Source organism: Phacochoerus africanus, chromosome 1 (genome assembly GCF_016906955.1).
Source record: "Phacochoerus africanus isolate WHEZ1 chromosome 1, ROS_Pafr_v1, whole genome shotgun sequence".
NCBI classification, from domain to species: Eukaryota; Metazoa; Chordata; class Mammalia; order Artiodactyla; family Suidae; genus Phacochoerus; species Phacochoerus africanus.
In genome coordinates this window covers 276209341-276497698 of record NC_062544.1, presented here as the reverse complement: position 1 = coordinate 276497698, position 288358 = coordinate 276209341, and the positions used below count along the sequence as shown (strand labels likewise).

General features: G+C 43.6%; 4 protein-coding genes and 1 non-coding gene across 12 annotated transcripts; all 5 read left to right on the top strand.

The window, feature by feature from the left end:
* Positions 1-55474: 55474 nt before the first annotated feature.
* On the top strand, positions 55475-72816 carry C1H21orf62 (chromosome 1 C21orf62 homolog). 2 transcript variants are annotated; one of them, XM_047756471.1, is made up of 2 exons: positions 55475-55610; positions 71907-72816. In XM_047756471.1, exon 2 carries the CDS (start codon positions 71975-71977, stop codon positions 72602-72604), a length of 630 nt encoding a protein of 209 aa, XP_047612427.1. In that variant the 5' UTR covers positions 55475-55610; positions 71907-71974; the 3' UTR covers positions 72605-72816. The 2 variants fall into 2 exon arrangements, with proteins under 2 accessions (XP_047612427.1, XP_047612438.1); XM_047756482.1 differs by lacking the exon at positions 55475-55610 and adding an exon at positions 71336-71822.
* A 16404-nt stretch (positions 72817-89220) lies between these two features.
* PAXBP1 (PAX3 and PAX7 binding protein 1) lies at positions 89221-122604 on the top strand. Of its 2 annotated transcripts, XM_047795581.1 has the most exons (18): positions 89225-89696; positions 91179-91307; positions 95239-95415; positions 96771-96992; positions 97505-97608; positions 98985-99202; positions 99727-99916; positions 103625-103748; positions 107434-107533; positions 107620-107735; positions 109422-109621; positions 110962-111106; positions 112035-112156; positions 112958-113034; positions 113415-113481; positions 117862-118008; positions 119905-120059; positions 122349-122604. In XM_047795581.1, the coding sequence occupies exons 1-18, from the start codon at positions 89357-89359 to the stop codon at positions 122464-122466; spliced, it is 2751 nt and encodes a 916-aa protein (XP_047651537.1). In that variant the 5' UTR covers positions 89225-89356; the 3' UTR covers positions 122467-122604. The 2 variants fall into 2 exon arrangements, with proteins under 2 accessions (XP_047651547.1, XP_047651537.1); XM_047795591.1 differs by lacking the exons at positions 112958-113034; positions 113415-113481; positions 117862-118008; positions 119905-120059; positions 122349-122604 and having other exon boundaries at positions 89221-89696; positions 110962-111084; positions 112035-112158.
* A 7383-nt stretch (positions 122605-129987) lies between these two features.
* SYNJ1 (synaptojanin 1) lies at positions 129988-230835 on the top strand. 5 transcript variants are annotated; one of them, XM_047795536.1, is made up of 31 exons: positions 129988-130082; positions 131114-131259; positions 156384-156470; positions 158134-158401; positions 163087-163312; positions 164131-164214; positions 170686-170747; positions 171783-171879; positions 174601-174770; positions 175480-175561; positions 178466-178618; positions 181151-181316; positions 186588-186779; positions 189384-189468; positions 194362-194502; positions 195705-195897; positions 196419-196577; positions 197719-197875; positions 198741-198858; positions 198957-199172; positions 202784-202862; positions 207344-207506; positions 211538-211747; positions 212884-213051; positions 213601-213639; positions 215535-215582; positions 217072-217110; positions 217250-217320; positions 220282-220390; positions 220645-220862; positions 227765-230835. In XM_047795536.1, exons 1-31 carry the CDS (start codon positions 129988-129990, stop codon positions 228554-228556), a joined length of 4833 nt encoding a protein of 1610 aa, XP_047651492.1. In that variant the 3' UTR covers positions 228557-230835. The 5 variants fall into 5 exon arrangements, with proteins under 5 accessions (XP_047651492.1, XP_047651501.1, XP_047651518.1 ...); XM_047795571.1 differs by lacking the exon at positions 129988-130082 and adding an exon at positions 130088-130220 and having other exon boundaries at positions 158257-158401; XM_047795553.1 differs by lacking the exon at positions 129988-130082 and adding an exon at positions 130088-130220.
* LOC125114115 (U6 spliceosomal RNA) lies at positions 221039-221141 on the top strand. The gene has a single exon (XR_007131701.1). It is a non-coding gene; the product is annotated as a U6 spliceosomal RNA (small nuclear RNA).
* Positions 230836-236110: 5275 nt separating the features above from the next.
* On the top strand, positions 236111-251903 carry CFAP298 (cilia and flagella associated protein 298). Of its 2 annotated transcripts, XM_047795514.1 has the most exons (7): positions 236111-236527; positions 239497-239664; positions 241968-242035; positions 248284-248442; positions 249749-249880; positions 251303-251398; positions 251687-251903. In XM_047795514.1, the coding sequence occupies exons 1-7, from the start codon at positions 236389-236391 to the stop codon at positions 251795-251797; spliced, it is 873 nt and encodes a 290-aa protein (XP_047651470.1). In that variant the 5' UTR covers positions 236111-236388; the 3' UTR covers positions 251798-251903. The 2 variants fall into 2 exon arrangements, with proteins under 2 accessions (XP_047651470.1, XP_047651479.1); XM_047795523.1 differs by lacking the exons at positions 236111-236527; positions 241968-242035 and having other exon boundaries at positions 239587-239664.
* Positions 251904-288358: the final 36455 nt, after the last annotated feature.

Here is a 288358-nt window from a genome sequence, read left to right as displayed (position 1 = left end):
GATGCAGCTCAGATCCAGCATTGTGGTGGCTGTGGTGTAGGCTGGCCACTGCAGCTCAATTCAACCCCTAGCCTGGGAACTTCCATATGCTGCAGGTGCATCCATAAAAAGAAAAAGAAAAAAAAAGTCTGACACAGCCCACAAGCCTCTGCCCAAGCTAGTCCCCACGCACTGTCATTTCCAACCCTTCCCCCATCCTACTGGCCACTCCAACTATATTTCAGTTCCTCTAACATTCAGCCTTTTTCACCTCAGGGCCTTTGCACATGCTGTTCATACTGCCTGGGCTCAACACCTTCCCTTCCCCACACAGACAGACAGACAGACAGACACACACACACACACCCCTACCCCTGAAAACTTCAGCTCATCCTTCAAATCTCAATGTAAATATTTACTCTCTCAGCAAGTTCTTTGCTGACCCATTAGTCTACGTTTGCCCCACTGTCATCCCCTCCTCTGTCATTCTGTCACAGCCTTTATCAGAATGGAGAATCTCATCAGTCCGTGTGAAGTGCTGCTTTGTCTCTGTCCTCCCCAAGGGGAGGCTCATGTGAAGTAACATGTCTGTGTTGCCACTAAGGTATCGCCAGCAACAGGCCCCTCATAGGCAATAGAGGGGAAATATTTGGGGAAAGGTGGGAGAGAGGAAGTTGAGAGGAGGAGAAAAAGTTGGAAGGAAGGAAGGAAGGTGAAACTGAGACGCTTGGCAGAGGGCAGGGACCCCGGGGCTCCTCTGAGTTGCGGTGCGCTGGAAAGCTTCCATCCCCAGAACAGGTGCCACTGTTGCAGATGAGCAAGGGGTTGGGCCTTGGCCATGACCAGCTTGATTCCTGCCCCGCTTCCTTCTTTCCTTCTTTCTTCCCTTCCTCTCTTTCTCTGTGTAGTTTCCCCTTTCCCTATTCCCTTTTTAAAAAATCTCCAGGAAACAAAAGTAAATGATTAAGGGGAACCAGCACTGAAAAATGAAATGATCCTTATGTTTTAAAGGGAAACATCCATGTCGGGCCCACTTTTTCCAGAGTCACGGTGAGGCTCCACCTTACACCCTCTCTTTCTTCTCAAGGACGGATCTGTTTCTCTTATGTGGATGGGTCTTCACAATTTCCCCTACATGGTGCAATAAAACCAGCCCAGCTAATATAGCACAACTAGGCATGTGACTAAGAAAGGCAACTGAGGCAGATACTAACTCAGGTCGTCACTGCAGGAGCGTGGGCTTTGATGCATTCTTTGATATGGCTTTTGGTCAACATTTGTGACTTAAGGGCTCCAGGGAGTAACATCCCCACAGGCCTTGTTTACTGTAGGGAATGTACCTACACCCAGATGGGCACTAATCCCTAACCCCATGACTCAATTAATGGGAAGAGAAGGGCAAAGAAACCATGAGACTTATGGGACATTTCTGCCCCTAAGACCCCTATTGGACAGGACTGATGCAGGTAACTGGGCAAGGCCAATGGGAGAAAACCACATCTTTCTGGACCCCATGCTGGTACCCCCCCATATTTAAGAGATAAAAACCCCTATAAGACAATAGAGGGGGAGCCCCTCTCCTCTCTCCCAGCAGCCCTGGGAGCTATTTGGTTTCTTGTAATAAAGACTTTGCTTGCTTGCTGCCTGTGTGTTTACCACGTTCATTCTTTGGCTGCATGAACAAGAACCTGGATTCTGGCAACATCTTTCTGGCATCACACATAGCTGGCTCTTTCATCTATAGGATTAAGAGGCTATAAAGGAGTTACACCATGGGGTCAAGATATTTACTGTTCAACCATTTTCCTTTAATCAAATTAAGAAAGAACTAGTGAGAAAAATACAGTAACATGGAAATGTCCAAGCAAAGAGAAAATATTTAAAGGTGAGAACCAAGAGTTCTCTTGTGACTCAGCAGGTTAAGGATCTGGTGTCGCAGGTTAAGGATCTGGTGTCGTTGCCGCTATGATGCAGGATTCCATCCATGGCTCAGGCAATGTCACATACCATGGACATAGCAAAACAATAATAATAATAATAATAATAATAATAATAATAATGAGAGAATGAGAAAAGGGATTTGAGTCTCAACTTTACTGAATTATTCTTTTTTATTGGATCCCCTCATTCATGTATCCAAAAATATTTACTGAATGGCTAGTATGTGCCCAGCACTGCTGAGGCTATAGCAGTGAGCAAAACAGACCCAAAAAAACTGCACATCTGATGCAAACCATTATCTGTAGGATGGATAAACAACAAGGTCCTACTATAGAACTATATTCAATATCCTGTGATAGGAGTTCCCGTCGTGCCGCAGCAGAAATGAATCCGACTAGGAACCATGAGGTATCGAGTTCGATTCCTGGCCTTGCTCAGTGGGTTAAGGATCCGGTGTTTCCGTGAGCTGCGGTATAGGTCTCAGATGCAGTTCAGATCTGGCATTGCTGTGGCTGTGGTTTAGGCCAGCAGCTGTAGCTCCAATTCAACCCCCAGCCTGGGAAACTCCATATGCAGTGAAGCCCTAAAAAGCAAAAAAAAAAAAAAAAAAAATCCTGTGATAAACCATAATGGAAAAGAATATGAAAAAAACTATACACACGTACATATATATATGTTTAACTGAGTCATTCTGCTGTATACTAGAAATTAACACATTGTTAATTGTAAATCAATTAACAATATATTTTCTTTAATTGCATGTCTTCATGGAGTTCACATTCCAGGGATCCAATGTAAAATTTAAACTCTTGATTCTATTTCCATTGATTCAGAGGTTGCTATTTTAACAGTTCTCAGGAATCACCTGATTAGAATCAAAGAAGTTGAACAAATGCTCTACCGACAGAATCCACTGCATGTAGGAATTACAAATATGAGTCAACTATTGGTTACAACGAGAAAAGCGAGCAGTATATGTTCAACTTTTTAAAAGAGAAATTAAGCCCTGTGAAAAGAAACAACGTTCCAACATGACATCCAGATTCACCAGCCACATCTCCTAAAGCAGAAGGCGAGACCGTTAGAAATAAGAGAAACGAAAACTAAACATTTTTTAAAGGCTTTACCCGCAGGATAAGAGAACATGAAACTCTTGGCAAGCATCCTGGCAGCTTGCAGAATGAAACCACTCACTGCCTGCAAGTGTTTATCCCACAGCTGTTGGAAATGAAGGATGTCAAAATACGAAGACGTAGGAATCCATGCACGCACATCAAAGAAGCAAAGGCCAGGGCACACCCAGCGTCCCCGTAGATGAGAGCTGGAGCTCGGGAGGGCTCAGGATGCAGGAACAAGAGGTCCTGGACCATGTGGAAGCCTAACCAAACTTGATGGCACAACTGGAACCTTGACTATGTCCACCCCTCCTATACCACCACAGGAAATTAGCCCAGACTTTCGGAAATCCATTTTAATAGGACCCAAGGCCTGTGGCTCTTACTGCATTCAGCACAAAGTGCCTTATCTACTCAATGTTGAGATCAGGAAAACTGAGGCGGGGTTCCCCCTTCTTCTTTTTGTGTTTTCCTCTTTTAAAACAAAATTTCATATTTACAGCACCAATAGAAATCCTTATTCTTAAAAGCCAAAATTCAATCCTATTTTTTTTTTCTTTTTTCTTTTTTGACCACCCCTCTGCATATGGAGTTCCCAGGCCAGGGATCTGATCTAAGATGTAGTTGCAACCCAAGCTGCAGCTGTGGCAATGCTGGATCCTCAATCCACTGTGCTGGGCTGGGGATCGAACCTGTGTCATATTGCTCCAAAGATGCCACTGATTCTGTTGCACCGCAGTGGAAATTCCGCTTCTATTTCAAAAAGAAAAAACATTTGTATTTTGAGAAGCCAGTGTTCTAAAAATTCACCCATCCCTGGAGTTCTTCAGTTTAAACGAAAAACCACATTCCAGACACAAGGGAAGGGCTGATTCACTGAGAAGGGCAGAGGTCTCCTCAAGGACAGTTTCACAATTTGGAGAGGTAGTGATAGGTTTGTTTTTCTGTTTTTCAATCTTTATGGAATCTGACCATGTTAGTTTTACAATTTCAATAAATGTTGACTAAATATAAAATAAAGTGAAACTTTACTATGGCTAGAAGTGAGAGGCACGTGCTAAGGTTCCCCCTTTCATGTAAAATGACAAAAGAAGGTGACAAAGGCAGAGAAAGCATCGAAGAGATTATCCATAGGTCTTGGAACATGGGAAATACAAAGATTAAAAATTTTCTCTTAAAACCATGACTCGAAAAGACACATGTACTCCAATGTTCATTGCAGCACTATTTTCAACAGCCAAGACATGGAAACAACCTAAATGTCCATCAACAGAGGAGTGGATCCAGAAGAGGTGGTACATATACACCATGGAATATTACTCAGCCATTAAAAGGAATGAAATACCGGCGTTTTTAGCAACATGGATGGACCTAGAAATTATCATGCTAAGTGAAGTCAGTCATACAATGAGACACCAACATCAAATGCTTTCACTGACATGTGGAATCTGAAAAAAGGACAGACTGAACTTCTTTGCAGAACAGATACTGACTCACAGACTTTGAAAAATTTATGGTTTCCAAAGGAGACAGTTTGGGGGGGTGGGAGGATGCGCTGGAGTTGTGGGATGAAATCCTATAAAACTGGATTGTGATGGTCATTGTACAACTATACATGTAATAAATTCATTGAGTAATAAAAAATAAAAAAAATGTCCTCTTACCTAGTCTTCAAATCACCTATTCTTTCAAATAATTCAAAAGACTTTTGTAAACACTAGGAAACTGGTCCCTAAATGTCATATGCTATTAAGGTAAGAAAAAGAAAGAAGGAGAAGGCAGGAGAACGGTATTATAAATCACTCTGTTGAGAATCTAGAGAGAACACAGGACACACCAGTTTCTTGGGTTTTTTTTGTTGTTGTTGTTTTTGGGGGTTTTTTTTGGGCCACTCTATGGCATATGGTGTTCCTGGGCCAGGGATCAGGTCCGAGCTGCAGTTGTGACCTACGGCCGCATGTTGTGGCAATGCTGGATCCTTAACCTACTCTGCTGGGGGATTCAAATCTGTGTCCCAGTGCTCCCAAGACACGGCTGATTCCATTGTGCCACAGCGGGAACTCCATAAACTACAGTTCTGAGGCCTAAGAGCTGCAGGTTCCAAGAGGCCAAATCAGTGCAGGCAAATATGTGTTCCATTCCCAAAGAGTCAGCTGGCAGGATCTGAATTATATAATACATTCCCAGAGGACAGCTTGACTACATGTATAAAAACACGTATACCCTTCCACCCAATCATTCCTCCTTTTGATCCTTAGGAGCGAATCAGAGATGGACACAAAAATGTTTGCGTGAAGATGCTCACTCCAGCCTCCTTTATGGTATGAAAAAAAAAAAAAAAAAAAAAAGGCCACGCCCTCAATGTCCCACAAAAGGGCTTAATTCAGTAATTAAGGGTATCTACAGGAGGGACCCTTGCACTGCCTTTAAAAAGAAATATGCCGACATGGAATCAGTGATAGAAAAAACAAAACAAAACAAAACAAAACAAAACAAAACAAAACAAAACAAAACAAAAAAACAACCATGACATATTGTTGAGCCAAAACAAGCAGTTTATAAAGCGACATGGATGGTATGGCATCACATTTATTTAACAAGATGTTCAAAGCCTAGATCGACGGATGCAAGAATGGTCTCCAGGCACTTGGCAGTGGAGAGCTCCAGGCAGAGACTTTAGGAGAATGTTGACTTTGTTCCTTATTCCGTCCTGTGCTGCTCAGACCTTTTCCAGGAGCAGGTATGGATTTCATCATCTGGTCCTGGAAGCAGGTCGAAAGGTCAGCCCCTGGAACCACTTGGAAAGTCCTGGCAAACCCCAGGATACCGATCCATGGAGGCCTCGTGGATGGGATCTGAGGGTGGGCAGAAAGCCTTAAATGATGTGGAAGCAAAGAGGGAGCCAAGGCAGTTTATGGCAAAAGAAAGGACTGTGACGAAGCACAATTTCCCGGCGATTAGACCGAATTCTCTGCGAGTCTGCACAGGATTGCGTGTCATTGTTATTCATAGAATTCCTGCCATCCCAGGGCTCAGTGGGCCACTGGAACAGCCTGGCTACCCGGCAGTTTCTCCGTTAGCTTAGGGCCTGTGCAGGGAAAGCTCACCCAAGTTCACTCTCTCAAGAAATGCCACCAGCTTTGGAGTGGGGGAAAAATTTTCCATTGAACATAATAAACCATCAAGGTCCCCAAGCAGGCACACGACAGTCTTGAAGGGCAGTTATGTGCCGCACTACGAGATCCACAAAGTTTTCCCTTCCTACAAAAGAATGAAAAAAAAATCCAACAGTCTCATTTCTTACTGTAATAGGAATCCAGCAGTGCTTATAGCACATCCTCGTAACCATTAGATGCAGCTTTGAGATCCTCATAAACTAAAGGTGTGAGTCGATATCTGCTAGCAATTCAAGAGCTCCAGTGGGTAAAATGTTCTGGATGGGTAAATGAGAAGCATTTTGGACTGGGTGGCTCCTCTGCCTGATGGAAGATTCTTTATGGAGTGGGCGGAACAGCAACCGAAACGAAAAGTATTTACTTTCTGAAGAATGTTCAATGCTTGAGGAACACATTTTCCATTGCCTAGGCTCAAAAAAAAAAAAAAAAAAAGGTATCATAAAGACAGAGTCAAAACACTTATTTAAAAGAAAATATCTTCAAAATTATTATCCCAAAGAATTCCAATTTAAATGCCTGGGAAAACGATGTCCTCATTTTCAGAGGCCTTTCCTATTTGATCTTTTTAAAATTTAACTGCCGACAGAAATAAAAGATAAAACTGTAAACTAAAACCAAGCTGCAGCAAAGACGCTTCAAACATTGGAGCCCACTGAAACCTTTTAGACCATCTCAAAGTGAAAAGCATCTCTGCTCAAACCTAGTTAGAAAATATTTGATGTTACCACACAGATTTTCTTTCATGCACTTTGAGTTAACATTAACTCGTAACACAGAGACACGAGTTAATACAATAAGCATGGCTTCTCCCACTGGGAATTCTTTTTTTTTTTTTTTTGGAATTCTTAAACCATAAGAAATAGTGCATGCCGGCTATTTACTTGGTTTGAATTAATAGCAATGTATTTATAGGATATTATTAAAAATCAAGTTATTTTATGGCCATTCACCGCTTTGAATTTTCCCACTTAACAGGATCCATACATCGCTAATGTTAAAAATGAGGTTTTTTGTGAGGCCAAAAAAAAAAAAAGTATTTGATTGTATAATCTTCAAAGTGTTTAATTCGTATTAAAGCTAAATCCAGAGGCTCTGAAACCTTAGGGGCTCTCGATGTGGATTTTTGTTCTGGTTCACACACCTTGAGACAAAGGCTCATAGTCATGTGGAGGAAAAAGACGTTTTTTTGTGTGCGAGATGCGAGGCAAATTTATCCGCGAGGCAGCCTGGAATGGGCTTCAGAAAATGGATAGAGTGTCTTCTTAAAGAAAGCGCCTCTAAGTAAACTCGACTGCCATTCAAAAGATTTGCTCTGACACTTCACAAGTGGTGCGGGAAGAAAGGAAAATCTGTTGTCAGGTTTGGGGTGTTTATCAGCCCCCCTCGAGACACTTGACCTAATGCTTTGGCCCCCCCCCCTAATCCGCTGATCTGCATGCCGCAGCCTCGCGAGCCGCAGCCCCCAACTGCCGGCCAAATTGCCTGCGACACTTGTCCCAACACAGAGATCCCTGGGGACATTGTGTGGTGCTCACCTACTCCCCCTCCCCCCTCCCCCCCCACCCGCCTCTCGCGGCTCCCCCTAAATTTAATTCCGCTCACAAATTGTGAAATAAGTTGTTTGGGCTGGATTTGTCGAGTGAATTGTCCCACTAATGAAACAGTCTGTTCATTATACAGTCGTAGGATGGAAGATTTAGCGCTCCCATACCCTGGGCCCCGGGCAGGTTACCGTTTTTTTCAAACTGACAGTTGACAAAAGAATGAATAGCGCTCTCCTGTCAAATCAGGCTTACAAACAGCTTGGCATACAAACAGTTACTGCTTGTATGCATGCGGATTTAGGGTCCCCGTCTGCTAATGCCCCAGATTTGTAAGTACAAATTGGTTAGTCTTCAAACTGTTTGCGAAAGGAATAAAATGACCAAAAATTAGTTTGTTTTAGCCTTTTCCCCTCCCCTCCCGGCTCCTGCAAGTGAAACATTAAAAAAAAAAAGAAGAAGAAAGAAAAAAGAAAGAAAAGGATAAAATAACGTGTAATGGTCTCATGGAATATTGCTGGGTTTTTGCTTAAGGCATCAAATTAAGCAAGGACCATTGTTTGGCAGGAAACATTTTGTTCTGCCCCGGCACCCTGCTTCTCAGAAAGCAGCTGAAAAATCTAATGGAATTAATTTAAGATGTGTGATTTTAAAAGCTAGGGGGAGGAGGAGATCAAAAAACGTTCATTTCCATTTATTTTAGTACCTGTTGCTTCACATTCGTTACAATACCGCCCTTCCTTTTAATTGCATTGGTCTTTTTAAATATGGGTCATTTAGATTTCTGAACCTTTTTCGTAGGTGATTATGTGTAAATTAGATAAAACCCATTTCATTTTTCTATGGCGGGTCCAACTGCTTTGTGAATAGATTAAACCGATTTCCTGCGGGCGAATGCTTTATAGGAAATGAGGTGAATATTTTTACCATGTGATTTATCATCCATTTGGTGGTACCTTTTAGGCTGGGCTAAGTTAAATTTAACTCTATTATAGAATTTAAATATAAAGACATATAGTATATTTGCAGCTGAATAGCAGGCAAAAGTCCCATCACATATTTCTATCACCTTATAGGAGAAACAAATAAAGGAGACAGACTAAGGATTTTTTCAAAATCAGCCTTGATCTAACATCTTCCACTTAGGACATTTTGCTCCTTGATAAGCCATAGCCCCAAGAAGGCTAAAGTCCTGTAATTCTAGAAATTAGTCTTTCCTGTTTTAGTAAGTTCATGATTACATTTCCACTGTCTCTAAAGACAGTCTTTACAAATCAAATCTTTTGGCAACTTTGCCAGCAGCTGTTATGAATTAATTCACACATTCCTTAAAACCTTGGCCCTTCTCAGTATCTAAATCCTATACTGCTACTTTGCAACCTTAAACGTTGCAAATAATGAGGAGGGTCTTAACTCCTCAATGTGCAGAGCCAATGACACATGACAGTGGGACCTCCGAATAAACAAGAGCATTAGACTGCTAGAGGGTAGGAGGAAGGCCTTGATCTCTAAGGTGGTTGAATCATTTTTTAGGACCTTGTCCAAGAGTAGAATATACTGCACACGTGAGCCCTGATCTCAGTCTTGGGCCTTTAAATCTGGGCACAGGAGTAGGAGAGAAAGGTTCCAAAAACAACAACGAAGTCTGCATACACTATGGCTGCCCAAAAGCCAGCCCTGGGTGGTCTCTTTCCCGTTTCTGTCTCTCTCCATTCCTCCTCATGTTGCCCTCATTTCCCTGTAAAAGCCATTCCTTTCCCATCAAACCCAGGGTTTTCCCCTATTTTGTCCTGAGAGTGTAGGGCACGTCAAAGACAGAGGCCATGACTTGTGAAGAACTTCTCGTTAAGGAAAAGCATAGTGAAATAATATTTTTAGAGGCATGTGCTTAGCGAAATGGCATTTCCCCATGAATTCTGCCTCGGAATGACTCTTTTACCAAGGAAATCTATCCAGAAAGCTCAGGGCTTCAGAAATCAGTCACCTGTTCGAGGTAGGCTTCTGATAACCCAAGAACATTAAAAAGAACTCAGGGGTGTGTAAGGCCAAAGCTGATCCAAGTTCCATGCAAAGATTGAAGAAAAGTCAGTAAATACTTAGGACTGCTTATTGCCTACTGAGGAGCAAGACAAAACCAGGAACGAAAGTTGCTGGTGGAAGTCTTTTTTTCATAGCAAGTGGTAGGCGAAATTACAGAGCCTTCTTGCCTAAAAATGAGGTCTGATGCTAGAGAGAGCTGCATAATTAGCTGAGTGGGGCATGGGCATTGCATGCAGGTCTCTGCCAAAGCAAGTGCCCTTGACCTACATGTACAGTCTTCCAGGGTGGCAAAGTAACCCCTCTAAGAGCTTCCTTGCCCCTGAAATATGGGAGGAATTGTATTCCATACAATTGTTGTTTTTGTCTTTTTAGGACCACACTGGAGGCATATGTAAGTTACCAGGCTAGGTGTCAAATTGGAGCTGTAGCTGCTGGCCTGCACCACAGGCACAGCAGCACCAGATCTGAGCTGCATCTCTGACGTACACCACAGCTCACAGCAATGCTGGATCCTTACCCAGGGATTGAACCCACGTCCTCATGGATACTAATAGGGTTCGTTACTGCTGATCCACAATAGGAACTCCCATACCATTGCTGTGATAATTTATGTGCAACACTGTGCCTGGTCCAGCAATAAATATATGTGTGGGTGTGTGTGTATAGTGTATGTGTTATATATTTATGTGTATTATACATATATATATGAAATCAATATCTATATCTATATCCACCTTTATGAGGTTTCTAAGGAATCTCAACTAGCTAAAGTAGGAAAATGCAAACGTCTTATGAGGCATCCAAAAGACCCAATGGATGGATAGATATAAGACCAGATACTATAAAACTCTTAGAGGAAAACACAAGCCAAACACTCTCCGACATAAATGACAGGAACACCTTCTCAGACCCCCCTCCTAGAGTAATGACAATAAAAACAAAAATAAATACATGAGACTTCATTAAACTTAAAAGTTTCTGCACAGCAAAGGACACCCTAAACAAAATGAAAAGACAACCCACGGAATGGGAGAAAATATTTGCAAATGAAGTGACTGACAAGGGATTAATCTCCAAAATTTATAAACACCTTCTGAAGCTCAATACCAAAAAAATGAAAAACCCCATCAAAAAATAGGCAGAAGATCTAAACAGACAGTTCTCCAAAGAAGACATACAGATGGCAAAAAAACACATGAGAAGATATTCAACTAATCATTAGAGAAATGCAAATCAAAACCTCTATGAGGTACCATTTTACACTGGCCAGAATAGCCATCATCAAAAAGTCTACAAATGCTAAGTGCTAGAGAGGGTGTGGAGAAAAAGGAATGCTATGACACTGTTGGTGGGAATGTAAATTGGTACAACCACTGTAGAAAACAGTATGGAGATTCCTCAGAAAACTAAACATGGAACTACCATTTGATCCAGCAATCCCACTCCTGAGCATCTATCCAGAGAAAACCATGACTCAAAAAAACACATGTTCTCCAATGTTCACTGCAGCACTCTATACAATAGCCAAGACATGGAAACAACCTAAATGTCCATCGACAGAGGAGTGGATCAAGAAGATGTGGTACATATCCTCAATGGAATATTACTCAGCCATTAAAAGGAAAGAAATAATAGCATTTGCAACAACATGGATGGACCTAGAAATTATCATGCTAAGTGAAGTCAGTCATACAGTGAGACACCATCATCGAATGCTATCACTTACATGTGGAATCTAAAAAAAAAGAATTTTTGAACTTCTTTGCAGAACAGATACTGACAAATCACAGGCTTTGAAAAACTTATAGTTTCCAAGTGAGACAGGTTGGGGGAAATGCTATAAACTTTGGTTGTGATGATGGTTGTACAACTATAAATGTAATAAAATTCATCGCGTAATTTAAAAAAAAAAAAAACCCAGTGGAAAGCATGGGGCCATGGTTGTGGTTTAATAAGCTAACCTGAGTGGTAAACCCCACGCTGATGCTAGCCCACCAGGTAAGACTTAATTCATCCAATGTCAGGTCTGGATGTCTGCACAGATGAGGAAACCAAGGTTCAAATTCACATGGAGTTAAACTCAGGTCCCCTGACCCCAGTCTAATAATGTCTGCAGCACATTCATTTTAAAGGAAATACTGTAAATACTGTAACCTGTTTATCTTTGGGGTACGCAATTCTAATTTTACATAAATAAAATGGGACATTTGGGTGAGTCCAGTGAGTTTTCTGAACTGACAGTGGCCGTGTTTTGCCTTCTAGGTGTTTATGGAACTGTAAGAGCTATTTTTAGAAGTTAATTCCAGTTACATGCTGAGGTGGTTCCTGTTTTGATGCTTGTGATATCAAATAACATAACATCCAGAGCTTCCACTGTGGCTCAGTAGCTTAAGAACCCAACATAATCTCTCTGAGGATGCAGGCTCGATCCCTGGCCTCTCAGCGGGTTAAAGATCCAGCGTTGCTGTGAGTTGCCACGTAGGACTCAGATGTGGCTTGGATCCGGTGTTGCTACGGCCGTGTCATAGGCCTCAGCTGCAGCTCTGATTTGACCCCTTGTCTGGGAACTTCCATAAGCTGCAGGTGTTGCCATAAAAAGAAAAAGCAACAACAGCAACAAATAAAATGTAACATCCAAAATACATTTTTCCACTCAGAGACCTGGAGAACAGAGCTGTGGTTGCCAAGGGGGAGGGGGAAGAGAGTGGGATAGACTAGGGGTTTGGGATTTGTAGATGCAAACTAGTACATTTAGAGTGGATAAACGAGATCCTCCTATACAGCACAGGGAACTATATCCAACCACCTGGGATAGACCATGATGGAAAAAATATTAAAAAAAGAATGTATATTATAACGGAGTCACTTTGCTGTACAGCGGAAATTTAGCACAACATTGGTAATCAACTATACACTAAGAAATTAAAAAAAAATTTTAATGTTAAAAACCCAAAATACATTGTTCTTGGGAGGGAGAGCTGCACCCACGGCATATGGAGGCTCCCAGGCTAGGGGTCAAATCGAAGCTGTAGCCTCCGGCCTGCACCACAGCCACAGCCACAGCAACAGGATCCGAGCTGCTTCGGCAACCTACACCACAGCTCGCGACAACACTGGAACCTTAACCCACTGAGCGAGGCCAGGGATCAAATCTGCATCCTCATGGATGCTTGTAAGATTCATTTCCACTGAGCCACAATGGGAACTCCTCAAAATACATTTTTCACATAAAATTTTTTTTGATTTGAGAAAACTGTACCTAAACCATGACCCAAGGTTAAAATGAAGGACAAATAAGAATGTTAATTAAAACTAGTTTTATGAGAAATGTATTTGCTTGACCTTACACAGGTTTTCTAAGATGCATTCAGATCCTCTAAAAACCTCTAAAAAGTTTTTGTTTTCTTCTTGCCGTTCCCCTACTGGGAAGGCTGCCAGACCAGCTTCATCACAAGCACCAACTTGACTTGAAGAGACAGAAGCTGAAACAGCCACCCCTCAGGGCTCAGGTTAGGACATCAGTAGCTCATTGCTTATAATGTTTTGATACAAAGGACTCCTTCTGAAATTCAAGTATCTTTGGCATCCCAGTTCAGCAGAGATTATCATTTAAAGAAAGAGATACAGAAAGAGAAACCCAGAGCCCAGGGATGAATTTCATCATTTCGACCAGTACCTCCTCATGGAAAATTTACAACAGCCACCACTCTTTAACTGAAGATGGGGCCAGGTTATTCAATCCCGTGTGAGAAGGAATAGAGTGTAGGGGTTGGAAACCAAAACTTGGAAGAAATAGGCTGTGCTGTCAGAGGACATGGCTTTGAATTTTATTTCGGCCATTTAAAAGCATGCAAACTTGGAGTTCCCGTCATGGCACAGTGCTTAACGAACCAGACTAGGAACCATGAGGTTGCAGGTTCGTTCCCTGGCCTTGCTCAGTGGGTTAACGATCATGCGTTGCCGTGAGCTGTGGTGTAGGTTGCAGACGCAGCTCGGATCCAGCGTTGCTGTGGCTCTGGCGTAGGCTGGTGGCTACAGCTCTGATTCGACCCCTAGCCTGGGAACCTCCATATGCCGCGAGAGCAGCCCAAGAAAATGGCAAAAAGACAGAAAAAAAAAAAAAAAAGGATCCGGTGTTGCTGTGAGCTGTGGTGTAGGTCGCAGACACGGCTTGGATCCCACGTTGCTGTGGCTCTGGCATAGGCCGGTGGCTACAGCTCTGATACGACCCCTAGCCTGGGAACCTCCATATGCCGCGAGAGCAGCCCAAGAAAATGGCAAAAAGACCAAAAAAAAAATAAAAGCATGCAAACTTGGTTTTCTTTTTCTGCTTGTATAGATCTTTTAAACTAATTTTGATTGTAGTTGACTTATAATATTATATTTGTTTCAGGTGTATAGGAAAGTGATTCAGTATTTTTGCAGATTATACTCTATTGCAGGTTATTGCAAGATAACACCATGTGCTATAAGTACATCCTTGCTGTTTTTGATTTTAGAAAACTGTACCTAAACCATGACCCAAGGTTAAAATGAAGGACAAATAGTTTGCATAGTAGTTTGTATCTGTTAATCTCATACCCCTCATTTGCCCCTCCTTCATTCCCTCTACCCTTTGGTAACCACCAGTCTGTTTTCTATGTCTGTGAGTCTGATTCTGTTTTGCATATACATTCATTTGCATTATTTTTTAGATTCCACTTGTATGTGATAATCATACAGTATTTGTTTTTCTCTGACCACTTCACTAAGCATACTATTCTTTAGGTCCATCCACGTTACTGCAAATGGAAACATTTTATTCTTTTTTATGGCTGAGTAGTATTCCATTGTGTGTGTGTGTGTGTGTGTGTGTGTGTGTGTGTGTGTGTACAACATCTTATTAATCTAATCATTTGTGGCTGGACACTTGGGTTACTTCCATGTCTCAGCTATTATAAATAGAGCTACTACGAACATTGGCGTACATGAATCTTTTCAAACCAATGGTTTTGTTTTTTCTGGATATATACCCAGGTGTGGAATTGCTGGATCATATGGTAGTTCTATTTTTAGTTTTTTGAGGACCATCCATACTGCTTTCCATATTGGCTGCACTTTGGTGATTTCACTAGGTTATGTGTGGTTTCTTCATCTATAAGGTGGAGGGAGATTGGATATTCTTAAGATCCTCCAGTGTCCAGCTCTTCTAAATGAGGTCCTTGGGCCAGCAATATCCTCTTGACCTTGTGAGTAATACAGACTCCCAGGACCCATTTCACCTGCTGAATCAGAATCTGTTTTAAGAATCCACTCTGATGACACACACATATTCAGGTTTGAGGAACGCTGGCTCAGATCACACTTCTCTCTACACTCAACGTATCCCTTGAGGCTTTGCCTGGGTGGTGCATAAATGAAGGCTGGAGCTTCTGGCTAGGATCCCCCATCCACCAGAACACTGGGGTTGCCAGGCTGGTTATTTAATGAGTTTTATGATACATTAAATCTTCCAGACCTCAAGGCAATTTGACCATTAAAGAAATAAGTTTTTTGAAGGTAGCCCAAAACAAGCCAAGTCAAGCGAATAATGGGATTAACACGGAGATAATTGAAATCAGAGCTGTACCACCAGAGTCCCTCTCCCTCAGTCACCACTGCTGTCCTTACGGGCTGATTATGGCACATTGTTTCATCAAATTAAACACCAAAGGGATGTTGTAAGGGGAACATATAGTCCTCTTTCAAAAGTAGTTAGCCTGGCATTGCAACGCGGCTTCATCGCAGCTCCCCTGAAACCTTCTAAATCAACGCAGGGAGGGTATTTGCCTTTGCCAAACAATGTCTGGAAGAAGTAGTTGCTTCTAATTGCGGGCTTGCTGTGATGTGAGATGGGAAGGAGAGGAGACGAGTCAGGTTAGGAGAGAGAAAGCCACCGACCATCCCTCTTTTCCTGTTCTCCCATCACGGTGGCAGCAATCCTGGGAGAATAGATGCCTGTTCTCAGACCTGCCGCTTGGATGGATATGGAGCTCTCAGAAGTCTACTTTTGGTCCTCTCTATTAGGCAAAGCAGGCTGGGGATGGGGGGTAGGGTTAGAATCAAGCTAAGAATCATTACATGCAGTGAAAAAACTTGCTGAAAGGGAAAAGGTTTTCCTTGATGATCGGAAGAGAGGGAGGGCAGTGTTTTGCGGAAGAGTCAGCCTCAAGGCAGTGTCATCAGCCTCTGGTGGCTCCAGTAAAAGCCTCAGAGTTTTAAGAGGCAGTTTATATGCCATCAAAAATCCAAGACTGGATTTCGAGAGAAAAGTCATTAGGCAATGTTAGGAGCAATGTTTGGCTGTTATTTTGCATTTCGGCAGCTGGCCTCTCCTCCAAGGAGCAAGAGCATTTATCAAAGTGTAATTAGCAAACAGCAATTGTCCCAGAGCCCCTGTGAGTTCAGCCTGGGATGGAGTCAAAGCCATCTTCCTCTTTTCCAGTTGCAACTCTTTTTCCCACCCTCTCCTCAAAGCACCGGCAATATTAGAAGGCTTGACCAATCTTGGTCCAGGGGTTTCATTAAGATCGCCATGGGGGAGTTCCCGTCGTGGTACAGCGGAAATGAACCCGACTAGGAACCATGAGGATGTGGGTTTGATCCCTGGCTTCACTCATTGGGTTAAGGATCTGGTGTTGTGGTGAGCTGTGGTGTAGGTTGCAGACAAAGCTTGAGTCTGGCATTGCTGTGGCTGTGGCTGGCAGCTATAGCTCTGATTCCACCCCTAGCCTGGGAATCTCATATGCTGCAGGTGCAGCCCCCCCCAATCCAAAAAAAGCAAAAAAAAAATAGAAGGAAATAAAATAAATTTTTTAAAAAAAGGATCACCATGGGGTATGTCAAGTCATTCTGCGGTATTTTTATACAGAGCTGTATGTCAATTACTTCTCAATTAAACTGGAGGGTAAAGATTACCATGAGGCATCTCCTATCTTCTGGTTTGTATGTCGCCCTTTGTCACATCCTACCCTACAACTGCCACCATCCCTAGGGGACAGCCCTAAGACAGCAGCCCCTTCTGTGTCTACCCAGAGGTAAACACAACCATGCAGGTAGGGACCCTTTGAAGCACAGCCTGAGAAAAAAAATCTTTTTTCGGTGTTATTGAAAAGCAAAATATGATTGCTTTTTAAATTTTTTGAAATGTGCTATAGAAGATAAAATGAAAAGTAAAAGTCTTGTCAACTGACAATCCTCTCTGACCAGTCTGCCTTCTGCTCAAGGATCATCACTGTTACTGGTGTGTTGTGTAGTCTGAAAGGGATCCTGGATGATGCCTGATCAATTTCCCAGTGGACACTGGCATCTCTTCTAGGAAGTTGAGCTGAAATGCCCCTGTACCTTCACCCTGGTGAGACTATCTCACCAATTACATAGCCTTTTGTGCTGGAAGTTGGCAGCTACCGGTGTATACATTTATTTTACACATTTATTTTAACTCGATTTATACATTTATCTTAACTCTGCCAGAATTTCACAGTATCACAGAGGTGTTATTTTATCCTTCAAAAAATGGACATGCTAAAACCTACCACCTTCCTACCCGGGGGCAAAAAGCAATAAATAACTAGGTATCCAGGACAATAACATCTGGGAGAGTGGCAACGTTCGTGCCCTCAAAATCCCCGGTTGTTGTTTTTTTTTTTCTTTATCCAAATGAAACCTTCAATATTTCAAAACCACGTTTACCACATTTAGTTACCAAAGGGGAAACACTGGGGGGAGGGATGAACTGGGAGGTTGGGACTGGCAAACACACACTACGATATGCAAAATCGATCCGTAACGGGGAGCTGCTGTATAGCCCGGGGAAATTTAGTCCATGTGTTGTGGTAGCCTAGGTGGGGAAAGAATCTGAAGAAAAATGTATATGCATGTGTATGCATGGCTGACTCACTTTGCTGTACACCTGAAACTGCCACACCTTTCTAAGTCTCTTATACTCCAATAAGTTCTATTTTTATTTTTTTATTTTATTTTTTTTTTGTCTTTCTTTTGCCATTTCTTTGGGCCTCTCCCGCAGCATATGGAGGTTCCCAGGCTAGGGGTCGAATCGGAGCTGTAGCCCCCGGCCTACGCCAGAGCCACAGCAACGCAGGATCCAAGCCGCGTCTGCAACCTACACCACAGCTCACGGCAACGCCGGACCCTTAACCCACTGAGCAAGGGCAGGGACCGAACCCTCAACCTCATGGTTCCTAGTCGGATTCCTTAACCACTGCGCCACGACGGGAATTCCTCCATTAAGTTGTATTTTTAAAGAACTTCAATCACGACATTGTATATCAACTTTACTCCAACAGAACTTTTTTTTTTGTCTTTTTGCCTTTTCTAGGGCTGCACCTGCGGCACATGGAGGTTCCCAGGCTAGGGGTTGAATCGGAGCTGCAGCCACAGGCCTACACCAGAGCCACAGCAATGCGGGATCCGAGCTGCATCTGCAACCTACACCACAGCTCACGGCAAGGCAGATCCCCAACCCACTGAGCAATGCCAGGGATCGAACCCATAACCTCATGGTTCCTAGTCAGATTTGTTAACCACTGAGCCACTACGGGAACTCCGACTCCAACAGAACTTTAAAAAAAAAAATAGGAAAAAAGTAAAAAAATTTAAAAACTTGGAGTTCTTGCTATGGCTCAGAGGGTTAAGAGCACAACACAGTGTCCATGAGGATGCGAATTCAATCCCTGGCCTTGCTCAGTGGGTTAAGGATCAGGTGGTACCACGAGCTATAGTGTAGGTTGCAGATGTAACTCCCATGTGGCTGTGGCTGTGGTGTAGGCCTGCAGCTGCAGCTCTGATTCAACCCCTAGCCTGAGAACTTCCATATGCCGCAGGTGTGGCCTTAAAAAACAAACAAACAAACCTTTGAGCAGTCGTTGAATAAAGGGTCTTTGGAGAGTTCCCACTGTGGCTCAGTAGAAACAAACCTGACTAGGCTCCATGAGGATGTGGGTTCGATCCCTGGCCTCACTCAGTGGCTTAAGGATCTGGCGTTGCCGTGAGCTGTGGTGTAGGTCACAGATGTGGCTCAGATCCCATGTTACTACGCCTATGGTGTAGGCCAGTAGCTGCAGCTCCAATTGGACCCCTAGCCTGGGAACTCCATATGCCTCGGGTGTGGCCCTAAAGAAAGAAAGAAAAAAAGCATTGTCTGCCAAAGAAGCTACTAATAAAGTAAAAGGGTGATTTTATAAGTAAAACTTATCAACTGGTCTGATCAAGAAAATTCTGCGTGGAGCGATTTTATTATAAATGTGAGGGAGACAATGGGTTCCTGCTGGAATAACAGAGGCGTGCGTGTCTTAGAGTGAGGAGTGGCCCCTCCATTAAGGGGCTCAGAACATAACACAAATCTATGCTCCCATCCCCAACGGGGACAGGACCTAATGACCAGGTTGCTCCCGGTGTGGGATTCATGGGGGTTGGTGTCCAGGTAGAGTCTTTGTCACCCTACTGAAATAATAGACAGGCTGAACTAATTTAAATGACCTTAATAGCCTCGTAAGCCTGGTGTTTTGGCCACTTTGGGATCTGCTGTAGCTAAAGCATAGCAAACAAACAACCTGCTGGGGGAAGGTACGACTCCAAACACACCTGATGGGTTATTTTTTGGTATCAATTGAAAGCCCAAACACTGATGCAATTTGGCTCTCTTTAGAGCTGGGCTGCATCAGCCGCTCTCCCCATTAATTAGCGTGAGCTGTAAGATGTTGCTAATAGCTACACATCTTGTAAACATGTTGAGCGGCCCCTGCCCCTGAAGGCTCGCACTGCTAAGTGATATCTCAGCTGGGGCTGGCAGAGCCAGTGTCCCCACGAGGGAAAAGCAGAAGGGCGTGCCGCCTCAGTGCAGAATCCAAACATCATGCTCCAGGCGCTCCCTTTCTGCTGTGGTTCCCACCGAGGGGACTGCCTTTGGGTCGTAATGATACTAATAATGAGAAGGAGAATAAAAACCAAGGAGGAAGGGAGGAAACTTGCGTTTACACTCACGAGGGAACTTTTCTTGTGTGTATGTGTGTGTGTGTCTTTTTTGCCTTTTCTAGCACCGCACCTGCGGCACATGGAGGTTCCCAGGCTAGGGGTCGCATCAGAGCTGTAGACACTGGCCTACACCAGAGCCACAGCAACGTAGGATCCGAGCTGTGTCTGCAAACTACACCACAGCTCACGGCAACGCGGATCCCCAACCCACTGAGCAAGACCAGAGATCGAACCCGCCACCTCATGGTTCCTAGTCGGATTTGTTAACCACTGAGCCGCGATGGGAACTCCACCAGGGAACTTTTCTGATGAGACCCGATGGTGGGATTCTGGACATACCGGCGTCTTGCCACCAAGGTAAAGGGAGACATCAGCTTGGCAGAGAAGAAAGTCTCCTAGTCTGTTGTTAGTTGGCTGAGATGGCTCAGCAGCTGCTTGAGAGCTATCAACTACCAAAACTAAAACCACCGCAGAAGATGATGAAAAATGGGTTTGTGAACCAGCTTTCAGCTAGGAAACTGCTAAGGGAGAAGAAAGGAGGGAGGAAGAGCTGGAGGGGCCACACGGCTGTGAGTGGTTGGTTTGCTTCCTCGGTAGGATCACAGTCAATTTTAGGTGCACAGTGGATCGTTGGGAAGGGTGATGGTGGAAACTTAGGAGAGAGGGAGCCTGAAGTTAGGGTGAACTCATCACTGTCTCCCTGAACGCTGTGGATTTCATCATTAGAAGTCAAGGGCCCAGGGAAACCTCTCCATCTCAGACAGGCCAGGGAGGGTGGTCACCCTACCTGGAATCATAGACATGCGTAGTAGAGAGAGACCCTGAAAACCATCTCACCCAACTGCCTCCTCTTACATAAGGGGAAACTGGTACAGCAGCATCCGTGAGCTGCACAGCATGGAGCCCAGGTCTTCCCTTTTTTTTTTTTGGCTTTTTAGGGCCCCACCCGCAGCATATGGAGGTTCCCAGGCTAGGGATTGAATCGGAGCTACAGCTGCTGGCCTACGCCAGAGCCACAGCAACGTTGGATCCGAGCTGCATCTGCGACATACACCACAGCTCACAGCAGAGCCGGATCCTTAAACCACTGAGCAAGCCCAGGGGTGGAACCCAAAACCTCATGGTTACTAGTTGGATTTGTTTCCGCTGCGCCATGATGGGAACTCCTCAAGGCTTCTTAATAAATGATGCCTCTGTCTACTGTCTTGTCACGTGGGCGAAATCACCAGAGATTGCAGTTCCCTTTGTGGCTCAGCAGGTTATGAACCCTACTAGCACTCATGAGGATTCTGGTTCAATCCCTGGCCTTGATCAGTGGGTTAAGGATTTGGCATTGCAGTAAGCTGTGGTGAGGGTCACAGAGGCTGCTCCAGTCTGATGTAGCTGTGGCTATGTGTGGCTATGACGTAGGCTGGCCGCTGAAGCTCCACTTTGACCCCTAGCCTGGGAACTTCCATATGCCACAGGTGTAGCCCTAAAAAAGAAAAACAAAACAAAACAATCACCGGAGGTTACTAAAGGCAAATAGAGCACAAAACCAAGGATGGGGAGTTCCCGTTGCAGCTCAGTGTGTTATGAACTCAACTAGTAACCATGAGGATGCAGGTTTGATCCCTGGCCTCACTCAGTGGGTTAAGGATCTAGCATTGCTGTATCTGTGGTGTAAGTCATAGCAGAGGCTCTGATTTGATCCCTGGCCCAGGAACTTCCATATGCTGAGGGTGCTACCAAAAAAGAGATAATTAGACCAAGGGTGGTCTCCAGAGTGAGATGGGTTTGAATCCCAGTACTGCTACTAAATAGGGACCTTGGATAAGATAACCCCTTCCTACCAAACACACTCCATCATTTCATTAATTGGAATGATAGTCCCTTGAGGGACTAAAAAGCAAAAAGCAAAAAACAAAAACAAAAGAGAGAGAGAGAGAGATAAGTACCTCAGCTACTTCCAAGAAGGATTTTTTTTTTTTTTTGGCTGCATTTATGGTGTATGCACATTCCCAGGCTAGTGTTGGAATCGGAGGTGCAGCTGCAGGTCTACGCCACAGCCATGGCAACACAGGATCCAAGCCACATTTGTGACCTACACGGAAGCTTATGGCAAAGGTGGATCCTTAACCCACTGAGCCAGGCCAGGGATGAAACCCACATCCTCACAGAGACATCAGGTCCTGAATCTGCTGAGCTGCAATGGAAACTCCTCAAGAAGGAGGGAGCAAGGATTAGCAAGATACATATATTGACCTAAGCTTTCTTCCCTTTTCTTTTTTGAGAAGTTCAGCATCTGATGATAATTTTTTCTTTGTCATCAGCTTCTTATTTCTACCAGAATTAAAATATAAACTCCACGAGGACAGGAATTATGTTCACTGCTATAACCCACAAAACATTTATCTGTCACAAAGTAGGTGTTCAGTATGTATTTGTTTTTGTTTTTGTTTTGTCTTTTGTCTTTTTTTTTAGGGCTGCACCTGAGGCATATGGAGGATCCCAGGCTAGGGATCTAATCGGAGCTACAGCTGCCAGCCTATACCACTGCCACAGCAACGCCAGATCCAAGCCTCGTCTGCGACCTACACCACAGCTCACAGCAATACTGGATCCTTAAACCACTGAGCAAGGCCAGGGATCCAACCCAAAACCTCATGGTTCCTAGTCGGATTCGTTTCTGCTGCGCCATGACGGGAACTCCATGTTTTTACGGAATGAATGAAAGAAATTCAAAATTAGACATAGAGAAATGTTAAATAATTTTGCCACATATTTTTATTTTGTAATGTATTTCAAAGTTGATGATAAAGCGAATAGAGGAGGAGGTAAAAATTAAGGAAGCAAAGATATGTGCCAGAGGGAGTTCCCGCTGTGGCTCAGCAGTAATGAACCCAACGAGTATCCATGAGGATGCAGCTTCGATTCCCGGCCTCGCTCAGTGGGTTTGTTGGGTTCCTCTGCTCTGCCCTATTTCTCCCTAGCTCCTTGCCTACACACAGCAAGGATTTGGAGGTGCAGGCTGAAAAGCTATGTGGCCGCGCTAGGATAGAGCTCCTGTGGTCTTGCCACACAGGGATGGAGGCAGCTGGTCTCCCCAGGCAGGAGCAATCAGCTCAGGACAGGAGTGGTTCTGGGTCTAGTGGAGTTTCACCTCGAACAGACACTGCAGCGTGACAGCTCTGACCTGGGCTCTCCTAATGAGCTGCTCCGGTCTCTCGTCACAGCGAGAAATGCTGAGGTGGCAATCTTGATCGCAATCAAGAGTCAGGTAGCAGAGGTGTTCCCTTTGTGGTTCAGCGGTTAACGAATCCGACTAGGAACCATGAGGTTGAAGGTTCGATCCCTGGCCTTGCTCAGTGGGTTAAGGATCTGGCGTTGCCGTGAGCTGTGGTATAGGTTGCAGATGCAGCTCGGCTCCCGAGTTGCTGTGGCTGTGGTGTAGGCCAGCAGCTACAGCTCCGATTCGACTCCTAGCCTGAGAACCTTCATATGGTAGCAGTGTACAGTAAATTTTATTTACGCCGTCAGAGAGAGCGGGACACCCTGGGGTAGGGACTGGCCCTGGCTGTAACTAGGTCTCTCCTTATATTCCTGTATCTCAGGTCTGTTTGGGGACCGCTCTTCTCTTGCCCCACTCCCTCTAATTTCCTGTCCCAGCCTGTGAGTCCCTAAGGGCTGAGTGTTGTTTTAATCTCTGTATGGGGGGTGGGGGTGTGTTGGGATCCTCTGATTGGTTCTGGGCAGGGTGCCTTATTTGCATGGGAAAAAGGTTCTGGGGAGATGCTCTGAAGACTGTGCCTCTGGTACCTGCACGTGTCTTGTTTGATCACAGGCCTCCTGTTTTTGGTAAAGATAAATGGCTTGTTTTGAATCACCTGGGTCTAAGTCTCTATTCTATCCTATCCAATGGGTTAAGGATCTGGCGTTGATGTGAACTGTGGTGTAGACCACAGATATGCTCAGATCCTGTGTTGCTGTGGCTGTGGGTAGTCCTACAGCTATAGCTCCGATTTGACCCCTAGCCTGGGAACTTCCATGTGCCACATGTGTGGCCCTAAAAAGCAAAAAAAAAAAAAAAAGGTATCTGCCAGAAAAATTTTACTCAAAAAAAATTATTGGATTCCCATTATGGCTCAGCAGGTTAAGCACCTGACTAGTATCCATGGGGATTCAGGTCCCATCCCTGGCCTTCCTCAGTGGGTTATGGATCTGGCATTGCCACATGCTGTGGCGTAGGTCACAGATGTGGCTTGGATCTGTTATTGCTGTGGCTACAGCTCTGATTTGACTCCTAGCCTGGGAACGTCCATAGGCTTCAGGTGTGGCCCTAAAAAACACACACCCACACAAAAATTATTGGACAGACTCTGACATACATGTGTATATTTTTAATTTTTGTAAATTAAGTACTTTTAGTTATGCTAAAGGAGATTGCTAGTTAAAGGAATTAATTTTTGTGGATCCTATAGTGAAACAAAGAAATGAAAATGTATAGTTTCATTTCCCTTTATTTATATAGTGACATATGTGTAGGGAGCACAAAACTGAATGGTGTGATATTTTATAATTATTTCGCCTCTTACATATTTATCAAGTTTCTATTGTCAAAACAATAATAAGTAATCCGAATTCTTCAAGCTAATTTTTAAATAATTCTTAGTCTTTTCTAAGTGATTAGCATTTTTTAAATTAAACATTTCTGCAAACACATACAAGCACTGCTGTTTTTTCAGCGTATATGCTATGTACAGGCTTCCTTTGATACTCTGGATGAAGTTCATATGCAATATTAAGGTTTGGGATTTTTTTTTTTGTCTTTTTTTTGGTCTTTCGTCTTTTTTGTTGTTGCTGTTGTTGCTATTTCTTGGGCCGCTCCCGCGGCATATGGAGGTTCCCAGGCCAGGGGTTGAATCGGAGCTGTAGCCACCGGCCTACGCCAGAGCCACAGCAACGCTGGATCCGAGCCGCATCTGCAACCTACACCACAGCTCACGGCAACGCCGGATCGTTAACCCATTGAGCAAGGGCAGGGACTGAACCCGCAACCTCATGGTTCCTAGTCGGATTCGTTAACCACTGCACCACGACGGGAACTCCAAAGGTTTGGGATTTATGAATGAAGCTTTCTATCCCTCACCAAGTTTTATGTTCCCTAACTAATTAGCATTTAAAAATGATAACACATCTTTGAAAGGCATATTTGACAGCGTTGAGTAAATAAGAATAAACCACAAAACTTCAAACATGTCATTAAAATAGCCCCAGCCCTTACAACACACTTTGGAGGAAAAAGGAAACTCTTATAGAGAATTCATCATAATAAAGCATTAAGTTAGGTTTGATGACAGAAAATCGGAAAGTGAGCGTAAAAGCAATATATGGTGTTTGGAGTTTATGTATAAATGTAATGGTCTGAGAAATAACTTCCTGATTGGATTGGACGGCCACTCTGTATTAGATGTGCTATTAAGATACTGAAGGAACATCTTCTTTCTTTGTGGATACAAAAGGTCTAGTACCATAAAGAATGGATGAAATCTGTGACCATTTCAAGGCAAACAGTGCATAAAATACCCATGCTGCAACAAGGAAATGTCAAAGCCAGGTTAACAGATGCATGAAGCCATATGAACTCCACTTTTTTTGGCTTAGTCTTTGTATCTCCCTAGAACTATGACTAATACTCTCTAGAACTAGACTTCAAAGACTCTGGCTTGACACACATGGCACACACATAACAGACAAACGTTGTTCCAGCCAGCAGGAAATCAGAAGCAACAAAAAGGTGTCTCTTGAAGAATTGCCTTGGTGTCCCAGCCACCACTCCAGTTTATCCAACAGAAATTCATCCTGTCACTGCCTGCTGCTCAGAGGCAGAATGAAGCCTGGTTTACTGAGGTAAAAAATAATCTAGACCTATTAGACTTGGACGTGATCAACTTCACTGTATTTACTTACAGAAAACCTATTAATTTTTGCATAACTCACTTTGGAACTGGGCACTTTATTTAGTTACCTTGCTTCTAACAGCTTTTCAACTGATTTTTATGAATTTTAGAAATATATAATAACATCATCTGCAAATAATTCCTCACATGAATAGGGGTTTTTTTAAAGTTCATTTCCCTCATCTTCTCTTTTCTTATTGCATTGGCTAGTACTTCCAGAATAATATTAAATGATAGTTTCCATAGTGGTCAATGTTGTCTTATCTTTGATAATGGGAAAATACTTTTTCCTATTGTGTCTGAGACCTATTTCTAATTAAAACTTTTTAAATGAAAAATGGATGTCAATTTTGATAAAAAGTTCTTTAGGCCACCAAAAACATAAGCATGGCGTTTCTGCCCTATGACCTAGTAATACAGTGAATTTCTTTTTTTTATGGCTGCACCTGCAGCATATGAAAGTTCCCAGGCCAGGGACTGAATCTGAACTTCAGTTGTGATCTACACCACATCTGCAGCAATACCAGATCCTTAACCCATGGCACCTGGCCAGGGATTGAGCCCACAACTCCAAAGTGACCCAAGCCACTGTGGTCAGATTCTTCACCCACTGTGCCACAGCAGGAATTCCAATATAGTGAATTTTGACTTCAGATTTTATAATATCAAACTATCCTTGCATGCCTATGATTTTTGCATCTTAATAAATTCCTGGATTCTATACGCTAATATTTTCTTTCAGATTCATACCTAAGGATATACAATATAAAGAAATAGTATTAGCCCTCTTCATACTGATGTTTCTATTCTCTTTGGCACATAGGAAAGGGAATGCTGTTAAATCCCCTCTAGAATTTTTTTGCTTAAAGCAAAGAATAATAACAATAATAATTGTAGTTCCATTTATATAGCCTGTGTTCTGTGACAGATGCTAATCTAACAGCTTCGCCTGTATTACTACTTTCAATCCTCAGAGCAGCCTGTAAAAAAATTCTTCCATCATCGTCATCTTTGTTTTTCAGACGAGGACACTGAGCTTAAGTCATTTGTTCAGTGTCACTTGGATAGTGAGTGACCACAAGAGTTTATGCTTTGATTCCCTAAGTCACTCATTTACTTAACTGCAACAGGTACTTACTGAGTGTCTCCTGTTTTGAAGGCACTACACAATAGATTCTCCTTTTAAAAAAGCAAGCTGGGAGTTCCCATCCTGGTGCAGCGGAAACAAATCCGACTAGGAACCATGAGGTTGCGGGATCGATCCCTGGCCTCGCTCAATGGGTTAAGAATCCGGCGTTGTCATGGGCTGTGATGTAGGTCGCAGGTGCAGCTCAGATCCTGTGTTGCTGTGGCTGTGGTGTAGGCCAGCAGCTGTAGCTCCAGTTGGAACCTCCATATGCCGAGAGTGCAGCCCTAAAAAGCAAAAAAAAAAAAAAAAAAAGCAAGTTAATCTTTAGGCCTAAGGAATGGATTTAATGTTTATATTCCCCTAAATATTTCTCCCTGACCTTTTCATATTTCTGTCCCACCTACTGAGACCCAGTATGTAGACTGAGGGAATATTAAGTTTAGCCCAAGATACTAGCATAGTCCAGTGGCATCCTGGCCGATCCTTTGCGGGCGCCCATGGCAACAAGGGAGAACTAGGTACCAAATGCCATCGAGTCTCAGCTGGAGGGAGTGTCTGTTGTGGCTCAGTGGTAACGAATCCAACTAGTATCCATGAAGAGGCAGGTTTGGTCCGTGGCCTTGCTCAGTGGGTTGAGGATCCAGCATTGCTGTGAGCTGTGGTGTAGGTTGCAGATGCAGCTCGGATCCCACGTTGCTGTGGCTGTGATGTAGGCCAGTGGCTACAGCTCTGATTTGACCTTTTGCCTGGGAACCTCCATATGCCGCAGGCGTGGCCCTAAAAAGACCCCAAAAAAACAAAAACAAACAAAAAACAAGAAGCAGTTTGGTAAAGAGGTTGCAGAGGATGCAGCCAGGCATAACGTGTGATGTCTGAAAAAAGTAGAAATAGCTAGGCTAAGATGTTCCTCAAGACACAGCGTGCTTGGTTGGGAAAAGGATAAAAAAACAGGGAGAAAGCAGTTCCTCGTGTCCATTAGCACAAGAAAGTCACCGAGTGCCAGCTACAGGCAAAGCGAGAGAGGGGAGCTGTGTCCACAAGGTGGGTTTCATGCCACGTGTCTTTCCCCCTGTCCCAGAGCCCCTGTGGCATTTTGGAAGTGTTCGTCCTTGATGCCTTCTATTACCTGGTTTTAATTAACCTCCCGAAACCCCTTTTGTCGGGGTGGCCGTGTCAGCTGTGAGGGTGAGGATTGGCAGGCACCCCTGACAATATCTGGGGAAGGAGCCTTGTGAATGGGCCCGAGGAGCCGAGGCTGGGGGGCAGAGGATGGTGAAAGGAATGCTTCCTCTTTAATCGGCATTTAATCCCTGGAGCTGAGGACAATGCAGTCTCCTCCAGCCTCCCAGAGCCTGATTCCCTTTTGGCAAACGCAGCCCTCTGTGTCCGACGCACAAGGAGGCCCCCCCTTCCCCGTGCGCCACACAAGATTTGCTTCACAAGTGTCATTGAGATGAAACCGCCAGTTCACGAGACTTGCAACTGCTGGCCCGGCCCCTGCCACCAGCCCTGGCCCATCCCTCACAGGCCTTTGTCACTTGATGGATCCATAATTCCATGAAAAGCCAGGCACCTTTCTATTCAGAGGCCTCAACGGGCGCACAACCCAGGGCAGGCTTCTTCTCTACGTATGTTATTCTTCCTAAGAAAGTGATCAATCCACTAAAGAGTTAAATGTGCCAGGTGGTTCAAAGCGATATGAAATTGCAAACACAGTGGCACTAGGGTAAAGGGAAACATCTCGATGACTTTAATCTTCCTTGCCCTTCTAAGTCCTTCACGGCTATGGCTATCTAATTCTATAGAATCAGAGCAGCAAAGTGGGAAGTTTTTTGTATTGGGGTTTGTTTTTTTTTAGCCAAGGTTATTTTTTTTAGTTTTTTTTTTCTTTTTTTGTCATTTTGCCTTTTTTTAGGGCCATAGCCACAGCATATGGAGGTTCCCAGGCTAGGGGTCCAATTGGAGCTGCAGCACCAGCCTACGCCACAGCCACAGCCATGCCAGATCTGAGCCGCGTCTGCGACCTACACCACAGCTCACAGCAACACCGGATCCTTAATCCACTGAGTAAGGCCAGGGATCAAACCGGCAACCTCATGGTTCCTGGTCGGATTCGTTTCTGCTGCGCCACAATGGTTTTTATTTTTTTTCTATTATTGTTGACTTCCATTGTTCTGTCTGTCCGTTTCTGCTGTACCGCAAAGTGACCCAGTCATATTGCCAAGTGTTTTTGAATATTGCTGTGTTGCTTTCATAACAATTATTTCAGTGGCTAGACAAGTTCCTATAGTTAACTGTTACCTGCTGCTGGACGCAGAGAAAGGGATGTCACACTCTAGGAGATGGCTCCAGCCCTGGTCTGCCTCTCTCCAACGGTGTGATCTGCATACCTCCATCACTCTGACCATCGTGTCTTCATCTATGAAGTTCGATAAGAACAGTATCTACCTCCCAAGGCCACGGTAAAGTCAAAGGAGAGGACGTGCCTGAAATGTGCCTGTTTCTGAGCTACAGGCCCGTACAAGTGGTAGTTATTATTAGCTTGTTTCCAAATGTTCCGGTCTTTTTTCTTTTTTTTTGTCTTTTTGTCTTTTTAGGGCTGCACCCACGGCATATGGAGGTTCCCAGGCTAGGGGTCCAATGGGAACTGCAGCCGCCGGCCTACACCACAGCCACAGCAACGCGGGATCCTTAACCCACTGAGCAAGGCCAGGGATCGAACCCACAACCTCATGTTTCCTAGTTGGATTCGTTTCTGCTGCGCCACGATGGGAACTCCTGTTCAGTCTTAACAGTAAAGACTAGAGCAAACATTTTCAAATGCATAGTGTTCAACCTCCTTGGAATTCTTTGCCTAAGAGAGATTCCAAGAACTCTGATTACTGGCTCAAAGAATATGAATATTTTTATTCATTTTATCAGATCTCAGATCCGAATTGCAGCCTGATTTTCAAATGGTTTGAACCAATTACATTGTAACCAGCTAGGTGTGGATGTAGCATTTTGTGGAGCCTTACAGACACAGCACATTTTCATTTTAAAACATATTGGTAATTATAGAAGTTGCTGCCTTTTCCATTGTTTGACTACTGGTGATGTTGGAACATTTTTTCATGTCTTCTCTTATGAAAACGAATCCCTCCTCTGTATGACTGCTTTTCTATTTGCCAGTAAGTGAGACTTTATAGAATATTAAGGCCATTTTTAAAAGAATGCAAGTTCCCCAAGGTAGCAAGACAGATTATAGCATGTAAGGAAGTCCACACGAGCTTTAAAATATCACTTATTTATGATGTATAAACATATTTGCAGGATTCTGTAGTCAATGAGTTTTTTTATTTTTTTTATTTTTTATTTTTTTTTTTTTTAGGGCCGCACCTGTGGCATATGGAAGTTTCTGGCTAGGAGTCAAATTAGAGCTGCTGCTGAGGCCACAGCCACAGCCACAGCAGCACCAGATCCAAGCCACATCTGTAGCTTGTGGCAATGCCAGACCCTTGATCTACTGAGCAAGGCCAGGAATCAAACCCACATCCTCACAGACTCTACATCAGGTTCTTAACCTGCTGAAACACAGCAGGAACTCCTCAGTGAGCTTTTATTTTTTTACTAATTTATTTATTTTCTTTTTAGGGTCACACTTGCAGCATATGGAGGTTCCCAGGCTAGGGGTCAAATTGGAACTATAGCCACTGGCCTACACCACAGCTCACAGCAACACCGGATCCTTAACCCACCAGACAAGGTCAGGGATCGAACCTGCAACCTCATGGCTACTAGTAGGATTCGTTTCCACTAAGACACAATGGGAACTCCCTCAGTGAGCTTTTAAAAACCAAGAATCTGGAGTTCCCGTTGTGGCTCAGCAGTAACGAATCCAACTAGCATCCATGAGGATGCAGGTTCGATCCTTGGTCTTGCTCAGTGGGTTTAGGATCTGGCGTTGCCGTGAGCTGCAGTGTAGGTCGCAGACATGGCTCAGATCCAGTGTTGCTGTGGCTGTGGTGTAGGCCAACAGCTGCAGCTCTTTTTGGACTCCTAGCCTGAGAACTCCGTATGCTGCCGGTGTAGCCCTAGAAAGAAAGGAAAAAAAAGAATTCAAATTTCAACTTTTTTCTTGAAATGTATTCCTCCACAATGGTTTATCCACATTTGATGGCTGATCCTGCATCTTTGGTCCCCTCCTGTAGTGTGAAATAAACCAGTGATGTTGCTTCTATACACCCCCGGAGATCAGGAAATGGGGAGACCACATAACCTGGAGTGAGTGGGAAAGTCTTTAGAGAGGGGATGACATTGCTCTGTCTTAGATCAATGACTGGAGAAGCTGATCCAACCTAAAGCATTTCGTCCCCAGCTATGGTGCTCAGCTGTCCCTGTCCTGAGGGACTTCAGTTCCATCCAGGAGATGGGTGTACACAGAGACAGAACTTGGAAATCAACACTGAGTCATACAATAAGACAACTATGAGAAAGCTCAAAAGATAGTATTATAGGAGTTCCCGCCGTGGCTCAGTGGTTAATGAATCTGACTAGGAACCACGAGGTTGCAGGTTTGATCCCTGGCCTTGCTCAGTGGGTTAAGGATCTCTGGCCTTGCTCAGTGGGTTAAGGATCCGGCTGTGGTGTAGGTTGCAGACGAGGCTCGGATCCCGTGTTGCTGTGGCTCTGGTATAGGCTGGTGGCTACAGCTCCAATTAGACCCCTAGCCTGGGAACCTCCATATGCCGCAGGTGCAGCCCTAGACAAGGCAAAAAGAAAAAAAAAAGATAGTATTATAATTACAATATGTGAGTATTAGTGTTGTGGTATAATGTTTGCATATGACATTATAAATATGATATGTGAATATAGGTACTATAGAGTATTCTTTGAGTATGGAATTAATCTTATAACATTTGAGTATTAGCATTGGAAGTACAATATTCATATGATAGCATTTAAGTATAACATTTAAGGATTGCATTATCATTATAATATTTGGGCTGCATCAAGGCTGGATGACTTCACTTTAATGTTCTTGAACTTCAATTTCCTCGTTTGTGGGAATGTAGTATTTCCTTGCTCACCAAGCTAACGTGAGAAAAACGTGTGTTGAAAGATGCCTTTGGAGAGTTCCCACTGTGGCTCAGCATCAATGAACCCAACTAGTATCCATGAGGTTTTGGGTCTGATCCCTGGCCTTGCTCAGTGGGTTAAGGATTCAGTGTTGCTGTGAGCTTGTAGTGTAGGTTGAAGATGTGGCTCAGATCCCGAGTTGCTGTGGCTATGGCTGTGGCTATGGCTGTGGCTGGCAGCTGCAGCTCTGATTGGACCCCTAGCCTGGGAACTTCCATATGCCACACCTGCAGCCTTAAAAAGACAAAAAAAAAAAAAAAAAGAAGAAGAAGAAGAAGAAAGAAAGAAAGATGCCTTTGTAACATTATTTAATGCTTTACCATTTACAAAGCACTTTGACGTCCCTGTCTTGATTGAGCCTTATGGACTTATTTTTCCAGATGAAAACAGAGGCTCACAGAAGTCACGTGAATTGCCTAAGGTCATAGGAACCAAGTTAAACCCCCTTGAAGCTTGGAGATGTACATAAAATGATATTTTGTTGTGTATCTCCTAAGTAGGCAGCAAGCGTGTGTTAAAGTATCTCACGACACCTTCCAGCCTCTCCAGATGAGAGATCAGTCCTCCTTATCGCTGGCTTAGGGAGTGACCCTGAGGTTTAGGGACATATATCGCCCAGGTAGTTGATGGCGGAGCAGGATGAGTGGAGGTCTACCTGCCTCCAAAGGCTGTGCTCATTCTGTGACACAAGGAGCCTCCCCAGGAGATGATGGGTCTGCATTTTGATTGGGGGAGAGAGGAGGCTACTGGACCCACTCGAGGCAGGGGATTGTGTGGCTCTGCAGAAAAACTGAGTGGGCTGGGGACCACAGAGGCCAATAGCATTTAACTATCACTCAGTCAAGTAACAGTTTGGTTTTGCAATGTGTGCTCCCACCTTCATGACACATCAATGAAAAAGATGCCAAAATCCCGCTACTTATTTCATTTGGGGTAGGCAACAAAGAGGAAATATGACCTAAAAATTCTTAGAGGCAAACTGTTACATTTAGAAAGAATAAACAGCAAGTTCCTACTGTATAGCACGGGGAACTAGATCCAATCTCTAGAGATAAGCCATCAAAAAAAAATATTAAAAAGACTCTGTATATATATGACCGAGTCACTTTGCTGTACAGCAGAAATTGGCCCAACATTGTAAGTCAACTATACTTTAATTAAATTTTTTTTTTCTTTTTTGTCTTTTTGCCTTTTCCAAGTCCACTCCTGCGGCATATGGAGGTTCCCAGGCTAGGGGTCGAATCGGAGCTGTAGCTGCCGGCCTACACCACAGCCACAGCAATGCCAGATCCGAACTGCATCTGTGACCCACACCACAGCTCACGGCAATGCTTGATCCCTAAGCCACTGATTGAGGCCAGGGATCGAACCCGCAACCTCATGGTTCCTAGTCGGATTAGTTAACCACTGAGCCACAATGGAAACTCCAAAAAAAATTTTTTTTAATTCTTTGCCATTTGGGGAGTTCCCATTGAAGTTCCCAGGCCAGGGATCAAACCCACATCACAGCAGCAACCCAAGCCACTGCAGTGACAACGCCAGATCCTTAACCTGCTATGCCAAAAGGGAACTCCAGAAAGGTTGTGCTTGAGTGATGATCATTGCAAATAACTCTAGGTAAACATTTAATATTTTAAAAACTCAGAATCTGCCATAAGGTTTCTTTTTTTAAAAACTGCAGTTAAACTGCTAGTCCTCCCATATGGAAATAGATATTATGAAAGTGTAATTTTTAGTTACAAAAGGAAAGAGAAGTCATATTAAATTCATATCATATTATAGAAAATTAATTAGAAACAATTTATATTATCAGTTTCCATTTTATTTATAATTTGGTGGCTTGAAAAAATTATGCCATTGCTGTACACCTGAAAGTAACACAACATTGTAAATCAACTACACATCAATAAAAAATATTTTTTTAAAAAGTCATGACATTTCTCCATGTCTATTATTATTTGAACCTTATGAAAACAAACAAAACCAGTCTGTTAAAACTGGAGATGATTTTGAAGTAAATTGAAACAAAAATTTGTTTCATTAACTTTCATCAATAGGCAGTTCCCATCATGGCTCAGTGGTTCAATCCCTAGCCTCTCTCAGTGGGTTAAGGATCTGTCGTTGCTGTGAGCAGTGGTATAGGTCACAGACGCAGTTTGGATCCCACACTGCTGTGGCTGCGGTGTAGGCTGGCAGCTGCAGCTCCAATTTAACCCCTAGACTAGGATCTTCCATATGCCGAGGGTGCGGCCCTATAAAGACCAAAAAATGCAATTTTTTTTCATTAATAGATCAAGTTACAAAACACAGTTTGACCGTGAACTGTGGGTGACTAGTATCTGTTGAACGTGGGAGAGAACAATTCTACAGAATTAAGTTTGCCCTGGAAAAAACACATTATGGCACAATTTTATTTTATTTATTTATGTATTTATTTGCTCTTTAGGGCCATACCCACGGTATATGGAAGTTCCCAGGCTAGGGGTGGAATCAGAGCCAACGCCACAGCCACAGCAACACCAGATCCAAACCACATCTGAGACCTACACCACAGCTCAGGGCAAAGCCGGACCCTTAATCCACTGAGCAGAGCCAGGGATCGAATCTGCATCCTCATGGATACTAGTTGGGTTCATTACTGCTGAGCCACAATGGGAACTCCTGTTACGGCACAATTTTAAAACAGATTTACACTTTTAACTGCAAGCAGAAAATGATAGGTGTGAAAGAAGACAGTAGGACTGTGGTCTCTGGAGCTATAACTTGTGGCCCTTTGTATATTTAACATCCTTGCAAATCCATGGAACAAGCACATAAATAGTTTAAATTTTTGAAAGATTTGATTTCTTGAGTTTTAGAAAATTTTCCCCATATTTCAACAGCCATGAAATTACAAAGAGAATGATAACAATATTCTGCAAAGAAGTGTGGTTTTGTACACTTTCTTTTTTTATTTTTTAATTTATTTATTTTATTTTTTATTTTTTTGTCTTTTTTGCCATTTCTTGGGCCACTCCCACAGCATATGGAGGTTCCCAGGCTGGGGTCTAATCGGAGCTGCAGCCGCCGGCCTACACCACAGCCACAGCAACTCGGGATCCAAGCCGTGTCTGCAACCCACACCACAGCTCACAGCAACGCCAGATCCTTAACCCACTAAGCAAGGTCAGGGATCGAACCTGCAACCTCATGGTTCCTAGTCGGATTCATTAACCACTGAGCCACGACGGGAACTCCAAACACTTTCTTCTTCTAAAGCTAGAGTCAGATTTGACTGGCTGGGCCCAGTGTCTGGTGCAACTGAGTGGCTGATGATTAAGGTTCTGAAGGAAAAATGGGAGCAATTATTTGTGATTGTTTGCTACCTGTAACCATATTGACGGCATTGGAGCCTAATGCTGGTGACAAAAATAAGGTACAAGAGAGCAGGCAACCCTCTGGAGAGAAATCAGAGCCCGTGGAAGGGCAGTCTCTTGGCACCAGGACTGGCTCTGCCAGGTTCATTAGGACACCTCGGCCTGGGGCCCTGCACCTGTCTGTTCAGGGGGTGACATGGCTTGGCCCGCCTTTGCTTCAGCCTCGGAGCTGGGAACGGAGAGTTGAAAGGCAATGGGCAAATACAGTTGGTCACCGTTTATCTCGAGTGCCTGGAGCCTCCTCTTTTCTCATCCTTCACTGCCCTTCTTTGTCCCAGCTCTTGGTTAAAGGTCTGCTCGCCAGGTTTATACCCTGTTGGGTTGCTCCTCCTACTGAGATCTGAAATCTTATCTCTGAAATAGGTGGTGGGGGTTGACACTACGAGAACACGTGGCAGCTGAGCCACAGGCACGGGTGACCAGGCTGCTGGCTCCAGGTCCCAATGCTGCAGGGCCACCAGGGGCCGTCTAGCTCAGCCCTCAGCTTTCAGCCTTGAGGCTGGCAAGGTGCTGGGCCTGGGTGACTGGGAAGGATTGTCAGTCCACTAGGGGCGTCCTCCTTGGGGGTCCACTGGGGGAGTACCACAGGGGCAGTAGCACTGGGGGAGGACCACCGGGCGAGTGACCCGGGGCAGTAACCCTGGGCGGTACCACTCGGGAGGAACTCTGGGGGGAGTACCACTAAGAGGAGTAGCCCCGGGGGAGTACCACTGAGAGGAGTGACATTTGGGAAGTAGCCCTGGAGCAGCACCACTGAGGGAGCAGCCCTGGGGCAGTACCATTGGGGTTAGCCCTGGGGCAACACCACTTGGGCACCACTGGGGGAAGAGCCTGGGGGCAGCACCACAGGAGGAGTAGCACCACTGGGGGAGTATCTGTGGGGCAGCACCCCTAGGGGAGTAGCCCTGGGGGAGCACCCCTGGGGCAGCCCTAGGCTCCTGGACCCTCCCCTGGTGGAGTGAGCACCTCCCTGCAAGGAGTTAAACAGCAATTGCTTTCCATGGGCATCTGATGTCCAGGACAGCAGCACTGTGAGGAAACAGTAAACTAGGGAGTGACTCCCTACCGGCTGTAATCAAACAGGCCTGGCCCACTCGGACCAAACGAAGTGAGTGGTTTCAATGACTTCTGGAGTCCTTTCCAGCTCTCTAATTCTGAGAATTCCTAAGAGTTAGGGTAAAGACTGCTTTTAAATTGAGACCACCACCCACTGAGCATCCTGCCCCTGTCACCACCTACATCCCAATTTCTCAGCTAGAAACATCCTGGTCTCCCCACCCCCACCCCATATGCCCTTTGTCTCCAAATCTTATCTCCTCCTTCAATTTGGTTCTCAGATCTTTAACTTCTCCTTCTGCACACATCCTGTCTCTTCTACAGCCACCTCAGGTCCACTCTGGTACATTGATGTGAGATGAGCTTAACCTGCCTAAGATGTCACTGCCATCACGTCACCGCCCCTCCCTGCTCTGACCACGCCCTTGCTAACAGGTTCTTCTTCCTGCCTCCCCCACCCTCCTGGGCTAATCCAACCCTGCTCAGTCCCAGTGGGTGGGACCATCACACCTGCTCACTCTTGGCTGGGGGTTTGTTCACACCCTTTTTCCAGAGAACTTTCTCCCACACCTACGTGCTATGGGTTGAATTATTCCCCTCCCCCATTCATAAGATGAAGTCGTAGCACCAGATTCTCAGACTTCGACTCTATTGTGTTTTAAAGGGGTAATGAAGGAGTTCTGTTGTGGCACAGCAGTGATGAATCAGACTAAGATCCATGAGGACTCAAGGTGGATCCTTGGCCTCACTCAGTGGGTTAAGGATCTGGCATTGCCCTGAGTGTGATGTAGGTTGAAGACACAGCTCAGGTCCCACATCGCTGTGCCTGGGATGTAGGCTGGCATCTGCACCTCCAACTGAACCCCTAGCCTGGAAACTTCCATATGTGGTGGCTGCGGTCTTAAAAAGGCAAAAGATAAAATAAAGGGGTAATTAAGTTAAAACCAGGCCATTGGGTAGGCACGTATCTGACTGCTAAGAGGAGATTAGGACACAGACATGCCCTGGAGGGAGGATACAGAGAGATGGCCACCACCTACAAGCCAAAGAGAAAAGCCTCAGAGGAAACTGAGTTTGCTGAGACCTTGATCTTGGAGTTCTAGCCTCCAGAATTGTGAGAAAATAATGTCTGTTGTTTGAGCTCCCATCGTGGCTCAGCGGAAACAAATCCACCTGGAACCATGAGGTTGCGGGTTCGATCCCTGGCCTTGCTCAGTGGGTTAAGGATCCGGCATTGCCGTGGGCTGTGGTGTAGGTCGCAGACGCGGCTTGGATCCTGAGTTGCTGTGGCTCTGGCGTAGGCCAGCAGCTACAGCTCTGATTAAACCCCTAGCCTGGGAACCTCCATATGCCGCAGGAGCGGCCCAAGAAATGGCAAAAGGACAAAAAAAAAAATTAGTCAGGACAAGGGATCAGGTCCAGCGGTTTGCTCTGAAACTGGTAGGTAAGTTGCACTTACGGTCGGTCCCTCAGAGGCTGTTGTGGATGATTCTCGAGTCATCCTATTTGTTCAGGCCCCTCCAAGTTATCACATGCTCTTTTCAGTGCATAAAAGCCTTCCAAAGGGCAATGGAGGGGAGATGTGTTGAAGGGCTCATGCACTGAGGGCTACAAGTTGAGGGCGAGGGCTGAAAAGGAGGAGGTAAGGGGACCCAGGGGGATAATTTTGACCCGAGTGATAGGCAGTGGGGATGCAGCAGAGACGAGGAAAAGCAAAGCCCTCAGTGAGCTTACCTGCTGGTAGGGCTTGGATACGCTCCAGCGGCCACTGGTGACAGCTCATCTCTTCCCACAGAACAGCCAAAATTAGGCTTGGCCCATTCCCAGTCCAGCTCATGGAAGTCTATTTGGAAATTAGAAATGGGTCAAATAAACCATACTTCTTTCTCTCATCAAACAAAACAAAACAAAACAAAACTGAGGTAGCCAAAGAAATGGACTTCAGGAGTTCCCATTGTGGCTTAATGGGTTAAGAACCCAACTAGTACCCATAAGGATGCAAGTTCGATTCCTGGCCTCACCCAGTGGGTTAAAGATCCGGCGTTGCCGTGAGCTAAGGTGTAGGTCACTGACAGCTGTAACTCCAATTTGACCCCTAGCCTGGGAACTTACATATGCTGCAGGTGTGGCCCTAAAAAGGCAAAAAAAAAAAAAGTGGACTTCAGAAATGTTAAGAAAGAAGCCAGGGACACAGCAGTGAATATAGTGAGTTTCCATGATGTGAAAATGGGTGAGAACACACACACACATACACAGACACATGCACACATGTCTGTGTATATTAAAATAATTCTGGAAAAAGATATACAAGAAACAAGTAACACTGACTGACTCTGAAGAGGGGAACTGAAGAACGGGGTGAGAAGAGAGATTTATTTAAAAAATTAAAGTAGGGCATTCCCATTATGGCTCAGCAGTAACAAACCAAACAGGTATCCATGAGGACTCGGGTTTGATCCTTGGCCTCGCTCAGTGGGTTAGGGATCTGGCATTGCCATGAGCTGTGGTCTAAGTCACAGAGACAGCTTGAATCTGGCCTTGCTGTGGCTGTGGCGTAGGACAGCAGCTGTAGCTCTAATTCAACCCCTAGCCTGGGAAACTCCATATGCCATGGGGTGCTGTCCTAAAAAAAAAAAGAAAATTAAATATTAAAATATAGTTGATTTAACAATACTGTGTTAGTTTCAGATGTACAGAAAGGTGATTCAGTTATATATATTTTTTTCATATTCTTTTCCAGTAAGAATAGGTTATTATAAGACATTGAGTATAATTTCTTATGCTATACAGTAGGATCTTGTTGTTTATCTGGTTTTTTTTTTGTTGTTGTTGTTGTTGTTGTTTTTGTCTTTTTGCCTTTTCTAGGGCCACTTCCCGCGGCATATGGAGGTTCCCAGGCTAGGGGTTGAATCGGAGCTGTAGCCACCGGCCTACACCAGGGCCACAGCAATGCGGGATCCGAGCTGCGTCTGCAACCTACACCATAGCTCACGGCAACGCCGGATCCTTAACCCACTGAGCAAGGCCAGGGATCGAACCTGCAACCTCGTGGTTTCTAGTCGGATTCGTTAACCACTGCACCACTACAGGAACTCCCTATCTGTTTTATATATACCAGTTTGTATCTGCTAATTCTAAACTCCTAATTTATCCTTCTGCTTGCTTTCCCCTTTGGTAACCATAAGTTTATTTTCTGTGAGTCTGTTTCTGTTTTGTAAATAAGCTCATTTGTATCATGTTTTATATTCCACAGATGTGATATCATATGATATTTGTCTTTCTTTGTCTGACTTTCTTGATTTATTATGATCATCTCCAGGTCCATCCATGTTGCTGTAAAAGGCATTATGGTACTCTTATTTATGACTCAGTAATATTCCACTGTGTGTATATACCACATCTTCTTTACCCATTCCTCTGTTGATAGATATTTAAGTTTCTCCCAGGTCCTCGCTACCATAAATAATGCTGCTGTGAACACTGGGGTGCACAAGTGTTGAATGAAACTTTTGAATTAAAGTTTTCTCTGGGTATATGACCAGGGGCGAGATTGCTGGGTCATATGGTAATTCTATTTTTAGTTTTTTAAGGAACTTCCATACTGTTTTCCAGAGTGGCTACACCAATTTACATTCCCACCAACAATGCAGAAGAACTTACTTTTGTTGTACTTCCTTTCCTACTGTTTGATTTGATCAACTTATGTTACTTTTTAAATAAAAACTAATAAAAAGTAAATATCCATTCTTGGAAGGAATAAAGCCACTGTGACTTTTCCTCTCATATTGTATTCAAAATCCAAATGGATTAAATTTGTTAACTTTTTTTTTTCCTGTCTTTTTAGGGCCGCACCCGTGGCATATGGAAGTCTCCAGGCTAGCGGTTGAATCAGAGCTGCCGCTGCCTGGCCTACACCACAGCCACAGCAATGCTGGATCCAAGCCGCACCACACAGCTCACAGCAGTGCCAGACCCTTACTCCACTGAGCAAGGCCAGGGATCGAACCTGTGTCTTCGTGGATACTAGTCGCTTCTGTAACTGCTAAGCCATGATGGGAACTCCAAAATTGTTAAATATTTAAAAATTATATATTGTAATCATCAATGAAATAATTGATTCAGGCGAGAGCTATCAATGAATAAAAAAAGCCAGTGGGGGGGGGGGGTGTTTGTTGGGGGAACAAGAGAGTCACAAAACTTTACCCCACAGATTAAATTTTAATTGTGGAAGAAAATTTAACCTCATCTCTGGATGAGGAAGGATGTTTTCAAGCATAAAATCCAAAGAAGAAATCCACCCCGGCAAACACACACACAAATAAAACAGATCTGGTTGCACACAAATTCTAATTATCTTTCCCTCAAAAAAATTCCACCATGAGTGAAAAAAAAGTAAACTATGAATTTTGAAAAATAACTGCTATGAATATGGTAATGAGTTAGTATATGTAGTATATAAAAAGCTGACACAAATTGACTCGTAAAAAAAATGACCACAATCAAAACATGGACAAAGGAAACAGAGATTTCACAGAAGACATGATAATATGAAAAAAAAAAAGTTTTACCCCATCATTCAACAAAAACTGCCAAGTTAGGGTTCCCATAATGCCTCAGTGGTTAACAAATCTGACTAGCATCCATGAGGATAAGGGTTCGATCCCTGGCCTTAATAAAGGGGCATTGCCGTGAGCTGTGATATAGGTGGCAGATGCGGCTCAGATCTGGTGTGGCTGTGGCTGTGGTGTAGGCCGGCAGCTACAACTCCGATTCAACCCCTAGCCTGGGAAAACCTCCATATGCCGTAGGTGCATCCCTAAAAAAAAATAAACAAATATAAAAAATTCCGCCAAGTGACACAAGATTGCATTTTTTTTTACTTTTCAAATTAGCCAAAATTCAAAATAGCAGAGTAGGAACTGTAAATAGCAGAGCAGGAACTGTAAATCAGTTCAAATGTTCTAAAAAAAAAAATCAATCAGGGTACATGGAGAATTTTTTAGGGAGTTCCCGTTGTGGCTCGGCAGTCACGAATCTGACCAGTATCCATGAGGATTAAGGATCAGGCATTGCAGCAGCTGTGGCATAGCTCGAAGCTGTGCCTCAGATTCAATCCCTGGCCTGGGAACTTCCGTATGCCTCAGGCGCAGCAAAAAAAAAAAAAAAGTATTTTGAATTCCAAAAATTTGAAAATACAGCCCTTTATAGATAGGTGGCTGGTTGTCCCATTTTTGACGACTCAAAAGGTGTATACAGCAATGTAAGAGTACTTCCTCAATTCCTAAAAAGTATTTCTTGGAGTTCCCGTCGTGGCGCAGTGGTTAACAAATCCGACTAGGAACCATGAGGTTGCGGGTTCGGTCCCTGGCCTTGCTCAGTGGGTTAAAGGATCGGGCATTGCCGTGAGCTGTGGTGTAGGTTGCAGACATGGCTCGGATCCCGCGTTGCTGTGGCTCTGGTGTAGGCTAGTGGCTACAGCTCCAATTTGACCCCTAGCCTGGGAACCTCCATATGCCGCGGGAGTGGCCCAAGAAATAGCAAAAAGACAAAAATAAATAAATAAATAAATAAAATAAAAAGTACTTTGTATCTGCCCAAGTACTACGGCACAATTTTTTGAGCGTAGAATTATCTCCATAAATATCTACTGATGAAAAGGGACAATACTAAAGTTCTGGAAAAAACAAATTTTAATTAGGAGGCACAGTGACATAAAATAAGCATCTTATAAAGGGACCTGATTCCTAGCTGAGTCATACTAAGACTTACAGCTGCACTGCCTCTTATTCAGATTCTTTCCAGGACAATCGGTGGAAGAAAGCGGGTGAAGAAAGAACATCCAAAAGAAAGAATGCAAGATTCATTCTCAAATCCAAAGTGAAGTCCAAAGATACTTCTCAGAAAAGCATCTGCTTCCTGTTGTGTTTCACCAAAGGGTTTGCTGAAATTAAGTATACCTTCTTTTCTTTCACTCACCCTCTTCCCGTCCTAGGTTCTGAGTCACCAGCCTCAGGGGACCATCCTTCCTCAGTGAATAGAAGCTTCTACTACTTCGAATTTGGCTTCCTGAGTCAGGAAACCTACTGGGAGAGCTCGGGCACCTCCTAGGGGAAGTCAGCGAGCTTATCAGAAAGCCTGTAAATCTGGTTGGGTTTGCAGAGAAACATTGCCATCTGGTGCAAGAAAAAGCAATGCTTCCATTTATTGTCTTGAGCTGTCGGTAGATTAAATATCTATAAAACAGTCTCCCTTTTGCTTTTTTTTTTTTTTTTAGAGCTGCACCCACAGCACATGGAGGTCCCCAGGCTAGGGGTTGAATCAGAGATACAGCTGCCAGCCTACACCACAGCCCCAGCAATGCCAGACCAGAGCCACATCTGCAACCTACACCACAGCTCACAGCAATACAGGATCCTTAACTCACTGAGCGAGCCCAAGGATCGAACCCGCAACCTCATGGTTCCTAGTCGGATTTGCTTCTGCCGAGCCACAATGGGAAGTCCAAAACCATCTCACTGTTAAGTGGAACCACATTTAAGCTTTCCCAGGAAAATGTCTGCTCTTTCTACTTTGAAAGTGCTATTTCAATGAATTGAAAAAACATGTAAATGGGCACTTCTTTCCTAGGGAAATTGCCAGAAACCTGAGCTAGACGGGAAAGGGGCTGTGGAGGGAAGAAAAGTCTCATTACTTCATGATCAGTCTGCTGTTCCCCGCATTGTTGCTTTCCAGTCTGTGTACACACTATGATTCCTTTCTCAAAAGCTTCACCTATGGAGTTCCTGTCGTGGCGCAGTGGTTAACGAATCTGACTAGGAACCATGAGGTTGCAGGTTCGATCCCTGGCCTTGCTCAGTGGGTTAAGGATCCGGCATTGCGGTGAGCTGTGGTGTAGGTTGCAGACGTGGCTCGTATCCCGTGTTGCTGTGGTTCTGGTGTAGGCCTATGGCTACAGCTCCGATTAGACCCCTAGGCTGGGAATCTCCATATGCCGCGGGAGCGGCTTAAGAAAAGGCAAAAAGACATTAAAAAAAAAAAAAAAAAGCTTCAACTAATCCAGTCCCGTGGACTCGGTTTACACAGGCGTTCGGGTTAGGAAAACTTCCTGGAGTGATGATCTGGTTTGATAACCTTGTTTTCCAAATATGCTTATTAAAGAATGACTTTCAAAAGGGAGATAAAATCATTGTCCAAAACCAAGAGGAATGACTTAAGATTTATGACAGCAAAATTGGGAATGATAAGCATTATCAGCTATGCCCCTTAGGCTGTGCTAAAGCAAACCTTAGTAAGTTTAGAATAAAAATAGAGGATACGATTAGCGTTCCCAATGTGCCACAACAGGTTGAGGATCAGGCATTGCCTCTGCAGTGGCTTGGGCTGCTGCTGAGACACCAGCTTGATCCTGGCCTGGCACAGTGGGTTAAGGATCTGGTGTTGCCACAGCTTTGGCATAGGTTGCAGCTGCAGCTTGGATTCAGTCCCTAGCCTGGGAACTTCCATATGCCTCAAATGCAGCTGAAAAAAAAAAATAGAGGATATGATTGGGATTTTTTTTTTTAGTCTATTATGGAGAAAAAGGATAAAAAAACAAATCTATGTCAATAGCAATACTAATGGATCAAATAATCACATTAATGCAGATTAGATTTTAAATTTAGCTATATTCTATTGTCAAAAGATAAATCCAAAAAATATGGACTATACTTGTAATGAAATTCACTGAGTAATTTAAAAAAGAAACTGTAGCAACAAAAAATTAAATAATAATAAATTTAAAAAACCCCAAAATATGGATAAGAGAATGTGATGAATAAAGCAATGATGAATAAAGATGTACAGACCAGGAGTTCTCATTGTGGCTCAGTGGTTAATGGATCCCACTAGGAACAATAAGGTTGCGGGTTTGATTCCTGGCCTTGCTCAGTGGGTTAAGGATCCAGGGTTGCTGTGAGCTATGGTGTAGGTCACAGACATGGGTCAGATCCTGCATTGCTGTGGCTGTGGTGTAGGCCAGCAGCTACAGCTCCGATTATAACCCTAGCCTGGGAAACTCCATGTGCCATGGGTGTGACCCTCAAAAGACAAAAAAAAAAAAGATGTACACACCAAAAAACCCTAAGATAGCCATATTAATTATAGGCAAAATAACAATAGAGAGGGTAACTAACATTCTGATATAAAATTCAATTTATTAAGAAACCATAACAATTCTAAACTTGAAGGCATCATGTAAAATACCATCAAAGTATATAAAGCAATAACTGGAAAACAGGAGATTGTAAAATTAAATGGGGGAGATACCACTGTGTCTCAGTGGAAATGAATCTGACTAGCATCCACGAGGACACAGGTTCGATTCCTGGCCCCACTCACTGGGTTAAGGATGCGGCATTGCCGTGAGCTGGGGTATAGGTCACAGCCATGGCTCAGATCCCGAGTTGCTGTGGCTGTGGCATAGGTCAGAGGCTACAGCTCCGATTGGACCCCTAGCCTGGGAACCTCCATTTGCCCAGGTATGGCCCTAAAAAGACAAAAATTAATTAATTAATTAATTTAATTTAATTTAATTTAATGGGAATGTTAAGGGTAGCCAAGCAATTTTGAAGAACAAAACCAAGACATATTTATAAAATGTTATAAGACTAGAGTAACTAAGACAGTATGGTACTGGCACAAGAATAAACAAATGGGAACTCCCTGTGGCTCAGGGGTTAAGCATCCAGTGTTGTCACTGCAGTGGCCTGGGTAACTGTTGTGGTGCAGGGTCATCCCTGGCCCTGGGATGAACTTCCATTGGGTGTGGCAAATGAATACATAAAATAAACCAGTGAAATGGAATAGTGAATCAAAGATACCCACATATACACAATCATCTAATTTGTGAAAAGCTGACACTGGGACAGTTGAATAAAAAAATTCTTGAGCCTGACCTCATGACAAACATGCCAATCGGTGTCAGATGGATTGCAGGTTAAATACATTAGCTGGAACCACATGAAACTGCCACTTTTTTAGATTGAATATTGGTAATTCCGTATGATACAGCTCAATAAAATAATAAAGTTTCTGAAATAGAACATGGGAGAGTATTTTCCTGGTGTTGACGTAGGCAGAGATTTATTAAACTGACACATAAAGTGTAATAATAGGAAAGAAATGAAATAGGTAAATGAGAATATTTATTTATTTACTTATTTGTCTTTTTAGGGCCATACCCATAGCATATGGAAGTTCCCAGGCTAGGGGTCAAATCAGAGCTGTAGCCACTGGCCTACACCATAGCCGCAGCAACAGCAAGGCCAGATCCAAGTGGAATCCGCAGCCTGCACTGAACCTTGTGGCAAGACCAGATCCTTAACCCACTGAGTGAGGCCAGGGATCGAACCTGCAACCTCATGGATACCAGTGGGGTTCTTAAGCCACTGACCTACAACGGGAACTTTCAGAATACTTTTCAGTTAAGAATTTGATTCCTTAAAAGACACCATTCAGTGTAAAGAGGTACACCACACAGTGGGAGAATATATTTTAAATACCTGCACACCCAATAGAGGACTTATATGTAGACCATGTAAACATCTCCTTATAAAGTGATTTTTTTTTAAGCTAGAAAACCTGACAGAAAAATGGGCAAAACTGTGGACCATTATGTCATTTCACAAAGAAGATATCCATCAAAGAGTTATCAAGAAGAGGTTAAGACCACAATTCTATACCACTGTATATCCACCAGAATGCCAGAATGACTACATGAATAAGGCCCCACCAAGCTTGGACAAGGATAAGGGAAACCTGAAACCTTTACACACTCCTAGTGGGCGTGCAACATGCCCCAGCTATTTTAGGACATTCTTCAGCATTCTGGACCAAAGCAGAAATCTACATGTATTCTATGACCCAGCCTTCCACCCCTAGGCATGTCGTCAACAGAAAGGTCTAAGATGTTCACCAAGAGACATTCGTTAAGAATGCTCCTGGCCTCTTCACTTGTAATCATCAAAAAGTGGATATAACCCAATGACCACCGATAAAAGAATGGATAAATACCTTGTGTGACAGTCACACCATGGGATGATGTACAGCAGTCCTCCATCACCATTCAAATAAATAGATCTTAGAACCATTATGCCAAGGGCAAGAAGCAAATAAAATACACTGCCATGGTGCCTTATATATGAACTCAAAAATCTGGGTGTTAAAAGTCAGAGTAGTGGTTTTATCTGAGTGACGGGGGGGTGGGGGCGGGGAGGAGACTGGCAGGGAACTTTTGAAGTCCTGCTAATGTTCTCTTCCGTGATGGAAGTGCTGGTGACAAAACATATTTGCTTTGTGAGCCTTCGTGGAGCTTATACACGATTAAGATACGTGAACTCTGTGGCAAAGATGTCTCACTTCAATAAGAATTTGCTTAATCCGTCTAACGAAAGATGTGCAAGACCTCTGGTGGAAATGTCTCAAACTCTCTTAAAAGACATTAAGGGTATTTAAATAATGGAAGCAAATGTTGAGATCACAGATAGGGAAAGCCACTCTCACAACATTTGAATTCTCCCCAAATTTATCTATAGCTTTACTGCATGCCTAATTTTAAAAAATCCTTAGAGTTCCCATTGTGGCTCAGCGGGTTAAGAACATGACATAATCTGACTAGGATCCATGAGGATACAGGTTCGATCCCTGGCCTTGATCCGTGGGTTAAGGATCCAGTATTGCTGCAAGCTTCAGCATAGGCCACAGATGTGGCTCTGATCCAGCGTGGCTGTGGCTGTGGGGTAGGCAGCAGCTGTGGCTCCAATTTGACCTCTAGTCTGGGAAATTCTATATGCCACAGGTGTGGCCGTAAAAAGAAAAAAAAATCCAATTTTTCCAGGAAATGAGAAAAGGTGGATCTAAAATTTTCTAGAGTAGCCAATATACTCCTGAAGAAAAGAAATAGTGGGGTAGAGAATTTATTGAGATTTTACATTAATTAAGGCAATTTGATATCAGCACAGGGATAGACAAATTTGCCAGGAGAAGAGTATAGAATGCAGAAACAATCTCAGACACAGAGAGAAGTTTTATGCTTGCATGTCAATAACTGGACATGGGAAAATGAGTGATTCATATAAAAATGGATACATGTATCATGTCATGCTCAAAGTTATAGTTATTGACAGATTAAAAACTTAAATGCGGGAGTTCCTGTTGTGGCACAGTGGTTAAGTGGGCAAGGGCATACAATTGGAGCTCAATAAATATTTGTGTAACAAATGAATGCCTGAGTTTAATCCTTGCAACCTCTCTTTGGGACTGGTACTTATTAAATCCAATTTACAGGAGTTCCCATCATGCTCAGTGGGTTAAGAACCCAACTAGTATCCATGAGGATGTGGATTTGATCCCCAGCCTCGCTCAGTGGGTTAAAGGTCTGGTGTTGCTGCAAGCTGAGATGTAGGTCACAGATGTGGCTCAGATTCCATGTTGCCATGGCTGCAGCATAGCAGCTGCACCTCCGATTTGACCCCTAGCCTGGGAATTTCCATATGATGCAGGTGCAGCCCTAAAAAAACAAAACAAAACAAAAAAACAACCCTCAAAATATTAAGAAATATCTTTAAAACTTCAGACTAGGGAAGGGCTTTCAGGGTTGATGCTCTGGCTTTTATACCCAGCCCTAGAATTCACTACTAAGAGAGCCTGGACAAGATAATCTCTGTTTAGTTTCCACATCTGAAAAATATAGACCCTAGCAGCACCCACTACATAGAGCTGTTGAGAGGATTCCATGAGTAATAGGCATAAAGTGTTGAAAACACTACTGGACGCTTATTAAGTGCCGTATAGATTTTTGCTGTTGTTATTATTAGTTGTTGTCATTGTTCATGTAGCTACAGCTAGGAACAAGGGACAGGCATTCTCAAATTGACAGAGCTATGCCTAACAAAGCTGAGAAATTTTAGTAGCTAAGGGCAGAAAGGGAGATTGGATAGTGGAGAGTAGCAAAAAAGAAGAAAAAGCAACAGAAAAACATAAGGACAAATTTTAGAGTTCATGATCCACTCCTATCAAAAGTCAGACACGTAAATAGGTTGAATTACTCTATCCATCATTTCTTTTCATCATTTTATCTGCATGCATACACACTACTTACCCCCAACGGCCCCCAGCAAGAATAAGGTCCTGAGAGTGGATGTTTGTCTTTCTACTTCCACACTCTGAAATGTGCAGTGCATTATGGGAGTCCAATAAAAACCATTTGATTAAGGAGACAAAATCTCCAACCTTGATGGTACAAATATGGAGGGGACTTTTTTTTTTTTTTGACCTACACGAAGGCGTATTTTCTGGTAAGATGCCACAGAAATCAGAAACACAGCAAAACAGAGTCTATTCCAAGGTCCGGTAGAATTTGCAGGAAGTCTTTAACGCTCATCTGTTACACGTGTTTGTGACTTCCTAGAGCTTTGTAAATAGTTCTTTAATGTCCCATTATTTTTACTACATGTTCATGAAACAGAAAAACTGCTGTGTACAAAATCATGAGTCCCCTGCTCAAACACATGACATTATGCAGGTGCAACATTTTGTGGTTTTGCCACAGTAAGGCTGTTTTTTTTTTTTTTTCTGCAGTAGTATTACTATTACACTGTGCTTTTTGTGAGAAGATTTATTACTGCTTCCTAAATTTGTCAGCCATTTGCAGCATTTCCTGCTTTCACAAGTGGCATTTAAAATACTAAAAAATTGAAAAAAATTTCTATGAACTATGACCCTCAATTTCATTTCTAACTGATCAAATAGCAACATCGCTTTGCCACCTCAAGCCAGTTGGATTCCATGCATTTATGAAAACATTCTTTGGGGCAAGTCACGCAAATGGTAGTTCTACGATCTGAAATAGCCAAGGCTTTCTATTTCCTCCCCAACAAATTTAAAGGATTTATAGCAGACACCCAAATTACCATTTGAAGGCTACCTACTAGGAGAAACCGGTAAGAATAAGGATGAAGTTGAATAACAAGTGCAGTTGACTTTTCTTTCCATCCTCCTGAGTAGTTGGACCTCCCTTCTCCTATCAAGACAAAAGCTGATTCGTGTTTCTGGTTTCATCATATCAGTGTCTGGTTTACAACGAAATTAAACTCTTATTGCTTCACAGAGAGCATCTCTAACAGACAACGTTTTTGGCAATAGTTTGAGACTTCTAGTATGAATGAGATCAAGTAAGGGTGATTGGAGTTCCCATCGAGCTACACCGGAAACGAATCTGACTAGGAACCATGAGGTTGCAGGTTCGATCCCTGGCCTTGCTCAGTGGGTTATGGATCCGGCGTTGCCATGAGCTGCGGTGTAGGTCACAGACTGGGCTCAGATCTGGTGTTGCTGTGGCTTATGGCATAGGCTGGCAGCTGTAGCTCCGATTGGACGCCTAACCTGGGAACATCCATATGCCGTGTGAGGCCCTAAAAAGACAAAAAGGCAAAAAAAAAAATTAAGGGCGATTAATCTCCCCCCCCCCCCCCATATAAGGTAGTGTTCCTGGTAAACACAGGATAGCTGGGTTTAAGGTCTGATTCTGTGAGAGCCCAGTATCACCAGTAGGTGGCGGACTTGGTCATAACGCCTTGAGCTGTGGGGGCGGGGGTGGAGAGAAAGTTGCAGACTCAGCTACAAATGTTGGAAGCAGAATCTCAGGAGAGGCTGATGGTCCAGACAGATGAGCAAATATCAGGAAGTGTGTATTTAATAAATCAGACACAAGACCCACTGGAAATGTGGGAGTTAAGTGCAGGATGCCATCGCTAAGGGGGAGCAGCCCTCTATTTTGAGTGCTGCAGGCATCGTCTTTTGGGTGATGCATCCCCAAGCTCTGGTCCTCTGGGCTGGCCCTCTCCGAGCTGTCTGATGATGTCCCAGAACCATGGAGCAGAACGGTCAATGATTTCTAGCCACCTGCCCTTCAGCAGGCAGCCAGCAGATCCCTAGCTCAGCCGAAGGGACAAGTTTGATAGGGATCCCTTTGGTGGGGATTCAGGGAGCTCCCTAGATCTGAGATATGTGAATCTACTCATTCCACATACCTTTTGTTTAAATACCTGGGCCAGTTCATCTCCCAGGTTTCCTAAGAGTCCCCTCCTTGTGGACATAGATTTTGTCAGCTCTTTGCACAAAGTTAACAAGATAAGAGTTGTGCATTCCCTTCCCCCCCCTTTGCCTGCCCCCTCCTTAGCTGTACCCTACCCCAGGCAGTCAAATGCCCCTCAGATCGTGATCAGTCAAGTTCACTGGAAAAAAAATTGAATTTCTGGTGCCTCAGAGTGAGAGTAGATCCTGCACCATTTAGTCACAGAATAAAAGTCCTTTCATTATCATATTCCAATTCTGAGTCTTCTTCCAATAAAAAAAGCTGATACAGGCTTGGACAAATGAGTCTCTGAGGTGGCCCAACAAAGATGAAACAATCGTGCGGAGGGCTGCTTACTGTCAATTAATGGATAAGCTGTCCCCTAGTTATACTGTCTTGAAGAAAGGGAAATCCAAACTAAGCCGAGTCATGCATATAACCAGAATTTTAAAACACAACAAGCAGGTTTTAAGAGAACAGATGTTGACAAAATAATTCTCATGGACAAATCACTGAAAGGAACACGTTAAGTCTCTTTACGTATGTTCAGTGGTTCAAGAAAATGTTGGAGTTCCTGTTGTGGCTCAGCAGGTTGAGAACCCGATTAGTATTCATGAGGATGCGAGTTCAATCCCTGGCCTCGCTCAGGAGTTGCCACGAGCTTCAGTGTAAGATGCGGATGTGGCTTAGGTCCAGCATTGCTGTGGCTGTGGTGTAGGCTGGCAGCTGCAGCTCCGATTCAACCCCTAGCCTGGGAACTTCTATATGCCACAGGTGTGGCCCTAAAAAAGACCAAAAATAAAGGAAGAAGAAGTAAAGAGAGTGAAGCCACGAGAAGCTTCACAAGGTATGTTATTGAGTTGCCTGATTCCACTGAACTTTTTTTTTTTTTTCTCAGGGTTTCCCCTGCAGCATATGGAGTTTCCCAGGGAAAGGGTCGAATCATGGCTATAGCTGCTGGCCTACACCACAGTGACAGCAACTCGGGATCCAAGCTGCATCTGCGACCTACGCTGCAGCTCACGGCAATGACGGATCCTTAGCCCACTGGAGCAAGGAAGGCCGGGCACTGAACTCTCATCCTTATGGATACTAGTCAGGTTCATTAACTGCTGAACCATGACAGGAAGTCCTCCACTCTCTGTTCTTGTTCTGCCATCTTTAGTGATGGGAATTAGCACAGCCACCCGCCTCGTCTGTTTCTATGTTTAAGAAGGAAGAAGATGATGAAGCAGCAGGGGCAGTCCCAGCAAACCTCCACTTACCCTATGTTGGCAAGAAATACAGGGATCCTACTGATTACAGACAACAGAGTCCACTCTAGCTGTTTTAAACAGCAAGGAGTTTTTTTTATTTGGTTTGGTTTGGTTTTGGCTTTTATATGTTTTTTAGGGCCACACATGCAGGGTATGGAAGTTCCCAGACTAGGGGTCCAATCAGAGGAGCTGCAGCTGCTGGCCTACACCACAGCTCACAGCAACGCTGCATCCTTAACCCACTGAGCAAGGCCAGGGGATCAAACCTGCATCCTCATGGATAGAAGCTGGGTTCATTACCGCTGAGCCACAATGGGAACTCCAAGAAACTCTTGAGGAGTTTCTTAAGACATACAGCAAGTTCTTAAATCATGGCAGAGGGCTGAAAAGACTCTAGCTGAACTCAGAAAGCCACCACAGAATCGGGCCCTCCAGGGAGCTGCTGCTGCCTCTTCCACAATCAGACAGTTGCTGAATTAAGAGGCCACTTTCTCCAAAAGAAAGCCAGGGTCACAGCCATCAGTTTCGAGGCATGACCCACCTGCCACAACCAGGAAGCCGGTCAATCAGAAAACACCCCCCAGCACTAGTTCCCAGACTAGACCAGCTCTGCTGAGACCCAGGCCAGCAACACAGATGCCCAGGACTCTTTTCTTGCTCCCCACTGAACTCGGTTCCCAAACAAATGCTCATGGTCCTCTCTCCATGGCACTCAGTCCCAAATCGAGGATAAATGATCACTTAAACTCAAATCTTATGTGGAGCCCCAGCTGCCATGGTGGTGGAGGGCTCTGCAAGTTGAGTGTTTTAGTTTTCCAAGCTCCATAGCAGAGGCAAGCAAGCGAGAAGAGTGTTGGAACAGAGGTTGAGTACACCAAGCCACTGTGTTAGTCACAATTGTTCTGGAAGGCTGGGGAAGCTGGTGTATGATTGCTCATTTTCCCTTTCCTCCATCCTCAAGCATCCCGTCCACATATATCAACTCATCCAATCCTCACCCCAACCTTTCAATGAAGTATGGCTACCCCCGCCTTATAGATAAGACACTGAGACTCACAAAGTTTCAGCTATAACGTTCAATATCTTGGCATTACCTGTAAGGGAATATAATCTGCAAAGCAAACAAACAACCAACAATAAAACAGAATCGCACACTTGAAAACAACACAATATTGTAAATCAACTAATTGTAATACATTAAAAATTTAAGGATTTCCCTTTGTGACGCAGCTGCTTAAGAACCTGACATAGTGTCTGTGAGGATGTGGGTTTGATCCCTGGCCTCGATCATTGGGTTAAGGATCTGGAGTTGCCACAAACTGCGGCATAAGTCACAGGTGTAGCTCGGATCTGGTGTTGCTGGCTTTGGCTGTGGAGTAGGTTCCAGCTGCACCTCTGATGCAACCCCTAGCCCAGGAACTTCCGTATGCTACAAGTGCAATCTGTTTGGGGTTTTTTTAGTTTTTGGTTTTTGCTTTTTAGAGCCACACCCACAGCATATGGAGGTTCCCAGGATAAGGGTTGAAATGGAGCAACCGCTGCTGGCCCCTACCACAGCCACAGCAATGCCAGATCCAAACCTTGTCTGCAACCTACACCACAGCTCACAGCAATCTTGGATCCTTAACCCACTGAGTGAGGCCAGGGATTGAACCCGCAACCTCATGGTTCCTAGTTGGATTTGTTTCTGCTTCACCGTGACGGGAACTCCAAGTGCAATCTATAAAAAAATTTTGTTTTAATGAAAATGTTCCAGAAGGTAGAAGAATCGAGATTTGAACTAAAGTCCATGTTCACTTGGTTCATGTGGTAGAATTTACATGTTTGCTTTGCTGAAACAAAACACCCACAATAGTGGATTCTCTCTGTTCTTAATTCCCTTACTTCTGACTATGAATCATTGGCTTTCCAAGAGCTGTAGAGGCCAGCTCTACAGCTGAGATGGGGCTCTCGCATCTCCAAACCTGTTCTCCAGCAATTTTTTTAATTCCTTGAGTTTCTTGATCCCATGGACCACCTGAGAAGCCAGATGACATGTATGTCGGAGTTCCTGTTGTGGCACAGCGGAAACAAATCCAACTGGGAACCACGAGGTTGCAGATTCAATGCCTGGCCTTGCTCAGTGGGTTAAGGATCCAGCGTTGCCGTGAGCTCTAGTTTCCTCAGGTTTTTAAGTACCAAGACTTTCCTCCATCACTACTGTCTATCTCATGTATCCCATATTTAGGGAGTCCTCATCAGTTAATATAAAAGAATGGTTTTTACATATTTATTTGCTCTGTGGTTTTTAATATTTTTTTTTAAATGAACTAGAAATGAGAGAACAGGACATTTTTGTTTTTAATTTAAGTATATTTGATTTACAATGTTGTGTTAGAATATATATGCATATATATTCTTTTTCATATTTTTTTGTCTTTTTAGGGCCACGCCCACAGCATATGGAAGTTCCTAGGCTAGGGGTTGAATCGGAGCTGTAGCCACCAGCCTGTGCCATAGCCACAGCCACAGCAATGCTGGATCTGAGCCGAATCTACAACCTACATACAACACAGCTCATGGCAACACTGGATCTTGAACCCAGTGAGCGAAGCCAGGGATCGAACCTGTGTCCTCATGGATACTAGTCGGATTCATTTTTGCTGAACCGCAATGGGAACTCCTCTCTTTTTCATATTCTTTTCCATTATAGATTATTACAAAAAAATTTTTTTTGTCTTTTTAGGGCCACACCTGTGGTATATGGAGGTTCCCAAGCTAGGGGTCCAATCGGAGCTGTAGCAGCCGGCCTACGCCAGAGCCACAGCAATGCTAAATCTGAGCCGTGTCTGCGACCTACACCACAGCTCATGCCAACGCCGGATCCTTAACCCATGGAGCAAGGCCACGGATCGAACTTGCAACCTCATGGTTCCTAGTCGGATTTGTTTCTGCTGCTCCACAAGAGGAACTCCAGATTATTATGAAATATTGAGTATAGTTCCCTATGTTATATAGTAAGACTTTGTTGCTTATCTGTTTTGTGTATAATAGTTTATATCTGCTAATTCCAAACTCCTAATTTATCCTCTTCCCTCCCCTTCTCCTTTGGTGAACAATAAGTTTGTTTTCTATGTCTAGGAGTCTGTTTTGTAAGTAAATTCATTTGTGTCTTTTTTTTTTTTTTAGATTCCATGGATTGATATCATATGCTATTTGTCTTCTTTCTCTGTCTCAGTCACTTAGTCTGAGCATCTCTAGGCAGGACTAAATCTTTGGAGTTGAAGTGAGTTCATTATCTCTTTGGGACAATGACACAGGACAATTTTTATACCGGTTCAGGCTTTTGCCCTAAGTGAGAATTCATTGGGTCAAAAAAAGTGGAACAAAAATCATCAAAGTAAAAACATCAAGGCATCTCCATGCTTTACCCTTAATTCATTTAATTTCCTGCTATAGTAGAATTTCTCACGTTACTGTCAGCCCTTCAGGTCAGCCGAGAGCAGCAATCTCCTTCGTTTCTTCTGGAAACTTTCCACTGTGGAACCCCAAAAGAGGGGCCAGCCATCACCAAAGCGGGTTCTCTCCCGCTGTGTGGTTAATGAAACCAGTAAGCCAGCAGCTTCCTTCTGGTTGCCATGGAAATGACCAGGGCCACTGGCCCCCTGAAAACGGAAAAGAACAGCAAGTGCAAGAACAGGCATTCCATCTGTCCTGGCTTGCAGATTAAACCAGCTGTCAAGCCGCAGTGAAGGATCCGTCTGGGGTGTGGAGGAGCCAGCCTCGTATTGGAACTCTTGAGATGTAAGTAATTGCTCTGGTCTTCTTTCTTGGACCATGTCTAGCCTGGCAGACCATGTTTAATAGCTTCAGAATTTCTGCTGCAGGGCAGGAAAATTCTGCGAAGAGCCACCATCGGCACCACCTTCTTCTTGTAGGGTTTGCGTCTCCTGAACAGAATGCACACTTAGGAAACGCTTTCGCCCTGAAACACTCCTTTCAGCTTCCAGGCATAGGAATGGAGCTTTACTGAGAGTCTGCCTTTAAAAGGAAAGGTTTTCAGTTCATTAAGCAAAGAGGGAAATGGTCTTATTACTTCCCTCAACAGATAAACTGACTTAGGATAAAATTATGTAACAGGTATCTTCATGGAATCTGGGCCTCTTGTTTCTATTTTTAAAATCTGGCTAAAAGAAAAGAAAAAAAGAAAAAAAAACATCTGGCTATATTTTTTGTTGGTCTTTAACGTGAATAATAATTAAATGAAAGAGACACATGTTATCTCTCTTTTTCTTATTGTGATCACAGGCAAAACGAGGAGCTTTCAAAATATTGACTTTTATTGCTTCTTCACTCTGTTTTGATCTAATGGTATTGTACGTACTGTTTATTTATACACTTGTCACTAGAAAACATAGGAAGACAAGAAGAAACCAAGTTCCACTGACCATTACCATGTGGATTGGGTAGGTAACTTTTTCAAAAATTGGCCCCTGTATTCAAAAGTGAAACAAACATGATAAATACCGCAATAAAATGCAACATGAGGATGGGTTCATCAAAACCAGTAATCCTTATGCAGTCCTGCATGTAGTTCATTGTTTATTAAATGCATTTGGGAGCAGTGTTTTAGCCATATGTGTGTTGGTGTATATTGAGGAAAGGAAATGTTTTGAAAGAATTGTGCATAATATTTACAAAAGCCTGTCCTTAAAAACCACCAAAAAGATGAGATCCCGATTGCTTGAGTTTTTTTTTTTAATGAACGGGCTGATCTTTGGGAAGTTTTTTCCTTTTATTTTTAGACCAACTAATGCAATGTAATGCACTGCTTAAAAATAACGTTTGAAAGAAATGAAGATTTCTCACTATATTTTTTTTTGTCAGAAACTGGGCATTTTCTGCAAATAACAGGTTCACAAAATTTATCTATGGGAAGGAATACATTTCAACAGCTGGCTTGGATCTCTAGTTTTTGCATGAATATTTTTGTTGCTTCAACCTAGTATACGATCCATTTTTAAAATTCCGGGTCCAGTGGATCGTGTCTCTGTGTGTGGAGAGAACGGTTCCATGGGTGTGTGTTCAAGGGGCCAGAGGTATGATCTGGGGTTGGAGCACCAGTGTTTTAATTAGGTGACCAAACACCAAGTCATTCGTGGGAAAGGCTTGAGGGGTTTGCGACCTTTGGTTAATTAACTCTCGAAAGGACCTGTGTGGAGCAGAAAGGTACAGTAGCTACATATTTTAGTTAAGACTTCCCACTGGCTTGCTCTCTGTCTCTGTCCTACATTCCATGCCTATGTTAATGGAAGCAGCATTCAACCCAGGTTGTCTTGATTTTTCAGTCAAATTTACAAAGGTTTCTTTTTGAATTTTGGGGGGTTTTTTCTTTATTAAAGTATAGTTGATTTACATTGTTGTGCCAATTTCTGCTGTACAGCAGTGACCCAGTCATACATAGATATACATTCTTTGTCTCATACTATCTTCCATCACATTCTATCCCAAGAGATTGGACTATAAAGATTTCTTCTTAAAAAAAAGTACTGTGGGGAGTTCCCATCGTGGCTCAGTGGAAGTGAATCTGACTAGTATCCATGAGGATGCAGGTTCGATCCCTGGCCTTGCTCAGTGGGTTAAGGATCCAGCGTTGTGGTGAGCTGTGGTGTAGGTCACACACGTGGCTCAGATCCCGCATTGCTGTGGCTGCGGTATAGGCCAGCGGCTATAGCTCCGATTGGACCCCTAGCCTGGGAACCTCCATTATGCCTTAGGTGCGGCCCTCAAAAGACAAAACAAAAGAAAGAAAATGGAGCCAAAATATCTGTCTTTAAGATTATTGCAAGAATTAAATGATATAAACATGTAAAGTACTTCCAATGGTATCTGGCACAAAAGAAGCAGTTATTATTATTAATCATTAAAACATGTAGAGTTTCTCAGTCATTTTTCAACACACATGTAACACCCACATTTCTTATATGAAAGTACTTTGCCTCTTGTCAATGACCATTTTCTGTATTTAGCTAGTTCAGTCCTGGGAAAACAGGACTGAGGGGCAGTAAGTGTTGGTGCAGTAAAATGTGAATACGATAGCATCTCTTCAGTGTCTAGTAGTCTGAATTCTCTTGGGAGTCAAGAGGCGTGTATTTGACAAGTTAAGTTTGAGGTTCCTATTAGATATTCAGATAGAGAAATCAAGTAAGATGTTGGATATGTGAGAATGAAGCTCCGGGAAGGGTTTGGAGCATATAAATAACATCTCAATCCATTGTTTAGCATGTAGTCACCAAGAGGGTGGATATACATAGAGAAGAGAGCCAGGCACTGGGTGGGGGGCTGCAACAACATCAGGGAAGAAGAGGGGATCCCAGCCAGATACTGAGAAGGAATGGCCATTGAGGTAGCGAGAAAAACAGGAGCACGGGGGGTCTTGGAAGAACAGAAGGTTCTTTGCTCAGGAAGGCAGGAGAAGACAACCATGTCAAATGCTGGTGAGAAGTTGGACAAAACGAGGTGAGGAAATTAACCATTGGTTTTGGCACACTGGGGGATGGGAGTCACTAGGAACCTGAAGACAACTGTTCCGATGGAGAGACCCTAAGAACAGCCTAATTAGAGTGGCTTAAAAATCTGACATAAATAGGCACTGGGCTCCCTGTATGATTACTGATTTCTTGGAAAAACTTGGTTTTTAATTTCTTTTATGTTGACATATGAAAAATAGGTTTGAGGAGTTCCCATTGTGGCTCAGTGGTAACAAACCCAACTAGTACCCATGAGGCGTCGAGTTCAATCTCTGCCCCCCGTCAGTGGGTTAAGGATCCAGCATTGCTATGGCTGTGAGGTAGGTCAGCAGCTGGAGCTCATATTCAGCCCCTAGCCTGGGAACTTCCATATGCCACAGGTGTAGTCCGAAAGAGACAAAAAAAAAAAAAAAAAAGAAAGAAAAAAGAAAGAAAGAAAAGAAAAACAGGTTTGAGGCAGGCAAGAACAATCATCCATGCGCTAGCCTATGAAAGATTCATGATGAAAGATATGAAGACAGTCTAAGAGATGAGGGTTCTTTCTTAGCAGATAAGAAATAGAAAACACTCCTAGACACAGAGGACAACACAAGCAGCATGAAGGAGGTATCTCTCTCACACACACACACACACACACACACACACACACACACACACCCATCAGGACTTATTCTCTGATGCCTCTCCTTTCTAGTTTTGATCTGTTTCCCATAAAAGGATCACCTCTCCTTTGCATCTCCGCAGTACCTGGTCTCCAAGGTCACTGATGAAGCCAGGATCTTCTCTGGGGTCAGGAGTTCTAAAGAATTCTTTTGGAGTCATACCTAATTACGGCTTCATGGATGTTCAGTTTAGCCCAAATTATAATGCCCACATCAGCCACCAGAGCTCTGCTCTTGTCACGAAAGTAATCTTCAATGAGTCACCAATGAGATCAGGAGGCATTCTTTTCAAATAAAATTCTTATTTTAGAAGAGTTTACAGAAAAATGGTGAAAAGAGCACAGAGAGTTCCCATACACCCTCCACCTAGTCTTCCCTATTATCAACATCTAACATGACGACGATAATACATTTGTCACAATTAATGGACCAATATTGATACACTATTATTATTAACTTATGTCCATATTTTATTCAGATTTTCTTAAATTTTACCTAATGTCCATTTTCTGTTCCAGGATTCCATATTACCTTTAGTCATCATTCCCAGGAGGTATTTAAAAACCCTTAAAAATATTCCAAGAAAGCAACTAGGCTTAAATTGCCTTTGGTTCCAATATTTCTAGCTAAAACCACTAAAGGAAACGATGCACTTCTTACTTGTCTAAAATCTAATCATTGAGTACAAATGAAAGGAAAAAGCTGCAGGTTTGCACCTTAAGGAAATAGCTGAAGGTATTTTGTGGGGCTGTAATACTGTACAACTGTAAGTGGAAGATCTGAATCCCTTTTTATAGCTCTGGAAGTGGGTAATTAAAATATTAAAGGTCTGCCAACATTTTTGTTTGTTTGTTTGTTTCTCATCTCCTAGCAAAGGGATTACTCTGACTTATTTTCCTTGGCAACCTCACACTCACATAATACAGGCCCAGTAATTTGAGCAAAGCTCTCCCCAACTTAGTTTTACAAGACTGGATGCTTAGACGTTAGATGTGGGGAATTTTGCAGCAGGGGTTATTATAATCCTTCAGCCAAGAGCAATTAGGGCAATGGCTTCTGAAGCCCACAATATCTGTGAGATCAAGATATACTAACTGAGTTCTTGTTGTGGCTCAGTGGAAACGAACTGGACTAGTGTCCGTGAGGATGCAGATTTGATCCCTGGTCTCATTCAGTGGGTTAAGGATCCAGGGTTGCTATGAGCTATGGTGTAGGTCACAGACATGGCTTGGATCCAGCATTGCTGTGTCTGTGGTGTAGACCAGTAGCTATAGTTCCAATTTGACCCCTAGCCTGGGAACATCCATATGCCACAGGTGTGGCCCTAAAAAGACCAAAAAAAAAAAAAAACAAACAAATCTCTTTTTCCCCCCAAATTTCTTTATGCTTCCCCTGTCACGGCAGGGCCATGTGCTGAAATTCCTGCTGAAGAAGATGGGTTTTGTTGCTCACTGGGTAATATGATATGCTCCACAATTCTAGGAGGTAAAAGGTAAAAGAAGAAGTAAAGGATCAACAACACTCATCTATGACTTAGCTAATGTGGGGATTCACTTGGATAATATAAATATTTATGGAGTTCCTGTACGTGTCAGGTGTGAAGCGTGAAGGACTGGGGAAACCATGATCAGCAGGTAGCCCAGGGCGTTGTCACATCAGAAACCTGACTTACACAGCATACCGACAGCAATGGGTCCAGCATCCAATAGGCAAACCCATGGGCGAACTCAGTATTCGATGAAGCACGATGCTTTCAACACATGAAACATGCATTTCAGTTAGTCCTTAATTATCATAGCCTAGAAGCTTGGGAGCACTTTGGTTCATTTATATTATTAAATACATTTAATCTGAAGGCAGTAATCCATTTGATACTTGAAAAGATCCTGGCTTCACCAACCAGTGGCACGAATAAGGTTAAATGAACACTAATTACTTGTATGTGGCTAGTTCATGGTCCCACCCTACCTGATACAGGATCCTTGCCTCCATCCCAACACCCTGCCTTTTCAGGAGTCTCCTCTAATTATTGCTGGGCGTCCCTAGGAGTGTTTAACTTGTATTCACAAATGGTCCTTTCATGTGCCTCTGTCCCCAGTCCCCATTGGCTGTCCCATGTCTCCATTTTTTGTTTGTTTGGTTCATTGTTTTTTGTTTGTTTGTGTTGTCTTTTTAGGGGTGCGCCCTCAGCACATGGAGGTTCCCAGGCTAGGGGTTGAATTGGAGCTGCAGCTGCTGGCCTACACCACAGCCACAGAAACCTGGCAGGACATGAGCCACATCTGCAACCTACACCACAGCTCATGGTAATGCCAGATCCCTAACCTACTGAGCGACCAGGTATCCAACCTCATCCTCATGGATGCTAGTCAGGTTCATTACCACTGAGCCACAATGGGAAGTCCAGGGTATTTCTGTAGATTTGCTGCTGGAAGAACAGTATTTAGGGACATCCAGGTCTGTCTTCCACCAGGAGCCGGATGGTGTTGCCTGCCTTTCATTCCTCATAGCGCCAGAGCTGGGCTGCCCTCAGTGCAAAAGCAGAGAATGCCTTTGTCACACTATCTCTGGGCAGGGGTCACTTGTGTCCCACATCTCAGAGTTCTCAAGAACTGTCCATGCAGCATCTGCCTACAATGCCGCTGGACTCAGCCCAAGGCTTTGATTAGTCTGGGTCAAGATGACACTGGTGCTGTCCCACCCTCCGCTCATCCCTGCCCCGGGCCCCCACGCATCGTCTACACACCATCTTTACTCTTCCTCCTCTTTTCCTCGACTCTTCCCCAGGTGCAAATAGCCATCTGGATACAGTCATCCCCTGAACTCATGAGGCGTGTCCGGATGCATCTGTTTAGGCTGGGCTGGGTCCAATTCAATGTGACACTTTCGAGCTTGGTACTACAGAAGAATAGAAAGGAGCTTAGGGCATAGTTACTCAAAGAGCTTATGATCCGGTCTAGTGAGAGTAATGATACAGGAAAAAATGAGTGAATACTGCAGAGCTGTGAATACAGAGGGGCCAATGTGTTTGGCCCAAAAGTAGTTTAATGTGGGTGTTTTTATTTCCCCGTAATTTCTATATCTGTTTCTTATTACTATTCTAACAAATTCCCACAAACTTGGAGATCCCATTGTAGCTCAGCGTGTTAAGAACCTGACATAGTATCCATGAGGATGAAGGTTCAATCCCTGGCCTCGCTCAGTGGGTTAAGGATCCGGTGTTGCCTCGAGCTGCAGGAGAGGTTGCAGATGCGGCTGGGATCTGGCATTGCTTGTGGCTGTGGTGTAGGCCAGCAGCTGCAGCTCTGATTTGACCCCTAGCCTGGGAACCTCCATATGCAGCAGGTGCAGCTGTAAAAAGAAAAAAAAAATCCCACAAACTTCATAGCTTAAAACTACACAAATTTATTCTCTTACATTTCTGGAGGTCAGAACTCCAAAATCAGCCTGATGAGACTAAATTCAAGGTATTGGCAGGGCTACTCCTTTTGGAGACTCCAGGGGAAAATCCATTCCTTGCCTCTTCCAGCTTCCAGAGGCTGTCAGCATGCCCTGGCTTGTGGCCACATCTCTGCTTCTATTGTCACTTCGCCTTTTTCTTCTCTGTCTCCTCCCACAGCCTTTTGGAAAGACCTTCCTAGTTACACTGGGCCTACCCGGAGAGTTCAGGATAATTTTCCCCTCTCAGGAGCTCTAACTTCACCACATCTGTAAAATCCCGCTTGCTTTGTAAGGTGATGTTCACCGGTTCTAAGGACGGGGATGTGGACGTCTTTAGGGACCATTTTTCAGCCCACCATGGTATCCAGCAAGCACAGAAGAAGATCACAAAGAAAGGGTTTTGGTTGTACCCCATACTCTGTGAACATTTTACACACATTTAAATTAGCATAAATGGGAATTGGACAACTATTTCCATTTTCCAGACTTGCTCACTAATAATTTAAAGGCTTCCCCCTCCCCAGAATTTACAGGAGAATAGGAGGATATTTGTAAATTAGATGTGTTTGCTCAAGGGAAAATGATTAAAAAGTTTTTTTATTTATTTAATTTAAAAAAAAAATTTTTTAGGGGCTACTCCTGCAGCATATAGACGTTCCCAGGCTGGGGGTCCAATCAGAGCTACAGTGGCTGACCTACATAACAGCCACAGCCACAACGACGCCAGATCTGAGCCACCTACATCACAGCTCATGGCAACGGCAGATCCTTAACCCACTGAGCAAGGCCAGGGATCAAACTGGCATCCTCATGGACACTAGTTGGGTTCATTATCACTGAGCCACAATGGGAACTTCCGCAAAAAAGTCTTTTTTGTTTTATGCTGAGCCTGTTCTCCGTTCAAATTTTCAATGCCAGTGGTGCATTAAATGAACTATATTACTTTAGATTTTTGGGGAGGTGGCTTTGGGAACGCTCTGACAACAGGCTAGTGTATTCCTATTATCACTATAATTGTAACATAACAAAATAATCATAGTTTATGAATAGTATACTATAGCACTACATCTATTACAGTTATTTATGAGTAGTAGTAATAGCACTTAGGAATAGAACCAGTGGACTATGGATATTACCACATGCATTTCACTTTACTCTTATTATAACCTTGGGTGGTAGGAACTAGCATACCCATACTATATTGAGAGAAATGACTCAGAAAGGCTTTTTGGCCCCAAAATAACCAATGAGTTGAACAATCACAAAAATACTTTTTTTTTTTTGCCAAGCTCATAGCATGCAGAAGCTCCCAGGTCAGGGATGGAACCCGAGCCACAGCAGTGACCATGCTGGATCCTTAACCTGCTAGGCCACCAGAACTCCAAAAATACTTGAAATTGTGTCCCCTGAAGACCCAAACTGCATGCTTGAGGCTAATTTTGCCTAAATTCCCACTCATGGAGACAAATTTTACTTCCTCTTTTTCTCCATGGGGAAATATACCAGGTAGGAATTCCCACTGTGGCTTAGCAGAAACAAAAAGACTAGTATCCATGAGGATGTTGGTTCGATCCCTGGCCCTGATCAGTGGGTTAAGGATCCAGCATTGCTGTGAGCTGTGGTATAGGTTGAAGACGCAGCTTGGATCTGGTGTTGCTGGGGCTGTGGTGTAGGCTAGTAGCTGTAGCTCCAGTTCGACCCCTGACCTGAAAACCTGCCTATGTTCTTGGTCCCCTCTACCAAGGATTCCAGATACTGAAATAGATTTATCTGGAGAGTCTGGGGTTAGAAGGAGCCAGCACATGGAGAGAGAGAGACCTTCAAGGAACATACAATAGAGAAATGTTTGTCCTACTTAGAACTCATTGTCCTCTGCTCTTTGGCCCTCTGATGCCATCTCTACCTCTGTGAACATCCTTAAGCACAGATCTAAACACATCTCCCCTGCTTACAAACCTCAGCACCTCACTTTTGCCTCTAGCAGGGGCCTCCAAAGGCCGTGAGTACATCAGAGGGAGCACACAGGCCAAGCCAGTGGGGTGATGCTGAAAATACTCAAACTTCCATTTTTGTTTTTCGTCTCAAAGAGTTAAAATTCTTGGCGTTCCCATTGTAGTTCAGCAGGTTAAGAACCCGACATAGGGTCCGTGAGGATTCAGGTTTGATCCCTGGCCTTGCTCAGTGGGTTAGGTTGCCTCAAGCTGTGGTGTAGGCCAGCAGCTGCAGCTCCGATTCAACCCCTCGCCTGAGAATTTCCATATGCCACAGATGTGGCTGTAAAAAGAAAAAAAAAGTTAAAATATAAAAATTAAAATTCTACTCTTTGTGTATTGTTTACAATTCTTTTTTTTTGCTTTTTTTTTTTTTTTTTTTTTTTTGCTTTTTAGGGCTCCACCAGTGGCATATGGAGGTTCCCAGGATAGGGGTTGACTCGGAGCTACAGCTGCCAGCCTATACCACAGCCACAGCAATGCAGGATCCAAGCCACATCTGCTACCTACACCACAGCTTGTAGCGACACCAGATCCTTAACCCACTGAGCAAGGCCAGGGATTGAACCTGCAACCTCATGGTTCCTAGTTGGATTTGTTTCCCTGTACCAGGACGGGAACTCCTATAATAGGTTTATAAATAGAAAAATATATCTATTGGGGAGGGGTTTTATTGATGGGATACAGATCGGGAGTTTGGAGACCAACCCCCTTAGCTTGGCCAGCACAGTCCCAGCATCACGGCCCTGAGACATGCCAATTACTCTGGTCTGAGCTTTTGCTCAAGTGACTCTCTTATGTGTGCCTCAGCTTTCCTGACCCCAACCCCTCTCTGCTCAACCCAAAGAGCACCCCCTTTGGGAGTCTCTCCCATTTCCTCCTGCCCAACGCTTGATTCGTGTCTTTAATAAGCACTGCCTTCTAATCAGTTGCCCAGTTGTTTGTTCCCAGAGTGGAGGTGAGGTTCCTCGGGCAGCCCAAGGATGGACAACCCACAAGCAACCCTAGACTCCTGGAGTGAGCGAGGCCGTCTTACCACTGTCAGTGTCAGCAAGCAGTGAGGGTTGTGGATAAAATACACTCCAAGAGGAGTTCCCCCAGTGGCTCAGTGGGTTAAGAACCAAACGTTTTCTCTGTGAGGATACAGGTTGGATCTCTGGCCTCGCTCAGTGGGTTAAGGATCCAGCGTTGCCTCAAGCTGCTGCATAGGTTGCAGATGCAGCTCAAATCTGGTGTAGCTGTTGCATAGGCGGGTAGCTCCAACTTCGATTTGACCCCTAGCCTGAGAACTTCCGTTATGCTGCAGGTGCGGCCCTATAAAAAGAAAAAGAAAAAAAACCTCCAAGAGCGTGGGGCCATGTCTCACTTTGAGGGACACATCCAAGATTCCAAATTGTCTCCTTTTCTGGAATTCTTCTGGCTTTCACCACCGCCAGGTTTTCAAGGATGTCTGCAGGGACACACTTTGGGCATCACATTTGGGAGTGGCATCCTTGCACAGCTCTCCAAGTCCTGCTGCAAAGCGGGTTTCTTGGGATGGCCAGATACTGTCTTTCTTCCGCCTTTCTTCCCTGTGCTGTGGCTGAGATTTATATTTCAGGTCATCTGCTTCTTGCTGGAGCAGCTCATCCACGTCTGGTCTTCCTATTTCTTTAGTTTTTTCATTGAATCTTCTCCTTTCAAAATAAAAATCAGGAGCTCCCGCTGTGGTGCACTGGGTTAGGGATCCGACTGCAGGAGTTCCCGTCGTGGTGCAGTGGTTAACGAATCCGACTAGGAACCAAGAGTTTGAGGGTTCAATCCCTGCCCTTGCTCAGTGGGTTAAGGATCCGGCATTGCCGTGAGCTGTGGTGTAGGTCGCAGACCTGGCTTGGATCCTGCGTTGCTGTGGCTCTGGCGTAGGCTGGCAGCTACAGCTCCGATTCGACCCCTAGCCTGGGAACCTCCATATGCCACAGGAGCGGCCCAAGAAATGGCAAAAAGACAAAAAAAAAAAAAAAAAAAGGAATCCGGCTGCAGCAGCACTGGTTGCAGCAGAGGCGTAGGTTTGAAACTCATTCTGATATAGTGGGTTAAAGGATCTGGCATCGGATTTGATCCCTGGCCTGGGAACTTCCATATGCTGCGAGTGCAGCTATACAAAATAATAAAAAAAAATAAAAATCACTTCTCATTTTAAGTTAAACTTATTTCTGATTTAAGATTTGAAATCACTCTTGATTTGTAATTGCTGTGAGGATTTGGAGAGTGTCACTCTATTTTCCCACAATCATATTTCTTGTCTTTTGTGTTAAAGACTACAGAATTCAAAGCATCATTATTCATGACATCTCAAATCTGTTTCAGGCAAATGGTCCAAATGCTATCCTCCCACTGACACAGTATCTCCTTACTAGTAATATCTTCTTATAAACAGAGCTTGTTCAGTTGGAAACATTCCTTTTGGAGCCAAGTATAAACATTTTCTAAATTTTGGGTGTAATCCTAGAATGAGAAGGAATCTGCGTGGAATTTGTTTTGAAGTAACTGGTGTCTGTATCTGGTCAATTTAGGAGTCTTTGCTTTTGTACAGCTAGCTGTTGGTATTCATTGCTATCAGGATTCCTCCAACTGCCATAGAAAAATAACATTTGAACTGAATCTGAATGGGAGCTCTGGTTTTCAAAAATGTTTGGTGATTCAGTGATCGAGGGTTTTATGATCATGTGTGGTTTTCAGCATCTTACCTGAAAAGTTTAGGTGGATTGACAGCACGTGAGCTTTTGACATGGTTGCATAAAGCCATTCATTGTATCCTACAAGCTAGGTATGTCAGAAACTTCTAATGCCCACCAATACCTATGGCACGGTGCTGGATTTCACTGCCAGGCTGCTTGCAGTCAGGTGGTGCCATGTGGCTGAGTCCTGGCCCATGAAATGTGGGTAGAAAATACTATGGAGGACCTGAGGGCCTTAGAAGTTGCCATTAAAAAATAATAATAATAAAGCTTGAGTCCCTGAATGACTGTATGGAGCAGAGCCCACTCTCCCTACTCTAACCACCCCCCTTTGATGACATTAGACTTTTATTTTTTTTAATTTTTATTTATTTTTTTGGTCTTTTTTCCATTTCTTGGGCTGATTTTTCGGCATATGGAGGTTCCCAGGCTAGGGGTCGAATCAGAGCCGTAGCCATTGGCCTACGCCAGAGCCACAGCAATGTGGGATCCGAGCCGCATCTGCCACCTACACCACAGTTCATGGCAACACCGGATCCTTAACCTACTGAGCAAGGCCAGGGATCGAACCCACAACCTTATGGTTCCTAGTTGGATTCGTTAACCACTGAGCAATGACGGGAATTCTAACATTAGACTTTTTAAAAAGTTATTTGATTGAAGTATAGTTAATTTACAATGTTGAGTTAATTTCTACTGTACAAGATTCAGTTGCATATAGACATATATACTTTTTCATATTCCTCTCCATTATGCATTATTACAGGATATTGAATATAGTTCCCTATAAACTTTGTTGTTTATCCACAGACTTTTTTTTTTTTCTTTTGTCCTTTTAGGGCCGCACCTGCTGCATATGGAGGTTCCCAGGCTAGGGGTCTAATCAGAGCTATAGCCACCGGCCTACACCAGAGCCACGGCAATGCCAGATCCGAGCTGAGTCTGCAACCTCCACCACAGCTCCGGGCAACGCCAGATCTTTAACCCACTGAGTGAGGCCAGGGGTGGAACCCGCAACCTCATGGTTCTTATTCAGATTCGTTTCTGCTGCACCATGACAGGAACTCCTATCCGGACTTTAAAGTAAGGGAGGAATTAACCTTTACCCTAGTTTCACTCTGCATTTTATTCATTTGTAGGCAGATTCCAGCATGGCAAAGGCAGAATGGGCATAAATACATCCCATGCACCTTCCCCCTCCCTATGCCCTGCTCCTAGAGGTGTGAGGGGGCTCCTATTAGGACACAGGAGGCAAGTCTTAATGATGGAGCACACAGAGAGCTGGGATGCTGAGAAAAGGATGTGTCAGGGCAAGTCAGAGGATTCCAGCCCAACAGGACCCCTCCCACCCTTCCCGCAGACACCCCGCCATCCCCATAGTCTATACATCTCTCTGATGTCCAGAAAGTAGGGGCCTCCTGAGGTCCAGCCAGGGCCTTGACTCCTGGGAAGTTGCTCCCCAATTCCGTTGGGACTCCAGTTCTGCTCATTCCAGCAAAACTGTGTCCTTTTCCTTTCTTACCCCTTTTCTTCCTCCGTGCAGGCATTTGAATGCTATCAGCACCTTAAAGAATGAGGCAGACACTTTTGTCCCAGGTTCTGACTATGTATCTATCCCCCCACCTTTTTCCCTCAAGGCCGGGATCAGAGCAGGCCAATGGTACTGACGACAGCATTCTTAGTCTGGAGTGATGGGGTTACTGGGACATGAAGTCCTAGAAACTTCCAGTGGAATCTGGGACAGGTGATCCTCTAAAATTATCTTGTAATGAATAAATTATGCACTGTCCCTTACTAAGTGGGATACTTGCCGCCACATCCTAACACGATTTTAAAACTGTTAAGCCTCATTCAGGGATAATTCTGGCTCTACGTGTTTCTCAAAACCCTTTCTTTCATGACAAAATGAACCAATGAATAAATCCTTGAAGAAAACCCTGTGCCAACTTCAAAATAAACACAAACCAGGGAGTTTCTATTGTGGTTCAGTGAGTTATGAACCTGACTAGTATCCATGTGGACACGAGTTTGATCCCTGGCCTCGCTCAGTGGGTCAAGGATCCGGCATTGCTGTGGCTGTGGTGTAGGCAGGCAGCTGCAGCTCTGATGTGACCCCTAGCCTGGGAACTTCCATATGCCACAGGGGTGGCCCTAAAACAAAACAAAAACACAAAACACTATCAAATGCTTCATCCAGTTCCACGAATGGACCTCTCTTTCTGCTCTGATCCTCTGTCTGTACATTCAGGAGAGCCTTTCTCGGTGCATTAGCCTTATTTGTCTTCCTCTTTTGCATGTGAGCCCTTGGAGGACAGGGTCCAGGTCTTGTTCGTTTTCATTTCTTCTGCTTGGCTTTGGCACACAGCACATGCTGTGCCCTGCCCACTCCTGCCTTGGCTTCCCTCCGTCTCCCCGCTCGTGCAGCCCCTTGGTCCTCAATACAGGCTCAGCCTGCCTCAGGCTCTGGAAGCAGAATCATGTCCCTTAGTACATAAGCTGTCTTATTCTGGGCCACATCCCCAGGACTGGCAAAGTGCCTGCCCCCTAGTAAACTCCCAATGAGCATTTGCTGAATGAATGAGCGATGCTACGATTGCTATGAACGAATAGCTCACCTTCTCTTCACGTTTACTTGGCTGAGCTGATCTTTCTCTTTTTTGTCTTTTTAGACAGATCCTTAACCCACTGAGTGAGGCCAGGGATAAAACCTGCATCCTCATGGATACTAGTTACCACTGAGCCACACAGGAACTTCTAGCGGAGCTGATTTTTAATCTCCCCACATTCATTCCAGCCCCCTGCTGATGGACTTGTGCTGCCTGCCTGTGCACCTGACCCCAACATTTTTAGTGCTGCCTGCTTAGATTTCCCATTGACTTGCTCTGCCACCTTGCAGCCCCATCTTGCTCCCTAAGGGGTGCATGTTTGCCTAGCTTCTTTCCTGCTGTCCCCACCTTCTTTTTTTTTTTTTTTTGTCTTTTCTAGGGCCACTCCCGTGGCATATGGAGGTTCCCAGGCTAGGGGTCTAATCAGAGCTGTAGCAACTGGCCTATACCACAGCCACAGCCAGAGCAACGCCAGATCCAAGCTGTGTCTTCGACCTACACCACAGCTCATGGCAGCACCAGGTCCTTAACCCACTGAGCAAGGCCAGGGATGGGACCCGCAACCTCACGGTTCCTAGTCGGATTCATTAACCACTGAGCCACAAGGGGAACTCCTGTCCCCATCTTCTTTGGACACATGTTTAACTCCCCAGACGGATCCTTCCATCAGTGCCTCCCTACCCTCTTCCCATGGGGGCCCCTCGCTAGCTCTGCACTTTCCTGGGCAGAAAACTCACTTGTGTCGCGCCATGCCCACTGCCGTACATATAGATGCACTGAATTGTATTGTGTGGTCTCTTCTTCAGTCATCTCTTACTCAGGGGAAATTTCATTCTTTTTGAAAAACTGAAATCTGTGCCCTATTTCATAATGTTTCTCATTCTTACTACACCATAAAAGAAGACTGCGCTTCTATTATATGCCAGGCACTGCAGGGCATGTTCCCCCAAATTGGACATTGGTGGTGGTCTTTATTTTTTTATTTTTATTTTTTGCTTTTTACAGCCGTACTCGTGGCACATGGAGGTCCCCAGGCTCAGGGTCGAATCGGAGCTCCAGCTGCCAGCCTACCCCACAGCCACAGCAACACAGGATCTGTGCCACATCTGCGACCTACACCACAGCTCATGGCAACAAGGCCAGGGATCGAACCCACAACCTCATGGTTCCTAGTCTGATTTGTTTCTGCTGTGCCACAACGGGAACGCCAGTGTTGCTCTTAAAATTAAGCATGCATCCCCACCTTATATAGATCCTTTAACGGTGCTTATGTATGGCTTTGTTTTGGATCCCTACAGTAAGTTATTTAATAAAATCAATTCATGGAGTTCCCTGGTGGCCTAGGGGTTAAGGATCTGGCATTGTCGCTGCTGTGCCTCAGGTCACTGCTCTAATGAGGGTTTGATCTCTGGCTCAGGAACATCCAAATGCTGGGGGCATGGCCAAAAAAAAAAAAAACAAAAAAATATTAATTCATGACATTTATTTTGGGAAAGGAGTAGACAAATCAAGATCATTGTGATTAATTGGTGTGTGATTGGTCTGTTCACTGTCTAGAAACACGGTTAAAATCAACTCTAATGCTGGAGCAGGAAAAGTCTGAGTGGTCCTATAAACAGATTCATAGGACTGAGGGAGCATGTTTGTCAAGTTAGATATTACAGTTTGCCATTAACTAAATGTTTCACCAGTATTCATGCTGGTTCTGACAAGGAATGTTTGTTTCCTGAATTCCAGGAAGTGAGACACTTAGGGGAGGAGGGAACTTGCATGTTTCAGGGGTAGACAGGTCTTCAGTACCAGTAACGGGACGTCTGGAGGAGGTGCACGTTCAATTCCCCACCCAGAGACAGGATGCAGTCCGTCTCCTCTGGCATCTGCTCTTGCTTGTTGGTGTGTCAGTCTCACCACCAGCAGACATCACGGGGAGTTTTACAGCTCAGGCGAGCAGAGTTCAGGGGGGTGGCGGCTGCCTCCCCAGTGGCTCTGAGGAAAGAATACTCCCTGCACGCAGGCTCCTGGCATCTGCTGCCTTTGCTAGAACTGCAAGAGAGAAAAGTTTCTAACAGGTGATTGAGGGGGCTGCTTTTTCCCAGAAGCTGCACATTTCTCGTGAGACGCTGTGATAACAAAGTTTGCTTATTTTCTTTCAGGTGAGTGCCAACGAATGGGCTCATGAAGGGGAAAGACAAACCGGCCACCCGCTCATGCTGAGACAAGAATGGCTCCGCCCTCTGGGCACCTCTTCCTTCTGATGGGTGCACTGGGCGTCTTGGCTTTTGACGGCTTCACAGGAGCTCAGCAGAACAGCACACTGATTTTCACGAAGGAAAACACCATTCGGAACTGCAGCTGCTCTGCAGACATCCGGGACTGTGACTACAGTCTGGCCAACCTGATGTGCAGCTGTAAAACCGTGCTGCCTCTTGCCGTCCAGCACACCAGCTACAGTGACCGCCTGACCATCTGGTTCACAGACACATCTGCGCTGGGCCTCCTGTTGAACTTCGCGCTGGTCCCGGACCTGAAGCTTTCTCTGTGTGGTACCAACACTCTGCCCACCGAGTACCTGGCCATCTGCGGGCTGAAGAGGCTCCGCGTCAGCACGGAGGCCAAATATTCCTCCCCGGAGCAGAGTCTACTGATCCACGACGGGGGGTCCCACCAAGGCGGGCCAACCTGTACGTATATCTCCTTCGTGGATATGGCGCTTTTCAACAGGGAGTCATCCCTAAAATCATATAGCATTGAAAACTTTGCCAGCATGGCCAGCAATTTCCCTGACTTTTCCTACTTTAAAACCGTCCCGATTCTAAGCAACACAAGCTATGTGGTCACATTCATTTACTAACACTGTCGCTGGGTCCGGCCTCCAGGAACTTGGGCACACTGTGGATAATCGCAGCGAGGCATCTGTGAACAAGGTCATGGGTACTCCCAGCCTCAAGTTCACTGCTCCCCCGCCCTCACTCACACAGAGCCAGCCCCCTCTGCTCTGCCGGTGCCCAATCATGGGAGCCGTTTTGAAATAAATAAATTAAATAAAAAGAAGCGAAAAACCTACTTGATTCAGTCCAGAAACATGCCTTGAAGGCCGGCTAGCGGCTAGATCCTTGCTCCTGAGGGTGGGGAGAGAAATGTCGGATCAGAAATGGAGCGAGCAATGCACCCCAGGGACTGCTTAGGGAACTCAGCATAGGGGGTGACCCGCCAAGAAAGGTATCTTCCTGGAGTTCCCGTCATGGCTCAGTGGGAAAAAAACCCAACTAGTAACCATGAGGATGCGGGTTTGATCCCTGGCCTTGCTCAGTGGGTTAAGGATCCAGTATTGCCGTGAGCTGTGGAGTAGGTCACAGACATAGCTCGGATCCTGCGTTGCTGGCAGCTGCAATTTGACCCCTAGCCTGGGAACTTCCATATGCCATGGGTGCAGCCCGAAAGAAAGAGAGAGAAAGAAAGAAGAGAGAAAACTATCTTCCTTCAAAACCCTGCCTTAACTTTTTTTTTTTTTTTTTTTTTGCTTCATGTTGTTTCATGGGCTGGAATTCCCCTAAAGAATGATAAATTTCAGAGGTTTCAGGACTGTGAGCCCCACTAAATGATTACGTTCTCTTAGACTGGTATTTTCTAAATATCTTGCTAAGAACACCTGCACTGAGAAAGGAGGGTCTTATCAGTGTGTTTGATGGGGGAGGTTTGAAGCTTGGAGGTAAAACAGGCCTGAATAGGGCAGGATCTTAGGACCAAATGAGAGCACTAGGGCCTTGAGAAGGGGGATAACTAATGAAAACTGAAGTCACCAAAACCAATGGCATTGGGGTTTTTTGCTTAGAGCGAGGCCTAAACCCAGTGAGCATTTTCCTCTTCTAGCCCTTCTCTTCACTTCCTTGTTTGCCTCCTATCTTTGGCCCTGCTGTACCCCCTCCCCATGTCTCCTCCCACTGTCCTCATGCCCCTCCTCCTCCTGCTCTAGAAACCAGAACTTAGATTAATACCATTAGAACCATGTTTAACTACATTAGCGGTTAGCCTGGGAATATAATAATTCCTTATAATGTTGTTCCTATGAGTAAATACTCAGATTACTAATAGCTAATGACCCAAAAGACTTTTAGGGCTCAGTCCATTTGGAAGTTTAAGACTGGAAAGTTAAGGAGTTCCCTGGTGGCTCAGTGGGTTAAGGACCTGGCATTGTCACTGCTGTGGCTCAGGTCACTGCTGTGGTATGGGGTTTAATCCCTAGTTCAGCGAACTTCAATATGCCATGGGTGTAGCAAAAAAAAAAAAAAAGACTGGAAACTTAAGACCCTCTGTATGATGGGGTTAACACAATGGTTTTATGTGCATTGATACAAGGAACCAAGGCAATATATTTTTTACAAAATTAAACTGGAGTTCCTGTTTTGGTGCAACAGGATCAGTGGCATCTCTGGAGTGCCAGGACACAGTTTAGATCCCCGGCCTGGCACAGTGGGTGAAAGGATCCAGTGTTGCTGCAGCTGTGGCATAGGTTGCAACTGTAGCTTGGATCTAATCCCTGGCCTGAGAACGCCATATGCTGCATGGTGGCCAAAAAAGAAAAGAAAAAATTACACCGACTTATCATTGTACAATGACAATAGTCCCTCTCAGAGACCCAACTCACCATTAAGGTGGAATATAAAGAATCCCTGGCAGTTGTGGTATATATGTCTAAATTCAGCGTTCAAAGAAGTTTGAACATAATTGAATTTATGATGCCATAATGATAAGTAATAATTCTATTATGAAATAACAGGATGTCTTGGAATTGATGACTTCAGATCACGTTCATCACATTTTTCTCTTAACCTTACATAGGGTAACTGAAATAAATTGAAATGCCTACATTTGCTTAATTAATTGGTGGGGGATTTGGCCATTCAGGCTAATTAGCATGCATCCATAATGTCAGTGTTTAAATTAGGCCAAAACTAAGACCAACATATGAATTTTAATAGAAAAATGTAATGACCTCATTACTGACATTGTATTTGAGAGGTAAGATCAAAGTGATAGAAAAAAGGCAAAAGAAGGAAAAAAAAAGGGAGAAAGAATAATAAGAAGGCTAGAAGTGAAAAGATTAATAATAAATATATTTACTGCTATTCGTTATTGAAAATAGAACAAGTTGAATGTTAACAGATTTTACTAATAAAGTATAAAATTAAATGATGTTAGAAATTATGAGCATCTTAATGTGCCTATCTTCCATTTAACAGTTTCAGAGCCCTTTCACATATCTTTTAAGTGATTCTTAGAAGAAATAATTGTGGGTCAATGGGACTTAACAGAAGAGGAAAGCTAACTAAGTTATAAATCAAGCCTGAGGTTTCTAGATTTCTGGACTGAAATGAGGTTCAGATTGTGATGACAGAGGATAAATAAGGAGCAGAGAAAATCTACAGCACGTACATGGGGAAATGGCATTTGATGCTCAGTTGCTGGGTTGGTAGGACAGTAGGGAGTGGTGGGGATTGTGGCAAGCTGAGCATGTACACCCCACCTGAAGGGTCCACAGCAGCTCAGGCTGGCTGAGTGTTGCTATAGGAGAATACAATGGGGCCAGAGCTGATCCTGCAAAAGAATTAGGAATTCCGGGTAATATATTAATGTTGGCACATGCTTTCGCGTTTATGTTCATTGCTTTATATAACACTGTGTGAGTCTGACAGACTCTATCAGTGGTCCCCATCTAGCCTGGGGCCAGAGGTTTGTCACCTCTGCTCAGTGATATGCCGGTAAAAGTTTAACTACCAGCTCCTCCTCCAAAGTACGTGTGTAGATATCAGTGTACATAGGGTTATTATAAACTTTACTGATATGCAGCACACAATTTCCAAGTGGTAATAAAATATGTTCTTTATTATAAACTCTGTACACAATTAATTCCCCAAATACGTTTTAGTTGATTTTTGCCAAATTCGTGTATCCAGAGCCAAACAAGGGTTGAAATTAATGAGCAAGTATAAATCTGGAATAAGTGTTGGTTGATATTTTCGTTTGTGTTAAGAGTAAGAGGAAAGTAGAACAAAAAGACATATGTGGGAATGTCACTTGTTAGTCAATGATGCAGAATCAAATAATAGTTTTCAGGTACTGGAGGAGATTTTCCTCAATTCTGGGGACTAGTCACAATGTAAGGGCTATAGACATGATACATTTTAAATTTTGTTCCTATCACACTCAACAAAACCATAAATCAAACCCTGATATGTAGTGTTTTTAAGATTTTTTTAAGGCATATGTTTCTTAGCTTTATCCACTGAGAGGGCCAAGAAGCAATGATATTCCTGCAGCAGAGAGCACACCAATTCCTACATTTTGGTTTCTCAAAACCATTCCCCATTGACACAAACAACCACAACAAAGAAAACAGGGCCTTGAAGAAGCCTGCTTCTGGGAGCTGGGGCAGTAAAATTTTAAGGCAAGCCTAGAATATCTTAATGTGACAGAAAGGAAGAAAATCTTAGTAAATTGATAGGGACATATAAAAAATATCCACTGGCCACAAAGGGACCATCTGAGTATCAGTATGATCAGTTACCGGAACGGAGTAGAGCATACTGATTTTTTAAAAAATTTCTTAAGTGGGTAGTGTCATAACAAAGACAGGAAGGAAGGAAGGGAGGGAGGGAAGGAAGGAGGAAGGGAAGGAAGAAAAAATGGAAAATGCTTTACAGTAGAATGGCCACTAATAAATACAGAAGGAGGAATTCCTGTCATGGCACAGTGGTTAACGTATCCGACTAGGAGCCATGAGGTTGCCAGTTCAATCCCTGGCCTCGCTCAGTGGGTTAAGGATCCAGTGTTGCTGTGAACTGTGGTATAGGTTGCAGACAAGGCTTGGATCTGGCATTGCTGTGGCTGTGGCGTAGGCCGGTGGCTACAGCTGATTAGACCCCTAGCCTGGGAATCTCCATATGCCATGGATGTGGCCGTAGAAAGGACAAAAAAAAAAAAAATACTGAAGGAATACAGAAACAATAGAAATACATAATCAAAGGTCAGCGATCAAACCCTCATCCTCATGGATAAAAACACCACATTACTTACTTTGCAAATACCACAGCAATAATGAATTCTGAAAACAATTGTTAATAGATGCTAAAATGATTGGATGACTGATTGAGCCGAAAAGTATCAGCATCGTGCAGATTACTTACTAATTACAGAGGGTACCTTTATGATGGAGAAAGGTCCCTACGTAAATGACTGGACGTAAAGGGACAAAACTGGCATCATGGGCCACACTGAGAAGGACACGTTACCTACGCAGTATTCTGGCCCAAAATGTTAAACCTGTGTCTAATCCAAATCCAAAGTGAGGAACATTCTGCAAAGACAAAACAGCAAATAAACAAACCAACAAAAACCTGGCTTGGATGTTTCAAAAATACCACTGTCGTGAGAGTTTGAAGAAAAGGATTGGCCGTTCTAGAATGAAGGAGACTAAATAGCCATGGCAACTCGGGGTAATGGGCAGTCTTCATTGGATCCAGGGTTGGGGAAAAAACCAACAGCTCTAAAAGGCAGGAGAAGATAGATGTCTCAGCTCGGGCCAAGAAAGTAAACTCTCTCTTCTCTGCCTTTTTTGTGCTATTCAGCCCTAAAAGGATTGGATGATGCCCATCTGCGTTGGTGAGGATCATCTTATCTCTGTTGGAGACTCCCTCACACACACCCAGAAATAATGTTTCACCAGCTATCTGGGCATCCCTTAGCCCAGTCAACTTGAGACATAAAATTAAACTGTCACAGGGAGTTCTCATTGAGGCTCAGTGGGTTAAGAATCAGCCTCGTATCCATGAGGATGAGGGTTCCATCCCTGGCCTCGCTCAGTGGATGAAGGATCCAGGGGTTGTTGTGAACTGTGGATTAAGTCGCAGACACGGCTCGGATCTGGTGTTGCTGTGGCTGTAGTGTCGGCCGGCAGCTGCAGCTCTGATTCAACCCCTAGCTTGGGAACTTCCACAGGCCACAGTGACCCCCCCCCCAAAAAAAAATTAACTGTCACAGACAGGAAAAGGCAAGTCAATAGGATAAGCATGCATTTTATCCACTGAGGACAAACTGCTGTCACCTTCATGTTGGAAAGGGTGTACTGTAATGAAACGGGCTGATCCATCCAGGGAGTGCTCCATACCGCGTGATAACGTTGGTCTCTGCTGTTGCCAGGCTGGCTGCTAAACATCAGAAATCCATGTGGAAGCCACACAAAACCTTCATCCCTGACACCATGGCTGCTTGGTTCTTGAGCTGTTGTGGAAGCAATGGAGTAGCCAGGGGAAAGGGGAGAGAATGAGTCAGCTCAGCCACCTGATTATTGGCAGCATCCTTTTTGGTGGGGGCACCTTAGGGTATGCGCACAGACAAGGCATCCTCTTACCTGTGCCTCTTCTGAGTCTATCCATATAATTTTTCCCCACCTCTCCTTGTCTTAATCCTTCCAAGTCCCTGATCATACACCCCAGCCTTTCTCACCCTGGGTCTTATCGAAGAAGTAAACCATACAGAAAATGATCTGAATGGCTATTTTTCAATTGCCCCGAGATGAAGCATACCTAGATGCACACAAGATAATTTATTATATGAAATGGATGTCTTAGGGCCTTACGGCGAATTCTCTCCAGGAAGATCAATTGAGAAGTGGTGATCCGGCTGAGCCATTAGTTACTGCTAATGGGTCAGAACAGATCTGTCCTTCTGGCCATGCTCTTTCCAGGCAAAGCAGACAATCAGATGAACTGCTTGGTGTTCTGCTACTAGGAGGAGTTCCCTTCCCTCCTGCCTCTTCCTGATTGGGGCTGCAGGGCTACAGAACCCACCTTAGAGGACCAGCACATCATGTGGGATCTGATGTGTTCCAGACTTGAATGTCTTCTTCCTTAATCAGTTAGCCATAGGTGTGGTTCAAGGGAGAGCAATAAAGCATAGTGAGCAGGGAGGTACTCTCCCAACTTGCTTGTGCTTTGATATCCCTAACATCCAGCCTCACTTATACGGTCACCACTCATTTATTGAGACCTGTTTTGCATGCCCAACATTGTATTTTTATTACAACAGATAACTTCAGTTTATTTGGGACACTAAGATCAGATGTGTCACCGCATGTCCCATGGTTAGGCATTTAGTCGTTTCTGTTCCGTTTTGTCTTTTTAGGGCCACACCCAAGGCATATAGAGGTTCCCAGGCTAGGGGTCCAGTTGGAGCTGAAGCCACTGGCCTACACCACAGTCACAGCAACTCAGGATCCAAGCCACGTCTGCAACCTACACCACAGATCACGGCAACACCAGATCCTTAACCCACTGAGCAAGGCCAGGGACTGAACCCGCATCCTTATGGATGCCAGTTGGGTTTGTTAACTGCTGAGCCACAATGGGAACTCCGGCATTTAGTTTTGATTATGGCTAGCATCAAGCCAGGGGTGCTTTCTCAAAAGGAGACTACTTATTTGTCATTTAATTGAATTCAACTTCAGCTTACAACCTGGCCCATATTGGTCACGAGCCTAAGATCATCCCTATTACAAGAGCATTTAAAGCCACAGGACTCAATTTGGCCACCCAACAAGAGAGTGAAAACGATGGTCCAGGATCAAACAAAAAAGCACCCAAATACTTAGGGATCACTTAGAGGAGCTCCAATAAAGTGACAAAGTTAACAAAGAAGGAAATAACATAAGCCTGGGGTGTGTTTAAAGTAGTGGTCTGGTAAATGTTTAATAACCAGCTCTCCAGGAAAAAGAGAGCTGATTTAAAGCATTTACTGATTTCCATGGTGTAAATACTGTTACTGTGGCCAATTTCAAGCTACAACGTGGCATCACTGAACTTGAAGTTGAGAGCACAGGTACCAAAATCAGCTCTTGTAAGCCAAATGAGCCAGCTCCAGTACACCAGTGAGAGGGCAGTGTTTTAAGAAGAGTGTGGTTTGTTGGACTGAAGGCTGTTGATGGGTCAAATAAGATGAACCCTCTGGATTTGCAAGAGGTAAGTCATGGATGACCTCAATAATGGGAGAGTCAGTAAAGCTGTAAGGACAGAAGTCAGATTGGAATGGTTTGAGGAGTGAATGGGACCCGAGCAAGGGCTGGCAGCGAGTGGAGACATTTGGCTGTGAAGGAGACCAGAGAAAAAGAGCAGTGGCTGGAAAGAGATGTGAAAAGAAGTTTTAGGATGGAACAGACCAAAGTAGGCATGCACGCTGATGGCAGTGACACAGTAGAAAGTGTTGAAGAGGCAGGAAGCAGGACAGCCCAAAGAGCGAAGTCCTTCAGGGAAGAGAATACTGTTGATGAATTCATTGTTGATAGGAAGAGAGCCACTTTTTTTCATTTTCATGAGCAGAGACAAGGAAGAGGAGAGCAAGGCGGTGTGCAGATGTAATCCCCTCTGAAGGCTCTCTCTTTTCAGTAAAGGTTTATGCAGTTATTAGTTGGCGATAGCATGAAGGGTTTGAGGAGAGGCATATAATAATCTCCTGAAAGCAAACTTAACAAGGAAACACTAAAAATACTGGATAGAGAAATTTGTTGAAATCCCTAAGGTGAAGATGCCTCTCTCACAGTCTCTTCATTGCCATATGTTTACATAACTAAGCCTTTGCCATCATTTCATTGGAGTGATGGGAGGAGGAAAGGATAAGAACACATGGTCATTCCCATATCTTTGACTCAAAGTCTATTTACCTCTTAAAAATATTTCCTGCTTCTTCTCTGCTTATTGGTTTGTTAAGAGCTATTAGGCTCTTCCTAAGTCAGTTTTGTGAAATTTGTATATATATCTTCTGTAGAACTTCTAATGCATTTTCACTGGGTTCCATATAATATTTTCTCGTAATTAATTTGGTTCTTCCTCACATCTGATTATATCCTTTTTTTTTTTTTTTTTTTCCCAGTGTTGCATTAGCAGCATATGGAGGTTCCCAGGCTAGGGGGCCCAGCAATGCTGGATCTTTAACCCACTGGGCCAGGCCAGGGATTGAACCCACATCCTCATGGATACTAGTTGGGCTTATTACTGTTGAACCACAAAGGGAACTCCACATGTTTGGTTATATCTAAAACTGGGGAGAGGTGTGTTTGTGTGTTTTGCATTCTTCCTGATTAAGCCTGGGTTTTTCTTTCTAATTCCTATGTTTTGATTTTCATTTTATGATTTTCTAATTTATTTATTTATTTATTTATTTATTTATTTATTTATTTATCTTTTTGCCATTTCTTGGGCCGCTCTCGCGGCATATGCAGGTTCCCAGGCTAGGGAGCTGTAGCCACCCGCCTACGCCAGAGCCACAGCAACTCAGAATCTGAGCCATGTCTGCAACCTACACCACAGCTCACAGCAACGCTGGATCCTTAACCCACTGAGCAAGGCCAGGGATCAAACCCGCAACCTCATGGTTCTTAGTCAGATTCGTTAACCACTGCGCCACAAAGGGAACTCCTGATTTTCTAATTTAGTAACTATCATTGTATCTTTGAATATTTCTACTTTGCATTCTTGGAATTGCTTTGCTGGTTGTTTTTCTTTCACCATTTCTGACGCTGAATACTTTCTAACTTTTGGCATTATAAAATTATACAGCATTTTCTGAATACCTCTTTACCTATGTACCATTTATTTTTACATGGAAATAACATTTTTTATTAATTTCTGGAGTTTTTAGATACTATATCTTATTTCTTCTTTGATACAGAGATTTAGATGACTGTTCATTAATTCCCAAGTAGTTAATTTTTTTTTTTTTTAACTAGGAAGGCCGCTCAACTTTTGAATTTGGTTTGTCATTTAATTTCTTCTCTGGTTGGAGAACATGCCCCTATATAAAATCTCTATTTTGAAGAATTTGTTCAGGTTTTGGGGGGGAGTTTTTGCAGCCAGGTTAATGATTGATACTTGTAATTTTTTCACAGATGACACAGGTGATTAAATAATCCGGAGAGAACAAAACTCTAGCAATCAATCTACCTATATATTTGAGCTCACTGATTATTAAAATCCTATATAACCTTACATATTATTTGACTACTTCATCTGTCTGAATAAGACAGAGAAGCACATTCAAATAATGTGAACAACAATGTGTTCATTGGAAGTCTGTGGTAAATTTAAAGGACAATCAAGAAAGTTAACTAGTCAGGGACAAATCCGGAGAAGGCCACAGTTTGGCTCAACTATGGCTAGAGTTTTGCTGGATGTGCATCACAAAGGAAGAGCAGAGAAGGGAGGTGACATTGTTGCCGGGAAGTGACTGTAATCTTGCCTCTGTGAAATCCAGCCCGGATAAGGAGGGAACCAAAGGCAGGAGGAAGAGGATGGGCAGTGAAAAGTGACAGGTCCGTTGGACTGGAGGTAGAGTAATAAGAAGGATGGAGGTGAAGCCTTTACTGGGGAAGACTCTTGGTCACTCCAGAGTAACTTGGAGTAGGTCCAATGTGCAGTCATTATCACAGGAGGGTGAGGTGGACGGAGGAAGTTAGAGAACTAACTCCAAGGAGATGTTGCATTGGAATATTGAAGCCCCTAAGAATGAATGAGTGAATGTTCATAAAACAATTCTGCTAAGAAATGCACCAAAAAATTAAGAAGAGGATAAGTGATTCTTAGTTCTTCTTTGCATTGTTCCGCATTTTGTAAATTTCTTTTTTTTTCTTTTCTTTTTTTAGTCTTTCTCTTTTTTTGTTAGGGCTGTACCCGTGGCATAGGGAAGTTTCCAGGCTAGGGGTCCAATCAGAAGCTGCCGGCCTATGCCACAGCCACAGCTACTCAGGATCCAAGCCTCATCTGTGACCTACACCACAGCTCACAGCAACGCAGGGTCCTTAATCCACTGAGCAAGGCCAGGGATTGAAACTGCATCCTCATGGATGCCAGTCAGGTTTGTTAACTTCTGAGCCACGACGGGAACTCAGTGCATTTTGTAAATTTCTAAAAATGTACAGGTAGTATTAGGAGCTTGAGTCACTGAGGAGGCACAGGTTTAATTCCCGGCCTGGCACAGTGGGTTAAAGTTCCAGCGTTATTGCATCTGTGGCACAGGTTGCAGCTACAGCTTGGATTCAACCTCTGGCCCGGGAGTCTTCCATATGGCTTGGATGCAGCCAAAACAAACAAACAAAACCCCCAAAACTCAAAGCTTGGGAATTCCCTGGTAGCCTTGTAGTTAAGGACCTGGTGGTGTTGTTGCTGTGGCGGGGATCCCTGCTGTGGCGAAGGGTTCAGTCTCTGGCCCAGGAACTTCCTCATGCTGTGGGCATGGCCAAAAAAACAACCAAAAAATTCAAAGCTTGATTTGATGCTTCCCTCTGTAATCATACTGTATTTATTGTACAATCTTGCCACCCTCCAGTAAAATGAAACAACACAGCAAAGGGAAATGTTAATTCTTCTTTTATACCCATAACTTATAACTCTGTTGTCTTTAATAATGTATCTACTTTTTCTCCCCTATGAATGAAAGATTATAATGTATAAATGATAGTGAGCTAACAGAGATAACTGAGTTCTCTCAGAAAGGATGCATTGCTATTTTTGATTTTGCATTGGTTCTATAGTTCTTAGATGTACTTATAAAGTGTCCATTGTGAATGTAAATATATAGATACTATGATTATGAATTATACTCTTTTACATAGTAAACACTGGAAGATACAAAATACTAAAGATTAAATGATTTCAGTTGCTCCTCATTTTACATGAAATATTCAAAGAAAAGTGTACTAATGATGACACTTGGAGTTATTAATTATCATTATCTTGAAGGAAAATGTTCTGCTCAAACTCAAAAATCTTTCCACATTTACTAATGACAAAAATATTTTAATTGCCATTATCACATAGGAAAAAATGAAGCAAATTGAAATTTGTATCAGTTTATGTCTGTGGTTTCTTGAATTATAATATCATTGATTTCTTCATAATATTAACTGAAATTAGTAATTTTTACTTTATTAATTTATTTATTTTAGGGCCACACCTGTGGTATATGGAGGGTCCCCGGCTAGGGGTGGAATTGGAGCCACAGCCATAGCAACACAAGATCCGAGCCACATTTTCAACTTACATTGAAGCTCATGGTAATTCCAGATCCTTAACCCACTGACCAGGGCCAGGGGTTGAACCTGTGTCCTCATGGATGCTAGTTGGGTTTATTACCCGCTGAGCCTCAACAGGAATTCCAGTAATTATTATTATTATTATTATTTTTACTCATTTTATAACCTGTTTCCAGCACCTGCCCAAAGATCTAGAAGAAGAAAGAACACATCTGCCTTTTCATATTGTATTCCTATTGCCTAGCACAATGTCCAGGCCATAGCAGATGCTCAATAAATTTTGTTGAATGAATGGATGACACTAGAAATACCTGGTCTAAGTAGCAGATGTATTTTAAAGTTACTGAATAAGCTCAGTATTTCCATGCAAGGAAATAAAACATTTGTTTACTTTTAGGTTACTCTAAAATTGGATGAAGAGAAATGTCACTTTCTTTTTGTTGAAGAAACTGTCATTTCAGAAAATGAAGGAATAACCATTACAGCTGAATTTTCAATACATTAATAAAAACTGAGTGGCTCTCCACTGGGAATACTAATATGTCAAAAAACAATTTTTTTAACTTTTGAAAGTCTGAAACTTTCACATCTGGATTCCATTAATAATAATGGTTTGATAGAAAAGACAATCTTACAGAATTAGATACAATGGCTAAATGCAGTCTGAGGCAAAGAATTTAGAAGTTTTCCAACATTTTAAAGAGGACCACTCATAGGCTCTGGATGGAGGCACTTGACTCTTTTACTTTCAATAATTTATACTTGGCAAAGAGCTTTCTTCTCTTTAACCCACTGCTTAAATGCCAGTGAGCATATCTGTATGAATATCTTTTTAAAAAACTAAAAAAGGAAGATGGAGTTCTCTTGTGGCTCAGTGGCTTAAGGATCTGGTGTTGTCACTGCTGTGGCTTTGGTCACTGCTATGGTGTGAGTTCAATCCCTGGCCCAGGAACTTCTGCATGCTGTGGGCATGGCCAAAAAAAAAAGGAAGAAAGAAAAAGTTCCTCTCTGAACAAAAGCTACAGCCGAAGAATTATTAAGCTGGATAAAATTCCCATTACTACAAAATTAAAATAACTCTTGTTGATTTTGTTAGAACTTTTCCTGGCATTCTTAGTTTCTAATTAATGGACATGAACTACTTTAAGCAAATGCATGCACAAACAAACCATCATCAACAACAGAACCAAAAGAGACATTTATTCTAAGGATTCTGGGGGTATCTAAGGGAATCCACAGATAGGAACACAGTCCTGCTTTAAGGAGGGTTGGAAATAGGAGCTCCGTAGTGGCTCAGCGGTAACAGTAACAAACACAACTGGTATCCATGAGGATGCAGGTGCGATTCCTGGCTTTGCTCAGTGGGGTAAGGATACGGTGTTGCCCTGGGCTATGGTATAGGTCAAAGACAGCTCAGATCCTGTGTGGCTGTGGTGTAGGCCTGCAGCTTCCGCAGCTCTGATCCAACCCCTAGCCTGGGAACTTCCAGAGGTCATGGTACCCCCCCCCACCCCCCAAAAAGAGTTGAGAATAGGAACCTGGAAGGGCACAAGAATCCCATTTGCTATTCTATTTGTCCTCTTCTCCTTTCTGGCACATCTGCTTTAACCTTCTCTGCTCCTACACAGACCAGCTTTCTCAGCTCCTGCATTGACATGGTCATTTACAGCTTTCCTATAGCGCCTGAGGCCACTGCCATTCTGGCCACAAGCAGGGGACTCACTGTCTGAGTGCAAAATTTTGGGAGAACCTGATTGGCCTACCTTGGATCAGGTGCCTATCCTTTGCCTGGTCAGTGCACTGTAGCCAGGCTTCCAGCCTTCCGTGGGTGGGGGTGCCTTTCTCCCCCAGGAGGCAGTTCCCAGAGGCAGGGGCGGAGGTATCTATTACTACTTTAAGAACCAACCTACCCAGTAATTTATAACAAATGTCTTTTGATCTTGTTTTGAGAATAAAGGGAGGGTAGCTACAAAAAACATTGACATAGGGTAAAACATTTATCACTAATAAAATACACACATAATTTCTAGTACCATTCAGTCAACAGATATTTATTGCCTACTGTGTGCCAGGCGCCGTGGTAGGTATGGTGAGGACATAGCAGTGAACAAAACACAACATCTCTTCCCTCATGAAGCTTACGTTTTCCTTAAAGTGACAAAGACTAATGAAATTTAATAATTAAATGATTTCTCCAGCTTTTTTTTTTTTTCATAATAGAATGACAAAGTTATAGTTTTAGAACGAAAAGAAAAATTTTTAGCTCAGGGATTCCTAGACTGTTAGATCTTGCCTGCCAAGTAAAATTTTTAGATATAATAAAAAATTGGGGAGTTCCCGTTGTGGCGCAGTGGTTGGCGAATCCGACTAGGAACCATGAGGTTGTGGGTTCGATCCCTGGCCTTGCTCAGTGGGTTAACGGTCCGGCGTTGCCATGAGCTGTGGTGTGGGTTGCAGACGTGGCTCGGATCCTGCGTTGCTGTGTCTCTGGCGTGGGCTGGCGGCTACAGCTACGATTGAACCCCTGACCTGGGAACCTCCATGTGCCATGGGAGCGGCCCAAAGAAATAGCAAAAAGACAAAAAAAAAAAATTGGGGAGGACCCATAGCTTTCACTGCTTTTTAGTTGGCCAAGTAAGGGTGTCAAAACAAACAAACACACCACCATAGTATATCATTATTTCATATATGGAAAAGGATTTTGGTATTTTAACACTGGAAGAGAAAGACAATCTCAGAATAAAGGACCACTTTTTCCCCAAGAAAGGACCTCTGGCTACTCTACACGAACAGATGTTCTTACTCTTTCCATTTGGCAGCTGACTAGGGAAAGCTTTGTGGTTCATAGACCCCCATTTGGGAAGCATTGTTCTGGACCTACCAGAGTCTATTACTGAGTCAGCAAACGTAACAAACACAGCTAGTTTGCCTATTTTATCTGAATTTATGAGTCAGTTCATTCATGCAAAGTCACAATTTGGTGAACAAAATGAAGCAGAATGATTGCTTGGAAAGATGACTTAAAAAAAAAAAAAAACTGAACTGATGGATTCAAACAAAACGACCAATATAACAGTTCTATGGAAGCAGTCTTTGTCTTCCCAGAACACTAAAAGCATTCCAGCGTTAAATGGTGATCACGTACTATATTCGACAAATCAGTTTCATACTCAAAGCACAGAGCATTTTATAAAATTATTAGTTTCAGATAATACACTGGCTGATAGGCGATTAAAGCCTGAGTTTCAGGAATTTAATTTCTACAAGGTCTATAGCCTCCGGAAGGACCTTTGGCTCTCTTTGGCACCAAGATAACTTTTAAGTGTTTAACTTTGCCCTTCAATTATCTGAAGAGGTAGACTGTCAAAGCTATAAATACATGTTGTCTTTTAATATGTTGCTTTGCTTTAAAAGACCAGTCTTCGCCTCTCTATCCAAATTCAATCACCTCTTTTACAGTGGAAGAGCTTTTTGAAGTTTTAGGCCAAGATATGCACATTTCTGCTCTGGACCTCATCTTTGTTACCCCTGTCCTCATCATGTTACTGCAAATCTGTCTCTTGGCTCTGGAGGTGGTGTCTAGAGGCTGACCAGGCACAATTTAAATCTTTTGTAATGGAAACGGGAGTTCGGTTTCACCAATGGAACACGCCATTCGAATCAGAACTTAAATCAATGCTGAACAGCCAGAATATTAGAACTTGGAGTAATATGAGGAGAATGGAAGCCAGATGTTATTAACTTTGCCTATTAACTGGGAGAAAATGTTACAGAGGCTACTCTAGGCCTAGACCATCCTTCCAGTTTCCAAAAGTGAGTCATGGGTGGGCAAATCTCAAACCCAATCAGGGAAAACCAGAGAAAAGAGGCAGGTGAGTATGACACAGAAAATCTTGAGTTTGGGATCTTTTGCTTCAAACTTGGAACTTAAATCTCAAGTGACATTTTGACAGGATGATGTAGGTGAATAGGCACTCGGGTAGGAATACAAATTGGCACAGCTGTTAAAAACAGCAACTTAGAATTAGCAAAATTACAACTGCATACCTTGAGATCTAGTTCATGCTACTAGTGATCATTTTTTGAAGCTTTTTGTTGTGGCATTGATAATTATAGCAAGACTGGAAATAAACTTCATGCCTTCCCCCCACCCCTCTCACGCCTACAGCATGTGGAAGTTCCCGGGCCAGGGATGGAACCCCAGCCGCAGCAGTGACAATGCTGGATCCTTAACTGCTAGGCCACCAGGGAACTCCCTTAATACCAATTTTGTAATGCAACTGGCTAAATAAATTATGGTACTGTCAAACAATGGATCACTATGCAGCTGGGTAAAAGAAGAGACACCATTTTACATACAAATATGAACTGATCTTCAATTAGACTAAAATGCACTGTTTGCACACTGTGGGAAAAAGGTAATTCACAAAAATATACATCTTTGCTTCTACATTCATAGACTGTCTCTGCAGGGTCGTGAGAAAGTTTTAACATTGCCTGCAACCTTCAGGGCTTCTAGGGATGGATGATTTGTTTGTTTGTTTCAGTATATGAATGTCCTTTGTTACCTTTTAAATTTTGAGACATGACAACAAATTCGCACTTACACACATGAGTGAAGGAAAAGGCCCTGTGTTTGCTAATACAATTAGTAAGCTTGCGAGTTCAACTTCAAACACCCGGATCCACCGTTGCCAGTTAAGTTTGTTAACCTCTGTGGCACAAGTCTGAAATGTGTCACAACCATCCCCAGTCCTCAAGTCGATTTTTCCTTCCGTTTCTGAAATCAGCAGTGTGTCAGAACTCCTAGCAAACCCGGCATTCTTTGGAAAACACCAAAACACTTTTGCTTTCGTTGTATTAGAGGGAGGGGGGCTAAAAACATCAGGCCAGGTAATATTTGATCATAAATGAAATTCACTGTTTTTGAAAGTTCTCTGTAGCCATTAAGCTGCAGAAATACTAAGTGTTACTCAACAGAGTTAGTAATAATTACCATATAACACCTCAGTTCACCACCCCCTCTGGGCTCCACGCACCCTCACCAAAGGCTTCACCTTCGGGCTCCTCCTCCCGCTCCTCCTCTCGCTCCTCCTCCCGCCCCCTCCCCCTTGTATTTGCCTCTCTCAGCGCTTGGCGGGAGTTTCCTCGCGTGACTAGTCTGCGTTAAGTGCGGAAGACGCACTGCAGCACCTTGGGCTGAGGGACGCCGGGCTTACTCTTTCTTTTCGTCTCTATGATCCTCTTTGTGACCCGTCGGAGAGCACTAGAGTCCCAGAGTTCCCTGCCAACAGTCCTCCAGGCCGACAGAGGGCAGTGCAAAAAGCTGACGTTCTCGCGAGAGGGGCGGTGTTCTCTCCACGTAGTGAGAGCGGAGCGCATGCGGGTTCGGTGGTGCGCGGTAGCTGGAGCAAAGACTGGACCTGGCTGGAGCTCGGGAGAGCGCGCGTGCGCGCTGTCGCGAGCTCGGCGCTGCCGGGGCTGCCTTGTAGGAGCGGGCATACGACCGCGGTGCGGGCCGCAGGCATGTTCCGAAAGGCCCGGCGAGTGAACGTGCGCAAGCGGAATGACTCGGAGGAGGAGGAGCGAGAGCGTGATGAAGAGCAGGAGCCTCCACCGTTGCTGCCGCCGCCGGGCACCGGCGAAGAGCCGGGCCCCGGCGACAGGGCCCCCGGGGGGGAGTCACTGCTGGGCCCGGGGCTGCCGCCGCCACCCTCCGCGCTGGCTCCTGGCCCCGGAACCGAGGCCGGGGGTTGCTTCCCGGGCGGCGCGGAGCCCGGCAACGGGCTGAAGCCGCGCAAGAGGCCGCGCGAGAACAAAGAGGTGCCCCGGGCCAGCCTGCTCAGCTTCCAGGACGAGGACGAAGGTAACTGCCGCGCTTCAGAGCCCCCAGACCCCGACATCCGTTTCCCCGGCCCCGACAGCGGGTCTCCGCATTCCCTTGACGCTCAGCCTCAGCCCCCGGGAAAGGAGTCCTTTCCCGCCGGATCTGCTGTACGTTTTCCCCGCCTCCGGCCTTCTGCTCTGGCAGGGGATGCGTTCCTGCGCCGCCACCAACCTTTTCTTAACTACCGCCTCCTTTTCGTCTTCCCGAACATTTTCTACTCCGAGGGGCCGGATCTCAGATTAGTCATTTAGAGTTTTTCAAGAGAAAATTCCGTGTTCTCTACTCTGCCTCTTCCTGGCAGGTGTGTTTTAGGGAGAACTCGAGTCGTATCCCCTGACTGCTCTTGGCACGTTCTCTGAGCCCTCTGCAGGTCAATGTACCCAGTGCTATATGCACTGTACCCAGTAGTGACCCAGGTCACTGTACCCAGTAGGTAGGTCTCTTGGCCTCCTGGTCCTTGTCAGGCATCCTTGCCCAGGAAGGCAGGGTGTGTAAAGAGGAGTACTAGATCTGGGAACAGAAGCTCGGGTTGAAGAACTGGTTCTGAGTGACCTTGAGCTAGTCCCTGGCGATCGCCGAGCCTCAGTTTACCCATGAAAGTGAATAGGGCTACAAACGTTCAGGCTTCCTCAAATTGACACTTGGACAATGAAGCGAGGCGGTGTGAGGGGCCAGGCTGCAGTGGATTTAGATTTCTGATCCTAAATGAGCCGTAAGTCATTTCACTTGCCAAATTGTTGAGTGTGTAATATAACCCAATTAAGTGTATGTTGTAAAAAACGAAATCAAGAGGTGTAAATCTCACATCTCGATGCAAGAATGCTTTTTTGTTTCTAGTAATAGGCAATTTGTCTTTGGCTTTTGTGTGATTTTCTTTTTTTTTATTTGGAGAGGAGTCCAGCCACTTTTTTGTTTTTGGTGATACAGGAACAATTTGCTAAAGTATTTTTGTTTGACTTTAAAGTTTTCAAATTAAAGATGATGGCCACATCATCAAAACTTGGTTTTGAAAAGTGATTCTTTCTCAGCTTAGTCTTGAAATAACAACATGTCAGTTTGTGATGGATATAGAGTTACTCAGACTTGCCAACTGTGTTAACTAGCACCTTTTGATTTTGGATATTTTGTTTCAGATACCTTAATAATTTGGTAGTTAGGTGCTTTTTCAGTGACTTTTTTTTTTTTCCCCTTGCTGAAATATGATTTAGGGAAGACAATAGGACCTAGGAAAATTGCGTGCAGTATCATGGCTTTTCAAGAAGTCTCAAATTGGCATTATTCCAGACTAATTTATGAAGTTGACTCAGTTTTTGAGAGCCTGTGACACATGTGAAATAACTTCAAATTATGTCATAATTTGAAGTGTATGTGTATATATTTGGAAGAATTTGAAAGTTAGAGTGGAAGATACTGTCTGAAAATGGTTACTACAGACTGCGTCTAATTTTTTTATTTTTTAAGAAAATGAAGAAGTTTTCAAAGTGAAGAAATCAAGTTATAGCAAAAAGATAGTAAAATTGCTTAAGAAAGAATATAAAGAAGATCTTGAGAAATCGAAGATTAAGACCGAGCTCAACTCATTGGCCGACAGTGAGTACCAGACTAATATGGTTCTTTTGAAATGACAAACCCCTTTCTCACAGGGATTAAATGGATTTGGTGTATTATAGTCAATGTGTTCATTTGACTCTGCTCTTGTCAAGGATCCAAATTGAGTAATGATACAGTTCTTTTATTTAGCTCTAACACAGTTGCAAATGCCTTTTTAAAAATCGTAAATGCATTTTTTTTAGAAAGACAGAATCATTGCCACTGGGATGTTTCTGCTGCAAAGACTAAATTCTCTCCCAGTTTTCCTGCTAAGTGTTCAGATTATTGTTGGACAGAGGGAAAGGAGGTTTCCCACTTAAACCTGAGACATGGAATTATTCCCCGTTGAAAGAATACTGTGCAATTTCCCATACTTGTATTTTGTAGAAACAGATGTTCTATTTCTCCAGTGTTACCTACACAGTGGGTTTCATTCTCAGCGAACTTTTTTTTTGGCTGCACCCGCAGCGTGTGAAGTTCCTGGTACAGAGAATGCATCCACACCACAGCTGTACCCAGAGTCACATCAGTGTCAATGCCAGCTCCTTAAGCCACTGCGCCACGAGGGGACTCCTTAGGAAACTGTTAGGAATGCTCTAAGTCTCGTGTTGGTAACGCTCCCAACGACGGGCCTAGCAGATATGTAGATGAAGACTCCTCAGGGTGTGGCACAGGTCTCCTGTCCTTTCACAACCTAAGTTAAAATTTGTAAACAGTTACTTATCCTTAGGAAAGCGGTTCCATCATAATATGCTACGGTGTGACTTATTCTCATGCAGTTGCTCTAGGGAAATCTTCTTATTTTGTGGAATTAAAGATAGAATGATTATCTCCCAGGTGCACCACTATAGGCTTAATGTGAAAAAAGTATGTCATTATATCTCAAATTTATAGTCTAATTTTGGCGACAGTGTCACTTAGATGTATGTAACTGGCATTAGTATTTGGCAGAATGTCTAATGAGTGACTTAACAGCTGCGCTGGTTTTCTTTCAGAGGCAGGTGAAGGAATGCTTCCTAGATACAGTGGAATTTGAAGCGGAATCTTTGATAATTTAAATTCCAGAAGATCAGGGAGGTGTGGGGATATTATCAAAGATGAAAGTGACTCAGGCTGTTTTGGAAAAGAGCAAGTACACCTGACAGGCCAGAGGAGATGATTTGCGGAGGAAGTGGAGGTGTAGGGTGAAAGCTCCGTTGTTGACAGATTGTGAAGGATGTTTAGTGTCGAGTAAGGGGTTTAGAGTTGCGTGTTTAGTGGCTGCCAAGATAGTGACATGATAAATGCCTTTCGAAATCTTAACCTGGTATTAGCATGCAGCATGGGGTGGAGGCCCAAAGCAGTTTAAATGCAAGGGCCCGTTTTGTTCCATTAACAGTGGATTTTAAAACGTCTCAGTTGAGCAAGACTGAGGCTTTTCTTGACACAGTGGGAAACTGGATGAGTTAAAGGTGTTCGCTGTGGCCGTGGGAAAAGAAATGGAGAAAGATTATTTGAGAAGTGTTCTAAGGGAAGGATGAGTAGACCTAGAGTATGCTTTCATTATTGGGTTTCAAGGAAGTAGTCAAATCTGAGCTTTTGTGCCAGGCGACTGAGAGAATAATTATGTATGATATGCAGAAATAGGGAATGTATGTAGGAGGAGGCGTATTTTTAGGGGAACTGATTATTTTGGAATCTAGGAAGCTGGTTCCTTCTTTTCCAACTCTCTTGAGAGCCAGCTGCGTACGATGAAATCGTACAATAAAGGCCAGGAAAGGTGAGCACTGAGAAGGGAGCATCGATTGTTGGGTTTAGAAATTGAAGCGAGGGTGAGGTTTATGAGGCCACCTTCTGTGACCTCTTCTATCTTCTCCGTTCATCTAACTCCTTTCCTACTCAGCAGGTAATTCGATTAATGTCCTCTCCGAAGCCAGAGCCTCTGTGTTATGTACAGGTTGTCATCCCTGAAGCTCTGGAGCTCTTTCAGTTAATCAGCTCACAATCCTGAGCACTTCCTACCCCAGCCCTCCTTAGATAGACAGTGGAGGGGTGCATGAACTTGAAAACCCTTTTTTTTGTGATATTCCTAAAACAGTGAATTCACTTTTAAACTTGAATTTGAGTGGAAATAACCTGCAAATAGTTGGAGATGTGGATCGAAGTGATAATTAAAACCTAAAAAGAAATGGCTTTCATAAGGGGACGGCGTAAAGGAAAAAAATTCCCGAAGACCAAAGACTGCCTGTAGTAATAAGCAGATACATAGAGAAGAGGGTTTCCTGAAGAGCTTAAAAAACCCCATGAAGTCCAAAGGGGAAAAGATAGGAAAGTTTCAGAATGATGATTGTCAGTTGTATGAAATGATACCAGAACGGTCAGGAAAGGGAAGGGCTTGTTGGCAGTGTTGATCTCTTGTTTTCTGGAGGAGGGTGCCTGGCAAAAGAGACTAGTTTATGAGCCCAGCTCTGTGCCTGTTTGGAGGAGGGAACATCGTTGGCTAAATTGCTCAGTGCTACTGTGTGAACCAGCAGTGGCCGCAGCCTTTGGGAGTGTTGCTGTGCCTGGAATGGGAGAAATCAAAGGCTGTTGGCCAGGGCTGAGGCACACAAGTTGGTGAGGAAGTTGGAGGTCCATGCCCTGGGAATTCTGGCAGCGAGAGAAGTGGAGGAGACAGTTGGGGTTGAGTAGAAGCTCTTCTGCTAAAGAGAAGCTGTGGGAGTTCCCGTTGTTGCGCATCAGAAACGAATCCGACTGGTATCCGCAGGGATTCGGGTTTGATCCCTGGCCTCGCTCAGTGGGTCGGGGAATCCTTCATTGCTGTGGCTGTGGTGTAGGCTGGCAGCTGTAGCTCCGATTCAACCCCTAGCCTGGGAACTTCCATGTGCAGTGGGTAGGGCCCTAAAAGAAGCAAAAAAAAAAAAAAAAAAAAAAGGAATGAAGCTGTGTCTCTTTGCAGGCAGACAGAAAAGAGGTGAGGGAGAGCCTGACCACATTTAAAGTAAAGAGAATATTTGTAAGAGCAAGTTTCCTAAAGTAGTAGTCAAAGGAACTGAGGCACCAAGAGGAGCCTAAAGAAGGGTTATTTAGCGTCTCTTTTTATAAACGTGACTGGAAGTGTAAAAAATTCAGCCGTCAACCGTGTTTTGGACTTTGTTCAATAACAGAGCAGGTACATACTTACCAACTTACTGAGATGCTTAATGGCTCCTCCATGGCTCCCTTCCTGATTTATGCTTTTGGTGCCACCAACTCTGGCTTGTCTCTGGGTCCCAGCTCCAGTTTTTTTTTTTTTTTTTTGGCTGCACCAGTGGCATGTGAAGTTCTCAGGCCAGGGATCAAACTCATGCTGCAGCAGTGACAAAACCAGATCCTTAACCCACTGCACCACAAGGGAACTCCACAGATCCACTCTTAAACATTCAGTCATGGCAGCTGGGTGAGGGGTTTGCACAGTGTAAATGTGACTTTTTTGGGTCTCATCCCTTCTGATGATGTGTGTTATGAACTAAGAAGAGATTAAAATGTTCATTACAGAGAGGTTTATATTGTCTGTAATCTTTATTCTTGATAGGAAGCTGCCTTGAATGGGTTTAGAGTTTAACAAAATACTGACATATAAAGTGAGACTGCTTCCAAGAGATTCGTGAGCAGTTACTTGTGAGAGTTTGGAGTAAGAAATAGTTTTGATAAACTAGTAAAATTTTGGTAAGATCAACTAAAGGTAGAGATTGAGCAAGGGCCTCATGCATCCCTGTGTCCCCTGTATTATTTTTACCTCCCGGTTGTGTCTATTGTGATACTTTATTTTCACACATCTGTGGTTTGAGTGTTTTATAAACAATTAAAATAGTTCAGGCTTTAACAAATTGAGCCCATGATTCCAAAAAGTGCCCCTGTAATTTACGGATTTTATTCTAAATCTATTTTACTACTTTTTTCAAAAATGTAGACGAACTACCTTTGGACAAAACAGGTCATGTTAAGGACGCCAGTCAAGAAGATGGAGTTATCATCAGTGAACACGGGGAAGACGAAATGGATATGGAAAGCGAGAAGGAGGAAGAGAAGCCAAAGGCTGGCGGCACCTTTTCAAACGCGTTATCGTCATTGAATGTTCTCCGTCCAGGTGTGTACTAGCCAATTCTCAGAACTGAAGGTGGTCCTCAAGAATGAGGAAAGAGTGGCATTTCTTTTGACATCCCTCTTTGAAGCCAGGTTGTTTGTTTTTCAAAAACAAAGTAAGAGAACTAGAAACTTTTTTTCAGCTTTCCAGATTCCTTCTCAGACAAGCAGTTTTGTTACCAAAGCAAATGCAGGGCTATAAGTAAATGGGTAAATGATCCCAGCTGTGTGGTAGCTGTCATGGGAAAGTCCTCTCTTTTCGTTCAGATTAGGACTTTAACTTTTTTTAGAATTGCTGCAAAAAGTAAAATTACTATTAGTTGTATGTTCAGACTTTTTTTTAAAGACTATTTTTATGGAAATAGTTGGCAGATCTTTTCACTTGCTAATCAGCTTTTGAATAAATGAATGCTGAGTAGCCAAATTTAAATCATGAAGCATTACCATTTCACTTATAAAATCTAAAAATGCTTACTCTGGTTTGGTAAAGTTATAAAAAATGATGTGTATAGATCTGACAGCATTCTAATTGGTACAGTCTTTATGGAAATCTTTTGATCGACAGTATGATTCAGTACGTTTCAGATGTTCTTAACTCTGACACTAATTCCATAGCTGGAAATTTATCCCAAGGAAATATTTTTTGGAAAGAGCAACATTTAGAAAAAATGTCTAGTAGGAGAGGAATGACTTAGTAAGTTAAGATGCATTTACATGATGAGATATTACATAACTATTTAAATAACAGAAAAATAGCAAGCTGTTAATTTTTACTGTGGGTGAAAATGTCAGTTTGATTATGTAGTGGATTATGCTTTATCTATTGAATGATTGTCATAAACCACTAAATGCTATATTTATGTGAAACAACAATATGGAGGAAAAGCTTGTTTTAATATGAAAGAATACTAGGTACAGAATTATATTCAGTATGCTTACAGGTGAACTGAGAAGTATTTGCAAGAGCAATGTACTATAAATTAATAGTTTTTTCTTTTTTAGGGTTGTAAGATTGTGAATACGTTTTTTGTTTTTATTTGTTTTCTAATTTAGTGATACATATGATTTTATTACTTTGGTTTATTTCTCTCAAGTGGGAAAAAAAAAACCCAAAACATTAAAATAAAACTCCTTGGGTGGATTTTCCTCTTCTCCCCTTCCCATACATATTCTTTTTAGTTTCCCTAGTGACTTTTAGTTTCCATTTAAACTAAATTAGAAATAAATTAATTGTATTGCAGGCACAGTTTGGGAAATTGGAAAGGGGGTGGTGCCAGCAAGTAACTTTAGACTGTCACTACGACAGTCTTTTATCTTTCATACACGACACAGTTTATAATTCTTACCGTTTATTTCCAGGAGAAATTCCAGATGCAGCTTTCATACATGCTGCCAGGAAAAAGCGTCAGATGGCCCGGGAATTGGGAGACTTCACCCCCCACGATAATGAGCCTGGGAAAGGCCGCCTTGTTAGAGAAGATGAGAACGATGCCAGCGATGATGAAGATGATGATGAGAAGCGCCGTATAGTTTTTTCTGTGAAAGAAAAGTCACAAAGACAGAAAATTGCTGAGGAAATAGGTAATTTAATAGGACAGTAAGCCCATTGCATTGATATCAAATATTATTTGATCCTTTAGTCAAGTAAAAAGTACCTGTATTTGACTATGTTTAAGGTTAGCGAACTGTTCTTGCTTGAGTACAAGTGTCTTATTGGAGTTTTTTTTAAAGAGCATGATTTTGATAGTTAATAGTTATTGAGCAGTATGAGACCAGTATTGTGCTAAGCATCTCACGGTACATCAAGATCTATAATTGGCTCTCCATTCTTCCCTTTGTTGAATGGATGTCAAGCTCACAGAGGTTAGGAATCCTGTCTGAGGTTTTACTTGTTACATTGATACTGCCTTTTGCTTAAGGGATACTGTGTATCGAGACAAGCAAAATCAGGAGTATCAAATGAGAGATCATAATAGACATTTTAATTTTAGTAAGATTGAGTGAATACTGATAGTTTTGCTTGATTTTGTGAACTATCAGGGTGGCATCTCTGCTTTTCTGGAGTCACTTACTTTGCCACTTTGTGACTGTAGGTATTGAGGGGAGTGATGATGATGCTTTGGTAGCTGGAGAACAAGATGAAGAGCTCAGCCGATGGGAACAGGAGCAGATAAGAAAAGGAATTAATATCCCTCAGGTGAGAACTAAAGCATTAAACTTCAACAATTAAAAAAGTAAATAGGGAGTTCCTGTCGTGGCTCAGTGGTTAACAAATACAATGAGGATCCGTGAGGGTGCAGGTTCCATCCCTGGCCTTGCTCATTGGGTTAAGGATCCAGCGTTGCCGTGAGCTGTGGTGTAGGTCACAAGACTCGGCTCGGATCCCACTTTGCTGTGCCTCTGGTGTAGGCTGGTGGCTGTACCTCCGATTCGACCCCTAGCCTGGGAACCTCCATATGCCTCGGGTTCGGCCCTAGGGAAGAAAAAAAAAAAAGGTAAATAAAAACAATTTTCACTTACTTTAAAAACATGTTGCATATTGAATTGACTCTTTGTTGTTCATTCAAGTAACATAATGAGGAAAATTACATAAAGTTAGGTATCCAGTAAGCTGTTAGAAGAAACTATTATATTTTGATTTTTACCATCCAAATGATTTTAGAATTTCTAGTTTCTTAGATAAGTGTTTATCAAAGTGGTCCTTCAAAGTGGCAGCAGAAGCATCTGGAGGCTTGTTAGAAATGTAAATGCTCACCCTCCTGAGTGAGACCGAATGAATGAGGGACTCTGGAAGTGGGGCCCTACCATCTGTTCAAGGAGTCCTCTGGGTGATTTGGCTGCTCATTAATGTTTGAAAACCACTGTATAGAGAAAATATTACTTTCTTGTACAGTTTATTTTTTTCTGATTTTAAAAATTATTTTGTAGAAGATAGATTTCTCAGTAACGCAAAAACTCAGTTGTAGATGAAAACTATCTCCCTAAATAGTTATAACAGCTTATTTTATAGACGTACGTAGTGGAAATGTTACATAAGTTTTTTGTTGTTGTTTTTTTTTTGTTTTGTTTTGTTTGTCTTTTGCCCTTTTAGGGCCACACCCGCGACACGTGGAGGTTCCCAGGCTAGGGGTCTAATCAGAGCTGTTGCTGCCAGCCTACGCCACAGCCACACCAGATCCGAGCCGCGTCTGCGACCTATACCACAGCTCACGGCAATGCCGGATCCTTCACCCACAGAGCAAGGTCAGGGATCGAACCCGCAACCTCATGGTTTCTAGTTGGATTTGTTTCTGCTGTACCACGACGGGAATTCCTACATAATTTTTTTTGTTGTGAGTGTTTTGAGGCATAATTTAATGCCCCTTCTAACTCAAAACTTCATTGTTGTCTCCCTGAAAGTTATTAGAAATGAATCCAGTAATCCCATAAGAGAAAGTTCATCCAGCCCTACTTTTATTTGATTTTGAGGAGCTTTGCAATTGCTTATGTTAATTACATAACTATGAAGGCATGGGATTATTCTTTTCATAGTTTCAGCTACTAGTTTTCGTATGTGTCCTGTTTCTCTTCTAGGTTCAAGCAAGTCAGCCCACTGAAGTGAACATGTACTACCCGAATACGTACCAGACAATGCCGTATGGTTCATCCTATGGCATTCCTTATAGCTATACGGCCTATGGATCATCCGATGCCAAATCTCAAAAAACAGATAACACAGTCCCTTTCAAAACTCCCAGTAATGAGATGACTCCCGTTACTATTGATTTGGTAAAGAAACAGCTTAAAGACAGGTAGGGCAGATCAACTTCTTAAAGACCTGTCCTGTAGCTTTCGGTTTCCCCAGGCAACATGTAGTCTGGGGTAGCAGATGCAGAATATCGGCAAAGAAGATTGACTGGCCCATCTTCAAAAGCTAAGCAGAAGATGACTTCATACTTTCTTCTGCTACCTTCTTGGATTACTTCTGCAGAAGCCTCGGAAAGTTTTTTTTTTTTTTTAAATACCACCCCATGATCTTGTTGAAGACAGTTCTGAGTTTGCACCTCTTGGACTCTGAAAAAATGTAGTCAAGATATGGGGGGAAAGCAAAAGAGTGAGATTTTGATTAGCCCAGCAAATAACTTGATATGAAGTCTATAAACTGCCTTTTTTTTTTTTTTTTGGTGAGAAAAAAAGTACAGATGAAAAGATCCGCTCCAAGCATTTTTATATTCTGATAGTGGGACTAAATGCATTATTATAAATATTGCAAGAGCTCAGACAGCATAGACTTTCAGAGGTAAATGTGTTATATTTATCCTTTTCTGTTCTTAAGGTTGGACTCCATGAAAGAACTGCACAAAACAAATCGACAGCAGCATGAGAAACACCTGCAAAGCCGAGTGGACTCCACCAGGGCTATTGAGAGACTAGAAGGGTCTTCTGGGGGTATTGGTGAACGGTATAAATTTTTGCAAGAAATGCGAGGGTATGTCCAAGACTTGCTTGAGTGTTTCAGTGAAAAGGTAAGAATGCACAAATTTAATCTCTTTGACTAAGACAAAATGAGGGAGGTCTAGGTGGCCTTGTGTAGATGATTTCTGTATTTCGCAGAAAATAGTCACTGTTCAACTTTAAAAGTGATGCAGAAGTCATGCTTCCTTTTCTCCACTTCATTAGCAACATTCTTGGGGACAGTCTAGTGCCCTTTGTAGAGAACAAAAAAGATAAAGCCTGTTTAAGTAAGGCTTTGGCAAGTCCTGCCTTAACGGTAGATTGTTGGCCTGCCTTGGATTGTTAGGCTGTCAGGGACTTACCTGATGAAATTTTCTTGTTTATGGTTCAGATCTAAACTTATCTTGAAACTGTTTCTACAGATAATAACAAATAGGCACAAAGTTGCACATTTTTGTTAGTTTTTATTTTTTACCCTAGATAAAGTTGATTGTCATTGCTACTAATAGTTTTCATCTTAATAATCCTGTGCTTTAAACATTTCAGGAACCATTCATTGGCCATAATTTCTTTTCAAGTCTCATTTCTTCCAAGTTCATTTTTTTTTTTTAGTATGATAGTTGGCACAGTTATTTAGTCTTTTGTACCATTTGTTTGCATTTTAAAAATTATCTGCACACAGAATCCTCTTCTGAAACAACTTTTGATTTTTCTTTAAAATCAATGTATTGTTTGATGTATTGGTTGATAGGCATTTGTGGACTTGGCAGCCTTTTCCTTAAAAAAATTAAAAATGATGGTGCTTTTGAATATCCTGTCTCGGAGTTTTCAAGAGATAACAAGATGAGAAGGCACATTTTTTCTTATTCTTGGCTGTATAAATTAGCATAGAATTTGTGAACGTATAATATGTTTAAGTGAATATTCTCACTTTTTATTATCTCTGTCGATCACTTCAGTACCCTAAGGCCAAAGGCTGGCTCAAGAGCAGTGCCAGGTCCTGTCTTCCTTAATGGGTCTTAATGGTTCCAGCCAGTCTGTGGTCAGAGCCACCAAGTCTTCTGTGAAGGATTCATGTTCTTGTCCTTAATCACCTTGTTTCTGGAGAAGCTGCTACATTCTGAACTATGATAACTATTGTGGCAGCTCTGTGGCTTAGGGTGACACATAGAGGGCTGAGAAAGAAACACAGGTTTGACTGTGCAGAGGGGCTGGAGTCAAGAGGAGAAGCGGACATGAGTGTCAGAGCTGGTGGTTGTGTCCTTCCTACTAGTAAAGCCCCTTTGAACCCCTGGGGGCATGGCATTGGGAGCTGGTCTCATAACCTTTTGTGACTCGAGAAAGGATCTTTGTCTTCAGCCATTCTTTAGAAGTGGGATTTGTCCCTGTAGAGCTGTTTCTCTGAGTATCTTGGTCTTTGCTTTGGAGCTTACTTGAGTAAACTTACATGTTTATAATTGCAAACTGAACTCTTAAAAAATCTTGACAGTAACTTGATCAACTAGATCATACCATTCTTGAGTTAAAGAGACTAGAAGAGTATCTAGTTCATAGAGTTTTCAATTGCTTACTGTTTTGAAAACGATTAGTAGTGTATTCTATTTCTCCTTCCTTACCCTACCCTGTTCTTAGGAAAACCTCCCTCAGGTGGTGCTAATGTGTTTCACAGAGTCACTTAGATAAATGTTTTTGGAGTAGATCTTAAACCAGATCTATTATATGGTGACTAAATTTTAATTAAAAAAGAAGTAGGTAATCCCCTCTTTTAGAGATGAGTATTTTATTTCATTTTGGCATTTTCACATGCTTTCAATTTTACTGAGACTGCTGCTGAGTAAATAACTTAGAAGTTGTCATTTCGGAAATACTCAGGAATAATTGGAAAGACTTGAATATTCATTTGTTAGGCATAAAAATATTATTTCAGGGTAAGACCATAAAATGAAATGTTCTTTGGTTTTTTTATTATAAAAGTTAAGTGGTTTTGAACTTAGATTCTAATTATTTTGCAGATCATATTTAACTTTCCATTGCTTGTTTTCCTGTAGTCATCTTCCTTCTTCTTCTTTTTTTTTTTTTTTAACTTAAATTTGGTCTTGATGATGGTAACAGTTTCGAGTTTGGAGCGGGTCAAGAAATTGTCAGGGTGTACTCTTGGGCATTCTTGAGATACATCAGTACTGTTGAGAAATATGATTGAGAGCTGAAAATGGGTTTATCCTCAGTAGACTTTTCCTGGGCTTTGTTAAAAGGCATTTCAATTACCTAAACAGAAAAATTACATTATCAGAATTTTAACTATAAATTGAGTAATTAAGGTTCTGTCTGATGCAACCTTGGTGTGTAGCTCTCACAATGGAGGAGTGTCTCCAGGACTGAAAGAATGCATTGCGGGTCCATAGGTACATGTGTTTTTAGTCTTGCATTGTTTGAAACAATGAAGGGTGGGTAAATGTAAGTCACAGTAATATGGCAGACATTCCTTTAAAAATCTATTACAGTAAACTTTAGAGTCTTTGGGCCAGCTGATGTCACCAAGATAATCACTGCGGATTTGGGGACATTGTTGCCCATGGTGTGGCATATTAAAGAATAAAAGAACTCCATCAGTTTGACCTTTCTGTGAGCATTTGCTGCTGTTGCAATGGTATCATGCAAGCCTATGAAATTGCTTTTATGACAGACATCTTTGTATTCCACCTGCCTTTTTTTTATTTTCCATTTGCAGTCTGTTCAGTTCAGGAAGCTGCTATAACACTTGGTGCCAGTGTTCCCAAACTCTAAGCAGTGTGTTTTCCATTTGCACTAACCATCAGGAAACTAGAATTTCTGGTTTCCTCAGGTATGTGTAGTGGTTGTTAGTGTTTTGTGAAAGTTTCATAGCATTTGGTTATAGCATAAGGTATTTACAAAGAGAAAGTGTTCTGGTTTTTTTCTTTCTAAGTTAGGTCTCATTCTGTAAGCTTTTGTATTCCGTATCAACCCAAGTGAGTGCTTAGCTGTGGCTATTAACCTGGAAAAATTTGTTGGCTTAGTAAACCGACAAGCTGTGCAAAGAATTTTATTATTATTATTATGACTTTTTTTTTTTTTACAAAATACGGAGAAAATTTAAGCATTTGATAGGAAGAGAAGGATTTTCTGAGTTTTAGAGAGACTGATTTTAGATAGGTTAGTGATAGCTAGAAATTTTATTCACCTTATTAATGTAAATGAATGCAATTTATGTTTAAAATGTTTAATAATGCTGCAGAATAGTGTAACACTCCTGTAAGGTTCTTGGCACATATGAATGGCAAAGCAATTTAAGCGTCCAAAATTGGGCAGTTAGGAGAGTTCTGTTCTTACCTACCCAGAGCCATTGCATTTTTTGGTATTATACCGCAATAATGGTTTATTTTAAACTACAGACATTGCAGGGTAGATCGTGAACTTTTAAAAAAGGATCCCCAAGTATTTTATTCTTAAAGGAAAGCGCTGAAATTTCTGACATTTCTCTACTTGCTCTCTTTACTAATAAATGTTCAAGTGTTAAGTTTCCTAACCAAACTTTTGCTCCGCTAACTAGGCACTGGACCTTATAGCTCTGTATACGGATTAAAAGAAGAAGTGCTGTTTTCCAAACGTTTTAAAACTGAACTGCTATTTGTGTCCCTTTGGGAATTCATGATTATTCTGTCCAGAGGGTGCTTTTTCAGAAATCCGGAAATCATATGGAACCCTCAGATAAATAAGCAGCCGAGGAGTTTGGTGTTACGGAGTGTGTTGTATTTTTACAGGTGCCACTGATTAATGAACTTGAATCAGCCATACATCAGCTGTACAAACAGCGAGCTTCCCGCCTTGTCCAAAGACGACAAGATGATATTAAAGATGAATCTTCGGAGTTTTCAAGCCATTCAAGTCAGTCCATCTTGAAGGTTTTTATTATTCATTAAACACCCTTGTTTACTTAGTGCATCCTAATTGAAAATTAGACGTCTCAGAGCATTTTTTTCCTAAAGAAACAAACTTCCTTGCTCTTGTCAGGTAGATCCAAAAAATTTTTATAGCATGTGCTCGGATTGTGTTGAAGAAAATATAGCTTCACAGAGGAGCTCAAATCATGCACAAATATTCTATCAATCCTATTCTTCTTTGGGCATATGTTTTCATTCTTTAGAGTATAGAAAAGACATAATCAGTATTTTATCTTAAAATTAGTGTCTGTTTTGGAGTTCCCGTCGTGGCGCAGTGGTTAACGAATCCGACTAGGAACCATGAGGTTGTGGGTTCGGTCCCTGCCCTTGCTCAGTGGGTTAAAGGATCCGGTGTTGCCGTGAGCTGTGGTGTAGGTCGCAAATGCGGCTCGGATCCCGCGTTGCTGTGGCTCTGGTGTAGGCCCGTGGCTACAGCTCCGATTGGACCCCTAGCCTGGGAACCTCCATATGCCGCAGGAGCGGCCCAAGAAATAGCAAAAAAAAAAAAAAGACCAAAAAAAAAAAATTAGTGTCTGTTTGGCCATTGATTTTTTTCCCCTCATTTTTATCTTTCTTGTTCATAACACTAGTACAAATGCCATTGTTGATCACACAAAGATTTTGAGTTAGGCACTGGAAATTTTGGATGGTAGAGGCAGTTTTATTGCACAACAAATGATACAACTCCAAGATCAGGGGAATTTTGAGCTTTACCCCTTGAATAAAGCAAAATTTCCTGTATTTTGAAATTTTTTGTATTTTCTAGTTTGCTTTCTGTACTGGGTTTTCTAGTAGATCAGTTGATGCCTACACTTCTTGAAATTTTAGTGAACAAAACTTGGAAATTGAAATTATATTTCTTTCACTATGATGTGGGTTATGGAAAAGCACAATTAACTGGAAACCTCTTATTAAATAGTTTAGCTAAAATTCTTGAGCCAGATGCTTTAAACCTTTTAATTCCATTTTTTCCATTGCCCTCTGTATTCTTGGATGCTGTAATAGGAATTTTCCTGTGTTGGATTTCCTGTGGCTTCTTTTGTCCTCTCTTCTATCCCTGTGTCAGCAGTTCTTAAGTGGAAGTGCGCATTAGAATTACCCATGAGACTGATTTAAAATGCAGATTTCTCAGTCCTGTCCCCAGGGACACTTGCCAGGTCTTGGTTGGTGTCCATTTATCTGCATGTGAAACAACCACCCCAGGTGTCCAAATGCAAAGAGACCTTTTGTTATTCTTCCTGAAAACTGTGCTTTGCCATATAGCGTGCCCTCTAGACAGTGGGCACTAGACAGTGAATCCTGGGAGTGCATTCTGCTGGGTGCCCCATGGGTTTCAGAGCATGCTAAAGGGGTGGTCGTATTGTCCTCAGAGATGAGTAGGACTCAGAGATAAGCCACGTGGATGGCTTTGACCTCCTGTTTCTGCCACACATGTTTAAATTGGATTGCTGCCATATTGGGCACCTAGATGACTAATACATCCCTCCCAAACACTTCTGATCCAGATAGAACCCGATTTCGGGGCAGATTACAGGTAATCATTATATCTCCACAGGAAGTAATTTCCTTTTAAGTTAAATGGTTGTGTGAGCTGTGCATGTCATCAAAATACCTTTTCCTGCCTATAATTTGTTCTTTATAATTTGGAGCTATGTACGTACTTGGAAATTAGAGTAAGGATTGAATGGGGGATGGTAATTAGATTGAGAGTTGGAAAAAAATGAAAGATAATGAGAAAGTGAAAAATAAGTATCCTACAGGGAATATCCATTTATAGCCAGAGATTTGAGGAAAATTGCGTGGGATTGTGAAGTATCAGTTCTCTTTTTCTGGGTTTTTTTTTTTTTTTTTAAAGAAACAAAAATACAGCCTGAAATTCATCTGTTTGATTTGTAAACACTTATCACGACTACTGCATATAATTCTTAGAGAAACGGAAGGGCTATCACTTGGGTCATCTATTCTCATATCTACCAATATATATTTTACAAAATCTATAAATATGTTTTATGTATTTGTTGTAGTAGTGAATTTTCTTTAAAATATTTCTCTAAAGAAGGCTACCTCTTAAAGAGGCAGGAATCATTTCTCTAGTTTGGAACTTCCTAGCTGATTTATCTGCGGTGCGCAGTGGAGTTGCAGTTGAGATAGAGCTGGGGCATCTTTGTTGTTTACTAGTCTTTTTCATAATTCGAACTCTGGGACACACGTCCTGATAGCCAAGCTACTTTGAAATATGAATGAAAAACTCAGTAAAAAAAAGTCAAGTTTTAAAAAGTAGTTGGATCTAGGAAGCTTAGGATACACTGAAGTAGATACAAGTTTATTTTTGGTTTTATTTTTCCTATTGTTGGTTTTGGTGGCACATCTTTGGTATCAGGGAAATAATACGCAAAAGTTGTTAATTGATGTCTTTTATTTTGCATGTGATTCCACACCACCAGCACCACCCTTTGGGTTTTTTTTGCTTCCTGTTACTCTCCGTGTATTACGGAGTATCTCCAGAGTGCAGAACTTAAATGTAGGAATGAGGAGGCATCACAGATGTTTCTCCCACTCCTCCTTCCACCCTGGGCAAGAAATTCGAGGACTCTTCTCTGGAGAAATAGAGTAGGGTCCCGAGAAAAGATCATGAGATACTGACTTTTGGGGGCCCCCACAAAAAGTTGCCTTTTACCCAATGATGTGATGGAGATGGCTCAGTTAGACAACTCCCAGCGAGGTCCATGGAGTGTCCGATCTCACTCTCATGTAAGAGGTAGTTCATGGTCATCAGAGAGCAACGCAAGCCATAGAACCAAAGGGACTAAGGAAACAAAGCCGATGCAGGTGGCAGGAGAACGTAATTGATGTTCCCCAGAGATGACAGAAGGTGTCCAGGTGTCCTGGGCACAGCACAAGTTAGAGGATGCCACAGAAAAGGAACATTCTGAGAGGAACCATCTCTTAGAAACTGAAAATGTGGTAACTGAAATGTAAATTTAAATAAGAAGGTTGAAAGCCAAAGCTAGAAAATTGCCCTAGAAGTTAAAAAGAGAGAGAGAGATGGAAAATGGGGGGGGGGGGAAGGAGGGAGTTGTGCTTTTAGTGTTTGGTCCTATTCAGATTTTTACTCTATGTGCTGATTCTGCCCTTGTTCTTAAAATAGTAAGAGCAAATAAATGTCTACAAAGGAAAATTGAATAAAACAATCAATTATTAAACTGCTGCAACAAAGCTGTTTTTTCATCCTTCCTACCTATGTTTCTTTGCTTTCTTTTCGTATCATTCAACATGTTATGCTTGAGTCCTTCCTTAAAAAAAGTAATCTATCATTTTTCCCTTTGCAGGGGTAATTTAGATTTTTAACCTATTTGGTCATCACCATAGCTTAAACTAGTCCTTAGACATAAGAACAGTGATTAAACCCAGTTGCCTTTGTGTAGTGCTTGTTTTTCTGCTCCTTGTTGTGGGAACACAGAATAATGATGAGATTTGCTCTAAACTAGAAAACTCCTGGTTTACCAGTTAGTGCAGACCCTTGCTGTTGAGATTAGTAAGCAGTCTATCATTATGGCTTATTCTGTGCAAACTCTTTCCTCAAGATTGTGGAAGGAAGGCTTTTAATTGTAACCATGATTGTTTTACAGATAAAGCTCTGATGGCACCAAATCTTGATTCCTTTGGACGAGATCGGGCACTGTATCAAGAGCATGCGAAACGTCGGATTGCCGAGCGGGAGGCCAGGAGGTAATTCTACAGGCGCTGGCTGTTGGTTTGTTGTGAAGGGCAGGGTCTCCTTTATCTGGTTTGGGAACCTGATTTTTGTTATTTAGGACTCGTCGTAGACAAGCCAGAGAGCAAACCGGGAAGATGGCAGATCACCTCGAAGGCCTTTCCAGTGATGATGAAGAAACCTCTACAGATATTACAAATTTCAATCTGGAGAAAGGTTAGACATTTATTTGGAAATGAGATTCATTGTCAGTTTGGCTTCTGCTTGGCTATGATTTTTTTTTTCTTTTTGCCTTTTTTAGGGCCACTCCTGCGGCATGTAGAGGTTCCCAGGCTAGGGGTCCAGTCGGAGCTGTAGCCACCAGCCTACGCCAGAGCCACAGCAACAAGGCATCCGAGCCGCGTCTGCAACCTACACCACAGCTCACAGCATCGCCTGGATCCTTAAGCCCCTGAGCAAGGCCAGGGATCGAACCCGCAACCTCATGGTTCCTAGTCGGATTCGTTAACCACTGAGTCACGATGGGAACTCCTGCTTGGCTGTGATTTTTACCATGAAATAATTTGAAGTTTTGTGGCCTCTGCTTTAGAACCAGGCACTTTTTACTTAATTGTGAAAACCTGCAGTCATTTTTATTCCTGACTATCATGATGCGTTCTCAGAGTTAGTGATAATTTGTCACTAGGTTTATTAAACCTCTGTAATAAGGTTTATTTAGTACTCATATTTCAAATGATACTACTCTTCAGAATCACAGAATTTTTAAAGTGACAAGAAGATGTTTCACATCCCAGGCACGGCCCTAACCATCTGGTCTGGAAAGGTAAAGCTTGGCGTGGGCACATTCAGCCCTAAAGGAAATTCCTGACTTTCGGGGTCCTGAATAATTCAGCCAGGAGGAATAGTTAGTACTGCTGCATGCCAGGCATTGCCAGAAGGATCCCCAAATAAAAGTCTTTATTTCCTAACGTTGGCTCTGATTATTTGGTATTACATTGACAGCATGTCGTTTGGAACTTGGAGAAGCTTATTTTTTTTCTCTCACTTTTGGTTTGAGAAGTAACCCCTCCACTTTCTCAACACTCATGGCATGTGGAAGTTCCTGGGCCAGGGACCGAACCTGTGCTACAACTGCAGCCCAAGCCACAGCAATGACAATGCCAGATCCTTAACCCACTGCACCACCAGGGGAACTCCAAGATGATGCTTCTTCTTGCATAAAACCAGGTGGCAAATGTAGGTTGTCCCATTATAAACAGTCCCCTTTTGGGGTTCCCTCATGGCTCAGCAGTTTGGGGATCGGGTGTTGTCGCTGCTGTGACTCTGGTTATGGCCATGGCGCAGGTTTGTTCCCTGCCCCGGGAACTTCTGAGTGCTCTGGGCGCAGCCCAAATAAATACATACGTAAAAATAAAGAGTCTCTTTTCCAAGTCATGGGGCGCCAGCTTTTCACTTAGACATCCTCGCATCCATTACGGCTTCTTGTCTCCGTCAGTTATCGCAGCACCAGCAGACTTTGAAAGAAGCGACGTAACTGTCACTGATCATCATGCACTTCAGTTCCTCACACGGTGATTTGCGGGCTGAAGAGCGAGACACAGAGCTGGTACTTTATGCAGTTACAGTTACTATTCTCTGGTAACTGACATCTGAACAGAGTTGTTCAAGTCGAGAACAGAAAGTGGTACATATGGGAACTGCAAAGCAAAAGGCTTCCTACGCTACGGTTTGTGGGAGAGACACTTGGAACCTAAGCTTATCTCTAGTTAGCTTTTTTTAAGTTGCGGTTAACAGTTATTCCTTTGTTAATGAGCCCTATTTTATTGACACTCAAGCTATAAAGAAAACTGCTTTTCCTACTGCATACTAAAGTATGGTTCTCTGGGGTTCTGTCGTTTTTAGATCGAATTTCAAAGGAGTCCAGCAAGGTTTTTGAAGACGTCCTCGAGAGTTTCTATTCAATCGATTGTATTAAATCCCAGTTTGAAGCGTGGCGTTCAAAATACTACATGTCCTACAAAGATGCTTACATTGGTCTTTGTTTGCCGAAGCTGTTCAATCCCCTTATAAGGCTGCAGCTTCTCACTTGGACTCCTCTTGAGGTGAGTGGCTTCTCTGAACATTAGAAAGCAGTATACCATGAGGTCTGGTTAATTCTAATCTCAAAGCTAGAGATACACGCTTTAGCAAAGTATTTTTCAGAAGAGATAGGTCACAGGGCTATAATGATAAAAATTATAGCTGGGTGTCATCTCAAGAGCTTTCCTTTTATGTTCTAGCCCCTCTCAAGAGACCTCTTTGTTGCTTTCCAATTTATGTACAGTGTCTTTCTCAGTCACCTAAAATTACATGCAGTGACACTAAATGAACGAATGAATAAGAACTTAGTTCTGGGAGTTCCCATCGTGGCTCAACAGGTTGAGAACCGACTAGCATCCTTGAGCATACAGATTTGACCCCCTGGCCTCACTCAGCGGGCTAAGGATCTGGTTGTTGCCGCCAGCTGTGATGTAGGCCGCAGATGCAGCTTGGTTCTGGTGTTGGCCTGGCTGTGGCATAGGCTGGCAGCTGCAGCTCCGATTTGACCCCTGGCCTGGGATGCTGCAGGTGTGGCCCTAAAAGGAAAGAAAAAAAAAAAAAGAACTTGGGTTCATTGATCCCAGAAAAACCTGGAACCTCATGGGACACCTTAATGGGACAGGTGTGAAATGGGGCCTTGAACTGTGTGGTGCTGGAGACCAGGAGGATGAAGTAAACTGATAGGTGTAAGAGGTGGAATCAGTAGGGCCTGTTGACCTGCTACGTGAGGGAGGGAACTGGAATTGGCGTTGCATACATCTGGTGGTCAGGTTTAAGGTACGGTTTTGGAAATTACCAACATAGGCGTGGAGCCGTGGGCGCGAATGAGATGGGCGGGCTTGCATATGTAAACTGTAACAAAAGGAGGGCCTGGAAGCAACAGGGGAAAAGATGTGCGCTCTGGGATCCATTCGGCTCCCAGCTCCTGATTGCCCTTGGCTGGACCTTGTGGCGTTCCACTCTGAGCCTGTGCGTCTTGGTACACGGTAGAGGCTCGGGGACCTGTGTGCATTTGGAAGTTCTTTTTCTGTGCGGTTGCCTCCTTGGCCCCACAGCTTCCGGCCGGCTCGGCCTCCCTGAACTTTGGTGTCTGTCTCCTCCACTCACCAAAACTGTGCTCTGCTCGCAGTTCTCTGCTCTGCTAGCCTGACCAGGAGCTCCCCTCGCTGGAGCCCCGGCCTTCAGGGGCACAGTCCTGAACTGCCTGTGGTGGCACACTCCCTGGAAATAGATTTCTCTTGTATTTTGTCCAGTTTTTAGTTTATGACTGGAGGCTAAAGCCAGTTGCAGTTCCTCTTCATGGCCAGAAGAAGAAAGAAATAGCCGACGTTTTGTTTAAGTAAACCTTCTAAATGTGTTCTAGGCAAAATGTCGTGACTTCGAGAACATGCTGTGGTTTGAGTCCTTGCTGTTTTACGGTTGTGAAGAGCGAGAGCAAGAAAAAGATGATGTAGACGTTGCACTGTTACCTACTATTGTGGAAAAGGTGATTCTTCCCAAACTAACAGGTAGAGATTGCCGACCATTCAAACACGTTGGGCTTTTCACATCTCTTTTTAGGAGTTTTTAGTCAGAGCATACGTTCTCATGGAAATTACAGTATAAATAGTAGAGTTACCACCAGACTCAGAGATGGCTAAAAGGTACACTTCTCTTAACCTGGAGCTGGAAGACCACCTTGGGGAGGGCCTGGAAGTGGGAGCACCAATTGACCAATAGGCAAATTTTAGGACCTTAAGGACTGCTTGAAGCAAAACTAAATATCTAGTCCTAGGGGAATTATCTATTTTTCCAGGGAACAATGTTATTTATTACTTTTATCTGTTTCTCATAAGAGATTAGGAATCATGGACATAAGGGACCTATTTTAAATACTAAAAATAGGAGTTCCCGTCGTGGCACGACGGAAATGAATCCAACTAGGAGCCATGAGGTTGCGGGTTCGATCCCTGGCCTGGTTCAGTGGGTTAAGGATCCGGCGTTGCCGTGAGCTGTGATGTAGGTCGAAGATGCGGCTCAGATCTGGTGTGGCTGTGGCTGTGGTGCACGCTGGCAGCTGTAGCTCTGATTGGACCCCCTAGCCTGAGAACCTCCATATACTGTGGGTGCAACCCTAAAAAGCCCCAAAAAAAAAAAAAGCTAAAAATAAAGTTCAAGTCTAGTTAGAAATTCTTGATACTGGGGCAGCATCTCCTATGATACAGAAATCCTTCTTTCTCCCATCTTTATCTTCACCAAGAAGCAGAAAATAATAGGAGTCTGTTCCCTCTCCACATTTGCCACAGTTAATAGGATAAGGAAGACTGAAGCTTATACTCGAGGGAAAGAAAAAGCAAATCATGACTGGCGTTTCTCAGTTGAGGACAGCTTGACATCCGATTTAAGCCAGCTACAGGGTACTTCTGTATCTCAGTACACTCTTTTTTTTCTTCATAGTGATAGCTGAAAATATGTGGGACCCCTTTTCTACCACACAGACGTCAAGAATGGTTGGAATTACACTAAAATTAATAAATGGATATCCTTCAGTAGTGAATGCAGAAAACAAAAATACACAGGTAATTTATTATTATCTATGAAAGGTGTTTTGAAAGTTTTGAAAATGTATTATTTTATCTTCTCTCCCTTTGAAAATGAGCAAGAGTTGAGAGAAGGAGTAGTTAGGAGCCAGTCAGAAAATCTGATTCTCCCACTTGGGCCATCTGGTCCTTTGTCACATGAAATACACAGCATTTGAGAGAGTAGTTTTTAGTTTTAAAATCTCTGCGGAAGGGTGACGGTATTAGCCCCTCATTTATGCCATTTGTTGCCCTGCTTATCACCCTACCCCCGTTCTCAATCAGACTAATCAGACCTCCCTCGAAGAACTGTATTTTTTAGAAAAAAGAACCTAAGACTACTAGAATGGGTAACGACTGACGATATAAATAAGAAAACATTTCAGTAATGTTTAAAACCACTAGGTATTGTTTTATACCTAGTTTCCAAAGTTCAAACTGCTGTCCCAGTGGACATTCTTAGGAGCTGTTTAGACATGGGAAAGTTCTCTTTATCATTGTTTTGTTTTCATTGACCTCATTTTGGAAAGAACCAGGGTGTAGGTCTGATCCTAAGTCTTTATGTAGCAGAAAAGGGGTTGGAAGATTTCTCAGTTGCTTTACTGCTTGATCGTTGATGTGAACTAAGAGTAGTATTAAAAACCTTAGGGCCTTTGGTGGGAAAGGTCAGACATTCGAAACTGTTCACTCAGAGTTGAATACTCAATTATGTGACTTGGAATATAGCTTATCTTTATTTCCTATAATCTAACTTTGCCCATAACCCTTATTAAAATGCATGGTCTATTTTTAACTTTTTAGGTGTACCTTAAAGCACTTTTATTGAGAATGAGGAGAACTTTAGATGATGATGTATTCATGCCCTTATATCCCAAAAAGTAAGTAACTCCTGAGAACATTAAAGGTGATAGTATTCCGCATTCTCTTTCAGAGAAGGCTTATTAAATTCTGGGAAAACGAAGTATGTATAGCATGAAATACAGACCTTGCCTATGTAGGGTAAGCCTGTAGCCCAGAGAGACTGGCTCAGTGGGGAAGTTGTTGCCTTAAGCAGGAAAAAGCCAACAGTGCTCTCTGTTGTCCCCTGCCGTCTCAGAGTAAATGATTATCCTCTGGAATACAGTTGTTCGGAAATTGAAAAAAATTAGCTCTTTCTTTTGTTCACCTCTTTTACATAGAGAAAGAAATCTTCTAGGAATTAGATGGCGCGTGAACATGTAAAACATTTCATCATGATATCTTTTTCTTTTTTTCTTAGTGTCTTAGAAAATAAAAATTCTGGGCCTTATTTGTTTTTTCAACGACAGTTTTGGTCTTCAGTTAAGGTACGTGTCTGTGGGCTGTCTAAAAGACTTGAGATTTTGTTTGATTTTCATATATTATTTTAATATTTGGTTAAGTAATTTCATAGGCTTAGATCTATGTCTATGTAAAGTTTCCATTTTACAAACTAATTTTATTCCAAAAGTTGATTTGGGTTTGAGGTTTGTAGAGGAGAAAATTCTGAGTTCCATTAAGGACCAGACGAGACAACACAGTGCCTTACTAAAGCACAGTTATTTTATTCAGCAAGTAGGGTACCAGGTCCTCTTCTAAGTTGGAAGGACCTAGCACTGAGCAAGGTAGAAGTAGAGCCTTCATAGTTGTTTATCGTCCAGCACAATGAACAGATGGCAAACAAGGAATCTCAGGTATGATGAATTTTGAAAAAAGGAATTCAGAGTTGTATGGAAGCATATGACAAGGGGTGTAGGAGATTCCTTTCCACCCCGAGAAGGTAATATTTGGCTTGTTAGACCAGCTGAAGAAATGAGTCTTTGGCCCTGAGGTGAGGGAGAGCAGGATGTACTAGAACCGAGAGAAGTCTAGAATGGCTAGAGTTAGGGAAGGGCCGAGGAGTCTGGATGATAGGGAGCTGTGATTTACATACAGACGTGTCATCACTACCCAGATCAAGATGTGTGACACTTCCATCCTCTCCCCCCAAAGCCCCCGTGCCCCTTTGCAGTCAATCCCATCCCTACACTTTGGCTACCACCCCACCTCCTTTTTTTTTTTTTTTTTTTAATTTTATGGAAGTTCCTGGGCCATGGATTGAATCCGAGCCACAGCTGCAACCTATCCTGCAGCCGTGGCAATGCTGGATCCTTTTAACCCACTGTGCTGGGCCAGGATTAAACCTGTGCCTCCACGGTGACCTGAACCACTGCAGTCAGATTCTTTTTTGTTTTGTTTTGTTTTTGTCTTGTTGTTGTTGTTGTTGTTGTTGTTGTTGTTGTTATTGTTGCTATTTCTTGGGCCGCTCCCGCAGCATATGGAGGTTCCCAGGCTAGGGGTCGAATCGGAGCTGTAGCCACGGCCTACGCCAGAGCCACAGCAATGCAGGATCCGAGCTGCGTCTGCGACCTACACCACAGCTCACGGCAACGCCGGATCGTTAACCCACTGAGCAAGGGCAGGGACCGAACCCGCAACCTCATGGTTCCTAGTCGGATTCGTTAACCACTGCGCCACGACGGGAACTCCTGCAGTCAGATTCTTAACCCGCAGTGCCACAGCTTTTTATTGTCCTGTAGTTTTCTTTGTAAGACCATCTTAGAAACGGAATTGTGTGCCATCTAGCCTTTTGAGTCTGGCTTCATTCACAACATAATGCATTTGTGGTTTATCAGTGTTGTCGTGCTTTCATTCCTTTTTATTGCTATGTGGTATTCCAGTGTATGGTGGGTATACCATAGGATTTTTGATTTGGATTTTTATCCAAACCCCAATTGAGAGACGTTGGATTGTTTCCAGTTTGGAGTAATTATGAATAACCCGTTTGTATACAGGTTTTTTGGGTATGTACGTTTCTGTTCACTTGGGTAAACGCCTGGGCAAGACTTTTCTGGACTGACAGTGTATTCGTGTTGTAGTTCATCTTCTCTCTCACCACTCACCACACTTGGTATCTTCAGGGGTTTTATTTTTTTTTTAAGTTTTTTACTGGGTGTATAGTTGTGTTTGGGGTTTTAATTTGTATTTCCCTAGTGACTGATGACGCTGAGCATGTTTTCATGTTCTTATTTACCATTTGTATATCTTTTTTGGTGAAGTTCCTATTCAGATCTGTGGCTCATTTTTAAAAATTGGGCTTTCTTTCCTTTTTTGTTTATTTTTTTTGCAGAGAGTGCACATTTTAGTGAAACCACCATGCTTACTATTTCCAGATTCTTCGTACATTTAAAATCAGATAGACTGAATAAACTACTTATTTTCTTTTCAATGTTTTGCAGTCACAAAATAGTATCACTCTTCTCTACTACTGCATAGGAAATTCTGGAAAGATAGCAGCATGTTATTTTCGGCCTAAAAATATGCTCTTCTCAAATACAGTGATAAAGCAATAGAAAGTGAAAATTATAGCAAGAGGAAGAAGAGCACCTATACACATGCATGGAGTACACCTATACCAGACCATCAAATTGGGTTTTCTTATTACTGAGCTTTGATGTATGTATTCTTGATATAAGTACTTCGTCACAGACATGATTTGCAAAGAGTGTCCCCCCCAGACTGTGGCTTGTCTTCATCCTTTTTCCAAGTGCAGAGGTTCTTCGTTGAGATGAAGTCCCGTTTATTACTTTTTCCTGTTTCGGATCATGCTTTAGGTGTCATATCTAAGAAGTCTTTGCCTGACACAGGGCCACAAAGTTTGTCTCCTGTCCTTTCTTCTGGGTGTTTCATGAGTTTAGGTTTTTACATTTACGTCTGTGATGGATTTTGAGTAAATTGTTACAGAGGGCGTGAGGCCTCGATTGCTGTTTGTTTGTCCTAGCGTGGTTTGTTGAGAAGACTTTTTTTTTTTAATTAAATTCCTTTTGTACTTTGAAAATCAGCTGACTTTATGTGGGTCATGGAAGGGTTTTTAGTACTTTGCCATTTTTAAGATCATCTGGCTGCTCTGTGAAGGTAATGGATTGACGTAGGTAAAAATAGTAGTAATGAGAATGAGAATTAGTGTTTATTACGTATTCACTGCATGCCAAGCACCGTACCACACCCTTAATAGAGGTTATCTTGTTGAATCCTCACAATAGGCCTGTGAGCTTGACATAATTGCTCTCACTCTGCAGAGGCACAGGATAACCTGCCAGGCTCCTCCTCTGTTTAGTGGGAGAGATGGGAGTCTCACTCAAGCCAGTCTGACGCTGGAGCAGCTCTTCTTCACTGGGGTTCTCTGAGAGAATTCATATTCGATACCCTATGGCTTCCAATATGTATGCATCTAGAATGGTTCTAGCTTGTACTATCCCTGGGAGAATTAAGTAAGGACTCGGCTCATTTTCTGTAGGCTTCAGTTCTCTCAAAGAACCGTGCGTGAGAAAAACTCTACCAGAGCTCCTGCTCACCGCCACTGGAGTAACTGCAGGGTCTGGAGGAGACGGTGGCAGCTGAGATGGGGGGTGACGGTGGGAGTCGAGAGATGTATAGGGAGAGGGGGGTTGGATAACTTGAGGGAGAGGTCAGGAATGACATGCAGGCTCTGGCCTGATTGGATAGATAGTGTTGCCATTTCCTTGAGATGAGAAATACTGGGAACTTAGGCATGTTTATGGTGGAGTGGGCTGGGGTTTCCACTTTATGTGTATTGAGGTTAAGTAGCTTCTGATGTCTGGTTGATGAGGTCTGGTAGAGGTGCGATGTGGTTCGAAAAGAAATCTCCAGGAGTTCCCATCCTGGCTCAGTTGTTAATGAATCCAACTAAAAACCATGAGGTTGCAGGTTCGATCCCTGGCCTTGCTCAGTGGGTTAAGGACCTGGTGTTGCCGTGAGCTGTGGTGTGGGTCGCAGACGAGGCTTGGATCCCGAGTTGCTGTGGCTCTGGCGTAGGCCGGCGGCTGCGGCTCCGATTCGACCCCTAGCCTGGGAAGCTCCATATGCTGCGGGAGTGGCCCAAGAAATGGCAAAAAAAAAAAAAAAAAAAAAGGAAAAAGAAAAGAAAAGAGATCTCCATCTTCTGTGGGAGCCATAGGGACTGGTTGAGGCATGATTTTCAAGGAGGACTTATGCCTAAGCAGCAGCACTTGCCCACTAATGGAAAATGTTCTGTTATCAGTGTTGTCCACTACAGTGACCACTGGCTGCATGTGGCTTTTACATTTCCCTTCATCTCAGTCATTCTGGGAAATATTCAGACCCTTTACAACTGCTTATTACTTGCTTAGGCAAGACCTGGTCCACTGGATTTCATTACTGTGTTACTAATTTACTTTAGACATAATTTAATTGCTTAACATTATGTCTCAATTTTTTTTCTTTTCAAAAAACACCTTTAGTAACAAAGGTCAGATATGCGGTTGCCACAGATGGGGAGTTTGGGGAGGGGGTCAGGTGGGGGGACTGGGTCAAGGGGAGCGAAAGCCACCAGTTTCCAGTTATAAAATAAGTTCTGGGGAATGTAATGCCCAACATGGTGAGTATAATTAACTGTAGTGTCTTGTCTGTTTGAAAATTGTTAAGGAAGTGAAGAGCTGTAACTGTGAGGCGAGGGATGTGAACTCAACTTATGGGGTATCGCACAATGTATACTTAAATCATTGTGTTGTACACCTGAGACTTAGACTTTGAGCCACAAGGGAAGTCCTACCGTAAACGTACGCAGTGTTCAATGTCAATTATATCTCAGTAAAACTGGGAAACCTAATTCTTTTTCTTCTTTCTAGCTCTTAGGGAATTTTCTTCAATGGTACGGCATTTTCTCAAACAAAACTCTTCAGGAATTATCAATAGACGGTCTATTAAATAGATACATTCTCATGGCTTTTCAGAATTCAGAATATGGAGATGACAGCATCAAAAAAGCCCAGAACGTGAGTTAAATGACCCATACTGTGGTTTTTAAAGCGTTTAAGTTAAGGTAAATTAAGTTTTCTTGGGAGTTCCAGTCATGGCTCAGTGGTTAACGAATCTAAGAACCGTGAGGTTGCAGGTTCGATACCTGGCCTCGCTCAGTGGGTTAAGGATCCCGAGTTGTGGTGAGCTGTGGTGTAGGTCACAGACACGGCTTGGATCCCATATAGCTGTGGCTCTGGCGAAGGCCAGCGGCTACAGCTCCGATTAGACCCCTAGCCTGGGGACCCTCATATGCCGTGGGTTCGGCCCTAGAAAAGATAGACAAAACAAAACGGAAGTGTTCTTTGTTTGGAGAGATTTGAGAAGTTTATGAAAACCTCATTGATGTTGAACTTTGTGTGATATTGACTGTCAGCTCACCTCCCAGGTACTTCCAAACCTCCTTAGTGTTTTCTACAGAAACATCTGTACTGTTATATATGTGTCTATTGCTCCTTCTAGCCATGTAGCTCTACCAGTATTTATTTTTGTAGGTATTAATACAAGTTTTAATTTGAGGATTTTTTTTTATAGTTGAATCAGTGCTATTTTGAGTGTTAAAGCAGTGGTCTCTTCCCATTTAATTAATTATACCAGAGTTAGTTAAATTTTTTTTTTTACTTTATATACATGAGTTATACAGTTTCGATCTTTTGAAAAAATATTTATATACAGTCATATGATTAAAGAAAAAAGCGGTAGTTGTTTGACCTGAACCATGTGAGAGTAATTCTCTGACATACTCTCCCTCCCCCCCAGATATTTTTGTATCTGTTTCTTATAAACATGGATATTCTTGTACATGATTGCAGTATAGCCATCACCATCAGGAAATTAACATTTATATATTACTGTCACTTAGTCCTTAGGCTCCTCTTCCACTTTTATCTGCTGTCTCAATAATATCCAAAAGAAATTGGCGAAAGAAATTCCCAGATCATCCCTTAAATTTAATTGTCATGTCTCTATACTCTCTAATCTGGAAGAGTTCTTCATTCTTTGACCTTCATAACCTTGACACTCTTGGAAACGATAGGCCAATTATCTTATAGAATGTCCCTGATTTGTCTGATAAAATCTCATGATTCAGATTTTGTATCTTTGGCAGGAATTGTCATAGACTTTATTAGTAAGAGTCCCTTCAAGTTGATTTCTGTGACCTTGTGACAGGTCCTCTAATTTGGCAGGAGCACTTGGTTGCTTTCTGACGTGTGGTGTTCCAGGCTCATTCTTGTATTTGCTTGGCCCAGCTCGGGAATCATTCTTTTCTCTAAGCATCCCTGAGTTCTTTGGTGGAGAGCCTTCTCATTCACTGGCTCCTTTCTCCCATGTGGGAACTAGCCTTCCCTAGCTTGGGTTTTGGTACCCCATGCCAGGCGGCCACCACGCCCCCTGCTCATCCTGCTTAGGCTCTTCCCCTAGGCTGCCCCTTTTGGTGTGATGCTCTCTTCATCCCTTTCTGGGCCACCACGGCTCCCTCTGCCAGCATGGGTGCCTACTCACTGAACTGTTCAGCATGGGGAGTGGCTGCAATTTAGTATTTATACTATACATGTTTTTACATCAAAACATGATTTAGGGCATCTGGAAAGACTAGAAAATGAAGCAGATGGTTATCAGTTTTATGCTTCTGGTTCGCTTAAGTATTAGAGAAATTATTAATCTTTTGCTTTGAGTATCTGTTGAAGTTTAAAATTCAGGTATGTTTGTATAGTTTATGTAGAAAATCAGATTTAAAGGAATATTCCTTATATGTAGTTAGTTAGATGTAGCACAATAACAAGTCTTCTAGTTAAATACATCATCCTATTATCTAGACTCAGATGCTTTCATTTATTTTCGTTTTAACTATTTTACCTCTTTTATCTTCATAGGTAATCAATTGTTTCCCCAAGCAGTGGTTCATGAATCTGAAAGGAGAAAGAACTATTTCTCAGTTAGAAAACTTCTGTCGGTACCTTGTACACTTAGCAGATACAATTTACAGAAACAGTATTGGGTGCTCTGATGTGGAAAAAAGAAATGCAAGGTAAATACTTGTAATTATTAAGTGCAATAGTAGTGCAGAGTTTTTAGTTGGCAGATTTAGTATTGTTAAAATATTTCTAGGAGTTCCCGCTGTGGCGTAGTGGTTAACGAATCCGACTAGGAACCATGAGGTTGCGGGTTCCGTCCCTGGCTTTGCTCAGTGGGTTAAGGATCCAGTGTTGCCATGAGCTGTGGTGTAGGTTGCAGACGTGGCTTGGATCCTGAGTTGCTGTGGCTCTGGTGTAGGCCGGCGGCTACAGCTCCGATTAGACCCCTAGCCTGGGAACCTCCGTATGCCGCGGGAGTGGCCCAAGAAATAGCAAAAAGACAAAAAAATATATATATACATTTTTAGTAAAGACATGGTTTTATTTTACTTTAAACTGTACATTGACTTAGTGTTGACACAACTACAAGAAGTACATTTTTTTTTCATTTTTGCAGCTTTTGATTAATCTTTTTTCATTATGTTATTTATGGTATTAAGGGAAAACTTCTCGTAAGCACCAGCCATTAGGGGAAAGAATGAATCATTTTTTCTGTCTCCTACCTCGAGGAATTGGGGAGATCTCATGCTCTTAAAATGAACATCATGGATCTTGGTCTTTAGAGGTTCATGATGCAGATGTAAATGAAAAGATAGCTATTGAAACCCAAAGTGTATCGAAGGTTGTATCCCAATTTGGGGACATTGGTGCTCTAGGTTGAGGTTCTCTAGATCCATGTCTAGGGCTAAAAGTTACCACTCATGATTTTTGGGGAGCACTTATGCATATTTTTTATCAAGTGTTTGAAGGAATAAACCATTACCCTTTTTCAGGACATTGTCTTGGATGTTCATGTAATTTGAGGATAAATCTCTAGTATAAAAAGTGCTAGTAATAATAACAACTAGGACCATTTGGAAAAGTTTTATTTTTGGACATTTCATTTCATATTCTCCTTAATGTCAGAATGTCGTTTTCATTTCAATCACACCATGGGTCATACTTCGGTAGCAAAGTCTTTCTTTTCCCTTGTTCCTCTCCCATGAAAAAAAACCCCAATTTTCTTAAGAGAAAATTTGCTGTCTTTTACAATAAAATTAAAAGCAAAGTAGATTTGGTGGTAAAAGTCTTTTGTCAGGTGCTTTTGGTTTATATTTCTATTTCATCCTTAACCTGTCATCTTGGTGTTGGTTGTTACTTATTGGCACTAATATTTCTTCTCAGTGTGTTGAGTGTTGGTTTCTATGTATTTAACAGTGTTTTTGTTGGGGAGTTAAATATCAACAAATAGTATTTACTTTTCTACAGAAAAGAATTTCAGCAGCTATTTAAGCACCCACTGTGCAGTGCACATAAAGTACACATGGTCTCAAAGTCTTACAGATTATATTCCTTCCTAAAGAGGGGCTTAGTACAAATAATAATGGATAAAGAGGAATCCCTGTTGTGGCTCGGTGGAAATGAGCCCAACCAGTTTCATTGAGGATGTGGGTTCGATCCCTGGCCTCACTCAGTGGGCTAACAGTCTGGCATTGCCATGAGCTGTGGTGCAGGTCACATATGCAGCTTGGACCCCTTATTGCTGTGGCCGTGGTGTAGGCCGGCAGCTGTAGCTCGCATTCGGTGCTTAGCCTGGGAACTTCCATGTGCAATCGTGCAGCCCTAAAATTAAAAAAAAAAAAAAAATGAAGAAAGAGACAACTAATAATGTCCCATTGTATAGTGTTTGTCACAAGTGGTTCAAACTAAATATTAAGAGTAGTTTGTGGAGCATCAGTATCACCTGGGAGCTTTGTTAGGACTGTAAATTCTCAGGTTCCACCCCAGACCTGCAGAACAGAATTCTGAGGGTGGGACCTGGTGATCTGTGTTTCAGCTCCCTCTATATAATTGCGATCATGCCAAAATTTGAGCATTGCTGAGAATGTCTTCTAGCTGGGGTGGTAGAGGGAGCCATGTTATATGTTAGTAGTGAATTTTTGAGGAGTGGCAGTTATGTTGGATCTTGATGGATTAGTGATGAAGACACACAAATATCATTTGTGTTCCAGTTATATTCCAGAAGAGCTGGGACTCTGGTTTGGGAAGGAATGGAGGCGGAGCTCTGAAGTAGTTAGGTGATAGGTGGCTTTCTTTCCATTCTAGATATTAATGAAAATCATACATCTGAGTGAGATTCGGGTGTGTTTTCCATTTTGGAAGTGGGCTAGTCATTTAAACATAGGCAAGTTTTTTTTAATATGGATTATTTTTTTTTCACATGCTGTACCTCGCTAATCTCTGCCTCCTTTTTTCTCTTTTAGGGAAAACATAAAACAGATAGTAAAACTCCTTGCAAGTGTTCGAGCTCTGGATCACGCTCTGTCTGTTGCAAGCGATCACAATGTGAAAGAATTTAAGTCTTTGATCGAAGGAAAATAGATCTGTGAGACTCAAAAAAAAAAAAGCCTATTTGCTCTAATACCATTCCCAATGTAAAAAGTTTGTATATATGTAAAGTTTCTTAAACTGTAAAATACTGACTCTTGTTTTAATACAAAGAACCTTATTAATATTCAATACTGTGTCCTTAAATGCGATTTCTTCGGGATGAAAGGAGTTCAGATTATCCCTAGGAAGTTTATGAATGGTTTCCTTACTGCCCGTCATACTTTGTTTACAGAAGTGTTTTATATGGTCACCTAAATTAACCCTCTCAGTTAATTGTCCTCTGTAAACAATGTGTGCGATGTATATTATGTAATTATGCCTCTCTCTATATATATATATATATGTACACATATATATATTTATACCACCATGGAGTTACTTTCACACTGGAAATTTTCGGTGGTTTTCTACAGAGTAAAGCCTTTTAATAGCAGAACATTATTCAGTAGCAAATTGTTTTAGGGAAATTACTACATGTCGCAACAAAAGGGCTGGCAAGTGACTAGGTAGTCATCACCTTGGGTTAGCAGCTGCTGTCACTGTAGCTGTGCTGCCTTAAAACTGAGAGTCGAGTGTGGACTTAGCTGTTTGTAAACGGTGGACTTTTCTTCCTCTAATTAGCATTGCAGTCAAACGTAGGTTTAATGTGAGCTCTAAGTAATATATGCAACGTAGGTTTTTGAAAAGAACATAGAAGTTTAATTTTTGGAATTAATAGACCCACAACCTAACTGCATGGTTTGGGGCTAACTCTCCTGTCTCATTCATGGTTTTGCTCCCTGACCAGCTTAAAAAAAATACATGCATTGGAATTTTAGTAGTCTGTCTTAACATCCCACATATGTGAGTTATATATGCAATAAAGTTCACGCCTTGCTCATTAGCCACACCAGGCAGTTTAATATCCATGGTCTTCTATAATGTTTATACCATGTTGTAAATATTCAGAGAACTTGTTCTAAAGTTTATGCTTTCTGATTCTGTGATTTTCAAAAGAGGAACTTTTTGGAAATTAAGGACTATGGTTTGATAATTATCTATGTAATTAAGCTTTAGCCAAGCATTAAATTAATTTTTAAATAGATCCTTTGTTGTATTTTGCTGGCGGCTAACTTAGTTTAGAGCATTTCAGATGACTAATACAGTGAGACTTAGCATGTGTACCCTTGGGTCAAGTCAAATAATATTTAGAAGGTGTCATGCACCCTAATTGCTCTGTCAGTTTTACCTTTATTTTAGGAACATCGCATATCCCTACAAATTCATCCTGGATGAATTTTTTGTTACACTTTAAAGTGGCTACTAACCAGAATTAAAATGAGAACACTTACTCTCAACTTCAGTGGACTAAACCGTATAAACATGTACATATGTATGACATGCACATCACTGGTGCCTTATATTTGTGTTTCCAAACCCACTGGACTGATGGACTTTTTTCTGTGTCTGCTTTTAAGGCCTCTTGAAGTAATCTGAGATGTTTTCATCCTGTGAAATCCATCAGGCTGTGTAACTTTCAGGGATGGGTTTGAACACCACACCAGGACCTTGCTGTAAGGTGCATTTAGCATAGAACTGTGCAGGGAGCAAGTGGTTCTCATTATCACCAGCAGTGTTTTTGTGTTTTGTTCTGCTTTTCTTTTTGACTGCATCCTCAGCATGTGGAAGTTCCTGGGCCAGGGGTTGAATCCAAGCTGCAGCTGCAACCTGCACCACCACAGCTGCCGCAATGCCGGATCCTTGATCTCTTGCGCCGGACAGGGGATTGAACCCATGCCACCACAGAGACAATGCCAGGTCTTTAACCCACTGTGCCACAGTGGAAACTCCTTGCCACCAGAGGTTTTTTTATTCCTGAAATAGCTAAAGGACATTCTTTCTTATGAAGGAAAACTGTCAAAATATAAATCCAGAGGGTGACATTTTAATAAAGCTGAGTCTTTCCAGTTTATTCTTTTGGAACAGTCTTCTGGAATACTTCAAACATAGATGAAGGCTTTCGAAAAGGAAAACTATTTGAATGATACAGTATAAACCACAGTCATAAAGACTGATAACTGCGATTGTACCGGATGATGTTGGTGACTCATGGCAGCTCTGCCTGGGAGCTTTCTCTTGTCCTGTGCTACAGGCCGCCAAGTCCACCACCTGATGTTCCTGGGAACAACCCGCAGCCCAAGAAAGGAGCAGGAAGAAAAATCCCCCAGTGTGTGCATTCAGGTCCTCTGGGGAGCAGCCACTGAGATGGCATTACATATCCAGGAGATTTGAGGGGGAAGCAATAACAAGGGACCAAAGAGGAGGGAGCAAGAGGAGGCCAGGAGAGCCTTAGATCTGAGAGAGCCTGAGGCAGATGCGACCTCTAAAGGAGAGAGGGAGAGAGTTAAGGACGGTGTCAGACATCAGCACAGGTCTGAGAAAGTTCCAGCAAGGCAGGTGGTGTCCTCAATCCAGTGTCACGGTTCTGAGGAGTTTCACGTCTCCAGGGGCTGGCCTGCCTTCATGCCCCACCATGCTCAGTACTGGTGGAGAGCTGTTCTTGGGAGCACAGCCTGTACACCCCATTTCTCCTTGTCGCATTTCACGTCTACTACATCAGCTTCCTAAACTCGTCAGGAACACAGGTATGCCATCTCGCAGAGGGCTTGTGCCAGTTTAAACCATAGCTGCCGGTAGTGATGACCTTATCACCCAGACTTGGCCATGAGTTGCACAAGTCTTTTTTTTTGTTTGTTTCTTTGCTATTTCTTGGGCCGCTCCCGAGGCATATGGAGCTTCCCAGGCTAGGGGTCAAATCGGAGCTGTAGCCACCGGCCTACGCCAGAGCCACAGCAACACGGGATCTGAGCCGCATCTGCAACCTACACCACAGCTCACGGCAACACCGGATCCTTAACACATTGAGCGAGGCCACGGATCGAACCCGCAACCTCATGGTTCCTAGTCGGATTCATTAACCACTGTGCCACGACGGGAACACAAGTCTTAAAGCAAGTATCTTCCTCATAGAATATACCCATATAAGGTGCCCTGATTTTTCTAAAGACAGGTTTATCCAAGAATGATTTATAAAGTCGATCCCCTATATGCATGTGTAGTTCTGTGAGTTTGGACAAATGGCCTAATTTTGTTTTAAATGTTCATGTCCCTTGAAATCATGCAATCCTCCTCAAAATGATCAAATGTTGTAGAGCTGCAAAATACAATATGAAAATGTCTACATTGCTACATTGTAGTGGTTCCTTGTGGTCACAATACCTCTTCTCACTAGCATCATACTATCCATATAGTAAAGGGAGTGTTGCCATTCCCCAGTCATGACAAAGAACACTTTGTTGTTTCAAGTAAATGAAAATGAGAACAATTAAACACTAGAAATCCTACATGTAGTAAGAAGAATGAAGTACATGTGAATGTTTGGGAGGCCTTATACTTCAATAAGGCTGTCATTGTCCAAAATGTTTTAGAGGCTGCCCCCCAGAACTGCCATGGATCTTGGTTCAGAGCTGCTGAGCGTGACCACAGATGGCCCAGGAAAGGGAGACAGGATAAAAGTTGTTATAGGGAATCAGTATTGATAAGCAGTGTTGACTGGCCCCTGACCTGCTTCTGGACCTTTGGGCCCCAGTCACTTGTACTGGCTTTTCCTCCCCAGCCCTGCCAGCCCTACCTCTAGCAGAGGCTCAAAGGTTAGAATCATCCCATACAATGCGAATGCCTAACACAGCATTTCTCAGGACGTGTACTGTGGTCCACTCGTTCTTGGGCTCTTTAAAATATCTTTAGGGAAATGTACCTTATACGCTGCTTGATAATTTGAAATACACGGTAAATGATAAGGTTTGACAAATCCTGTAGAAACCACGTTAAGCTATTTTACAAAAGCAATTTGACCATGAAAGCTTACCTTTTACGTACAACTTTCGATGTTGAAATGCCAGAGATGCCTGCTGCTTAGGGACCAAGAGCCAGGTTGAGGAGTGGTGGACATCCTTCAGCTCTGATCTCAGGAAGGCCAAGCCCTGTTGGGGCTCTGGTCCTTTTGATTTCTGCAAGCACTCTGATGTGTCATTAAAACAAGCCCCTTCACTTGAGCTCTCTTGACTTGGTCTCTTGTTTCAAATGAAAACTCTTCTTGTCACACACAAGTTCCCTGTTGGCTCCAGTTGGAATTTTCTTAACTCTGGTGTGTGTGAGCGATTTTTCAGTCTGAAGTTTTTGTTTGATTTTAGTCTCCAAATGACTCTGCTCTCAAGTGTACTGTATTTTCTGCTTATAGGGTTATTTTTCCAATTTAAATTTATTCAAAGCAAACAGCTAATGCTACCTGTAACCTTTGTATTGCCTCTCAAGAGCACCGTTTCTTTAACAAGGAGTCATCCCTTTTTCTGTAATGGATCTCTGCAGTTCCTGGCAGGAAAGTTGGCTCCCTCCAGTCTGTGTAACCTGAAAAGAAGCTGTTAAAGGTAGCTGAAGCGGGCTGTTAACGTTCCCCAAATTTGCTAAGTGCTTTCTAGCATTTTTGATAAGGAAGCCCAGGCTTTCAGGAAAAGGAGACCCTACACTAATTCACATGGCGAATCTGTCAAAATTCCTAGCCTAATGACAATTTTTTATATCATTGATAACCAATCATTTCTAAACTGATAAGTTCTATCATTTACTGGGTTCATACTATTAGAGGGGGCCATATATATAGTCACTATGAGAGTATTTCTGACATGGTGATTACATGTTTCAGCCTGAAACGAAATTGTCTATGGAAGAAATAATTTGGTCAAAAACCAACATTTAAAAAACACCGTGTTTGCCTTCAATCCTTCAAAGCTTTTGGAGCGGATAACTGACGCACCTATCGGGCTGTTTTGACTAATCTCTGTTTCTTTTCCTCTTCTGATGGAGAGGTACATAAGCCCTGCATTAGTTGTCTGTGGCTGCTGTAACAAATTCCTGCAAGTTGAGTAATTTAAAACAACAGAAACTCATTCCCTCCCAGTTCTGGAGTCCAGGGGTTTGAAATAAAGGTACGGGGGTGCCCTCTTCCAGCTTCTGGTGGCTGCTGACATCATCCCTTGGCTAGTGGTCACATTGCTGCAGTCTCTGCCTCTGTCTTCACACTGTGTGTGTGTGTGTGTGTGTGTGTGTGTGTGTGTGTGATGTCCCTCTGCTGTCTCCTTATAAGGACGTTTGTGATTACACTTAGGGCCTACCCAGATAATCCAGAATAATTTAAATCCTTCATCACATCTACAAAGACTGGTTTTTCCCATAAATTAATATTCACACATTCCAGGGCTTAGGATGTGGATGAATGTCTTTTGGAGATGGTATTTTTCTTCCTACCATAGGCCTCATTGCTCAATTTCAAGAGTCAAGATAATGTCAGCCCATCTTTCTAAGCCCTTAGGACCTAACTAAGAAGTTGTGTGTGCCACTGAACCGTATTTTAAGTCAGCCCACCCCAAAGACACTCTTTAAATTTGGTGAAAACTTGTCCAGCTCTTTTCAAGTGCTGTAATGAACAAAGTATAAATAAGAAAGAGGAATAAGAACAAGAAGAAATAACAGTTTTTAGAAGTCACTCATAAAATGGCCCTTAAACCGTGGGAAGGTGTTTATTTCATGACTAAAATGATCCATTTTGAAAAGACTTGGAAAATCCGTGACCTTCTATTGACAGCTCTAGGAATAAGAGTCTGACTTACTCTCCAGCTTAATTGGAAGGAAGGAGCAGCAATTCAGACCTAGAACCAAGAAACGCTGACCTAAATTTCCTTAGTTTAAAATCAAAAGACACCAGGAATAGGCAGAACATTTGCTCCTAAAAGGGCATAGCAACACTATTTTGCACCTTGAGAAAGGAGGGGTTCCTGCTGTAGGCATACACAGCCACAGGTGCACTGGAAGATGCGGTGTGGGCAAGTTGGGTTTGCAGTCCCAACTCCACTTGAAACTGAATAATTTTTAACAAGTTAACTTTTCTGGGTCTCAGTTGTCATAAAAAGCAACTTCCAGGCAATGTACTCAATAACACCAACTATGTCCTGAAGCTATAACCTTCCCTATGTTTTTGTTGTTGTTGTTTTGGTGCTTACCTGTCTGGCATTCCTTGTGGAAGTATTATACCTGAAAAGGCAATAAGAAAAATTCCATTCTCGCCCACTCCCATTTTGTTTTCTCTGTCCAATGTCATCTTCAATTGGAATGGATTCTTCTGAAGGGGGCACGTGGGGGGTGGGGTGGGGGGCAGAAGTAACCATAGACCAGTAGAGTAACTTCGTTAATTCCGAGGCTGCTGTCAGTAACCACCAGTTGAGCAAAACAGTTTTTCTAAGGAGTAGTACTGAATAAGAGAAATCCTCTCCACTTCTCAGAACTAAAGCTAAGTGTCTGCCATCACCTTCTAGAAAAGTCGTGGCTTCATTTTTAATGAATGACAGCTACTTTAGTATCCCGAAACCAGAGTGGGTTCTAGCTTCTCTAAAGTGAAATGTTAAGCCATGTGACAGGGCCCAGAGGGGGAAATGATCTTGTGCAATATACTAAATTTAAATTCTGCTTTTGCTGTTGGTAAAAGCAAGAAGGGGAAGACATAAAGAAAAAGCAAAGGCAAGTGGAAACAGCTTCCCAGGGGGCTGAGTTCTTCGGGTTTTTCAATTCCTTTTCGCCCTGTTGGTTTTGATCATTTTTAGATTTATTAAGTGGAAACGGAATAAGAAGTCCGTAGAACAAAACGATATAAGCCACGAAGCATGATTTGTTGAAAAATGAAGATAGGAGGAAAGGGGAAGATTCCTTTAGTTATGAAATTACACTGTTAGCAAAATATTCACTATTCAGTGACAACCATAGCTGCCTTGGCCTCAGTCCAGCCGGCCATGTTTGAGTATTGAGATCCTAGTTAGTGATTTCCTATTCTCTCCACTGTACATACAGTTGAGGACTCTTTTTTATAGTACTCTTGAGAGCTCCAGAACACAGCAAATGAAAAGGCAACGAGCAAGGTTGTTCCAGAACAGAATTAGTTTTTCTTCCTGCTTCCTACCGAGACGCTCAGAATAAGAACCCGGCGCTGTTCGCGGGGAGACACCATGGACAGCTCTTCAGGCTTTGCCCTCTTAGCCTGCTGTGCTGACTGTCCCGAGGCCTCCCCCGAGGCTACGCCGGGGGGTGGTCGGGACACCCATCTTGGGCATGTATCAATATCCAGCTCCCAAAGCTTTTCCCCACAGTCCCTCCTTGGAGCCTACAGGGAGGGTTGGTAAGCTCTGAAAAGCCCACGCAAGGGGGTCAAGAAGGACGCATCTTCCCTCTCCCCCTCGCATCATCAGCGGTGGGACCTGCAGCCGCAGCCTGGGGTACACGCCGCCCGCGGCGAAGGTTGGTGCCCTTGGAGGCGGTGGCCACCCACCAGTACCTGGCCCGCCGGGCGGCCCCCGAGTGGGCGTGGCCCCCGGACGCCCCCGCCCCTTTCCTGCGAGGGGCGGGCCTTCCGCCCCGGGCCCCGGCGCAATGCGGAAGAGATGGGCCTGCTGGAGCGGAAGTGACGCTTCCGGCGGCTGTGGCTGCGGCTGCGGAAGACGGAGGAGGAGGAGCCGGAGGAAGAGGTGAGCCGGCTGGCGGAGGGCGGGGAGCGGCTGCGGCCGGACCCACCGGCTGCGGGGCTCGCGGGCCCGCGCTTCCTGGAGCAATCTCCGCCTCCGCAGCCTGGGCGGGAGCGGTGAGAGGCGACCGCCGGCTGCCGGGTATGGGAGGGCTGGCAGGCTGGTTGGGAGCCCACTGATTGTGAGGGCGCCGCGTCGGGCGGGGGGCTGAGGTGACAGCGGCTGTCAGCCTGCCCGCAGGAAAGGCACCGATTAGTATGGGCGCCGGGTCATCTTTTCTGGCGTATAATGGAGGGAACGGACTGCTCGTCGTTTCCGTCCCCCTGGGAAGGAGCCGCTTTCCTGACGGTCGATTGCCCGGGACCCCCGAGGAGCCCCGGTCGGGTCTGTGTCCCGAGTCGTGACTCTTCCCGGGTGGCCATTCATATTTACCGGTTGCCGCCTGCGGACCGGTCAGCCCGCGGTGCCCTGGGGCTGGGCGGGAGGCGGCGGTAACCTGTGTCGCTTTCCTTGCCCTTCACCGCCGCCCCCGGGAGAGCTTGTTCAGTCGGGTAATCCTTTCCCATTTCTCGCCCCCTAAGGAGCTTTGAATCCGCCTTGTTAACCTTCCCACCTACGTCTCGTTTTCCCCCATTTCGGCCTGAAGTTTCCGAACCGTTTCCCTTTTAACGTAGTGACAAATCCTGAAGCAGGAAGCTGATAAACAATTCCGAGCGAAATACGCTCAATTTTTTTTCCTTTTGGTAAACATAAAGTAAAGGGGAAACTCATCTTAACCAAGCCGTTCATGGACTTGGAGCGGTAAAACCCCGACTTGCCTTGCTCTGAGAATTGGTGCCTTTTCGTCTTGCTTTTCTGTAAAATTAAGTGACGACTTATCTTTTGGAATAAACCATTCTCTCCCCGAGCTCCCTTTTTTTTCCACCCCACCCCCCATCAAAACCTGGCAGGGAGGGACTTCTGGATGCCTTGCAGTCCTTGCTGCAGAAGGAAACATTAGCTTCATTTGCTTTGCTTTTGCTTGGTTTTCACAGGGCTGCCTCTGAAGAAAGGAGAATGGCGTTCAGCAAAGGATTTCGGATCTATCACAAATTGGATCCCCCACCTTTCAGCCTCATAGTGGAAACTAGGCATAAGGAAGAATGTCTCATGTTCGAGTCTGGGGCTGTAGCCGTGCTCTGTAAGTCATCTCGTACAGCCCAGCTGATGATGGTCTGTTTTGATTTGAAATAATTCAGATTCAACCCATTTTTTTAAGGAAGACTCTGATAACCTTCTCATTGTTTTTCAACTAGCAGGTCATGCTTTTATTTCCTTTTAACCAGATCTTATTTTCTTTTCTTCCCCTGCTGCAGGTTTTTTTTGGAGGTGGGGGGAGATGCAGGTTTTGGTACACATTTTTGCTTTCTTGGGTTCCTCTGCTACTCCTAAAAGTAAATCTTTCTAAAAAAGAAATAAAATATGGTTGCAATTTGTAGCACAACACATCAACCCATAAAATGGCTTGCTTGACATTTTTGCTGTGATGAATTTCTTTTTTTTTTTTTTGCTTTTTATGGACGCACCTGCGGCATATGGAGGTTCCCAAGCTAGGGGTCTAATCAGAGCTACAGCTGCCAGCCTACGCCACAGCAACGCAGGATCCGAACCACATCTGCTATCTACACCACAGCTCATGGCAACACCAGATCCTTAACCCACTGACCGAACAACCTCATGGTTCCTAGTCGGATTCGATTCCTCTACGCCACGACAGGAACTCCTGTGATGAATTTCTTTTCTTTTCTTTTCTTTTTTTGTCTTTGTTGTTGTTGTTGTTGTTGCTATTTCTTGGGCCGCACCCACGGCATATGGAGGTTCCCAGGCTAGGGGTCGAATCGGAGCTGCAGCCACCGGCCTACGCCAGAGCCACAGCAAGGCGGGATCCGAGCCGCATCTGCAACCTACACCACAGCTCACGGCAACGCCAGATCGTTAACCCACTGAGCAAGGGCAGGGACTGAACCCGCAACCTCATGGTTCCTAGTCGGATTCGTTCACTGCGCCACGACGGGAACTCCTGAATTTCTTATAGGTCAGTTATAGTAATGGACTATAAGAGTATTTAATATTATTGGAGTATCTTATGGTGAGGCTCTTATATTTTCATTAAGAGAATTGTAAACAAGCTTTAACATTTCATGTAAGGTAGGTGATTGATTTCATATTGTTTAGAAAATTATTGTCATAGTTTATTTTAAAGAAAAGGACTACTTGCACCACAAGAAAAATAGTATACGAGTAATGTTAAGGTTGTTTTGTAGGAAAATGGATGAAATTGAAAAGAAAGAGATTAATTTGAATATTACATTTGTTTTTGTCCTTTCTTGTTAATAAATATTACATTTCTTAATATAAGATTTTGGCAGATAACTTCAGCTTGGAGTTATTTCTAATGTAATTATGTTGTTAGAGGCTTTCTAGTGATAACTACTCGTGCTGTATTCGTTTTCTCTGTGTACTGTCAGTTTAGGTATCGGTCATATTTTTATAAATTAAAAATACCATTTGGGCGTTTCCTGTCATGGGGCAGCAGAAAAGAATCCAACTAGGAGCCATGAGGGTATGGATTCAATCCCTGGCTTCGATCAGCGGGATAAGGATCCGGTGTGGCTGTGAGCTATGGTGTAGGTCACAGACAAGGCTCAGATCTGAAGTTGCTGTGACTGTGGCATAGGCCGGTGGCTATAGCTCCGATTGGACCCCCTAGCCTGAGAATCTCCATATGCCATGGGTGCAGCCCTAAAAAGCAAAAAAAAAAAAACCATTTGAAAGGCGTATTTACAAATATAAACCCCTAAATAATTTAAATTATTAAACTTTCTCCAGATTCAGTAGTGAAGAGCAGAAGACCCTGATCTTTGGGCACAGAATATTAACACACAGAATTTTAATATCAATTAAACTTGATCTTAATACTCTAAAATGGCACAGTTTTATTTTGATTGGGAAAAGGTTAGTGACATATGAAAGTCTTAAGCAAAGAATGATGTATAAGAAATGTGTTTTTTGATACATATAGTAACATGGTACAAGTGAGCAGGAAGAGGCTATATGTTTTCTAAGAAACAAGTATTAGTAATATGGGTTATATGCAGTCAGTATGGACTTAATACATCTAAATTGTTGTTTATGCTTCAGTCAATCAGAATATAACTTGCTACAATATTACCTGCATAGGGTATTTCTTTTCTTTTTCTTTTTTTTTCCTTTTTTTTTTTTTGTCTTTTTGCCATTTCTTGAGCCGCTCCCGAGGCATAGGGAGGTTCCCAGGCTAGGGGTCCAATTGGAGCTGTAGCCACCGGCCTATGACAGAGCCACAGCAATGCGGGATCCAAGCCGCGTCTGCGACCTACACCACAGCTCACCGCAATGCTGGATCCTTAACCCACTGGGCAAGGCCAGGGATCGAACCCGCAACCTCATGGTTCCTAGTCGGATTCGTTAACCACTGAGCCACGATGGGAACTCCGGGTATTTCTTCATAGTACAAATATTCTTATACTGAAGAATTCTTAATCAAAACTATCTGCAGGGAAAAGGTTTGTTTTCATATGTGAAACATTTTTCAGCTGCTTGTGTGTTTTCTGTGACATCTGATTTCCTAATTTGTCTAAATTTTAAATGTTTTTTGTTAGTTGTGGTTACTGGTAAGGATGGGAAACCAAATTTTCAGCTACAAAGTATGTAATTACTTGTGGATATTAGGATTATTGCTATACTTTACTCCAAAGTCAGGAAGCTTAAGTATTATCCTACTTCCAAACCTCCATCAGTCCTCTTTTATGTCAAATAATGGTTAAAAAAAAAAAACCCAAAACCCTCTGTTTTGGCATTAACATTCAATTTAAGAAAAATAATATTAAAAACATTTTCTTAACTATTTATTAACTATTTTCATTAGATTTAGACTGTCCAAGTCTTTTCAGGAGAAAAAAATCTTTGCATGTTGCTGGCATAAATGGATATATAATCTCTCGGGTATGTCATTAGCTTTTCTCCTATAAACTTTACTATTTACAATATTAATATTTTTAAGAGCTAACAGACGCTTTTTGTAAATCGTTTGACTTGTGAAATTAATTTGACACACGGTCTGAAGTGACACCAAGGTGGGTCTTGTGCCGTAGAATGTTGATTTTTAAAACCTTCACATGTTTTCAGTGCCTGTTGAATTGAGGGAACTGTGCTTGGAGAATACGGAGGTCTTCTGTTTGTCTTTAGCCACCGTGCCCCTCTAGTTCTAATGCATCTTGCGTATTAATCCACCAGAAGAATCTTCTAAAATCATGTTTAATATTAAAGCAAAATATAACCCCATTTTTCAGTAAATTTAAGTTCAGACTCTTCAAATTTGCTAATTCAGGCCTTTCATAATTTGGCCCCACCCTGTTGGCTCAGTGTTCATCTCCTTTAAGGGAGGGAGACTCTGGCCTTTCCTCTGCACTTTCCCAAAGTATGGGGGTTTTTCCAGTCCTGGTTGTGCAGTCCCTCTTCCTCTGAGACTTCTAGAATGCTCTTCTCCACCTTCCAAGCTGAAGCCTGTCAGTTCCTGCTCTCGACTTCTTCCTTCTCGAAACTCTGCCCCACCCACCCACCCCAGCTCCCTCTCCTCTCTGCCTTCCCTTCATTTTTTTGTAGGACTTAGTCCATATCACAAGATAAATGCTTTTTAGATGCCAGTTTTATCCTTCTCTACGTGCTCGTATGCAGATATTTTTCCTGAATGTAGATGATGAAAGTGACCCTAGCAGGACTCAGTCATCATGTACCAAACTGTCTGACTTCTACAGGCTCCAGCTGCCCAGCTTTAAATTAAACAAGACATAGGCAATACATGTCACTGAGGACTGGCAACCACTTAATCTTCTTGACTTAGACGGGAAGTGCCATGAGATACCCAACATGAAGTGTCATCTTTCATATTATTAGCACATTTTAAAAATAGGAGGCAAGTGGAAATGATCTCAGATGGTGGATCCCCTTAGGGCCCAAATAGCCACTAATCAGTCCAACCTTAGAATTTTTTTTTTTTTTTGGCCACACCCATGACATACAGAAGTTCCCGGGCTAGGGCTCAAACCTTCACCATGGATCCTTAAGGGCTAGGCCACCAGGGAACTTCCAGCCTTAGAATTCTGTCTTTCTGTTGATAAAGATGTAAATCAGTCATGATGCTATGACTTAATCAATGAGCCAGTGGTTGTCAGGCCTGGATGCACATTATAATTACTTGGGGAGGTTTTTACAAATCCTGGTGCTAGGGCACCAGCCCCTGCTCCTCCCACCCCCAGAGATTCTGGAATAATTAGATTGGGATGACCATTTCTGAGCATGGTTTATGTAGGCCTTTCTATGATAGACTATGGCATAACTTTTTCGGCTTGTAACTTTTATGCAAAGTAACCATGTTTCCAGAATTTTAATGCTGTTCTTGTTTATAATAGCACATTATTGCTATTGTGGGGGTCAATAATGAGCTTTCTTTCTCTTTTTTGGCCATGCCTGTGGCATGGGAAGTTACTGGGCCAGAGATGGAAACCACACCACAGTAGCGACCTTAGCCACAGCAGTGACAATACCTGATCCTTAACCCCGCTGAGCTACCAGGAACTCCAATAATGTGTTTTCTTGAAACCCACAACCTTGACCCAAGTGCCGATGCTCCTCTAGCACTGTTGGTCTAGTGCTTTCACAGAAGGTTGCCCTGTGTTCAGGTTTCTCTGTCTGGATGCCGCCCTCCTTGAGGGAGAGTCCTGGTCTGAGTAATCTTTGTAATCTTAGGACTTAGTTCATTGTGTTACTCATATTGCAGAATAAATGATTATTAAAGAGGTGGCATCGGGGGAAAGACCAAGCCAAACTAGATTACAAACTTTCTATTGGAAGGAACTATTAACCACATCCTTAAGGTTGGTCTGAAATGCCAATTCAAATGTGTGTGATGAATGTTATTTATAACTTCTACCCGTACTGTTAACAGTGTGTTTTAAAATTACTTTTCTTTAAATGGAAAATAATTTTATTATTGATTTCTTTTGTTGCCTTTATTAAAAAAAAAAAAAAACAAAAACCCGAAGCATGTCCTTGGATGACACGTTTTTTAGGACCATGCCCATTTTTAGTGCTGCTCACTTTCGAAAATGACTAGTCCAGAAAACTGTTCAGTTGAACTGAAAATTGGGTGTCTATGGAGCAGTGAGTCACTGTGGCAGGTGGACTCTGATTAGCATGCTGTGTCTGAACTGGCGAAAGCAGAGAGTGTGATGGTCGGCAAGTTATGACGCTACGTATGTTTTCTTGGAAACTATCAAGAGGTAAATTTAGGTTGAGTTCAGTTTTCCTTTTTTTTTTTTAAACACTCACACACATGAAAAGGCCATCACAGAGGAAGGCCAAGTAGCCTGTCAGACAGATACACACATTAAATTCACAAGCTCTGTCATTATTTTTCAGCCCATCTTATGCGCCAGCAAAGGTAAATAATTTCCTTCATATAATTGCGTCTTCACTAGAAGATGAAATAAAGAGAAGGTCAACACGTGGGAAATGGAGGATGATTCCAAAAACAAAAGTTACATATCTTCTGTTTAAAAAATGAGGATCTCCTGGAGTTCCCGTCATGGCGCAGTGGTTAACGAATCTGACTAGGAACCATGAAGTTGCAGGTTCGATCCCTGGCCTTGCTCAGTGGGTTAAGGATCCGGCATTGCCGTGAGCTGTGGTATAGGTTGCAGATGCAGCTCCCATGTTGTTGTGGCTCTGGCGTAGACAGGCAGCTGCAGCTCTGATTCGACCCCTATCTGGGAACCTCCGTATGCCACGGGAGCGGCCCTAGAAAAGGCAAAAAGAAAAAAAAAAGATGGGAATCTCCTATAAATGTAATAAAATTCATTAAGTAATTTTAAAAAATAAAATAAAAGATGGGGATCTTTTAAACAGCATTGATGTAAATCCCTAACTCTTAAAATTAGAGCTTTTATTCTTTTGGGTATTGCATACTGGCATGGTAGTTAAGGATTAATTCCTCCTATCTTTCTAGGGGTAAGATTATTTTCAGGCTTTAACTCTAGACCTGGTTTTACCCCAGTTTGTCTGTCTCCGTTTTTGTCTACCTAACATGAGCCATAAAACCATAGAACAATATTCTGGAGCTCGTTGTCCCAGAATGTGAAGGAAACATGAGCAATAAAACTGTTGAACAATATTATGGAGCTCCTTGTCCCAGAACGTGAAGTGTCTTGCCTTTTCCATGAAACTACACACTGTCAAGGCGTCATCATTGCCATTTCCTGGACGTTACTCTGTTCGTCCCAACATTAACCCAGAGGTCCCTAGACTTTATTGTTTTGCAGCGTCCTTGGTGTCACATTAAATTTTTAACAGCCCCCCTCAGCCACAGTTCTGTTCATTAAATAGTTAGGTCCAAACTGTAAATATTTATGTCCTTAGAACTTTAGCAGCTGTTTGGAAAAAAATGATAATGCAGACAAGTGGAAAATAATTCATGTCCTTCATAACTAACCAGAATTATTGACTTACGGTCTGGGGATGCCTGTCGAGCACTGAAGAGCATTTCAACGCTTGACATCCGATTGGACAGCTCCACCGTCATTTCCTGTCCCACGCTGATTTTGGAGCGGTACTTGCTTTTTATCACAGCAACCACTGCAAACCCAGCTTCCCAAAGATACAGTGTCATAAAGGAATGTATTGCAATCAAATGTGAAAACTCCCAACTGCCACAACCTGAGAGTTTTTGGGCAGTGTGCAGCACGTGTTGACTATCTCTGTGTTTCCATCCATTTAAAATATCCCTCGTCTCTCCTGGGAGTTTGCTGCAGTGTCCTGGAGCATCTTAGCCTACAGTTTAGACTGTGGCATTAGACATGCTTTATTTTATTTCATTCTGGGGGTTGTGCTTTTTATCCCCATTTCACAGATGTGGAAACTGAGGCTCGGAGAGATTAAATAACTGCTCCAAAGACATAGTCTTACCATTTGTTTTTTTTTCACTGTGCTTATTGCTAGTGCTATTGGTAGGGTGATGGTTATTTGGGGGGGGGGGGGCCTGGGAAATGAAGAGCAAAAAGAAAGGATGCCAGTGGAAGACTTTAAAGTTGAGTGAAATGGGTGGCATTTTTAACGAGGGAAGTATTAACATTGCTGGGTTTTTGCCTATAAACTGTTAGTACATAAGAGAGAAACATGGTTTAATTTAGCATTAGGTCATTACAAACAAAGTTTCTTTGCTGGGCCAAGTTAAATGTCAAGTTCTAGAATTTTTGGATGAGAAATGTAGTAGGTGGTGATGACAAGCAGTGTGCACAGGTTCTTTTTTTTAATTGCCAAATGTTGCCAGTCAGCATGATTACCCTTTAGAGAAGTTGCAGTATCTTATCTTCTTTTTAAGAAAAAACTTCAATTTGAGGGAAGAAGTGACTTTTTATAGTTGACTTTTTTCTGCACAGAACTGCTGAAATTTAGACTTGTTATATATCATTTTATGTAAGAGTTGCAAAAATTCATTTCCTTTTTGTAAATAATTTTTGGAATGTTCCTATTTAACAGAAAACAAAGTAAATAGCAGCTTAAATATCAACGCCTTAAAAAAAAAAAGTCAGAGTTCCCATTGTGGCTCAGTAGAAATGAAGAAACGAATCTGACTAGTACCCATGAGGATGCAGGTTCAATCCCTGGCCTTGGTCAGTGGGTTAAGGATCCAGCGTATGGCCAGTCGGAGCTACAGCTGCCAGCCACTGCCACACCAGATCCAAGCCGTGTCTTCAACCTACACCACAGCTGTGGTGAGCTGTAGTGTAGGTCACAGACACGGCTTGGATCTGGTGTTGCTATGGCTATGGCATAGGCTGGCAGCTGTAGCTCCAGTTTGACCCCTAGACTGGGAACCTTCATATGCTACAGGTGCAGCCCTCAAAAGAAAAGAAAAGAAAAAAACAAAACCAAAACAGCCTTTCTTCTCCATCCTGGGCAGTGGGATTAGCCTGTTAAGATAGGCCCAATAGTAGTTCCTAAGTGCTTTCATTTCTTTGCCACGTAAGTTTGCTGTGAGGAAGTGAAAAGTGAAGGCAGCCTCTTGCTTTCTGAGATGGACCACATTCTGCCCGTGGAATGTGTATCTCGCTCAGTAAACCTACTTCCACTTTAAAAAAAAAAATATATATATATATATATATATATATATATATATATATATATATATATATAGAAGGCAAAATTTCTCTCTCTCTGAAAAGTAAAACTTTGTTATGTGACTTTTTTTTTTTTTTTTTTGTCTTTTGAGGGCTGCACCCACAACATATGGAAGTTCTCAGGCTAGGGGTCGAATTGGAGCCACAGCTGCCGGCCTACATCACAGCCACAGCAATGCTGGATCTTTAACCTGCTGAGCAAGGCCAGGGATCGAACCTGCGTCCTCGTGGATCCTGGTCAGGTTCGTTACCACTGAGCCACAACAGGAACTCCTGTGTGACTTCTTATGACATGATTTCAGGTCTATCAGATATTCTAAATTGCCCTTAAAATGTAACTAGCCCAGGACTGTAACAGGATATTTGCTTTTGAGCATAAGGGTGTAACAGGATCTGGATTTGCACTCCCACCTTAAATAACAAAAACAACAAAACAAACAAAATATGTGAAACAATTTTCAGCCATTAAACAATAGGCGCTAGAGGACACTGATCCCTGAGAGAAGGGAAACAAATGAGGTGAGCCTTGCTGTCGCTGCTGCCTCCTTACTGCCTTGAGAGCTTCAGTCTCCAGCAGCAGCAGCAGGATGAACCCAGACGGAGCCTGGCGGTCTCCCTGAGTTGAGGAGACAGAGCAGGGACTTTGGGGAAACGGAGGCATCTGGAATTCTCGGAACCGAGTACCAGAAAGGGGTTAACTGCCCAGAGCTCCCGAGATGAGTAGTGGGTTCCCCTGAAGACGTCCTCAGAGTCCTGATGGGTGCCACTGTCTGAGGAAGCTCCTGAAGCAGAAAGAGAACCACCAAAAAGGAGCAGGCAGAAAAATTCCTGGAGCTCACCCAAAGCTGGGAGTAGTTCATGCTCCCAACAGCTGGAGTGGAGAAATCTGGAACTCGGATGTTGGGTTGAACAGAGAAGGGTTTCTTACTTCAGTAGCCAGGCCAAGTAGCCTTAGGCCAAAGGCCAAGATATATATATATATATATCTGTATCTGCAGCATTCAACCTTGTAAATTTCACAATGTCTGGCATTCAGTTAAAAATTACCATGCATCAAAAAAGCAAAAAACAAAAACACAAAAAAAACAAAAAACAAAACAAAACAAAAAAAATTACCATGCATAGAGTTCCTGTCGTGGCTCAGTGGTTAACGAATCCAACTAGGAACCATGAGTTTGTGGGTTCGATCCCTGGCCTTGCTAAGTCGGCTGGTGGCTACAGCTCCAATTGGACCCCTAGCCTGGGAACCTCCATATGCCTCAGGAGCGGCTCAAGAAATGGCAAAAAAAAAAAAAAAAAAAAAAAAATTACCATGCATGCAGAGAAACAGGAAAATAGACCCTGTAATGAGGAGAAAAGTCAATCTGTAGAAACAGATGCTAAAATTAATAAGAACATTAACACAGCTATTACAAATATACTCCATATGTTCAGGAACACAGGAAAGAATTAGCATGTTAAGAAGCAACATGAAAAATGTAAAAGACCCAAATCAAACTAGAAGTGAAAAGAACAAATAATCTGAAATGAAAAAAATGCATATATATATATATATATATATACACTGATGGAGATTAATAGATTAGACACTGCAGAATAAATGATTGGTGAATTTGAAGACAAAATAATAGAAACAACCCAAAAAGAAACACAGAAAAAAGGGCTAAAATAGTAAACAGAACATTAAAGGACCATGAGACAATTTCACGTGGCCTGGTATATACGTGTATTTGGAATTCTAGAAGGAAGGGAGTGGAGCAGGAAAATATTTGAAGAAATAATGGCTGACAATTTTCCAAAGTTTTTGAAAACTATACATTTCCAGAGCCAAGAAGCTAAATGATTCCTAAGCAGAAGAAACACGAAGAGAAAGAACTACACCCAAACACATGATCAAATTGCTTAAAACCCATGACAGAAAAATCCTAAAAACAGCCCAAGGAGGGGAAAAAAAAATAATATGTCTAGAAGAATGAAGATACAAGTTATGACAGACTTTTCTTTGGAAACAGTCTGAGCCAGAGGACTAAGAGCATATCTTTAATGTGCTGAAATGGGGAGTTCCTGATGTGGCACATCGGGTTAAGGATCCAGTGTTACTGCAGGTGTGGCAGAGGTCACAGCTGAGGTTCAGATAGACTTGAGCCCTGGCCCAGGAACTTCCATATGCCTTGGCTGCAGCCAAAAAAAAAAAAAAAAACTGAAATGGAAAAAAAACCCAAACAAACAAACCCAAACTGTCCACCTAGGAGTATGTAACTAATTACAAACAAAGATGACGTAAAGGCTTTTTCACATGTTCAAAAGCTGAAAAAAATGAGCCAGTTATAATGAGAGCAATTTAAACAGTATGTTTTTTTTGCCTCTAGTGCCTGTATTTTCAGAAGTTCTGAGGTTGTAAAGTCTGAGTCAGTGACATTTTGTTACTAGGTTATGTTTATTTTATTTATTTGTTTATTTGTCTTTTTGCCTTTTCTAGGGCTGCTCCCGCAGCATATGGAGGTTCCCAGGCTGGGGTTTAATCAGAGCTGCAGCCGCCAGACTACGCCAAAGCCACAGCAACTCGGGATCCGAGCTGTGTCTGTGACCTACACCACAGCTCACAGCAACGCCAGATCCTTAACCCACTGAGCAAGGCCAGGGATCGAACCCGCAACCTCATGGTTCCTAGTCGGATTCGTTAACCACTGAGCCACAACGGGAACTCCTAGGTTATGTTTAAACTGTAAGCTTGAAAGATGCACAAAGAGTGGCATCGATCAGTGCAGTTCAGGTTAGCCTTGTAAGTAGAATGCCGAAAGGCGGTATAACTTTACAAAGTGCGTATCATGTTTTTACCGTTGACAGTTTACATTTGCCTGAGTTTTTGTTGGTTTGTTTGTTTGTTGTTTTTTCATTTTATGGTCACATCTGAGGCACGTGGAAGCTCCTGGGCCAGGAATTGAATCCAAGCCACAGCTGCAACTTACACTTCAGGTACATAAAGTACGGCGAAGGTGGATCCTTTAACCCATTGTGCCCAGCCAGAGATCAAACCCGCACCTCCGTAGCAACCCAAGCTGCTGCAGTCAGATTCTTTTTTTTTTTTTTTTTGTCTTCTGTATTTTTAGGGCCAAACCCACGGCACATGGAGGTCCCCTGGCTAGAGGTCTAATTGGAACTGTTGCTTAACCCACTGAGCAAGACCAGGGATCGAACCTGCGTCCTAGTGGATGCTAGTCGGGTTCATTAACTGCTGAGCCATGACAGGAACGCCAAGAATTTATTTTAAAAACAAACTTACTCACACATGTAGAAAAGTACATAAATCATAAATGTACAACTCGATGATTTATTGTAGAGTGAACAGAGTTACCACTACCAGTTGAGAAGTAGAATGTTATTACTGGATCTCCAGAAGATTCTTTCATGTTCCTTTCCAGTTATTATCTCCACTGTGATCTGCCAAGTAATCACTGTCCTGACTTCTTGCATCATAGATTAGTTTTATCTGGTTTTCAGCTAAACATAAGTGGGATCATTCTATATGTATTCTGTTGTGTCCAGCTTCTTTTATTCAGTGTTAAATATGGGAGCTCATTCATATTGTAGCATCTGCAGTAGTTTATTCATGTTCATTGCTATGTAGTACTTGTTCCACTGTATGAATATTGTAGTATTCTGTTGACATTTTCTTTATTTCCAATTTTTCCTATTATAAAAGACACTAATAGGAACATCTTTATGCAAACCTTTTGGTACACATACCGCACACTCTGTTGGATATTTTTTAGGTATGGAATTTCTGGCCATAGGATGTATGGATGTACCTGGAATATTTTTGCCTCCATTCTTCATTTAGCCAACTTCCTGTTTATTCTTCAGGTTTCAACTTAAAGGTCACTTTCACAGGCAGGCAGGCAGGACTATTCTAACCACCACCTTCCTCAACAATGTTTTGTTTTCCTTTTTAGGGCTGCACTTGGGGCATATGAAAGTTCCCAGGCTAGGGGGTCAGATCAGAGCTGCAGCTGCTGGCCTGCACCATAGCCACAGCAACCCTGGATTGGATCTAAGTAGCGTCTGTAACCTACACCACAGCAACGCCAGATCCTCAACTCACTGAGCCACAACAGAAATTCCCTCAATAAGTCTAAATTAGGTCCTCTTGTTGCAGTCTGTTGGAACTCCATCATTGTACTAAGTTACTTAGATAATTTATAATTTTGTGGTTGTATGACTATATATTGCCTGTCTTCCCAGTAGAAGGTATTAGGACACTGATTTTTTTTTTTTTTTAATTCCTAGAACTTTGCCAGCATCCTGGTATATGGTAGACATTCAACAAGTACAAATGAGTGAAAAGTTATTTTTATTTTAAAACGTTACCAAGATTGGAATGTGTAGTCTATATAGAACACTTAAATTAGTATCTTTCTGCTAGAATTTTAATTATTTTCTTACTTTTTAAATTATAGTTGATTTACAATGTTGTCGATTTCTGCTGTACAGTAAAGTGACCCAGATATACATATACATATATTCTTTGTCTCACATTATCCTCCATCATGTGACATCACAAGTGTTTATAGTTCCCTGTGCTATACAGCAGGATCTCATTTCTTATCCACTCCAAATGCTATAGTTTGCATCTACTAACCTCAAACTCCCAGTCTTTCCCACTCTCTCCCCTTACCCCTTGGCAACCACATGTCTGTTCTCCATGTCCATGAGTTTGTTTCTTTTCTGTGGAAAGGTTCATTTGTACCATATATTAGATTCCAGATATACATGATATCATATGGTGTTTGTCTTTCTCTTTCTGACTTGCTTCACTTATATGAGAGTCTCTAGTTCCATCCATGTTGTTGCAAATGGCATTATTTTGTTCTTTTTCATGGCTGAGTAGTATTCTATCGTGTATATGTACCACATCTTCTTAATCCATTTGTCTATCAATGGACATTTAGATTGTTACCATCTCTTAGCAATTGTGAATAGCACTGCAATGAATCTTTTTCAATGAAAGTTTTGTCTGAATATAGCCCAGGAGTGGGATTGATGGATCATACAGTGGTTCTATATTTAGTTTGATGAAGTACCTCCATGTGTTTTCCATAGTAGTTGTACAAATTTACATTCCCACCAACAGTGTAGGAGAGTTCCCTTTTCTCCATACCCTCTCCAGCATTTGTTATTTGTAGACTTACTAATAATGGCCATTCTGACTGGTATGAAAAGATACCTCATTGTAGTTGTGATTTGCGCTTCTCTAATAATTAGTGATGTTGAGCATTTTTTCATGTGCCTGTTGGCCATCTGTGTGTCTTTGGAGAAATGTATATTCAGGTCTTCTGCCCATCTTTCAGTTGGGTTGTTTATTTTTTGCTATTGAGTTTTATGAGTTTGTTGATTTTGGAGATGAAGCCCTTGTTGATTATATCGTTTGGCACTATTTTCTCCCATTCCGTAGGTTGTCTTTTTGTTTTTTGTTTTTTTGTTTTTTAAATGGTTTCCTTTGCTGTGCAAAAGCTTGTACATTTGATTAGGTCCCATTGGTTTATTTTAGTTTCTATTTCTGTTGCTTTGGGAGATAGAATTTTAATTATTTGAAAATACAAAGAAAACCTTTTTCCTTTAAAACAATTTTCTCTTCATGTATGATGAAATAGAAGGAGTCTTCACCAACAGCTCGTTATATGATCTCATTTGAATCACCTAACCTCTAGTCTTTTTCTTCTGAAAATGAGCAGCTTGGACTGCATGATCGCTCGGATCCTCTGCCTAGAGACTCCACTTCTACGCCAGAGTGCTACCTGCATGCAAATAAGCTGACCACAAACTGCAGTGCATGCAACCACAGGCAAATTGTGGTTCTAGGCAGGCCGTGCTGATTGTAATCTTGTTTTCATGCCCTTTCCAGGCTTTCTTTCGCTTGGTCTTCTGTATCAGCTAATGAGAGACAGTCTCTTCCACCTGGAAGGTTTGAGCCACAGCCAAATGTTGACATTGCATGACAGGCCCTTCCCTGGGTAGCTTAATTGTTTTGTTTGAAATAGTGTAATTCATCAGAAGTTAGAGAAATCTGCATTTAAATTTAATCCTCAAAATACCATTCAAGTTAAAAAAAAAAAAAAAGACTTTTTAATTATCGGATGATCTCGGATGATTTTGTTTCTTTCCATTTGGGCAGCAGAGTTCGCAATGCAGGCGTGAGCACCCTGGTGACAGTTAAGCCTCTCTTTTAGAGTCACACTCATGGAAATCAAGAAAGAGTTATGCAGTTATACATAAATATTTCTTAACTACTTCTGTGAATTCTTAACTACTTCGTGAATTCCTATAGCCTGATCTTATGTTTCATTATTCGCCTTCTCATTTGAGGCGGAACAATGCTGAGTAATGCTGGCTGTCATCTGACATGGTGCTATAAAAGTGAGCCACTCCAGCAGAAAAAGCTGTTGAACAATGTGATAGAGAACAATCAGTATGTTAAATTTTGATAGAGAACAATTGTTATATTTGTGCTCTGAGCGTTTCCGGTAGTTTATAAATAGAGCACCTCCGTAGCTTCTATTTTCAGTACTTTCCTATGGCTTAAATGGGAATCATAGATGAGGCCTGCCTTTGGTCATGAATTTGTTCTGTTAAAAGAACTTTCAAAACATGCACAGTGTTAAAATTACGAATGAATGAAGTTACTGAGGTAAGTTGTAGTCTATCACTAGCTCATGGCTTTATGTGTTTTTAAACATTTCTTGGAATTCCCATTGTGGCGCAGCGGAAACGAATCTGACTAGGAACCATGGGGTTGTAGGTTCGATCCCTGGCCTCACTCAGTGGGTTAAGGATCTGGCACTGCCGTGAGCTGTGATGTAGGTTGCAGACACAGCTTGGATTCTGCATTGCTGTGGCTGTGGTATAGGCCAGCAGCTGTAGCTCTGATGGGACTCCTAGCCCGGGAACCTCCGTATGCCGCAGGCACGGCCCCAAAAGGTAAATAAATAAATAAATAAATATTTCTTAACTACGTCTGTGATGATAAGTAAAGACAAGCTGACGGTTTTCCAACTTTTAACTTTGACAGAGGAGGATTTTAAAGATAATTTATTTAGGATGAATATAAGGAAAACATTTGTAGCAGAGGAAGTACAGCAATATTTGCCCTTCCTGGGGTCTCCAGTCTCTAATGGCCAGGTCTTCTTCTTTCCCAGTTTACTATATATTTATTATTTGATGACTATATGGTAGCTTTGGGAAGAGCAGGTCATGGGCCATTCTCAAGGTTGTAGAATTTTATTGCTCCCTTTTAAGTTTATAAAAGCCCTGGTGCCAGTTGAACTTTTGACTCGTTGGAGGAAAATATCTCTCGGATCACTTAGAATTCCAGTGGCCACACCAACTGGCCAGAGTTATCTTGTCCTCTCTTCTCTCTGAACTTATCCTGGACACCAAAGATGTTGTCAGAATAAGTTTTATCTGGGAAAGTATCAAACATCCATCAAAGAAGAGAAAGTGGTGTCATTGATTCCCGAGTGTCTGTCAGCCAGCCTCAGCCGTTATCATGGACACTTGTGCTTATTTATATCCTAATCCAGGTCTCCCCCGCCTCCATGTTTATTTTGAAGTAAACCCTGGACATCATTTAGTTTCACCCACAAATATTTTATGAGAATAAACATTTATGGCACGTATTTTACTTTGCTTTATTTATCTTTTAATTTTTTTTTTTTTCTTTTTTAGGCCCATACCTGCAGCATGTGAAAGTTTCAGGCTAGGGGTCAAATCAGAGCTGCAGCTGCCGACCACAGCCACAGCCATAACAACACTGGATCTGAGCCTCATCTGAGACCTACATACACCACAACTCACGGCAGTGCTGGATCCTTAACCCCCAAGCGAGGCCAGGCATTGAACCTGCATCCTCATGAATACTAGTCGGGTTCACTTTTGCTAAGCCACAATGGGAATTCCCTATTTTACTTCGCTTTAAATCCTTTTCCCTGACCAGTTATTCTTATTCATATATTCACCAGAAGCAGAATCAGAGGGCCTTCAGATGATCAATTCTAATGATACGAGGATATGTTTAAAAATATAACAATCATTATAGATTTATGCTTAAGGTATATAACCCTGTGCCTGTTGGCTTTAGATTCAAGACTAAGATTTAAAGCATGAATGACAAATAGTGTTGAATGTGACATGGGAAGAAAAGTTTTTCCTTTGAAAACGAGGAGGGAGTTTGGTACCATTGGTGCCTGGGTGTCAGAGCAGTAGCTTCAGAAGCCGGGCTCTGCCTTACTGTCTGTGCTCAACAGGCGAGGGAAGGAGGTGCGGCCCTCCTTACCTTAGCTGAACTGCTCAAGATCTTGATTGGCTCAGAATTACTCCCAAAGCAATAACCTTCTTGGCCATTCATACCTGCTCGTGGCTAGAAATCAATCACTTGTAAAAAGAAGGGTGTACTTCTCCTAGCATTTTTTTTTTCTGTGAAGTTTAACTTTAGTATTATACTCTACATTAAAAATAATTTTTTGTCTTATAAAATAAAGACAGGAGTTTAGAGACTACTGAAAAATATAAATCATAAAATAAAATCCCTCATAACAGAGATAACCACTGTCAACATCCTGTTTCCTCTCGCCTTTTCTCATGTGGACACCATGAAAACAGCTTCCCTCATTACTTTGAAGTGTCAGGCTTTTTAAAAAAAATTCATTTTATTGAAGTATAGTTGATTTACCATGTTTTGTGTTACTTTTTGCCATACAGCAAAGTGATTCACGTGTACATATGTATTCTTTGTCATATTCTTTTCCATTACGGTTTATTATAAGATGTTGAATAGTTCCCAGTGCTTGGCCGTAGGACCTTGCTGTCCTAGCATTTTGTTTGTTTAGCAACAACAACATGAAAAGGAAGGGGGAAAACCAGCTGTCTTACAACAAGCAGTCTGTCCTCCTCATTGAAAGCACAGTGGGTCAGTTGAAAGACAGCCCTAGCTAGAGAATGAGTGGCCTGAATTTCCGTATCATCGCCACGGTTCCTGAGCTTTTATTTCTGCCCATTCTTTCGCTTTGTTTTCCCCTGAGCTCCCCACACCCCCGCCCGTTTTATGCACTCCCTCAGCTTAAACCCTGGCCCTAAGCCTCCAACAGCACCCACCTTCCCATCCCTACCTTCCTGCCTTCATGCCCCACCCCAGACATCACATTTATAAATTTCCAGACATCACTCTGAGGAATTGTCCAACTTCAATAATGAGGGCATTCAAGTATTATCAATGGTAAGATAAAATGTTTATCTTTTTTTTTACATGTTATTTTAAAACTAACAGAACACTCCCTTTTGTGCCAAAACCTCTCAATTTGTTTATATCTGTTAGATAAATACTTAATCAACAGCTGCAGTGTTCAGAGTCTCTCTGTTAGATGGTATTGTATTGACATACAAAGAAATTAGACCTAGTTTCTATGGCTAGTGGTAGCGCAGTGTCTGTGGTATAAAATAGAGAGAAGGAAGAGATTTCCTTCCAGCCAGAGTAATCAGAGAAACTCTCAGGAAGAAAGCAATGTTTTTTGGTTAGGTATTGAAAGGGGGGTAATACTTGGAAGCACAAAGATGGCTAACGAGTATTTGTGATGGAAAGAAGGTTGTGAACCGAGAGAGAGAGAGAGAGAGAGAGAGAGAGAGAGAGAGAGAGAGAGAGAGAGAGAGAGAGAGAGAGAGAGAGAGAGAGAGAGAGAGAGAGAGAGAGAGAGAGAGAGAGAGAGGGAGAGAGAAGGGGAGAACCTGGAGCCTGCAGGAGGAGAACACGGTACTCATTTTGGCTGAAGCCTCGGATTGGAGGGGAGGGTGTTGTTGGGAGAGAAGGAAAGATGGAGAGGGATTGAGTAGAGTCGTTGCAAATACTGTGTTTTATCTAAAAGTTATACAGGTTAAAGTATTTGGCGTTCTTATTTTAAATCATCTCTTTAGAGTTGGAAGATTCTCAAACCATTTTCTCGAATGAAATTACCAGAGAAATGGGACAGTAATTTAATTAGGTCCTTCCTAATTGCATCCTCTATTTCTCTGTATTTATGGAATTTCATCAAAGAAGGGAAGCTTAATGGCATTTAGAGATAAAAGCCTCTTAGCTGAGGAATATGCACATGTATTTTTATTTTATTTATTTTTTAATTTTTTTGTCTTTTGTGTTTTTTGGGCCCCACCCACAGCACATGGAAGTTCTCAGGCTAGGGGTCGAATCGGAGCTGTATCCGCCAGCCTACACCACAGCCACAGCAACGTGGGATCCACATTGCACCTGCGACCCACACCACAGTTCCCAGCAATGCCGGATCCTTAACCCACTGAGCAAGGCCAGGGATCAATCCTGCGTCCTTATGGATACTAGTTGGGTTCACTAACCACTGAACCATGACAGGAACTCCCGCGCATGTATTTTTAAAAGTTGTTTTTGCTGGTTACATCAATATTTTTTATTTTTAAATAATTTCAAACGTACAGAAATGTTGACGTTCAATACAGAAGAATCTTTTTCCCAAATTATTTGAGTACTAAGTTGCTGACATAATACCTTGTCACCCCCAAATGCTTTTATTACATATTTCCTAGAAAGAGACTTCCCTGTGTAACTACAATGTAACCATCAAAAAGCAAACACTGGCACCTTACTGCTGTCTAACCCTCAGGCTCCATTTAAGTTCATCAGTTGTGGCAACCACGTCTTTCATAACAAAACCACGTAGTTGAATTTGGTACCTTTTGTTTAGTTATCACGTCTCTTTCGTCTCCTTAAGTGTGGAGGAAGTTTCTCAGTCTTCAATGTTCATGACCTTAAAACTTTTGAAGATGAAGGCTGGTTGTTTCAAGAATGGCCTTCACTCTGGGTTTGTGAAGGACAAAGGGTTGGTGGTTCCTCTTGCTCAGCCTCAGGTTGTATATCTTGACAGGAATAACACAGAAGCGCAGCCATGCTCTTTTCCTGGTACCTTGTCAGTGGATGCCGTTTTGACTTGTTCCATTACTTTCGGTGTTCACTCTGGTTACTTGGGGTGGTGTCAGTCCAGTGCCTGATTGGCTCTTTTTTCCTTCATAATTAATAAATGTTTGGGGATTTGAGACTATGCCTGATCCCATTTCCCTTCAAGCTTTCAATTTATAGGTTTATTCCGTGATAATCTGTTAACTTCTATGATTTATTTTAATGTTCAAATTGTCCCAGATTACGCCGCCAGAAGGAAGCCCCATTAAGCTGGCTTCTGCATGTTTGTGACATGCCTCCGTTATTCTCTGAAGACTCCTTTACTTCTTGGCACGAAAAATATTAATGTTCTAAGCTCATTTTGTCCCTGCCCTTCCCCTGGAATCAGCCATTTCTCCAAGGAGTCCTAGTTCCGATAGGGGACAATGGGGTGAGCAGGCAAGTTCTGGGCGCTCCTGGACGTACTGTTTATTATTGGAGTCTTGCTGATCACAGGGCCTGTCAAGAGCGTGTAAGGATGTATGTATGTGCGTACGAGGTGGACCACCCATTCATATTTCTGTCAGTCTGTCTCTCTGTCGAGAAAACTGTGAGTTCACACCGGTAAATCCAATTCCAATCACACTGCAGTGGCCTTTCTAAATTTTCTCTTTTTCTGTATTTGCACTTCCCAGAAGTTCCCATTGTGCCTCAGCAGGCTAAGAACCTGACTAGTATCCATGAGGATGCGGGTTCAATCCCTGGCCTGGCTCCGTGGGTTCAGGATCCAGTGTTGCCGAAAGCTGAGGTGTAGGTCGCAGATGCAGCTCAGATCAGATGTTGCCTTGACTATGGTGTAGGCAGGCAGTTGCAGCTCTGATTCAACCCCTAGCCTGGGAACTTCCATATGTTTCAGGTTCAACTGTAAAAAGAAAAAAAAAAGTGCAGTAGGAGTTCTCCTCCGGCTCAGCAGGCTAAGGGTCCAGCGTTGTCACTACAGCAGCTCCGGTTGATGCTGTGGTTCGATCCTTGGCCAGAGAACTTTAGCGTGCTGTGAGTGGAGCCAAACAAAACAAAACAAACAAGAAACATATTTGCACTTGCCTTCTCTGACAGTGAGGGATCTGCTTCCATCATCCTGGACCATTTCTCCTGTGTGGAACCACTCTTCTGTTGCCTCTGCAGCGTCCCCACCCCATGGGTGCCTTCCTCACCCCGCTGAGGCTCCAGCACTCTGCCCCGGGCTTCTCTCCAGTGCACCCAGCCCTCCCCATCCTTCTCAAGCTCCAACCCCCCAGTCCAGGCCGCTCCCACCATCCTTGGGTGGACACCACCCTCCGCACTCCACGCAGACCTCAGTACCTCCTGCCAGGCTGCCCCTCCTCCTCTTTGCCCACCTCTGGCTTCAACTCCATGAAAAGACCATCCTTCTAACTCTGCGGGGACTCCCACAGCCTACCAAGGACCTCCTGCCACTCTTCCCCAAACCTTCGAAGCATCAATGGAAAAATAGTTAAACAACCACAATCCTTTAGGTTAAAACTATTTAAGAAGGAAACAGTTGGCTTTCTTTTATGAAATTGGAAATGTCTAGAGTTTAAAGTTCAGACGATCCTGCTGTGTAGCATTGAGAACTATGTCTAGATACTTACATCGCAACACAGCAATGGGAGGAAAGATTTTACATGCAAGTGTAACTTGGTCCCCGTGCTGTCCAATGGAAAAAAATAAATAAAATAAAAATAAATAAAAAAATAAAGTTCATACGGCTCTGAAATTGCCTCCTCCAGTTCATAAATTGGAACATAAATTGCAGAATGCCTCCTGAGTGCCAGGCTCTGAGCTAGGCCACTGGGGACAGGGCGGTGAACTAGACAAAGGCCCCTCCCTCCTGAAGCTGCATTTTCTGACTCAGAAGTTTTTTTGGCTTTTTTTTGACTCTTTCCTTTACTAGGGCTGCTCCCACGGCACATGGAGGTTCCCAGGCTAGGGGTCTAATCGGAGCTGTAGCTGCCAGCCTACGCCAGAGCCACAGCAACGCAGGATCCGAGCCGCGTCTGCGACCTACACCACAGCTCACGGCAACGCGGGATCCTTAACCCACTGAGCAAGGCCAGGGACCGAACCCGCAACCTCATGGTTCCTAGTCAGATTCATTAACCAGACTCAGAAGTTTTAAGCTCAGACAAGTTAGTAACAAATTAGCAACTGTTCTACCATGTTTCCTCTGGTCAAGTGGAAAGAGTAGTAATTCTACTCATGGAGTGGTTGTGAAAATTGAATAATGCATGAAAAATACCTGGCCCTTTATTAACTAAGTTAGCTACTGTCTTAATCACCATAGAAACAATATACAAGGACTTCAGCTGAAACAGTATTCATTGCTCTAAAAAAATTCATTTTAAAATTTTATTTAATATATTGAGAAGAAACCAGAAAGTTCCTGGCAGGGAAAATGACATCTCATCTATTCTTTGAATCCTTTTTTTCATTCTGTTAGCATATTTTTACCTATGAATATGCAGTTTACTTTAAATGGTGTGTGTCCCACTTCCTGAGTCTCAGAATATAATACAAAAGCACAGATAACTAAGCAGCATGACATTTGCATGTTTGAATCAGGTGACAGTCTAATAATTGGGTCTTCCCTGGGCCTGAGAGACATGACAGATTCATATATTTGGAGCACAGTTAGTGAAAAGGTAATTATTATACATTGTTAGAAGAGAGAACATTTTGTTGCATGGTAATTTAAGTTATAAAATGACTTTCTTTTTTCTAAGGGAAGGTGATAACTTGCTATTAAAAATTTATTTTCTTTTTAACTCTTCCTAGCCGCTAGGTATTTGAACCCAAATGATGGCTGCTAAAACTGACAGATATATCTAGTAATTCTGTGTTGTTCTATGAGTGATGCCACTTGAAATGCATGTAGCATATAACCTGTAAAGCCCTGGAAGCCTTGCCGTCTATCTTATTATAAGCCTCTCTAAGGTTTGCTTTTGTGTATGCGTGGTAGTCACATGGAAGTTCCTGGGCTAGGGTTCGAATCAGAGCTGCATCTGAGGCCTAAGTCACAGCCATATAATGCCAGATCCGAGCTGCATCTTTCACCTATGCCGCAGCCTGTGCCAATGCCGGGTCCTTAACTCACTGAGCGAGGCCAGGGATCAAACTTGTATCCTCATGGACACTATGTCAGGTTCTTAACTCACTGAGCCACAATGGAAACTCCATGTATGATCCTCTTAATGAGACAGTATTTAGGGAAAGGGATTCTTGTTTTACTTTATAAAATATAATGAAAATTTATATTGTGATGTTTTCTATCTGTGTTCCTTTTTGTTGAATAGCAGTAACTGCTCTGCAAATATATAGTGTAATAATAATAATAGAAACTCTAGGAATGGAGAATGAAATTCAAATCCCATAACTTTGGAGTTCCCGCTGTGGTGCAAAGGGATCAGCAGCGTCTCTGGAGCGTTGAGATACAGGTTTGATCCCCTGTCTGACACAGTGGGTTAAAGGATCCAGCTGTAGCTGTGGCATAGGTCAGAACTGCGGCTTGGATCCTATCCCTGGCCCGGGAACTCCATATGCTACAGGGTGGCCAAGAAAAGAAAAAGGAAAAGAAATCCCATAACTTTAGTGGCATGGTGAAATCTTCCTCACTCCCTAACCTCATACTGGGTAGTATGATAAAGACAAAGGCCCACCCTGATAATGAACCTGCTAGAGAACTGTGACAGTATCAGCTAATTGAGCAATCAAGCCATTTCTTCTTAGCCTGTGCTGCCAGCTGGCAGATCACAGCTCATCCGAAGGTGGAATAACTACCTTCTAGATGCTTTGAAAAGAGGTGAGGCAGGTCTCTAGAAGCCTGGAGAAGAGCTTCAAGACGGAGGAAAAGAGCCGTCATGCAAAGTCCTGTGGGAGATTAGGCAAAGCAGTAGACTGAGAAGATAGTCCTTTCGTTGGCAATAAAGTTCAACAGAGAAGCCATAAAAATCTGCTTACGCACTTTTCTAATGTGGAACATACGAGCATTGTCAAAATATACTGTACTTCTATATCAGAATCTAATTCGTTCGAATACTTATTAGAATTTATAACATGCTAGAGCTCACGTCCAGACCACAGAGGAATGAGGGAGGGGAAAAGGGACAAGGGCGGGAGCTAAGGGGTAAAGAAGGACTGAACCAGTCAGCGGGGAGCCGGGGTGTGGGTGTGGATAAGGGGAGGCCGTAGAGAAGGAAAGAACTGGAAGGGAAAGGACACAGCGAGAAGGAGGCTCCTGTGTTTCTGGATTCATAGACCTTAGAACATAGTATTTCTAATTGTCCACTGAGATACCAGCTGCGGTTTATGTGTCTTTGCTTCTGTGTGCATTTTTTTTTTTTTGTCTTTTTGCCATTTCTTGGGCCGCTCCCGCGGCATATGGAGGTTCCCAGGCTAGGGGTCGAATCGGAGCTGTAGCCACCGGCCTACACCAGAGCCACAGCAACGCAGGATCCGAGCCGCGTCTGTGACCTACACCACAGCTCACAGCAACGCCGGACCCTTAACCCACTGAGCAAGGGCAGGGACCGAACCCTCAACCTCATGGTTCCTAGTCGGATTCCTTAACCACTGCGCCACGACGGGAACTCCCCTTTTTTTTTTTTTTTTTTTTTAATCACACCTGCAGCATGTGGACATTCCCCAGCCAGGGACTGAAGTCGCTGCGGTGACAAAACCAGATCCTTAACCTGCTTCATCTCCAGGCACCTTCCATGTCTGGTTTTTAAGAAGTGTATTTGCTAAGACCTAGAAAGGTTTTTTTTCCTTTAAAGCTTCAGGATTTTTTTTTTTTTTTTCCTCAATAGAACCACCGCAACCAGAGCGGGCTGCCCTAGAGAAGTTATCCCATGGGTTAAATTCGTTAGCAGATAATAGTAACTTTATAGCCAAAGAAAGAAATCCAGATAAAGGCCAGGCTGGCAATTTCCCATTCCTGTGCTAGACTCCATGGTCAAATCTTGCCATTAGCTTTTGTTATTTAAACGTTAGTGGCTTTCTGTGGGTCAAGCACTGTTCCAAGTGTCAGGGATAAAGGATGACTAGGATGGAGTCCCTGCCTTTAAGGAGCCGGCTGGCTAGTGGGAAAGAAAAGTGATGAGTAGATTTTGAATGTTTTGGCAACACGAAGAGGGAGCTCTCTGAAAGAACCGTGCCTGGAGGAGTCAAGAAAGGTTTCCAGAAAATGACTTTATTGTGCCTGTGTTTTTATAAGGTCAATAGAATTTTTTTCCAAGAGGCAAAGGTTGGGGAGACTCTTGCAGGCAGAAAGCCAGATTGTTGTGCGAAGGTACTGAAGTGGAAAAAGAGCAGGTTTGGGTAATAGTGGGAATTTAATGTGATTGGAGCATAGGATGCATGGAGTGGGAGGGAGAGGGAAGTGATGAAAAATGAAGCAGAAAGGGTATATTGAGGAAGAGTCGGAATATTCCTTGTTACGGAGTTGGGTGTTGTCCTATGAGGTTATCATAACACAGTGTGTTCCCGATATTAAGAGTAGGTAGACAGATCAGTGGGATGTTCTTAAAGATAGTAGTTAGATCATTAGGAGAGAATGGATTAGTGAATAGATGGTGCTGGAATAACCGATTGATTCTTTACAAAAAATATTAAGTGACTGATTTGAAAAAATATTTGATGCAATATATATATTAAAGTCAGATTTATTTATTTATTTATTTATTTATTTTCTTTTCTAGGGCCGCACCCGTGGCATATGGAGGTCCCCAGGCCAGGGGTCGAATCAGAGCTGTAGCCACCGGCCTACACCACAGCCACAGCAACACAGAATCCTAGCCACGTCTTCGACCTACACCACAGCTCAGGTCACGGCAATGCCAGATCCCTGAGCAAGGCCAGGGATCAAACCCGCAACCTCATGGTTCCCAGTCGGATTCGTTAACCACTGAGCCACAGTGGGAACTCCTAAAGTCAGATTTAGACTTCTGCATTTTTAGTTGAAACTCTGGCAGCATGGCCAAATGGAATCTGATGTTTCAGGTCCCTTTTCTCACCCTAAAAATTTTTTTTTTCTTTTTTTTGTAGCATCAGCAGAAAAAGAGGCAATCAAGGGTACATATTCCAAAGTTCTCGATGCATATGGACTTTTAGGTGTTTTACGATTAAATCTTGGTAAGTATTCAATATAGTTGATCGATTTTTTTTCATTTCCGTTTTTGTAATTGTAAGGATTTGAGAGAGACTATCTCTTTGAGACTCCATATTTGAGCTAGAAGTATGGTAACATCTTTTAAACCTTAATTAAGCTAATCTTGAGATAATGTTTGTTGCCTGTAAAAGGCATGCCCTTGTGATTTGAAGTTTCCAGAGACGGCATCCTATTCGAACACTTTAAGAGATGGGCATCTGTTGTCAAAGAGAAAACCAGGGCATTGCCCTTTTTCTTTGCTTTAGAGCATTTAGGAAAAGATGTCCTAGTGGGAACCACACACTGATCTTCGTGGTTTATGGTGGAAAGGACATCTGTTGTGTATTCTAAAGGTCTCACCTTGAGCCTCTTCCTGCCACTTAGTGTCACCATGAGCTGTGCAGTAACTTTTGTGATTACCAGTTTGATTCTCTAATGGTGTGACTCGAAGTGTGGCCCGTGGACTGGTTACGTCCCAGGAACTGTTTGGTTATTGGTCTGGGTGAGGTAAGAAGCTGGCACCACCGTGCAGATCAATACAGGGCTTCCTTCATTGATAAAGTCTTAGCCATGGAGCAAAAAGAGAAGTGAGCTAAACTGAATGGTGAACCGAAGTGATTTCTATTCTGAAACAGGTACCTTTTCTCATTATGAATTGGTAACTGTGAACTGCTTCGTGTACCATACTTCGAGGAGCTCTGGCTTATCAATGGAGACCTGCCGTTTGTTATAACTGCCGAGTGCTTAGCTAGTACTGTCTGGGTAATCCTCACAGTCCAGTGTGATTTGTTTTAATCTTATTTTATAAGGGAGGATATCTCAGGTTAGTTATGTTAAGTCAGTGAACTTGGCCTGGATAATTAAGTTGTGGAGGAGCCAAGATTCAAGGGCACTTCTGCCTGCGTCAAAGCCCACGCCCAAAGTACACCTGCTAATTCTGCCTTCATACACATAGGATTTTTGTCAAAAAGAGATGAAAATATCCCTATGCATTTTTATAAGCCAAATTGCATTATAAATTGTTACCAAGGACTTTTTGCTGATATGTCAGTAGCAGCAGCAGCAGCAGCTCACATTTACATACCATGTATATACCTTTTCTTTTCCCCCCACCCCTACCCACACCCCCACCCCCGCTTTTTAGGGCTACACCTGCAGCATATGGAAGTTCCCAGGCTAGGGGCCAAATCAAAGCTGCAGCTGCCAGCCTATGCCAGAGCTTTTTTTGTTTTGTTTTTTTAAATATCATTTTTTCAAACTTACTGTAACAAAGAACTCTCACATTATTCACTATCTTATCTGAACTTCTTAACAGTTGTAAAGGAACAGTAGGGAATTTAACACAGACTTTTAAAAGATTTGATAAATCTTGTGTACCCTTAGATTGAGTAGGGAAACAATTTCCTAAACGTGAGATTATTCTGTGAATCTTTAAATGCTTCATTATATTAAATACATTTAAACCAGGATTTTTTTTTCAACTTTTGCTAAAATCTAGCTGTCCACTTAAATATGTCCATGATAAGTGTAAAATAATCACAATGTCAGATTTTAATAGATGGAGACACAAGAAGAAAACCGGAAAAAGCTCTGATGGCCTGAAAAATATGGAGGCCTCTCATCTGCTTAAATCTTTGGTTTTTGCAGGTGATACTATGTTACATTATCTGGTCCTAGTCACTGGATGTATGTCTGTTGGAAAAATTCAAGAATCTGAAGTTTTCCGAGTTACTTCCACTGAATTTATTTCACTACGCGTTGACTCTTCAGATGAGGATCGCATTTCAGAAGTGCGAAAAGTGCTGAATTCAGGAAACTTCTATTTTGCATGGTCTGCATCTGGAACCAGTTTGGATCTGAGTCTTAATGCCCATCGTAGCATGCAGGAACACACAACTGATAATAGATTTTTCTGGTGAGTTCGTATGACATTTTTCCCCTCGTGATCATGTGCTGTTCAGTCGGTGGTGTTGGGGGCCTAGCAGATTTAACAGCTATTTGTAGAGATAGCAGCGGTGGGCTTTGCTGGTTGAACACCCCACTCTTTGCTGCTGCAGGATCCTCAGCAGAGTAGAGCAGGCATCCACTGGCATTTTATTGAAGTTGTCATGTCATGTGAAACCCATTTAGTCTCCCTAATGTAGACTAACCTTCTGTTCAGTCCCTTTATTTAAAAGGTTTATAAAGGTTAGGAATGTGGAGTTCCCATTGTGGGGCAGCAGAAACGAATCTGACTAGTATCCATGAGGATGCGGGTTTGATCCCTGGCCTTGCTCAGTGGGTCGGGGGTCTGGCATTGCTGTGAGCTGTGGTGTAGGTTCCAGACTCAGCTTGGATCCCAAGTTTCTGTGGCTGTGGTGTAGGTTGGCAGCTGCAGCTCGTTTGACCCCTAGCCTGGGAACTTCAGTATGCTGTGGGTGTGGCCCTAAAAAGCAGACGAAAGAAAAGAAAAAAGCAGAAAAAGAAAAAGAAAGATAGGAATGGATTAATCGTAATAGAATTGTATGACTCCTACTTACTATTCTTAGTTTTGAGGTCTGGTCTCCAGCAGCATTGCCTTTCCAAACCCACATTCCCTTATTATCTTTAATTTCAAGGTTTTAAGTAAATGATCTTGATTCAAGAGCAACAGACTGTGAGGAAATTATACACTGGGATGAAGTTTAGTGCTGTAATAAAAAAGACTTAAGTACGTAACTGACCCATTTGGTGCTTAGGCATAGATGTGCTGTGTTGGAAGCACGCACTGATGGGGAGCAGCACCTGTGGGACTGAAATTAGTATTGCTTTGTCGGTGCAGACCAGATTTCTAGTACAGTCACTCTTTTGTCCCTAGTCAGTGTTGATAGTGACTTTTTTCCCTTAACACAATGGACAAACTGTATTTCCTTTGTTTACCTACGTTATAAGGCCAAAGTCCGAGCGTCTCTGCTCTCGGCGGCGGCCCTCAGTAGTTCAGATGCAGGGTGTTCCCTCCTGTATACTTTCCCTCCCTCCCCCTTTTACCATCTGCCCATATGGTCCTGGAGAAGGCCCTGGGTGTCAGAAGGTTCACAGTCAACAGCGTGAGGACAGGAAACTGACTTTAGAGCAACAGCGTGGGTGCTTCGTAGCTCACATAGCCATGGCTCGGCCCAGAGGAATGGCATGGGGGAGCAGAGAGGGCAGAGTGAGAAAGGGCTCTGGAGCACTGTGGTCAGAGACCGGGGCCAAGGGGTGGGAGGTGCGGGCTAGCGGAAGAAGGGGTAGGGCCGGAAGGTCTGCAAGGCACATGAGTGCACAGGGTCCTATCAGCTGATGTCACCCGTAGACTTTTTTTTTTTTTTGTCTTTTGCCTTTTCTAGGGCCGCTCCTGCGGCACATGGGGTTTCCCAGGCTAGAGGTCTAATCGGAGCTATAGCCGCCGGCCTACGCCAGAGCCACAGCAATGCGGGATCCAAGCCGCGTCTTCGACCTACGCCACAGCTCACGGCAATGCCAGATCCTTAACCCATTGAGTGAGGCCAGAGATTGAACCCGCAACCCCATGGCTCCCAGTCGGATTCATTAACCACTGCTCACGACGGGAACTCCCCATAGACTTTTCTGATGGAAGTTTCTAAAAAAGGTCACGGTGTTGCAGCTGGGCTTAGGGCAGCTGTCTTTACCTTCATTTCCCCTCCTCGTTCTTACCCCAGATATTTTAGATTGAGAGAGAAAAGTTTTCTGGACAGAATGAGAGGTCCATGCAGGATGTAATAGCTAAATGGTCAGCAGTCCAGAACGTCACTAGGCTTAATCAGTGGGAGAAATTCATTTATCTTTTCATTCAGTTGTGGGTAGAGGTGGGGCCAAAATTTTTTCTTTTTTTTCCCCTGCCCATGGCATGTGGAAGTTCTCAGGTCAGAGATTGAACCCGCGCCATAGCAGCGACCTGAGCCGCTGCAGTGACAACACCGAATCCTTAACCTACTGCACTACAAGGGAACTCTGAGGTAGGGGCAAATTTAGGTAACAGATGGAGGGGGTTTTTCCAGAAGGTGGCAGGTTCAGCAAAGCAGAGGCTGAAACACCAAAGCTGAGTCTTGCTCCTTTGACAGTTTCTACAGTTTTGCTAAGGCTTGGATTCTGGAGCTTCATTTTGCATAGAAAATCAAAAGCTTTTAGAATTCATTCTGTATATCCTTGCAGTTAAGTAGAAATATTTTCCAGGACATAGCCAAGTCAGGCGTTTTTTTTGTTTGTTTGTTTGTTTTGTTTTTTGTCTTTTGTCTTTTATCTTATTAGGGCCGCACCTGCGGCATATGGAAGTTCCAGGCTAAGGGTCTAATTGGAGCTGTAGCCACTGGCCTATGCCACAGCCACAGCAACAGCAACATGGGATCCAAGCCATGTCTGCAAGCTACACCACAGAGAGGCCAGGGATCAAACCCGCAACCTCATGGTTCCTAATTGGATTTGTTTCCGCTGTGCCCTGACGGGAACTCCCCAAGTCAGTTTTGTAGCCAGAGAGTAGCAAATACCTGTCACAACAAAACCGGGCACTCTTACTCCATTGGAGATTTGAGGCTGCTGCCAGAGTTGTGTGTGAGTTTTCTTCTCTTTTCTTTTTTTTGCTTCTTAGGGCTGCACCTGAGGCATACGGAAGTTCCCAGGCTGGGGGTTGAATCAGAGCCAATCTGTGACCTATGACACTGCTCATGGCCACGCCGGATCCTTAACCCCCTGAGGGAGGCCAGGGATTGAACCCACATCCTCATGGATACTAGTCAGGTTTTGTAACCCACTGAGCCACAACAGGAACTCCGTGTGTACATTTCAATAGAATTAAAACAGCAGCACATTGACTGCATAGAAAAATGAGAACTGACAGCAGAGAGGGAAGCTCTGCCTGAACAAATGCATGGATCCCACTTCTATTTAAGTTGGGGACAAGTCTCTCATACCTCTCTCAGGACATGGGCCTCGGCTGCGGTGTCTGGATGAACTGGGTCACAATCAGCTTGAACTCTGCCTCAGATCAGTGTAGATAATAGTGAAGTGTGGATGCTTAAGTCGTTATTTTTAAGTTAATAATGGTCATTGGATTTAACGTTATTCTGGTAGTAATTCTCCTACTCATTTACAGTCCAGTGTGCTTTCCAGAGAGGATGGGAGGCGCTGGGATTGTGGCGGGTTTACCAGGACTGCACTCGGCCACCCCTGCTTTCTCTCTCCTGCGGCCTCTGGCCTGAGGAGAAAGGGACTACTGCACTAGCAGTGTTGCTGTATATTCCTTTTTTTTTTTGGTCTTTATGGCGTTTTAGGGCGGCATCCGCGGCATATAAAGGTTCCCAGGCTAGGGGTCCAATAGGAGCTACAGCCGCTGGACTATACCACAGCCACAGCAACGCAGGATTCAAGCTATGTCTGCAGCCTACACCACAGCTCACGGCAATGCCGGATCCTTAACCCACTGAGCGAGGCCAGGGATGGAACCTGAGTCTTCATGGACGCTTGTCGGGTTCACTAAAAATTGAATCATAATGGGAACTCCTTATTCTTTTTTTTTTTTTTTTTTTGGCTGCAAGTGACATGAGGAAGTTCCCAGGCCAGGGGTTGAACCCAAGCCTCAGCAGTAACCTGAGCCACAGCAGTGACAATGCTGAGTCCTTAACTGCTAGGCTACCAGGGAACTCCTGTGTTTCTGTGTATTCTTAATATTAATGACCCTAAGGCTTCAAGAAAATGCCGTTACATTGTTTTTGTACCTTTAAGACAGCAAAATAGTGCAAAGCACTTAAGAGAGATTTCCACTTAAATCGGTAGCATTTTCAAACTCATGAAAACCAAGCTTTAATACTACAGAAATTTCACTTCCATAAGGCACCTTGTTACCCAAAAGTACCAGACAGAACAGTAGATTCCCCTGGGTGGTGGATTGGTTAGGGGCTTCACGTGTGTGCTTTGAGGACCAAGGTTCCAGCAGAGCCCGTGAGCAGTCAGCAGAATGAAAAGATTGCCCCTATCCTTGCTTTAGCCATGGCAGCTCTGCTTTGATCTATTTTATAACCTAGCCTTGGGAACCTCCATATGCCATGAGTGCAGCCCTAGAAAAGACAAAATAAATAAATGAATTAATTGAGAACATAACAGAAATGGGGCACAGATTCTAAAAACACAAAATGTATGCTGCTGTTCATGTCCAAGGGTCTCATTGTATAGCCCTATCTTCCAATCCCTGGCCTAGTAAACATCAGTGAATTGATTTATTTTAATTTCTTTATTTTTTGTATGTTTTTTAGGGCCAAACCTGTGGCATATGGAGGTTCCCAAGGCTAGGGGTCAAGTCAGAGCTGTAGCAGCAGGTCTACCCCACAGCCACAGCATCGCCAGATCCAAGCTGCATCTGTAACCTACACCACAGCTCACGGCAACGCCGGATCCTTAACCCACTGAGCGAGGCCAGGGATCGAACCCGTGTCCTCATGGATACTAGTTGGTTTCATTACCACTGAGCCAAGATGGGAACTCCCTCGGTGCCTTTTAATGTGAATGTTCCAGGAGCACTCACTGTTTTAAAACTGATGCCGTATTAGCCAGTGCGCATTACGCTAACACAGCTATTTCTTTTTCTGTTAGGAATCAGTCTTTGCACTTGCATCTCAAGCACTATGGTGTGAATTGTGATGACTGGTTATTACGCCTCATGTGTGGGGGAGTAGAAATCAGAACAATTTATGCTGCTCACAAACAGGCCAAGGCTTGCCTCATTTCCAGACTAAGCTGTGAACGTGCTGGGACCAGGTTCAATGTCCGGGGAACAAATGATGATGGTCACGTCGCTAATTTCGTAGAAACTGAGCAGGTAGATTGTGTTTACATTGCTGACTTCATGTGTTAGAGGGGAGATACAGAAAATAATAAAACAGGTGTTTATGTGATTCAGAACTCACTTCATTTTATGGTTGTTCTTGGCTACTCCCTAGCCTTAAGAACGGCTGAAATAAACTTATTTAGCTAATTCGAGTAAGTAAAATTTTTTACTCATCAGCGTGACATTTGTTGTCAGTGGCATATGTTTTAGTACTGAATTTAAAATTCTCAATTATAGAGCTAGACGACCTAAGAAAAGTGGGGGGTTTTGGTGAAATTAATTCAAATCAAACTCTGAAAGGTAGTACATTAAAAGTTATAATATTTTTGGCTATGAAACTATGTAGTTGTAAATTCAAGCCATGCCCCAAGTCCAACTCAGATCATCAATTTAGTTTTTGACTGTAAACCACCTATACTTTAATCAAAAATAAATAAAACTTAATGAACTGGCAAAAAAACAAGCTAGTTTTTGAAAACTATAAAAAGCTAAAGAAAACAACTAAGTGAATCATAAAGGTGTATGCATAAAATGTCAAAATTCAAAAGGAATTCCTTTTTAAAAGTTGTAATTCTTATGCTTATATTTTCACTGGTTTCTTGGTGAATGTATGTAAAAGAAACATCACTAGTTGAAAAAAAATCCAACTTATTTAGTGGCCTATTTTGGATATTTTGTTAGGGCAATTTGTATGTGAGAGGTTGGTCATAAGATGTAACTAGCGTACACTGGATCTTAGCACCTTTGTCTTCAGATGTAGAGGCAGCAACTTTGTGGAAATATATTTTATACATTATATTCCTCTGCAGGTTGTGTACTTAGATGACTCTGTTTCTTCCTTCATACAAATCCGGGGATCTGTCCCCTTGTTCTGGGAGCAACCAGGGCTGCAGGTACGTGTTTTGACATTCAGTTATTTTTTTCCTTTTGAGAACTTTCCGTATTTCCTAAACTTGAGGATAGTTTATTAGTCATTGGATAGTCCTGTTACTCGAGCTAATAATATTAGCTAGATTCATAAATGAGGATCCAATTACAGAGTTCCTGGAATGGCCTAGTCATTTTTTTTTTTTTCCTTTAATGTTCTTTCAGACACCCCTGGGAACTCAGTACCTACGTTTAATATTAAATGTTGATGTTTTCATGGCACATTGATTTTCAAAGTGTTCGTAAATTTACTGTCTCAGTATCTTAGTAGATAGCAATTTAGTCTCTGTAGGCAGAAAAATGTAGTAGTTAAAGCTTATGAAAGCTGACCTCTCGGTTTGAATCCTTATCCCTCTTACTAGCTGTGACCTTGGGCAAGTGATTTAACCCCTCTGTGTCTCTGCTTTCTTATCTGTAATATGGGAATAATATTAGGAGTTTCCACTTCTTAGGGTTCATTAAGGATGAAATGAGAAGTACTTAGACCAGTAACTGGTGCACACAGTCAGCATTATGGAAGGATTAGCTTTTGTTATTAAGAATATATCTGGAACCTCCCTACACTGTTGGCGGAAATGTAAATTGGTACAACCCCTATGGAAAACAGTATGGAGGTACCTCAGAAAACTAAATACAGAACTACCATATGATCCAGCAGTCCCACTCCTGGGTATATATTGGGACAAAACTTTCATTGAAAAAGTTACATGCACCCCTATGTTCATTTTAGCAGTATTCACAGTAGCCAAGACGTGGAAACAACATAAATGTCCATTGACAGATGAATGGACTAACAAGATGTTACATATGCACAATGTACATACACACTACTCAGCCATAAAAAAGAACAAAATAATGCCATTTGCAGCAACATGGATGGACCTAGAGATTCTCATATTAAGTGAAGTAACTCAAAAGAGAAAGACAAATACCATACAATTTCACTTATACGTGGAATCTAAAATATGGCACAAATGAACCTATCTACAGAAAAGAAACAAACTCATGGACATGGAGAACTGACTTGTGCTTGCCAAGGGGGAGGGGGAAGGGAGTGGGATGGACTTGGGAGTATGGGGTTAATAGATAAAAACGATTACATTTAGGATGAAGAAGCAATGAGGTCCTGCTGTATAGCACAGGGAGCTATATCTAATCACTTGTGTTAGAACATGATAGAAGATAATATGTGAAAAAGAATGTGTGTGTATATATGTGTGTGTGTGTGTGTGTACATATATATGGGTCACTTTGCTGTACAGCAGAAATTGACAGAACATTTTAAATCAACTATAATAAATTTTTTCATAAAAGAATATATCTGAGAGTTCCTGTTGTGGCTCAATGGATTAAGGACTCTCTGGGTCTTTGTGAGGACACAGATTCGATCCCTGGCCTCATTCAGTAGGTTAAGGATCTAGCATTGCTGCAAATCTTGGCGTAGTTCATGGATGCAGCTCAGATCTGGTATTGCCATGGCTGTGGTATAGGCAGCAGCTGCAGCTCCGATTCAGCTCCTGGCCCAGGAACTTCCATATGCCACAGGTACAGCTATTTAAAAAAAAAGAAAGAATATATCTGCTACTTTGTAATTTGCAGTGACTTGTCGTCTTTAATATGATCTCTGTCTTGCTTTGTGATCTTTTTTTAAAGAAAAAAACTTTCCTTTGTTGATGAAATACCTAATCTTTAAAATGTAAGATATTTTTCAAGTAAGATTGAAATTAATACTGGTTTGCTCATAGTCACGTGATTTTGCGTTTTATTTTTGTTCAAACATCTTTAGTCCCTAAAGTGCAAATTATATTCATTTTAGGCTTCTGGTAGATACTGTCTAGTAAATTTTGTGCCTCAGTCTATAGTATGGAGAAAATGGACAGAAAAAAGTCTTGCCTCCACTTGGGTCACAGCTGGATCTCTCTCACATCCTAGAATGTTATTGCGGAGAAAAACTGCAGACCACCTGAACCTTTTCAATAAGGCAGTTTATTCAAGACAGGCTAAGAATGAACAAGATTAACACGTGAACTGCTTTGCTAAAATTTTTGAGTTTTTGTAAAGACCAGTTTGACTCATGCTGGTTTCATCTTTGGCATATTAACTGTAACTTAAGTCGATGCATTTCTCCTCACGTCTTCTTGGGAAAGAAAACTAACCCTACCTCGCTTCCCCTAAGTTTTTGTAACCAGAGAGGGTGTTTGGAATATTGGCCTTGAAAAATTTCTAAAACCCTGCTTTGATGCAAGGTAAATTCTTTTGCTTTAGAGACAGTGTAAGAAATTGTGATAGCCTGTTTATAGCCCTCTGTTTTACTGCTTTCTGTGTTATTTTATTAAGAAGTTCAGAATTAACAGTGTTTGATTATTCAGTAAGGTTGCATCCTGAGTGGTTACATCAAAGGGTCCTCCTGGGGTGAGACTTCCTTCCCGTTTCCTTCTGTGCTGTGGCCTGTCCACCCAGATAGTCTGGCTGAATATTTTCACTTGATTATGGGCTGAAAACTGTAGATTTTTTTTTTCTTTTTTGCTTATTTTAGGGCTGCACATGCAGCACATGGAAGTTCTCAGGCTGGGGCTTGAATCAGAGCTGCAGCTGCCGGCCTACACCACAGCCACAGCAACGCCAGATCCAAGCTGCATCTGTGACCTACACCACAGCTCATAGCAACTCCAGATCCTTAGCCCACTGAGCAGGTCCAGGGATCGAACCCACATCCTCATGGTTACTAGTTGGATTTTGTTTCTGCTGAGCCATAACAGGAACTCCCTGAAAACTATATATTTATAAATTGTGACTTTCTTGATAGAGATAGTAGTTTTTGAGACATCAAGACAGTCCAAGAATCCTGCCAGATGTCACTGAGCTGGCCTGTTATCTCAGATTGGGTTGAGACTTGGGTCTGTGGTTCCTAATATTTAGCTTAGTAGTTTTTAAAGCCAGCCTTATTTTAAACAGTGATGGATTAGTTTCATGAGTATTTTCTAGCATATTCTACATAATTCTAAAGGAGTTGGTAATAGAGGAATGAAAATAATAGGTATTGATTCTTAAAAATACCAAGTTGATTTTCTCATAGATGACAAACAAGGACTGTTGATGCAGCGTAGTTGGAAGTTGTTGTGAGGTGTCCTTTGTGTTTTCAGCACTGGGATTTGTTCTGGGGACTCCTTGAAGTTAGCATTGCCTAGTGAGATGTCCCACCTCAGAGGTCACAGACAGAGTATCATTAGGCACTTGGCCATTATCCTACCTCTTTTCCTCTCCAGTTCCTTAATTCTTCTCAGGTTCTTCAGATATTTTATTTTTCTTTTATTTTTTTATTTTTTGTCTTTTTGCCTTTTCTAGGGGCGCTCCTGCGGCATATGGAGGTTCCCAGGCTAGGGGTCGAATCGGAGCTGTAGCCACCAGACTACGCCAGAGCCACGTCTGCAACCAACACCACAGCTCATGGCAACGCCGGATACTAAACCCACAGAGCAAGGCAAGGGATCGAACCCACAACCTCATGGTTCCTAGTCGGATTCGTTAACCACTGCGCCACGACAGGAACTCCACTTCAGATATTTTAAAGGAATCTTTGGAAGTGATTTTAAAATGCAGATTCGTGGCCTCAGCTTCACAGCAACTGATGTAGAACTTCTTGGAATGGGACCCGGAATCCCATTTTAGCCAAGTTTCCCCGCTCGAACTTGAGAACTTGTGCTGTACCAGGTCCTACTCTGCTGACCTTGCGTTGTATCCAGCCCCATCTGCTCTGGTGGCCAGTCCTGAGCCAGCAGAGGCAGCCCCCATGACCTCAGCCCCAGCGTCCTCCTAGGTCCTGGGACCTTGTTTTCATTCCCACTCTTGTCATCTCAGTTAAAGTACTTATAATTCTTCTTGCCTGGAAGATTCTCACAGTTTTCTAATTGGTCTCAGTCCAGCTTTCTGGCATTTCTTTCCACCTTTGATTTCTTGTGCTTCTCAGATCTGCTAGACACCTGTTTCTTCATGATCTGGCTTTCTCTACCTATCCGACTTCATGCTGGACTGGTTTCTAACAGGAACCCTCTTTTCCCACATTAAGGTTTGTTGTCCTTCAGGAGCCAACTCAGATCTCATGGAAGAGATTCCAGTCACTCCTCTGCACTGATCTCTTCATTAAATCCTCGAGTTCTTCTGATGTTTACTTGTTTTATACTAGGTGTATATAGTCCTGTATCCTATGAGAAATTAAAAGACTATAGTGATGCTTCAGAGAGAGCTTGTAAACTGTTTGGGGAGTCAGGCCTTTCAGGGAGAACGTAAATGTATCAATAGGAATTAGTTAAGGGCTGACAACTCATTTTACTTATGATTTCCTGTCTCTGTAGTTATTTAGCATTTATTATTCATAATATTGCTCTGATATTATGACATTTTTATTATAGTTGATTTACAATGTTCTGTCAATTTCTGCTGTACAGCTAGATGACCCAGTTATACGTATGTGTACATTCTTTTTCTCACATTCTCCTCCATCATGTTCCATCGCAAGTGACTAGATCTAGTTCCCTGTGCTATACAGCAGGATCTCGTTGCTTATCCATTCCAATGCAATAGTTTGCATAGTAGATGCAAACTTCCAGTCTCTCCCACTCTCTCCCCTTACTCGTGGCAACCACAAGTCTGTTCTCCATGCCCATGAGTTTGTTTATTTTCAGTAGATAGGTTCATTTGTGCCACATATTAGACTCCAGATATAAGTGATATCATATGGTATTTGTCTTTCTCTTTCTGACTTGCTTCTCTTAGTATGAGAGTCTCTAGCTCCATCCATGACATTATATTAGAGCTTATATTAGTCTTAAAAGATGGTAAGCATCATGAGATTTATGCCCAGCATAATATTTGGTAGAATTTTTGATTGAATTGAAGTTTCAGAAATATGTGAACACGAAGCAATAATGTTGTCAGAAATGATGTTCCATACCACCCAATGAAGTAGTTTTCTAGAAATCCCCTTTAATGCAACTTAAAAAAAAAAAAGTAAATTTATGGTCATGTAAAGCCTTAAAAATTTCTGGAGTGCTACTTTTATTACCATTGACATAACTCTTTCATTTTAGAAGTTTTTCTTTAACATTGAGTGACAAAACCTAGTCTGATCTAACAGATATATTGCTCTAGGAGTTATGTAGCTGGTTGTGTATATATGTTGGGGAGCAGGGTGAAAGGGAACAACCAGAGCCACCACCTAAAAAACATGAGAACTGGTATTTCCCCTTCCTGACACTTGGGAGCACTATGCAAGGTAAATGTTAATGAATAAACAAAATGCTATGTCTTAACCATTTCTAGAGTTATAGTCAACTATCTGAGATGACTTCAAAGAAAAAGTACTGACTTCTGCTGAGTTTTCTGTAGTCTAAAACACATAAAGTCCTAGAGCACAGATATTTCAAAGTTTAAAATCTTATATAGACTGTTAAGAACTAGGAAATAAAATGGAATATAGATGTGACATTTGGCTAATCAATTTCTTATTAAGAAGAGAGAACACTAAAGAGACAACTCCCCTGATTTCTCAATGCAGTCATTCACTTGTCTCACTTATCAGAACCAGAAGGAGAATGCTGAATGAATGATCATACTGTTATTTCCGTTTTGGAATTTGATGAGCAGATTCAAGCTTATTTTCTGGTTTTATCTGTCCAATTGCATGGATTTGGCGACCCTGCTCCCACACACACACACACACACACACACACACACACACACACACACACACCCTTTAAAGTCACTTTGCTCACAGATTAGCAAGAATGGATTCTGGGCAACTTTGATCCCAAAGTCTCAGAAGGAAATGTTTACAAGTGAAATTCAGGGAAAGAATCTGGTCTTAGCTTTATATTTCTTCTTAGATCTTTCTCAATTCTCCCTCATCTCTCTGCCACTTTCCTATATGAGAAAAGAAAAACTAACAAGATACTATAGGTAGTTATTTTACATCTTGTTTAATTCTTTCAAAACCCAGATTTTCTGATTCTGCAAAGTGTGTTGTTACTGTAGTTATATGACTGAGAGGTTGACTTGGAAAGTCTGCTTTTCTGGGGACGGTATTTTAAAATTTGTTGGATCTTTGGGTGAGGGAGGAGTAAGTAGAGTATTCAGCATAATAGAGAAAAAAGATATGTCGATGTTGTATTTGTAGGCAGCCTGGAACAGTAGGAATTTTGGTTAGGAGACCTAAATTGTCATGTGAACCTTTTTTGGAATAAATGATGTTGCCCTATGAAGATGAGTGTATTCATTTGGCTGCATTTGTTTTTTTATCGCCCAAAGAGCAGTATCTGTTGACTTATAAAGGGTACATAGTTTGAGCTTAAAACAAAGTAATGTACAAGAAAGTACTCTTAAAAATAGCTTTGTCTCCATGTTGGCTTTCGTGTGATTAAACATATTTTTTCTTGTCCTAGGTGGGATCTCATCGTGTCCGTATGTCAAGGGGCTTTGAAGCCAATGCACCTGCTTTTGACAGGTAAGACTGATTAGCTTCACATAGAGCTGAAAGTTTGATATTGCTGAACAAGGAAACTAGTCGTCATTATATTTAATGATTCATTTCAGTTTTTTTTTGGCTCTAAAACTTCTTCTTGCCTCCTGATTTAACTAGAAGATAGTGACACTGTTATAAATTCTAGGAGTGGAAGCATTAAGCATGTGGGTTTTGATGTCATGGCCTTAAAACCATCTCTTATGGCTGCACTATCCAATATGGTAGCTCCTGGCCACATGTGGCTCTTGGACCTTTGAAATTGGTCCAAAGTGTGTACCGAATTTCAGACTTAGTCCAAAAAAAAAAAAAGCTAAGTACTTTAATAACATTCCGTTATTATAATATTTTATATATTTTTATATTTTTAATATATTATTTTATATATCAGTTACATATAGAAATGCTATTTTAGCTGTATTGGATTAAATAAATTCCATGTAAATTAATTTCATCTTCTCATTTTGACTGCTTTAATGTACCTTCTAGAAGATTTTAAATTATATCTGTGGCTCATATTTCCTTTGGACGATATTGCTTCTGGCCTCTGGAATGGTTAGAAACAGGAGAGAATGAAGGCTCAAATTTGGGGCCTATTTTCCTAAGGCTGGGGCTACCAAGGAGGCCTCTGAATACTCCCTCCCAGAGAAGGTAACATCCTCAGGAGGAAGGTGCTGCCCTCTGCCCTCCGCCCTCTGCCCTGGTGGCCTTTCCAACCAGGATGGATGGCTCGTGTTTTCCATGCCAGTCTAGCATCAGCCTCTCAGGATGGAGAGGGAGCTGACTGGTTCCATCAGCTCTAACATAGGTGGGAGTTTAAGTCAGAGAGGAGGTTGCATTAACTGAGTTTCCATACATTTCAGACTTCTGAGAACATGTGGAACAAATCTGTATCCGATTTTGCCAATTCTATGCGTTTAAAATGCTGCTACAAAGGTCTTGTTTAATAGTGGGTTTCTGTTTATTGAAAAAAAGTTGTTGGTTTACCATTTGACAAATGCTTATTTTCTTCTTTAATAGGCATTTTAGAACACTCAAGAATTTATATGGTAAACAAATAATAGTAAATTTGCTTGGATCTAAGGAAGGTGAACATATGCTAAGTAAGGCTTTCCAGGTAAGTATGATCATTTTGTTCTTCTGTTCTGGCCCATGGACACCTAGGATGGTTTTATTTATTTATTTATTTATTTTATTTTATTTATTTATTTTTTGCAGGTTTTTTTTAAATTTATTTTTTCATTTTTTTTATTAGTCAAATGAATTTATCACATCTGTAGTTGTATAATGATCATAACAATCTAATTTCACAGGATTTCCATCCCACAGCCCAGGCACATTCTCCCACCCAAACTGTCTCCTCCAGAGACCATAAGTTTTTCAATGTCTGTGAGTCAGCATCTGTTCTGCAAAGAAGTTCCGTCTGTCCTTTTTTCAGATTCCACATGTCAGTGAAAGCATTGGATGTTGGTGCCTCATTGTACGGCTGACTTCACTCAGCATGATAGTTTCTAGATACATCCATGTTGCAAAAAATGCCGGTATTTCGTTCTTTTTAATGGCTGAGTAATATTCCATTGTGTATATGTACCACCTCTTCTGGATCCACTCCTCTGTCGATGGACATTTAGGTTGTTTCCATGTCTTGGCTATTGTAAATAGTGCTGCAATGAACATCGGAGTACATGTGTCTTTGCAAGTCGTGGTTTTCTCTGGGTAGATGCCCAGGAGTGGTCTTGCTGGATCAAATGGTAGTTCTATGTTTAGTTTTCTGAGGCATCTCCATACTGCTTTCCCCAGTGGTTGCACCAATTGACCATCCCACCAGCAGTGTACTGGGGTTCCTTTTCCTCCACACCCTCTCCAGCACTTATTGTTTGTAGACTTTTGGATGATGGCCATTCTGGCTGGTGTCAGGTGGTACCTCATCGTGGTTTTGATTTGCATTTCTCTAACAATGAGTGATGTTGAACATCTTTTCAAGTGTTTCTCGGCCATCTGTATGTCTTCTTTGGAGAACTGTCTGTTTAGATCTTCTGCCCATCTTTGGATGGGGTTGTTTGTTTTTTTGGTATGGAGCTGCAGAAGTTGTTTATAAATCTCGGAGATTAATCCCTTGTCAGTCGATTCACGTGCAAAGATTTTCTCCCATTCTGTGGGTTGTCTTTTTGTGTTGCTTAGGGTTTCCTTTGCTGTGCAGAAACTTTGAAGTTTGAGTAGGCCCCATTTGTTTATTTTTCTTTTTATTGTCAATACTCTGATAGGTGGATCTGAGAAGATGTTGCTGTCATTTATGTCAGAGAGTGTTTGGCCTATGTTTTCCTCTAAGAGTTTGATAGTGTCTGGTCTTATATCTAGGTATTTAATCCATTTGGAGTTTATTTTTGTGTATGGTGTAGGATGGTATTTTAAAAATAATATAATAAAATAATCAGGTCTCCCATTGTGGCTCAGAGGGTTAAGAGGGTTAAGGTCTGTGAGGATGTGGGTTTGATTCCTGGCCTCGTTCATTGGGTTAAGAATCTGGCATTGCCACAAGCTGCGGTGTAGCTCACAGACACAACTCAGATTTGATGTTGCTTTGGCTGTGGTGTAGGCCTGCAGCTGTAGCTCTGATTCGACCCCTAGCCCTGAGAGCCTCCATGCACCACAGGTGCAGCCGCAAAAAAGGAAAGAAAAAAAAAAAAGAATAATCACATTCTTCCAGGAAGTAAATTACTTCCCAGAAAAATGTTGGTTATTTTTTGGCATCATAAACTCTTTGGAGCAAGTGGGGTAATGTTGCTGAAATTGGAATTATGGAACGCTTTCAAGGCAATTGACCCTGTTTTCTGTGTGCTTATTTATGTTGTGGAGAAGCAAAAGAATACCCTCTCCCCCCAAAAAAGTTCACCTGTCACTTGTAGAAAGATTCCAAGCAAGCGGTTTCCTCCTTCACCTGTTCATTGTCTTGCCTGTTTCCTAGAAACCATAGTTACTGTTTTCAACCTATGAGATGGTGAATAATGCATTTGTATACACCTAAGAATGTATCTCCTTGTTCTTTGAGAATTTCAAGTCAATAAGAACCTAAAAAAGTCTCACTTCTAAAGAAAAGATATCTTCCTTAAAATTTATTGAATCAGTCACGAATTGATATAAATTATAGTGTTACACAAGATTATAAACTTAAACAAAAGGGGGAGTTCCTGTTGTGTCTCAGTGGTAATGAACTCGACTAGTATCCATGAGGACACGGGTTCAGTCTCTGGCCTTGCTCAGTGGGTTAAAGATCTGATATTGCTGTGAGCTGTGGTGTAGCTCACAGACACAGCTCAGATCTGGCATTGTCATGGCTGTGGTGTAGGCCAGCAGCTGCAACTCCGATTCTGCCCCTAGCCTGGGAACTTCCATATGCCGCAGGTATGGCCCTAAAAAAAAAAACAAAAAAACAGAAACAAAAACAAAAACAACAAAATGGTTAGAAAACATTTTCTGAAGTTTACGTTACTGAAATTAATGAAGTCTAGAACTAACTTAATTACTTGGCTATTTTAATATCTTTAATAAACAAGTTATACTTTAGAGATTGACTTTTTATGGTGAACTTTTAAAACATATGTATTGAGTGAAAGTTTAAAAAATCATTTTTTTTTAAGTTTTAGGGAAAAGATGCCACAAGATATCAGCAAATAATTTTCCATTTTAGCACAAGTGGCAATGCAAGCTTTGTGAGATTAATAAGACTTTAAGGACCTGCTGGGCTTTTAATTTAAAATGCCAGGTTCCATTTATAGCGTTGTATTGATGAGATCATATTCAGTTAACATTTAAATGAATATTTGCTTTTTATTTTCAGAGTCATTTGAAAGCTTCTGAGCACGCAGCTGATATCCAGATGGTGAATTTTGACTACCATCAAATGGTTAAAGGAGGAAAGACAGAAAAATTACACAGTATTCTTAAACCTCAAGTCCAAAAGTTTCTAGATTATGGATTTTTTTATTTCAATGGAAGTGAAGTTCAAAGGTTTGACTACGCTGTTTCTCTTTTCTTTAAGTTGGAACTTTGCTATGATTTGATTTAATTAAGTAAAACATCTTCCTTTACTATACTTGATCTTAGGCTTCTATGGGTCAGGCTGTGTGCTTAGTGTCTTCAAGTATTAATAACAATTGCAGGAATCGGTTCTGTCATTCTCTCCATTCACATTGGAGGAAGTAGGGGCTTAAAGCTGCTGTCTGCCCCCAGTCACACAAGTGGAAGGTAGAACTGAGATTTATCTGGCCCCAGACCTCATGCTGCTGTCTCTGAGGCTACTCTGCTTCTCTTTTAAAATTAATATCGTGGTATTTCTCGACCTCAGTAAGGATTATTAAATGCAAATTAAAAGACATTAGTGTCTGCTTCAGTACAGAACTATAGAGCTCTAAATCTGAATCTATGTTTAGCTCCTAACTACTGGCCTAATTGAAAGTAAGCGAGTGTGGTTGACTAGGTAGACGTGTAGTAAAGAACATACGGTGACACGTTAACAGTTGTGGAGTCTGGGTGGTGGGTATGTGAATGTTCACTGCACAATCTTTCATCTTCCTTGTTTGTTTGAAAATTGTTATACTAAAAAGTTGGGGTAAGGAAGTAGCTGCTGCATTTTCATCAGCTTAATTTTTCTTGGTTTGTTTTAGCTTTATTATTTCTGTTTTAAACTACTTGTTTAATTTTACTGAATTTGTTACAGATGCCAGAGCGGTACAGTTCGGACAAACTGCTTGGATTGTCTTGATAGAACAAATAGCGTGCAGGCATTCCTTGGTTTAGAGGTAAAAGGATAAAATATGTATGTGCAACTTATATCAAATGCCTTTTTCAGTGCTTTTGTGATATTTATGTTTCTAATTACTTTTCACAAAATGAAGTTGTGCTAAAGGCATTCTTCTAGTCTCTTCTAGTCTTTTTTTTTTTTTTTTTTGGTCAGCATCCCTTTTCACTTAAATGTTGCCTCTATCTGTTCTAAATATTTTCTTTAGATAGTTCCTATTTCCCTCTATTGTTCCTTAGCTTTCCCTAAAAAAAAAAAAAAAAAAAAAAAACCTGCTATTTATACTATTCTAGCAATTATCTCTTCTGCCTGTCTTTTGGATAAAGAAAAAAAATGTATATATTTGATCCTCATTCTCTGTGTTGTCTTTTAAAAGTCTTTTTAGAATTAAGGAGGATCTATTTTCACATGTATGACCCTAGGATTATATTGTGGGCAGAGTCTATCCCAGAGCAATTACATGGCATTTTCAAATCAATAGCTACAAAAAAAACAGGATCAAATGAAATTATCATTGTTAGAATGAAAGTAATGAGAGCCAACTTCTCTCACAAAAATCTTTGTTTAAAAGGGTTTTTTTTTTTGGAATTCTTTCATGGCTCAGCTGTAACGAACCTGACTAGCATCCATGAGGACTTAGGTTCAATCCTTGGCCTCACTCAGAGGGTTAAGGATCTGGCATTGCTGTGAGCTGTGGTGTAGGTCGCAGACATGGCTCACATCTGGCATTGCTGTGGCTGTGGTGTAGGCTGGCAGATGTAGCTCTCATTTGACCTCTAGCCTGGGAACTTCCATATGCTGTGGGTGTGGCCCTAAAAAGACAAAAAAAAAAAAAAAAAGCTTTTTTTCTTTACTACTTATCTATCAGATTCAGTCTAATTTAGGTGTCATCTCAACTATTTGGCAAAGTATGTAGCAATGCTAAGATTTTTTTTTTTTTTATTTTTAAGTTTTTTTTTCCTTTATTGCTAAATCACTATCTTCAATTCTTTTTTTTTTTTTTTGTCTTTTTAGGGCCACATCCGTGGCATATGGAGGTTCCCAGGCTAGGGGTCAAATCAGAGCTGTAGCCGCTGGCCTATGCCAGAGCCACAGCAACGCCACATCGGAGCTGCATCTGCCACCTACACCACAGCTCACAGCAACACTGGATCCTTAACCCACTGATCGAGGCCAGGGATCGAACCCACAACCTCATGGTTCCTAGTCGGATTCATTTCCGCTGCACCACGACAGGAACTCCTGAGATTTGTAAGTCTTACCTGTTATGCAACAGTTAAGGTCATAGAACTTAGCATAGTTCTCAAATAAATGTAAAAAATAGGAACAGGAAATAACATGTTCTTATTTCCTCTAGCAAATAATCTTCGGTTTGGCCAGAATATTGGTTAATTACTCTGTAACTGAAGTCCTTTTTATCGAAACATTGAAAGTGCAATCTATAGAACTCTCTGCTGCAGAAGTGTATTTTTCATTGCAACTAAATAAATTTTACTGCTTTGCCTTTTTTGAACTTTGTTGAGGTTTACCATTATAATTTATTTACAAAATATGATAGAAGAAAAGTGAAAGACATTTGATCATTGGGATGGAGTGTATCACATGCCTGGGGTTTGTGTTGAGTTCTGTTCTTAAGTGGCTGAAGATACTTAGTTAAATTCTGAGAGTGAACTTAGTGAAATGCTTGAGCATGTTCATTAAAAGTAGAACAAGTGTTAGTTTTCAGAATCTGACTTACTGACTACCCACTGTTTGTTGTTAGGTGTGTGGATACCTCCTAGTATAGCAATTGGTTGACTGGGTTACAAAATTTACTGCTACAGTAGGCAAAACCGAACTACCAGTAGTGAAGACCAGTTTTGCCAAATGCCTCGAAGGAAAGAGGTATAAATGATAAAGGAGGTCTCAGAGACTCATTTTATTATAATCTCCATGTCAGCAAAGAACAGCCCTGGTTCTTTGTAATTCCCTAGACGATAAGATAAACCCAGCTTAGGGTTTTTTTCTTTTTTTTTTTTTCTTATTTTAGTTTTTGATCCCTCTATAATTATGGATAATTGACACTTACACAAGATAAAAGAAAACACAAATGGGAAGGAGTTAAGTAAAAATGCAAGGCATAGACTTAATGACTGGATTCCAAAGAAGAGAAATAAGGATTTTACGTTGCTTTGACTTTGCCAGATTTCAGGGCTAAATTCATTCAGAGTAAACACCAATGAATTTTCTAAATACTTCTGCTATTACATGTGATGAAGGGCTCTTACATGTGATGAAGGGTCCTTCCGTTCCTTGCAGGCTGTGCTCCCCCTAGTTTTCCCTCATATGCTTTACTGATAAGAATTTTATACATTAAAAGCAGTCGTGATTATTCAGAGATGACTTATTTTTAAAATTTTGATGACAATTCAAGAGAAGCTCTATATTTCTCATAGTCTGCTAACTTTAATTACCCAAGTGTGTAGAACCAAATACAAAAATGAAAGAAACTTTGTTTTATGTATAAGTATGTATATATATACACATACATGTATGTGTGTGTGTGTATTTCAGTAAACTAGCTAAGTGTATTTCTCTGCTCCAGTGCATACTGTTGCATAATTATTTCTTTTAGGTGAACAAGGTAAACTAGTCTGATTCATAGGGATATTTTAAAAAGATTAATATCATTTAACCAGAAAGAAGTCCATATTACTACAGGGGAATACTGAGTTGCTTGTAGATTTCATTGATGTGATATTTACTTTAGAAATTGACATGATGGAAAATTACAGTTAGCCTCCTAAACTGTTGTGTTTTCAGAATCCAGTCCCACATCATCTCGTAACTACATTTTTGGTTTGATTCTGGTAACTCTAGTGAATGTATGCATATACTTACAGAAGATTCTCTTTTGCTGTTTCAGATGCTAACTAAACAGTTGGAAGCCCTCGGCCTAGCTGAAAAGCCTCAGTTGGTGACTCGCTTTCAAGAGGTTTTTCGATCCATGTGGTCTGTGAATGGTGATTCAATCAGTAAGATTTATGCGGGAACCGGAGCTCTTGAAGGGAAGGCTAAGGTAGATCTAGATCTATTGTAACATCGTGAAAGAGCCTCCTTTTCCTTCTTAAGAAAGCTTAAAATGACTTCTTTAAATTGATAGGTTTTGTTTGTTTGGGGGGGCGGTTTAGAATTGTTTTGTCATGCTTTTCTGTCTTCTTTAACACTTCCTTCTATGGTGGATACTAAGGACGGAGTGGAGAGTTATTTCCCTAGGTTCGGAGGGTGTGTGTATCTATGACACATTTAGTTGATTAGTGATGGTCTTCTGTGCTTACATAGGTACCGCTTACCTTGCTGTAATGATTTTTCACTTGCATATCTGTTTTACTTTTCATATTGTTTATTTCGATTAAAACTATGATTAAAAAAATCATGGTCCTCCCAATAAAGAGCCTTACCTCATTTGGCTTTGTGTCCCCAGCCCTTGACACAGGGCCTGCTGTTGGGTGGATGAGAGACAAATGCTAGATGGACAAATAAATCAAGGGGCACTTTGTACAACATCCACTATGCACCCAGTGCTACTAGGGGTTAAGGTTTTATTCTTTTTCTCCATCTTGTCTTAAAAAAGGGGGCTATCAAAACATGCAAAGGAAGTGTGAGGTGTGGATTCAATTATAAGTCTGTGCCTCATCATTACTTTTTTTTTTTTTTTGTCTTTCTAGGGCCACACCCGAGGCATATGGAGGTTCCCAGGCTAGGGGTCTAATTGGAGCTGTAGCCACCGGCCTACACCACAGCCACAGCAACTCAGGATCCAAACCGCGTCTGCAACCTACACCACAGCTCACGGCAACGCCAGATCCTTAACCCACTGAGCAAGACCAGGGATCGAACCTGTAACCTCGTGGTTCCTAGTCGGATTCATTAACCACTGAGCCCCGACAGGAACTCCTCCTCATCATTAACTTTTAATTGCTGGTATTATCCACAGACTATTTTCTCCTCTGGTGTTTGGCCCTTCTTGAGGAACTTTGGATGCATACTTGAGATATTTTTCATTACTTTATATACTCACATATTGACTTTTTAAGCCTCCTGGCTTCAGCTGAATTTATCAATATTCTAAATCTCTATGATTTCTCAAATTATCCTAGGAATAGAAACAGGGACATTTACCACTTTCACAGTTTCTTATTCAGCCTTCTTCAGTATAGCAGTGAAGGCTTTAAAGACCATTCATCATCTCCAAGTCTTCTTTTAATTTCCAAAGCTTCCTCCTCTTCTGTGTCTCATAAAATGCCATGCCTCTGTTCAGAGGTCTTGGCCTTACCTGCAAAGTTCCTTTTGTTCAACTCATAGAAATAATTTATATTGACATTTATAAATATTTACTTCTTAAATGGACACTATTTTTGAAAGCCTGCAACTGTTAAACTTTCATATATACCTTTTAAATAAAGAACATAATTCTTGCTTTTAAACTTGATTTTCTATAACTGTTGATTAAGATATTCTTTGATAGTCTTTTTGTTTCTGCAGTTGACTAAAACTGTCTATGTACAGAGGTTACATATATTTTCAGTGGTCTTTATCTCTAACAAAATAGATATGAAATTTATTTATTAAATATACTAGTCTGAATTGAACTAAAATCTAACATCTGAACTGCTCTTTCTTTTCCTTTCTCTGGGTTCCTTTTGATTAATTGCCCGATAATGTGAATGGTGAGTGTCTTTTCAAATAATGTCATTTGCATATGTTTTATGGAAGGAAATGACATTTTAAGCCTCAAATTCCTGTTATTTCTTTAAGGGATAAAAATTACATATTGCGAACTGAATTTTTTTCTAAAAGGCAAGACTTTTTTTTAAAAAACTCTCAGCAAAATCTATAAGATTAAAATATCTTTATGGTGACTAACATGCCTAAAATAAATATATGTTCATTAAAATTATAATCAACTCTCTGAAAGAATTGGCTTAAGTTTATCATTTTTATAATTTATATTTACAGAGGCTATAAAATGAGCTAAAAATAGGCAAGCTAGTTTATATGTTATAGACTCAATCTTCATTCTCATATTCATGTCTAGTTTTAACTAAGTTATTTAGGATCGATTTCAATTTTATTTTTCTGCTAGAGTACTTTGAAGTTATTCCGAGAACAGGTCGGTTCCTCGCGTCCTCCTTTATCTCCTGTGTTTCTCGCGTCCTCCTTTATCTCCTGTGTTTCTCCTCCCCCACCCCACCCATCCCCCAAGTCTCAAAGTTACAATGTAGGAAGTAATTTCCTTGTCTTGAGTATGTACCTTTTCATTTAGTTCCTTTCTAGCAAACAGTTCTAAACTGTTACTGCTCTAGATTGCCTTAGTGGATGCAGTTGTGGCACTGAGTTGCTTCTATCTCTGTGCAGAGCTGTTATCCAAAAAGAGGGAAGGAAACAGTGACGTCTTAGGCTGTTTTAATGTGATGATTTGATATTCAGAATAGAATCATTGGGTCCTCTTTATCACAATAAAGTCATATAAGATTTATTTAACGTTTCAGAATACCTATCAAGTAAAACCAGTATTTAGAATGAAAGTCCGTGCTTTTTTCCCCAACAGGCTGGAAAGTTAAAAGATGGTGCTCGTTCTGTTAGTCGAACAATCCAGAATAACTTCTTTGACAGCTCCAAGCAAGAGGCCATTGATGTTTTGCTACTAGGAAATACCCTAAATAGTGATTTAGCTGACAAAGCTCGAGCCCTTTTAACTACTGGAAGTTTGCGTGGTATGCGTACTTTATATTTTACTTACTTTGTGTTGTTTATATTCCTTCTAAAAGTCTAGGAGATAAATGTAAACTGACTTGCCTAATACTTTTAAGATTGAGTCCCTTTTAATCAAAAGGGATTTCTATCAATGTGATTTTCTAAAATTGCCTTCTCCAAAGGAAGTTTCTCTTCTAAAATATTTATATCAGCAGTGGAATTATTAAGACATAAACCAAGGCCTATGCATGTTTTCTTTTATAGATTATGATTGAGGGGGTAAATGGTTTAAGTACTGCTAACTTTATGTAAGGCAAGATTTCATAAAATGTTCAGCTAGTGCTTTCAGTAGAGTATTCAGTAACCTAATTATGTAGAAAACATTGCTGCATTAAAAAAACCAATACCTGTTTTGATTATTTTGGCTAACCACCACCCCAAAAGTTTCTATAACTTGGTCTGACCTTTTAAATGCTATTGTTTGAAGAAGCATTAAACATACCCGTAATTTTAAATGCTGCTTATTATTAGACAGTATGTCTTTGCCAGTTTTAATATTTGACATTAAGTATATGGCTTTCACAATAGCTGTTGATCTTCACTGTGTCTTTCATTCAAATTAAAAGAATTTGAGCTCATATCAGCAAGCATATATTAAGTAGTGTCATGGGAAAACCCAGTATGCCTTGCGGAACTTAATAAATTTGACTTCCTTAGTTTCATTTTTTTTTTTTCTATTTTAACTTTTCAGCACTCTGAACATTTTGGTTTCTTCTGTTATCCCCCAAACCAAACCTTTCAATTTTCCCTGTTCAAGTAGGAGAAATTGTTCCTCATCAGATAATATCCTCTTGGGTAATTTACTTGGTCCCATAGTGTATCATGGATTCCTTCAGAATGCTGCATGGTGCTGAAGGTAGTAATTTCCAGTCAGCTCCTCGGGGATCTGTGAGTAGGCCGGGGACAGGCACCTGCTAAAGCTCTGAAAACCAGAATCTGATCATAGCTACTGCTTTTTACTTCAGGCTTTCTTCCTGGCTTCCAGCAGTAGACACTGAGCAATTCGTGTCTTATCACCTCTTTGCACCTGTGCCTACTTTGATGTGGAGGCATTAATCAGCAACTCCTGAAAGTAAGCCATTGCAGGAAAGAAGCGAGGGGCCTGAGTAATTGCCAGACTCGAGCATCAGTTTTTTAGTTTCCTGCACATTTTACTCTATGAAAAATACATGTTTTGAAAAGATGCAAGCCGTTCTGCTATAATGTATAGTCAAAGTATGGGAATTTGTTGCAACTTGGATGTTGCCTCAGGGAACCTTTTGAGTATAATGCCAATTCTGCAGCAGCTTATGCATGACTTCACTGGTAAAAACCCTTGGGAAACACAGAAAACTGCACCCAGCAGAACCGATTTGGGCAGAAATATATAAAACACATACATATATGCATATACCTCGGACATCCCTCTCCCTCATTTCACCAGACGTGTGCTGAGCCACGATCCATCTGTATCTGGTGTTACAACTTACTGTCCAGTTTCACAGAACCCTTCTCCCAGGGTTCACAGTTACTAACAATTACAGGCCTCCTGATGCCCATTTCTATAAACAAACTTCAGGTCGTGTTCAGGATGAAGTGCCATATTTTGGACATATCCGTGCATATCTTAACCATTTAACATGTGTAAAAATCTGCTACTGTTTTTATACGAGGTTCCTATCTTTCTTGGCACGGCATTGCCGAAGCGTTTGAGTGTTGTGCCCAAACCCCATTTTTGCACTAAGCCCTGCGGCTTCTGTGAATTTGCACCATTTTGCATAGCATGGTGACTTTGTCGGAGTGTATATATTTTGTTGTAACTAAGCTTGATTGTACTTAGCAACTGATGAGTCCCGGAAAGAATACTAAAAGGTGTGTGTTCATGCAGTGTCTTCCGTATTTTGATATCCTTCAGTCTCTTGGGTTTTCAGATTCATATTCTCTTTCACAAGGATGGGCACAGGCACACTTAGACCTACGTACAACAGCAGCCTGGAAAGCAGGCCTGGAACTTTCTGACTGTGAAACCCTGGATATCACTGAGTCCCTGGAGGATTTTTTTTAGATGCAGAGGGTTTGCCTCAGTTATTATCATTTATTTTTATCTTTGGTGTCCTGTAGCCATCCGAAAAAAAATAAAGTCATCAAACTAAAATCAAAAGAAAAAAGCCATCTGAGAATGTTTTGTCATAACACTCTAGACTTCAACTGTAACTTGCTGTTTGACTAATGATTCTTTGTTTTCTTCTTGATGCATCCATAGTTTCTGAACAGACATTACAGTCAGGTACAGTATAGAAAATCAATCTATAAATAAAAGAAACTTTTTCTTTTTTTTAAGTTGATGTTGTATATAAAAAAGCCATAAATAAATGGAAATCTTCCTTTTTATTTTGCCCTCAGATTCTAACAGGAGAAATTAATGCCTTATTTTAATCTGAGAAAGTAATTTATGTTTGAGAAAACTAAGTACTTTATTAGAAGGAAATATGCAGTGCTCTTTGCTGTCCTTCACAAATGCTTAATTCCAATTAAATACAGCTCATCTAGGTTTTTTTGGGGGGAGGATTGGTTTTTGTTTTTTGTTTTGTCTTTTTAAGGCTGCATCCTCGGCATCTGGAAGTTCTCAGGCTAGGGGTCAAATGGAGCTGTAGCTGCCAGCCTGTGCCACAGCCACAGCAGCACCAGATCCAAGCCGTGTCTGTGACCTATGCCACAGCTCATGCAATGCCAGATCCTTAACCCACTGAGCAAGGCTAGGGGTCGAACCCACGTCCTCATGGATCCTATTCAGGATCGTTACCACTGAGCCAAGACAGGAACTCCCAGCTCATCTAGTTTTGATTTCACTTTTGTGTTTCATGGAACAAACATTCTTAGTGTTATGTCTTACTGTTAATAGGCAAATGGAAAAAATCCATATATGTCTCTTTTGGATTAATGGCTGAGTCCTATCTGTGATATTTACAACTACTCAACAAGTGCTGTTCATGCATAATGTTTTAAAAAGCATCAACTCATTTTCTCATATTATGGGTGAAATATTTTATGTAACTATGAGACCTGCACTAAAATATGATCTGAAATTGGTTGCTAACAAAGTTAAAGGAATTAAATGTGTAAGACCTAAAGGTCATTATTTTTCCTGCCTTTCCTGTTCTTAGGAATCTCACGCCTTCTTTCTGCGGACCAGGTTTATGAGCTTATCTTTAAACTTGACTCTGTGGCCAAAGGAACAAAAGTTAAACTCTTGCCAGAAACATAGTTTAAAAAGTATCATTTCTTCCCTTAACTTGATATTTTGTATCACTTAAGATTTGTTTCACTTAGTTATTGTTCTGGATGTTTCCAAAAACTCTTGTTGATTTTTTTTTTTTTTTGAGAAGGATAGCGAGGAGAGCCCTTGGATGTGTTTTTGAGTTGCATCCTGAAATCCGTTTCTGAAATGATTTGGTATTTAGGGATGGACATCTGTTTAGAACATGGACTCATTTCCTTCCGCACATTAAGATGCCAACCAGTTAAGAATAATTTTTTTTAAAAAAGAATAAATTAGGAATTTTAAAAAACTTTTTATTCCATATGTAAACTGACTTTAATAGCTCACCCAGTGCATTATTTTGTCTTGCTGAATATTTTAAGCTGTTCATCATTATAGAGCTTGTGTTTCCAGGTAGGAAGGATTGTAGAAGCTGTTTCCGTAGTGATAACAATGGCAGTGACTTCAATGATGAAGACCAGCGGTAATCCGTTGTAGTAGAGAATGATTCTTTCAGTTAACCGTAGTTGAAAGATAGCTTTCAGTGAACCGTAGCAACAGGCCCGAGCAAGTCATCTGCTTTCATACCACCGGACACTTGTATCCACGTGATCAAGTCAAATAGCAAGAGGGCTAGAAATGTGCAGGTCTGCCCGTGGGGACAGTGAGGACGTGCCTGTCATCTCAGCTGGCAGTCCTTTCGTGGGATTCCCAGGTCAAACTATTTTCCTTCTAATCCAAAATGTGCTTGCCTTTTTCACTCCTTCTCCCACAAGGCTGCTTGCTGCTCCTTGGTATCCAAAAATAATAGTTAGTATCATAATAAAATAAGATCATGTGGTGAACGGTGAGAATCACTTTGATTTCCTTTTACAAGTTAAGTCCCAGTTAAGGGTGTGTTCTCTATTTAGGCTGAGGTCCTGTTAGGGTTCTTTTCACTCTAGGTGCCAGGAGTTTAACCAAATGAAGTGTGATTTCAAAGGAAAAAGATAGGTGGAAGTCCAAAAAAATAGGCAGGGCCAGCCTTAAGGATTCAAAATGTATTGAACATTTATTCACTTAACCATTATTTATTGAGCACTTACTATGTACCAGGCACTCTTCTAGTCACTAGGGGTAGAGACTTTTGGAGCAAACTATATAGACCCACATTTTTGCTCTCCTGGAGCTTCCATTCTTGTGAGGGAGGCAGATAGTTACAGGATACATCAATCAAGCCACAGAGGAAAATAAAGCAAGGAGGGACAGGATGCAGATTTGAATAAGGTGGTCAGGACAAGCCTCCCTGGGTAGTCAAGACCTAAAGGAGGTGGAAGCAGCCGGTGCAAAGGGGTCGCATGGCTGAGCAGTGAGTGAACAGGGATGGGGTACCCGGCGAAGGCAGGAAGGCAAGACAAGTCATCTGGGGCCCTTAGGAGTGTTGTGAAGGACTTGATGTCTCCTCGGAGACGGGAGGCATTTTGTAGTGACTTCATTCTCCAACATCTCATTAGTGTCCATAATTTGTGTTTTTGTCAAGGAGCCATTATTCATCCAAACCACCTACCTGGCAGTAGCTGGAATCTTAACTGTGATAGTGATTGAATGTCTTCGGTTGGCGAGAAATGACATTTTTCCTAGCCTCCAAATGGAAGTTGTGTAAAAGTCAGTTGCTATGTTCCTAAAAACGCACAGTCTCTAATTTTGTATATCATAAAATAATGTGCTGTTGCACTGCAACAGAACTCTTTGTTCTGCACGTTTTCTGTTGCTGCAATAATTATGCAGTAGTTTTTTTCTCTTGAGCTGTTGTATTTAATGTAGTTGATTTTTTTAAATTGTGTTGGTTAATTGCATCATGCTGGGCTCTGTGTGTGCCTGTGCATGAATCTGATGCTTGTTTGTGCTGACAATGGTAACTGGACTTTCCAGCCATCATTTCTCAGTTACGAAAAGCAATCTTTGTAAGCGGTTTAATGCAGCCAAAATTCTGTCATATTTTGTCTTCGATTAGCATCTTCTAAAGTACTAAAGAGCATGTGTGAGAATTTCTACAAGTATTCAAAGCCCAAGAAAATTCGAGTATGTGTGGGCACCTGGAACGTGAATGGCGGGAAGCAGTTTCGCAGCATAGCTTTTAAGAATCAGACCCTCACCGACTGGCTTCTTGATGCACCCAAGTTAGCTGGTATCCAGGAGTTTCAAGGTTGGCGTTTTATAATACGGATTTAATTAATTAATCCTGGCCGTGATTTATTAATGTGGAAAGCAAACGCTGCATTTCACAATATGTATTATGTTAGAAGAGAAACTGGGATTTACATGTATAAAGACCAACGTTTTTATAGATCAACTCTATTAAAATCTTAGGTCTTTTGTATTCCTAGACTTTTATCTATTACTTCATAAGAAAACATCCTGGTAAAATAACAACTCACTTTCTTTGGTACTTGATTCTCAAGAAACGGGATCAGTAGTTCAGAAGTAGATATCTTTCAGGTAACCGCACATATTAGAAAAACCAGTTCTGTTTTCATTCTTTTAAATGCATATAAAGCAAACTTATTTTGTAATTGATGATTTTTCAAACCTAGTTTTTTCCCTTTTTCAAATACAGTCCTCTGTGTACTAAAATAAGAAACAGGGTAAATCATAAACAGTTTTACAGAACTTATTTTGGTATTTGTTGGCCCTTTATACTTAACACTACTGATTTATCCTGTAAAATCTTGATTGTCATTCATTCACCAAGCTATTAATAGCCAGAACCAAACATTAAGCTGACGATGCTTTTATTAAGATTTTGATTAAAACCATTCATTTGAACCCTTCTACTTTTAAGTCAACTTTGATTCCTTTTTAAAATAGGACATATTTGGAGTTCCCATCATGGCTCAGCGGAAACGAATCTGATTAGCATCCATGAGGATGCAGGTTCAATTCCTGGCCTCGATCAGTGGGTTAAAGATCCAGCATTGCCGTGAGCCGTGGTGTAGGTCATAGATGCAGCTCAGATCTGGCATTGCTGTGGCTGTGGCGTAAGCCTGGGACCTCCATGTGCCACAGGTTCAGCCCTAAAAAGCAAATTAATTAATTAATTAAATAGTACACATTTACCAAGTACTATTTATGAAGGCAATGTGTACAAGAAATACTGTGATGTATAAATTTTCCCTTTTTTTTTGGCTGCACACACAGCATGTGGCTGCACACACAGCATGTGGAAGCTCTCAGGCCAGGGATTGAACCCGAGCCACAGCAGTGTCAACACTGAATCCTTAACCACTAGGCCCCCAGGGAACTCCCCAAATTTTCCTTTTTAAATTATCTTTAATCACTCACACCTTAAACCCTGGGAATTTCCCTAAACTTTTATGAAAATGCCCTTTTCATTTACATTGAACCTAACTTGAAATTATAGTTGCAGCAATAATAACAATAATAAAATAACAGCTAACACTACAGTGCTAAGTACTTTACATCTGTTTATTTAATCACTATAACAGACCTAACACACAGTCATTATTGTTATTCCACTTTCACTGATGAGGAAACTGAGAGTCAGTGAAAGTAACCTGGCCAAGGTCATGCAGCTAATAGTGACAAGGCTGGGATTTGAACTCAGGAAGTTGGGTTCCAGAGTTGTGCCACACTGCTCTTTATGCGTGAACTAGGGCAAGTTGCCTAGTTTCTCGAAAGCCTCAGTTTCATGTCTGTAAATAAAAGGCAAATATGATCTTGTCTCATAAGGTGTTTGTGTAGGGAATGAGAAGATTTATGTATAAGCCTTGCACATAATAGCAGTCAATAAATATTTTAATTTTTTTATTTCTCAGCATTAGTTCATAGTATTTATAAGCTCTTTTTTTTAGCCTTTGATCCTCATTTCTGAATGCTTGGGCCACCGAAGTACCCTGGGTTGCATGTCCTTTTTTTTTGGTCTTTTTAGGGCTACACTGAGGTATATGCAAGTTCCTAGGCTAGGGTTCAGTCAGATCTGTAGCTGCCAGTCTAAACCACAGCCACAACAAGGTGGGATCTGAGGCGTGTCTGCAACCTACACCACTGTTCACGACAACACTGGGTCTTTAACCCACTTAAAGAGGCCAGGGATTGAACCCACATCCTCAAGGCCACTAGTCAAGCTCGTTACCACTGAGCCATTGGTTTTTTCCCTTGAAAACACAGACATGGTTGAAAAAAAAAAATGTTTGCCAAATAATCTAAATCTGAATCACTAAGGCAGCTTCTGTTCTTATTTGGTCTTATCAGCTAGGAGAGAGCTAATGGCTAGAAAAGAGGGGTCGGTCTGAACCCCTGATTATTCCCATTCTCCTAGGTTGTTTCCACCTCAGAGCTCTCAAGTTTAAGTTTGAAAAATCCCTCTCAGCCATCGTCTCTAATTTGAGGTGGTTACTCAACCACTTTATTGTTTGTGCCTTTTCTGAAAAATTCCTTTACCTCTCCGTTTTGATTTGGCTTAGCCTTAAGAAGTAGCTTGTTTGTCTCCTGTCTATGGGACAGACTTTAGCAAGAGTTCTTTCAGAATGATTTCTGAAAGGATATAAGTTCTTCAAGAATAGCGATCTTAAAGAAGATCGCTATTTAGGACACCTAAATAGAAAGTAAATTGAAGGTAATTTTGTCTCCCTCGTAGGTTTTTGCCTTTAATTTGAATTTGGTTTTACTCGAAACACAAAAATGGCTTCTTATGAGACCTGATTGTTGATCTTAGTTGTTTGGGGGATAGGAGAGTTGCCATTTAACTAAGGTCATATTTTAAAAGTCTTTCTTGAATGCTTATTTGCAGATAAGAGAAGTAAGCCAACTGATATATTTGCAATTGGTTTTGAAGAAATGGTAGAGTTGAATGCTGGGAACATTGTGAATGCCAGGTAAGCCAGCCAGGTGACACACAGGGACATCTAGTTGAGGAGCCTGGTGGGGGGGGGGGGACAGGTAACGAAGTACTTGTTGCAAAGACAGATTAAGATAATATATGGAAAGGTGCTTTTAAAACTCTAAAATAGCAGTTTTCAAACTTTGCTTCCAGGTCGTTCTACATTTTTGAAAATATTGAAAAATTGTCAAGAACGTTTTGTTCATGTGGGTTTTAGCTCTTGATCTGTATCACATTAGAAATTAAAAAATAAAATTTTTAAGAACATTTAATTCATTTAAAAATGAGAGTAATAAACTCATTACATGTTAACACCAGTCACACATTTTTTTTTCCCTGAAAAGTAACTATTTTCCCAAACAAAAATTCTTTGAGAAAGGAGGGCATTGACTGAAAGTTTTGCAAATTGCTGTTGAACCTGGCTTCAGACAGCTGGATTCTCGTATATACTTCTGCATTAGTCTGTTGCCATATGTTATTTTGATTGAAGTATGTGAAGAAAATCGCATAAATATGTAGTTGGAAACTGAAATATTTTAATAGCCTTTTCAGATCATTTTTTTCCCTATTTTACTACTCAACAAATAGTGTTTTTTTTAAAAGTTAGTGACAGTGTGAAATCTGAAACCATAGCAATCAACTTTCTGTGCCTCTTTTACTATAACATCCTGTCTTTTACCCTTGCATGATTTCAAAACATCATGTATTAGTCATTTGGAACATACTAGTTTACTGAATTATATAGACCTTCCAAATTTTGATAGCTTTCAGTATACAATAGCAAAACATCATGTTGGCTAATTTCATCACTGACCTCATTAGCAAATTCTTCAAATATCTGGAAACTGCCAAGATCACAGTAGCAGGTGGAGTTCCCATTGTAGCTCAGCAGTAATGAACCTGACTGGTATTCATGAGGACGTGGGTTCAATCCCTGGCCCCGCTCAGTGGGTTAAGGATCTGGTGCTGCTGTGAGCTGTGGTGTCAGTCAGAAATGCAGCTCAGATCTGGCATTGCTGTGGCTGTGGCAGAGTTTGGTGGCAGCAGCTCAGTTTGACCCCTAGCCTGGGAACTTCCATTGGCCATAGGTGCAGCCCTGAAAAGCAAAAAAAGAAAGTTCACAGTACCAGATACAGGTTTATCAAAATTCTCATTTTTGCTTGAAAACTTAAATTTTATCATTGGCAATACATGCTATTGTTTGCTTCCCTTGAAAACACAGGCTTGGCTGAAAAAAAAATGTTTGCCAAATAATCTAAATCTGAATAACTATAGTCTGTCACTAGCTCGTTCAAGTAAAAATTGTATTCAATGAAAAAAGTGGTATTTCAGCTCTGAACTCAAGCCATCAAGTCCTTTTCTCTGAAAGAACCACTGTGTGTGCATCCAGTGTGCAGCAGAGTGCTTTGTGTGTATTTTCCATTCACTGCACAGAACATTTAAAAGATGGGACTCAATGATTGAACTTTGATAAAATTAATGTTTACTGCTTCATCAGGATAATCTTAAGTGAAGTAGCATTTTTTAAACTGCATGCATATGGAGGTAAATATTTTAAGGAAAACTAGTACAGTTTGGTGCCTGGATTCATGCTAAGGCATCAGCAGTTTTACTCATTGTTTTTGCACCATCATGCAATGTCGGTCAACACAATGAAAAGGTCAAAACCATCTCTTAGTGGTATTAGGGGAGACAGTTTCAACCTCATGGGTTTTGGGGGCCCCCAGGGATGTTCTCAGACCACAGCCGGGAACTGATGTTCTGAAGTCCTATTACAAATTATTGTAATGAAAGTTAAAGCTTTAGTGTTTTATTTTAAGAAAGGATGCTTGCGGGAGTTCCCAGGTGGCTCAGCAGGTAAAGATTCCAGCATTGTCACTGCTGTGGCTGGGGTTTCATCCCTGGCCCAAGAACTTCCACATGTCCTATGTATGGCCAAAGGAAAAGGAAAAAGAAAGATGCTTGCTTATTTTTATTTATTTTTTAAAAAATACTTTTAATTTTTTGGCCGTGTCCGCAGCATGCAGAAGTTCCCAGGCCAGGGATCAAATTCAAGCCACAGCGGTGACAACACTGGATCCTTAACCATTAGCTAGGCTACCAGGGAACTCCAGGATCCTTGCTTTTAAAGTTGAGTAGTTGTCCATCTTTTTGTGACTTTTGAAAAAGATTGTCAGAATAAAATTATGGGTGGAAATAGTATGGTATAGTTATCAAGCTTGCAAGTGACAATGTTTTTCTTAGCTAAAGTGAATAACAATTTATATAGGGAAGTAGAAAAGAAATTCAATTTCATTCATTTTGCTGTGGGTCTTTCCTGAAAATGCATGGTCAGATCTTAAAATAGAAAACACTCTTAGGGTTCCCAGTACCAAACAGATTGTTCAGTTATTTGTCTAAGTATAGCTTAATCAAATTATTTTTTAAAATGAGAGTAGTGATTATTTATTCATATATTTAACCAGTATCTACTGAGCACCTACCCTACATGCTAAAGATACATCAATGAATAAAACAGACTAAAATCCCTACCTGCATGGACCTTCTTTTCTAGTGGAAGAGACAGGCAATTAAAATTGTAATAAGTAAATTACACAGCATGTTTGGAGACAACAAGAGCAATGGAAGATAGATAGATAGAGGTCAGGGGATCAGATGTGGGAGTGGGGAGGCGTGTGCGGTTTTGAATGGCGTGATCCGAGTTCGTTGGGACGATGACTTGGGACGTGAGCATCTGTCCTTCTCTTTTCAGAATCCAGGTCGTAGTGATGGGTTGGGAGGGAATCTATGTTGTGCATTGGTATTTTGGAGGCAAGTGTGCACAGTGTAAGACAGAGCAGGTGGATGGACGTGAGGTCATGTCCTGACTTACCCTGTATCCTTTGTGTGACCTACAACTATGAGGAGACTGTATTTACCTGCCACTGGAGGTTCTTGGACACAGACTTGTTACTCTGAAAATGTATAAAGAGAAAGACTCAGGAATGGATGCTACCCTCTCTGTTTGACCTGTGGTTCAGAAAAACTAAATAGTGTTTTGGTTTTTTTTGTTTTGTTTTGTTTTGTTTTGTTTGTTTTTGTCTTTTTTTGTCTTTTCAGGGCCGAACCTGCAGCAATATGGAGGTTCCCAGGCTACGGGTCGAATCGGAGCTATAGCCGCCGGCCTACACCACAGCCACAGCAACGCCGGATCCTTAACCCACTGAGCAAGGCCGGGGATCAAACCTGCAACCTCATGGTTCCTAGTCAGATTCGTTAACCACTGAGACACAACGGGAACTCCAGAAAAAACTAAATAGTTGATACAAGTTCTTTATAGAAGAATTCCAACTTATTACAAATGCCCATGGAATGCAGAAATTATACAATCAACATTTTGCAACCCCTAGTGAAATAATGGATCTAGGCAGTGATTATGAATCCATGTTAAAACCTTAGAAGAAGGATCAATGGGGGCACTTTTTATTATTAAGAGTTGATTATTACACAATCTGAACAGCTGATCAGGTGTGAAATTATAGAGATTGTGTACTCCCTGCTCTGATAACAAGGGTGATATACTACTCAGGAGGTCGTTTTTGCCAAAACAAATCAATAAAATTGAATGTTGCTTAATCAAGCTTCTACATCAGCCAGTTTAAGGCAAATCTTGACAGTTAGAAGGACAAGCTACTGTGAAGACTTATCCAACAAATTCAGACTGTTAAACATGTTCCAGACAAATATCCCAGCTTCTTTAAAAAAAAAAAAAAAAAAAAAACCAAAAAAAAACAGTGTTAAAAAGAGAGTGGGGTGGACTGAGAAACTGTTAAAGATTAAGAGAGATTCAGGAGGCGAGAAGCAAATGCAATGTGTGGACCTTATTTGGATCCTGTTTTAAAGAAACCAACCGTGAGAAGACTTTTTTTAGATATCACAGAAATTTAAATATGAACTGAGTATTACATGATACTCAGGAATTGTAAATATTTAAGTGATGGTGGCATTGTGATTTCACAAAAATAAAAATGTCCTGTTGCGTTAGAGGTGTATACTAAAGGGTTTTTGGATGAAATGGCCTGTGTCTTAGATTTAGTTTAAAATATTACGGGTTTAAAAAAAAAAAAAAAGGGATTGGGGCAAAATGTTGATAAGTGTTGAAGCTAGGTAATAGATAAATGTTGAAGCTAGGTAATAGATGTATGGTAGTTTATTTTATGATTATCTCTCTCTCTAGTTTTTTTTTTTTGTCTTTTTAGGGCCATGCCCTCGGCACATGGAGCTTCCCAGGCTAGGGGTCAAATCTAAGCTGCAGCTGCCAGCCACAGCCACAGCCACAGCCATGCTAGATCTGAGCCTCGTCTGCAACCTACACCACAGCTCATGGCAACGTTGAATCCTTAACCCACTGAGCGAGGCCAGGGATCAAACCCACATCCTCGTGGATGCTAGTCGGGTTTGTTACCACTGAGCCATGGCAGGAATGTTGATTATCTCTTTTTTGTGTATGCTGAGAATTTTCCATGATAAATTTTTTTAAGATGTATAATCCAGAAAAAAGGAGGGGGACATGTATCTGGAAGGGTGTTCTTCTCGGTTATCCTAATAAATATTAAGGAAAAAGTAAAGTGTGCAAGCTTGAGATTATTCATCTGCTGAGCACTCATATTTTCTTAGGAAGGGGGTAGTAAGGTGGACTTTAAGTGTGGTGTTCTTTTGGCTAAATGTTGGGTTTTTCCTTTTGAAAGGAAACAAAAACCAGCCTGCATGAAGATTCTCTGTTGGCCTAGATTTCCTTACATGAGGGGTTTTATTTGATGTGAACATATATAAACGTATCCTTGACAACTGTCTTATGAAGTAGGCTGTATTGCTTTTTGAAGATCCCCTGTTTAACATTTCCTGGTAGCACAACAAATCAGAAGCTCTGGGCTGTGGAACTGCAGAAGACCATCTCCAGAGACAACAAGTACGTGTTGCTGGCTTCCGAGCAGCTGGTGGGCGTCTGCCTGTTTGTTTTTATCAGACCACAGCATGCTCCGTTCATCAGGTCAGTGAACAGATCACACTCCTCAGGCCCCTTCTTAATGGCAGGTGACAGAAGGGCCTGGCAGCTCTGTGGCTTGTGAGAAACACTTATTAATGGTACTTGTTTTTAAATGTTTTTTTTTTATTGAAGTCTAGTTGATTTACAGTGTTGTGTTGGTTTCAGGTGTACAACAAAATGATTGAATTATATATACATATAAGTGTGTGTTTGTGTAGATGCACAGACACACATATATATTCTTTTTCAGCTTCTTTTCCCTTAGAGGTTATTACCAAATAATTGAGTATAGTTCCCCATGCGGTACAGTAGTCCCTGCTGATTATCTATTTTATATAAAGTAGTGTATATACGTTAATCCCAAACTCCTAAATTATCCCTTCCCCCCACCTTCCCCTTTGGTAACTGTAAGTTTGTTTTCTGTGTCTGTGGGTCTGTTTCTGTTTTGTAAATTAGTTCATTTGTATCATTTTGTTAATGCAGAGTGAGAACTTTCCCCACCCTGTCTGATAAATGTTGTCCAGGTTCCACTGCCAAGAATGTGTTGTCCAAAATGCCTGGTTAGTTTTTAAAGATGGAATGCCACCCTTTGCTTGGTTTTAAGTATGTATGGAATGTTATGATAGGACATAGTAGTAGTGGTGGTCAGACAAATGGAAATGGTGGGGAGACAAAAATATACATGTGACATAAACTCAGTATTTTAATAAAGTAAAAAAAAAGTGATCTCATATGATATTTGTCTTTCTCTGTCTGATTTACTTCAGTTAGTATGAGAGTCTCTAGGTCTATCCATGGTGCTAGAAATGGCATTATTTTGTTCTTTTTTATGGCTGAGTAGTATTCCATCATGTATGTATACCACATCTTCTTTAATCCATTCATCTGTCAGTGGACACTTAGGTTTCTTCCATGTCTTGGCTGTTGTAAATGCAGTGCTTCAATGAATATTGAGAGGGCACCTATCTTTTTGAATTATAGTTTTCTCTGGATATATGCCCAGGAGCGGGATCCCTGGATCATATGGTAACTGTATTTAAATGTGTTCTTGATTAAAGAGTCACTAATAGTTCCACTGTACTATTTCACAGGCTTGCCCTCAAAGGTGTGTAGTGTTATAATCATGTAATAGACATTTCTAATTTCTCATACACACGGAGCTGTTGGAACTTCTGATCTTGGATTTAGAATTCTTCCTTTTAAAGGGATGTTGCGGTTGATACCGTGAAGACTGGAATGGGAGGTGCAACTGGAAATAAGGGAGCGGTCGCCATTCGCATGCTGTTCCACACCACAAGCCTCTGCTTCGTCTGCAGCCACTTTGCAGCAGGACAATCACAAGTCAAAGAGCGAAATGAAGATTTTATAGAAATAGCGCGGAAGCTGAGTTTCCCAATGGTAAGCTCTCTGCTTGTTGTTGAAGAGGAGGCATTGGAATGTAATTCAGTTTACCCCAAGTTCTATATCAGTTTTTAAAAATTTAAGATCGTTCCTAGAAATGTCAACAGCATTCACCTAAATAGATACTTCACGTGTTATTACTATGGGGTTCAGTCATTCAGGTGTGGTGGGGGTCGGGGAAGCAAAGAAAAAGTTGTAAAGCATTTTTTAAGTTGGTTGTTTAAAATTCTGTTACTGGGAGTTCCCATCATGGCTCAGTCGTAACGAACCCGGCTAGTATCCATGAGGACATGGGTTCAATCCCAGGCCCCACTCAGTGGGTTAAGGATCCAGCATTGCCGTGAGCTGTGGTATAGGTTGCAAAAATGTCTCAGATCCCGCCTTGCTGTGGCTGTGGCATAGGCTGGCAGCTATGGTTCTGATTTCACCCCTAGCCTAGGAACTTCTATATGCCTCGGATATGGCCCTAAAAAGACAAAAAAATAAAATAAAATAAAACTCTGTCTCTTTGCTTCCAGGGAAGGATGCTCTTTTCCCATGACTATGTATTTTGGTGTGGTGATTTTAACTACCGAATCGATCTCCCTAACGAAGAAGTTAAGGAGCTCATAAGACAGCAGAATTGGGATTCTCTTATAGCAGGAGATCAACTTATCAATCAGAAAAATGCTGGACAGGTATAAACGTCCTTAAGATACTTCCACTGACAAGAAGCGGATCTTTGGTTATGAAAACATATTTTCCTTAAAGTCTTGCTTGTTTTTTTTAAAAAAAAAATCTCTTGGACTCTATCCCTAATAAATACATAGGTATAGTTTAACAGAAAATTACCTTCTCTTTGGAAAAAAGAAAAGAAAAGGAAAGGAAAACCCGTAATAATTTCTAGGAGGAAAAATGTATTATTTCTCTATAAGATTCACTCTCAAATAGAAGAATAACTTTTTTTTCTTTTGGTAATGGCAAGTTTAGAATATTACTCATCAGGATGACTGCTTTTTGGCCTTAAGATCCTGTGGTACTCTGCTTAATTTTTTTCCGTTGTTTCTCATGTCGTGGGCCTTTTCGAAATTTACTTCATAAAGCTTCTGACCACACAATTTTAGAAGAATTCATTTTTAAAAACTTTTTTTTAAAGAAGAGGTGATTGAGGCCCCTTGATGTGGTACCTTTGTGGCCATCAGACTTAACTTCAAACATTCTGGGTATGTTATAACTTTCTTAGACCCCAGTTCCTTATTTGAGAATAAGACATCAAACTGTATGATTTCAAAGTCTCCTTCAGTTCTGAAGGTCTCATATAGTGCAAATACTGGTGGAATTCCATTGTTCATGTTTTTGTAGTTTGTCTAATCAAATGTCAAACACATGGCATTCAGAAGGCCACATGGTAAATCATTTTTTCTTAAGCTCTGTCCCATTCCATTAGAAGTGTTCATCTTGGGGGTTCCCACTGTAGCTCAGCAGGTTTCGAATCCAACAAGGATCCACGAGGACCTGGTTCGATCCCTGGCCTTGATCAGTGGGTTAAGGATCCGGTGTTACCATGAGCTGTGGTGTAGGTTGCAGGTGCGGCTCGGATCTGGCTTTGCAGTGGCTACGGTGTAGGCCGGCAGCTGCAGCTCCGATTCAACCCCTAGCCTGGGAACCTCCATATACCATGGGTGTGGCCCTAAAAAGACAAAAGACAAAAAAAAAAAAAAAAGAGAGAGGAAGAAGTGTTCATCTCTAACATGATAGACATTTAATGACTGGCGACCTGAATGAAAACGGACCATTTTCACCTTTTCTAATCACTTACTTTGTGTATGTTTATTTTAGATTTTTAGGGGATTTTTAGAAGGAAAAGTAACCTTTGCTCCAACATATAAATATGATCTGTTTTCTGATGACTATGACACCAGTGAAAAGTGCCGCACCCCTGCCTGGACAGACCGTGTCCTCTGGAGAAGAAGGAAATGGCCTTTTGATAGATCAGGTTGGGAAACGGACTTCTTCATTTGAATGAGTTAGTGTGCACTTCACAAGGAAGAGAGGAATGATGTAAATAGGAAATAAGGCAAGGAGGGCTACTTTTTTTTTCCAACAATGGTTATCTGGAATAAAATAAACAGTTTAAATATAAAACTTAAAAAAATTCTCAGACCTGCTTAGAGTAGTTTAATTTTTTCAGTCTCTTTTCTTTCAGTGACAGAGTGTCATGTGAAGAGAAGCAAGGAAACATTTTTGTAGAATTGTCAGCTGAATGCTCGTTAAGGTCTTTAACTTGAGGAGTTCCCATTGTGGCTCAGAGGAGACGAATCTGACGAGCATCCGTAAGGACGCAGGTTCAATCCCTGACCTCGTTCATTGGGTTAAGGACCCGGCGTTGCTGTGAGCTGAGGTGTATGTCACAGTTACAGCTCAGATCCCACGTTGCTGAGGCTGTGGTGTAGGCTGGCAGCTGTAGCTCCGATGCAGCCCCTAGCCTGGGAACCTCCATGTGCCATGGGTGTGGCCCTAAAAGACGAAGAAAAAAAAAAAAAAGATCTTTACCTTGAATAACTTAAGTGGTTAGCAGATATTTCGAACTACTACTTGTCTGTGGAATTCCTTGTGAAACCCTGTTAAGTAAAGGCTCATCTTAATTTTAACCCAGTAAAGCAGAACAGGATAACCTCACCAAAAAAAAACCTTTCCAACTGAATGGTGTAGAGACTTGCTGCCTATTAGCAGGTGGGTCTGGCCCCCCAGCCTCAGACAGCTGTGAGGCTGACAGATGAAGGAGAGAGTCCTTCTGCTCTGCGAGATCAGTCATGCTCAGGCAGCTTGCCCTGTGTTTTCTTTCGTTTATTCCACTGCAGCTGAAGACTTAGATCTCCTAAATGCCAGTTTCCAAGACGGCAGCAAGATCCTCTACACGTGGACTCCTGGCACTTTGCTGCACTACGGAAGGGCTGAGCTGAAGACGTCAGACCATAGGTTTAAAAACCCTCCATGTTTCGAATCGTGCTTGCCATTTATTTGAAATCCATCCATTCTTAAATGTTTCTAACACATCTCCCTCCTTCATGCCTAAGGCCTGTCGTTGCCCTGATTGATATCGATATATTTGAAGTCGAAGCTGAAGAGAGGCAAAACATTTATAAACTAGTGATTGCAGTTCAGGGGCCGCCAGATGGTACGGTGTTGGTCTCCATCAAAAGTTCTTTATCAGAAAATAATTTTTTCGACGATGCTCTGATTGATGAGCTTCTGCAGCAATTTACAAACTTTGGTGAAGTTATACTCATAAGGTGAGTGAAGTATTTGTTGTCCGAAAGCAGCTCATGATGCGTAAATAATATTTTCTATATTAGAAATCACCTGGGAGGAGTTCCCATCGTGGCTCAGTGGTTAACGAATCCAACTAGGAACCATGAGGTTACCGGTTCGGTCCCTGCCCTTGCTCAGTGGGTTAAGGATCGGTGTTGCCGTGAGCTCTGCTGTAGGTCGCAGACGTGGCTCGGATCCCGCGTTGCTGTGGCTGTGGTGTAGGCCGGTGGCTACAGCTCCGATTTGACCCTTAGCCTGGGAACCTCCATATGCCTCAAGAGCAGCCCTAAAAACCAAAAAAAAAAAAAAAAGAGAGAGAGAGAAAAGAAAACAGAGTTCCCGTCGTGGCACAGTGGTTAATGAATCCGACTAGGAACCATGAGGTTGCGGGTTCCATCCCTGGCCTTGCTCAGTGGGTTAAGGATCCAGTGTTGCCGTGAGCTGTGGTGTAGGTTGCAGACGCAGCTCAGATCCCACGTTGCTGTGGCTCTGGTGTAGGCCGGTGGCTACAGCTCCAATTGGACCCCTAGCCTGGGAACCTCCAGATGCCGCAGGAGTGGCCCTAGAAAAGGCTAAAAGACAAAAAAAACAAAAAACAAAAACAAATCACCTGGGAGTTCCTGTTGTGGCACAGCAGAAACGAATCCAACTGGTATCCCTGAGGATGTGGATTCGATCCCTGGCCTCGCTCAGTGGATTAAGGATCCCACGTTGCCATGAGCTGTGGTGTAGGCCGGCAGCTGTAATTCTGATTTGACCTCTAGCCTGGGAACTTCCATGTGCCACGGGTGCAGCCCTAAAAAAGAAAAGAAAGAAAGAAATAACCTTACCTATTATTGACTAGTTGTATGAGTATTCGTATTTTCAAACTAAAGGAAAATCACACTATAGAAATATTATTCAGAGAGCTCATGGGTTATGAAACCGGACTCTTCTTAGAAAGTTTAAATTTGAGTAGTAAAGCTTTATGTGAACAATCGATGACAAAAATATGTGCACATTTAGATGTGTTCTCTCACAATTCCTATACAGTACAACATATGAGCCCTATGGCAAAATGAACATGTGATTGCTCCTTTTTGTTAAGGAGAGATGGGAGTAAAGCAGCCCTCGGTTTAAGAAAGTTGGTGTTTCCAGTGATTTTTAAGTCATTTAATTTCCATCTAATGGAGAAGCAGCACTGCCAGATGAGCAGTCAGCAGCCATCCATTCCCATCTTGGTTTCTGTCGCTGACCTAACCATCTGCCGTGGCAGAACCAGCTGCCTCTTCCGTTGTTTAAAAAAAAATGTTCTCGCCTTCTGAGAACCATTTTGAAAGATCGAATTACATGTGGTTGAACTCCATAGGGAAGAGGTACGGAGACATTCCTTTCTGTGCTGTTCTTCTGCTCACTTAGGTGGGTTGCATAGATGTTCGGTGGGCAGATCTCCATACTGGGTGCCGTGGCAGAGAGAGGAGAGACCGAAGACTCACTTCCTGGGTGGAATCTCGGGAGGATCAGCCCGTGTGTAATGACTTCCCCAGATCCTAAACAGGAGAGTCCACAGCGTGAAAATGAGCTGGTGTCAGGTAGCCTGAGAAGCATTCCTGAGAAACCTGGAGGCCTTTCTGAGAGTAAATAGGCAAATACAGAGGAAATTGTATTTAGACTTCCCTCAAATCGTTGGACAACAATCTACCCCAAGGTTTAAAATCGAACAAAAACATCTAAACATCTTAAGGCTCCAGCAAGTACATCATGAAATCTCCAAGTTTACAGCTGACAGTAAGCTTTGCCAAGTACAGAAATGCCAAACCACCAGGAGCATCATGTGGACTGCGAGTGTGGGCAGCCAAGTAGGAGATAGTGTCCTTTTGAGCAAATGTAAAAATATTGCACTAGGCTCAAGAGAACCCAAAGGGTGCATAAGGGATGAAAGCCTGACGCAGGAAAAGGACCTTTCTGCCTTTATCCCAGTCTCTAAAGAACTTGTGTTAATTTGGAGCTTTCCCCAAAATGCTTCTTATCCTTAGAAAAAGTACTAGTGACAAAATGAGGTGTCATCCTAACGTAAAATCATGGGGTGCCTCCTCACCTGGAATATTCTGGTTGTTACACTTTGAGACAACCAAGTTAGAATAGAAAAGACAGACAATGAAAGTTAACTGGGACAGAACTACCATCACAGGGAGGCTAAACTGATCATCACCTTTTGTTCTAGAATAAGATGACCATTAGGGAGTGGTTGAAGTCTGTAATCTCTATATATAAATAAGAGATTCCTCGGGAATGTAGATGGGGCGTGTTTAGATACCTATACTAACTGGGGGGAAAAGTCCAGAAGCTTTTATCCCAGTGAGTGAAAATAGGAAGAAAATACAGCATCTAAAATGTCCTATATAAATCCATGGATATCAGAAGCGGAAACTCTTGTTAAAGTTAAAAATGTATAAGCGTATTTTCACATCGCCAAACAAGGGCAGGATCCAGAAGTTAGTCCTGCTGTATGACCACAGACGCTTTGGTACCGCTATCAAGGAACATACTGCCTGGCGTGTGGGACACTCGTGCAGCCTTATAGCAGCGATTGTAACCTTTGGAGGACAGAGATGGTCCATTGCCAACAACTGGAAAAAGATCCCCTTCACAATCTTTAAGTAGGAATAATGCCCCTGCGTCTTTCAGTTGGTAGCATTCTGCACCTTAGTAACTCAGTGCCAAAGAAGTTTAAGTTTCTTACCTAAGCAGTGTGTGTGTATGTGTGTGTGTGTGTCTCTGTCTGTCTGTCTGTCTGTGTGCAGGTGTATACGTTTTACTGTCTCTCATCTGAAAAATCTGCCAGGATTCCTGAACTTAATTGACATGGTTGGTAGTAGTTCAACAGTAAAATTGTTTCTGTAAATAAGACTGATACTGTTATAATCTGTTTATTCTTTTTTTATGATATGATTACATATTAGTGTCCCTCCTCTTCAGAATTCATTCTCATGGTCTTTTTGTTTTTCCTTTTGAGGGTTTCTTATTTCAAAACTCTAAACTTAGAATCATAGCAAAAGCCTTTGAAGTCTCAAGAGAGTAAAATACAGAGAAGGACGGTAACCTAAGGTTCCTTGGGGCCAATCTGGTTGATGCATTGATTTTGTGGGGTTTAGTTTTTGTTTTTGTTGGGACAATTCCCTGTCTTTTTTCTGGGTCAAAGGAAATGTGCTTCAGGAAAATCGTTGAGACAGTAACGTGCACAGTCCTGGAATGCAGGGTCAGGAGACTTCGACCCCAGCCTTGTGATGTATTTTCCCCAGAGAATCACTTTGAAGGAGCCACTTTGCCTCTGGCCCTTTTTCTCCTGGTCAGTGAAATGAAGGATTGGATTTGCAGAGATTGCAGTTGGAGGTCCCAGGGCCCCTTTCTTGTGGTTGACTGTTTTATTAACATAGTATTTGAAAGAAATTAGAATTTGAATGCTTTTAGGGAAAGGGTATCCTCTCCACATCACCCCTGGCCCTGCTGCTCTCTTGTATTTTTACTTCCTGGCTTCTCTAACCCTTGTTAATCCTAGTTTTATTTTAGGTACTAATTCTTTTTTTACTGTTTGTTCTTCTCTTCCTTAAAGGTTTGTGGAAGATAAAATGTGGGTTACATTTTTGGAGGGAAGCTCTGCCTTGAGTGCTCTAGAGCTGAATGGTAAAGAGGTAAGACAGCTTTCTTTGATGTGAAACCGCTCTGTAATTGTCTGGAGATTGTATTTTTACACACATGGAGCAAATTGTCTAAGTATATTTCCAGTTCAGGAGGATAAAAGCCCTTATGGTATGCTTTAATCTTTATTATTTAGACTGGATTGAAGACTAACTTGGGATCATTTTGGTCCCTCCCTAGAGATATTAATTATTGATAGATATTAATTATTGATATATACTAAGGAGAAAATATGTTCACTCCCTAATTTTATTTTTATTATATTTTCTTATATAAAGCTTTAAAATTTTAGATTGGGATAGATATTCTTGCTCACCTATATCGTAGAAGAGATTTCTAGCATATGAAGAAAGTGCTTTGTTTATAAGAAAACAAGGGAAGAAGGTGCTCCTTATTCCAAGGAACTTGTTTTATTGCCTTGGTACCCAGGTCCCTTTTTCAAGCATAGGTAAAGTAATTCCCTATGACATATCTATCCCACTGAGGTATTTTAGAGATTTTCTTTCTTTTTTTTTTTTTTTGCCTTTTCTAGGGCCACTCCTGCGGTATATGGAGGTTCCCAGGCTAGGGGTCCAATCAGAGCTGTAGCCGCCAGCCTACGCCAGAGCCACAACAACGTAGGATCCAAGCTGCCTCTGCGACCTACACCACAGCTCACGGCAACGCCAGATCATTAACCCATTGAGCAAGGCCAGGAATGGAACCCGCAACCTCATGGTTCCTAGTAGGATTCGTTAACCACTGAGCCACGAAGGGAACTCCCTAGAAAGTTTTAATTTGTAGAGATACTCCTAACCTATGTAAATGTCATTGATGATGGAAATTTACATCAATGGGCTGGAATAGTTTTACTTCTATAAAGTGCTGTGTCTTTAAGTTTTTTCTGAAGCTTTGAAACAAATCCTAAATATGTAAGTATATGGTCACCAGATAGGATGACCTAAAATCCAGGCCTAATTTCTCCAACAGCAGACAACTCCATAAGGATTTCCCTGAGCTTCCTCTTCTGTTACATAACTTCCACTCCCTTGGAGAAAAAGATTTCCATGAGTATATTGCTTTTGAAATAGGTTTTGTTTTTCCGTAATTCACTAGTAATACACCTATGCAAAAGGAAATCAAGAAATACAGAAAAGTGGAATTCTTGTTGTGACTCAATGGGTTAAGAACATGACTAGTATCCATGAGGATGTGGGTTCCTGCCCTGGCCTCGCTTAGTGAATTTAGGATCTGGCTTTGCCGCAAGCTGCAGAGTAGGTCGTAGCTCCAATTCAACCCCTGGCCCTGGGAATTTCCATGTGTTGTAAGTGCAGCTATAAAAAATAAAATAAAAGATAAAATCCAGAAAAGTATAAAGAAAGAAATAATAATAAAGACCTTTTGTAATCCTACTGTTACAAAATTATTTGTCTTAATCTTCATATGTGCATATACCAAAACAAATGGGATTATATATACAAGCACATTAACACAAATGAGATATACATATAATGGATATCATTCTATATGAACAAATATGTCATTTTTAATGGCTGCATTAATTTCATCATGTAGCTAGATATATTAAGTTTATTTAACCAAACTCCTGTTAGTAGACATCTAACAGACTCCTCTTAATAGACATCTGGATTGTTTCCAACTTTTAATTATTTAAACCAATATTCTAGGTAATCCCTGTATACACTGTAATTTTGCATGCTTATACTATTATTCCTTAGGATAAATTCCTAAATGTAAATTTGCTATTTAAAGAATATAGGCATATTAAATTTTGGTACTTGGAGTTCCTGTTATGGCTCAGTGGTAACGAACCAGACTAGCATCCATGAGGATGCAGGTTCGGTCCCTGGCCTCGCTCAGTGGGTTAAGTGATCCAGCGTTGCCAGGAGCTGTGGTATAGGCTGTAGATGTGGCTCAGACCCCATGTTGCTTTGACTGTGGCGTAGCTGGCAGCTGTAATTCTGATTCAGCCCCTAGCCTGGGAACCTCCATATGCCACAGGTGTATGGCCCTAAAAAGCAAAAAAAAAAAAAAAAAGTACTTATTGGCTAATAGCTCTTCAGATAGAATGTAGTTTTATTAGGTCTTGGATTACCTAATATTCAACCTCCTAATCGATGTTGGATATTTTTAAACTTTGACCATCTGAAACACTAAAAGAAGCATGTAACTTCCCTGTTAAGATTTTGACTGCTAGTTTTTAAATTTATTGGTCATTTGTACTTCTCTGATGGGCTGTTTATGTCCTTAGCCCACTTTTCCACTGGGGAAATTCCCTTGATGTTAATCCCTTTTCATAACGTGCTACAGATACTCTTCCCAGGTTGTCTTGTGACTTTTGGTGTGTCCTTACCATATGGAAATCATTGATTTTTAAATTTATCTCTACTTTCGATGTCTTAAAAAGCCCTTCCTCGTCCCATGGTGACATAAATATTTAAGAGCAGCTCTCAATTTGGCATTCTTTGTCAGCTCTTCTTCCCTTCCCAAATATTTCTTTCATCTTTCCCCGATCCGTTTCCTTGTTTGTTTTTTTTCCTGCCTTCTTTTCAGCTCTGTCCCTCACCCTTGAGTCTAGTCATCCATTTTACGCTCTTAGAAAGTACCTACCCTGAGCTCCCCTAAGAGATTTTCAAAATTCCGAAAAAGTAATGTTTTTGGAAAGGGCGTAGTAATGTTTGATTTATCCTTTTGAAAGTCAGGCATTTGCAAACCTCTAGTCTGTCTTTGTTAGTACCATTATTTCAGCCTGAAATCTTCTCCGTGCAAATAGATCAGTTAGGAGCACTTCCATTTCAGGGGAGAATCTGGAAAAAGCATAGAGCTTAAGCAGGGCAAACCGAAAGGATGGCTTTCCTGAACACTTTCCTTTCGGTCACCTAAATCTCATTTGGCTCCGATCTCCACCAAGTGGATTTTCTTAAGGAAATACATCTTAAATGGCCATTATAGTGACTGGGGCCTAAGAATACCTGTTGGGAGTTCCCATTGTGGCTCAGCAGTCACAAACCCAACCATGAGGATGAGGGTTCTATCCCTGGCCTCACTTGGTGGATTAAGTATCTGGCATTGCCTTGAGCTGTGGTGTAGGTCACAGACACGTCTCAGATCCTGTGCTGCTGTGCCTGTGGCAAAGGCTGGCAGCTACAACTACAGTGTGACCCCTAGCTGGGAACTTCCACATGCCACACATGTGGCCCTAAAAAAGCAAAAAAAAAAAAAAAAAAATTTGTTAGTGTTCTTTGGTGAATATGTACAGAATGCTTCTGTTGACTTTAAAAAGTAACAAGTGGCCTATGAAGCTTGTTGCCAAGTTCTGAAATTTAACTGATAAGTGAGTAAAAAATTATTAGTCCTTAAGGACTCTGACTTCAAAGCTCAGTGTGGACACCAGATTCCCATTAAACATGGCTGTGCTCTTCAGGCCAGTAGCTTTCAACCTCTCCATCCAATGCCTTCAAAAAATTCTAATGTCAGTGGCACTTTGAGCCAAGGAAGGTTTTGTGTTTGTTTTTAAATACAGCAACAGGATAGTACAACTTGCTTATAATGTGTTGGTTGCTTTAGATTATACTTTTGTTTAAAAGCTGCTCGAATTGATAGGAAAGGCAGTATGTCATCTTCACAGATGCCAGTCTGTTTTCAAGAATGACTAACTTCTGTTGAAGATTTAAAATGGTCTTAAAGTCACTCAATATTCTTCTGACAGTTGGAATGCTGAAACTACTTTGACAGTATAGCAGCTTTCAAGACCATTATTCCAAGTTGGGAAGGTCTAAATGAACAGGAAAAGTGTCTTTTTTTTTTTTTTTTGGTCTTTTTGCCATTTCTTGGGCCGCTCCCTCGGTATATGGAGGTTCCCAGGCTAGGGGTCTAATCAGAGCTGTAGCTGCCACCCTATGCCACAGCCACAGCAGTGCGGGATCCCAGCCGCGTCTGCTACCTACACCACAGCTCACGGCAACACCGACAATTCCTAACCCACTGAGCAGGGCCAGGGATCGAACCAGCAACCTCATGGTTTCTAATGGGATTCGTTAACCACTGAGCCACAACAGGAACTCCCAGCAAAAGTGTCTTAAAGATTTTTACCATCTTCTCTTTAGTTGTTTCATGTAGGAACAATTATTTAATCTGTGGATCATTGGACATATAAAACTATGTAAGCAAAATTATCAGTGAGTTTATGTCCAGTCAGGAAAAGATACTGGCTCCAGCAAAGGCAACTTAAATCTGTGTGCATCCTAGAAAAAAAAAAAGGCCTGAGGTTTCACAAAATAAGCTCTTCAAGGGAGAGTTGGGGACATTTTAAACTAGTTAAAAATCCAGACTCCATGAAATGCTTAGGTCGAAGTGAGTCTAGCTGAATTAAGCCTCTATTGTTGTGTAGTATAACTCAGGCAGTCACTTTATGCCGAAATAGTTCATTTTCACGTCACTACATCTTTATTTTGTATCTGTTTTATTCAACTAGTTATTGGGTCGGACCATAACGATTACTTTAAAAAGTCCAGATTGGATCAAAAATTTGGAAGAGGAAATGAGTTTAGAGAAAATCAGCGTCCCACTGCCATCATCAACAAGCTCCACGCTGCTGGGTGAAGATGCAGAGGTCACAGCCGACTTCGATATGGAAGGTCCGCTTCTTAAACACGTTTGCTTCTGTCCTTCTAGACAAGTTTCCTTCCCCTCAGTAAAGTCTCGGTCTCCAAGTTTATCTTTTTCTTCCTTCTTGTAACACTCGGAACAATATTAATTAGATTTTGTTTTGCATTGTATTGTGTGTAGTTTGCTTCTACCCAGACTTCAAATCTGTTTGCCCCTCTACAATGCCCAGCTTAACAAGTGTTAGTTTATGTCCTTGTGTGATAAGAGTACAAATTGGTATTTTTAGCGTATGGTTTGGTTCCACTGATTATAGTTAAGGTGGAAAAGTAGAAATTCAGTGTGCAGAAATGAGTTCAAAATAATTATTACAAAAGAGGTTATATTTCAAAGTAGTTTTAAAAGACTCTCCGAGTTCCCTGGCAGCCTAGCAGTTAAAGGACCTGGTGTTGTCACTGCCATGGCTTGGGTGACTGCTGTGGCGTGGGTTCCATCCTTGGCCTAGGAACTTCTGAATGCCGTGGATGCAGGAAAAAAAAAAGATTCTTAAGGTGGCTAGAGCCCTGATGGTCGAGTGGTTAGGATTTGGCATTCTCAAATTGACTAGGAACCCATGCATTTGAAACTGAACCCACTCACAGAAATGTAATCATTTCAGAAGTTTAGAATTCAGGACAGGTTATCTCGATATAATAATTTCCTGAAATACGACTAAGAACTGCATTTGCTTTCTCATGCTTTATCTGCTATATGATCTTAGCATATTTTCCATTAAAAGGTATACCTTAGCTTGTAAAATGACAATACATCGTATTGTGATACCCTGCACATCTAGATAATGCATTTGAGTTGAACACTGTAGAAGATCCTCTTGTTTTCACATCTCTGTTCATTGGTACTTGGTCCACACGTTTACGTGGCTCCTTTTACGTGCCAGCTGCTGGAAGTGCAGATGTCATCCTTGCTCTCCCCAGTCTCACAGTCCAGTGGGTGTCACATACGAGTAAGCAGGCAGGTATCACATGACATCAAGGCACTAGCGAATGATGCTGCAGTAGTTCATGGGACAGTTGCCTAACCTCGAGTTGGGAAGTTGTAAAATTTTCCCAGGGGAATTGAAATTAAGAATGTGAAGACTTGGAGTTCCCATCATGGCACAGCAGAAATGAATCCAACTAGGAACCATAAGGTTGCAGGTTCAATCCCTGGCCTTGCTCAGTGGGTTAAGTATCCAGGGTTTCTGTGAACTGTGGTCTAGGTTGCAGATGCGGCTCAGATCTGGCATAGCTGTGGCTCTGGTGTAGGCTCAACATGCTGAAGACCAAATGCACTTTCCATCCACACCCACCCCTCCTCTCGCACCCTCTTCTTCACTTACTCCTACACGAACGTGCTTGCAACATCTGCTTAGATCCCCCACCCCCAATGCTTAGGCCTTCCTTCTTTCTGGTTCACCCCCTCTATGCTCTTTAATCGAATTCTCACTCGGTCTTCAGATTCTTTTTTTGTAAATTGACATCATATAACCTTATTAATTTACTTATCATTTCCAATAGTTTTTTGTTTGTTTTGTCTTTTTTTTTAGGGCCGCACCCGCGGCATATGGAGGTTCCCACGCTAGGGGTCCAGTCGGAGCTACAGCTGCCAGCCTACACCAGAGCCACAGCAATGCCAGATCCAAGCTGTGTCTGCGACCCACGCCACAGCTCACGGCAACGAGTTTGAGGTGTCTACAAGGTCCATCAGGCCCAGATTAGGCTCTGTGGATATGGGTCTGGCGCTCAGCAGAGAGCCCTGGCCCACGAAGGCAGCTCTGACGCCAGTTAAGGCCACGCATTTTTATTAGCTTGGCTGGGAGGACTACTCAGAGGTGAAAGAGGACTGGCCCTGGGATCAAACAGAAACACAGACTTTAAGGACAGATGGAAAGCTGCCTGTGAAAGGAAAATGAGAAGAAACAGCTGAAATGTCCAAGAGCCAGGAGAATATAGCAGCTCAAAAATCAAGGAAAGAAAGGCTGACGAGGGAGAGTGGTCCGTGGTGCCGTGTGTTGCAGAGAGAGGAGAAGTGAACACTGCATCTTGCCCTTTGAGTTTAGTATCTGGGAGGAGGCTGTTGGTGACATTCAGGAAAGTGATTTCAGCAGAGTGATGAAGCCAGATGGTGGTAAATTGGGGTGTGGACGGAAGGCGAAGAAGTGCAGAGCGTGTCTCTAGAAGTTTGGCTATGGCCCGGGAAAGCGAGAAGGAGGCAGTTGCTCCAAGGAGTGTTGCTTGCTTTGAAATGGGGAGGCTGGAGAATGCTTTGTTCTGATGGAATGGGCTGAGGGCCTGGGGGAGGGTGGGCCAGAATGAGTGGCAGAGCAGGGTCACTGGAAAGAAGGGTGGGAGAACCCCATTCTTTCCATCCACAGATACATGGCTGCCAACCACACGATTAGACTCCAGCTGGGGGGGCAGGTCGTCAAAGAGAGGGTTCCCCATCTTAAGACTTCCTTTGGAGTTCCCATTGTGGCTCAGTGGTTGACGAATCTGACTAGGAACCATGAGGTTGCAGGTTCAATCCCTGGCCTTGCTCAGTGGGTTAAGGATCCAGGGTGTCTATGGACTGTGGTCTAGGTTGCAGATGCGGCTCAGATCTGGCATTGCTGTGGCTCTGGTGTAGGCCAGCGGCTACGACTCTGGTTAGACCCCTAGCCCGGGATCCTTCGTATGCCACAGGAACAGCCCTAGAAGAGACAAAAAGACTTCCTTTTCTCTGTGCAGTTTAAGGAGGGGGGCAAACCACAGTTTCAGGAGAGTTGAGAAGGTTCAAGATAACGCTCCTGAGAAGGGGTTCAGGGAAGAGCCAGCCAGGGAATTGTGCAATTGCCAGGCAGCCGTGGGAGCCCAGATGAGGCTGCAAACCACAGAGTTAACGTGGCTGCAGTCATCAGGCCCACATGGTTTTCTCTGGCAGCAGCACCCAGCAGCCCAGGTACAGTTATGGAGCAACTAGACAGCAGAATTGATACAGGTGCAGTGGAAGGATATTGGGTGAGACGGTAGTAGCCAAGGCGAGAAACCAGGGGGTGTGAAGACAGATGCAAAGAGGAAAAATCCCATAGGCACCAAGAGAAGAGGGATCGCAGACCTGGATCCCGGTGAAGTCAGAAGAGGAAAGAGTAACCAAGGGCGAGGCTGAGAGGCTGGGAGGTGGTAATCAGAGGGAAGTGTGTTGGGTTTATTGTTTCAGAGGTGCTGCAGTTCCAAGGGGCATATGTGTCTGGAGTGGAGAAGACTGGCTGCAGGGTTAAAACATTAGGCTGTTGATGGGTTGTCCACGTGGTCTTCATTATCACCCAGAAAGATGGTAGGACCCAACCTGCCAACTTGCTGTCTCCTTAGTCCTTGATGAGTGGGGTCAAATGACCAGAAAGATGGAGGTTGGAGATGGGGGGGGGGGGGTGAAGGTGTTCCATAGATTTTTGATGACACAGCCTGAAAGAAATAGGCCTTTTTGTTCAGGGTTGGAAGACGAAAGTTCTAGAATTGGAGTTGGGTGGCAAGGGGGCACCCTGACCCCCCTTTCCAACCCTAAGGAAAGCAGAGGTGAGGTGGAGGGAGCACAGCAGACGGAGCAGTGAGGAGACTTTGGGGGAAACGTGGAAGAGCCTGTCTCCATAAGGGCGGGACCTGAGTTGAGGGCACCGGGGAGAGGACAGTTCAGTAGAACGGGAGGAACATCTGGGAGGAGACTCTGCCAGCCCTGGGACAGCTCCTCCGTGGGATACTGAAAGCCCTGGCGTCAGCCCCGCTCCAGGGCTTCGTCACCACCTTCTGTTGCCCTGAGACAACAGACCATCTTTAATGACATTTTCTCTAAGAACATGTGCACTAATTCCAGTTTTGTATGTAAAAATTTTATATATGCCTGCATGCCTGATCTGTACATGCTTGCAGTGTCCTACTGTTAACATGGTTTATTTTATATCCGTAACCCCTTAAAGCCTAGATTGGTGAAAAGAACATTTTTTTGAGAAAGTGGTCGCGGTGGTAACTTTGGTGACCTTGCATTTGCTCAGGCGACGTGGATGACTACAGTGCCGAGGTGGAGGAAATCCTTCCCCAGCATCTCCAGCCATCTTCAAGCTCTGGCCTCGGCACATCCCCAAGTTCCTCGCCCCGGACCAGTCCCTGCCAGTCACCTACAATATCGGAGGGTCCTGTGCCATCCCTTCCCGTAAGACCAAGTCGAGCTCCGTCGAGAACGCCTGGGCACCCAGCTTCACAGAGTGTGTATTTTATTTCAAGTTGTGTATGACTTTCCCTGGCTGATACGTTTGACTTAGATGGGTAAATCGCTGATGCCTTTGGGTCTTTTCTATTTCGCTTTCATATCCAGAAGCTAAAGTATGCCATGTTTTCTTTGCATGTAGAAGAGGATACTTTGTAGACGGTTAAGCCCTAAGTGGAAAGGAAACCCATTGCTGTCCCCTGATGAGAATTTTTCTTAGTTCTTTTTCTGTGTGGCCAGCTTTGTCCTTATCGTGGATGATTGTCTATCACTATAGTGAGAACCCATAACTATTTGGGCTTAACTCTCTATCTGTATAGTACCTAAGTGAAAATATGAAGCCAAAAGTGACAAAACAGATTTTTTTTTTTGGTCTTTTTGCCTTTTCTAGGGCCACACCTGCGGCATATGGAGGTTCCCAGGCTAGGGGTCTAATCGGAGCTGTAGCCACAGGCCTATGCCAGAGCCACAGCTACGTGGGATCCGAGCCACGTCTGCGGCCTACACCACAGCTCACAGCAATGCCGGATCGTTAACCCACTGAGCAAGGCCAGGGATTGAACCCTCAACCTCATGTTTCCTAGTCGGATTCATTAACCACTGAGCCACGACGGGAGCTCCTAGAACAGACTTTTTGAATTCACCTTGATAGTCACGACTCCTCCAAAGTCAGCTTTGTCTCTGGAAGTTTTACATTACATGGTTAAGTCACTGTTCCCCGCTGACCCAGATCTTCTGAAAATGTCTTCCATCTCACAAACTTCTCCAGCTCCCCCACACTACTTCAAGAAAGAGCTTCATTCGATAAATTCAAGGTAAACTAAGGTATGGAGAGAAGAAGAGACTCCCCCCCCCCCTTTTCTTTTTCTTCTCTCTGAGGGCCAGCAGAGCGCAGGTAACTCACACCGCTTTGCTGGGGCCTGAAGATGCGCAGAGAACTGGCCTCATTGCCTCCCTGGTACCAAAGGGTAACTTACTAGCAGTACTGCTGATAGTATCGATCCTGAAAATGGGCATCCTTACACTGAAGTACAAATTGAGAAAATGAGCAAAATGGAGACCATTATCATACGTATAAAGAAAGCACAATACCTTGTGCTCGTACTCATCGGGAGCCTGACCCTCTTCCCTAAGGTCCTTTTGCAGGTTCTCCTAGCGATGCTCCGCCAGCAACACAACTGCAGCAGAAGGATTCTTGCCAGCCCTTAGAACCCAAGCGGCCTCCTCCTCCCCGCCCGGTTGCTCCTCCCGCTGCTCCTCCCGCTCGTCCAGCTCCCCCGCAAAGGCCGCCTCCACCCTCAGGTAACAGGCCATTTCATCTCCGTTTTGGCTGGATTGAAAAGCCTCCTCCACTCTCTTTTAAAAGGCTGTGCATGTTTTCCAACCTCTAGCTTCTAGGTGTTAGCATTTTTCTATCATCGGTGCTCCTCCCTCAGCTTTTTGCTAAAGAATGCAGCCCATGTGACAGCACAGGGGAAAAAGATGTTCCCCAGCTCGGATCCTGTAACTTGTTCTCAGAGCTGACCTCTCGCAGGTGTGCAGGAAGCGTCTGTTTTGTTTGTGCTCTGTTGGTGTCGTTGCACTAATTTCTGTAAAATGCATAATTAGAACTGACGAACACACGTACTTATTTACCGTAAAGTTTTGTGTATTCGCTTCAGTGTTCTTTTTAAATAAGTATAGTGTTATGAGAAGTAATCTGCATAAAGTAATAGCTTTTCTATAGCACCACGGTAGGAATAGTTTCCACGTGCTATTTGACGTCATGAATGCTATAGTAAATCTTTAACATTTCAATTCTTTATTTAATGTCATTTCCTTTCTGCCGCATATTCTCTTATGAACTATAAGGGGCTAGGAGTCCTGCACCTGCTAGAAAAGAATTTGGAGGTAATCATTTATATTTGTTATAATATTTGGATCTTGGTTCATTCGTCTTTGGGGGGGTTGATCCCTGTAACTGAAAGACATTCCGGGTTTGTCTGATAAAAATTAAAATGAATGACATTTATATTCCAAGTTAAAAATAGCTCCAAACTCCCATTGTATTCCTGTTAAGTAAAAGATTAGAGCTTGGTTTTATTAGTGAATAGGATTTACAAATACTTTTATTTCCCAGATAATCCTAGTTGAATTACTCATCAAGGCCTGATACACTTTTTTTTAATAAATAGAGCCATTTCGGTAACTGAATTTAATTCCCCCAAATCGTACCAGTTTCAGAAGCGAGTCAGGCCCACTGAATGGAGAATGTTTCCCAAGTATTTGATTATATTAGGTTGTTTTAGAGCACTGGTGCATTCCCTGGCTAGTAGCACAGAATTTCCTGGGAATGCAATTGAGAATTATAATAATTATCTGAAAGATATCTTTTATTTTGCATGGCTTTATCATAACTTGTCATAAAATTCATGTGTCATTTCTTAAAATCTAAGGACAGTTTTCCTTACTATGTTTTCATAAAGGAATTCTTACACGTGGGTCACTTTGTTGTCGTCAAGTGTAGGTTATTTGGTTTATATGCAAACGCTCACAAAGCTCAGTTGGAGGTATACATTTGACAAGTTTATTTAATCCAATTCTCAAGAAAGGCTGAAGCAGGTTATCACAGTTCCACAGAAGAGCTTTTACAAATCTGCTTTTAATATCATTAAGGCTCAGCGTACACGTGTAGCTGGTGTCTTTCTACTCTAGCTGTCTAATGACACTGCAGACCCACTCCCGTTTTATTGCAGATTAACTTTGCCACGTGTAGCTTTTCATCACTTTGTATTATAAGAAGAGCAAAATTATTTCAGCACTGCAGCTTCCACAGAACCCTGCCAGATGGAGTTCCCGTTGTGACCCAGTGGGTTAAGAACCTGACATTAGTGTTTGTGAGGATGTGGCCTCAATCCCTGGCCTCCCTCAGTGGGTTGAGTAGGCCTCAGCTGCAGCTCTGATTCAGCCCCTAGCCTGGGAACTTCCATATGCCTCAGGGGCAGCCCTAAAAAGAAATAAAAATACTACCAGATGATAAGTTTTCCATTGACTTAAAAAAACCTTTAATTTTTCCGTTTTCAAACCTGTGCTTTTATTTATAGTTTCATAATAGATTCTGTTTATCTTCTCTAATTATAAAAACAATCTGTAGAAAAATTCGTTTTGAAATAAACTTGTAAAAAGTTATGCATAGTAGCGGCTCAGTGCTTTACTTAGAAATCTGATTTAATTTTTTAAAATTGCTTCCCTTTACAATTCTTTTGTAAGCAGTGTTTGCAGCATATTTTTTTAACCTTATAAGCCAATAGCTGTCTGAAATCATTAAGCTTAGAGAAAGTAATTGTAGTAGAGGGTTTTTTTAAATAATGCATCGAAAACCAACTTCTAAGAGACTAATACAGTCTCATAGAAATTTAAAATGAAATTGGAACTTTAAGACTGTCAAATGTTGGCACTTTCATTCATAGTGATTTAACTCTGAATATAAAAATGAGATGTCATGAGACAAAGATTTTCATTATACATATTTTAAAATTCCCTACTGCTTAGTAATGTCAGATGTGAAAAGCAAACTGCCCCCCTCCCCCTTCTACTCTGAGGAAAGGGCTAAACTCAGGTTTGGGGCAAGCGTCCAAAATCACCTTGGTTTGTATTGATAACTTTGAAGACATTTAAAACAGTGAAAGACTTTTTTTTTTTTTTTGCAAAAGTAAGTTTAACTCGGAAATTGTTTTGCGTGCCTGCCTTTCATTCTGTGCTGTGGGCCCTGAACAATACACAGCTTTTGTTCTTTCTCTAAAAAGGTATTGGAGGCCCTCCCAGTCCTGGGGTAGCTAGGCGAGAACTGGAAGGTAACAAGACCTTTGCATCATAGAAATGGATCCCTGGCTTTATTTCTAAATGTCAGCACCTCCAGTGTTTAAAGGCAAACTCAATCTTCTCTTGGTCCAACTGTAAACTCCCCCTTCCCCTCCTTATGTATACCTTGTAACTTTGTATTTTTCCTCTTTTCATTCTGTGTTGTGTAGTTTCTAATGGATGTCCCTTTAATTCCCCTGCAGTTCTGTTGTTTTGTGCTCTGTTTTGTATATATTTAACATACATATGTAGGATGGGAAATTACTGTACCATGTTATATTAAAAAGAATGCCTTCAGAATCCTTTTCATAATAAGTAAAATGTTTAGAAATATACTAATTTTGAATTTTTTTAAAAAAACTAATAATGAGGAGTTCCCATTGTGGCTCAGGGCTAATGAACCCAAGTAGTTATCCTTGAGGATATGGGTTCAATCCCTGGCCTTGCTCAGTGGGTTAAGGATCCGGCGTTGCCGTGAGCTACGGTGTAGGTAGCAGATATGGCTCAGATCCCATGTGGCTGTGGCATAGGCTGGCAGCTGCAGCTCCAATTCGACCCCTAGCCTGGGAACTCCCACATGCTGTGGGTGTGGCCCTAAAAAGACAAAACAAAAAAGCAAAAAAAAACTAATAATGATATGAAACCTTACCAATTCAGGTCCAAGAATAATGTGTTTTTTGGATGATTTCAGATAACGTAAATGTTTTAATGCACAATGACGCCGAACTAAGTTTGGTTAAAAAGCTGTTAAAATGAGAAGCCATTTGTTAAGATTATAGTTATTGAAAGGCTGGTTTCATATAACAGTTACACTTGAGTTTCCTTTCAAACAGATGAAACCTGAGATGCTGCCATTAATAGTGTCCCCTACTCCTTGTGGCCCCCGAAGTAGTTTATTTCATTTCATCCTCTGACTGCCTGTCTCATGAGTTAGAGACTTGCAGAAGGCAGGTACTTAGTAATAAGACGTGCCTGTCTTCCACAGTAATCATAGGCTTTGGTATAGAAATCCGAAAGATCTCATCATAGGATTACTTTATCCGTGATGACATCTGCAGCACCAAGACCTAAAACTTGCCATTAGGCACCTCTAGTGTGACTCAGAAAATGCCGTTCTGTCTGTGTGCTCCGGGGCGGTTTGTCCCCCACACTCTGGGAAGCGGCCAACCACTCCCACATTCCCACAAGCTGACTGTGTGTCTTCAACAGGAGAGAACTTTGTCGGGAAAGTCACCTTACGAGTGACTTTAACGATGTATCAGGCTGAGGGCTGAGCCCATCCTGTAAATGTCACTGTAAATATTCTGCTTTTTGCCTTGGTGGGAATGCTACTACCCTTCCTCATTCTCCAAAGCCCCGTTCTCTCGTTCCCATCTCAGGCCCCCATTTCTGCTGATAATGAAGCAGAACAGCCACCTGATGTTATGCAATATGGCTTGATTGCTTACTTATGACTAATTTCTTTTCCTTCCTGCTTCAAAGCACCCAAAAGCCCTGGAACGACACGGAAAGATAATATAGGTAAAAACGCTTGAATTCAGCTACTTAACCTTAAAACTAGACCATGAATAGACACTTGGGATATAACATAAGTACATGGTTTCTTGTTTCTTTCTTTCTCTGAAAAATGAACATACATGGTGCGATGTCTTCATTCCAGGACGCAGCCAGCCTTCACCTCAGACAGGACTCTCGGGCCCAGGACCTGCTGGATACAGTGCAGCCAGACCGGTAGGCAACACCTCATGGGGAGCCAGGAGGTCTAAGTTCTAGGTCCCAGTTTGCTTTCCTTTTTTTGTTTGTTTTTTGTCTGTTTAGGGCCGCACCTGCAGCATATGGAAGTTCCCAGGCTAGGGGTTGAATCAGAACTACAGCTGCCGGCCACAGCCATTGCCAGTTCCAAGCCACATCTGCAACCTATACCACAGCTCATGGCAACACCACATCCTTAACTCACTGAGCGAGACCTGGGATCGAATCTGCATCCTCATGGATACTAGTTGGGTTCATTACTGCTGAGCCACAATGGGAACTCCCAGTCCCAGTTTGCTTCTGATCAGTTGTGTTATCTTGGAGAAATCAGGGGACTCATCAAGGCCCCAGTTTCCTCGGGTCTAAAGTGGGAGAATTGCAGAGTTCCCCTTGTGGCTCAGTGGGCTAAGAACCCGACTAGAATCCATGAGGATGTGGGTTCAGTCACTGGCCTCGCTCAGTGGGTTAAGGATATAGGGTTGCCGTGAGCTGCAGCATAGGTCACAGATGCAGCTCAGATCCGGTGTTGCTATGGCTGTGGTGTAGGCCGGCAGCTGCAGCTCCATTTGGACCCTTAGCCTGGGAACTTCCATATGCCACCGGTATGGCCCTAAAAAGAAAAATAATAATAATAATAATAAGTAAAGTGGGGGAACTGCACTTAATACTCTCCAAGGCACCTTTCTTTCAGTTGGAACAGTATTGTAACATCCTCTTCAAAAGTAACTATAAACATACTTCATTATTTGAATAAAAGTGATACAGTTAAGTAATTATGGTCACTAAATAAATATCTTTGAATCTCTTAGAGTATGAAGAAATGGTGTATTGGGGCAACTTTTTCTGATATTTTCTGAGTTATTAATGAAGTAAAGTCATTCTTTAGTCAGAAGGATTTAAAATTTGATTTCAGAAACACCAAAATGATTTTAAAGGTATTGAAAAGCAGGAGAGCAGATGGCATTGCAAGGCTTTTCCCTACATTGTGCAGCTATGGTTTTCTGCATATTTATCAGTGTTCTCTTTTACACAGCATTATTGCATTATTTGCCCAAGTGAAATGTTTCTCCAAGATAGAAAGCGTAATTTAAAGAAAAAGGAAAAAAAGAAAGCAGGAGTTCCCATTGTGGTTCAGCAGGTTAAGAACCCAGCTACTACTATTCTCTCCCTGATTTTGTTCAGTGGGTTAAGAATCCAGCATTGCTGCAAGCTGTGGCATAGTTCTTAGGTGAGGCTCAGATCCTGTGTTGCTGTGGCTGTGGCACAGGCCCGGCAGCTGCAGCTCCAATTTGACCCCTAGCCTGGGAACCTCTACATGCCGTGGGAGTGGCCCTAAAAAAAAATAAAGGAAGGAAGGAGAAGCCAGTATCAGTGACCAGGGCTTGTCTAGCAGAGCCAAGGACTGTTGAGAGGCCTTGAGCTGCACCATGGGAACTGTTACTGTAACTAGAAATTAAGAAACTTCTGCTAACGAAACTACTTCTGATTTCTAAGAAATTCTCATAAAATTTCTAAGATAGAAATATTTTGTTTTTTTCTCTTGTAGCTTTCTATTTAACATCCATACTAAAGGCCCTTTTATATATACATTATCCTCCAAAGAAAAACGTGGGTGGAATATACTTAGAGATAGCCGTTGCCCACTCTCCTGTTTTTCAGAAAAGGGAGAATTGCTACCCACTGACTCCACCACTTCCCACAAAGCACTTTCTTTATTTTAATACTGTAAGAATAATGGAGGAAAGTCACACTTTTGTGAGATGGCATTTGTAACTTTTGCTTAAAATAAATTGGGGCAGGGGGCTTAAAGCAACATCAGCAAACTTGTGAAAATAGAAAAGACATTTTTCGCAAGTGTATCTTCCAATATATTTTATTTTATTTTATTTTATTTGTCTTTTTAGGGCCACACCTGTGGCATATGGAAGTTCCCAGGCTAGGGGTCGAATCAGAGCTGCAGCTGCTGGCCTACCCCACAGCCACAGCAATATCAGATCCGAGCTGAGCCTATGACCTACACCACAGCACACAGCAACACTGGATCCTTAACCCATTGAGCGAGGCCAGGGATCAAACCTGTGTCCTAGTGGATATTAGGTTTGTTACCACTGAGCCACAATGGGAGCTCTGCGATATATTTATTTTAGCATATTGAGTTTTTATCTCTGTGTTTTCAAGCAAACAAACAACAAGAACTACCACCTCAATGTGGTTTTTGGAAGCCTCTTAGTTGCACAGTGTCCATCTCTCTCCATCGGCCCATGACTTTTAATACCATCCCCGTCTCCCACTAAGGCAGCTGCTTAGAAGAGCTCAGGCCCAGCAGCTGGTCAGACCTGAGTCTGGCTCCTGGCTTTATTTTCTGGCTCTGTGGTGTTGAGAAAGTTGTATGCATTTCTTCATCTCCATTTAAAATGGAGATGATAAAATAATACCTACCTACTCTGGGGCTCTTTATAAGATGAAATGGAAATGTCTACACAGCACCCGGCGCAGAGTAAATAGTGAAGAATAAAAAGAAGACTTTTGGAGTTCCCATCTTGGCTCAGTGGTTAACGAATCCGACTAGGAACCACGAGGTTGCGGGTTCAATCCCTGGCCTGGCTCAGTGGGTTAAGGATCCGGCATTGAGGTCAGCTGCGGTGTAGGTTGAAGACTCGGCTCAGATCTGGCGTTGCTGTGGCTCTGGCTCAGCGTAGGCCTGAGGCTACAGTCCGTATTGGACCCCTAGCCTGGGAACGTCCATATGCCACGGGGGTGGCCCTAAAAAGACAAAAAAAGAAAAAAGGAAGACTTTTAAAACTTAGGACTCTGGCTATAAAAAGAGAGCAATGCAAATGACAAGAAACTGAGAAAGAGATGCGGAACAGATACTGTCACCCAAGTCCCCTCTGTTAAAAGTAAGTCAGTATCTCCGAGTTTACATTTCCCATTTTTCAGACGATTCCGCCCCGTGCTGGAGTGATCAGCGCCCCCCAGAGCCACGCTCGGGTGTCCGCTGGGAGACTGACACCTGAAAGCCAGAGCAAACCTGCGGAAGCACTGAAAGGTGGGCGCCGTGGGAGCGGCAGCCGTTCCCCTTCTGTATTCTTCCCTTTCCCTTCTCTTTTTCTTCTCCCACAGTCTCGCCCTTTATACAACTTCAACTAGAGACACCCTTCTTTCCCTCTTCACCCCACAAAAACGGAGGCTGCTGGGGCCGGGGGCGGGGCAAGGACTAGCATCCTTTCACATTGCACTCAAGGAAGGATAACACGAGGTTTTCTAGAAAAGACCTGACATCTGGAAATCGGACTTCTTTAGGGCCAGCCCTGCTTCCCGAACCACTGAAGCCTCAGGCTGCCCTTCCGGTGCAGCCTTCCCTGCCCCCCGCCGTTCAAAAGATGCAGGAGCCTCTTGTCCCCGTGGCAGCGCCCCTGCCTCCGTCCGCCCCGCAGCCCAGCCTGGAAACCCCGCCACAGCCGCCCCCCCGGAGCAGGTCGTCACACAGCTTGCCGGCCGATCCCCCTGCCCAACCGCAGGTAAGCCCTGCCAGCAAGCGGGTCATCCGGATGCCTCGGTGGCCGGTTTTGTTTGGTCGGCCTTTGTTGCGCTGGATGTGTTTTTCTCTTTTTATTGAAGCCTGTGTGAAGCCTTTGGTCGAGTCTGTGAACAGACTTATTTTAATCATTAGCTTAAGAAATAAAGCAATGCGAGGGCTCCCTTGGGCAGCGCGTAGGCTAAAATTGGAACGATGCAGAAAAGATGAGCATGGCCCCTGCGCCGGGATAACACACATTTGTGAAGCGTTTCATGTTTTTGATCATCTATATGGGAAAAGGATCTGAAAAAGAATGAGATGCGTGTGTGTGTGTGACTGAATCACTTTGTGCTACAGCAGAAATGATCACAACCTTGTCAATCACTAGACGGCGGTAAACTTCAAAAATGAGAGAAAGAAGGAAGTGCATTCTTTTTATTTTGCCTTTTGGTGGCAATAGCATCATTTAAAAATTTAAGACTTTTTTTAGTTTTTTTATTGAAGTATATTTGATTTGGATTTTTGTACTCACTTCTAGTAAATGTAAATGTTCTAGTTTTATGCTAGTTTCTGGTGTAAAATGTTAAGCTAACTAACACCAAAGAGTATTCTGTAATTTTCAGTTCAGAAAATTGAGGGTACTGAAGATGTATAATAGTTGTAGAAATTCTTCAAGGAATGAATGTTCATTATTTTCTCTCTTCCAATCCGCTTTTAGTGCATGAATTTCTCTCCTCATTTTCTTGTGAGATGTGTTATTGTTGTTGTTGTTGTTGTTTATGTAATTGGAGAGCAAAAAACTTTCAAAGTAGCCATCTTGGAGCCTGGTATTACTATTTTAGGACAGAAAGTGATCATGAATTTCATCATGAAAGTGAATTCTAATTCCTAAAATTTTCTAAATGTTTAAGTATTGAAAGTAGGTAAGCCCTGCCAGCAAGTGGGTCATCCGGATGCCTCGGTGGCCGGTTTTGTTTGGTCGGACTTTGTTGCTGAACAACTTTTTTTTTTGTCTTTTTTTTTTTGCCATTTCTTGGGCCGCTCCCGTGGCATACGGAGGTTCCCAGGCTAGGGGTCTAATCGGAGCTGTAGCCGCCGGCCTACACCAGAGCCACAGCAACTCAGGATCCAAGCCACGTCTGCAACCTATACCACAGCTCATGGCAATGCTGGATCCTTAACCCACGGAGCGAGGCCAGGGATGGAACCCCCAACCTCATGGTTCCTAGTCAGATTTGTTAACCACTGAGCCACAGCAGGAACTCCTGAACAGCTCCTGAAAGCACAAACTGTCAAGTAGGATTGAGTTTTCAGTAAAAAGTCCTCTTGTGACACACAAGTCTTACAGGATGACTGTTCCAGTGACTGCCGTGTCTGACTTTCTTAGGTCCTTTTCCCGTGTCTGGATTTCTGATTTTCATAGGAATGGACCTGGTGATTTGGCGATAGACAGCAAGCATGTGCTTTGTGGCTGGCTTAGCAGATTATCTTCTTGACTCTTTTGACTCTTGTATTCTGTCCAGAAAAACTATGAAAGATGTATGTTTTAAATCTGCTCTTTGCTTTAGTCTTTTTTTTTTTTTTGTCTTTTTAGGGCTGCACCCCCGGCATATGGAGGTTCCCAGGCAAGGGGTCAAATCAGAGCTATAGCTGCCGGCCTACACCACAGCCACAACAATGCTGGATCCAAGTCGCCTCTGCAACCTACATCACAGCTCACGGCAACGCTGGATCCTTAACCCACTGAGCAAGGCCAGGGATCGAACCCGCAACCTCATGGTTCCTGGTCAGATTCGTTTCCACTGCGCCACAACGGGAACTCCTGCCTCAGTCATTGATGTCAGAATTCCTTTGCCCATTTTATACACACTTCTTTTTTTGCGGGGGCGGAGGTCTGGTTTGTGTGTAGACTCTCTTTGTGAAAGATTGCAAAAATGGTTAGTTTCCTCCTGGGAGCTTATAGCACTGAGGGGCCAGAAGGAAGGGGAAGCATTTTTGTACTTTTTGAATTTTGAACCGTAAGAATCATGCCCGTTCAAAAAATTATAAACATTTAAAATTTTAAAAACTTTCTGTGGTAGCCGTAAGTCGAAAAGGATGAAATACACGACCTTTGATATTCTAGTAACATGAAATAATCTTATAATTGAATGCTTAGTAATTTTGACAAGTCTTTACTAATTCTGCCAAAAATCTACAAGGCATTTAAAACATAAAACCACACATGACCCAGCCTTACTTTTTATTACTATTTAAATGTTCTTTCACTCTATAATTCTGTATAGAAAAGATTCTTTTAATTCAAAAGGTTCCATAGCATGTTATGTATCCTTTACAAAGTGTAAAAATGCCTCACTGACCTGACTTCCAACATCTTAGTTATCTGATCATCAGCTGAAAACCAGAAGTCAGGAACCAGTAGGGGGTAAATGGGATCGCATCCTGGCTGTAGGATTGATGTGATTACTAGCTGACAATTAGGGAAGAGACCAGTAGAAAAGCTCAGCATTCTGGGTCTGCTTAATACCATCTCTCTGCATCTTAGCATAAACCCATTCCTACTTCCTAAGTAGTTTCAAAGCTGCTGATACATGTAACCCTAAGATCACCAAGAAAGTATTAAATTCAGGGGTCTCATGTTTCGTAGGCAAGAAACTCTAACAATACTTAATGTATCTTAGAACAGTGTCTCCAGTTATCAAAGTGAGTTTCGGTGTTTTAAAATAAGGTAAGCTTTAAATATTAGGGAAGATGTGCTCAAACTGTTTCTTGAGACTACTGTAACTTTTAAAAGCACTGTTACAGAAAGATTATGATTTCATTTTTAAACAACGAAAAAAGGATCCAGTTTTTTTCTTTGTTTTACCTTCCAACTAATAAAGTGAATTAATGATAGTATCACCCTTCAGAAAATTTGAGTAATGTAGACTAAGCCCGGATCCTGAACATTTGTTAAAAAAACTAATTTTCACTGTTTGCAAAGTGACGCTATTTTCTTTAATGATGATAAAGCCATAGGCTACCTTAAGGCCATGTCCTACTCTTCTTGGGCCTTCATAACAAAATACCATAAACCGAGTGGCTCAAACAGTAGAAATTTGTTCTCTCATAGCTCTGGAGGCTGGACGTCCAAGATCAGGATGCCCAGGTAGTTGGGTTCTAGCGACGGCTCTTTTCCTGGCTTGCAGACAGCTGCCCTTCTGCTGTGTGTTCACATGGCCTGTCCTTGGTGCTTGCACGAGAAGAAAAAGAGAGCAAGAGAGCAAGCCGCTGGCCTGTCTCCTCCTAAGGGTGCTAATCCCATCATGAGGGCCTCACCTCATCTAACCCCAGTTACCTCCCAAAGGCCACATCTCCAAATGCCATCACACTGGGGGTTAGGGCTTCAACATAGCAGTTCTGGGGGGACACAAACATTTCATCCAAAACAGTCTGCTTAAAATATTTTAGAGCGCCAAAAACCTATTTAGAATATTGTTTTGGGGACGACCGCTTTGAACCAGTTAGTAATCAGCCTCAGAGAAAACTAAAGTTTGAGCTCTAATTTACCCATATATTGTTCATTGGAAATGACGGAAGAAGTTGGAATTATCTCTTGATCTTATGCTGTGACCTGTAAATACCACTGCTTTTGGATTTTGTGTGTAATATAGAACTAAATGTAATATAATATATTGAAGATTGAATTGTTAGGGCTGCCGGTTGGTCTCAGATTGTCCTCCTAACTCTTTCCTTTGATGTCTGTGTTCCCTTTCTCAAAGCAGGAGCAACCATCAGGGTAACAGGTATTGGATAATTTCTCAATCTTGTATGTGCTTCTCATCTGTCTTAGCACATTAGATGTATGAATCTTTTGCTTCATACATCTAAAGTTTCACTCATTTTAAAACCACGTGTCCACATTAATAAATTCTGTTATCATACCATAATAGAGACTGCTGTTTTTCTTAGTACTTTGAATTTTTAGGAACCGTTTTAGTTCTTGCTAATGCTTTCCCTTTTTTTTTTTTTGGCTTTGTTTTTTACAAAAATTAACAAAACTAAAAAGTGTCACTTCAAGAAGGTAAGCTTTAGGCGTACAAAAGTCTGGCGAAATCAAATTGGTTCTTGTTTTTAACAATGGCACAATTAAATAAATACAGATTTAACTTTTATTCTTAGATGTCTTTGGGGAAATTTAAAAAAATAATTTTAGTAGCAAGACTCTTTTTGCTAAGGCAGAATTGATGATTTACAAAGATACAAGTTAACATTGTAACAAGATTATAAGAGGCCTTCCAACACCCTTCTCTGTAAAAATACCATCGTCGTTAATATCATCATCACAAATCCTGCTTTATAAGTTAGTTCTAATGTCATGAAGGATGGTGTGGCTCTCATTCTAATTTCAAGTCTGATTGGGCAAAATGATCTTGTTTCTAGCAAATTACCTTGAAATTATTTTGAAAGAAAAAAGTTTAATATATGAAAATAAAGCTATTTAAATGTGTAACATTTATTTGGCAAGAGCCTACTCTTCTAAGCTGTGCAGAGCATAAACTTCTCACCTATAATGTCTGTGTTATGGACTCTTCTTTCTACCACGGGAAAACTGGGTCTCAGACCCAATCGAGTCCTTCGCTTTTGTTATGTGAATCATAAATAATCCAGACATTATTGGTAATATAGAGTTAATTACAATGTTATAATGTCCATTAACACATTTGTCTTAAGTACCTTTCCTCATATGGGTCTGCTTACCTTCCATACACTTAGAATGTAATTTAGAGTCTGTGACGTGTTTATTCTTCAATTTTATACAAATTTATTGTTCATATTAAGTTTGAAGAAAAATATATTTGTTTCCTCAATTATGAAGTATGTTTTAGATCACTCTGAAAACAGATACCAGACAGAGGGCGATTCACTTAGGAGGTTATCTATACCAGTTCCTTTGGCAAATGAACAGCCTTCCCTATTCCTTTTTTTTTTTTTTTTCCGTCTTTTTTTGCTATTTCTTGGGCCGCTCCCGCGGCATATGGAGGTTCCCAGGCTAGAGGTCCAATTGGAGCTGTAGCCACCAGCCTACGCCAGAGCCACGGCAACACGGGAGCCGAGCCGAGTCTGCAACCTACACCACAGCTCACAGCAATGCCGGATCGTTAACCCACTGAGCAAGGGCAGGGACCGAACCCGCAACCTCATGGTTCCTAGTTGGATTCGTTAACCACTGCACCATGACGGGAACTCCCGAGCCTTCCCTATTCCTAAGCACCAAGTTACTGCTTCATAAGATGCAATTGTATTTGTTTCATTGGGACTGCTGCTCTCTTTTCCAACGTATCTCATGAATGTTCAGCTATTTCCTTTTTTTTTTTTTTTTTTTTTTGACTGCGCCCATAACATATGGAAGTTCCTGGGCTAGGGATCAAATGCAAGCAACAGCTGTGGCAACGCCAGATCCTTAACCCACTGTACCACAGTGGGAACTCCATTTAGTTATTTGCTTTAACAACTACCTAAATGCATTTTGGATAGTGCTCCATTTTTTTACCTCGTAAGTCTTGAGCTAAAATTTTCCTTCCCCTGTCCTTATCCAAGGTTTATTTTCTTCCTCTTAATTTGACATAGGTATCCAAGTCACCCATCTACTTTTAATAATTATGCAGAGGTGTTTTTTTTTTTAATTAAAATGAAGTACCTGATGAGCTAATTGTCTCATTGAGGTCAAGATCACAGTTCTGTTTCCCATAAGAACAGTTGGCTTTTCTCAGTCCCACAGCCGTGCTCCGCTTCAGCCAGCTTCCTTGTGAAAGAGGCACAGAGTGAAGTAATTTTGATCCCTCCTCTTACCAGTAACAGTTCACAGCCAACTCTGTCACATGGAAAGAACTGTGTACCCTCTGGGCACAGCTTCATGTTGGTTTAAGAACTGATAGACGAAATAGAAAATGGGATTTCCCCGCCCTGCCCACACCACACACACACACACCCAAGTTGTAAAAAATCACTGCATTTAGTGGTCAACAAATTCTGTTTGGGAGCATGTTTCGATGAGGGAAGGTCCATGGAGGAATATTGTCACATTATTCACAGAGGTAATTCTGTAAAGGAGAGCTTTACATTAAAAGGCAAAGAATGCTTTGAAAATTTATTTTTCCAAGTAGAAAAGGAAAAGATGCATTGTCTTCAGCTTATGAATGCAAATATGGTAACAAAACTAACTTTCATCCATAAAGTTGAATTTCCAAAGTCATAGTAACTCTAAATGAAAATATATTTAAATGAACAGAGATGCCACATCATCATCATAGATGGGTGTTGGAAGTTAATTTCTAGAGATTCAGCGTAAGTTCTGAATATGGGTTTCTTTTTTTTTTTTTGGCCATGCCTCAGCATGTGGAGTTCCCAGGCCAGGGGTCAGATCCGAGCTGCAGTTGCAGCCTCCACCGCAGCTGCAGCAACACTGGGTCCTTAACGCACTGTGCCAGGCTGGGCACTGAACCTGCGTCCCAGTGCTCCTAAGACGCCACTGATCCTGTTGAGCCACAGCAGGAGCTCCTGGGTATTGGGTGTCTTCAGTTCGTGTGAACGTCTGATAGAACGGGGCTGAGCAAAACCCATTTGCTAACTCTGTACAGTTCTCCACGCCACCATATCCATACTTGCATGGATGGAATAAGCTCTACTCATTACAAGGACTTATTGAGCCGGGTGTTTTTTAAAAATACGATTTCAGCTGTTGTATCTTACTTAAACCACCAGAGTAACAGACTCAATATACAAAGCTTTTTTTTTTTTTTCTAAATTTGTATGCGTGCCCCCCTCCATGAAAAGTAATTGAGACAGGAAGCATAGGGGGTATTCAAAGTAAATAGAATACTTTTTGGGTTTTTTCTGATTTTTCAGTGCTCTCTTTTCCAGGTAAAAACAAACGGAGTCTCCGCCGTCAGACTGGACTCGCCATTAAAGAGTGACCCGTTTGAAGACCTGTCATTGAATCTGCTTACTGTATTAAAGGATCAGTTCCCTGTTCAAACCCCAGACCCAGAGGGGTTGATTCCGTTGCCTTGCGCAACCCCAGGCAACACGAATACTTTGAGTTCTGCAAGCTGCATGCCGACAATGCCTCCAATTCCAGCCCGGAGTAAATCCCAGGAAAACACACGCTGTTCGCCAAACCCATTTGTCACGAGCTCGAGCGGCACAAACCCTTTCACCGACAGGACTGCCACTCCTGGAAACCCCTTTAGAGCTGGGTCTCAAGAATCAGAGGCAACTTCATGGTTCTCCCAAGAACAGCCTGTTGCTCAGAGTCCTTTCCCTTCTCTGAAGCCTCTTGGTGAGATCAAGCCTGCATCGTCGCTGGAGGGCTTTAAGGACAGTTTTGACCCGAAGGGCCCGCCCGCAGTCAAAGTCAGCAACCCCAGAGGCTGGGTGACCTTCGAGGAAGAAGAGGACTTTGGTGTGGCAGGGAGGTCAAGGCCCACTGGTCCAGACTCGCGGGGTCATCAGCCGAGTTCGTCCTCTGGCTCCAAGGTGAGCTTCGGTGATGACTGGACTCAAGGTACCGATGTTGCTTTCTGTGTGTTGCCCACAAGAAGACCTCCTCCTCCGCCCGTCCCCCTGCACCCACCCGGCGCCCCCGCTCCAGCACATCCTTTCACGGCCTTGGCGTCTAAGGCATCACCCGAGCTAGATTTTACAGAAAGATAATGTTTCGGCCGAGTAGAGCCAAATGAATGGGGCATTCGTTCTTCATTATGTGCAATAAGTCCTTGTAAAGTGCACTGCTGTTGTCATGAAATACCACTATTTAATGTGTACAGAGTTGGACTATGTGTATATTGGGAATAAGGAAAAATCCTTCTCGTTATTAACTGGAATTTCGGCGTGTTTCTGTTTGGATAAGAGAGATTAGAAGCCATAAAAAGTGCTCGAAACTACTTTAGAAAATAGTCCTTATTCAGAAACTCTTTGTTAGTCTCCTTTAAAGAATCTCAAAAAGCCCAAACAGCTTCTAGCTGACATGACTGCCAGCCCTTTCGTACTTGTCAACAATTGGTGTTTATAAGTATTTACCAAAGAGCTGTCAAAGTTATACTGGAACAGAATTTAAAAAGACCTTTTTTTTAAGTATATATCCACACACACACATATACAAATACACACACTTACATATTGGTAAAATCCATAATTTAAATTATAGGGTATAAGTCAGACCAAGGTTTTATTTAGAAGTCCTATCAGAGTTCATTTTTCAGTATTTCATTATCAAAAGGATGGCTAAAAATGAAACTTGGACATCTTGTTACTTTTCTTTCCAAAACTAGAATGATCCCAATACAGAACCGGATTTTGCCACCGTTCCACACCCTCCCCTCCAGCACGCACCCTTGTCACTTCCCACTCCAGCGCCTCCGCATGCTTTTCTGTGGGACGAGCTCCTTGCAGCCGCTGGACGCTGCAGATTGTGCGATCAGTGTCATGTGGACAGACCCTCCAGCGCTTTCAAAAAAGCCTGCTGGGAGTTCCCTGGTAGCCTAGCTGTTAAAGACCGAGCAGTGTCACTGTTGTGGCACAGGTCACTGCTGAGGTTCAGGTTCGATCCCTGGCCTGCGAACTTCCACATGCCGTGGGCATAGCCAAAAAAAAATAGGCAAGCTGGCCTTAGGTCTCAGGAAGGCACAGGCCACCCAGCTCGGTGAGAACCATTAGAGCTAAATGTACATTAACGTGTCTGCCCACGGCCGGCCCTCCCACACTTTTGGATTCGCTGCTTCCCACTCAGGAACCCCATCCTCTGGGTGCCCTGAACTGGAATCTACCCAGTGCGTGTTCTCTCTCCCCTCTCCCGAGGCTATGACATGTCTGTGATGCTGCTTTAGGTTTTCAGAGGTTACCCCTCCAACTAGCTGTGGACTCCGTCTCCTGCACTGCCAACATGCAGCTGATCCTGCTTTGATTAATTTTGTGAAGAAGTACACAGAATTTATACAGAATGGAGACTTTTGATATCATTAAATCATCCCAATCAGAAAACTCCTTGAGCAGTGGTTCTTTTGTTGTCAGTGTAGGTTGAAATCGCCTTTACCCATCAAGACTTATGTTAACGCTTCTTTTATACATAGACTTGTGTGTGTCCACCTACCTTCCATCGTCCACATTTAACCTTGAAAGATGTGCATTGGGGAATATCAGAAAATTGAGTTCATGGCCAAGAAGATGTAAAATGTAAAAAGCACAGCAAAACTGCATCGTACTTAACCACATCAAGCAAATCTTAGGAAAAAAAGCACTTTTCTAAATGCTCAAATGTTACCAGAATACTATATTTATATAAGTAATCCTCTCTCTATTAACTCTCTCGTGAGTTTTATAGTGTGCTTTTTGGGGGTTCTAATCATTTCAGCAGTAGTATATTTTAAACAGCAGTATTACTATAAGCAGTGTGCTTCAAAATGTGAATTAACTTGTTGAAACTGTGGTTTTAACATCTGTGTGATTCGTGCATAAAGCATTTGCTTTCCGTTAGCAAAATACTTCATTATAAAGTTCACTAGTGCAGATTGCAATTCCATGAGCAATGTTTCCTGTTGAATATCAGCTACTGTCTAAAATAAACATATCATGCAGCAGCTCAGCCTTTATCAGGAAATTCTCTTGGGCAAGTTGCTGAAAAAGTGCACAAAAGTTATGAAAGGCGTAAAGGTATGCTGCCGATAACTAGCCATTATTCTATGTGTTATTAAAATATTTGCCAGTTCTGTTAAAAGCAGAGGAGAAATTAGACACTAAGGATCTCTTTGTGAATTCTTTGTTCTCTAAAGTAGATTGCTGTTTATATGTAAGAATTTTATTGCTTATGTGGCATACAATATTTATAACTATATACTTTATAGAAGTACAGTATTAAAGTCAGTGGTATATAAACACTGTATATATCCTGTGAAATGTGCTCTCATACGAAATAAATATACCTGTCGTTACGTTGACTACTTTGCTCAAAAGGAAGGAATTTTTCTCAGCCATTTAAGTTGACGTTTGGGGATTAACGCTTACTGTCAAATCAAGTATATTAATTCAAGATCTTATTTTCATCTGTTTCACTTCTCTACAGAATACGTGGGATAAAAGTAAGAAGAAAGCTATTCTGAGGAGTTCCCGTGGTGGCGCAGTGGTTAACGAATCCGACTAGGAACCATGAGGTTGCGGGTTCCATCCCTGCCCTTGCTCAGTGGGTTAAGGATCCGGCGTTGCCGTGAGCTGTGATGTAGGTCGCAGACGCGGCTCGGATCCCACGTTGCTGTGGCTCTGGCGTAGGCTGGTGGCTACAGCTCCAATTGGACCCCTAGCCTGGGAACCTCCATATGCCGCGGGAGCGGCCCAAGAAATAGCTAAAAAAAAAAAAAAAAAGAAGAAAGCTATTCTGAGATTACTCACCATCATTAAGAAGCCTTGCACTTATTCTGTGAGTGGGGGCCTCATTCCAAATTTCGCTGGCTTGAAAAGAACACATGAGGCGCGAATAATGATTTTCTACCCCCAGCAAGAGAAATAGCAGGAGCAGAGGGGAAACAGGCACATGAATAGCCAGACTAAAGGAGAGACTACCAGAGTTCCCTGGTGGCCTCGTGGTTAGGGAGTTGGTATTGTCTGCTATGGCTTGGGTCTGATCCCTAGCCAGGGAATTATTGTACATTGCAAGCACAACCTGCCCTCCCCACCCCCCCAAAAAAAGAAAAAAAAGAAGAGACTACCTTAAAAGACCCAAAGTAAGAGATTGGTAGTTCCTGTGAGTATTGCCTTTTTTTTTCAGATTGCTATTCAAAACCATAACCTTGATTATTCAATAGTTCAGTTTTAGTCGTTAACCTCAGATTAAGAAGTCACAGATAAGGATAACAGGCTTTGTAAAAAACTTTTTATTTAAAGATAATTGTAGATTGTATGCAGTGAAATCATAGGCTTTGTAAAAAAAACTTATTTAAAGATAATTGTAGATTTGTGGTAAGAAATACTAGAGAGAGATCCATGTACCCTTTCCTATTTTCTTCAGTGGTAACATTTTGCAAAACTATAGTAAGGCTGCAGATAGGACATTGATACTGATGCAGCATGTTCCCATCACCAAGGATCTTCATGTTGCCCTTTTCTCTCTTCCCTGCCATCTCATGCCCCTCTCCTGTGTCCTTAACTTCTGGCAACCACTAATCCCCATTTCTCTAATTTTGCCACTTCAAGAATGTTACATAAATGGAATCATATATTATGCAACCTTTTGGCATTGACTTTTTTAAGCTTGGCATAATTCTGGGGAGATTCATCTAGATTGCATGTATAGTTTGTTTTCTTCTTATTGCTACATAGTATTCTACAGTATAGACAGACCACAACTGGCTTAACCATTTACCCATTATTGGAGGACATCTGGGTTGTTCCCAATTTAGGGCTATTGTAAATGAAGCTGCTATGAACATTCATCTCAGGTCTGTTTGTTTTTTTGTTTTTTTGCTTTTTAGGGCCACTCCCACAGCACATGGAGGTTCCCAGGCTAGGAGTCGAATCAGAGCTGTAGCTGCCGGCCTACCCCACAGCCACAGCAAAGCAGGATCCAAACTGCATCTGCGACCTACATCACCACAGCTCGCGGCCACACCAGAGATCAAACCCACAACCCCTACTACTAGTTGGATTCGTTTCCACTGAGCCACTGTGGGAACTCCCTCATCTCAGGTTTCTATGTGAACATAAGTTCTCGTTTCTTGGGGATAAATGCCCAGGAGGACAGTTGGGTCACAGGGTAGTTGCGTGCTTGGATATTTTTTTTTAAACTGCCAAACTCTATTTTAGAATGACAGTTTTACATTCCCATCAGCAATTTATGAGTGACCCAGTTCCTCTGCATCCTTGCCTGCATTTGCTGTTGTTACTTTAAAAAAAAAAAATTATTTTTTTGGCTGTGCCCACAGATGCAGAAGTCCCGAGGCCAAGGATTGAACCCGTGCCACAGCAGTGACAATGCCAGATCCTTAACTCACTGAGCCACCAGGGAATTCCTCTTGTCACTATATTTTAGCCAGTTTACTAGTGAATATTTCATTGTGACTTTAATTTGTGCTTCCTAGTGATGGTGAACATATTTTAATGTGCTGATTTGTCATCTAATGTCTTCGTTACTGAAATATATATTTGTGTCCTTTGCCCATTTTCTAAATATTGTCTTTTTTTTTTAACTGATGTGTTTTTGAGGGTTCTTTATATAATATTCTAGATACTTCACCTTTGTTGGATATGTGGTTTGCAGTTATTTCTCCCTGTCTGTAACGTACATTTTCAGCCTCTCCACATGATCTGTATCCAGAGCCTGAGCCCTGCAGGTCCACAGACTACAGCATAAGTGATTAACACAGGAAAACCAAACTCACAAAACAATGATGCATAAATCAAAACGTCAATTTATTACTGTTAGAAAAATAGGTCTGACAACATCAAGATTAGCAAGCATGTGGAAAAATGGAAATTCAAGCACTGTTGGTAAGAGGGCAAATTAGCACATCAGTTCTAAAGAGCAATTTAACAATGTCCAGTAAGAGTTCATATATTCTATCATAAGAAATTTGATTTGGAAGTTCCTGTTGTGGCTCAGCAGTAACGAGCCCAACTGGTATCCATGAGGATGCAGGTTCGATCCCTGGCCCCATTCAGTGGGTTAAAGGATCTGGCATTGCGTGAGCTGCGGTGTAGGCCAGCAGCTCCATTTCAACCCCTAGCCTGGGAACTTCCATGTGCTATACATACATCCCTAAAAAGCAGGAAAAAAAATTTTTTTTTGATTTGGAGAGAATTCTAGGACACATGAACCAAGACATGCATTGTTTGTAACAGTGAAAACTAGAAATAAACTAACCATCAAGGGGGGAATGGAGTGATTGACATGACTATATGGTAGAATAGTATACAGCACTGAAGAGGTGAATGACATATTAGTGAATCTCATTATGGAGCCATAAAGCAAGTTACAAAACAATACAGTGTGACAGCAGTTATATAAAATTTAAAACATGCAGGAGTTCCTGTTGTGGCTCAGCAGTGACAAATCTAGTATCCATGAGGACGAGGGTTTGATCCCTGGCCTCACTCAGTGGGTTAAGGATCCACTGTTGCCATGAGCTGCGGTGTAGGTGGAAGACAAGACTCAGATCTGGTGGTACTGTGACTGTGGTATCGGCCAGCAGCTGCAGCGCCAATTTGACCCCTAGCCTGGGAAGGTCCATATGCCGAAGGAAGAGTGCCCTCCCCACCTCCCCTAAAAAAAGCAAAACAATATTCTCTATTCTTCAGGGCTACATACCCACATTAATGGTATTTAAAAAATTTTTTTTCAATAGAGTAAAAATTTGCTCTTTTCCTCCCTGGCTACCTGATATCCAGCAGCCATGGCAAATGGCCCATTAGTTATCTGGACCAGAGTGTTCATCGCAGTGGATTGCTTCAATGGATACAAATGGTCATGGGATGCCCTTTATCCTAGAAAGTCAACAGTACCTATAATATTTACAGACAATAAGCAAAGTACTCAAGACCCCACATTTGTCAGCTTTGGCTTCAAATTCAGAATCCATTTGGGTGGTGACAAGACAACAGGGTTTTTCATAATCTATAATCATGTAAACCACACCGAGAAAAAGTTGCACACCAAACTTGCAAGATATGGCCCGTATGAGAAGAAAAAGACCTTACGAGAACACTGACAAGAACACAACCAAAGAATAATGTTAAGAGGAACTCAAGGGCAAATATCGGTGCTGACAAAAATTAAAGATGGTTAACCGCCTCATCTGGGGCAATTTAGCAGATTTCCCACCAGAGATGCTGTTCGTAAACTACATATTTAAACAAAACTGGATCGCCAATACAAACATGGCTTTTCTATACTTTTCATTTTATATTATTAAAAATTATACCCCAAGACCTTGTAATACACGTTTGCGGATAAATAGTCACACTACCCAGAAGGCACCTGTAAACCAAGTTTGAAGCAGGCACGATGGATAAAGAACTGGATTCAGAAGAAATGGGGATAATCTGATAGCCAGTGGTCAGGAGCTAAGAGAGACATGTGCCAATCTGGTCAGTGCTGCATGTTGCAGGGTCTCCATGATCCCTGCCTCAACAGTGCTAGAGGTGAAAACATATCCCTCCCTGGATGCCATACCCCTTCTGGCCATTATCAGCCTAATGGTACTCATATGAGGCCCTGGATTGGCTTTGGGCATTTCCAGGCCTACAGTCACAAAATTCCTCCACTCGGCCCTGAACTCTAGGGATACACTTTTAATGGAGGAAGCCAAGGTTTCAGGTATACCAAGTAGCAGGTGCTTGCCATATTCAAATCAATTCGCATTTAGCAATGGGCTTCAAAGGAAATAACTAGGGGTAGGAGCTGCGCAGTATCTTAGTTTTGTGGGCGCCGTGTTATTAAGGGCTCAGTGCAAATGTCATCCACATTTATTTAGGCATTCTTTGACCAACCAATTTAAAAAGCCGATCTCCCTGTCGTGTTTTCTTCATACCTCTATTTGAATTTGCCTTGTCTGTTTACTTTTGTTTTCTCTTTGTCACCTACACTGAACATAAGCTCCAGGAAAGCTGTGGACCTGCCGCCATGTCACCGGCTCTTGGAATAAACAGCACAAGCCCTATTGCTCTTCAATAGGAATTTGTCGGTTGGTGGTCGGCTGGATGGTTGGCGGGGTGGGAGCACTAGCAGCTGCTTGAGTCACTCTAGATATATCTGAATTAGCCTGAACAAAGGAATATGGACACTTTCCCAGACGCCTCCGTGCTGAAAACCCGAGCAGAGGAATCAGGTACTGAGCGAGCCAGGTCAGCCTCTCCAAAACGGGGCAGACCGGAAGCGGCAGGAGGCGTTTCCGGAAGTGGAGATTGGAGGCGGCGGAAATGTTCCTGCGACTCGCAGGTGTCTTGTGGAGGCTGTTGAAGGGCTCGGCGCCTGCCGGTGCCCACCACCCCACCCACTCCCGGCCTAGAAACTTCCCCCCCACCCATCTCCTTGAGTGGAGTGTCGGGCCCCAAGCCAGCGGACTGGGAGGTCCGCGCTCCGCTCCTGCTGCTTGGTCTGTTTGCTGGTTGCCCCGACAACAACTACTTCCGGCAACTGTGCTGGGCGAATCCGGCTCGGCGGGTAGGCTCAGGCACCCGCGGTCCTGCAGGACTGTGTAGAGGGTTGCTCAGCAGCACCTGCTTCCTGTAGTGGAGAGCTAGATCTCCGCGCACCGTAGCTTCCCCAGCCCCGGAGTCCGACCTGGAGTCGTGGCCCCTCAAACTTTGTTTCCTTGTTTCTCCTGGCAACAGCCACTTCCGGGAGCGAGTTTGGTTCCCCCGGCACAGCGGAGGCCGGAGCTCTGAGTTCCGGCCTAACTGCCAGCAGCAGTTAGTCGGTCGACGCGGTTCGCCTGGCGGGTGACCGCGGCCCGCTCCTCCCCCGGCCTTCTCGCTGTCTCGGCGGCGCCTCCGGGGCCACCATGGTTCTGCTGCACGTGAAACGGGGCGACGAGAGCCAGTTCTTGCTGCAGGCACCAGGGAGCACGGAGCTGGAGGAGCTTACCGTGCAGGTGGCCCAGGTTTACAACGCGCGGCTCAAGGTGCAGCGCATCTGCTCAGGTGCGGCCCCGCAGCGCCTCAAGTTTGCGACGTGGGTTCCTGGACCGCTCCGGGTCCGGGAGGGAGGGAGAAACGGAGCGGTCTGGAACGGAGGAAGTTGGGCGGGACCCACGAGGCTTTCTGGAGCAGGCTCGGGGCGAGGGTCAAGTTTGTGACGATTTACAAAAGATGTGCGACAGCCGGGCTTGAAATGGGACCGCGGCGTTCGCCAAGAGACGCTTGGAGAGCTGGCTGGCCCACCCCAGGGTCTGGGAGCCGGGATTGGGGCGCTGGGAGCAAACAAACTGAAATAGGCCCAGTACAGAGGCAAGAAGCACAGGAGGGAGCAGAAAGCCTGGGCCCAAGAGCATGTGTTGTCTGATTTCAGCAAGTGTGAGAGGTGGGACGACCAAAGGGCCGTTTTTTTAAAAAAGGGAATTCCGTGTTTTGTGACTTTTGAGGTAGAGCAGTTTCTGGTGATGAATCGCTCAGCTTTGGGACAACCTTCAGGGGTGAGAAAGAGTGAGAGAGCCTCGTTGATCTTACCTCTCATGGTGTTCCCTTCCCCAGGAAACAGCCTGAGTCTCATGTTACAATGTTTTGGTCGCTTGCTCTCTCAACGCTCTGGAGCAGTGCTGTCCAATGGAACTTTCCACCGCGGAGCAAATGTTCTTTGGTCGTGCTGTCAGCAAGGCATCCACTAGTTGCATGTGGTGGTTGAGCATGACCAAAACGGCTGCATTTTTTATTTTATTTACGTTTAAATTTAAGTAGGAAGATGCAGTTAGTAACTACCATTAGGCAGCACAGCACTTGACAGGATGATACTCCAGGTGTTGTCTAGAATGTGATTTTTTTTTCCCTATGATACCATGATTTTGTTGCCATGGAGTACTCCTTAAGGGTCCTGCTTTCTCCCTTTAGGGGTGATATGTATAGTTTCTTACTAAGACTTACTGATTCCAAAACAAGCTCTGTAGTAAAAGTTATTTTGTTCTGTTTTGGCCGCCCCACTCCATATGGAGTTCCCAGGCCAGGGAATCAGATCTGAGCCATGGTTGCAAGCTATACCACAGTTGTGGCAACACCGAATCCTTTAACCCAATGTGCCGGCCCGGGATGGAACCTGCATCCTGGTTCTGCTGAGATGCCCCTGAGCCTGTTGTGCCACAGTGGGAACTGCATAAATGTTATTTTAAAATTAAAGCATGGGGGGGGGGTGGACACTCCAATTCTTTGTGTGTAAAATTATCAGTTGAAACGCGGTACTGATTGTGCAGTCATGTTAGTGAGCCTAAAACCCATTCAGGAGTTCCCATTGTGGCTTGGTGGTTAACGAATTCGGCCAGGAACCATGAGGTTGCGGGTTCCATCCCAGCGCTTGCTCAGTGGGTTAAGGATCTGGTGTTGCCGTGAGCTGTGGTGTAGGTCGAAGACGCGGTTCGGATCTCGTGTTGCTGTGGCTCTGACATAGGCCGGTGGCTACAGCTCTGATTTGACCCCTAGCCTGGGAACCTCCTTATGCCGAGGGAGCGGACCTAGAAAAGGCAAAAAGAAAAAAGAAAACCCATTCATTCAGTCCACAGTTGTTCTTGTCAGCTGTGGTTCAGGCAGCTCCAGTGCTCTGCCCCATGAGACAGGGGTGAATGAGACCAGCCCCTAGCACCCCAGGACTTACAGTCTTGTGGGGGGAGAGAGACGAGTATCCCATACACAGCCCATTAAGTTCCACCATTTGTTGCATAGTATTGCATATTACAGGCCACCTGGTGTCTTCACACGGTGCTGTGGGAAGACTTAGCTCCATGTACCTCGTTCATGAGGAAGGAAGGGGGAGGGAGGAAATGAAAGGGGAGGAGGGAGAAAGAGAAGAGAAAGAAAGAGAAGGAAGGAAAAGAAAAAAGAAAGGGAGAGAGCAAAGGAGAAGAAAGAACGAAAAGCAAATTTGCAAGATGAAAATGTGAATTCTTTTTGGTGTGAATATGTAGAGAATAGGACAAATATCAAGCATGCGTTTCGTGATACTGGAAAATCAAGGTCTTTTCCTGTCTCTGCCACTGCGGAGCTGTGTGAGCTGCCTCACATCCTCCCCCGTGACCAGATTTATGGAAAATATTGATAAAGTATTTATCTAAAGTTCTATAGCTTATTTTTTAAAATTATAGTTGACTTACCATGTTATGCTGCTTTCTGCTGTGCAGCAGTATATATGAAGTTTCATATAAAGTAGTAGCATGTGACCTGAGCAAGCCCCAGGTGATACAACTACAGATTAGGCAAGACAGGGATTTTGATAACTGTCTGACCTGCCTTGCAAGGTGAAATTAAATGAGATAAGCTATATGGGTGCACTTGGAAGACCACAACACCCTTCGTGGATATGTATTCAGACTGCCAATGAATTTGAATTTGTGCTGCTGCTTTTTTCGATTTTTAGGTCCACACCTGTGGGTCGCACCTGGGGCATATGGAAGTTCCCAGGCTAGGGGTTGAATCGAAGCTGCAGCTGCACACCTACACCACAGCCACAGCAATGAATACAGGATCCAAGCCATGCTGGCAACCTACACCATAGCTCATGGCAACCCTGGATGCTTAACCCTCTGAGTAAGGTCAGGGATCACACTTGCCTCCTTGTGAATCTAAGTCCAGTTCGTAACCTACTGAGCCACAACAGCGACTCTGAATTTGTGCTTCTTGAGTGCCAGGAAGTACAACGTAACACAGAGAGTTACAGCACAGCATCTGCAGCCTGTGACCGTGGGCGAGCTCCTAAACCCTCTGCTTCTCTTGACCTAGGACAAATCGCTGAGCATCTGTCAAAAGTCAAGGACAGGTGTGACACATAGCAAGTGCCATCAAAGAGTTTGTTAAATAAGAGAACCAGGGGGCAAGAGCCCAGACCTCTAGGGAGCTTACATTCCAATGAGGTGTAAGGTGTTAGGATGATGGTTCTGATGCATATCGTCTCACGTTCTCTTGTTTTTAAGAAATGGAAGAATTAGCAGAACATGGCATATTTCTCCCTCCTAATATGCAAGGACTGACCGATGACCAGATTGAAGAATTGAAATTAAAGGATGAATGGGGCGAAAGGTGTGTACCCAGTGGAGGTTCAGTATTTAAAAAGGATGATATTGGACGAAGGAATGGGCAAGGTAAGCCAGTATTTTTCTTCTTCGTGCATGCCTGAATATAGCAATAAGTATGAAAGCAGGGTTTGTGTTGTTGGTGATGGTGGTTTTTGGCCACCTGTGGCATGCGGAAGTCCCAGGCAGGACCTGAGCCACAGCAGTGACGTCACTAGATCCTTAATCAACTGAGCCACCAGGGAATTCCTGAAAGCAGTTCTTCAAGTAAAAAAATTGACCTCAGCATTTCTATACAAACTGAGTACTAGGTAACTCCTTGTGGCCAAACACTAACGCAGAACAAATGCAATGGCTAAAGGAAGCATCTGTCTTCTTGCTCTTACGAAGCTGCAGCTGGTTTTTATTTATTTGTTTGTTTTTGCTTTTTAGGGCCGCACCCTTGGCATATGCAAGTTCCCAGGCTAGGGGTCGAATTGGAGCTATAGCTGCAGGCCTACACCACAGCCACAGCAACATGGGATCCGAGCCACGTCTGCAACCGACACCACAGCTTGTGGCAACGCCAGATCCTTAACCCTATGGAGCAAGGCCAGGGGTCAAACCCGAGTCCTCATGGATCCTAGTCAGGCTTATTACTGCTGAGGCGCAACAGGAACTCTGTTGCAGCTCCTTGGAAAATGTAATATGTGAACCATATGAAATTACCACCTTTGTAGGCGACAGATGGTTGGAAATTGGTGATTTCATACGGTGCAGCCTAACGGTGTGTGAGGAGATAAACAGTGAAAATAGTTGGTGTTTTGTTACAGTTTACAAGTCGGGGTTTATTAGAGATTCTGTGTGGGAGGAAATGAGCATTAGCACAGCGTGCCTCTCTTTTGTACACAGCAGCTTAGGATGCGCCCGATGCTGAAGAAACTAATCTCCTCTTAGCACGTGGTTGTTCATCTAGAACTGGAAGGAAACAGGGATGATAGTCCACTGTGATAGCTTATCCCTTTTAACTTGCCTAAAAAGCTCCATTTAAAAGACTGTAACTGGAGTTCCTGCCGTGGCTCAGTGGTTAACGAACCCGACTAGGAACCATGAGGTTGCGGGTTCGATCCCTGGCCTCGCTCAATGGGTTAACGATCCGGCGTTGCCGTGAGCTGTGGTGTAGGTCGCAGACTTGGCTCGGATCCTGCGTTGCTGTGGCTCTGGTGTAGGCCAGTGGCTACAGCTCCAATTCCACCCCTAGCCTGGGAACCTCCATATGCCACAAGAGCAGCCCAAGAAATGGCAAAAAGACCAAAAAAAAAAAAGTGTAATTGAGCAATTAACAAACCCCTAAGGGAGTTCCCGTCATGGCGCAGTGGTCAACGAATCCGACTAAGAACCATGAGGTTTCGGGTTCGATCCCTGCCCTTGTTCAGTGGGTTAACGATCCGGCGTTGCCATGAGCTGTGGTGTAGGTTGCAGACGTGGCTCGGATCCTGCATTGCTGTGGCTCTGGCGTGGGCTGGTGGCTACAGCTCTGATTAGACCCCTAGCCTGGGAACCTCCATATGCCAAGGGAGCGGCCCAAGAAATGGCAAAAAGACCAAAACAAACAAACAAAAAAAACCCCTAAGTATCTACTATGCTCTTAAAACACTATTAGGAATTAAAAAAAAAAAAATAATAGAAAAATGGCCCTGTAAGGGACAGAAAAAAATTTTCAGAAAAATAAGTGTTAAAGATTGAAGATAACACGAATTTCCAGCATTATGTCCTTTGAATTTTAACCTAGATAATGGTTGTGTGCCTTCCACATCTCGTCATACCTAAACCCATTCTCAATGTGGAGAGATTCTTTGCTTTTTAGAAGGAATTGCGTCAGTGAGAAAATGGAACCCATAAAAAATTAACACGAGTTCCCACTGTGGCATGGCAAGTTGAGGATCCAGCGTTGTCTCTGTAATGAGTTAAGGATCCAATATTGCCGCAGCTGTGGCATAGGTCACAGCTACAGCTCAGTTCGATTCCTGGCCCGGGAACTTCCATATGCCACAGGTGTGGCCAAAAAAGAGAGAAAAAAAAAAAAAAACCCCGTTGATTAACAATCTATTATTACCAGTTTATTATTCATCTTTAAACCAAGATTATCTCAAATTAATTAGTATTTTCAGTGCCTAAACAATACCATTATTAATGATTAAGATGGTAAGTTTTGAGAGATTTTTATTTAACTTCTTACAGCCAGCTTTCCTGTATCCCTCTCCTGAATTCCATTCTGGTACTTTTCTCTCTTCTGGCCTACACCCCATCTCCACCAGAAGGGATTAGCATATTGAAGAAGAGTTTTAAAGATGGCTCTCTCTCTCTCCCCCTTCCCTTTTTTATTTTTATAGCTCCAAATGAAAAAATGAAGCAAGTTTTAAAGAAGACTATTGAAGAAGCCAAAGCAATAATCTCTAAGGTCAGCTCTTTAAATGAGGCTCTAAAGCTTGTCTTTGGAAATGGAAACTCCAGTTACGGTTTCCAGAGTTGTCTGCCCACCAGCCTTTTCATTTCGTTTCGTTCCTTTTCTTTTTTAAGCCTTTCAGACTCAAGGGAAACAAGCGGGCTTGGGGTGGGTCCTCGCTTTTTCTGTCCACAGTTGTGACAGTTGTGCTCAACCATACGTGTTCCTACAGGTCAGAAAAAAATGGTTATTGGCTGGAGTTGCCATTGTGGCTCAGCGGAAACGAATCCAACTAGTATCCATGAGGTTGCAGGTTCCATCCCTGGCCTCACTCAGCAGGTTAAGGCTCCAGCGTTGCTGTGAGCTGTGGCATAGGTTGCAGACAGCTCGGATCTGGGGTTGCTGTGGCTGTGATGTAGGCCAGCAACTATAGCTCCGATTCGACCCCTAGCTTGGAAGTCTCCATATGCCGCAGGTGCAGCTCTAAAAAGATAAAAAAAATTAAAAAAAAAAAAGTTATTGGCTGTTGTAAATGTAGGACGAGTATGAGTTGATGCATTTGTCCTCTTGTTTCCTTCGTCTTTTTTTTTTTTTAATTGAAGTATACTTGATTCACAGTATTGTGTTAGTTTCAGGGGTACAGTGTGGTGATTCAGTTGTGGGGTTTTTTCTGATTCTCTTCTAAGTTATTTAAATATGGAATATAGTTCTCTGTGCGCTCCAGTAAATCCTTGTTGCTTATCTCTCTTGTGTAGAGTGGTTTGTGTCTGTTAAGAACTAAAGAAAGTAGAAGAGAGGAGCCGTGAACATTGTGGCGCCACACGCTAGATCCACAGATAATTTACGCAACAAGTGTTTATGAACTACTTTTTTTTTGTCTTTTTGTCTTTTTCTAGGGCCACACTTGTGGCATATAGAGGTTCCCAGGCTAGGGGTCCAATCGGAGCTACAGCTGCCAACCTACACCACAGCCACAGCAATGCCGGATCCTTAACCCACTGAGCAAGGCCAGGGATCGAACCTGCAACCTCATGGTTCCTAGTCAGACTTGTTAACCACTGAGCCACGACGGGAACTCTGAATTACCTTTTTTTAATCGTCTTAATTATTTTCACAAAAATTATTTCATCGATGGAGGAATACAAGCCAATACCATTGACATACAGATAACGAGTCTGAAGGCAAAGAATTTAAGGACTCTTTGGAGTTCCTGTTGTGGCTCAGTGGGTTAAGAATCTGATAAGGATCCATGAGGACACAGGTTCCATCTCTGGCCTCACTCATTAGGTTAAAGGATCTGGCGTTGCTGTAGCTGTGGCATAGGCCTGCACCTGCGGCTCTGGTTCTACCCCTAGTCTGGGCACTTCCTTATGCCACAAGTGCGGCTATAAAAATATCAAAAAAGAAACAATCAAATTTAAAAAAAAATGTAAGGACTTTTCAAATTCTAAATGTTTTTGCCAGTTGCTTTGTTTCTGTGTTGCCAGTACTGATTGCTACCCCGCCTCCACCCCACGCAGGCCTTCTCACTTGATAACTGTTTTGTTTTGGTTTTTTTTTCTGTCCTTCCCAATGCACTAGGCAAAACCGTGATTTCTAAGCCACCATTCTTCAGACTCTTAACTCATCCCTTAGATGCTTCAGGCAAGGCTGCCCCTCCGTGCCTGTTAATGCAGCGAAGGCTCGGAGTTCCCGTCATGGCGCAGTGGTTAACGAATCCGACTAGGAGCCATGAGGTTGCAGGTTCGATCCCTGGCCTCTCTCAATGGGTTAAGGATCTGGTGTTGCCGTGAGCCATGGTGTAGGCTGCAGACGTGGCTCGGATCCCGAGTTGCTGTGGCTCTGGCATAGGCCGGCGGCTACAGCTCTAGTTAGACCCCTAGCCTGGGAACCTCCATATGCCACGGGAAGCGGCTCTGGAGAAGGCAAAAAGACAAAAAAAAAAAATATATATATATATATATATATATATGTATATATAGCGAAGGCTCTGGGAAGGCCCACAAGGAAGGTGTCGCTTTGTCCAGTGTTTGCAGCATGCCCTTGGCCGCAGACCTGTTCTTCAAAAGGGCAGATCAAAAGTATTAAGCTCTAGTCAAGTTGGCGCATCTCAGAACACGTTAGGAGAACAGCGGCCGGGACCGGGCTCTGCCCGCTTTGCTCGCCACGTTTTCTTCTGTGAACTCCTGCCCATTTGTTTGTATCATTTCTTCCCTTTGCTCGTGTGCATGTATATGAAGTCACTTCCTACTTGCGGGGTTCCAGTCGCTTTGCTGCAGTGATTTGCCTAACGTTGCAGAGCTGCTGGGTGGTCAGACCTCACCTCTTGCCTGGGGACCTTGCCCCACCGCCTCAGCAGACCCCCCCCCGGGGGAGGGGGGAGTCCTGTCCATCCAGACACACCAGGCACGCAGGTGAGGGTTCAGGTCCCCTTGGCCCCGGCCTGGAGTCTCCCCTCCATCACTTGGGTTCCTCGGGCGGGGTGGGGGGCAGAGTGGAGATGGTGGATTAACTGCGCCTCTTGGGAGGGGGTCATGGTCCTTCTATATAGAGGACAGCTGGGAAATCTGTTGTCCCAAGGTGGCACCTAGGTCTCTCTGTCACTTGCTGTGGCACCCGGTTGGGAATCACTGCCCCTGGCAACTGGCGGAGCTTTTGTAAACAGGGACTCAATGTATATTGATGGGAGGGCGCCCTCGAGCAGAAGGTCTTCCCTCCGGTGACCTGGGACCTGATGGGTCATCGCGCTGTTCCCCTGGCCCCTGTGGTACACGCCACTGATGGGGTGACCTGATGTGTTTTTGGGGATTTGTGACCTAGGAAGCCGTTTCACAAGCCGCCCTTCGAGTAGGTCAGGCAGGACTCTTGCCTCCACCTTTCAGGTCAGGACAGGGCTCTAGAGAGTTTAAATCTGGGCCTCCAGGCCTCCTCTCCCTGCTCTGGGACAGGCAGCATCCGTGCTGATGACCGTGTTGTGCCCACATCACAAGGCCCCTGTGTCTCCTCGAAAGCCAAGATTTACAGCTCTCTTCCTGTCACTCGTCTACACCGTGGTCAGACTGGAAGTCACTCTTAGCACACTTCCCTCTCAGTGTGGGCTCTGAGCTTGCCCTCATAGTGCAGAATCCTCCAATCTCCCCTGCCCCCACACTGGCCCCCCGGCCCCTGTGGGTTCCTGCCAGTGGGATCCCTATAAGCCCCTTCCCTAACTATCCCCCCCCCAACCTGATGCAGCCTCCTCCTGGAGGCTGCCATGTTGCCTGTGCCCCCTGGCCTGACCTCACTGGGTCTGGCGACCTGCTGGTCCTTCCCCAGGCCTGTCTCAGACCCCGTCCCCTTCCTGGGCTCCTGCCCTCTCACCTCCTCCCCGGCAGTGAGGTCAAGGCCGCTTGGCTCCCTGCCTGGCCTCCCTTCCTGCATCTCTCCTTCTTCTCTGGAAATGTTGCCCGGGGTCTCTTGCCCTAGGCTCCCTCCCACTCACACCACTGCTTCCACTCAGGCTTGCCTGCCTCCTCCCTTCCAGAAATCCAGGAAGGGTGGTGGTGTCTCTGGTCCGTCTGCCCTCCAGGCTGCAGCCACTCTGTCCATGCACAGGTGGGCCTCCTGCCTTAGCGGGAAAAGCCTCTGCAGCCCAGCCTTCCACACGACCTCCCATCACCACCTCCCCAGCCGCCTTCCCGGAGGAGAGGCCTCCAGCTCGGCCTGATGCCCCGGGTTTCTCAGAACCTGGCCTCTGTTTCCTTCCTGCACACAATGGCCACATCGAGCTGGCTTGTACCAGCCACCCCCTAACCAGCAAATCCAGAGGCTTTTTCATTCTGGGTCCCAGACCTTCTGTCTCTTTGTTTGTTTGTTTTGTCTTTTTGTCTTTTTAGGGCTGCACCCAGGGCATATGGAGGTTCCCGGGCTAGGGGTCAAATCGGAGCTGTAGCTGCCAGCCTACACCACAGCCACAGCCACACCAGATCCGAGCTGCATCTGTGACCTACCCCACAGTTCACGGCAACACTGGATCCTTAACTCACTGAGCAAGGCCAGGGATCGAACCTGCAGCCTCATGGTTCCTAATCGGATTCATTTCCATTGCACCACGACGGGAACTCCGGACCCTCTGTCTTTTGCCCACAGCCACGGGCCCCCGCTGCTGCGGTCCCTCCCGGCTCTCCCCCTGCTCTTGCCTCTTAAATTTGGTGTTTCTCAAAGGCTTTATCCCTGGCCCTCTCTTCTTTTCTTTCTGCTCTTTCTCCCTTGAGAAAGAAACACATCTTCGTTGCCAAATACAAACCCCACCCCCTGCCGGAACCTCTCAGATCCTCCGCCAGCATCCACCCCACCCCCTCCTTTACCTGCAGCCTGAATTTCCACCTGGTCCCTAGATGGTTCTACCTGAAGGTCCAGCACTTCAGGCTCAGGTTTTCTAGACCTGAACCCATCGATTCCTGCGCCCCGTGTTCTGTACCCAAGAGGAGGCGCCTCCTGTAGCCTCTTCCGCAAACGGAGCCACCGGGTCTCAGTGCCCCGGACTGTGGTCCTCGGTGCCACCTCCATCACTTCCTCGCTGTCACCCATAAGCCTTAAGTCTGTGCCTGAACCGTCCCCTCGCTCGATGCATCTTCAATCCAACTCCCCTCATTTCCACGGTCATTCCTCTCATAGCCTTTGTGTTGGACACCAGCTCGGAGGCCAGCTCAGCTCTCTGACCCTGACTTACCCAGAGCTGGCGCCCCAAGTGAACCGTGAGATCTCCAACCAGAATTCCCTTCCTCCAGACACCGGGCACCCCACACGTCTGTCTAGCTTGTCTACCAATTTGGAGGTTCCCAGGCCATCCCCCCTGCCCCCCACTTCAGGTTCAGTAATTGGCTAGAACTGACCCCAGAACCGGCTGCAGGTACTGTACTTGCTGTCATTCATTACACACAGGACACAGCTTGGAAACTTCCAGATGGAAGAGACACATAGGGTGGAGTTGGGGCAGCGCCTCCATGCACTCCCCCGCTCTGTGAATTCTGGGCACCCCCTTCCCGAACACCAGTGTGTTCTCAGGAGTTCCCATTGTGGCACAGCAGGTTAAGGACCCAACTAGTGTCCATGAGGATGCAGGTTCGATCCGCAGCCTCACGCAGTGGATTAAGCATCCAGTGTGGCTGTGGCTGTGGCATTGGCCCGCAGCTGCAGCTCTGATTGGACCCCTAGCCTGGGAACCTCCATATGCCACAGGTGTGGCCCTCAAAAAAAAAGGAAAAAAAACAAGAACATCAGTGTATTCTTCAATCAAAGGCTCCTCTGAGCTTTCATATCCAGAATTTTCATTGGGGTTTCATTGTGTGGCCTGATGGCTTAAATCGTTGGCCATGTGATTGAGCTCATCCCAGGCCCCTCTACTCCCCAGAGCAGGTGGTGGGGGGATCTGAAAGCTGCAACCCTCTAATCTCAGTTTGGGCTTCCTGGGGAGGCCCCCCTACCCCCCAATACTATCTAAGGGCTCACCTGGGTCAGTCACCCATGCATGAGCTCAGCATGGGTTCAAGGAGGCTGGTTAGGAATAATATGATACTTGAATCACTCAGGAGGTGGCACTAGTTTTTGAAGCTCTGTACTGAGAACAGGGGACAAGAACCAGACTTATGCTTTAGTATATCACCTTTTCTCTGCACCCTTCACAGCCCAGCTACCCAGGCTTCACCAACTCAAGCCCGTTCCACACCCCAGGCAAGATGAGTCCCCCAGTGTCATCACTTCTTCCAAGAAAAGTCACTTGACTGCCACCCATCGCCTCACAGTCAATGCTAACCCCACAGCCTGGCATTCACGTCCATTCCATGTCCACCCTGCCAGGCCAGCAGCATCATCTCCTCTCCTGCCCAGAGCAGTGGGAGCCGCTGGCTGTTATCCGCTTTTCTCTGCTGCCGTTTGTCCCGAAGCACCACGTTCCTGTCTGCACCCAGTCACCCCACCTGTGTTTCCAGGCCTGCCTGAGATGCGTCTCCTCCGCAGTGTCTCCCCCTCCCCCCCTCCCCCATCTGTGCTGCCGGACCAGGGCTCTTCCCCTTGGGGCCCTGCCATTCTGCTCTGTAACCCAGGCTGTGGCAGCCATGGCACAGCCCTGGCCGTAGATGGCGGTCACTGTGACAGCAAGCACCACCCGATTCGTTCTGTTGTTGGCAGTGTCTGGCTGGGGTCTCTCTTGTACGAGGACTTGATTGATATTTGGTGACTTGATTAGCCACGTGGTAGACAGTGATGCCTGTAACCACTTGCAGAAACAAGTGGAAGCCAACATCTGCGTTACCATGGAGATGGTGAAAGATGCCTTGGACCAGCTTCGAGGTGCGGTGATGATCGTCTATCCCATGGGGTTGCCACCATACGATCCCATCCGGATGGAATTTGAAAATAAAGAAGATCTGTCGGGAACTCAGGTACGTGACACCCGGGCCTTCTGTGCACGCCCCCCCCCCCCCCCCCCCGGAGAGCAGAAGCCCCTCAGCCTTGACCCTCCTCTCTCGATCTAGTTCTCTGCTTCCTGCACCACTTTCTGTCTTGCTGGGCCAGGCTTCAGAGCAGAATTATCAATTCGGGGGAGGCCCCCCGAGGGTGGTGTGCCCCTGGCTGAGGATGTGGCCCACACTCAGGGGGCAGAGGGAAGAGAGTAACTGAAAACATCCCCACTGGGAAGCCAGTAACCTGATTTGTGCCTCTTTCTACCCAAATGTACTGATCCCTTTGCATGGAGTTTTGTGTTCTAGCCTTACCCCTTGACCCTTGCTATTTTCCTAGCTTTCTGTTCCGCTTGCTTGTTTTTCTCGTTTATTCCTCATACTGTGGGATGGTGTCTTTTTCTCTGAGCCACCCTCCACAGCTGGAATATACAGAAGCAAACAAACAGCCCCAGGTTACCTATACAGATCCTCCTCGACTTCCAGTGGCGTGATGTCCTAACAAACCCATTCTACGTTGAAAATATTATAAGGGATCAATGCTTTTAATACACTTAATCTACTGAACATCATAGCTTAGCTCAGCCTACCTTCAAGTGCTCACAGCACATACTTACATTGGCCTATAGCTGGGCAAAATCATCTAACACAAAGTCTTTTTTATACTAATGTGTTGAAAATCTCATGTAATTTATTGACTACTGTACCGAGAACGAAAAACATTGTCTGGGTACAGGATGGTTGTGAGCGTGTGGCTGCCGAGCCTGGTGAACACGGGCTCACTGCCGCCGCCCAGCGTCCTGAGAGGATCATTCTGCACACTGCTAGCCCCGCGGGAGACCACAGTTCACAGTTTGAAGGATGGTTTCTACTGAAGGCCTTCCACTTTCACACCGTCATGTAGTCAAAAAGTCATGAATCAAACCCCCTGAAGGCGGGGACTTTTGTCCTTAAAACACCCAGCAGGAGTCCAGTGTTCTTCCCTGGCAGTAACCTCAAAACCCATCCAAGAGAGACCTTGTATCATGGATGACGGTGCAAAGGAGATAGGATGGTCCCCCCATCCCAGATCAAGAAGTTACTGGGTCAGAGTCTGAGCTGCAACTAACAGGGAAGGTGCTGAAAGAAGCGAGTGCTTCCCAGAGGCGCCCAGGAGGGTGGGAAGAGGGAGGTGCCAGAAGCCCCGCCCATGCTGGGAGGAGCCCCAGCCATGCTCCGCCCCCAAGGCGGGGCCACACCCCTGGCAGGGTCCTGACAACCTTCTGGCTGGTTCTTACCTTGGCCCCAGGCAGGACTCAGTGTCATCAAAGAATCAGAGGCACAGCTGTGGTGGGCAGCCAAGGAGTTAAGAAGAACGAAGAAGCTTTCAGACTACGTGGGGAAAAATGAAAAAACCAAAATCATCGTCAAGATTCAGCAAGTAAGTACTTTAATGTGTCACTGCTGATAAAAATGTACAATATACATCTGAAAGATTTAAATCCCTTGTGCAGACACTTTAATTCTGTTGGTTCAGGATTAAAGTAAAACCGCCCTCTTCATGGAGCGAAAACTGGGAGGGAGTATGGATTGATTGACAATATCTGGAGTTTGGTTTAATTGGGCCATGCTAATTTCAACTTTCAAAAAAACAGGGATACAAGTAACCAGAAATGCTTCTTGAAATGAAAAACACAGCCCAGAGCACTGATCTCAAGATTTTCTTTTTCTTTTTTGTCTTTTTGCTATTTCTTTGGGCCGCTCCCACGGCATATGGAGGTTCCCAGGCTAGGGGTCGAATCGGAGCTGTAGCCTCCGGCCCACGCCAGAGCCACAGCAACGCGGGATCCGAGCCGCATCTGCAACCTACACCACAGCTCACGGCAACGCCGGATCGTTAACCCACTGAGCAAGGGCAGGGACCGAACCCGCAACTTCATGGTTCTTAGTCGGATTCGTTAACCACTGCGCCACGACGGGAACTCCTGATCTCAAGATTTTCAAAGCGCTGTTGCTCTGAATGAGGCGGAGGGGCTGCCAAGCTATAGGCTGCTGTGTTACCCACTCTCTTAAATCAATTCTCTACAATTCTGGGGAAAGAGGTCCCCCCACAATTAACTCTGCCCCTCCCCGCTGGACCTGCAGCAGCTGACTTGGGAATGGCCGTGACCGATACGGCACCACCCAGCCTCTAGTGTGAGAGCCCAGAGCAAGACCAGGACTTCCCTGATCACTCACTTGTATCGTCAGAAGTCAAAGCCCTGGGGAGTTCCTATTGCGACTCAGTGGAAACAAGTCTGACTAGCATCTATGAGGACGCAGGTTCGATCCCTGGCCTCGCTCAGTGGGTTAAGGATCTAGTGTTGCCATGAGCTGTGGTGTAGGTCGAAGGTGTGGGATCTGAGTTGCTGTGGCTGTGGTGTAGGCCAGCAGCTATAGCTCTAATTCGACCCCTAGCCTAGGAACCTCTGTATGCCACAGGTGCAGCCCTAAAAAGATTAAAAAAGAAAAAAAAGAAGTGGATAATCTGGCTCAGCTGGTTAAGAACCCGATGCTTTCTCTCTGAGGATGCGGGTTCAATCCCTGGCCTCGATCAGAGGGTTAAGGATCCGGTATTGCCGTAAGCTGCAGTGTAGGTCACAGATACGGCTCGAATCTGGCATTGCTGTGGCTGTGGCGTAGGCTGGCACTGCAGCTCCGATTTGACTCCTCGCCAGGGAACTTCCTTATGCTGCTGGTGTGGCCGTAAAAAGAAAAAAATAAAAGTGTTTATCTTCAGCAGTCAGCATTCGCTGTGACTTCCTAGGTCTTCCTTCTAAGAATGCCTTAATCCGCATTTTGCTGTCCCCTCATTTTTTTCCAGAGGGGACAAGGAGCTCCAGCCCGCGAACCCATCATTAGCAGTGAGGAGCAGAAGCAGCTGATGCTGTATTATCACAGAAGACAAGAGGAGCTCAAGGTACCAGCTTTCAACAGAGCTGGCGCCCTGGGGCCTTCACTCCATGCCCTTCCCTGGCACTGGGGCTCTTGAGGGGCTGTTGCGGGGGGGGCGGCTGTTGGGCTCTGCAGGATGTAGTGGGCAGACTTGCTGAGCTTCAGCTTCTCCAGGGCTGTGCGGGCCCTGCCAGGTATCCACCGGCATTAGAGTCTGGGGGTGTCCTGCTGCCAGGGAGCGGGGAGGTTGGTCGTGGGTTCTGCAAGACCCTTTCCGGCAGTGCCTTCCTGAACGAAACCCATTTGTCCCCAGAAACTGGAAGAAAATGACGATGACTCCTGCCTAAATTCTCCGTGGGCAGATAACACCGCTTTGAAAAGACATTTTCATGGCGTCAAAGACATCAAGTGGAGACCAAGATGAAGAGCTGATGAAGCGCTCCAAACTATGAGCTCGCTTTTCTTCAAACAGCGGTAATAATAAATAATAACAAGAGGACATCTGCAACCCTCTGTAAAAGATGTTGACATTTCTAGTGTTCAGTCTGAATTTTTTTTGGGGGGGGAGGGGTCTTTTTGCCATTTCTAGGGCCGCTCCTGCGGCACATGGAGGTTCCCAGGCTAGAGGTCGAATCGGAGCTGTAGCCACCGGCCTACACCACAGCCAGAGCCACACGGGATCCAAGCCGAGTCTGCAACCTACACCACAGCTCCCGGCAACGCCAGGGATCGAACACGCAACCTCCTGGTTCCTAGTCGGATTCATTAACCACTGAGCCACGACGGGAACTCCCTCAGTCTGAATTTTTAAACTAAAAGTTAGGGTTTTTAGAACTTAATAAATACATCCTCAAAAGAGTCTGCCTAAATTATTTTTCTTTCAGGACAGCCATCTAGCATGTGAATTTTTTCTTTGGCAAAATCCTGAGGATGTAATTAAAAATATTTCCCCCCCTCCCCAGTTTCTTTTTATTTTCTGTTCTCATGACAGCTGCTGTGCTGTGGGAAATGGAAAATGCCTTTTCCCCACAGCAAGTCCAGGATCTGCTGTGCAACTTGGCCGCCAGCGGCCACTAGAGGCCGCCCGTCACTCCCTCGTCCCGCACTTTTGGGGGGCCTTCCTGCAGAGCTGCAGAGACCCAATTCTCAGTCTTCATTCTGAGACTGCCATGAACCAGCGGAAGATATGACTGTAGCCGGGCATCGCCCAGCTTCAAAGGTCAAGTTCACCCTCTGGCTGATACCTGGCTGGTCTTGTCCTCTCGGTGGAAAGGCTGCACCTGTGCAGAAGTTGGGTGGCCGAAGTGGGCTAACCTTGACCCTGGACAAGTTCCTGTGTGACTTCTGGGCTTTTCCTAATACAAATGCAGGTCCTGGTAATGGACTGTTCTCCCCGTGGACTCAGCCTGAAGCTCTTGCTGCGCTGAGGTTGGCACCGAGGCCAAGGGATGCAAACCTTGTTGGCTTGGTGACCCCTCGGCCACAGGACACGCTGGCTCACCTGTCATCCTGACCCCATATTTTAAGTACACCAACTCTTTTAAATCTCCGCAAACGCTGACGCTTTAGCCACTCGGGTACATTTCTCAGATTGTGCAGCCAGAAGTGGCCTGGACGTTCTTGTCCTGCTGCTTTTGGTCTGTAGAATACGATTCTCCTTGTCAGAGACAGTGCATCGTGCTCACTCTGAGGAAAAGCGAAGTGACAGGGACGTTCCCTGCCCCGGTCTCCCCGGGCCTGCCACCACTCCCCTGTCCACCAAGGTGCTGGATCTCCCCCACACAGCCGCAAGGACGGAGCCTTGGCCGCAAGGAGGCAACCTGACCTGGGGCGGGGCCAGGACCCTGGTTCCATTGTGGGGTGTGGGGACTGGCCATGTCTCCCCCATCCTTCTCCGCACACCAGCAAGGCCACGCCGACTGTCCCTACCTCGAGGGGAGGGCTTGACTCCTGATAGACTTGGTTCTCCTTCCAGAACCTTCTGCCACCCATTCTCACCTCCCTGCCAATTACTTAGAGCAGTTACTGACCACCTACTAGCATTTTTGCTGTTCTCAAAACAGCATCTCCGTTTCTGTATTTTTTATTTCCCTTTGGCTGCACCTGCAGCATGAAGAAGTTCCTGGGCCAGGGATCGAACCTGCACCATAGCAGTGACCTGAGCTGCACCACGAGAGAACTCCAAAATAGCGTTTTCTAAAGTGACCTGTTAACTGACTATATGTCGTGATTGTCAAATTTGTAAAATCGAGTTGGCATCTGTTTTTTTTTTTTTAACTTTCACTTTTATTTTTATTGAAGTATAGTTGACTTGCAATATTATATTAGTTTCAGCAAACCACAAGAGCACACTGCGCTATATGTCATTGCAATTTTAAATGTCTCTATGGAACGCTTTTGCCCTTGAATGATACAAAGTTTGCAATAAGATCCTGTGATTTTGGGGTTCCCATTGTGGTTCAGCAGGTTAAGACCCCAACTAGCATCCATGTGGACGTGGGTTTGATCCCTGGCCTCCCTCAGTGGGTTAAGGATCTGGCATTACTGTGAGCTGTGGGGTAAGTCACAAACGCAGCTCGGGTCTGGCATTGCTGTGGCTGTGGTGTAGGCCAGCAGCTGCAGCTCTGATTTGACCCCTAGCCTGAGAACCTCCATACACCTCTGGTTCGGCCCTAAAAAGACAAAGGAAAAGAAAAATCCTGTGATTTTATTTGAGGAGCACCTGACTTTGTCAACGTATGGTTTACGTGCATTACAGCCATGCTCAGTTTGCCAAAAACATGAAGGCCCGTGATCACAGCAGATCTTCCGAAGAAGCACTATTTCCATATCGTTAGGAATTCTTGACTCAGTAGGATAGAAATGCTTTATGTGGCCACAGGGGTTACTCTTGCTTCACACAATCACCAGAAGTGATGAGCCAAAGGGCCCTCGCTTTGCAGAATCGCTGCATTACTAACTTCCCAGTACACTCCTTTATTGAATATTTATGTAAAAAGAGCCACCCCCTGTGCCTCATTAACCCCTGAGCTCTGTCTGTTCTGATGTAGCTGCTCATTAGAATGAAAGGGGGATGGGCAGTCCCTGGGCCTGCTCTGTGCTTCTGTGGGTTGATTCACTTCCCATCCAGCCCCAGAGGAAGGTAGCAGTGACCTCCGATGGGTGGCCTGGCTCATCCACGGTCACATGGATAGTGAGGTTGAAGCCAAGGGCCATGCCCAGGACTTCCCAAGAAATCAACTTATTAGCAAAATCTTCTTACCGAAGGGCTGAAGTATGCGGGCTTGGTGTTGCTGTCTCTTTTTTTCTCTGTCTTTTTCTTTTTACAGCTGCACATACAGGATATCGAAGTTCCCAGGCTAGGGATCAAATCAGAGCTGCAGGTGCCAACTGACATCACAGCCACAGCCACATAGGATCTGAGCTGTATCTGTGAAGCTTGTGGCAACACCAGATCCTTAACTCACTGAGGCCAGGGATTGAACCTGCATCCTCATGAAGACTATGTTGGGTTCTTAACCTGCTGAGCCGCAATGGGAACTCCTATTGTCTTTTTTTTTTTTCTTTTTAGGGCCACACCAATGGCATATGGAGGTTCCCAGCCTAGGGGTCGAATCGGAGCTACAGCTGCCGGCCTACACCACAGCCACAGCAACACAGGACCAGAGCCATGGCTGTGACCTACACCACAGCTCTCAGCAATGCCTGATCCTTAACCCACTGAGCGAGGCCAGGAATCGAACCTGCAACTTCATGGTTCCTAGTTGGATTTGTTTCCACTGCACCATAATGGGAACACCTTTTTTTTTTTTTTTTTAAGTCCTATACATCTGCGGATCAATATCAAGGGAAGGAAGTACCTGTTGTCTGTTGGGTGCCAGGCTGGCCTTGCGGTTTTGTAACTTGTCTTCTCTCACAGTTGTTTCATGGAGACCAGGAATGCTGATAATAAAATCTGACACCACCCAAAACCCTTTCTACCCGCAGAGCGAAAACCCCAGGCGGTATTTCTGTCGCTGGATCGCCTTGTTCCTTGGCAACTGCTGGGTGAAGAATGTGCCGTCTACTTTGAGGTCAGCCACCAGTGCTCAGAGCACAGTGGCCTTGAGCTCGGCTGAGTTCTCCACGAAGCCTCGGAAGCCACCCCCACCTCGTGCCCATTTGTCACAAGATCCCAGGAGTTGTCACTCCACGTGGCTCCAAGTCCCACGGGCCCCAGAGAATTCCAGGAGGGGTGTCACTGGTTCCCAAGAGGAGTTAAATCCTGGATGTCAGAGCAACGATAACTGTCTCCCAGCTACCATCAAATAAGCACTTTGCGGTGCGTTGTCGCATTTACACCTCGCAACAGTCAAAGCAGGGGGAAACTGGTATTGCCCTTATTTCACAGAGAAGGAGGCCAAAGCCCAGAAAGGTTCTTTTGCCCAAGATGAAGCACCTAAAAACCCAACCGCTTGCCCCAGAATCCAGCTACCTAAACGTTGTTTCCATGTATACTAAGTGTAGGTTCTTTTTTATTATATTTTCATTTTTATTTATTATTATGACTGCACCTGCAGCATATGGAAGTTCCCAGGCTAGGCGTTGAATCGAAGCTGCAGCTGCTGGCCTGCACCACAGCTACAGCAACACGGCATCTGAGCCGCATCTGAGAACTATGCTGTAACTCGCAGCCACACTGGATCCTTAACCCCCTGAGCGAGGCCAGGGCTGGAACCCGCATCCTCACAGACACTATGTCAGGTTCTTAAGTCGCTGAGCCACAGCAGGAACTCTAAACCACATGCTATTGGATATGGATGAGTGCCTGTCCATGGAACACACATCTGTGAAGAGGCTCAAGCAGGCATGCTCTCTCCAGGGTGGGCAGATGGCAGCCTTTGATTCTTTTCATGCCTGAGGCCCGCAGTGAGGGGACTGTGGGTCCTAAGAACTGCTTTGGGAGTTCCCGTTGTGGTTCAGCAGAAACGAATCCGACTAGGAACCATGAGGTTGCAGGTTCGATCCCAGGCATCACTCATTGGGTTAAGGATCCGGTGTTGCCATGAGCTGTGGTGTAGGTTGCGGATACATGGTTCAGATCCCGAGTTGCTGTGGCTTTGGCATAGGCCGGCAGCTGTAGCTCTGATTTAACCCCTACCTGGGAACCTCCATATGCCACGGGTACAGCCCTAAAAAAAAAAAAAAAAAAAAAAAAAGAACTGCTTTGGTTCCCTAACCACCAACATGGGGATAAGATACGTGAGCCACCCTTGAGATGCTTTCAGCAAACAGACCATTAGCTCAGTAGGCTAATGTAGGCAGTAGCTTCAAATGATGAAAAGAAAAGGAAAGAGTCTGGGGTTGTGTCTCAGCTGGAGGAGGGACCGCAGCCTGCCCTCAGGCCCCATACACCGGAGTCTTTGGTTCCTCTGCCCCTGGGATTCTGGCCCCCACCAGCCTGGATTCAGAGGTTAGCGGCTGAACACGATCCCACAGGCTAAGTCCTGGTCTATCATTACTCTGAACAGATTGAACTTTCTACATTCAGACTGAGAGAACAACAGCCACCGCTGTCTTGCTAGTCCCACCACCAGGCAGGATCCCAAAGACGCTGTGAGCCAGCCTTGTCCTGAAAGGCAGAATGCTCAGTGCGCAAAATCCCCCGTCCGAGTTTGTCACCCAAGTCCCTGAATGCTCAGTGCGCAAAATCCCCCGTCCGAGTTTGTCACCCAAGTCCCTGATCCTGCCACCGGCTGTCCCATGCCCGCAGCTGCCTTTCCCCTTGACCCTCCCCAGTGAACAAGGCACATCAGCCCAGACACAAAAGGCTACCGGTGATTACTGTCTTGGCTCGTTGTGCAAGGACGCGGACTCCAGGTGCCCAGGGGACCTCAGCACAAGGCTAATGGATGTGAGAACCTACCTGAGCCGTCATTCTGCCTCTTCATCTGTCGTTTTGAAAAAAGACAAACCCAGTGAATGAGCAGGTGACAGGACTACAGCACAGTAAACGTCCAGGGGCCTCCTCTGTCCCCTATCCCCTCTGTCTCCCCATCCCTGCTGGCTTGCTGTCACCTCCCCCCACTCCTCCCACCGTCCCCCTGCCCCCCACCCCAAAGGAGGCAGGTACAATAGCAGCCTTATCCTGTGAGTTCTCATTTCTCGTTATCCTGGGCCGGTGCTGGACAGGGCCCCACAGACACAGAGTAACTATGTTTCAGTGATGAGGTAGCAAAATACAGAGTGTGCTCAAAGCTCAGGATTCTGCTCTCAGAGTCCTGTGCTGTGGAGTTCCCTTGGGGGTTAAGGATCCAGCATGGTCAATGCTGTGGCTTGGGTTCGATCCCTGGCCCAGGAATTTCCATATGCTGGGGAGGGGCAAAAAAAAAGAAAAAAGAATCCTATGTTGTAACTAGATCACTAATGATCGCAAAATAAAAGAGATGGAAGCATTCCCGTCATGGCTCGGCAGTAATGAAGCCCACTAGCATCCATGAAGACTCAGGTTCGATCCCTGGCCTTGCTCAGTGGGTTAAGGATCTGGCGTTGCCATGAGCTGTGGTGTAGCTCGCAGACATGGCTCGGATCCCCAGTTGTGGCTGTGGTGTAGGCTGGCAGCTGTAGCTCAGATTCCACCTCTAGCCTGGGAACTTCCACATGCTGTGGGTTCGGCCCTAAAAGGAAAAAAAATGAAAGAGAGAGAGAGAGATGGCAATAAACAATTGAGGGTGTGAATATGCAAATCACACCCCCCCAAACTGAGGGCTGCTCTGAGTTTAACTCTTAGACCTTCACAAAAGGAATTCACGTGTGAACCGTTGTCCATCTTTTCTTGTAAGTTTCCAGGACGGAAGCACATGGCATTTCTAGAGGTAACCCAGCTTTGAACCAGGAGAGAATTTTAGAGCAGCACAGCTCTTGATTTTTTTCCCTTGGGCAGTAAATACGATTCAAGTTATTGATTATAGGATTTCATCAGCTTTACTCTAGAGGAAGTCAAAAATTGATTGAAAATGTCTAAAATAAATGACGCAAATTGACTATTAGCAAATACACTTCGACCTCTTAAAATTTAATGGAAGCTGTCTATATTAGAAAATTCACCCTGAGCTGAGATGGAGGAAAAGAAAAGGAAATATTAGCTGGCCTAAAATAGCAATTTGTTAAAAATAGTGAGAGAGAGAGAGAAAAAGAGAATTTCAGAGTGTGTGGACATCCTAGGCTTGTTGAAACAATTAAGATTGAGGAGTTGGACATTTTTCTTTTTCAAAAGCAACACATTTCCTATATAACACTTCGGAACGTACTACTGTAGTTAGAATCTAACTCGGAGCTGCTTGTAATTTTTTTTTTTTTTTTAAGGCCGAACCCGCAACATATGGAGGTTCCCAGGCTAGGGGTCGAATCGGAGCTACAGCTGGCAACCAAAGCCACAGCCACGGTAATGTGGGATCTGAGCCACGTCTGTGAAAGTCAGTCTTGCAGCTTTGGTGGTTGGGGGAGCAAACAGGATCAGACTTTCATTCTACAGGAGGAAACTTCAGAAGAGCCCGGGACGTTCTGTTATTACACAGAGCTCGATGTAATAGATCATCTGCAATTTTTTAAAAAGAAAGTGTTTTAGGAGTTCCCGTTGTGGCGCAGCGGAAACGAATCTGACTAGGAACCATAAGGTTGCTGGCTCGATCCCTGGCCTCACTCAGTGGGTTAAGGATCCAGCCTTACCGTGAGCTGTGGTGCAGGTCGCAGACGTGACTCAGATCTGTCGTTGCTGTGGCTGTGGTGTGTGTAGGCTGGCAGCTGTAGCTCCGATTGGACCCCTAGCCTGGGAACCTCCATATGCCTCAAGTGTGGTCCTAAAAAGCAAAAAAAAAGAAAGAGAGAGAGAGAGAGAAAAGAAAACAGGAGTTCCCGTCGTGGCACAGTGGTTAATGAATCCGACTAGGAACCATGAGGTTGCGGGTTCCGTCCCTGGCTTTGCTCAGTGGGTTAAGGATCCAGTGTTGCCGTGAGCTGTGGTGTAGGTTGCAGATGCGGCTCGGATCCCACGTTGCTGTGGCTCTGGTGTAGGCCAGTGGCTACGGCTCCGATTCGACCCCTAGCCTGGGAATCTCCATGTGCTGCGGGAGCAGCCCTGGAAAAGGCAAAAAGACAAAAAAAAAAAAGCATGTTAGGGCAAACATTTATAATGGATCACTTCCACCCAGCACAGCGTGAAATGGGGCAGGCAGGTTCTTTCTGTTCTTGGAGGCTTCCCTCCAGTGCTACATTTCTCAAAAAGGCTGTAGAAAGGCTACTGGCAGCTGAAAAAAAAAAGGCATAACATGAGAGTTTTGCATGCAGTTTTATTTGGGGCAGAATGAGGACTATAGCCCCGGAGGCAGCATTTCAGAGAGCTCTGAAATATCGCTCCTAAGAGGCAGGGGAACATCAGTATATATGTGATTTCGGTGAAGCAGGGAGGCACATGCCATTGAGCATCCAATTTGCAGAAGGTCGCTGCTCATCACGAAGAGCCAACATCACCATGAAGGATTTGAGTGCTTTCCTAGATATAAAGAGATGCTAGAATTGGGCTTATAAAATCCTGTCCTGAAAACGTCTAGCTGAAGACCTGTCCTGCCAAGTATCCTGTCCTGCACAGATGGCCTCGTACCTGAGCTCTTGCAGGGGGTGTTGAGGGTTGGCAGCTGCAGCAGCTCGTGATGCAATCCACGGAGAGGCAGCTGAGAGGTGCCCATCTCCATATGCCCCAAGTGTGGCCCTATCAGATAGAAAAATCTACCAAACTTTTGTAGAAGATTTTCAAATGCAAGAGAAATGTCTCTGGGATGCTTCCTGCCGTGCGTGTGGAGCTGATGTGTAGATGCCCACACTGCCCCACTCAGGAATGTGTCTTTCAAATGGGGATGGGACACCCTCCTACCTGAGTAGTTTTGGGGAATGGACCCCCCTTGACCCCGGCAGTGTCAGATGTGCCTCGGGGTAATTGTTCCTTTAGAGCTGTCTTCACTCTAGTTGAATTCTGGTCCTGCTTTCCTAAAGCCACTCCATCAACCTCACATCTCTGCACTGTTCCCCCCTGAGGGCAGGTGGCCCCTTGCCACCACCTGTGAGAAACTATAGCCATGGCTCCTATCGAGAGAAAGCCCTACCAGCCAGGGCCTGGGAGTCTAGACTGGCTTTGAATCAGAATCCAATTAGCAGGTTATCTTTACATTTTAGATACATATTTAAAGGGGCTTTTAACTCTAAAAATAACATGTGCTCAGTTTTATCATTTTTTAATTTTTTAAATTTTTTTATCTTTTTAGGGCCGCACCTGCATCACATGGAAGTTCCTAGGCTAGGGGTCCACTGGGAACTATAGCTGCCAGCCTATGCCACAGCCACAGCAACGCCAGATCTGAACCAGCATCTGCGACCTACACTATCGCTCATGGCAACACGGGATCCTTAATCCACTGAGTGAAGCCAGGAATCGAACCTGCGTCCCCATGGTTACTAGTCAGATTCATTTCTGGTGAGCCATGATGGGAACTCCTGTGCTCAGTGTTAAAAATTGGGGGAGGGACTTTCCTAGTGGCCCAGCAGGTTAGGGATCTGACCTGTCACTGCTCTGGTTCACGTTCAATCCCTGGCCCCAGAACTTCTGCCTGCCATGGGCATGGCCCCAAAAAATAGGTGGAAAAAAAAAGGTAAAAGGGTAAAGAAAGAAATTAAAAATAATTCCAATACCACCCTCCAGGGATAGGATATTAACTATTTTTTTTAATCGTGAAAATTGAAATTTACCATGAAAGTACAAAAAATTAAAAATCGCGATGAACCCCCATGTATGCAGCACTTAACTTCAAAGAGGACTGATGTTTAGCTAATCTTGCTTTATCTGTCCTTCCAATGCTCACCCCCCTGCCCCACCCACTGAGGTCTTTTAAAGAAACTTGCAGACATCATTGCACTTCATCTGCAGCTTGTATGTGTACCTCTAATAGATGTGCACATAGATGCTTCACAAAGAAAGATTTTAAATGTCCAAAGTATAAATAATATGAATAATGTTCTCTGGTCACAGTGCACACATCAACCTCAAAACCCCCAAAAGGCCCTCCTCCTGTAAACTTAATGCATACTATTAAGCTACGCTTGGGAGAAGGAAGATTTTTCAGAACAAAGTTGCACAATTTCTAGAAAGTAATGATCATGGGAGAAAACTATAAAAGAATGTATGTGATTCTACGAAAATAGGATCTAGAAAAATATATAGAATTTAATATCAGAACCCCTAAAATTAAAAATAAATCAGTCAAAAGTCTAAATCAGGGAGTTCCTGTTGTGGCACAGTGGAGATGAGTCCAACTAGGAACCATGAGGTTGTGGGTTCGATCCCTGGCCTCTCTCAGTGGGTGAAGGATCCGGCGTTGCCATGAGCTGTGGTGTAGGTTCCAGACATGGCTCAGATCTGGCGTTGCTGTGGCTGTGGTGGAGGCCAGTGGCTACAACTCCGATTAGACCCCTAGCCTGGGAACCTCCATGTGCTGCAGGCGCGGCCCTAAAAAGACAAAAAAAAAAAAAAAGTCTAAATTAGGAGCTAGAAAAGGACTGATTAAATCAAAGAAAGACGGAAGGAATTAATAAGGTTCAAATCAGAAATTAATGCATTGTAAAAGAGTATTACATCAAAAAACTGGTAGTTTGAAAAAATCAACAAAATTGGAAAATGATAATTATTTTTGTCTTTTTAAAAAATTATTTTTAGGGCCGCACCTGAGGCATATGGAGGTTCCCAGGCTAGGGGTTGAATTGGAGCTGCAGCTGCCAGCCTACACCACAGTCACAGCAACCTGGGATCCAAGCCATGTCTGCGACCTACACCACAGCTCACAGCAACTCCAGAATCCTTAACCCACTGAACAAGGCCAGGGATCTAACCCACGTCCTCATGGATACTAATCAGGTTCAGGTTTGTTACCACGGAGCCATAATAGGAACTCCTTGACTCTTATGTTTTTTGTTTGTTTGTTTGTTTTCTGTCTTTTTGCCATTTCTTTGGCCGCTCCTGCGGCATATGGAGGTTCCCAGGCTAGGGGTCGAATCAGAGCCGTAGCCACCGGCCTACACCAGAGCCACAGCAACACGTCTGCGACCCACACCACAGCTCAAGGCAACACCAGATCGTTAACCCACTGAGCAAGGCCAGGGATCGAACCCGCAACCTCATGGTTCCTAGTCGGATTCATTAACCACTGCGCCACGACGGGAACTCCAACTCTTATGTTTTGAAGTAAAAAACGGTGACCCCCTGAAACGCTAGGCCCCAACTCTGGGTCCCAATAAAAGAAGTTTGTGCTCTCCCCATGAACTTGCTGTGTGGCCCCAGGTGTGGCATGTAATTTCTGGGTCCTATGAGTAATAAATAAACTTTTTTTCAAAGTTTCCTGATGATTATTGCTGAAGCATCTTGCAATCACAACAACCACAAGGGCTGCTCCAGCCACAACATCGGTTACTGGCAGACTAAGACTGGTGCATAACAATGGCCTCATTTGACTTCGTCTCCAAATGCCGTCACTTCTAAGATGCCCGAGGGTTAGGGCTCCACCATATGAATATGGGGAGGACACAGTTCTGTCCATAGCAGGCTCGGTCACGTAAGAGATGCAAGGTCCTGGATAATTAACATTAAAGGCTTCCGTCTCTTCCTCTCTAAAAGGGAAAGATAGCAGATAGCATTGCCTATTTCATCCATGAGGACTACATCTGGCTGCAGGTACCAAAGACATAATTACCGTAACTTAACCAAATAAATAGAGGTTGCACTTTTCTCAAGCAACAGGAAGCTGGAAGCAGATGGTCCAGGGTTGCTGCAGCTGAGGAACCCATCAAGGACCAGGCTCCTTCTGGCTTCCTGCATCAAGCATCATCTGGAAGCTTGGCTCTTCTGCCTTTAAGCACCTGACTTGTACTTTAAGCAGGACAGGGGAGAGGCGAATGGCCAAAGGATGGCTACGTGGATGCCACGTGTGTCTGCTCCCTCTTGAAAAAGCTCCTAGGACCTCCTTCCTTTCTTTCTTTTTCTTTTTTTTTTTTTTGGTGTGTGTGTCTTTTTGCCATTTCTTGGGCCACTCTCGCGGCATATGGAGGTTTCCAAGCTAGGGGTCGAATCGGAGCTGTAGCCACTGGCCTACGCCAGAGCCACAGCAACGCCAGATCCGGGCCACATCTGCAACCTACACCACACCTCACGGCAATGCTGGATTCTTAGCTCACTGAGCAAGGCCAGATTGGAACCCACAACTCAGGGTTCCTAGTCGGATTTGTTAACCCCTGCGCCACAACGGGAACTCCCGGACCTCCTTCCTTTCTGCTGCACTGGCTAGAGCTGATTGTTGCATCATGTTAGCCTCGAAGGGGTATGGAGGGGTCAGTATCTTAACCAGGTTCATTGCTGCCTTGAGCAGAATGGGAGCTCTGCTAGTAAGGAAGAAAAGGGGAAAGGATATGAGACAGTCAACTACTCATACCCTCCGTGCCTAACCTCAGGGTTGCTGAAGCCTTAATTGAGATCTCTTGTGTGAAGGCAGACAAATGATGAATAGGGAAGGTGACAGAAAACTCAGCCATGAATCAACATGTGAGTTCCGGAAACATCATCAGCTGTGTAAATGCAGGAGCCCGTGACGGCAAGACCAATGAAAAGAGAAGGCTGAGCAGCCAGCTGGCCGAGCATCTCAAGGTCCCGCTGTTCTGACCCCCATCAGGGAGGGTCGACATTGAGAACGGGCACCTCCATGTGTTTCTGAGGCTCTGACTTTGCTGGCCCTGGAGGGACGGACCCTTCCAGGGTGAGCCGACTCCTAGAGACAGCAGGTAACTGGCCTGGGAACACAGCTTTCATGCGCAAACCAGCCATGGTTTGCCTACCCCGACCACCTCCCTTACCAAGCTCTCACACTCAAGGCCACTTATCCCCCTGCCCTAGTCACTCCAGGGCCAGGTACCAGACAGCTAGGGACAGCCCTACACTCCAGAGCCTGCTGGACCGGTTCAAACTAGCCAGTCCCCAGCCTGCCTGCTTGCCTTGCCCATTCCCTCCCGTTAAACCACGGAGGAGGCTTTTGCTCACGTTTCCCCTCCAATCCCTCCATCTCCGTCTCCTGACTGAGTCTGGTGCTTCTTCCTGTGGCCCCGCAAATACTCCTCCTCCTGGGAACTGCAAGTAACAGTTCTTGTCTCTCTCTCTCTCTTTTTTTTTTTTTTTTGTCTTTTTAGGGCTGCTCCCATAGCATATGGAGGCTCCCAGGCCAGGGGTCAAATTGGAGCTGTAGCTGCCGGCCTACACCACAGCCACAGCAACACCAGATCCAAGCTGTGTCTGCAAGCTACACCACAGTTCACGGTAACACCAGATCCTTTAACCCACTGAGTGAGGCCAGGGATCAAACCTGTGTCCTCATGGATGCTAGTCAGATTCGTTTCCGCTGAGCTACGACAGGAGCTCCCAGCTGTCTTCTGTTGTCTCCTGATCTGTTGGCTTCACTGCCTGCAAATAGTAATAAAACCCATGTGGGGTTTTTTGCTCATTTGTTTTCTGCTTTGGGGAGCTGCACTTGCAGCATATGGAGGTTCTCAGGCTAGGGGTTAAATCAGAGCTACACCTGCTGACCTACACCACAGCCACAGAAACATAGGATCAGAGCCGCATCTGTGACCTACAGAACAGCTCACGACAACGCCGGATCCTTAACCCACTGAGCGAGGCCAGGGATTGAACCTGCATCCTCATGGGTAATCGAGTTCATTACTGATGAGCCACAACGGAAGCTCTGGAACCTATTATTTTAACACAGAGGATAAGACGAAAATATACAAGCCCAAGTGGTTTTGAGAATAGCTCGGGCCTGGGGGCATGGCTGGGCTCCCGGTGTGCAATTTGGCCTTGGGTGGGCTCCGTGCCTCTGCCCAGCTCTGAAGGTGCCGCTTCCTCCGTGGAGATGGGATGCACAGGGAGCATGGGGACACCTGCCCCTGCCTCCGGGGTGGCCCTTCTTGGCAGCTCTTCCCCACATGGCTATCTGACCCACACCCCACCGTCCAGCCTCACCCACCTCTCCCAGTCACACTGGTCAGGAAGCTGGGTGGGGTGCAGCGGCTAGACGTTTGGCTTTCCAAGGTGTGGGCTCTAGCTGAACCCATGTTTGGGGAACCGAGGTGGGTGAAAAAGCTGCTAAGTTTAGAATGTCAAAGAAAGGTTCACAGCTTTTGAACCCAGATGCGTTCTGGGCTGCTTCAGGCACAGGAAGTTTATATAAAGCCATGGGAAATGGAGAACTTCCTTGGATACAAACACAGCCTGGTTACCTATGAGCTCTAGATCTTGGCATTGTATGAAGGAGTTCCAATAGCTGGAGGCCAAGCAGACTCCCCAGAAGCACGTGTAGTGGCCGAGGGAGGTCAGAGGGACAGACTGGTTCTCAGCTGTGGAGAAGCAGACACCCCTCAGGGTGATGGGGCTGAGCTGGGTGCAGGGAGGTGGTCACCCAGGAACTGCCAGGTCACAGGTGGAGCAGACTCTCCAAAGGTCGGCGTTCCTGTTCCCATCATGGCTCAGCAGTAGCCAACCCAACTACTATTCTTGATCCCTGGCCTCGCTCAGTGGGTTAAGGACCCAGCTTTGCTGAGCACTGTGGCGTAGGTTGCAGGTATAGCTCGGATCCTGGGTGGATGTGGCTGTGGTGTAGGCCAGCAGGTGCAGCTCCGATTGGACCCCGAGCCTGGGAACTTCCATGTGCTGTGAGTGCGGCCCTAAAAAGACAAAGAAAGAAAGAAAAAGAATCTCCAAAGGTCAAAGGCCCACCTTCTCCATGGGGCTAATCATTCATCACGGCTAAAGAAAGACCCTCTGGGTGCCCGCCCACCGCTCAAGACTCTGCAGGTTTTCCAGTCTGGCTGTTGGAACAGGCACTTGTAGAACTTGGCAGGAGGTCCCTTCTCATCCTTTCCTGTGGCTTCTCCCGGGCCTTGGGTGGTTCCCGCACAGGCACGTGCTGATAGGCTCTGGGCCGCATTCGAGGTGTCTCTGATCAACTTCAAATTCTCTCTCTCCCTCTCTGGGCACCTCTGTCATCTCTGACACTCTGTCCTGGGGGCTCTGGCCACCTGGGTCACCCTGGATCCTCAGCACTATATCAGCAACTCAGCTCATCCACTGGGCCCCTGCTGGGTGATCCCTGCCTACACTGCTCCCAAGCCAGGGAGGGGGTCCAGCACTGGCCCCTCCTGATGGCCAATGTCTTGAAGACATGGTTCCATGGCTTTTCAAAGTTTTTTTTTGTGTGTGTGTTTGTTCGGGTGTTTTTTTGGCTACACCCAGGCCAGGGATTGAAGCTGAGCCAAGGCAGTGACAATGCCAGATATGTCAATGGCTAGGCCACAAGGAAACTCCAACTTTTCAAAGTTTTTTTGGTTGTTTCTGGTGGGATGATAAGTCCAGTCTTGGGTTCTCCATTTTGGCTAGAAACAGAAGTTTCAGAATACTCCTTTTTTTTTTTTTTTTTCTTTTTTCCTTTTTTGGGCTGCACCTACGCCATACGGAGGTTCCCAGTCCAGGGGTCAAACCAGAGCTGCAGCTGCCGGCTACACCACAGCTACAGCAATACCACATCTTTAACCCACTGAGCGAGGCCAGGGATTGAACTTGAGTCCTCATGGATACTAGTCGAGTTTGTTACCACTGAGCCACAATGGAATCTCCTCTTTTTATGTTATTTTTGTTTTGGGTTATTCTACTTCACAAAGATGAAATTCTGAAGTTTGTGTCGTGGCTCGGTGGTTAACGAATCTGACTAGGAACCATGAGGTTGGGGGCTCGATCCCTGGCCTCGCTCAGTGGGTTAAGGATCCAGCGTTACCATGAGCTGTGGTGTGGGTTGCAGATGTGGCTCAGATCTCGAGTTGCTGTGGCTCTGGTGTAGGCTGGTGGCTGCGGATCCGATTAGACCCCTAGCCTGGGAACCACCATATGCCGCAAGTGCAACCCTAGAAAAGGCAAAAAGACAAAAAATAAATAAAAAAGATGAAATTCTAACTAATCCACATAGGTTATCTCTCCCTGATAAGAATCCTAAAATGGGTGCTATGATTCTCATATTAATTTAATTTACTTTTTTTTTTCACAGCCACACCCATGGCATATAGGAATTTCCTGGCTCAGGGTAAAATCAAAGCTGCAGCTGAGGCCTAACCACAACCACAGCAACACCAGGTCCAAGCCACATGCTTGTGGCAATGCTGGATCTTTAACCCACTAAGCAAAGCCAGGGATCGAAGCAGTATCCTCATGGGTACTATGTTGGGTTCTTAACCCAATGAGCCACAACGGGAACTCCTTATGTTCCTCATTTTAGAAACAAGTAAACTGAGTCTCCCGGGGGTGGGTGGCGCCATAGGCTGCTCAAGTTCTGCCAGCTCATAAGTGCAAGGCTAGGATTTGAGTCTGGGTTTATCGAAGTCTAAACCTACGTTCATGAGTGCTTTGCTCTATCCTCTGCAGGTTGGCAGGGGGAGGGCACGCATCAGTGGGGCAGGAGTACAAGGTTCTCCTTGGGAAATAATTGCTCAAGATGGTTTGGTGACCAGGAAACATAATGCCAGGCCCTGGTCTATATCCTCTTTATCACAGCTGCCATTCACAGCTGCTCAGGTTGTGCACAGCACAAATGCTCCAGGCTGTGGAGGGCTGAGATGGCACAGGGAACTGCATCTACTTAGAGGGAGGATCTTTTTCTTATTTTCCACAAGCATGATCTGATCACTAGGCCATGTATTCAGGGGCGGCATCCATCTAGAGGAAGAACATTGTTTTGGTAATTGTCTCAGAGGCAATACCTTGGCCAGCGGGGGCCTTGAACTTGACCCAGTTGAGACTTCTACGTGGGTGGCTTTCTGAGCCTGGAAAAGCTGGGCTGTGCATGGACCTTTCTAATAACTAGTCTGAATTCATGAGAGATGGGGTGAGTCCTGAACTTGACTCTCTATGACGTTGTCAAAAATCCTGTGGTGATTAGCTGGATGGCAGAATAAAGGGAGACAGACAGGCACCCCATAGTGCTGAGCCCTCGCCCCTGCCGTGATGAAACAGAGTGGAGCCTTCCCTTGAATTGGCCAGGAGACAAACTGAATGTCTTACTTTTATCATTGAAATAGCCCCCTGTGGAATTCTGTTGTGGCTCAGTGGTAACCTGTGGAACCGGCTCCAGGCTTGAGGAAGCCAGTTCCATGCCAGAGCAGGTCTGTGAGCTGTGGTATAGGTCTCAGATGCCGCTTGGATCTGGCATTGCTGCAGCCCTGGTGTAGGCCATTGGCTACAGCTCTGATTTGACTCCTGGTCTGGGAACTTCCGAAAGCTGTGGGTGTGACCCTAAAAAGACAATAAATAAATAAATAGCCCCCTGTACGTTCCACTCCCAGGCTGCTCCATGGGGGCCAGAAATCATCTTGAGACCACTCACCTCCAGATGCTTAGCCTGTGTATGCTTTCAGAGCATAGGCTGTCCACAAATGCCAGCCCCTGACACATGCATGTCTCCTGGTTCTTCCTGAATCCATGGCCTTGATCTTCTTCTTGTCACATATGAGAGTAACTATAACAAAGCCTCCTATTTGCTTCCCAATGGCAATTCTTTCCTTTTCTCTTAGCAAAGGAGCACTAATTTTCTTTTCTTTTTTCTTTTTTTGTCTTTTTGTCCTCTTTAGGGCTGCACCCGAGGCATCTGGAGGTTCCCAGGCTAGGGGTCCAATCGGAGCTGTAGCCGCCAGCCTAGGCCAGACCCACAGCAACGCCAGTTCAGAGCCACAGCAACGCCAGATCTGAGCTGCGTCTGTAACCTACACCAGAGCTCACGGCAACACCGGATTCTTAACCCACTGAGTGAGGCCAGGGACCGAACCCACAACCTCATGGTTCCTAGTCGGATTTGTTTCTGCTGTGCCACGACAGGAACTCTTTTTTTTTTCTTTGTAGTTTTCTTTTAAAGCTGGACACAGTGCTACCAGCTGAAACACTACATCCCCTAGGATTCCTTACATCTAGGAGCAGGCATATAATAAAGATTTACACAAAGAAATTAAAATGAAAGGGTGGAGATAGTACTGAAACATCTCTTTAAAAGTGACTTCTCTTTTCTCTTTTCTGTCACTTGGAATGCAGAGGTAATGGCTGGAGCTCTTGCAACCATATTGGATTATGAGATGACCTTGGAAAAGAAAGCCATGTGTGATAGATCGATAATATAGAAGGAACCCGGGGCTGTAGCACCACTCAGGAATGCCTATGTGTGTTCTTCTATACAGGTTAAGTCGCTATTTTCAGGACTAGGTTATTTGCAGATGAACCCAATCTAATTGGTAGTGTGATATAACCCATCTGGTCTTTTTCTCACTGCATGGTGGCCCCATTCCTGCAGTGCTTAACAATGTAAACGAGAGAAACCAGAGGCAGGATTGGTAAAGTTGCCTCTTGCTGTGGAAAATCGTGACGCACTGAGCCAGCGCATTGTGCAGAGGTGTTGAAAGACAGAAAGGTACCCCGCCTGCCAGAGGAGAACCGAGAAATACTTCAAAGAGTCTTCCTGAGTTCTATGCTCAAAAGAAGACCCAAGCCAGACACTGCAGATCTGGATTGTCAGATGCCCGAATGTGGGAATCACTCATTGCTCCTGAGTCAACATCTAATCTGGCAACTTCTCTTTTTCCTCTGCTGAGCCTCTTCTATTGGCAGTTTTCCAAATGGTAAGTCATCACTGCAGGCACTATTTGGCCATTTAACTGAGGAAGGAAAAGACAGGGAGTTCCCATCGTAGTGCAGTGGAAACGAATCCAACTAGGAAACATGAGTTTGCGGGTTCGATCCCCGGCCTCGCTCAGTAGATAATGATCCAGAGTTGCCGTAAGCTGTGGTGTAGGTCACAGACATGGCTCAGATCCTGTGTGGCTATGGCTGTGGTGTAAGCTGGTGGTTACCACTCCGATTAAACCCCTAGCCTGGGAACCTCCATATGCTGTGGGTGCAGCCCTAGAAAAGACAAAAAAAGAAAGAAAGAAAGAAACGGTAGGAGCTGATCATAGCTGAGTGACTATGGGGAGAAGCTGGGGAGTAATTTTTGAATCTTTTTAACTCTAGAGTTGGGGTAATTGAGCAACGCCCCTTATGCTGCTGACAGCGAACATGTCAGGTTAGGCATTTGGGGGGCTTGCTTGGGCTGGTAGCAGGTGGATGACTTTGGGTGAAGATCAAGGGCGATGTTCAAATCCTGGCCCACCCCTTGCCAGCTGTGAAACCCAAGCAAGTTATTTTACCTTTGTCTGCCTCAGTGTCCTCATCTGTGAAATGGGCACTATCATACACCTCATTTCATAGCGTTGTTGTGAAGACTAAATGACATCCACCCTGTAAAAGCACTTAATGTGGCCTAGAAAAAGAGGTCCACAGTCTTAAGTCGCTATTCACAGTTTCAGGAGATGTGATTTGAGGCGAGTCAGAACCTCTGTAGCCAAGTGATAATTGACTTCTCCTGGACCAAGGAGATGCCCCGCCCAGCACATAGACTTTATTTTTTTTTTTTTAGAACAGTGTTAAGTTCATAAGCAAATTGAAAGGCAAGCTCGGACAGGTCCCATACCTACTGGTGCCCACACAGGCATAGCCTAGCCCACTACTGACACCCTACACCACACCAGAGTGATGCATTTGTCACAATCAGTGAAATTACACGTTCTTATTACCCAGTGTCTATAGTTTAAGTTTCACGCCTTGTGTTGTACTTTTTATGGGCTCGGGCAAATGTCATGACATGTATCTACAATTATAATATCATCCAGAGTATTTTCACTGCCCTAAAAATCCTTTGAGCTCCACGTATTCATCCTTCTCTTTCATCTAACACTGGCAACCGTGGGTGCTTTTATGTTTCCATAGTCTTGACTTTTTTAGAATATATAGTTGGGATTGTAGAGCATGTAGCCTCTTCAGATTGGCTTCTTTCACTTTGTGATATGCATGCACGTTTCCTCCATGTCTTTCATGCCCCGGTAGCTCATTTCCTTTCATCCATGGTCTAGGTGTTTCCTAGTTCATTTATCCAGTCCCCTGCTGAAGGACCTCTTGGTTGCTTCCGAGTTGGGGTGACCATGAATAAAGCTGCTGTGAACATCTAAGTGCAGGTTTGTGTGTGGACAGAAGCGTCAGCTCCTTTGGGTAAAGACTGAGAAGCATGGTTGCTGGATCATACAGTGAGCTTGTCTGGGCTCCTTTAGACTCCAATTTCCTACCCATCTCACTCTCGCTCACTCGTCGCCATCACCCCCTGTATCCCTGCACAGCCGGCATCCTGCATCCATTTTTTTCTTTTTTTGCATTTTAGGGCTGCACCTGCGGCATATGGAGGTTCCCAGCTTAGGGGTCGAATCGGAGCTGCAGCTGCCAGCCTACACCACAGCCACAGCAACTCAGGATCCGAGCCACATCTGTGGCCTACACCACACACAGCTCACAGCAACGCCAGATCCTTAACCCACTGAGCGAGGCCAGGGATCGAACCCATATCCTCATGGATCCCGGTCAGGTTTGTTAACCTCTGAGCCACGAAGGGACTTCCTGTCCCCTGCATCTTATGTCATCTTTTTTTTTTTTTTTCTCATTGCTATTCCTGAAAACGGGCTTTTCGGCTGGCAGGAGAGAAAGGACTGCTTTCACCCTAGAACGGTGTTCTCAGGCCCTGAAATGTGGGCTGAGGATGGTTGAGAAGTCCTGGACTAACCATGGGCAGACTCACACACGTATCTGGTTTCGTAATGTTAACTTTCCATTTTTAGATATGAATACCCATGTTTGCATAGACTTTTGAATTGGGGTTAAGAGTCACGTAGCATAAAACGTACCATCGTAACCATTTTCAAGTGTTCAGTTCAGTACTGTTGAGTGTCTTTACGTTGGTGTGAAACCAGTCTCTGGAGTGCCTTTTGACTTACAAAACTGAAATTCTGCACACTGTACACTCATTAAGTAACAACGCCCCATTCCCCTCACCCCCAGCCCCAGCCCCTGGCAGCCACCACTCTGCTCTCTGTCTCCATGGATTTGACTGCTCGTAGAAGTGGAATCATGCAGTATTGGTCCTTTTGTGTCTGGCTCACTTCACTGAGCATCATTTCCTCAAGGTTCATGTGTTGTAGCTTGGGTCAGTTTCCTTCCTTTTGAAGGCTGAGTAATATTCCACGGTGGAGACAAACCACATTTTGCTTATCCATTCTTTGCTTAATGGACACTTAAGTTGCTCCTATTGTTTGGCTCTTTTGAATATCACTGCTATGTCGATGTTTATACATACATTTTTCTTCTTTTTAGGACCACCCCTGCAGCATATGGAAGCTGCCAGGCTAGGGGTCGCATTAGAGCTGCAGCTGCTGGCCCATACCACAGCCACAGCAATGCAGGATCCAAGCCACATCTGTGGCCTACACTGCAGCTTGCATCAATGCCAGATTCTTAATGCACTACGTGAGGTCAGGAATCGAACCTGTATCATCATGGATACTAGTTGGGTTCTTAACTCATTAAGCCACAGCAGGAACTCCAATGTTTGTATTTTTATAAGTAGGGTCTTTTTAGGGCCACACCCGCGACATATGGATATACCCAGGCTAAGGATGGAATCGGAGTTGTAGCTGCTGGCCTACACCACAACCACAGTAACGCCAGATCTGATCTGTGTCTACGACCAACACTGCAGCTCATGGCAAGGCTGGATCCTTAACCCACCGAGCGAGGCCAGGGATCGAACCCACATCTTCATGATGCTAGTCGGGTTCACTCACCGCTGAGTCATGATGGGAACTCCTGTCCCCATGTTGATAGGGCTGAAATATACAGGCACTGAGGGATCCCCACCCCTATGGGGGTGCATTGTGTGAGATCCAGACGCACTTGAATGCTGGAATCAGGGTGAGGAGCTGAAGCTGAAACAAGTGATGCCTGCTTGCAAAAGCACTTTAAACAGACCCGAAGAGCCGCGAGGGAATAAGATGGGAGCAGCACCTGGGTGAGGCCAGCGGACCAGACCCTCCCAGAACCCAAGTCAGCCCACCAGCCTGGGCAGCATCTTGGACCCTGAGGAACCCCCGCCTCTATAAGCATCCTGCTCCCCTTTCTGGTTTTTTAGCGTCCCATTCCTGGGAGCGCTGGCATTTCACGGTTCAGCCAGCCAAGCACAGAAGGGGGCATTCTTTTAGACTGAACAGGTGTATTTTATAGTCACACACTTGACTTTCAAGACCCTGAATGAATTTTGCTGAAATACATGTTCACCTTTGGGTTCAGTCCAAGTATGCGAAGGCTTCGTCCTGAGAGCCTCTTCTCTTTCCTTCTTTCCTTTCAAAAGGATATTAAAAGTGACTGAAAAGAAGGATTTAGACATGAATGGCACTTTTTCAACATGTCTTAGAAAATGAAAAGGAGCAACTGCGATAATATGTCTTAGGGACACGGAGTTAAGGAGAAGGAGATTTCGAACCCAGTGGCTGCAATGTGAGATCAATGCCGCCTGATCAGAAGGTGAGAATGAGGGTGACCACCCAGGTGTGTCCACCTGTCCATCACCAGCTGCCCCAGGACAACTCCCCCTGTTTTGGCACAGAGAGTCCTGCATTGCAGAAAACCCCTTGGCCCCCAGCAAACCAGGATGCTCGGGCACCATAGTTGAAATGCCTACGGATACGAGAGCTGCTCATAAAACCCCATTCACGGAGTTCCCGTTGGAGCTCAGAGGGTTAAGGACTCAACATAGTATCCGTGAGGATGCAGGTTTCATCGCTGGCCTTGCTCAGTGCCTTAAGGATCCAGTGTTATCACAAGAGATACAGCATAGGTCACAGATGCGGCTGGGATCCGTCGTTGCTGCATTGGCCGCGGCTGTGGCTCCGATTCAACCCCTGGCCCAGGAACTTTCGTATGTCACAGGTGGGGCTGTAAAAAAAAAAAGAAGAAAAAAAAAAAACCCCATTCATCCCGGCTATAAGCAGACACCCAAGGCTACCCAATCTGGGCCAGTGAGAGCTTTTAGACAGGCTTAAAAGAGGGTCTGGGATTTTTGGAGGTGTGAAGTTGAGCTGTCTTTACCTACTTGGCTTCCTGCCCCTGCCTTTCCCAGGCCAAGGACCTCTAGCACCCAGAAACCAGTCCTGGTCGTCAGTCAAGGCCATCTGCAGCATCCCTACCACCTCTTTTGTTTTTTGTTCCCAAGCCAGGGATTGAACCCAAGCCACAGCAGTGACAGCACCAGATCCTGAACCCCTAGGCCACCAGGAAGCTCCTCCCCTCTTAATCTATCCTCTAAGAGGATAGGTTCCAAATCCCCACCCAGGAGTTCCTCTTGTAGCTCAGCGGAAACAAATCTGACCAGTATCCATGAGGATGAAGGTTGGATCCTGGCCTCGCTCAGTGGGTTAAGGATCCAGCGTTGCCATGAGCTGTGGTGTAAGTTGCAGAGGGGGCTCGGATCCCGCGTGGCTGTGGCTCTGGTATAGGCCAGCAGCTACAGCTCCGATTTGACCCTTAGCCTGGGAACTTCCATATGCCACAGGTGCAGGCCTAAAAAGCAAAACAAACAAACAAACAAACAAACAAAAAACCCACGAGTGGCAGGGGGTGGGGCTAGGAATCTGCATTCTTAGCATGAGCCCCACCCCCCTCCAGGTTCCTGATGGGCAGGTGGGGCCGAGGCCTGGCCTGGCCTCTGCCTGGGCTCCCATGAGCCCCTGCTCATCCTTAGGGCCCTGCTCCCGCATCTGGGCTCTCTGTTTGCGCTTTCTCAGGATCCCCTCCCTTTGTCCTGATGCATCTGCTCTCCACTGTCTTCCAGCCTTTCCACCTTGACCTTCACCCCAGTGCACTGTCAACCCACTTCCCAGCCCCTCTTCGACTTCCCCCTGGGCTGGGGAAGGGGGGAACCGGGGGTGGATGGGGGAGGGGGGGCCCCAGCAGGAGGTGAGAGGGAGGCAGTGGTGGGAAGTCAGGTGTTTATTCTCCCAGCATCTTCATTTGCCATATGCCATCCGCATGGGGTTGGGAGGGCAGTCTCCGACTCTGGCCCCAACCTCCCTTACCGGTCCTCCCTCCCCTCTGTCCCTCCCTGTGACGTCCCCTCTGTCCCTTCCTGTGAGGGGCCCATTTGGGGGCATGGATGGAACACAGCAAGGTCGCAGAAACCACGTCCTCCCTACTTAAGGTTGTGAGACTCCCAACGGGGGGGGGGGGAACAGAGAGGAGGTAGGATGAGAAAGGTGGGTCAGGGGTCAGTGTCTGAGATCCCAACCCCCACCCCAAGCAGCCATAGCACGGTTCTGAATTTGAACTTGGTCTTCAAGGTCGTCATAAGGGTATATTTGTCAAGGAAGGAAAAAGAATATTTTTATGTAACTTTTGGCTCAAGGTATGGAACATGTGGATGCTTGGCTGGTAGGTAACACTCATTTCTACTCTCGGACCCTGCAAATACGAGAGGCAGACCTAGAGAGTTCTATGCATACATAGGAAAATATCGTTTTATGTAGAATCTTTTTTTTTTTTTTACATTATGATATGTGTTATTTTCCAGTTTGCCCTTTTCCTTGACTCACATGACTTTGAGACTTTTTCATGTTGGTGCATAGCAATTTCCTTTATTTAAAGACACAACGCAAGGCAGCTTTATTCTAATTTTTCCAGAACGGTCGGCATTCTTCCCAAGACATCTTCCATGAGAAAAGAAGTTTTCCACGTGCCTGAGCTGAGTGGCATTTAGCAGGACCCTCTGGGTGGAGGCGAGCCTGGCTCCAGCCCTCTGCTGACAGCACCCGCCTGCTCTCCCAGGATCCAGAGGCTTTACAATCAGAGCGAGTGCTAAGGAAGGAAGTTCGGGAGCTCAGAGCTGGGCGGCGACTCCCCGGGTCTGCACATTCTTCGTGGATTCGTAACACAGTCTCTCGCAGGTTCATTGTTAGCGAGTTGGGAACATTTTGCGTTTTCTCCTTGAGCGAGGTGGCATGTCATGATTCTACACACGCCTCTAATTGCGGCTCCCTCCCTTCCTCGGAAACTAATGGAGCATTTTCCAGGTCAGATTGGTGTTTAGTCATCTGAACACGAGTCCCCTTCCTCTCGCCGTAATCTTTCCCAGGCTGGATTTTGTCTTTGAAACAATAGGAAATGACAAGGTCTATTTTTCTTTTCTTGAAAGAACTCCCTCCATGGAGTCATGCGTTGGAACGGAGCAAGTCCGGGGAACGAACCTGCACCCCCCGATCGGAAGTGACCAGCTTTCCTGCTTTTGTTCAGCCGGGGCCGGCAGGCTGAGCTCATGATACTGCGGGCAGTTTGCTTCAAAGCAGGAAGGCTGCGTTTTCTCCTCAAGATAAATCCCCCATTGGATTTTTTGTGGGACCCATCTGAAAGAGATGCAATGAGGCTGTGAGCAATCTCCAGGCAGAGATGGGGAACCTTCCAAAGGGGGGCTCTGCCAGGCGTCATCATTCAGGCCCTTGGCATATATTCGCATCAGAGAAGTTCATTGCCTCTTAAAGCACCCTAGCCAGTCAGTTCCAGGAAGAGCTTTCTAAGAACATTGTTTAGTTTCTCCAGCAGAAAGTGAAGCTGCGATTTGGTACTTTCTACGATATTAAGACGAATGGGAGAGTGATTGGCAACCTTAAAATCAGAAGCAATTACCAGTCCAAGAGTTTGAGGCCTGGCCCCTGCCCATCCCTGGCCGTGGGGGCGCTGAGTATGTTCTGAGTGAGTGGCTGTGGGATGAGAACGCTGAACCCAAACCACTTGATGCAGGTCCCTAGAACTTGTCCCCCCGCCACCCCCTGCTTTTTTTTTTTTTTTTTTTAAGGGCCGCACCTGCGGCACATGGAGATTCCCAGGCTAAGGGTCGAATTGGAGCTACAGTGGCCGGCCTATATCACAGCCACAGCAACGTAGGATCCGAGCCACGTCTGCGACCTACACCACAGCTTCCGGCAATGCCGGATCCTTAACCCACTGAGCAAGGCCAGGGATCGAACCCGCAACCTCATGATTCCTAGTCGGATTCATTTCCGCTGCGCCACAACGGGAACTCCAGAACTTGTTCCTTCAGAGAAAGAATCCTGCAAAGAGACTGAAGGTAGTGAGGCAAACAAGTGTTTATTAAAAGAGGGGAGAGGGAAGATGGGTGTGGAGAAGGCACTGGTCCAGGCAGGCTGGTGGAGAGAGAGACAGAGACAGGAGAGAAAGAGGAAGAGCCACCGACCTGTGCTTTGGAGGCATTTAAATTACTCGAATGGGGCCAGCCCTTCCGGGCTTCCTCTGGCCAATCATCTTACTTTGTCTGATGCAGGACCCTAGGGTTTTTCTGGAACATTCCTGGGGGCGCCACTAGCCTGCAGGCTCAGGAGGAAGCAGGGGCTGGCCCATCTAGTTAGCTGCAATGTTCACAGGGAGCAAAGGAAGAGGAATTAACAACAGCAATGGTCCCCAAGGAAGGGATGGTGGCAGCAGCTGCCGCAGGATAAGTGGCCACAGCTAATGTGATAGAGTAAGAGAGTTTCACAGGGAGTTGTAGAGGTCCCAGGAGGGGACCATAGAAAGAGTGGGAAACCTGGGGAATTTTGGGAGATCACTGGAAGTTAATAATCACTCAGAAAAGTCGTCAGAGCCGTGAGTTCCCGCTCTGGCGCGATGGGATCAGTAGTGTCTTGGGAGCAATGGGATGCAGGCCAGCCCAGCACAGTGGGTAAAGGATCTGGCGTTGCTGCAGCTGTGGCTTAGATGGAAACTGCAACTCGAATCTGATCCCCGGCTGGGGAACTCCACATGCCACTGGGCAGCCAAAAAAGAGGAAAAAAAAAAAAAAAAAAGGAAAGAAAGCCATCAGAACATCATAGAGGGAGTTTCTGTTGTGGCGCAGCGGAAACGAATCTGACTAGTATCCCTGAGGATGCGGGTTCGATCCCTGGCCTCCCTCAGTAGGTTGAGCTTGAGCTGTGGTGTAGTTTGCAGATGTGGCTCAGATCCCAAGTTGCTGTGGCTGTGGCGCAGGCCAGCAGCTGGAGCTCCAATTCGACCTTAGCCTGGGAACTTCCATATGCCATGCATGCGGCCCTAAAAAAAGGCAAGGAAAAAAAAAAAAAAGAGCATCATAGAGTGAAGCAGGCTTGCTTAACTATAAAACCGTAAATAAAAGCACAAGATATGCCTCGGGTCATTAAGTGAGAGATGAGAGATTTATCACTTAATGAGAGAGAAAACGAGGCCTGTATTCAAGTTCAGCAAGACAGTGATCCTTAGGACGAAGGATGGGAATTGAAGGGAAAGATGACATTTCCCGAGTAGGAGCCCCTCATTGTACAGAAACCCGACCTGATTCAACATAGTTTAGCATCTGTTACCGCCCTTCCGCTGATGTGAATACGTGCCCTGACAGTCCTAGTTTGATCTCATAGGGCCCAATACTCTCTTACTGGATATGAAGGAGAAGCTAATGACTTGTAAGCCTGACGTCCACTCAAAGAACAAGGGAGGAGGTAATCTTTTCTCCTCCCCACTTTCCTTGGATGATAAAACTGTAGCCCACCTTATCCTTAGGGCAGAGCCTCCTTCCCTGCCCGCTTGCATCTCTCATAAGCATCCTATCTTTTTTTTTTTTAATTAATTAATTTATTCTTCCGCTGTACAGCTTAGGGGCCAAGACACACTTACATGTATACATTTTTTTCCCACCTTTTGTTCTGTTACAATATAAGTATGTAGACACAGTTCTCAATGCTACTCAGCAGGATCTCATTGTAAATCCATTCCAAGTTGTATCCGATAATCCCAAGCTCCCGACCCCTCCTACTCCCTCCCTCTCCCTGGGGGTGGCCACAAGTCTATTCTCCAGGTCCATGATTTTCTTTTCTGTGGAAATGTTCATTTGTGCTGTATTTTAGATTCCAGTTATAAGTGATACCATATGGTATTTGTCTTTCTCTTTCTGACTTATTTCACTCTATGAGAGTTTCTAGTTCCATCCATGTTGCTGCAAATGGCATTATGTCATTCTTTTTTATGGCTGAGTAGTATTCCATTGTGTATATATACCACATCTTCCTAATCCAATCATCTGTCCGATGGACATTTAGGTTGTTTCCATGTCTTGGCTATTGAAGCATCCTATCTTAATAAATCTATTTCTTACCTATCACTTTGTCTCTGGCTGAATTCCTTCTGCTTTGAGACACAAAGAACCTGAAGCTCAGTAAGTCCAGACACAAGGTGAGTGATTCTAATTAAAACAAAAAACAAAAAACCTGGGAGTTCCGGTTGTGGCTCAGTGGGTTAAGAATCCGACTAGTATCCATGAGAGGTGGGTATGATCCCTGGCCTCGATCAGTGGGTTAAGGATTCAGCATTGCTGCCAGCTGCATCATAGGTCATAGATACGGCTTGGATCCCGAGTTGCTGGGGCTGTGGTGTAAGCAGCTCTGATTTACCCCTTGGCCCGGGAACCTCCATATGCCTTCGGTGCAGCCCTAAAACAGAAAAAATGAATAAATGAATGAGTGAATGAATGAATGAAAAAAACCGTGGTTCGAGTCTCAATCTGGATTTAGGCTGTGTTCTAGTCAGAGGTGTTTTGGCTTCAAAAGGGCCTCCTGTGTGCTATGTGCAGACCTGGAGCCACGGCCCCGCAGGGCTTGGTGCCCACAGAGGTTGGGCTGCACCAAGGCAGGAGAGGAGGACCGAACCCCCAGGGCTTGGAGACTGAGGACATGTGGGGGTGTCCCCAGGAGGGAGAGTTGAGGTGGGAGCAGATGGCATCTTTGTCCCATATTCCTGTGCCTGCATTTGGATCCAATTGCCCCATTGGGTGATAATGAAACATCCGCTCGGTTTCATGGCAGTGAGTTGTATTTGTGCCTCTGTGTCTGATTTAATACCTTAGGCCAGCATTGCCCAGCAGAACTCTGCAGCTTCCAGGACAGTAACCACTGGCCACGTGGCTGCTGAGCGCTGGAAATGGGACTGAGGCGCTAACTTTGAAGTGCTATTAACTGATTCCAGTTTAGGTCCAGCTAAGCACGTGTGGCTGGTGGCTCCGTGCTGGATTATCAGCATCACGATTAGATACGGATTCATTCATTCCCCAGGGAGCCTAGTGCTGCACCCGCAGGGAGGTGCCTGTGGATGTGACATGCCTACAAAGCCTGTGATGACCTTGGCTGACTATTAGCTGGCTTCCTGAATTCTCCCTTATCTGGTTGATGTGATCCTGCTTCTCTCTTGCCTTATTTCCAGCTATAGACCAGCATGGCTTCCAGGCGACAGGGCATTACGTTTGGCGTATTTATTTAGGACTTAATCTCTGAGGCGACCATCCAGTCATGGGATGGAGTTTGGCCAACTCTGCAGTGGTGGTCAGGCTTACAATGGGCTTCTCACAACCAGATGACCAGAGTTCCGGGTTTATAAGTCTCCTGCCAAAACGGGACCCGACCATTCAAGTGCAAGTGGGGGAGACTTCACAATGGACTTGGCTGAAGAGTCCAAGGACGGTCAGACCTTGACGCTCTGCTCAGAGCTCCGCAGACAGGCACTCCTCCTCCAACCTCCCCTCTGCAGCCAGGCTGGAGGGGCTCCCTTGTCCTGCTCCTCAGCAGCCTGTTTTTATTTTGCCCTTGAATTCCGTCTGATGCCCTGAGTACAGTGTCACTGCTGTTGTTTTGGCCATGCTGGATGCTGATGCTTGGGAGGAAGCCCTAACTGATGGTCAAAGCTTAGACGTACGGCAGTTCCCATTAGGTGTGAAACTCAGTCACTCTCACTAGTCATCGGAAGGAGGTACTATTATGACACCCATTTTACAGATGAGAAAATGGAGGCACAGAGAAGTCCACATGAGACCAAGCTGGGACCCAGTCAGACAGAAGCTGGGAGATGAGAGGGTGGCACAGCAGGAGGGGGACCCTGAGTCAGCGGCTGGGGTTGACTCCTGTTCAGTCTGGTTTGATGTCAGGGTTCCAGGGTCTGGGTGTTGGGGCGGGAGAGCGGGGTGAAAGCTTCAGGGCAGTGGGGTTTCCAGGAGGCCCCCCACTAGACAAAACAGGCTGCTGAAAGTGGACTAGCCCCTAGGGAAAATGGACGAGAACAGTCACATCAGGTAGGACTCAGCATCCAGCTTCGGTTCCCCAGGTCACCTGGAGCAGGAACAGGTGTCCCCACCCATGAAGAAGGGTGTGGGCAGACTGAAAGGGGGCCCTTGTGGGCACCCTTTGCCGAGACTCACCAGACGCCAGGGGTGTGAATGGCTGGCTCTTCCCTGATGTCATTTGCCAGGGGGGAGGGGGAGGGTCCCCCATGTTCCTTCCACACTGGCTCCCCCAGAGGCTGTGGGTGACATTGTGCCAGCAGTGTTGGCCAGTAGGGATCCATACACACCTCAGTCCCCTCATACTGGATGTCCAAGGTCCGTTTCCCAAAATTCTTTTTTTTTTTTTTTTTTTTGCTTTTTAGGGCCGTACCTGCAGCATATGGAAGGTGCCAGGCTAGGGGTCTAATCGGAGCTGCAGCTGCCGGCCTACACCACAGCCACAGCAATGCAGGATCCAAGCCACATCTGCCACCTTCACCACAGCTCAGGGCAACACCAGATCCTTAACCCACCGAGCGAGGCCAGGGATCGAACCCAAGTTCTCATGGATGCTAGTCAGGTTCATCACGGCTGAGCCACAACAGGAGCTCTCTCCTGAGATGCTTGAATGTTTTATGGAAGCAATGAGTGCACTCAGAAGTAATACTTATAAAAAATTGCCAAGGACTGAATATCTGTGTCCCCCCAGATTTATGCGTTTACATCATTTGCCCCAAAGGTGATGGTATTTCGGGAGGTTTTTAGGTCATAAAGGCGGGGCCCTCATGAGTGAGATTAGTGCCCTTATAATGGGCTCCGCAGAGCTGCCCTTGTCTCTCGCACCACGTGAAGACATAGCAGGAGGCCGCAACTCAGGAGAGGGTCCTACCCTCGGAGCCTGGACTTCCACCCTCCAGAAATTCCTGGGTTTTTTTCTTTTTCTTTTTAGTGTTGCACATGTGGCTAGGGGTTGAACAGGAGCTGCAGCTGCCAGCCTATGCCACAGGCACAGCAACACCAGACTGGAGCCACATCTGTGACCTACACTACAGCTCATGGCAATGCAGGATCCTTAACCCACTGAGCGAGGCCAGGGATCAAACCTATGTCTTCATGGATACTGTCAGGTTCTTAACCCGATAAGCAATAATGGGAAATATCTGTCTGTCTCTCTGTCTCTCTCTGTCTTTTTTTTTTTTTTTAAGATCCTCACATATACCAGTCGGCTTCTTAAACCCCTGAGTTCTTAACAACGGGAACTCTGAAAATTTCTGTTTATTATAGGCTACCCACTCTGTGGTATTTCTGTTATAGCAGCCCAAACAGACTAGGACAAAAATGGTAAGGGGCCAGAGTTCCCATTGTGGCTTGGTGGTAACTAACCCGACTAGTATCCTCGAGGACTCAGATTTGATCCCTGGCCTCACTCAGTGGGTTGGGTATCCGGCGTTGCCGTGAGCTGTGGTGTAGGTAGCAGATGTGGCTCGGATCCCGTGTTGCTGTGGCTCTGGCATAGGCCGGCAGCTGTAGCTCTAGTTGGATCCCTAGCCTGGGAACCTCCATATGCCTTGGGTGTGGCTCTAAAAAAGAAGACCCCCCCCCCCAAAAAAGGGAAGGGGCCAATGCTCTGCAGAAGATGGCAGTGGTGGGCTGTTCACAGCCACTGTCACAGCAGCGGGGGATTGGGGGTGAAAGGTGAGAAAGGGGTGCCAGGCCTGTGCAGGGGTCTGGGCGGGAGCAGCCTCTCACTCTGCCCGTTTGTGGGGACATCAGTGGGGCTGCTCATGGGGCCTCCCAAGACCTGCTTGGTTCCTGGGTGTGCATTGCTTCTCCTTGCATCGGCAGCAAATGCCCCAGCCTCGACAAAGCCAGAGCCGCTCTGCTAACAAGCTCTGAGAATCCAGAAGGGCTGGATTTTACAGCAGGTGTCTTGCATCTTGAAACAGCATTGGCAGCCAGGAACTGAGGTAGTGACATGGGCAAACCTCCCCTGGAGAACTGGCCTCTTTCCCCAGGACTTCCGGGACCCCACAGCTTGGAAACAGTGGGGGTGGCTGTGGCCCAGAGATGCACAAAACCCAGAAGGAGCAGCCCGTATGTGCCCTGCGCTCCCTGGGCGGAATTCCACCCGGGAGCTCCCACTAGCCACCACGCTCCATCAGCAACCCCTCATCCAAATTCTGGTTTGTTCCTTTTCCTCCTGGGCTTGATGCCCATCCGAACACATTCTCAGCAGGCTCTCTCGGGCTCCTTCCATGAGAAGGAGTGCTCTTATAAAAGGCCCTGGAGAGCTGCCCTTGTCTCTCCCACCACGTGAGGACACCGCAGGAGGCTCAGAATATGCAAATAAACAACTCATTGCATTTGCACAGACCAAAGCCTGCCCCTCGCCTTGGCCAGGCTTGTCCTCGAGCTGCCTCGGTGGGGGGTCCTGGGAGGGGTGTGTGGGAGGTGGGGGTTGGGGTTTGGGGGGAGAGGCGATGGTCAGGGAAAACCATCGTGGCATTCAACAAGAGCTTTGAGACTGAAGTCAGTGTGGGCACAGCCCTGCCTCCAACAGGAAAATTGAAAAGAGCCCCAAGAAGTCGTCAGATGGACAGTAATTATGTTCACAGAGGCCGAAGATGATGCTTCTTGGGAATTAGGAATAGAATCCACGCGGTGGGGTGGGGGCTGCTCTAAGAGCTGAGACAGTGCCGAAGTGTTTCTTGCTGAGCTCAGGAAGTAAAGGGGGCAAGGAGGCTTTCTCTCCATCTTTGCTTTTTTTTTAGGGCTGCACCTGCAGCATATGAAAGGTCCCAGGCTAGGGGTCGACTCGGAGCTTCATCTGTGGGCCCTCGCCACAGCCACAGCAATGCAGGCTCCAAGCCACATCTGTGACCTCCACTGCAGCTCTCCGTGACGCCAGATGCATAACCCACTGAGCGAGGCCAGGGATCGAACCGGCATCCTCATGGATACTATTCAGGTTCTTAACTCCCTGAGCCACAATGGGAACTCCCTTTTGATTTTTTTTTAAATTAAATCATGGTTGGTTTACAATGTTGGGCTAATCTCTGCTGTACAGTAAAATGTGTTTATGTGTATAAAGAATAAACCCATTCTTTTTCTCATATTTTCTTCCATCATGGTCTAGCCCAGGAGACTGGAAATTGTTCCTTGTGCCATAGTAAGACCTCATCGCTTATCCATTCTAAATGGAATAGCTTGCATCTACTAACCCCAAACTCCTCATCCATCCCTCTCCCGTCTTCCAAGGATTGTCTTTGATTAGAACAAAAAGCTCATGAAGGAGTTAGGCCATGGAGCCCTATGTTCATCCTCTGCTATGACCTAGAAGCGATGTGTCGTTAATGACAGACTGAAAACGAATCATCCTACCCCTGCCCATTTCTCCCCAGCCCCTGCATTGTGGGTGGAGGACTCAGGTACCTGGAAGTCCTGAGGCGTGTCAGCCTCTGCCCAAACCACACCTCTCTTGACCCGTCTCCACCCTGCCACCCACCTTTTCAGGTAAGTATAAAAGCGCATTTTGAAATTGCCAGAAGCAAGTTAGAGAGTCGAGAGGAGGTGTGACACTGGCTTGTCTTCCCTCCCTCCTCCCTTTGTCACGAGGAATCCTTGGGATTTCCCATCAATTTTATCTGGGATTCCCCTTTTTGTGTGTGGTCGCCCTGCTGTTAAAATGTCACCAGGGTGTTCCCATTGTGGTGCAGGAGAAGCGAATCTGACTAGTATCCATGAAGATGCGGGTTTGATCCCGGCCTTGCTCAGCATGTGAGGGATCTGGCGTTGCTGGGAACTGTGGTGTAGGTTGTAGACTCGGCTTGGATCCCATGTTGCTGTGGCTGGAGTGTAGGCTGGCAGCTATAGCTCTGATTCGACCCCTAGCCTGGGAACTTCCATAGGCTGCAGGTGCAGCCCTCAAAAGTGCACACACACACACACACACACACGTCCCACAGGAGGAGTTCCCTGCTGTGGCACAATGAGATCGATCCTAGGATTGTGGCGTAGGTCGAAACTGCAGCAGATCTGATCCCTGACCAGGGAACTCCTTATGCTGCAAGGTGGCCACGAAAGAAAAAAAAAATACCATATCACACAAGAATGCTTATAGCAGCACTATTCACAACAGCCAAAGTGGAAGCAACCTACCAACGGACAAATTAAGGAGAACTGAACATGATGTAGCCATGCAGTGAAATATGATTCTGGGAGTTTCCCTGTAGCTCACTGGTAACGAACCTGACTAGTATCTGTGAAGACTCGGGTTCAATCCCCAGCCTCGCTCAGTGGGTTAAGGATCTGGCATTACCGTGAGCTGTGGGGTAGGTCGCAGATGTGACTCGAATCTGCTGTGGCTGCGGCTTCGGCTGCAGCTCCGATTAGACCCCTAGCCTGGGAAATTCCATATGGCATAGGTGCACCCCTAAAAAGAAAAAAAAAAGAAATATGATTCAGCCATTAAAAGGAAGTATTGATCCACACTGACATGGATGAACTTGACCTTGAAGACATTATGTTGCGTGAAAGAAGCCAGTAACCAAAAACTACATATTGCGTGATTCCCTTTAGATGAACTGTCCGGAATAGGTAAATGCATGGAGACCGAAAGCGGATTGGTAGTTGCCAGGGTTGGGGGAAGGGGGGACAGGTAGGGACTGCTTAATGGGAAGGTGGTTTTATTTGCTGACGTTCAAAGTGTTTTGAAACTAGTGGTGGTCACACAACACTATCAATGTACTAAAAGCCCGGGAATTGTGTGGTTTATTTATTTATTATTTAATTATTATTTCCCAGAGTTCCTGTTGTGGCTCAGCGGAAACGAATCCGACCAGGAACCATGAGGTTGCAAGTTTGATCCCTGGCCTCCCTCAGTGGGTTAAGGATCCGGTGTTGCTGTGAGCTGTGGCATAGGTCACAGACATGGCTTGGATCTGGCGTTGCTGTGGCTCTGGCATAGGCTTGCAGCAACAGGTCCGATTCGACCGCTAGCCTGGGAACCTCCATATGCCACGGGTGTGGCCCTAAAAAGCAAATAAATAAATAAACAAATAATTATTTTCCTTTTTTTTGGCTACTCCCATGGCATATGGCCAGGGATCAAATCTGAGGCATTGCTGCAACCCACACCATAGCTGCAGCAACACTAGATCCTTAACCTGTTGTGCCACAGTGGGAACTCAGAATTGTGTGCTTTAAAATGGTTAATTTTGCTTCATGTGAATTTCAACTCTGGTGTAGACTAAAAGTTTGTGTCCTCCCCGAAACTCATGTTAAAGCTTAACCCCCAATATGATGATATCTTGGAGCCTTTAACAGAGGAATAGGTCATGAGGGCAGACCCCATGAGCTCCTTGCCTCTGCCTTGGGGGTGGGGGGAAACACAGTGAGAAGTTGGCCAGCTGCGAACCAGAAAGCCAGGCTCTTACCAGACACTGAGCTTGCTGGCCCCTTGATCTTGGGCCTCCCAGCCTCCAAAACCGTGAGAAATAAATTTCTGTTGTTTATATGCCACTCAGTCTATGGTATTTTTGTTATAGCATCTTGAATGAACTAAGACAAACTGAATTTAAAAAACCAAAGATGCAGCCCCTCCCTCATCGGGACAGCTGGGCTAGTTGCCAAGAGACAGGCCCCTCCCTCCACATCCACCCTTTTCTGTGTTCCTTAGATGGGTCCTTCACCCTCATGATCTGGGGACTGAAAAAGAAGTGCCTTCTGGAGTTCCCATAGTGGCGCAGTGGAAGCGAATCTGACTAGGAACCATGAGGTTGCGGGTTCGATCCCTGGCCTCGCTCAGTGGGTTAAGATCCGGCGTGGCCATGAGCTGTGGCGTAGGTCACAGACGTGGCTCGGATCCTGCATTGCTGTGGCTGTGGTGTAGGTGGGCAGCTGTAGTTCCAATGTGACCCTTGGCCTGGGAACCTGCATATGCTGCAGGTGCAGCTCTAAAAAGCAAAAAAAATAAAGAAGTGCTTTCTATTGCACTTGTCATCGCTTGGGTCCCTGAGAGAACAGCTTGTATTTCCTGATCACCTTTCCCCTGAGTCAGCTTCAGCACTTGGTACCATGTGACTTGGCTCCATCACTTAACCTGTCAGCCTTCAGCATCTTCATTGACATACACCTGCTTTCAGGGTTGATGTGAGATAAGGCAGGGAGGCCTCCTTGATAGTCAGCATATGAAATAGATAAAATACCATCATTTTTATGCTCTCAGCCCCATTGGGACCAGAAAGAAAAAAAACGCTTTTTGGTCCACTTCACAGTTAGAAGCCTCCTATCCACCAGGGAGTGCTTTCCAAGAAACCACCACCAGGGCTCCCACGAGGAATCTGTCTGCTTCACTCTTTTTTTCTTTTGCTCCTTTCCCTTCCCCTCCCCTTAATATGGTAGTACCTATTTGTGCATGAATTAGAAAGGTAACTCCATTTGATCTTTGCCCACGGGACTGCTGGGAAATCTGATTAATTGTTTTTTTTGTTTTTGTCTTTTTAGGGCCACCGCGGCATATGGAGGTTCCCAGGCTGGGGGTCCAATCAGAGCTGTAGCCGCCGGCCTACACCACAGCTCACAGCAACGCCGGATCCTTAATCCACTGAGCGAGGCCAGGGATCAAACCTGAAACCTCATGGTTCCTAGTCGGATTCGTTAACCACTGAGCCAAGATGGGAACTCCTGGTTGATTGTTTTAACCCCTAGAAGTTCTGCAGTTTTAAATTCAAAACCAGGAGTCAGCAAGCTTTTTCTGTACAGGGCGAAAGAGTAAATATTTATGCTTTGTAAGCCATATTTTATTTACAAAATCAAGT

What these genes read in the sequence shown, in the direction of transcription:
- C1H21orf62 (XM_047756471.1), top strand. Translation starts at nt 71,975, where the DNA reads ATGGCTCCGCCCTCTGGGCACCTCTTCCTTCTGATGGGTGCACTGGGC.
- PAXBP1 (XM_047795581.1), top strand. Translation starts at nt 89,357, where the DNA reads ATGTTCCGAAAGGCCCGGCGAGTGAACGTGCGCAAGCGGAATGACTCG. An exon ending in GCTCAACTCATTGGCCGACA is followed by an intron (nt 91,308 to 95,238) that starts GTGAGTACCAGA and finishes TCAAAAATGTAG; the next exon opens with ACGAACTACCTTTGGACAAA. An exon ending in GTGGAAAAAAGAAATGCAAG is followed by an intron (nt 120,060 to 122,348) that starts GTAAATACTTGT and finishes TTTCTCTTTTAG; the next exon opens with GGAAAACATAAAACAGATAG.
- SYNJ1 (XM_047795536.1), top strand. Translation starts at nt 129,988, where the DNA reads ATGCGGAAGAGATGGGCCTGCTGGAGCGGAAGTGACGCTTCCGGCGGC. An exon ending in AGCTAGGCGAGAACTGGAAG is followed by an intron (nt 215,583 to 217,071) that starts GTAACAAGACCT and finishes CCTGCTTCAAAG; the next exon opens with CACCCAAAAGCCCTGGAACG. An exon ending in ATCCCCCTGCCCAACCGCAG is followed by an intron (nt 220,863 to 227,764) that starts GTAAGCCCTGCC and finishes TCTCTTTTCCAG; the next exon opens with GTAAAAACAAACGGAGTCTC.
- CFAP298 (XM_047795514.1), top strand. Translation starts at nt 236,389, where the DNA reads ATGGTTCTGCTGCACGTGAAACGGGGCGACGAGAGCCAGTTCTTGCTG. An exon ending in TGGACGAAGGAATGGGCAAG is followed by an intron (nt 239,665 to 241,967) that starts GTAAGCCAGTAT and finishes TTATTTTTATAG; the next exon opens with CTCCAAATGAAAAAATGAAG. An exon ending in GAAGACAAGAGGAGCTCAAG is followed by an intron (nt 251,399 to 251,686) that starts GTACCAGCTTTC and finishes ATTTGTCCCCAG; the next exon opens with AAACTGGAAGAAAATGACGA.